Source organism: Mastigoproctus giganteus, chromosome 10 (genome assembly GCF_048544385.1).
Source record: "Mastigoproctus giganteus isolate SK-2022 chromosome 10, ASM4854438v1, whole genome shotgun sequence".
In the NCBI taxonomy this organism is placed as follows: domain Eukaryota; kingdom Metazoa; phylum Arthropoda; class Arachnida; order Uropygi; family Thelyphonidae; genus Mastigoproctus; species Mastigoproctus giganteus.
This window is the reverse complement of record NC_143584.1, coordinates 66,374,232-66,662,589: the sequence shown is the minus strand read 5'-3', so window position 1 is coordinate 66,662,589 and position 288,358 is coordinate 66,374,232. Positions and strand designations below refer to the sequence as shown.

Below are 288,358 nucleotides of genomic sequence, written 5' to 3'. Positions count from 1 at the left end.
ACTACACTGACAGTGGTAGAGAATGAAAGGGACCTGGGGGTGGTGTTTCAGGCAGATATGAAGTTCTCTGAGCAGTGCAGACGAGCTGCAAGAGTAGCTCATGGTGTATTGTCAATGATATATAGGAATTTTTCTAGCAGGGATAAGGAGGTGATTATTCCCTTGTATAAGGCAATGGTCAGGCCACACCTAGAGTACTGTATACAGGCCTGGAGCCTCATTTCAGGAAGGATGTAGAGCTGCTGGAACGAGTACAGAGAAGGGCAACTAGATTGGTGAATGGGACAAAGGGGTTTTCTTACGAAGAAAGGCTTAAGTTTTGCAAATTACAGTGTCTGGAAACTAGGCACCAGCGGGGTGATCTGATAGAGGTGTACAAAGCCTTGAATGGTTTGAGCATGCTCAATGCTGATGGGATTCTTCCTCTAGCTCAGAAAAATCACCTGAGAGGGCATAAATTCAAATTGAGGAAAGACAGATGTAGGATAGATGTGCGGAAATTTGCCTTTAGCCAGCGGGTGGTTGGTGGGTGGAACAGACTTCCATCCCTTGTCGTGGAAGTTGATAGCCTAAATAAGTTTAAGGCTCAGCTGGACAGGTATTTCGAACGAACAGAGGGGTGAAGTGGAAGTGGTTATTTTTATTTATTTGTTACTTTTTTTTTTTTTTTTTTTTTTTGGCTGATGCTGCATAAGCTTGCTTTCTTGCATCAAATGCCTCTACTAATGCTAATGCTAATTACCACTCTCTGTCTTCTCCCCCTCAACCACCCCTTTATCCAAAGCAGAAATTTGCCTCCAATGCCACACTGCTCCAATTTGTGCAGCAGTCTTCCATGTGCAACAGTATCAAAAGCCTTTCTAGGATCCAAGTATATAATATCAAAGTTATTCCCTGCATCCAGTTCTTTTGTGACTGCTTCATAGTATTCAATCAAATTGGTCAGGCAAGACTTCCCCTTAACAAAACCATGCTGTGTCCAAGCTATAACTGAAGTCTTGTCTAGATGATCCTGCAGTGCTTCTTTAACCAGTGCCTCGATTAATTTTCCGTTACCAGAAGTTAAACTAACAGGTCTATAATTACTTGTGTCAGCCTTTGATCCTCCTTTGTGAATTGGGGTAACATTTGCACATCTACCGTCCATGGGTACTTCCCCTAGGTGCAAGGAAGTTCTCATAATTATGGCTAAGGGTTTACTTACTTCCTTACTTACTGGATAGATCCCATCCACCCCAGGTGCCTTTCTTGTGTTTATCTTCAACAATTTCTCCTCCACTTTACTCTCAGTTATTACAAGATTCTCTAGCTTACTGCCAGAGTTGAATTCACCTCTGGCATTCCCTTCGCTGAATAACTCCTCATGTGTGAATGTCGATGCAAAATATTCATTTAGTTTGTTAACTACCTGAGCAGGATCATCAACAGTTGACCCATCGATATCAAGTGGACCAATCTGATTCATCCCCTTCCTTCTAGAGTTTACATAAGAAAAGAACTCTTTGCTGTTTTTCTTTGTATCCCTTGCCAAAGATTTCTCGTAATCTGCCTTCACCTGCCTAACCTCCTTTGTAACTTGGTTACAGATCAACTTGTACCTATCATAGGCTTCTGTGTCACGTGTTAATTTGTATTCAATCAAATGTTCTTTGAATGCTTCCCATTTTGAATTTGCTGTTGGTAACATCATCAGTTGGTCCCACTGTATAGAATTTAAATACTGTCTCAGTCCATTGTAGTCGCCTTTACGAAAGCAAAAACCCTTCCCTTTACCCCCAATGGTAGTTACCTCTTTGAGTAAATCCCACTTCAGCACACTGTGATCACTGCCACCTAGTGGTTCATTTATTTGCAGATTCTTAATGCATGAAGAATCACTACTGATAATCAAATCAAGAGTATTACTCCCTCTAGTTCCCTCCCGAACATGCTGATGTAGAAAACAATCATCCAATAAATCCACAAAAGCCTTGCTAGTGTGTGAGTGACCAGCCCCCAAATTCCAGTCAATATCTGGGAAATTAAGATCCCCCATTATAAGACTCTGATTTACTGGCCCACTCCACCTCCCTGTGCAGTTTCTTATTGTACTCATCAGAGTCATTAGGCCTATAGCACACTCCACTCTCAATTTTGATCTCCAATGCTTATGTCACACCAAACTGACTCGACACTGCACTGTCCAGCAATGTCAACTGGCTTCACTTCCTTGGATTTTACGTATTTCTTAACTAATAGCATAACCCCTCCTCCCTTCCTATCCTGTCTATGCTTTCTCTAGACATTGTACTCCCCAAATTCCAGTTCTGCCTTCCTTATATCTGTGTGACACCACGTCTCTGAAATCCTCACAATATCTGCCTTTGATGTTTTGAGCAATACCTCCAATTCATCAAATTTATTTACTAAACTCCTAGCATTGGTGTACACGCAAGTATACATGCATCTGTCCTTTTTTTTAGCTACCCTAACACAACCCATGTGTTTACTTATACCCCAATGATCCCCAGCAGTCTCTGAAATATCCTGCATCTTATTTTCCAGGCTGCAGCTCATTCCAATAGAAGCAGTGCAAGAATCACTTTTACCTTTGCCAGTGGCTATTGTTAATCTATTAACCTTGTATCCCCCCAATCTAGCAGTTTTCCAACCCACCTAACACTGCCTCAATAGCATCAGCAAACATTCTTGATTGTTTCTATTTAAGTGTATCCCATCCCTGTAGAAACAATCTCTCCTGTTTACAAGTACAGAGCAGGCTGAAAAAATTCTACCCCTTGAGCCTTGCACAATCTTTCCAGGGCCGAATTGACCAACAGGGCTCTCATCATATACTCCCTCCTATCGTGTCTGGGCAGAATTGCAGACACTTTCAAATTCAACCCTAATTCACGGTTTTTTTTCAACAGTGACCTGTACTTGTTAAGTAATTCCGCCGGTCTCCTACTCTTAATATCATTAGTGCCAACGTGTACAACTATATCACCTTTTGTGCCCTTAAAAGATGATATCCGCTCTACAACACATCAATCGTTGCCCCTGGCAGACATACCCTGGTCTTGTTCCACCTATCCTTTTTACAAAGCATGTTTTCCGTTTCCTCGACAATAGAGTCACCAACAACTAGTAGTTCCTTTGGGACCGGCGCATTCTGCCTTGGGGGCTGCCGCTGTGTTGCGTGATGACCAAGTGCAAGCTCTGGCATTGGTGTGGGCAGCTGAGAGCTTGATCGGCCCCTCACTTTTAATCCTTCGAGGGCATCCACCCTGTCCTTCAAGCTCTCATATAGGCCCATAACAACGCTGAGTTGTTGCCTGATTTCCTTACACTCCCTGCATCGCGACACACACACACACAAAGACATCCCCCATGGCAGTATTATGTCCCGTACCCGACTGTCCGCAAACATCAAGCAAGTAGTGCATTTTAATAGGCTGTGATTCAGAGGGCAACTGCCCCCCTCAGTTCTCCCCTGAGCCACAGCACTCCCATTAGCTTGCCCTTTTGCTTTGCTGCTCTGGTCTGAGTCATGATTTCGATTTAATCTCAATAAAATTTCGATTTCAGTACAAAACTAAAACCCTAAACTTGTATCCCAACACAGTTATAACGCTATATTTATGTTTCAGTATCGAGTGTTATCTACGAAATACCTTTATATAACTTCCGTATCAAGTTGAGTATTAATTATTTATTTTTTACTAATTATTTATGTTATGTAACCTAAGTCGTTATATGTATAGTTAAAAGTACAATTTAATTGACAATGAAGTTCAACAAGATTTATTATCTGATTAATTGACAATATTATGTACTATGCTATACTATATTAAGCTTATGCTATCTAGTTCGAGATATTTTGTATCGCGTAACAATGGCGGCAAATTACGAACGGTAAACACGTGGATTTGATACTCTTTCCGATACTAAGTAATACCTACAAAATGTCTATCTAAGTTACTTAAAACTAACTATCATAAATAGGAATATAATGCTACTCTAGAAAATAAGTTAATATGCCAATTTAAGCTAATAAAACAGAAAATAAATCAGAAAAAACTTCTCTGTTCCAGGAGCGGCAAAAAGCTACGTCCGCACAGGCTAATCTCGTTCTCATTCCTCTCAGCTTTTCTTCCATTCTTTTGGTGAGTGCCCAAGTTTCACTTCCATAAGTTCTCATTCCTCTCAGCTTTTCTTCCATTCTTTTGGTGAGTGCCCAAGTTTCACTTCCATAAGTAATGGTGGGGAGTATACATTGGTTCATTATTTTACATTTCAGACAAATTTGGATATTGCTCCTCAGTATGTGACTATATTTCCTGAATGCTATCCATCCAAAATTTATTCTTCTCTTGACTTCCATCCATTTATCATTATTACAGCTAACGACTTGTCCCAGATAAGTACAGTAAAGTGTAAAGTGTGTTTGGGGTCAAACGGCACCAGGAGTTTCCCCCATCTCCACGTAGTTTACATTCTCGTGTGATACAGTACGCTGTAAAGGCCAGAGATTTAAAAGTGCATGGATATTGTACATGAGTAGTGTTGTGTACCGTTGTTCTTCTGGCCATTCAGCCACCAGGCCTCTGCTAAGGCCAGACGTTTCCCACACTTCGCCCCGTGGAGGCAGACCAGGTACACCAATATTTTATATAAGTACTCTGGCAGGTCCTGCCACCTAGTTTCCTGTGATTTCAGTGGCTAGGACCTAAAAAAAAAAAAAAAAAAAATGTTAAAAAAATTTTAAAAAAAATAATAAAAAAAATAAATAAATAAAAAAAGAAAATAGTAAATAAATAAATAAAAATTAAAAATAACTAATTAAAAAAAAAAAAAAATTGAGAGGTTATCACGTGGTGGTTGTGCTAGAATTGTGAGGCCGAAAATTGTGGGCAAATCTAATTTGGCTGTAATTAAGTTTGGATGTGTGGGGCTTTCGCTTGCGTGCAGGTCGAGTGGGAGGGAGACTGAAGGCTGGGGGAGGGGGGACGACAGACAGAAGAATGGAGTCAATAGGGAGGGTGACTCCAAGATTTAGTGGGGTATGCCCATGCCCCACCAGAAGGGAAAGTGTGGATGGCAAGGAGGGAAGAAGACAGAGGGACCGTCATCTCCCCCCCCCCCCCGGCCAGGGAAAGGGAAGAAAAGTGGGCTAGGCAAGGGCGCCAGGTCAGATTGTCAATAAGGCTAGTGTGCAGAGAGGCTCTGATGTTTCTTCAGTCGGTGGAATATCATTTCTGGGACATTGTCCCGTCCAAGGTTTGCCAAAGTCCAGTTTATTTTGTAGCCATTCATTGGTTAGGATCCCATCCGAGATTATTTAGTCCAGTCAGTTTGGATGTGCATTTGTGATTTTATTTTGTTCCTTCTGCTATGAAGTCGGATCCCTGCGGGTTTGATTTGTTCTGGAGGTCTTTAGTGGTGTCAAATTGTTTTTCAGATTACGGGCAGCTTTGATGGGTACTTGCATTCTCTTCATTGCGGTGGTTGCGGTTGGGGGAAGGTCCGTCTTCTGCTGAAGAGGCCCTGAGCGAATTTTGTTAGCACTTTGTAGCTGTCTTCTTCTTCTAGGATGAGGTGTTCCTGGTTTTGCAGGTGAATCGAATTTCAGTGATGAGCTGGCAGCGTAGATACAGGTGACAGTGATACATGGTGTTCCCATGTTTCTGTTTGGCCGCAGTGGCAGAGAGGAGTGTCACTGAGTCGGAAGCCTGATAACTTGTGTCTGAATGCACCGTGTCCGGTGAGTAGGTATGTGACCAGGAGTCCTGGAGAAAGCCAGTGGGGATATTTTGGATATACTGTCTGAATTGTCGGCACGAATTTCCGGGTGATTTCACCTTTGATTGAATTTTTCCAGCGGGTTTGCCAGGTCTGTTGGAGATGCAGTGTGAGTCGCTTCTTTTCCATTTTAGGGTCATTGGCAAAGTCAATCGTGTAGTTCAAGCAGGTGGACGTTTTTCCTTTGCTGAGGTGGTGTAGGATTCCGCGACGCCCAGATAAGTACAGTAAATCCCCGCTATTCGCGGTATCTGTATTCGTGATTGCTGATTTAATATAAAATGAAACCTAAAAAAATGTGAATTTTAAAGCGCCGTGAATATTTTCCGCCATAAAAAAACATGGGTGTGGCTAAAATTATCTTTCCCGGTCAAAACAGCGCTCAGTGGGTGGGGGAGAGGGGTGACAAAATTGTGAGCGTGGATGTTTCTTGCTAATCCTTGTTCAGTATGTGTTATGCGCTTGTCATGGAAGGTTTCGTCATTTGCTTTTAATTTATATTCTTATAAATTGAATAAATTTATCAATTTATAAATTGATTTATTTATAAATTTATCAATTTATAAATAATGTGCTTACAAAAGTGATAAATCTATCGTTTTGCAGTGTAAAACAGACTTTTTCGAGTGTGTTAATGGAAGAGAGTGACTTTATTGTGGACAAGTTCTTTCTAACCCATACAAAAATATGGCTACGAATAACAAGGGAAATGTGAAAATATCAAAGAAGGCGATGACATTAGCAAATAAAATTGAGTTATTAGACAAAATTTCTAATGGTGAATGTGTCTCCTCAGTGACAAAACATAAAATCAATGAGTCAACGGTACGATCAATCAAAAAATCGGAAGAAAAAATCCGCCATAGTGTCCGTGAAAATGTGCTAATTGCTTCAAAAATTTGCTCTGTAACTCGTGATGTTAAATTAGAAAAAATGGAAAAGGCTTTAAATCTGTGGATAGAAGACCGAACTCAAAAATAAAATTCTGTTAAGTTCACTCATCATTCGTGAAAAGGCAAAACTCCTTTATCAACACTTTAGCGAAACTGGTGATAGCACTGGCGGGATACGTTTTTTAGCTAGCAAAGGCACTGGTTTGAAAGATTTGTTTGAAATTTCTAATAAATATTACATTTAATATTAAATTGTTTCTTATTTTCATTTCGATGCCATATTCTTGCATTTCACTATGTACTGTCTATGTACATAGTCATATTATGAAGGTACATATAATACATACATAGACAAAATTTTACACTAGTTTTTCTTATATATTTCATACTTTGGAACGGTTGTTGTTGTTATTTGGTTTTTAGGAGCCTTAGGAACTAAGGCCATATTGCTCCGGGAATATGCGGTGGTCATTCCCTGACCTTTCCGCATCCTCTGTATTTGGTGGCTCACGGGCTCGAACCCCGGTCTAAGAAGTATGTGCTATGCACTGCTGCTCCTGCCCACCTGGCTATGGAGGCGCCCTTTGGAACGGAACCCCTTTATTACTATGGGAGCCATAACTCAGTATTCGCATTTTCGGTATTCGCGACATTTCTCAGGAACGTAACCCCTGCAAATAGCGGGGGTTTACTGTATATGACTCCACCTTTTCAATTACTGCTCCTCCAATCATTATATCCCTTTCTGTAGCATACTTGTTCATCATTACTTTTATTTTAGCCATATTCATCTTTAGTCCAAAATCCTTACTAACTCTGCATAACTGATTAAGATTTTCCTCTAATTCTTTGGGACCGTGGCTTATGACCACAATGTCATCTGTAAATGGTTTAGGTACTCTCCATTCACATTGACTCCTTTCTGCGACCAGTCTAATCTTCTGAAAGCTTCCTCCAGGGCATCAGTAAACAACGTCAGAGATTGTGTCTCCTTGTCGAAATCCTTTCTCAATTTAAAATTTATTACTGTCTTTGTCTAGTCTAATAAAGGAGGTAGCATGCATTACCATATATTTTCTTCAAAATCGTAATATATGGGGTATCTATGCCTTGTCTTTCCAGTGCCTGAAACATTGCCTTATGCTATATGGAGTCAAATGCCTTTTCATAATCCACAAATGCCAGGCATAATGGTGTTTTATATTCATTTACTTTCTCCATTAGCTGTGATAATACGTGAAAGTGATCCATAGTTGAGAATCCTGTCCTAAAGCCAGCTTGCTCTTTCGGTTGATTCTCATCAAGTATTATTTCTAATCTGTTAGTAATGACCCTTGTGAACAACTTGTAGATGTGGGATAACAAGCTAATTGGTCTATAATTTTCAATTTCTGATTTATCTCCTTTCTTATGCAGCAAAACTATGATTGCATTATTCCACTCCTTAGGCGCCACACCTTTTCTAATTGTGAAGAGTCTTGCCAGTTTTTGTGTCATGTCTCTTCCTCCCAATTTTAACAACAATACAATAACTTCCTCTTCCCCCGGAGCTTTCTGATTCTTCATTTTCTTCAATTCATGTTCTACCTCATCAGGTATGTTGTATGTGTTACTAATTTGCAATCCATCTTCCCCACTGCTGGCATCAGCGCCTCCGTAGCCAGGTGGAAAGGAGCAGCAGTGCGTAGCACACGCTTCTTGATTAGACCCGGGTTCGAGCCCGTCACCACCAAATACGGAGCATGTGGAAAGGTCAGGGAATAACCACTGCATATCCCCGGAGCAATATGGCCTTAGTTGCTAATGCTCCTAAAAACCAAATAACAAACAAACAAACTGCTGGCATCATTCCCTTGCTTCTTGTATAACTCTTTATAGTAGTCTTCTGCTTTTTTAATTATGCCTTCTCTGCTATTCATAAGTACACCATTGCTATTCTTCAGTTTCAGTATCATTTGTCTTTCTGTATTACTGCTCATGACTGCTGATTTAAATCCTTTGTTTTCCCTTAATGCTTGTTCTACTTTTCTTGTGTTAAATCTTCTTATGTACTCTCTCTTTCTAACGGCTTTGTATAACTCAGTATACTCAATTTTCGCTCTGTCGGTGTTTTTGTTGCTCTTCATTTGTCGTCTTCGGTTCATCATGGCAAGTGTTTCTGGACTGATTTTTTTCTTCTTTGTATTTCTTTTTACCTAAAGGTTTCTTGGGCTTTATCACTTTCAAAAAGTTTTAATATTCCTTGTCGATATCTTGGTCCTCAACAGTCTGCAGAAGCTCAAACGTGTTCCAGTACATACTGCTTTTTCTCCTCTTCTGTCATCTCAAAGACCTTTGTATTATTTACTCGAGTCAGTTTTTTCCTTTCTTTTCTTTCATCCATATGAAGTGTGCATCTTACCATTCTGTGATCACTTCCAACATTTACCTTGTTCAGGACAGTAACATCATTCACGATATATCTTCTGTTAGTGAGGATGAAGTCGATTTCATTAGTTGTTAATCCATTTGGACTCTTCCATGTCCACTTTCTGTTCACCCTTTTCTCGAAAAAAGTGTTCATTACTGACGTTTCTCTAGATTCTGCAAATTTCACAAGTCCTTCACCTTTTTCATTTCTTTCACCAATTCCAAAATTTCCTATAGTTCCCCTTTCTGTGCTGTTTTGTCTCTTTCCCACTTTAGCATTGAAATCAATGCTAAGGTTGGAATGATAGTGTAGTGAGTTTTCTGTTCATCTAGAAGACTCAATTTCGGTGTACATTTCTTCAACCTCTTCATCATCATGGCTCGATGTTGGTACATAAATCATTATAACCTTTAGCTTATACCTCTTAGAAATCCTGAGTAGTAGTCTTGCCACCCTTGGTGATGTACTTTTGAATTCCAAAATGTTGTTTTTTATATCTTTATGGACCAGAAAGCCAACTCCACCTTCACTCCTTTCACTATTTCCATTGGCATACAGCAGATTTCCACTTGATAAACTTATAAGTGATTCATTTCTTCTTCTTGTATCAGCAAAACCGATGATATTCCAGTTTACATTTTCTAATTCCTTTTCCAGCTCTAGTGTCCTGTCTTCACCGATGAGCGATCTTACATTGTAACAGGCCAAGTTCAGTTTCAGTGCATGGCAGCCTGATTTTACCCAGAGATTCTTAGCACTCTCTGCTTCCACTTTGATCATCTCACTGTCGTAAGAGGGGGTGTGAAAGCCGCTGGGGACTGAGGGCCATTTGTTTCATTGTGCTGTCATGTGCTGGAAGGTTTGGTCTTTTCCTCTTCAAGGTGACCAGGCGTCTTGAAGAGAACCACTCTACACGTTCGTTGCCACCTAAGTGACGTAACAGGGCTTACCATTGAGGTGTGCATGAGTGGATTTTAGAGAGGCAGGTCAACTGGACTTCTCCTGAATCCTTTGAAATAGAAAGATATTGGATCTATCAGTGTTTTAGACTGAGTGTCTGATAACACACAGAATGCCTGTTCCCCTCTAAGAGAGGGCATTGAACCATAAAGATGAATAAGAGCAGTGTTGTACCTGAATGAGATTCCTCTGGATTGGAGAGTTGTCAGTTTACTACAAATACATAAAGGCAATTCTGAGAGTGAAGCAGGTAACTACCATCCTGTAAGTCTGCCATCAGTGTTCTGGAAAATCATTGGAAGCAGTAATCAAGAGAGCAGTAAATGATATTCCCTCTGTCTAAATGATCTCTTGGTTTTTTTAAAGGGAAAATCATGTTTATATAGCCTGATTAGATGATTTGAGAGAGAGAGACATTCAGAGGCTGGATGTAGGAAATAATATCAACATTGTTTATTTGAATTTCAGCCAAACACTTAACCCAGTTGCATATGAGTGGTTACTAAAGTAAGAATCCCATCAGCATTGAGCTTGCTCAAACCATTCAAAGCCTTAAACACCTCAATCATTTCCCCTAGCACAGGGGTCCTCAAACTTTTAGAGAAGCAGGCCACATATGAATTTCTGGAATATTTGGAATATTTGTTGGGCCAGGGAAAATTACTAATTACTGAAAACTCCATTCTCTGCATAACTTCAATGTTATACAGAGAAACAAATTTTATACCTACCTATGTCTACAGATTCAAAAATAAATCGATAGATATGTAATATAAAATATACCGGTTTGTTTATATCAAATTTTAATTATTACGTATTTGTAGTATTAATCACAAAAATACAGTTAGTAATAAATAACAAAATTGATTATTACTTATTTATTATTATTAGCCATGTGGTGCAAGGAAGCCTGAGGCTTATGCTGCACCAGCAAAAAAAAAAATTTCTGAGTTACCCTGAGAGAGAGAGAGAGGGGTAGAAGGGAATCACCAAGGAAGAGAAGAATGATGATATCCAGCTCAGGACCCTGGGTGTGCCAAGCCCATTGTACTAATCACAAAGGCACCTCCATAGCCAGGTGGGCAGGAGCAGCAGTGCGTAGCACACGCTTCTTGTTTAGACTGGGGTTTGAGCCCGTGACCACCAAATACGGAGAATGTGGAAAGGTCAGGGAATGACCACCACATATCCCCAGAGCAGTATGGCCTTAGTTGCTAATGCTCCTAAAAAAACAAACAAACAAATTAATCACAAAAATACAGTTAGTAATACAACAAAATTATAATTAATGTGATGAATGTGGTTGTAGAGTATGACTAAGTCTCATATTGGGTTTTAAAGTATTAGTTCCAATTCTTAAAAAGTCTCGTAAATGCGGATCAGTTAGACGTGATCGTATTTTTGATTTTACATATTTCATTTTTGAAAAGGTCTGCTCACATATGTACTTCCAAAAAATTGATGTAAACTTGCAAAATTTTTAATTTTTCTATAATCTGATTCTGATATGTTGAATAAAATTTAATTACATTTTCATTTTTAAATATTCAGTGCATTATTAGGAGTGCCTCCATAGCCAGGTGGGCAGGAGCAGCAGTGCGTAGCACACGCTTCTTGATTAGACTGGGGTTCGAGCCCGTGACCACCAAATACGGAGGATGTGGAAAGGTCAGGGAATGACCACTGCATATCCCCGGAGCAATATGGCTTTAGTTGCTAATGCTCCTAAAAACCAAATAACGAACACAAACAAACATTATTAGGTTGAAGATTACCAAGTCTAATCATAAATTCTCATCAATATTGTTGATGGGTACATGAAATGGATTTTGAAAAATTCAAACTTTTGAATTATTTTTAAAATCAGAAAATCTGTCTGCAAAATTTTCCTGCAACAAACTAATGTTTTGAACAAAATTTTCAATGGAAAAATTACAACTAGGCATATTTTTAGATAAATTATTGCAACATGAAAAATGTAAAAAATTATTCCCAAGTAATTGACTTTTAAATAACTCATTTTTGTTTCAAATGCTTTGACATTATAATACAATTCATTGACAAGTTTGTCTTGTCCTTATAATTTCATATTAAGAAAATTCAGGTGTTCACATATATCTGTTAAAAAGTCAAGGTTCCACAACCGTTTGAGATCTGACAGTTCCGAAACAGGTTTTAATTTTCCGGTTCAAAAACTCGCTTCAGCACCTTACTGCGACTCAGCCATCATACTTCAGTGTGGTACAACAAATCACCGTATTCAGCCTTAATAGTTTCAAGAAAATTTTTGAATTGCCGATAATTCAGACCAGTCTTGCGAATAAAATATACTGTTGATATTACAGTTGACATGACTGAATCTATGCCCAATTTTCCACACAAAGACTGCTGTGAATTATACAATGGAATTGCATTGATTTTGTAATATTTTTACTCTCAAGATATTTAAGAAGCTGACCCACGAACCCGATTTTAGTACTGACCATATTTTTAGCGCCATCCATTGTAACCGCTAATACAAATCCCAATTCAATTTGAGGCCATCAATTGCTTCTGACACACTCAAAAATATATATTCACCTGTTGTATCTTTCAAGCTTTTTAATGCAACTAGCTCTTCAGTTACTGCAAAATTTTGATTTACACCTCGGATATAAATTAGTAATTGAACTGTATGGCTTGTATCTTCGCCTTCATTAATTGCTGTTGAAAAATGTGTGAATTCATGAACTTTTTCTACTAGTTGATTTTGAACATCAGCTCCTAAATCTTCAATTTGATGAAAATTGAAGATGCAAAATTCTTAACTTTCTCAGGACATACTTCTTCTGCAATTGCCAATTGTACAGATGCAAAATTCTTAACTTTCTCAGGACATACTTCTTCTGCAATTGCCAAACAAATTCGTTTTACAAATTATTCATCCGTAAAGGCCCTTCCTTCTTCGGTAATGATTTGGGTGGCTTGAAAACTAGCTCTGACTGCAGATAAAATTTTGATCAGTAAAAGTTCTAACCTTCTGTTGTTGACTTTGAAAAATTTGGATTAGTTCTTGGAGTTTTTTCCACTGCAAAGCTTCTTGAAATTTATTGTAATTTGAGGCATGTTTTGTGGTGTAGTGATGTTTCACTACACCACAAAATATTCCTTGAACACCGACAAGGGACATCTCTTCTGAAATAAGAAAGAAAGTTTTTGAAAAACTGATAAGTCAACGTAGTAAAATTTCAGTTATTATTGACGAAGCTTCAACTGTTTCACATAAGGGCGTCGTAATAGTTTATTTAAAATCAGAAATTCAAAACTTTGAAGATAATTTAACTGTTTTTGTTGATCTTGTGGAGTTAGAAGGAACAACATCTGAAATAATATACCAAACTTTGATATCAGTTCTTAAGAAGTATGGTTTCAATGAAAATTATTTTTATGTGAAAATCTTATTGTATTTTGTTTAGATGGAGCCAGTGTTGACTTTAGGGAAAAAAATCAGGTGTTTCTGCTAAAATTTTGGAAAATTTTCGAAAAGTTTGTATCTGGCACTGTCTCACCCACCGTATTCAGTTGTCACTTGACAATGCAATAAGAGATGTAAAACAAGAAAACTACTTTCGGCATTTTCTTGATAAACTTTGTTTATTTTCATACTTCAAATAAGCATCAAAGAGAGTTAAATGATATTTCTAAAGAGTTTGGAACTAAAGTACTGAAAATATGGAGAATATTTGGACCTCGATGGGCAGCCTGCAGTGCTAGAACTACAAAAGCTGTTTAGAAGTCCTATGAAACTTTGTATGTTCACTTTAATAAAAATCATGAAGTGGGAATGGTGAAACATTTCGAAAATGAAAATTTTTTTAAAGATTTGGCCTTAATTAATGACATCCTAGCGGAGATTTCAATACTCTCTACAGCATTACAAGAAAGAAATATTTTATTAATCAAAGCTGATAGATTAATTTGTCAAACAATAAAATCAAATAAAGGATCACATGAAAAAGAAGCAGAAGATATTATGAAAAATAAGAAGTATAATATACCATTTGAAGTAAAGCAAAAAATAACATAGATTCCCAGAGAAAAATTGTTTGATCATCCAATACATTTTATGAGAATGCGATTGCTGTTCGATGATGTAAATGAAAAATATAATTATCTTCTGAGCTATTTCAACCTATTAAACCCTGAAACTTGGCCAGGTTATGCTTGTGAAGCTCAATGGATTGAAGGTGAAAATAAATTAAAACAATTAAATACAATATTCTGGTAAATGACTTTTGAGATTTCGTTGATAGCAGAGATATCATGTATAATAATGTGCCTGAGCTTGACATTATTTTAAGGGCTAAAAGAATCTTAAAAGTTATCACTGTTAATGCTGCAGAAGTTGAAAGAGGCGTTAATACATGAATAATATTATTGAGAATAAACGAAATTCTCTTACTATGGAAAGAACAAGGCACCTAATGACCATCAATTTAATGGGAAAATCACTGGAAGAATTTGATGCAATTCCTTATGTCAAATCATGGCTCATGCAGAGACATCATCTAGCAAACGATAATCTTGTCAAAGAAAAGGCATCAAAAACAATTTCCCAAAACCAATCAATGATTTGGAAATTATTAGAATAATGTGTTGTACATTGTTGGCTAAAAATTATGTTTATTTCAATATTATTTATGTTAATTAAAATTTGTTTCTTTTTCTTGCCATTACAATTTTTGATTACCTGCATTCTCTGTACATAATTTTATCTTAGAGTACCGGTTGTTAAGTAATTTGAATATCACCACTGCTTAACCCATGAATTTTTGTGCTCCAGAAAAAAGTTGCAACCCATGCTCCCATCCAAACCAATTAAAAGGACACTTATCCACTGTTAAAGTGAGAATAGGGAAATGTACAACCAATTTTGAATATATGTCAAGAGATGAATCGGTTAAAATGATAGCCCTAAGCCTGATAGGGCTTTTTAACAAATGAGTCATGTTCGTGGACTCAAATGCTAGACGATTAAAATGCGCAATAAAATATACCTTAAAAACTGAAAATATATATAATTAAAAGTGATAAAATAAATTACAAATGACAGAGTATGTGACAAGAAGCATTCAAAGCCCCTTTCTCAACTTATACAAGATCAACGACAGTGAACATAATTTACTACAGAGAGAAAATCAATGCAGCCCTTGTAGCATCAGGAAGGCTTTTCATGTATATGCTCATACAACTAGTAGTCAGATAGTAAATATAGACATCTTACACCTATGGAATTTCTGCATTTTTCATTTATAGGCTTTGAAGATTAATAGTTTTGTGATAGTGTGCTGTATGCCTATTATTTTGATGTTTTCAAAGGCAAATAAATGTTTACTAGTAATAGAACGATGCAAGTGCTCCAAAGTTCCAGGATGATTAGCTGCAACTGAAGCTCTCTTTTTGAACCCTGATATGAAGAATTGTAACAAAATTTTCATTTGTTATTCTAGTACAGTATATTCATTTAATTCTTTTCTTTGATTATTTGACAAATTTTTCTTTATGCTCCTTAGAAATCTTTCTAATTCCTTTGAAAACCTGTCCCCCTACTCATTTTTTTGTTTTTATTATTTCCTCATTGATTCCCTTTCCTTATATGCTTGGTATATCTGTGCATCTGTTTTATTTGATAAATATTTCTGAAATGTTTTTGCTTTGATCTTAGTCATTCTTTTACTTCTTCTGTAAACCATGGTGTCCATTTTTTATTCTTTTTTTTTTATATCTATATTTCATTCTTCTACTGTTTCATATGCTGCTTTATTTATACAAATTTTAATCCTTTGCCATTTTTCTTCTGACTGATTTTCATATTCCATTTCTTTTAATTCTAAATAATCTCTCAGTCAATTTCTATATAGATTCCTAATATTTTCATCTTGTAATAATTCGGTTTTGAATTTTGTTTCATTATCTTTGTTTATTTTTTGCTTTATCACAATATGAGATGTAATGAAATGATATGAAAAAAAGGCCTTGGGCATTAAGATTAGACATATTAATAATATATTGTTTCCAATGACTTGATAGTTTATTAAAACGGCAAACTAATTACACAGATGCTACTGAAAAGACTTTGGCATTGATATGTCAGTGATATCTTTGCAGTAGTTCCTTCGGGATTGAAGGTGGTGCTCTTCCAATATCGCAATTCCTTATCTCCATTTATTACATTTAAATGGAAAGGACGAGCATTGTTCTCAGTGCTCAACAATGAACAACGACAGTGATTATATTCTAATCACTGTCGTTGATCTCGTCTAAGTTGAGAAAGAGGCTTTGAATGCTTCTTTTCATGTATTCTGCCACCTGTAATTTGTTTTATCACTTTTAATTTTATATATTTTCAGTTTTTGTATATTTTATTGTGTATTTTAATCGTATTCTACCATTTAATATATATATATTTTTAATTGTACATAATTTGCCATTTTAACGTCAGTGGAAACAATACATTATTAATATGTAATGAAATGATGTCATTATAATTAACTTTGGTTAACTTATTGCATATAGACATGATGCATTTGCACTAACTTGTGTCTTTTTGCTTTTTCTTAAAGGATTCTCTAAATCTGACCGTTCCCACTAATAATTTATGATCGTTTCCAATATCTACTGATGGTATTGCTTTTACATCTTTTATATTTTCCAGTTTTATATTTCTGTTAGTGATTATATAATCAATTAATGATTTACTAACCCTATTATTTGTCCATGTTATTTTATGTCATTCTTTATGTTTAAAAAAAGTATTGTTAATTCTATATTCACAGTCTGTAAAAAATTATAATTTATTTTCATTTTGGTTCATTGTGTACTCACTAAACTGTTGACAGATTCCTGCCATTATTTTATTTCCTGATTGGGCATTTATGTCTCCTGCTGTTATTACTATTTCATTCTTATTATCTGTCTTTTTAGTTAAATCTTATACAGTAGACTTTCAGAATAACGGCACTTTCGGGGATTCAAGATTCTGTTATTTCGATTTTTCCGTTATCTGGATAAATTTATTTTTAATATATTTAATGCAGAAATAATGAGGCTAAATAAGAAATAGAGAAATTAAGAATGCAAATTTTATTAACTTGACATAAAAAATATAAACGTGTTGATGATCCAATGTTATATTCTGCCATTAATACACTCCTACTTACGCCAGTTCTATTTTCTATTATGATATCAAGTTTGTCACTAAGCTTTAATGTTTTTCTTCTCTGTATGAGGTTTATTAGCTTTAGAAACCATAGTGAGGGAGTTTTTAATTTAAAATAAATGTAAAACAGTGGTGTAATCTGTGATATCAGTACAGATTTCACTTTCAAAATTCAAAATGGCAAACTTAAACAAATACAATAATCACGTGACTTGCCATTTTCTTTTTTTGGTACTGCTAGACAACTGAGCTGTATGCAAACATCTGATCTCAATGTGCCATTATTTCGACAGTCTACTGTAGTTGATTATAGAATTTATAAATTTTATTGTTATTTTATTAAAATTGGAAATTTTATTAGTTATCTTTAGGTGTTTCCTCTTCTGGGCCATATATGCTTATTATGTTTAATGTTTTCTTTTACACTTTCGCTTTTACATATAATATTATTTCCAATTCTAGATAATATATATATATATTTTTTCAGTGATTCATATATTAAAATCCCAACACCTTTAGCTATGCATTCAATTTGCTGCACACTGTATATTATACCTTTTATGTAATATTCTTTTTTATTCTGTTAGTGCACAAATTTTAATTTTTCAGCTTTCTAAATATCCCCAGTTAATTGAGCCCAAGAAATATCTCATTCCATTGTAGTTCCCTTTCTTGAAATTGAATCTGTCTCATCTTTGACTTTAGTATTAGTATTAGCCATGTAGTGCAAGGAAGCCCTTTTGTTGCATTGGCTAAAAAAATAATTAGTTAATTAATTAAAAATAATAATAAGATAAATAACAAAATAAAATTAAAAAAAACAAAAAAAAACTATTTGTCTCCTTCCCAACATAGGTGTTTTAAAGTTTATTCGAAGGCCTATCCGCCGACTAGGCTAGCCAGGTGGGTAAAGTGCCTACTTAGCAACCCAAAGGTCGCGGGTTCGAATCCCGCCTCGGACTTGGATCAGAGTACTGCAAAAACCTTGGGAGGTGCATTATGGCCACAAAAGCTGATGCGCCAACAACTACCAAAAAAAAGAAGGCCTATCCATCTGGCCTTTGGATTTCCCCAGGCTGTCAGCTTCAACCACCCATGGAAGTAACTTATTATATTAATGAACAACTCACAGCCAAAAGAAAACATCCTGCAGTGCTTTAATGTCTTTAGATACAACCCATTTTGGGACAACATAGCTCCATAATAGAGTTTAAATTATACATTTATTTAATAGGAATAATAGATTATTATTATATTATTATTAGCATTGGACTGCTTATTTGGATTTAATACTTTTTTTTTTACTCTTCAGCAGGGAAGTGAGACCATTAACCATCTGAATAGATACTACTAAACTTAGAAACAGCTGTAATGGTAGTGCCTTGAGTTTTTAATTAATAATGGGCTTAGTATTAATTAAAAATTGAGATAATCCAGTTGATTTTATAAAATTAAAAATGACATTAATAACTTTTGAGATAGAAAAACATAATGCAGTGTGGCATTCTATTTTGATGCCTGCATTGAAATAATATCCCACTTTACTAAATTACATAATCTTTTAATGTATAAAAAATCACTTTTAGTAACTACTAGTTTTCTTTAATTTCCTTTTTTGTTGATGTAGTTGGCAGCAAATTTTCCTATTGGGCTTCCTCCAGGAGCAACAGTTGAGTGGGTTGAGCCTCAGGGACCAAATATGTAAGTTTTATAACACATATTTCATATAAAAATTTTTGAAAATAAAAATATATATATTCTTATAAGATATATAAATATATTCTATATCACTCTATGTAGATCCAGTAAGTAAACTGTGTCTACTGGACCTGCATGTGTCAAAGAAAAAGTTTTATAGATATAATAATAATGTGTTAACCTTTATTCCAAAGTATATTCTAATTAGTAGCCTCCAAGCCAATTTTTGATAACAGGAAGGCAGTACTTTGGTCCATTCCTTTTGGTTCATTTCAACACACGAGGGATGTTCAATAAAAAATGATCATAATTTTTTTTTAATAACATACCTTTATTAATCATCCATATTTTGATGGTTCCTTTCAAAGTAGTCCCCATTTGATGAAATGCACTTACTGCAACGTTTATGCCTTTCTTCAAAAACATGGAGGAATTTGAGAATTGCTTCTGATGTCTTTACAACTTCTGATGACTGGAAACGTTTTCCATGCAACTCCTTCTTTAACTTTGGATATAAAAAAAAATTTGCAGGGTTAGGGCTGTAGGGCAGATGAACACATTCAACATTAGTGCTGGTTAAGAACTCAATGACAGTACGAGCAATGTAGGTCTTGCATTGTCGTGTTGCAGCATCCACCCACCTGCATGCAGTTGTGGTCATTTGCAATGAATGTGATCCCACAAAGTGTGCAGTACAGTTCTGTAGTAAGGTTCCGTAACAACTGTATGACATGGCACAGCGTGCTGGTAGATCATTCCTGGAATGTGAGCAAAAGAAATGACCATGATCTTTTCCTGCAGATGCCACAACTTTTGCTTTTTTCAGTGTTGGCAAATGTACACTTCCAAACTGAGCTTTGTTGGTTACTCTCTGGGTATAAATGATGAAACCATGTCTCATCCGCTGTTATCACCTTGTGCAGAATTGCACCATCTTCAGTAATCATCCGTTGCAGCTCCTGACAAACCTCTATGCAAACTGGCTGTTGCTCAAGTGTGGGTAGTTCTGGAACTCGGCATGCACAAACACATCATATGCAAATGGTCTTTGAGAATACCGTGCATGTTGCCTACTGATATTCTCAACTTCTCCGCCAGTTGCCTTACTGTTGTACGACAATCATCTCTTACGATTACAGAAGCAATGTTTATGGTTTCTGTGGTAACAGCTATGGTCAGAGCTCTAGGACCACCAATTTTTGGGATTGAATCTTGTCCATCTTTAAACATTCTAAAGCACCTGCAAGCTGTGCTATATGGAAGCATAGATTCACTGTAAGTCTCTTTTAACATTTCATATGCTGCTTCATCTTGTTTTTTTTTTTGAGACAAAATTTGAGTGCCGTGTACCGTTCCTCATGTGTCATGTCCGATGTTACAAAACCAACAGGCATAACTTTGACTGACCGCCAAGGTCACACCATATGCACGAGTCAGCAGCACAGTTGCTATATGTTGCAGGGTGGTTTGGTTTTAAATTCCACAGCTCAGCTAGAAATAGCAAACAATACGGTTATGCATGAAAAATTGACTATTATTTATTGAACAGCCCTCATAAAAAATCCATGTTCCCTATCATCCCAAAGGTGTTCATTGGAGTTAAGGTTGCAGTCTGGGCAGGCCAGTAAAGCTTTTGCATATGCCTGTCTTCAAACTAAATCACTTCGACCTCTGCATTGACACAATGAATAAATGTATGACATTGTATTATCATACTGAAATAGAAATGGACCTACTGCATATTGCTGCCACACTTTAGTAATAGCAGAATGTCTAAGTATCACAGGGCATTCTTTGCAGGAACAATGCTCAGTGGACCAAGCCCCAACTCCAGACGATGATGGCACTCTTACCAAACTGCACAGTTGGGCAACATACTCTGGTAAATAATATTATCTGGACATTCACCAAACCTAAACACCAGAAGTTTTCAGATGATACAAAGTTGGCAGGGTTGTTAATGACAGTATGATACTGCAACAGGATCTAGAAGAACTGGGCAAATGGGCTGAGAAGTGGCAACTGATGTTTAACATTGACAAATGCAAAGTACTGCATATTGGTAGAAGTAACCCCAGAGAAACATACCAACTGTGCGATACTACACTTGGGACGGGGGGTAGAGAATGAAAAAGACGTGAGGCTAATTGTCTAGTCAGATATGAAGTTTTCTGAGTGGTGCAGACAGGTTGCCAGAGCAGGTCATGGGGGGTCCTATCAATGATATGCAGGAATTTTGCTAGTAGGATAAGGAGGTGATTATCCCTTGGTATAAGGCAATGGTCAGGTCGCACCTTGAGTACTGCATACAGGTCTGGAGGCCTCATTTTAGGAAGGATCCAGAGTTGCTAGAATGAGTACAGAAAAGGGCAAACAAGATTGGTGAGAGGAACAAAGGGGGTGCTCATCCCAAGAGAGGCTTAAATTCTGCAAGTTGCTGCATGTGGAGACCAGGCACTTGCGAGGTGATCTGATTGAGCTGTACAAGGCCTTGAATGGCTTGAGCAGGCTCAGTGCTGATGGGATACTTCCGCTTGCTCAGATTAAGAACCCGAGGGGGCATAGATTCAAATTGGGGAAAGACAGTTGTAGAATAGATCTGTGTAAGTTTGCCTTTAGCCAACGGGTAATTGATTGCTAGAACAACTTCCATCTATTGTTGTGGAAGTTGATAGCTTAAATGAATTCAAGGAAGAACTGGACAAACTTTTAGAGCAAATAGATGTGTGATATTGTTTTTTTTTTTTTTTTTGTGGTTGATGATGTATAAGCTTACATGGGAATAGTCATTCTGTGTTATCAGACACTAAGTCTAAAACACTGATGGAACCAGTATCTTTCTATTTAATGAGAAGTCCGGTTGGCTTCATCCTCATCATCAAACTCTAAAGGCTTCACCTTGTAGCTGCAACCATACATCTCTGTCTACTGCTGAATGTTTCATTTCCTCATATCCCCTAAAGTTCATTTTCCTCATTAGGTTTTCCAAAATTTTCTTCCTTGGTCGTCCCCTTCCTTTCTTTCCCAATATTTTTCCTTCTGAGATATTCACTAAAAATTTGTTATGTTTTAGGGTGTGTCCTAAAAACTTAGATTGTCTTTTTGCCACCGTGAGTAGCTGCCGCTTTTCTTGCATCTCGTTCAAGACAGATTCATTGAATTGTCGCTCGGTCCAGCTAATCCTCAACATCCTCATCCTCCTGACCGGTTGGCTTGCCTCCCTAAAATCCACTCATGCACATCTTCTCGATGGTAAGCCATGTTACGTCGCTTTAATGGCAGTGAACATGTAGAGTGGTTCCCTTCAAGCCACCTGCTCAGCGTGAAGAGGAAAAGACCAAACCCTCCAGCACATAACAACACGACAAGACAAATGGCCCTCAGTCCCCAGCGGCTTTTACTCCCCCTCTTAAGGCTGCGAGATGATCAGAATTAAAGCAGAGGGTGCTAAGAATCTCTGAGTGTGACCAGGCTGCCATGCATGGAAACTGAACTTGGCCTTTTACAACGTAAGATCGCACATTGGTGAAGATAAGATATTAAAGGTGCCTCCGTAGCCAGGTGGGAAGAAGCAGCAGTGCGTAGCACATGCTTCTTGATTAGACCGGGGTTCGAGCCCGTCACCACCAAATGTGGATGATGCGAAAAGGTCGGAATGACCACCGCATATCCCGGAGCAATATGGCCTTAGTTGCTAATGCTCCTAAAAACCAAATAACAACAACAACATAAGATATTAAAGCTGGAAAAGGAATTAGAAAATGTGAATTGGAATATCATCGGTTTGGCTGAAACAAGAAGAAGAAATAAATCACTTATAAGTTTATCAAGTGGAAATCTGCTGTACACCAATGGAAACAGTTAAAAATGCGAAGGTGGAGTTGGCTTTCTGGTCTATAAAGATATCAAAAACATAAAGATACCAAAAACAACATTTTGGAATTCAAAAGTACATCACCAAGAGCATAAAAACTACTTCTCAGGATTTTTAAGAGGTGAAAACTAAAGTTTATAATGATATATGCACCAATATTGAGCCATGTTGATAAAGTGGTTGAAGAAATGTAATATCAAAAACAACATTTTGGAATTCAAAAGTACATCACCAAGGGCATCAATGCTACATCTCAGGATTTCTAAGAGGTACAAACTAAAGTTTATAATGATCTATGCCCAATGTCGAGCCATTATGATAAAGTGGTTGAAGGAATATACACTGAAATTGAGCATCTTCTAGATGAGCAGAAAACTCACTACACCATCACTATGGGGCTAAAGTTGGAAAGAGACAAAATAGCACAGAAATGGAAACTAGGAATTTTGGAATTGGTGAAAGACGTGTAATTTGCAGAACCTTGAGGAATGTCTGTTGTGAACACTTTTTTCAACAAAAGGGTGAACAGAAAGTGGACATGGAAGAGCCCAAATGGATTAACAACTAATGAAATTGACTTCATCCTCACTAACAGAAGATATATTGTGAATGCCATTACCGTCCTGAACAAGGTAAATGTTGAAAGTGATGACAGAATGGTAACATGCACGCTTGATATAGATGTAAGTAAAGAAAGGAAAAAGCTGACTCAATAAATAATATGAAGGTCTTTAAAATAACAGAAGAGGAGAAAAGCACTATGCACTGGAACTTAAGAACAAGTTTGTGCTTATGAAGACCTTTCAGGACCAAATATCAATGAAGAATACAACTTTCTGAAAGTGATAATGTCCAAGAAAAACTATAGGTAAAAAGAAATCCAAAGAACAAAAAAATTAGTCAAGAAACGCTTACCATGATGAACAGAACACCACAAATGAAAAGCAAGATAAACACTGACGGACAAATTAGGTATACTGAGTTATGCAAAATCCATTAGAAACAGACTCAGAGAAAACATAAGAAGATTTAACACAAGAAAAGTAGAATAAGCATTAAGGAAAACAAAGGACTTAAATCAGCAGCCACGAGGAGTAATACAAAAGACAAATCATACTGAAACTGAAGAATAGCGATGGTGTACTTATAAATAACAGAGATGGCATAATTCAAATAGCAGAAGACTACTATAAAGAATTTTATAAGGAGCAGAGGAATGAAGCCAGCAGTGGGGAAGATGGATCACAAATTAGTAACACATATAACATATCCGATATCCTTCCTGAGGAGATAGAACATGCATTGAAGTAAATGAAGAATCAGAAAGCCCTGGGTAAAGATGAAATTACTGACTGTATAGTTCTTAAAATTGGGAGGAAGAGACATGACACAGAAACTGAAAAGACTCTTCACAAAATACATTAGGAAAAGTGTGATGCCTATGGAGTGGAATAATGCAATCATAGTTTTGCTGTATAAGAAAGGAGATAAATCGGAAATTGGAAATTATAGACCAATTTGCTTGTTGTCCCACATCTACAAGTTGTTCACAAGGGTCATTACTAACAGATTAGAAGGAATACTTGATGAGAATCAAACGAAAGAGCAAGCTGACTTTAGGGCAGGATTCTCAACTGTGGATGACCTTTACATAATATCACAGCTAATGGAGAAAGCAAATCAATATATTTGTGGATTATGAAAAGGAATTTGACTCCATACAAAATAAGGCAATATTTCGGGCTCTGGAAAGACAAGGCATAGACACTCGATACATTATTATTTTGAGAAAAATATATGAGCACGCTACTCCTTTATTAGACTAGACAAAGGCAGTAGCAAATTTAAAACTGAGAAAGGAATTCAACAAGGAGACAGAATATCTCCAAAGTTGTTTACTGCTGCCCTTGTGGAAGATTTCTGAAAATTATACTGGTTGCACAAAGGAGAATGTGAATGGAGAGTACGTAAACCATTTACGATTTGCAGATGACATTTTGATCGTAAACCATGATCCCAAAGAATTAGAGGAAAATCTTAATCAGTTATGTAGAGTTCGTTAGGATTTCGGACTAAAGAATATGGCTAAATATTCATAAGTATGGCACAGAAAGGGATATAATCACTGAAGGAGCAGTAATTGAAAAGGTGGATTCATATACTTATCTTGGGACAAGTCATTAGCTGTAATAATGATAAATGGCTGGAAGTCAAGAGAAGAATAAATTTCAGATGGATATAGTTACATACCGAAGAGCTGTGGGGGTGGGATTTACGTGTTATCTTATTGTATCTTCTCTTTTGTATTAATTTATATTTATTTATTTATTATAGATAGATATTTATATATCCCCTTATAAACCCCTCCCACTTTTACACCTGACTTGATTGATTTCAGAAAATCCCAGACTCACGGGGACCCCAATTATAATAGGTATTCTTCCACTGGACTGGCTGAGTTTCGGAATGACAGACACACACACATGAATGTAGAATATAACATTGTTTATTGACATATCATATATAAGAAGACTTGCAATAACATTTATCTGAATACAATATTTAGTTGGAGACTTGTTATCATACTAACGTTTAAATGTGTATATAATCGTGATATCAAATCAATCATTTCACCAACAATTATCCATTTATAATACATAATCTTATATATTATAACATTGTGTCTCTTCATGTTCTACATAGGCTTCGATGGGTCATGGTATTCACCTCACACAATCCCTCTCTCTCTACTCCTAAACAGTCCGTATAAATGAACTACCAACTATCAGCCAATGAGCTGGCTAACAAAGTCATCAAGAGTTCGTTTTCAAATTGTAAGGAAAATATATTTATTCAATCAAACATTTCCTTATAGCCAGGTTAACAGTCAACATTAATCAACCAAATTAAATAGTACCCTTCCAATCAATTAATCCACAACTCCTTAATAGCCTACCTGTTTAATCAATTCCTACTTCAATCAGATATATTCACCATAATTCAACATTCACAATAATTCAAATTCAACTTTTAACTCTACACTAGTTAGGAAACCTTTACCCAATCGCTAACAATTCTTAATTACTTAATAGGTCATTTCTTTCTATCAAACATTAATACAGAACTTCACTTCCAATTATATACTACTTACACCTTAATTACATTACTCCTATGCCATCCTCTAGTCTGATTATCTTTCTTTATGTATTACATTAGTACAGTACTCTTATATATATTTATCACTTAGACATCCTTCCCTAACTATATAGCATTCTCCTATAGTCCTGCCCTTACTAATTTAGGTTCATTTATTCTCAGAAAACTTCCTAACACTTACGTGATTTTCTGGGCTTTTCTCCTTGCCCGGTTTACGTTCCTGTCTGTCTTAGGCGTAGACTGGAATGCAGAAGGTCGTCCATCCGGGGATCACGGTAATCTTTCTGATGTTTCCCTACCGGGTACTATGCGGCTGGATTTAATTCAGGATCCTATATTCTTTCCTAGCCTGCATTTATTTCCGTGGACTGAGGTGCTTTCCGAGTAGGCCAGTCGCTCGACAGCTCATTTGATTAAACTTTACCTCTAGAATTCTCAGAGTGTGTTTCTCCTTTCTCCCTCCATACTGCTTCAATATCTACAAGTGAACATTCCTTCCTACTCTAGTCTTACCTAGAGTTCTTATCACAATTCTCCCGCTACTACTTCCATCTACCCCAGGACTGCAGCCACCACCCAAACTAGATCACGACTCTTTTCGAATCACCCCAAAACTCAACTCCTCCAATCTGCCCAGTATCAATCTTTCAGACCCTTCTCTACGTTCTCTCAAAAATCCCTCCGCTTTCTTCCTGGCCAATCGTTGACTTCCACATCCTTTCCTTCGTGATTCTTATTCGTCTCCATTCATTTCCGTGGGCATGTTTTTCCATCCTTTTGTGTCCGAACTTCCGTTGGTCTGGAAATTTCTGGCACTTTCGAGAAAAATAAACGTAAGTTCCGGTCAACTAAGCAAGTTTCATGCCTTCTTTGTGACCTCACATTCACATCCATTGCTACCTCGCCCACACCTGCTAGAGTCGCACCGTGAAATTTTTAAGAGGGCCACTCCCGCACTCAGTGCCCTTTCTATAGAGTATATGCTCCTGTCTTAAGTGGGATTTGTTTCGGTCTATTATACTTTTACTTACTCGCTTAAGGAATCCTTTACAAGCGAGATATAACTAACTGGGAGTGTCTGGAATAACCTTCGAATTCCAGTGTTTCCTAACCCATGATATTTGAGCTGAAAACTAACTATTTACACTACAATTAATTCTTCCAATATTTAACAAAACTTTATTAAATTATTGTAAGGATGGGTCCTTACAGAGCAATATCCTAATTTGTCTGAACTTGATATAGTACAAAAGACATAAATCCAACCATGATTTATGGAAGTGAAACTTGGGCACTCACCAAAAGAATGGAAGAGAAGCTGAAAACTACACAGCGAAGAATGGAACAAATCATATTAGGAATGAGACTGTTAGTTAAGAAGAGAAACACGTGGATTAGGAAGCAAATACAAATAAAGGACATCCTTATCAAAACAAAACTGAAATGGACTTGGGTAGGATACACAGCTCGAAGACATGATGTAGATGGACTAAGAAAATTACAGAATGGTACCCAAGAGGAGCTAAAAGAAAACCTGGAAGACAACAACGGAAATAGACAGTGAAATTCACAAGTTCGTGGGTATTGAATGGATGGCCATTGCACAAAACAGAAGGAACTGGAAAGTTGCTGGAGAGGCCTTCATCCTGCAGTCGATTTAAAATGGCTGAAGATGATGAAGCTTGATTTCTTGCATCATATGCCTGCCTCTGCTAATGCTATTGCTAATCATTGAAGAAATTATATCTGAAGTCTCATTTTGTTCTGTTATTCTTAGCATTTCTGTTTGAATCCCTCCATTTTTATAATAATAATACTGTATTAAAGTTGGAAACAGTTTTGTTTACCCTGGAATCTGTTGAAACTGTAATGAAAGGAATATGTTCCAGATCACACAAAATTCTCTATTGTGTGTAATGCAAAAACATTTACAATTATAGCCTCAGCTATAATTTTGTTCATCCGCAATTTTTTTTGTCTATAAATGCTGGAATCTTTAAAAATGGTTTTGAATAAATCTGTGGAGCAATCTGCAATTTAAATGACTGTCCATGTACAACATATGATATGCAATTGTACCTTCAGCAGGTTTTGCATATTTTATTGTAATCACTCAATGTGTTAAATTTTTGTAAAATGTTTGATGTGCTTGCTATTCATTGTAGATTTTTCTTATGTTCTGTGGTTGTGATATGCTCTGGAATATCCAATCTTCCTTTATTTCCAGTGGAAATATGGATATTGCAGATATTACAAAAGACATTCCTTTTTTAAAGGAAGGAAACTCCTTAAGTTGTTTGTTAATAGTTCACCTTTAGCTTATGATTGAAACTACAAAAATACACACACACACACACATATCATATTTTATAAAATATAACTGTCAGTTTCGCAGCTTGCAGATCATGCACACCTAGGTTTGTTTATTTAAAACATATATACTTTGCATCAGGGACTCATATCTCAAATATTGGACTGCAGTACAGTCCAATATGTACTGACCAGAAAAATGTTCCAAAAGTGAGTGCATATCAACTAGATAGCAGGGGAAGCTGATTGCAGTTGGAGCTGCTGACATTTACAGTGATATGATTCTTTTGCCGAAATAAAATACAGTGCAAATAGTGTTTGATGTTGAGGAAATTGTCTATGTTTGTCAAGTGGCCTGACCATTGCCTTAAAAAAAAGTATAATCACCCCCTTATCCCTTCTAGCAAAATTCCTATATATCAATAACAAAACCCCCATGAGCTACTCTTGCAGACTGCCTGCACTGCTCAGAAAACTTCATATCTGACTGCACAATTATACCCAGGTCTTTTTCATTCTCCACTCCCCTGAGTGTAGTACTGCCCAGTTCATATGTTACTCTGGGGTTACCCATATGCAGTACTTCGCATTTGTAAATATTAAACTTCAGTTGCCACCTCTCAGCCCATCTGCTCAACATTTCTAGATCCTATTGCAGTAGCGTACCGTCCTTACTGTCATTAACAACCCTACCAACCTTCGTATTGTCTGCAAACTTGGACATTAAGCCTGATATACCTCTATCAATATCGTTGATAAATACAGAAAACAACAGTGGGCCCTGGGGGACTCTACTAATAACATTAGTCCACGAAGAGCAGTGTGCATTAATTACCACTCTCTGTCTTCTCTCAACCATCCTTTTATCCATTGTAGCAACTTCTCTTTTAATGCCATACTGCTCCACATCATAGTAATGTTTTAAGTGTTGTGTTGTAAATCTGGCTTTTTGCCATGGGGCTCCTGGTGGGGCCCCATGTTGCCTGCCACTAACATCTGGGAGGTACCCACGCAGTCCCAAGTCTCTGGCAGGTACTGCCACCTAATTGCCTGAGCTTTCGCTGTAAGTATCTAAAAAAATAGGAGGGGTAAAAGGTCAAGAGAGGGATGAAATATGGGTATCTGCAGAGGTTCAATGGAGGCAGTGCTCCATCAGAGGAAAAAGGGAAGGGGAGAAGGAATAAAAGTAGCAGTACTAGAGTGCACTGCAGTCCAAGTGACCAGTACCATCAACCACTTTTCAGTGTGATGTCAAATCCAATGGTGTATAGTCCACTTCATGGATGTCCAATCCGTTGAGTGTGTTGAAATCCGAGTGTGTTAGGCACTTTCTGAAGGTATGTCCAGTTTGTGGTTGGATATCTGTCTGTGCTTTATCCGTTTTAAGGTCAGGTAGATGTTGCATTTGTCTTTCGGAAGGGATCGAGTCCTGGTGAGGAGTTTAAGTTGTTTGTTTAAAATTGGTGTTAATGTCATTTCATCATCTTGATCAACAGGTGGTAGGTCTCTGGGAGGTGTTTGTGTCATTAGGTTGTAGCAGCATTCGTCTTCTGCTGAAGAGTTTGTGCAAACTGCGAGAAGGCAGCATATTCTTCTCTGGAATCCAAGAGGTGTGATCCTTGGTTCTTAGTGAATAAGTTATAGTAGTAATCAGGATACAAATAAGGTCCTCATATAGTGGGCAGTCATGAAGTAGGTGTGACCAAGTCTCTAGGCTTCCACAAATGCATGTAGAGTCATCCAATATTCCAAGAGTGTGAGCTTGCCCCTGATGGGTCCATGTCCTATTATTAGGTATGTAGTATGAAGCTCTGGTGAGAACCAAAGGGGAGGTCTGGCGGTGCACCCTGTCAATATTGGTAACAAATTTGTGTGTGATTTCTCCCTTGGTTGATGTTGACCAGTGTGCCTGCCACGCCTGTCACAGTTGAGCCAGAATGCATTTCTTCTCCACTGTACGGTTACTACTTGAATTCATGGTGAGGTTTGGGATCATCTTTGGGAGAACCAAAGATGATCCCAAACGGTCCACTCCTTACTACTTCCAAGTCCAGTGAAAGGGTTCCTGCAAGGAACTGCAGTGCATCTGTACTAACAAGGAGCAGGCATGGGAATTGTGAGGAGAATCGATCTCTGAATTGTGTCTAATGCCTTTTTTCTGGTGACAATATTGGCCCTATGGTACCTGATGCATAAGTGGCTATAGGAACAAAAATTGCCTTATAAAGCAGTGACAGGCTGTGTCTGTGAAGGCCCCAATCAAAGCGCCGAGACCCTGGCAACCAGGGCAGTGTAATTTCTGATCTTTTTCTTAAGATAGTTTAGATGGAGTTGGAAGTTCTGCTTGCTGGCCAAGACAACCCCCAGGTATTTAGTTTCAGTGGAAAACTTGATAGTTTTCCCATCGATTTTGATATTTTTATTTCTGGTGGTCTAGCATTCTTTTAGGGATTCTTTCAGTAGTATAGAGTCTGTTTTGGTAGGCGAGACCTTCAGATTGTGATGGTTTGCCCATTCTTGTAATTTGGTGAGTGCATTGTTCACCAGGGTCTCAAGCCGGGCCCTAGAGTCCTCAGCGACGGTCAGAATGAGATCATCTGTGCCAAGATGTTCCCCACGTCAGTGCCAAGAAAGTCGTTGACAACGAGGTTTCATAAAGGTGGGCCCATGCCTGAGGCTGGTCCAGCGAATAATCCAGTAGGTGTACAGAGGCTGCCCGCAAGGCAGCCTCTGTACACCTGCTGGATCATTCGCTGGTAGGTGAAATATACAGCTATTGACCTGTTGGAGAGGTAGCTTCTGATTATGGAGTAGCAGTTCGCTGGTATTTTAGCAGCATGTAGTCTGCCAAGGATGCTTGGCCATCAAAGTGCATTGAACACCCCAGCAAAGTCAGTCATGATGACTAGGAAGCATTGTTTATACTGTGGAGAGCCCCTATTTGAAGCCAAATTATTTACAGGAGGCAAGATTGGCTCTATTGTAATGTCCCTGGAGTCTTGAGTGGAGGAGATGTTCAAGCAACTTGCTGAGGGTAGAAAGCAGGGCTATCGGTCTGTAGGACCCTTGGAGATCCAGAGGTGTCATCAGTTTTTTCGGAATGAGTTTTATATTTGCTCATTTCCCATCCACTGGAACTATTGACGAGGTTGAGGATCAGGTCCAAGGCAATCTTCACAGTTTTCTTGGTAATTTCCGGATCCAACAGGTCTAGTCCTGGGCACTTTTTATTCTTGATATGGGCTGTGGCAGTGCAGAGCTCCTCCAGATCAAATGTCAACTCCGGGTTGTCAGTGGAATAGGACTCATTCTGCACAACACAGTCTGTTCTTGAGTAGTGGGAGCTACAGTTGGATGAAATGTCAAATCAAAAATATTTTCAGTAGATTTTTGCCAAATGGTAGTTATAAGCCCTGGGCGGACTTTGTAGAGGTGATAACCTTCCCTCAGGGGAGCTTGTTGGTGATCTTGTACACCACTCCTCAGGGGTCCGTATTGCTCGTGGTAGATACCAGGAAGCCAGGACATTTGCTTTCTCTTTCTGATCAGTGCAGTGTATTGGTTCCTGGTGTTTCTGTATGCCTGCCGCAGCACATCCACTTCACTGGGGGCCACAGTCTTCAAGCTCGCTGGAAGGCTTTTTTTCCATTGTATCACATCTCTTCGTAGCGTTTGTAGCTCCGGGCACCCCCATGGAACTGCACCCGAAGCAGGGTTCTTCCTTTTAATGGCCCTATCTGAGTCAGCCATGATCATTTTGGTTACTTGTGGCTGCAGTACATCCACATTCGGTGGGGTGTGTATGCTGGGTTGATTAAAGTAGTCTCAAAAAGGTCCCAGTTTGCCTTTTCAGTAGCATATCTGTTCTGCGTTATCTGATTGCTCGGGATCCTGGTGATGGATCTGGACAACTGGAAGGTAACTGGACACCTGGTGTCCTGGTGTTATTAACCCTCCAGTGGGTGATGTTTCCAAGGATATTCCTGGTTGCCATTTTTGCATAAATCGTCACCTCCCACATTGTGTTACAGGTGGGAGGATTGTGCGGCTGATTTAGGATGGCAAAGGTGGAGTTGGCAAGAAAATCTTCCACGCCTGGCCATTTCTAGTGCCCTGCCGATCCGGCGTCAAACTGTGCCAGAGTGGCACAGAGTACAAAAAATTTACTGGGTACCTGACCTGCCTCTCTGGGGCCAAGTGTGGTAACAGTGGGTTCCAACAGGGGCCCAGTGGCTAAATGGTCATCCGTCCACTCCCCACTCACTTTTTAAATCTCTGGCCTTCACAGAGTTCTGTGCTACACAACACAGAGAGGGGGGTTGTTGTTGTTATTTGGTTTTTAAGAGCATTAGCAACTAAGGCCATATTGCTCCGGTGCGGTGGTCATTCCCTGACCTTTCCGCATGCTCCGTATTTGGTGGTGACGGGCTCGAACCCCGGTCCAATCAAGAACCGTGTGCTACGCACTGCTGCTCCTTCCCACCTGGCTACGGAGGCGCCCAGAGAGGGGGGGGGAACCCCTGGCGCCGTCAGACAACTAACACACTTTGCACTTGTGGCAGAGTGGCAACCTGGAATTTTCATGGGACTTAAATTCAAATTACAGAAGAAGAGCTTTAGACTAGATTGTATGAAGTTTTCTGTTAGCCAGCAATTCATTGATTGCTGGAACCTGTCAGTCTCAACTACCTGCCTTCGCAGGTAGTTGAGACTGACAGGTTGAATAAATTCCGATGTCAACTAGATAATTACCATTACCATGTAAAGATGGAAACAAATAATTTGTGAGTTTTTTTTATCTACTCATTGTTTCTCCCCCAGCCAGTGCAGCAAAAAAAAACCTGTGGCTTCCTTGCACTATATGTCTATTACTATTCATCTACTCTTTCTAAAGTTATGGATAAATCTATTAAACTACCAACTCCTAAACTATCTGGAAACCTTCCATCTGATCAGTGATTGCTGGTATGGATTCTGTCTGTGTCAATACACTGGATATGTTGACTTATGTCACCCATATATGGTCAAATTCAATGGAGAAGTTTGATGAAACTCAAGCAGTTGCTCTTTACATTTCAAAAGCTCTCAATCGTGTTGGGCATAAAAGTCTTCTAAATAAGCTTCCATCTTATGGTTTGCCAAGTGTTTTTTGTAATTGGGTATCCAGTTTTCTCTCTGACTGCTCACTGCAGATGATGATAGGTGGCTCTCTATCTTCTAGCTTCTCCACTAATGCTGGTGTTTCTCAGAGTTTTCTTTCTCCCACTCTTTTCTTCTTTTATATTAATGATGTTCTTTCTTGATTGGTGATTCTGTCCATAGTTTTGCTGATGTTAGCACATTTCATTTAAGCTTCCAGTCTGTGAAACCTTGCCCTGAACAAATGGCTTCAACTTCTCAAATATCCACTACCAATTGCTTAAATGCTAATCTTCAGTAATTGTCCAATGGAGCAAAGATAAATTAGTTAATTTCAATCCTTCTAAAGCTCAGTTCTGTCTTATATTTTGAAAAATGGATTCTCGTGTGCTTATCTTCAACGACCCTCAGATGCTAGAAAAGATCATGTATCTGTATTAGGAATTACCCTGACTTCTAATCTCTCTTGGCTTAAGCACATTGCAATATTGCTTCCTCTGCATCTAAAAAACTGGGTTTTCTTATTTGCTCATGGCATTACATTTCTTCTATACTACTACTCACTCTGTAGAAATCTCTAATCTGCTCTACCAAGGAATATTGTTCCCACATCTGAGGCAGAGTTCCCATAACCTCTCTCTCAGGCTTCTTAGACTCCATTCGAAAGAGGGCAGGCAGGTTAATTTTTCATCCATCTCTTACAAAATCTCTACACTCTGTGTGATAGATACTATTTCTGCTGCATGCCCTTTCTTTAGATACTTCATGGGCACCGTTTATTCTGAATTATCTTCTATAATCCCCTCCTCTCTTCCAAAATAGTCTGAACACATGCTGCAACCAAGCAGCACCTTTTTACTCTTGAACTTCAAACTCACAGAGCCAAGTTTTCCTCTTCCTCATTTATTCCCTCAACTTCTGTTTTCTGAAATCCTCCCTTCACATGTATTTCCTGAAAGTTATAATTTACCCAAATTGAAGTCTAATGCAGCAATGTCGATCAATTAACTGATGCAGTTTCATAGTAAGAAATACTAATTTAAAATATAATGGAATAAAATATAAAATTTGTCCAAAATAATAAGCAACAGCATATAATTTCAAATTATCATTTTTTTAAAAAAAGAAAACATCTTTTGCATCTAAATAGTTTAGAGGTATATTAAAAAAAAAAAGCAAAAAAGGTGCTTCATAGCAACTTTTCAGTGTAGAAATGTCAAATGTTCAATATAGAATTCAGTGCAGAAAGTCTTAAACAGTGATTTCTATATTGAAAGACTTTCTGCACTGAATTCTACATTGAAAGCATTATATCCATCTGTTGAAATTGAAATTTCATTGAAACAGGAGAAACTTTATTATTTTGGGTATGTGAGAATGATAATTAAAATAAGAAAAGAAAAAAAACATAATCAGAAAATATTGAACATTTACATATCTTGTATTTGCTCAATTCATTAATCAGACAGTAAACTCAAATACCTGACTCTTCAGGTGAAAACTGGACACCTGACAACCCTTATTATACATTCAAAAAAGTGCTGTATGGAATTACATTAATGTAGAAAGCACAAGGAAATACTACTATTTTATGAGTAGCATTTCTTTTTGAATAAGTTTTTTTTTTTTTAAATATATTGTTGGAATGTGCCTTTCATATTTATATGTTTTTAATATATGATTTCTGTTTTGTTTTGTTTTTATTTGCTGACTCCTACATTTTTTTCATGTTGTGACCATAGTTTTGTCATTTTATTTGTTATAGTAGAAATTAGTTTTGTTTTTATCACTGTAATTTTTCTTTGTTACATTTGTTTTGCTTTGGTTACAGTGCTTTGGTTACCAAGTCCATCACTCCACTGTCCAAGACTCCACCCACTCAAGATTCTCCTGTCCTTGCTAATAGCCGTGATCCTATTACTTTTGTGAGCTGACTTATCCACTTTCATTATTTTCCCTTGCCTGTCCAGTGATCTCAGAAGATAATTGATGAGATAAGTTACAGCTAAAGGAGGTATTCACCATTTGGACTTCTTTGCTCAACCCACTATGCCTAACATGGATTGCTACTACATTCCAGTTGCTCATATAAAGATTTTAGCAATTTTACAAGGAGATGGTGCTTTTTCAGATATTTATTTCTGAATGTGCAAAAATATGGCAGTGGAAAAATTACAACGAATGTGGAAGGGGAGATTCTTCATGAAATTCATTGTGAATGAAGTAAATGTATTTGAAGTTTAATACTAAATGATACTCTGTAGATGTGTCTGTTTTTTAGGGGTAACATTTTGCTTGACTACCCCACCCACATGTGTGTGTGTGTGTGTGTGTGTGTGTGTGTGTGTGTGTGTGCGTGCGTGCGTGCGTGTGCGCGCGCGCGCGCGCGCGCACACACACATAATACATATGTAATTATGTCTCAAAAGTTAGTGCATTACATGTGATAATTTAAAGGATACTGTGAAGAGGTGTGTAACATTGATATGTATTTTATTTCCACAATATGAGATGCATTCAGGTTATAAGATATCCTAATTTATTCCACAGAAATGATACATTATAGCAAAACAAAATTTACTTCGAAAAATGGCACAACACATTCACTCTGTGAATGTAAAACATTTAATTGCTAATTGTACAATATGATTGAAAAGTTTTAATAAAAGTTACTTCATTTATCATGTATTCCTCCAAGAAATTCCACACATTTATCTTTATTCCAAAGCTATGAAAGCTGCGGTAAAATGAGTGAACCTATTTTGGGTAGTTTTTTCATCTGGTGGATCATATTCTAGAGATTTATAAATGGTTGGGTTAAGCTTTAATAGGTTAATTTTTGTTTTTTCAAGACTTCTTTAATATCTTTTAAATTTAATTTCTTTAATTTTGTGAAGTTATTTTCTGTAAGTTTTGTAAATTTAATTTTACCTTTAGTAAAGCTAATTCTTGTATGTTCATGAAAATTAATTACTATAATTAATAAGCACTCTTATACCACGTGAAATTAATAATATAGTTTATTAAGCTTATATCCCAAACCACTATACATAAGGTGACGTTTCAGGTGTCTTACCAATACCCATCAGACCATGCTGTTAAGGATAGAAAATAGAAAGGGTTACAATTTGGGAACATTTGTATTTAATTATATTCCAATAAATATTAATTGTGAATTTTAAGTCTAAAGGATTTTAGGGTACAGTTCTGTTTTGGTTACATCAGAAAACAGAGATTAAGAATAAGTAAATATTTGTGGGTAAACATACATAAAAATAAAATTCTTACCTGCTGTCAGACTCCTGCTTGCTGATGCTCAAACTTGATGTACATACTGGCAAGAGGTGCTGAAAACAGTTAATTTATGTCGTGAGGGATTAAGTGTATTGACCAATAGTAAGATGTCAAGTTTTACCATCCTGGATCCAGTAGTTCTTGTTGGAGTGGATGCATTAGGGTGAACTTTACCGTCATACTCTGATCATCTGTGGCTGTTGTGTAGGCTGGCTCTGGGGGGGTTGTGTGTGGGCTGCTCTTCCAGATATCTGGACAGTTTTCTTTTTTTGTTTTTTCCCGTTTTTCCATTTCTTCTATTTTTCGTTGATTAGTTGGAAATATTGAGGGTTTAATTTGATTCCTCGTTTTATATTAATTGATGAGGCTCCAAAAATTTTTTTTGAAGACGGTTTCTTTAAATTTTCTTCTGTTGTTACTGGTTGTCTGTAGAGAGTATTCTAGTATTGTTGAAGTCCCATGTGTCACTACATTGAAATACATGTAGGGTTGTGTTGGATTTTAGGATTCTTCCATGTTATACATCTTTTTTATGTTCTTTGATTCTGCAGTTTAGTCTTCTACACGATTCTCATATGTATGTACCCCCACACCTACGTCTATTTTATAAATAGGTCCTCTAGGGTTGTTGGGATTATTGGGCTGTTGTTTTAGGATCTGCTTAACCGAGGCCTAAAAAGTTGGTGATTCAATATTTTCTTGCTTCTAGCATTACCAAGGGCACATGATGCAAGAAAGCAAGCTTATATAGCATCAGCCAAAAAAAAAAAAAAAAAAAAAAAAAACCCTTATTTCACTCATCCACTCGATCCAAATGTTTGTGAAGTTCTGCCTTGAATCTATTTAAGCTATCAACTCCTACGACAGATGGAAGTTTGTTCCAGCAATCAACGACCTGCTGGCTAAAAGCAAACTTCCACACATCTATCCTACAACTGTCTTTCCTCAATTTGAATTTATGCACTCTCAGGCAATTATTCTGAGCAAGAGGAAGAATCCCATTAGCATTGAGTATGCTCAAACCATTCAAGGCTTTATACACCTCAATCAGATCACCTCGCAGGTGCCTAGTCTCCAGACACTGTAATTTGCAAAACTTTAGCCTTTCTTCATAAGAGCAACCCTTTGTTCCATTCACTAATCTTGTTGCACTTCTCTGTACTCGCTCCAACAGCTCTACATCCTTCTTAAAATGAGGCCTCCAGACCTGTATACAGTACTCAAGGTGTGGTCTGACCATTACCTTATACAAGGGGATAATCACCTCCTTATCCCTGCTAGAAAAATTCCTGTATATCATTGACAAGACATCATGAGCTACTCTTGCAGACAGTCTGCACTGCTCAGAAAACTTCATATCTGCCTGCACAATTACCCCTAGATCCTTTTCTTTCTCTACCACTGTCAGTGTGGTACCACAGAGTTGATATGTTATTCTGGGATTACTGTTTTCCATATTACATTTGTCAATGTTAAACTTCATTTGCCACCTCTCAGCCCATCTGCTCAGCTTTTCTAGATCCTGTTGCAGCAGTGTATTGTCATTAGTGTCATTAAAAACTCTGCCAACCTTCAAATCGTCTGCAAACTTGGACATTAAGCCTGATATACCATCATCAATATCATTTATAAATACAGAAAACAACAATGGATCCCAACACTGAACCCTGAGGGACTCCACTAATAACATTAGTCCACGAAGAGCAGTGTCCACTGATTACCACTCTCTGTCTTCTCCCACTCAACCATCCCTTTATGCATAGCAGCAATTTGCCTCCAGTGCCACACTGCTCCAATTTGTGCAGCAGTCTTCCATGTGCAACATTATCAAAGGCTTTTCTAAGATCCAAATATATGACATCAAAGTTATTCTTTGCATCCAGTTTCTATGTGACTACATCATAGTATCCAATCAAATTAGTCAGACAAGACTTCCCCTTAACACACCCATGCTGTGTCCAAGCTATAACTGAAGTCTTGTGTAGATGATCTTGCAGTGCTTCTTTAACCAGTGCCTCCATTAATTTTCCTGGAACAGAAGTTAAACTAATAGGTCTGTAATTACCCGTGTATCCCTTTGATCCTGTTTTGTGGATTAGGGTTGCATTTATACATCTCCAGTCCATGGGTACCTCCCCTGAGTCCAGGGAAGCTCTCATAATTATGGCTAAGGGTTTGCTTACTTCCTTTGCCGCCTCATTTAATATAACTGGATAGATTCCATCCACCCCAGGCGCCTTTCTTGTGTTTATCTTCAACCATTTCTCCTCCACTTTACTCTCAGTTATTACAAGATTATCTAGCTTACTGCCAGATTTGAATACATAGAGTTTACATAATTAAAGAACACTTTGCTGTTTTTCTTTGCATCCTTTGCCAAAGATTTCTCGTAATCTGCATTCGCCTGCCTAACCTCCTTTGTAACTTGGTTACATACCAGCTTATATCTATCATAGGCTTCTCTGTCAGATGTTAATTTATATGTATCCCATTCATTTTTCTTTTCTGTCACATGTCTAATTAGTTCATCTGACATCCATTTAGGCCTAAATCTTGAACGATATTTCTTTGTTTGTATGAAAACCCTAGTAGCTTCCAAGATTAATTCTTTGAATGCTTCCCATTTTGAATTTGCTGTTGGTAACGTCATCAGGTGGTTCCACCGTATCGAATTTAAATACTGTCCCAGAGCACCGTAGTTACATAGCCATAGTAGCTTATGCGCCATTAAACTCCCATAACAACAACAACCACCGTAGTTACCTTTACGAAAGCAAAAACTTTCCATTTACCCTTGATGGTAGTTACCTCTTTGAGTAAATCACACTTCAGCACACTGTGATCACTGCCACCTAATGGTTCCTTTATCTGCAGATTCTTGATGCATGAAGAATCATTACTGATAATCTGATCCTATTACTCCCTCTAGTTAGTTGCCTTCTGAACATGCTGCTGTAGAAAACAATCATCCAATAAATCCACAAAAGCCTTGCTTGTGTGTGAGTGACCAACCCACAATATCCAGTTAATATCCAGAAAATGAAAATCCCCCATTATAAGATACTCTAATTTACTGGCCCACTCTATTTCTCTGCACAGTTGCTCATTATACTCATCATATTGATTAGGCCTATAACATACACCTACTCTCATTTTTCTCATTTCGGGAGTACACATTGTACTCCTCAAATTCCTAATTTGCACTGCTTATGTCTGTGTGACACCATGTGTCTGATATCCCAACAATATCTGCCTTTGATGTCTTGACTAGCACTTCAAGCTCATTGAATTTATTAACTATACTCCTAACATTGGTGTATATGCAAGTATACATGCATCTGTTTCTACTCTTAGTTACCCTAACACAGCCCATGTATTTACTTGTTCCACTGTGATTCCCAGCAGTTCTCGAAATTCCCATTGCCTTGCTTTCCAGGCTGCTGCTCAATTGCATTTCAATAGAAGTAGTGCAAGAATCACTTTTACCTCTGCCAGCGGCTACTGTTAATCTATTAGTCCGTGTATCCCCCCAAGCTAGCAGTTTTCCGACCCACCTAACTCTGCCTCGATAGCATCAGCAAATATTCTTGCACCCTTTCTATTTAAGCGTATCCCATCCCTGTAGAAGCAGTCTCTCCTGTTAATAAGCACAGACCAGGCTGAGAAAAATTCTACCCCTTGAGCCTTGCACAATCTCTCCAGGGCCGAATTGATCGACAAGGCTCTCATCATATACTCCCTCCTATCATGTCTGGGCAGAATTTCAGACACTTTCAAATTCAACCCTAATTCACGGCTTTTTTTTCAGCATTGTCTTATACTTGTTAAGTAATTCTGCCGGTCTCCTACTCTTAATATCATTAGTGGCAACATGTACAACTATATCACCCTTTGTGCCCTTAAAGGTTGATATCTGCCCTACGACGTCATCAACCTTTGCCCCTGGCAGACATACCCTGGTCCTGTTCCATCTATCCTTTTTGCACAATATGTTTCCTGTTTCCCTGACAATAGAGTTACCTACAACAACTAGTTCCTTTGGGACCAGCGCATTCTGCCTTGGGGGTTACCTCTGTGTTGTGTGAAGTTCAAGTGCAATCTCTGGCATTGATGTGGGCAGCTGAGAGCTTGATGGGCCCCTCATTTTAGATCCTTCAAGGCCTGTCCTTCAAGCTGTCATCCACCCTGTCCTTCAAGCTCTCATATAGGCCATAACAACGCTGAGTTGTCGCCTGATTTCTTCGCACTCCTTACATCGTGCACACACAAAGACATTCCTCTTGGCAATATCATGTCCCATTCCTGATTACTCCACAAACATCAAACAAGCAGTGCATTTCAATAGACTGATTCAGAGGACAACTTCCCCCTCCCCAGTTTTCCCCTGAGCCACAGCACTATTCTTTTGCTATTTTGCTTCTTTTGCTATTTTTGTACTGATTGTTGGTATGATATGATGGTTCTTGTGTCCCTGCTGGGTTGGGGTTGTATGATGGTCTTGAAGATGTCTTATATCTTGAAAGCAAGCTTGGTTATTGTTTGTAGTTCTTGTTGGAGGTTTTTTTCTTTATAAATTCTGTATGCTCTAAACATGAAGGATTTGAGGACACTGATTTTTGTTGAGGAAGGGGTGGCATGATTTGTAGTTTAAGAATGTCCTGATGTCTGTAGGCTTCCTGTAAACTTCACATACCAACAATCAGTACTACAGAAATAGCAAAAGGAGCAAGAAAATATGGAATCAACTCCTTTCTCAAGGGTTCGGCCTCAGTTAAGCAGATCCTAAAACAACAACCCTAGAGCAGTGCTTCTCAAATTATCTGTGGTGAAGGACCAGTTTCTTTTATTTCCAATCTTTTGCAGACCAATACTTTTGTAAAATACAATAAAAATGAATTACTCTCAATTTCTGTACTTATCTCGTTGCAGACCAATAACAAACAGTTTGCTGACCAGCACCGGTCTGCAAGCCACACTTTGAGTAGCACTACTCTAGAGGACCTGTTTATAAAACAGACTGTAGGTGTAGAGGTACATACATTGGGGAATTGTATAGAAGACTCAACTGCAGAATCAAAGAACATAAAAAAGACATACAATATGTAAGAATCCTAAAATCTAACACAACCCTATATGCATTCCAAAGTGATGACACATGGGACTTCAACAATATAGGATCCTCTCTACAGAGAACCAGTACAACAGAAGAAAATTTAAAGAAGCCTTCTTCATAAAAATATTTGTAGTCTCATCAGTTAACAGAAAACAAGGATCCAAATTCAACCCTCAATATTTCCACCTATTCAACAAAAAAATGAAGAAATTGGAAAAAGAGAAAAAAACAAAAAAAAAAGAAAACAGTCCATATATCTGGAAGAGCAGCCCTCATACAACTCCCTCCAGACTTCTAGAACCACCCTATACAATAACCATAGATGATCGGAGTATGAGTAGTAGTAGTAGTGGCATGTGATGCAAGGAAGCAAGTGTATGAGCTTATGCAGCATCAGTCCAATGAGGGTAAAGTTCACCCCAGGGCATTCACTCCAACAAGATCAACTGTATCCAAGATAGCAAAACTTGGCACCTTACTATTAGCCAATAGATTTAATCCCTAACCCATAAATTAACCGTTGGCAGCACCCTTACCAGTATGTACATCAAGTTTTGGAAACATCAGCAAGCAGGAGTCTGACAGCAGGTAAGAATTTTATTTTTATCTATGTTTTACCCATATGTGTATACTTATTCTTAATCTCTGTTTTCTGTTGTTGTAACCAAAACAGAATTGTAACCTGTAATCAGACTTAAATTTCACAATTAATATTTATTGGAATATAATTAATAACAAATGTTCCCAAATTGTAACCCTTTCTATTTTATATCCCTAACAGCATGGTCTGATGATGAGTATCGGTAAGATGCCTGAAACGTCACCTTAAATGTATAGTGTCTATAAGCTAAATAAACTATATTATTAATTTCACATGGTATAAGAGCGGTTATTAATTATAGTAATTAATTTTCATGGAAAACAACCATGTAACATTCTTCCCTGACTATATTAGATCTTGTATATTCATTTTTTAGAAACCTTGTAAGTTTAAATTCTTAAGTTCGGTAGTATATACATTTTTGGTATCTGCTTAATTACTAATTAAGTTTAATTCTTACCATAATGATAGTTTGCTACAAGATCAGCTTCGGTATGTTTTGTTACAAGATAACATGATTCAGATAGAAATGACTGTTGTAATTCATTTGTAAATCATGGGTTCATTGCTTGTATGTATAATGGGTTGCTTGTATATCCAAACAGTATATTATTATTATTAGTAGTAGTAGTATCAGCAGCAAATGATGAAAGAAAGCAAACTTATATAGCATCCATCCCCTCTAATATAGTTTCTCTAGTTATTTTTTGAATTTATTCAAACTACCCATTTCCACAACACCAGATGGGAGTTTTTCCAACAACCAACCACCCTCTGGCTGAAGGCAAGTTTACACACATCCAACCTGCAACCATCCTTCAATTTAAATTTCTGCCCCCTTGTGTGTGTGGTATGAGCAAGAGGAAAGAAAGCCATCATCATTGGACTTGCTCAATCCATTCAAAGCTTTGAATACCTCAATCATATCTTGGCAATTTGCAAAACTGAAACCTTTCCTGGTAAGAATACCATTTTGCTCACCTCACCAACCTTATTTTTCTCAGCTCTGCACCGTTTCAACAGATCCACATTCTTCGAAAATGGACCTTCCAACCTGTATTCAGTATTCAAGATGTGTCCTAACCATTGCTGTATACAAAGGGATGATTACCTCCCCATCCCTGCTGGCAAAATTCTTGTACAGGGTCATTATAAATTCCTTGTGCAGTTTTAAATTTTCATAACTTCCTTTCTATACACGTTAAAATCAATTTGTAAAAAATGTTAGAAATGTTATTTAGTTATTTGGTACGTACTAAGACCGATTCGTTTATTTTATTATAGTTTAGCAAAAATTTTATTATTATTTATTTTTTTTGCAGAACTGAAACCAAATGCCTTCGGTAGAAGAGAAAGTAAACTGTGTGCTGTTGTTGGCCGAGTTAAAGTCTGTAATCGCAGTACAAAAAATATTTAGAACCCATCACAACAAAGATCGGTGATAAACCACAATCCGGAAGTCCAAGTGTAAGTGAGAAAAGTGTGGCATCTTAGAACAGTACTTTACTGCAAGTCCACGGAAATCAATAAAACCGGTATCTTTGGAGCTGAGTATTCCTGACTCAACAGTGTGTAAAATTCTCAGAGTGAAACCACCCTACAAAATTCAAGTCCACCAAATGTTGCTAGAAGAGGCCACCATGTTCACCAGATTTGAGCCCATTGGATTTTTTTCCACAGGGACATGGTAGGACTAGGATCACTAATGTGATTCAGGGTATTACTGAAAATCAACTGCAAAACTTTGTAGAACTTCCGAATCATGTCTCAGTTTGTATATGTAATGACAGTGAATATGTTTAGAATTAACAATCCTAAGAATAAATGTATGTAAAACTGTAATAAATTCTTTCACTTACCCTTTTTACAGATTGATTTTATCAAATATAGAACGGAAGTTATGAAAAATTTAAAACTGCACAAGGACTTTATAATGACCCTGTATATCATTGACAAAACCCAATAAGCTGCCCTGGCAGCTTGACTGCACTGTTCAGAAAACTTCATATATGACTGCACAATTATGCCAGGTCTCTCTCATTCTCCACTGCCCTGAGTGCTGTACCACACAGTACAGTCCCAAATTAACATACTAATATGTTAATTTGGGATTGCAGCTTCCCATATGAAATACCTTGCATTTGTCAATATTATACCTCAATTGCCACTTCTCAGTCCTTCTGCCTAATTTGTCTAGGTTGCAGTAGCATACCCTGATTACTCTGCCAACCTTTATATCATCTGTAAACTTAGGCATTAACTCTGATATGCCTTCATCAGTATATAGAAAACAACAATGGGCATCCCTAAAAAATTCCTCATATGTGAATGTAGGTGCACAATACCCATTCGGTTTGTTAGGAACTTGAGCAGGACCATCAACAGTTAATCCATTAATATCTAGTGGACCATACGATTCAGCATTTTTTTTTTTTTTTTTGTCTACTGTTTACGCGAGTAGAGAAGTCTTTGCTACTTTTCTTTGCATCTTTTACCAGAGGCAGAGCGGACTGCAGGCTAGTTTATATCTTTTATATCTACTGTAGGCATTTGTATACCTCATAATTTATATACATCTCGTGCATTTTTCTTCCCTGCCACAAGTTTCATTATTTCATCTGACATCCATTTAGGTCTGTGCCTTGAAGTGTATCTCTTAGTTGCTATAGACCTAGTAGTTTCTACAATAACATGCACACATTGCTTGTACTCTGTTTTGACTTGGCGAATATAGCCTAAGATGCTGATTTGCCATAAAACCCTTAAACAAACTTGTACTTAGTCCTTACTTTGCCGAAGAATGATCCGATTCATTTATTATGATTGAAGTCAGGAGTCTGGACTGGCCAGTCCAACCTTTCTTTGCTCATGCCCTCAAACCAGTCTATCACAACATGAACCATATGAAATGGAGTGTTGTTCTGCTGATACAGGTATGGGCTTTCTCTTATGTGCTGCTGCTGCTGCCACAATGCTTGTAATGCATTATTATCTGGGATGTCTACACTGACCTCAGCATTTGTGATTTTATCCAAAAAAAACCAATGGTCCCAGGCAAACAATGAAAAAGAGTTCTAAACCATGGTGCTGCCTCCACCAGACTACATTGTCGGGATGATACAGTCCAGCAGGTATCACCCACACCCAGGTATGACCATCAGACTTGTACGCCATGTACCAGGACTCGTCACTCCAAAGCACAGTTTTCCATTGGTCGGTGGTCCAAGAACAGCAGGCCTTGCACCAAGTTAGATGGCACTTGGAATTACTAAGAGTAATTAGTGGCTTATAAACAGTTGCATGATCATGGTAACCCATATCATGCAGCATCCTTTGTGCTGTACTGGTGCAGACATGTTCCTAATCATCTCACTGATACAGTCCAGCAGGTATCACCCACACCCAGGTATGACCATCAGACTTGTACGCCATGTACCAGGACTCGTCACTCCAAAGCACAGTTTTCCATTGGTCAGTGGTCCAAGAACAGCAGGCCTTGCACCAAGTTAGATGGCACTTGGAATTACTAAGAGTAATTAGTGGCTTATAAACAGCTGCATGATCATGGGAACCCATATCATGCAGCATCCTTTGTGCTGTACTGTGCAGACATGTTCCTAATCATCTCACTGATACAGTCCAGCAGGTATCATGATCGTGTTACCTTTTGTTAACAGTTGCATGATCATGGTAACCCATATCATGCAGCATCCTTTGTGCTGTACTGGTGCAGACATGTTCCTAATCGTCTCACTGATACAGTCCAGCAGGTATCACCCACACCCAGGTATGACCATCAGACTTGTACGCCATGTACCAGGACTCGTCACTCCAAAGCACAGTTTTCCATTGGTCGGTGGTCCAAGAACAGCAGGCCTTGCACCAAATTAGATGGCACTTGGAATTACTAAGAGTAATTAGTGGCTTATAAACAGTTGCATGATCATGGTAACCCATATCATGCAGCATCCTTTGTGCTGTACTGGTGCAGACATGTTCCTAATCGTCTCACTGAGACCTGAAGGTGCCATGACAACATTGATTGAATTCTGAGCAGACAATTCTTTGCAGGGCTCTCATATCTGCTTTCGAGGTTTTGTGAGTCATTTCATGATAGCTTCAGCACCACTGTGCTTGCATTTGCAGATCACATCACCATTTTTCAATCTTGGGAGGTTCACTGCTGTTAAAATGTCATGTACAGACTGATTGCTCATGTGGCACCCTTTCATCACAGCATCTTGCATTCACAGTTGTACTGTTGTCTCCTCAAAGGCTTACAAGTATATTTGTAATTGTCTGACATGGTGCTTGTGTAGGGCATGACAAGCTGTCTACAGAGTGATGTCCAGATTTTAATGGTAGATCATTGTATATCATTGCTTATATATCCAAGCTCAATCTATTAGATAACCCTATCTCAGTTGATGATTTATTTCTCAGTTTCTGCTGTAAGAAGTGTATCAATCTTAAACTAAAACTTGGTGCATTACTAGATAAAATTGAATTGCTGTATAAATGTGTGAATTCCCTAAAAACAAAAAAATAGGAAACATATTATGTACTCAAGTATCTAGTGGCATCATATGGCATATGATGCAACCCCTATTTGGGCCTCAAAACAGATTGATCAATTGCATGCTTCTCTAGTTCAGGAGGATTTTTTTTGAGATATTCCATTGTCAGGGAAACTTGTAATGTATAATTTTTTGAAATGGAGAATAATGAGTTTCACTGGGGAATGTGTAATGTATTTTGAAGAACAGACAAGATGGAAGGGTACAGAGATGGTCATGCTTATCAAATGCATTGTGGACATAACAAAAGCTTTCCCACATTCAGCTTATACATACAAGCATAGCTTGTGTTGTGTGAGGTAGAAGCAAAGGTAAAATTAGATTGGTCCATGTATCCCAAGGTTGAATATCACCACCTAGATGGTACCATTAGCATTAGTATAGGCATATGATGCAAGAAAGCAAGCTTATGCAGCATCAGCCAAAAAAAACCACTCCCATTTCACCCCTCTGTTCGTTCGAAATACCTGTCCAGCTGAGCGTTAAATTTATTTAGGCAATCAACTTCCACAACAAGGAATGGAAGTCTGTTCTACCAAACAACTACCCCCTGGCTAAAGGCAAATTTCCGCACACATTTATCCTACATCTTCTGTCTTTCCTCAATTTGAATTTATGCCCGCTCACGTGATTATTCTGAGCAAGAGGAAGAATCCCTTCGGCATTGAGCATACTCAAACCATTCAAGGATTTATACACCTCTATCAGATCACCTCGCCGGTACCTACTCAGCAGTTTGCAAATTACAGACATTGTAATTTGCAAAACTTAAGCCTTTCTTCGTAAGAGCAACCCTTTGTTCCATTCACTAATCTTGTTGCCCTTCTCTGTACTCGCTCCAACAGCTCTACATCCTTCTTAAAATGAGGCCTCCAGAACTGTATACAGTACTCAAGGTGTGGTCTGACCATTGCCTTATACAAGGGGATAATCACCTCCTTATCCCTGCTAGAAAAATTCCTGTATATCATTGACAATACACCATGAGCTACTCTTGCAGCCTGTCTGCACTGCTCAGAGAACTTTATATCTGCCTGCACAATTACCCACAGGTCCTTTTCATTCTTGGGCATCTACTTAACCAGGTGGGAAGGAGCAGCAGTGTGTAGCACAAGCTTCTTGATTAAACCGGGGTTCGAGCCCGTCACCACCAAATACGGAGGATGCGGAAAGGTCAGGGAATGACCACAGCATATCCCAGAGCAATATGGCCTTAGTTGCTAATGCTCCTAAAAACCAAAATAACAATAACATAACCTTTTCATTCTCTACCACTGTCAGTGTAGTACCACAGAGTTGATACGTTGCTCTGAGGTTACTGTTTCCCATATGTAGTACTTTACATTTCTGAATGTTAAACTTCATTTGCCACCTCTCAGTCCATCTGCTCAACCTTTCCAGATCCTGTTGCAGCAGCATACCATCAGTAGTGTCCTTAACAACCCTGCCAACCTTTGTATCATCTGCAAACTTGGACATTAAGCCATCATTGATATATCATCGTTGGTATCATTTATAAATACAGAAAACAACAATGGACCCAACACTGAACCCTGAGGAACTCCACTAATAACATTAATCCACGATGAGCAGTGTCCATTGATTACCACTCTATCTTCTCCCCCTCAACCACCCCTTTATCCATAGCAGCAATTTGCTTCCAGTGCCACACTACTCCAATTTGTGCAGCAGTCTTCCATGTGCAACAGTATCAAAAGCATTTCTAAGATCTAAATATATAATATCAAAGTTATTCCCTGCATCCAGTTCTTTTGTGACTGCATCATAATATCCAATCAGATTGGTCAGGCAAGACTTTCCCTTAACAAACCCATGCTGTGTCCGAGCTATAACTGAAGTCTTGTCTAGATGATCCTGCAGTGCTTCTTTAACCAGTGCCTCCATTAATTTTCCTGGAACAGAAATTAAACTCCCAGGTGTATAATTACTTGTGTCATCCTTTGTGAATTGGGGTCACATTTGCACATCTCCAGTCTATGGGCACCTCCCCTGAGTCCGAAGAAGCTCTCATAATTATGGCTAAGGGTTTGCTTGCTTCCTTTGCTGCCTCCTTTAATGTAACTGGATAGATCCCATCCACTCCGGGTGCCTTTTTTATGTTTATCCTCAACAATTTCTCCTCCACTTTCCTCTCAATTATTACAAAATCATTTAGGCTCACTAATAGAGTTAACTTCACCTCTGGCATTCCCCTTCCTGAATAACTCTTCATGTGTGAATGTAGATGCAAAATACTCGATTAGTTTGTTAGCCACCTGAGCAGGATCATCAATAGTTGAACCATCGATGTCCAGCGGACCAATCTGATTTATCCCTTTCCTTCTAGAGTTTACATAGGTAAAGAACTCTTTTCTGTTTTTCTTTGCATCCTTTGCCAAGGATTTCTCATTATCTGCCTTTGCCTGCCTAATCTCCTTTGTGACTTGGTTACAGACCAGCTTATATCTATCATAGGCTTCCGTGTCACCCATTAATTTATTTGTGTATCCCATGCATTTTTCTTCTCTGCCATATGTCTCATTAGTTCGTCTGACATCCATTTAGGCCTAAACCTTGAACAATATTTCTTAGTTGGTATGTAAAGCCTAGTAGCTTCCAAGATAAATTCTTTGAATGCTTCTCATTTTGAATTTTCTGTTGGAACATCATCAGTTGGTCCCACCATATAGAATTTAAATTCTGTCTCAGACCACCGTAGTCACCTTTAAGAAAGCAAAAACCCTTCCCTTTACACCTGATGGTAGTTACCTCTTTGAGTAAATCCCACTTCAGCACACTGTGATCACTGCCACTTAGTGGTTCCTTTATCTGCATATTCTTAATGCATGAAGAATCACTACTGATAATCAGATCAAGAGTATTACTCCCTCTAGTTGCCTCCTGAACATGCTGATGTAGAAAACAGTCATCCAATAAATCCACAAAAGCCTTGCTAGTGTGTGAGTGACCAACCCACAAATTCCTGTCTATATCTGGAATTTGTGGGTTGGTCACTTTAATATCCCACTTTATTTCCCTGTACAGTTTATTATACTCATCAGATCATTAGGCCTATAGCACACTCCTACTCTCAATTTTGCTCTCCCAATGCTTATGTAACACCAAACTGATTCGACACTGCACTGTCCAGCGATGTAGACTGGCTTCACTTTCTTGGATTTTATGTTTCTTAAATAATAGCATAACCCCTCCTCCCTTCCTGTCCTGTCTATCCTTTCTATATACATTGTACTCCCCAAATTCCAGTTCTGCATTCCTTATATCTGTGTGACACCACGTCTCTGAAATCCCAACAATATCTGCCTTTGATGTTTTGAGCAATTCATCAAATTTATTTACCAAATTCCTAGCATTGGTGTACACCCAAGTATATATGCACCTGTTCCTATTCTTAGCTACCAGGCGCCTCCATAGCCAGGTGGGAAGGAGCAGCAGTACGTAACACGCGCTTCTTGATTAGACCGGGGTTCGATCCCGTCACCACCAAATACGGAGGATGCGGAAAGGTCAGGGAATGACCACTGCATATTCTCGGAGCAATATGGCCTTAGTTGCTAATGCTCCTAAAAACCAAATAACAAGCTACCCTAACACAACCCATGTGTTTACTTATGACGCAATGACTCCCAGCAGTCTCTGAAATATCCTGCATCTTGTTTTCCAGGCTGCTGCTCATTTCAGTAGAAGCAGTGCAAGAATCACTTTCACCTCTGCCAGTGGCTACTGTTAATCTATTAGTCCTTGTATCCCCCCAAGCTAGCAGTTTTCCGACCCACCTAACACTGCTTGATAGCATCAGCAAATATTCTTCCACCCTTACTATTTAAGTGTATCCCATCTCTGTAGAAGCAGTCTCTCCTGTTAACAAGTACAGACCAGGCTGAAAAAAATTCTACCCCTTGAGCTTTGCACAATCTTTCCTGGGGCCGAATTGATCGACAAGGCTCTCATCATATACTCCCTCCTATCGTGTCTGGGCAGAATTGCAGACACTTTCAAATTCAACCCTAATTCACGGTTTTTTTTCAACAGTGATCTGTACTTGTTAAGTAATTCCGCCGGTCTCCTACTCTTAATATCATTAGTGCCAACGTGTACAACTATATCACCTTTTGTGCCCTTAAAAGATGATACCTGCTCTACAACGTCATCAACCTTTGCCCCTGGCAGTCATTCCCTGGTCCTGTTCCACCTATCCTTTTTACATACCATGTTCCCCATTTCCCTGACAATAGAGTCACCAACAACTGCTAGTTCCTGTGGAACCAGCACATTCTGCCTTGGGGGTTGCCGCTGTGTTGCGTTATGACCAAGTGCAAACTCTGTTGTTGATGTGGGCAGCTGAGAGCTTGATGGGCCCCTCAATTTAGATTCTTTGAGGGCATCCACCCTGTCCTTCAAGCTCTCATATAGACCCATAACAATGCTGAGTTGTCGCCTGATTTCCTTACATCATACACACACACACAGACATCCTCCATTTTAATATCATGTCCCGTACCCGATTGCTCCACAAACAAGCAAGCAGTGAATTTTAAAAGGCTGTGATTCAGAGGGCAACTGCCCCCCTCAGTTCTCCCCTTAGCCACAGCACTCCCATTAGCTTGAGCCTTTTGCTTTGCTTCTCTGGTCTGAGTCATGATTTCAATTTAATGTCAATAAAATTTCAATTTCAGTACAAAATTATTACCCTAAACTTGTATCCCAACACAGTTATAACGCTATATATATTTTTCAGTATCGAGTATTATCTACAAGTTCCATTTATATAACTTCCATATCAAGTTATGTATTAATTAATTATGTTACATTTGTAATCTAAGTCATTATATGTATTTAGTTAAAAGGACAATTTAATTGACAATGAAGTTTAACAAGATTAATAGATTTTACTGATTAAATGACAATATTATATTATATACTATACTAAGCTTATGCTGTCTAGTTCGCGATATAACGTATTGTATAACAATGGCAGCAAGTTATGAACGGTAAATTTATGGACACTTAAGTATTAATTAACTTCCAAATCTCGCTGTCTCAATTCAGAATAAACTAAGGATCCTGACTAGGTCTATAATTTACTTATAGAAAATAATTTAATATAACAGTTGGTTAATAAAGCAGCTAAATGTGGCTAAAAAACTTCTCGTTCAGTGGAGCTGCAACTTGTAACGCATGGATTTGATACCTTTACCAATACTAAGTACCATTTCAGAGTTGAAGCTTATACAGTAGCAACAACAAAAAAAGAAAAAAAAGACAACTTTCTGTATCACCTCTTCATTCCCTCTAATAATTTATATAATCATTCCTCTTAACTTTGTTCAAATTACCCACAACACCAGATATCAAGGTATATCAAAGGCAGAACTTCATGACTGACCTAGCAACCCGTTTGCACTGCTCAGAAAACTTTGAAACATAACTGTGCAATTGCAGTTATCTCCAGGACTATTTCCATCTTCACCACTCTAGTGTGGTACCACCCATTTGATGTATTACCATGGGATTATTGGTACCCATATGAATTACCTTGTATTTTTCAATTTTAAATCTCGGTTGCCACTCTTCAGCCCATCTGCCTAATATTTCTAAATCTTGTTGCAGTAGCAGACCCTGATTCCTTGTTCATTAACCACCAGATGGAAGTTTGTTCATACAATCAGTTACTCTCTGACTGAAAGCAAATTTTTGCATATCTATCCTGCAACCATCCTTTCACAGTTTAAATTTATGCCCCTTTATGTGTGTAGTCTGAACAGGAGTAAGGATACATCAACATTTTGCTTATTCAATCCATTCAAAGCCTTAAACACCTCAGTCAGGTGTCCTTATAGGTGTCCCTAGTTACCAGACGCTTCAATTTTAAAAACTCTTTTGTGTTAAGAATATCCTTTTTTTAACCTCTGACTAATCTTGTGCACCCATCCCATTCCAGATCCACATCCTTCCTAAAATGAGACTTCTAGACCTGCATGCAGTACTCAAGATTTGGCCAGACCATTATTTTATACAACAGGATAATCACCCTCTTGTACTTGCTGACAAAATATCCTGTATATCAAGGGCAGAACTCCATGATCTGTCCTAGCTACCTGTTTGCACTGCTCAGAAAACTTTGTATCTAACTGTGCAATTGCAGTTACCTCCAGGACTATTTCCATCTTCACCACTTTAGTGTGGTACCACCCATTTGATGTATTATCATGGGATTACTGGTACCCATATAGAGTACCTTGTATTTTTAATGTTAAATCTCGGTTGCCACTTTTCAGCCCATCTGCCTAATTTTTATAAATCTTGTTGCAGTAGCAGACCTTAATTCCTTGTTCATTAACTACCCTACCAACATTTGTATCATCTACAAACTTAGACTAATATTAAGCTTAATGTACCATCATATGTTACGTTTTAATGTAGCAAAATATAAGGTCTTACACATGGGGAATAGTAACACCATGTGTAAGACCAAATAGCTTTTTCACTTGGAGGAGTTAAATTAAAACAATAGTGGAAGAATGGAATCTGCATGGGTACAGTATGGGCAGAGTGAAGTTCACCATGCAATGCAGACAGACAGGCAGCAAGGAGAGGCTTATGGTGTCTTATCAGTGATTTATCAAGCATTTTGTTGTAGAGATGGGGAAGGTCTTAATCCCACTATGTAAGGCAACTGTAGGACTGCATTTGGAATACTTGGCTATGGAGACTGCACCTAAAACAAAAGACATAGAACTTCTTTAAAGAGTTCAGAGATAGACAACATGGCTAATTAAATCAACAAAAGGGTACCCACACAACAAAAGACTGAATATGTAGGCTGTGGAGAGCTTAGTAATGGCATTTTTGGAAGGGATTAAGGTCTATAAGGCTCTGAGAAGGGATAGTAAAATGAATGAAGGTGAAATTTCAGTTATAAATGATTCCAGAGGTATGGGGCCATAAATTCAAATTAAGGAGGAAGATGTGTAGACTGGATTGCTTGAAGTTTTCTTTTAAGCACTCAGTTATTAATTATTGGAATAAATTACTTCAGTGGGTAGTTGAGGCTCTAAGCTTGGGCAAATTCAAAGGTCAGCTGGATAGGCACTTACTCTAGGGAAACACGTGGTTATTTTTTTGCCTAAAAAAGAAGCCCTAGACTTTTTTCACACCAGAAAAGGCCTGGGCTTCCGTGCATAATACGGTTACTACCAGTGCGTTTTTTTGTAAAAAAAAAAGTAGGTGCCGGTACTCATTCTTTGCTATCAGGAAAAATTGAAAATTAAAAGGATGTGTAATGTACTCAAATTTTTTTTTTCCTGATATTGTTACTTTAGTAATGTTTTTGGAATAAGAACAACAAATTAAGTATATTTACACAGTTTATTAAGCATAAATTTATTATTTAAGTATATAAAAAAATAAGTAAAATGTGAGTGAAATAAGTAATAAGTAAAAATAATTTCATAATAAAGTTTTTGTAGCATATTTCAAATTTTTATTAAGTTCTCATCCGACACAATATGCCGACTTCTTTTCTTACTGTTTGTGTCAGTTGCTGAATGACGTTTCCGAAGCAGCCACGAATCGACATATTTGCTGAATCGAAACATGTCGGTGGTAGGTCTACAATTTTAAGAAATAGTAGTGAAGAAAAATTGTTTTTGTCATCAATGAAGCTTTGGTTGGGCTGACAATCAGATTCATTTGTGAAAATCCTCATTCACATTCACTCGATGAAATTGATATCTTACTCAGAGCATTCATCAGATACTTCAATTCTTCTGAAATCATCTTATCGATTAGGTACCCCTGAAATCCACGAATTGTATCTCTTTCATTTAACAATTTTCACCAAATGCCAACTTCATTTTCACCAAATGCCAACATTTCATGTTTAGAAGGTTTAATACCTTTGTTGTCTTCATTTTCCTTCTCTCGTCATCGATATTTTTGCGGAAGTGCATTATCCACAGAAATGTGGATAACGCACTTCCGCGAAACAACAGATGATTATTTGTCGGCGTAAAAGAAAATCACACTCTCTACTAATTCTCGAACAGGGCATTTACAAGCGATTCACAGTGATGTCCAACCTACAGCCCACTCAGAAAGTGAATTAAAAACAGAATTTTAAATTTTGTTAATTATCAAAAAATTTTCTTCTTAAATGATTTGTTCAGTAAATGTAATTATGTATGTACTTAATAAAATTTCCAAATATTTTCAATTTTTCTTTTACATGTGACAAGATATGGAAAATGTAACACTAATTTTTCTTGAATCGCTCAGTGTGGGCTGCGAAAGAAATCTAGCTTTGAAAATTTTTGAATATGGCCCCTGTATGGGAAAATTGTATTTTGTATTTTTTTGTTTTTGTATGGGCAGCTCCTAGAATAGAAGTTAATCTCCGCCTCGTTGCTCTGTTCAGTTTTTACAGACTCTGTTAAGGTAAGGACAGTGTGTATCATGTAATAAAAAAAAAAAATAATAAAAAAAATACCAACCAGTTGAAAAGGAAGCAGAGAGAAAAAAAAAAAAGTTTTAATCCCGGACAGGATATTTTCATCCCACACAGGAGAAAGTGATAGGACAGAAAAATTTTATCTGTGAGCTCCTGGGGAGCTCACAGACAAAATAAATTGCTAGGGGGGGGGGGGGGGAACGAGAGTGAGCGAGTGGTTGCTAGTCCCACCTGGGGGGAAAAGGTTGGACACCATGGCTGTAGAAAGTTCACCAAAGCCCATTGTCAGCATCAAGAATACCCCTTGATCTGCTCACTGTTGACCAGCGCGACTTCGCCATATGTGGGACAGGTGGTCAGATTGGTGTTATGAATACCCTTAAGTTGTAGAATGGTAATCCAGTTAGCTCTCTTAATTCAAGCAGCAGCAGCACTAATTGCCTAAAGGCCACAAATGCGAACAGTGCATACCAAGTTAAGTCTGTCCTAATCTGTTCTTTATATGAAAATTTTCTTCGCTCTGCGAAAACTATTTTAAATGTAACTTTCAAGGGGAAATTCAAAAAAATTCGCTATAAAAGGAATTCGTTAAACAGAGGTCTGACTGAGTAATTTAGAATTCTGAAAATGGTTATAAAGTTTTATATGGAAAATATCTTTACAATAGACAGTGAAAAATGCAAATTTAGTTAAAAACAGTAACTTTAAGCTTACTTGAATAGCAGGTAAACATGTTAAAAAAAATTTTGAAGTGTACTGCATCTAAATGTCACACATTACTGTTAATAAAGGTGCCGGTATGCCGTACTGTTGCGTACCATCCAAAAAAAAAAAGCACTGGTTACTACTTATACTAACTGTTCTTTTTAAAGATGCATTTTTCATTGATAAATGGTATTATTCGGCTATTGCTGCTGATTGGCCTGAAATTGGCCTGTTGTGAAAGAAGTCTTTCATCATTTCTTTCAATTGCAAATTGAGTTTGCTTGATGTGCAGTCCAGTGAGTATGGAAGGTGTGTAATGAGCACAGATTTGTTTTCTCCAACATATTTGTTTTTTCCGGCAGTGGAGGCAAAGATTATTCATAGAATTTGCTGCAATGCTGGAAGGAATTTCTCCTTTAGAACTGCTGGATAGATGTTTCCTGAAATACAGTATGCAGTATGATACTAGAAAATTGTGATCATAATTTCCTTTGCGCTTGAACAACACATTTCTTTGGTTCTGGTGAAGCAGTGTACCTTTGTGCAAAACTGGTGTTTGGTCTCCATATTGAATAGTGGGACCTACATCTCATCCGTGGTGAGAACTGTGGGGAAGAAAGCACATTTTATTGCAGCATCTCACATAAGCATTGTTTGGCACACAGTGAAACAGTTGTCTTTCTGTCCTTTGTTACTCCTTGCTGAAACTACTCATTTTGAGGTTTTTAGACAAAATTATATGCACAAAGCTGACATATATATTTAACAACGTTGCAAGTACATTCATCCACTTTCTGTTGCATCCTTTTTTAACTTTTTCCTCAAAGCAAGCAGCATTGTCCTCAGAATGACTAGTTTGAAGTTTTGGTTGACTTGTTTCATTCTCACACAATTTACATCTCTCTCTCTCTCTCTCTCTCTCTCTCTCTCTCTCTCTCTCTCTCTCTCTCTCTCTCTCTCTCTCTCACACACACACACACACACACACACACACACATCTTAACACCCATGTGAGTTTCATTACATTTATCTAACACATCATGTTTTTCCATATCCTTTTAAATACACTTTGACATTTTCTGCTGAATGTTGATATGACTTTTCCACTTGGATGCAAAAGGTCACAACAGCACACTGTTGTTGCAAGTAAAATTAATGCGTTTTTTTCCTTCCCACATTCACACTTGCAACTGTCTGCAGAATGCATAACATTTCTGTTTTGTGGGCATGCCTCAAACAACCAGTGCACAATATATAAGTGATGCTGTTAATATTCATTAACACATTTTGAAATATGAATTAGGAACCCTTAAAACTTGAATGCTCATAGATTTTGGTGTCTTACAAGTACTTTAAAAAGCACTGTATAATATTTGCATTCCCCTTATTTTGCTTTAAATAAGTTTGATCGTATAATTTTTCAGATTAATCATGTCGAATGTATATAATAATCAGTTTAATCTCATGTTATTATGATATGGTACATATACCTAAGGTTTAGAAAAAGGCTGATCAGACTTCTTAGAATGAGTTGCATGTATAAGTCATTATTTTAAATAACCAGAAAATACAAAAACTGAAATTGTTAATTATTAAATAATTTGGTTGATTAATTATATCCAGATTAGGTTTAAAATGGAATTGTCAAGATTACCTACAGATTGGTTAAATATTCCAAGATGAAGTAGATAAGTAATCATTGTAAGACTTTGTAATCATTATAAGTTGCAAAAAATGCAAGAAAAGTTTACTTCTCTTGCATTTTTTGAACTTAAATATTTTATTTGTTGTGTTCCCATTTGTGTTATGCTTTAATGTCTACCCAAATCATAGGTACTAGTACAGTATACTACCTGTCTTGCAAAATTTCAACACTATTTTGAAAACTCAGTTCTTTTTAGTAGGAGATTTTTGCAACTGATGCTGAAATTGTTGCCATTGTCATTTTTAATCTTGGTTTACCATTGATTCTTTTTTCATATAGTGAACAATAAAAAATTATTCTTAAGTCTTAAATATTTGCAGTGGTAGCTGCAAATATTTAAAACTGAAATGCTAAAGAATAAAAATACACTCACAGCCTATAAAATTTTTTATAGTGCATGATAATGGTGATACCACTGAGAATTCTGATTTACACTATTTGGTACATTGTACACGTGTATTTCGAAAACTACTGATGTTTATGGATCCCTTCAAAAATTATAACAAGTTGACGGACCCCTGTATATATTGTGTGTGTGTGCATGCGCACTGGGTTTTCAGAAATGAAAATTCAAAGTTTTGCATGTGAAAAAACTCAATTTTATACAGATATATAATAATAACTCTATTTATCATCAATTTGCTATACATAAAATGAATAATTTGAAATATGACCCCCTGGAACTGCTGTAAGGACCCCCAAGGTGGACCCCAGTTTGGGAAAAGCTGCTCTATATGAATGTTACAGTTGCAGCCCCTCTTGACAAATTTGGTGGAATACCAGATAGGGACCTCTTATTTAACTGTGAAAGACAGCAGAAAAGGAAACTTAAAAATTGTATTATCCGTTTTTTTTTTTTTAAGAAATGTCATTTTGCACTGGAGAGCTACAAAGATACAGGAGAATATGAACAGGTGGTAAGTTTGATATGATTACTTCAAATGGTCTCTATTAGCTAGGATACTAGCTTGGTCATATGAACTATTTTAGCTTTCATGGCTGTAGTTTGCCAGCATTAACAGTTCTTCTAGCCATGACAGCATACAGTCAGTCCTCGTATAACACGTGTTTACACTACACAAATTGGATCATACACGATTTATAAATAGGGGAACGTATATAACACGAACCGAATTCGCTTATGCACGATTCGTCTTTGTGTTTACAAGAAATGGCAGTCGAATGCGGAATCACCCCAACTGAGCGCAACATAATAGCAATGAAGAGAAGATTCTGAAAATGTATTTATGTTTATTTATATCAGTGAAGGGGAATCGCTTTTCGCCATAATAATGTAAAAACCCACAATTCCAGCTATCGGTATTATCGCAAATGCAATTAGATCGAGTTTACTACCAGTTTATAACAGATTCCACTAGCAGAAATGCAGCTGGAAATAGTTTTTATTGTTTTATGGTAGTAACCCCTAGAAATGTGCTTTAGTAAAATGTGAGTTAGTGAGATGTTAGTGTGTCTCTCCTTTACGGTGTTGTTTATTCAGTTGCTACACGCGCACAGCTTTGTTTATGTGTATCAAGCGTGCCTCATTTTGTGATTGTATTAGCATTAGCATTAGTAGAGGCATATGATGCAAGAAAGCAAGCTTATTCAGCATCAGCCAAAAAAAAAAAAAAAAAACCCCACTCCCATTTCACCCATCTGTTCATTCGAAATACCTGTCCAGTTGAGCTTTAAATTTGTTTAGGCTATCAACTTCTACAACAAGTGATGGAAGTCGGTTCCACCAACCAACCACCCGCTGGCCAAAGGCAAATTTCCGCACATCTATCCGACATCCATCCTTCCTCAATTTGAATTTATGCCCTCTGAGGTGATTATTCTGAGCAAGATGAAGAATCCCATTGGCATTGAGCATGCTCAAACCATTCAAAGCCTTATACACCTCTATCAGATCACCTCGCCGGTGCCTAGTCTCCAGACTCTGTAATTTGCAAAACTTAAGCCTTTCTTCGTAAGAGCAACCCTTTGTTCCATTCACTAATCTTGTTGCCCTTCTCTGTACCCGTTCCAGCAGTTCTACATCCTTCTTGAAATGAGGCTTCCAGACCTGTATACAGTAATACCCCGACTTACGCTACCCCGACTTACGCAAACTCGGAGTTACGCGGTTCTTGATTTTTTTCGTTTGGCAACACTGCCGCCCACTATCTTCAAGGTCGTTTTTCATATGTTATCGATATACGGTGTGACGGCGGAGAATGAGAGCGAAAGATGAACAAAATTCAACTTTACTGCTTTTATGCTTTTTATATCAGTGAAGGGGAAACACATTTCACCATAATAACGTAAAAACCAACACAATTCCAGCTATCGGTATAATCGCAAATGCAATTAGATCGAGTTTACTACCAGTTTATAACAGATTTCACTAGCAGAAACGCAACTGGATTTTTATTGTTTTATGGTAGTAACCCCTAGAAATGTGAGGTGTTAATAGTGTATCTCTGCCTTTCTGGTGTTGTTTATTCAGTTGCTACATGCGCGCAGCTTTGTTTATGCGTATCAAGCGTGCCTCCTCGTTTTGTAATTGTGCTTTATTCCCTAAAAAATGAGTAAAATACTTAATTAAAAGGTGTGAAAAGGAAGCATCCTGGTGAAGACACTGCAGATTCAGAGAGAAAAAGAAAAGCAATTATCGATAAACAGAGGCGGACTGGGTCAAAAATTCTTACCCGGGAAAATTTATAGTGGCCTCATACTATGGTTTATGGCCAAAATCACACTGGCCCACCGGGGTTTCCCCGGTAAGGCTTATGGCCAGTCCACCTCTGTCGATAGAGAAAAAATATGAAATTGTGAAACGCTTTGAACGAAATGAAAGACCATGTGATATTGCACGTGCTACAAGCCTAAATGAAGCAACGGCGGAAAAGCACATGACAATTGCAAACTTGACATGTTGAAAATTGAAAAGGGCTTAAAAATTTTAGAAAACATAGACTCCAACGAAGAATGCGTTATAGCTACAAAGCAAGGAATAAAAAAATTATTAGCTTGCTACGAAGAAATTCTGCGTGAAAAAAAGAACGCGCTGTGTCGTCAGACGAATTTGTTAGATTTTATGAAGCCATCGACATCGAAATAACTTTTTAACGTAAGTCATTTGTTTTTTTTAATACATAATTTGTATTAATATGTATAAAGAACTGCAATTTTATTAATATTTTTCTTCTAAACTAGTGTTTTTGTTAGTCCTTGGTCCCAATTAAGCAAAATTTATATGTATTTATATGCAAAGTTGTACCCCGACTTACGCGAATTCGACTTGCGCGATTTTCGTCGGACCCACCTATCGCGTAACTTCGGGGTATTACTGTACAGTACTCAAGATGTGGCCTAACCATTGCCTTATACAAGGGAATAATCACCTCCTTATCCCTGCTAGAAAAATTCCTGTATATCATTGACAAGACACCATGAGCTACTCTTGCAGCTCGTCTGCACTGCTCAGAGAACTTCATATCTGCCTGCACAATTACCCCCAGGTCCTTTTCATTCTCCACCACTGTCAGTGTAGTACAGCAGAGTTGATACGTTGCTCTGGGGTTACTGTTTCCCATATGTAGTACTTTACATTTGTCAATGTTAAACTTCATTTGCCACCTCTCAGCCCATCTGTTCAACCTTTCCAGATCCTGTTGCAGCAGCATAGCGTCAGTAGTGTCCTTAACGACCCTGCCAACCTTTGTATCATCTGCAAACTTGGACATTAAACTTGATATCCCATCATCAGTATCATTCATAAACACCGAAAACAACAACGGACCCAACACTGAACCTTGAGGAACTCCACTAATAACATTAGTCCACGTTGAGCAGTGTCCATTGATTACCACTCTCTGTCTTCTGCCACTCAACCAACCCCTTATCCATAGCAGCAATTTGCCTCCAATGCCACACTGCTCCAATTTGTGCAGCAGTCTTCCATGTGCAGCAGTATCAAAAGCCTTTCTAAGATCCAAATATATAATATCAAAGTTATTCCCTGCATCCAGTTCTTTTGTGACTACATCATAGTATCCAATCAAATTGGTCAGGCAAGACCTGCCCTTAACAAAACCATGCTGCGTCTGAGCTATAACTGAATCCTTGTCTAGATGATCCTGCAGTGCTTCTTTAACCAGTGCCTCCATTAATTTACCTGGAACAGAAGCTAAACTAACAGGTCTATAATTACTTGTGTCAGCCTTTGATCCTCCTTTGTGAATTGGGGTTACATTTGCACATCTCCAGTCTATGGGTACCTCCCCTGAGTACAAAGAAGCTCTAATAATTATGGCTAGGGGTTTGCATACTTCCTTTGCTGCCTCCTTTAATATAACTGGATAGATCCCATCCACCCCAGGTGCCTTTTTTATGTTTATCCTCAACAATCTCTCCTCCACTTTCCTCTCAGTTATTACAAAATCATCCAGCTCACTGCCAATGTTTACTTTACCTACATCATTCTCCTTCCTGAATAACTCCTCATACGTGAATGTAGATGCAAAATACTCGTTTAGATTGTTAGCCACCTGAGCAGGATCCTCAACTGTTGAACCATCAATATCTAGTGGACCAATCTGATTCATCCCTTTCCTTCTCGAGTTAAAATATGTAAAGAACTCTTTTCTGTTTTTCTTTGCATCCTTTGCCAAGGATTTTTCGTAGTCTGCCTTTGCCTGCCTAATCTCCTTTGTGACTTGGTTACAGACCAACTTATATCTATCATAGGCTTCCATGTCACCCATTAATTTGTATGTATCCCATGCATTTTTCTTCTCTGCCACATGTCTCATTAATTCATCTGACAACCATTTAGGCCTAAACCTTGAACAATATTTCTTAGTTGGTATGTAAAGCCTGGTAGCCTCCAAGATTAGTTCCTTGAATGCTTCCCATTTTGAGTTTGCTGTTGGTAACATCATCAGTTGGTCCCACTGTATAGAATTTAAATACTGTCTCAGACCATCATAGTCGCCTTTACGAAAACAAAAACCCTTCCCTTTACCTCTGATGGTAGTTACCTCCTTGAGTAAATCCCACTTCAACACATTGTGATCACTGCCACCTAGTGGTTCATTTATCTGCAGATTCTTAATGCATGAAGAATCACTACTGATAATCAGATCAAGAGTATTGCTCCCTCTTGTTGCCTCACGAACATGCTGATGTAGAAAACAATCATCCAATAAATCCACAAAAGCCTTGCTAGTGTGCGAGTGACCAATCCACAAATTCCAGTCAATATCTGGGAAATTAAAATCCCCCATTATAAGACTCTCTGATTTACTGGCCCACTCTATTTCCCTGTACAATATCTTATTATACTCATCAGAGTCATTAGGCCTATAGCACACTCCTACTCTCAATTTTGATTTCCCTATGCTTATGTCACACCAGACTGACTCGACACTGCCCTGTCCATTGATGTTGACTGGCTTCACTTCCTTGGACTTTATGTGTTTCTTAATTAATAGCATAACCCTTCCTCCCCTCCTGTCCTGTCTATCCTTTCTATACACATTGTATTCCCCAAATTCCAGTTCCGCATTACTTATATCTGTGTGACACCACGTCTCTGATATCCCAATAATATCTGCCTTTGATGTTTTGAGCAATACCTCAAATTCATCAAATTTATTTACCAAACTCCTAGCATTGGTGTACACGCAGGTATACATGCACCTGTTTCTATTCTTAGCTACCCTAACACAACCCATGTGTTTACTTGTACCGCAATGACTACCAGCAGTCTCTGAAATATCCTGCATCTTGTTTTCCAGGCTTCTGCTCATTTCAATAGAAGCAGTGCAAGAATCACTTCCACCTCTGCCAGTGGCTACTGTTAATCTATTAGTCCTTGTATCCCCCCCAACTAGCAGTTTTCCGACCCACCTAACACTGCCTCGACAGCATCAGCAAAAATTCTTGCACCCTTTCTATTTAAGTGTATCCCATCCCTGTAGAAGCAATCTCTCCTGTTAACAAGTACAGTCCAGGCTGAAAAAAATTCTACCCCTTGAGCCTTGCACAATCCCTCCAGGGCCGAATTGATCGACAAGGCTCTCATCATATACTCCCTCCTATCGTGTCTGGGCAGAATTGCAGACACTTTCAAGTTCAACCCTAATTCACGGCTTTTTTTCAACAGTGACCTGTACTTGCTAAGTAATTCCGCCGGTCTCCTACTCTTAATATCATTAGTGCCAACGTGTACAACTATATCACCTTTTGTGCCCTTAAAAGATGATATCCGCTCTACGTCATCAACCTTTGCCCCTGGCAGACATACCCTGGTCCTATTCCACCTATCCTTTTTACAAAGCATGTTCCCCGTTTCCCTGACAATAGAGTCACCAACAACTACTAGTTCCTGTGGGACCAGCACATTCTGCCTAGGGGGCTGCCTCTGTGTTGCCTGATGACCAAGTGCAAGCTCTGCCGTTGATGTGGGCAGCTGAGAGCTTGATGGGCCCCTCAATTTATTTCCTTCGAGGGCATCCACCCTGTCCTTCAAGCTCTCATAAAGGCCCATAACAACGCTGAGTTGTCGCCTGATTTCCTTGCACTCCTTACATCGTGCACACACAAAGACATCCCCCTTGGCAGTATCATGTCCCGTACCCAACTGCTCCGCAAACATCAAGCAAACAGTGCATTTTAAAAGACTGTGATTCAGAGGGCAACTGCCCCCTCAGTTCTCCCCTGAACCACAGCACTCCCATTAGCTTGAGCCTTTTGCTTTGCTGCTCTGGTCAGAGTCATGATTCCGATTTAATTCAGTAAAATTCAAAACAAAAATTATTGTGCTTTATTCCCTAAAAATGAGTAAAAACTTAATGTGTAAAAAGGAAGTGTCCTGGTGAAGACACTACAGATTCAGAGAGAAAAAGAAAAGCAATATCGATAAACAGAGGCGGACTGGGTTAAAAATTCTTACCCGGGAAAATTTGTAGCAGCCTCATACTAGCGCTAATGGCCAAAATCACACCAGCCTCCGGCCCACCTGGGTTTCCCCAGTAAGGCTTATGGCCAGTGCGCCTCTGTTGATAGAGAAAAAATATGAAATTTTGAAACACTTTGAGCGAAATTAAGACCATGTGATATTGCACGTGCTACTGGCCTAAATGAGGCAATGCTTAGAATTAGAAAGAATGCAGAGAAAATAAAAACAACTTTCATTGCAGGAACAACTCAAAGTGTAATTAAAATCCATTAGATCAAGGCACAAAGAATTGGAAGAGATGGAACGGCTGTTATCTGTTTGGATAGAAAATCAAACAAAAAAACAAGTTTGCTTACGATAGAAGCAAAAGCATTAGCAATATTTTATTACGTAATAGTTGTAAAGTATTTTATTACGATTAGTTATTGTATTTGGTAATGTTTTGGTTACAAGTGTGTGCTCAATCTTGGGTGGTCGGCACCTAACCCTATTTTTCCCATAGTGCCTGTTATTTGTATTGCACGATTTTGCATTGCACGAGGATTTCTAGGAACGCAACTATCGTGCTATACGAGGACTGACTATTGTTTTTATACTCTGCAAATTCTGTGTTTCTTCTTAGGTGTTCAAAATTAAAGGTTTCTGCTATAAACCTTAGATTTTTCCTTTAACAGATTGTCTATTGTGTCACTCAGGTAACCTAGTGACCAAATCACTCATCACCATGTATGACTCACTTCTGGCAAAGCCTTCATTACCGCCTAACTTCCAAGGTTCTGTGTATAGTCAAAATGTTGACAAAACTTCCTCATGTTGGTGACACAAATGCCAAAAAACTCATATTTGTTGTCCAAGTCATATAACAATACAGGTCTTATTACATTAGATATATTGATTACCATAAAATATATATTACACTGCTCTTCTTCCTTTTAATAATAAATATTAAAAAAATTTTAAATCCTCACCTGGTGATGTACTGTTTGTAGCATTACCATAGTAATACTCTGTATTAAACTGTGTTAATTTATACCTTTGATAAATTATACAAGCTATAAATTATAAATTATACATAACTTGTGGGCCATAATAATAATAATCGAAGGATATGCAAACAATGAATAAAGCTCATATAAAAGTCTGATTCAGAACAGTTACATGGCTAAGGCTCTTTTAAGTTAAAAAAATGACTCTAAGTTATTTTTTTAACTTAAAAAAGTTAAATTTAAGTTTTAAATAGTAAAAATAAACTTAAGTTTCAATAGTAAAATAATAAAATTATAAATATAAGAATAAGTAAACATGCACCTCTTTACTAGTTGTGTCTGCTTATTCTTAAACTCCACAGCTAATTTTTAAAATTGAGACAGCCTTAGCTCCATAACTACAGAATCGGACACATATTTATATAAACTTTTTTCATTGTTTTCACATCAATCAGTCATTGTTTTCAATCAATCTTGAATATATGGCCCACTTGTTATGAAACATCCTATATAATATCTTTGATAAATTATATTTAGTATCTTTGATACAAGTGAGCTGCTTATATTGAATATTTGCGGATAATATGGATCAAATTTCGAGCAGATCCCTTTAGATGCAATTTTATTTCAGTTATGGTAAGATAAAATAAGAATAAAATGAGAATTTGACCAATAAAGTAGGACAGTCGATTAAAAAAAAAAGTTTATTATTTTTATTAATTAAACATCTACTATATTTCTTCCCTCAGTTATATATTTAAATCTTTCACAGTCTTGTAGTAAATGTTACAAAAGATAATGTTATTCTTATCACAGAGAAATTTTTAGTTTTTTGAGTCAGCTGTATAGTAATTGTTTGATATTCACAATGAGTTTCAGACAGTACATGTGCATTCAAGTATATGCCTTATCAAAGTGATGTGTAATTCTTAATAGGCATATAATTATTAAAATTTCCAAGTTAATTTTAATGAGACCTGATGTTTTTAATGCCTTAATTACCCTAGTTGCAACATGACTAGGGTAAATGAACTACTACAAAGTTCATATCAGATCTCTGATTTTAAAAAATCTGGTGGGAACAGTACTGTTTGTGACACTGTTTCTCGTATTTGTTTCATGTACGTCCCCTTTGTATACCTATAATATGTAATCAAAAGTATTTGAACAGGCATCATTGCTAAAAGGGCTTTTAATACAAAAATTAATAATTGTGAGGCCACCTTTGGCCTGTATGACAACCTCCTGAGTGTTTTTTTTCCAACTTCTGGTAAATGGTAGATATTGACCAGAATTTCCCTTAATTCTTACAAACTGGCTCTGGCAGCTGCCAGAGCCAGTTTGTAAGAATTCTGTTTTTGACCTAATCTAGCACTCCTATTCAACCAACAGGCCCCAATTCAGTGGGATTGGGGTTGGGGTCTAGACTATGAGGAAGTCAATCAGCTTTTCAGTGTGATTGTGCATGAATTAGTTAATTGTTGTCATGGTGATACTGATAAGTTACTGCCACAGTGTGTGGCGCCTACATAGCCAGTTGGGAAGGAGCAGCAGTGCGTAGCACACTCTTCTTGATTAGACCGGGGTTCGAGCCCGTCACCACCAAATACGGAGGATGCGGAAAGGTCAAGGGAATGACCACCACATATTCCCGGAGCAATATGGCCTTAGTTGCTAATGCTCCTAAAAGCCAGATAACAAACAAACAAACTGCCACAGTGTAGATAATAATTATCTAAAACTTCCAAATAGGTCATGGACTTATGATTTCAAGAAATGTCATCAGCAAGTGAGTCTCTACCATCAGATCATCACCACCCTAATTGAGACAACCAACTCCAAGAAGTGCTGACTGTACAATTTCCAGACCCAAATGTGTCCATCAGGAACAGAACACTGCGTAGAGAGATTTGTCACTCAGTGGGAATGGTACTGCTCCAAATGCTGTTCTGTATTGGTGATCATAATATTGCACTTACATGTAGCTGCTTTATGATTAATCCCACTGCCCTCTCGGGATGGTGACATATTGATGGATGTTGCTGTGGAATCTTGAACCTTTTCCACAATGTTTTATATAGGCAACGTGCATTGGGGCATAAGTTACTCCCTTTGTGGTATGTGGAACACATTTTGTGTTGTATTTTTTTAGGTGTCATATTCAGTCTTCCATATTCACCACAGTGGATTTTAGGAGGTTTGGACAAGTCGGTTGCATACACAAAGGTTACTGGTGTGGCATCCAGCCACCACTCTTTTTATTATTATGTCTGAGCCAATATGCACTTCACAGTATTCATGGAGGGGGCCTGAATACTTTTGGTTACATAGTATTAAATTGCATTATGCATAAAATTTAATTCACAGTGGCATATGTAATTTAAACTACTAACACAGACTAGTAGTATGGTAGCCCGATAATAGTTTGATATCCCTCTCCTGTGTATTTACTTTTCATGAAACTTCCAGTAAATCTGCATAGTAGCATGTATTGTGCACATATACAAAAATGAATGATGGAGATATTTTGTCTTCTGCCTATTTAATTAAACACACGCTTAATCAATCAGCCTGCTATGTAACTGTGGTTTCAAATTAATAGATAATTCAAAATTATAATTATGCAATCTGTTTGTTGGGAATTATTTGATAATAATTGCTCAGTTCTAGTTTTAAAGTTAAAATCTTTTACATAATTACTTTTTTTACCACTTAAAATTTACCTATTAAGATAAGTTTTAAAGTACAGTCATAAATATAATTCTGTCTCAGGAGTCAATACCAATATGTAGGAGAATATTGGGCATGTACACTGAGTGGAAAGAAATCATTAGATACCTAACTAGTAATGGGTAGGCCCACCTTTTGCCCAGATAAGGGTGGTCACACCATGAGGCATTGAGTCCACTAGTTCATGAAAGCATTCCACAGGTATTTCCATCCATGCTTGCTGCACCGCTGTCCATAATTTGGCACATTCCTGGGTGGAGGATCCAAAGCTCAAATGGACCTTTCCCCAGCATCCCAAAGATGCTCCACAGGGTTCATGTCCAGTGAACGGGGAGGCCATTCTATAGTGGTAAAATCTGCAGAATGCTCTTTTCGAACCATGTTCTAGTCACCACAGCTCTGTGGGAAGGCTCATTATCCAGCTGGAAGAGTCCATTATCCTGTGGGTGCACCATCACTATGAAGGGATGCAGGCAGTCTGCAAGGATGGACACGTAACTTGGACCATTCGGAGATGCATCTAGACGTACCAGAGGTCCCAGCGTGTGCCAGTTGAACATTCCCCAGACCATTACCGACCATCCACCTGCCTGAACAGTTCCTTGTTGACATGACCGGTGCATAGCTTTGTGCTGTTTCTGCCAGATGTGCACCCTCCCATCCACCCAAAATAACTGGAGACAGGACTCATCGGACCAAGAGACCCATCTCCAATCATCCAAAGTCCTGTTCTGATGTTCTTTCACTCAGTTGAGGCATAGGGTCCTGTGTCGTGTTAGCAATGGGACTCTGGTGGGTTGGCAGCTCAATGTTATGTATGCGGCTAATGATTGCCTGATGGTCTTGGTGGAGACATTTTTGGCACCTCCCTCATTGAAATCAGCAGTGATTTGTGCCACTGTTGCTCACCGGTTGGCTGAAACAATGTGAGACAGGTGTTAACTGCCACTTTCATCCACCACCTTTCTCCACCCACAGCACTGTCCACGATGAGATGTTATTCCAGAAATGGCATATTCCCAATACACTCATGATACTGTCGAACAGGGATAGTGCAATTTCTGTACCACATCCATGATAGAGTGACACAAGTGTCGGGCACCCACTATCATCTCTGTTTCAAAGTCAGTTAACTCATGACATTTATCCATACTGACATCAAATTACCGTCTATGTGAATACAGTGTACCTATATACCTGCCAAGCAGTGGGTTCGTACACTAGCGAGAGGGGTGACAGTGTCTCGTTGCCCAGGAACCAGCTATCCATGAATTCTGTCCTTTAAGTGTATATACAAAGGGTACTAGGAAAGTTTTGCAATATGACGCAACAATGAATCACAGGAAGCTGCTTGTTGCTGCATGTTGAGACATGTTGATACGTGCATAGTAACCGCCGCGCCAAGTCGATGGGCTCAGTTATTCATTAGTAGTGAGAGTGTAAAGTGCTTGCGATGGCATCGTGGTCACGAAATGAGATAAGGACAGTTTTGCGGTATAATTTTGTGCGTGGTTTAACCATAGACCAGTGCTTAGAAGAAATGACTCTTGCACTAGATGATGATTGTCCACATCGTACAACGATATTCAGGTGGTATAGAGAATTCCAAAGAGGAAATTTCACTCTGGAGGATTCTGAGAGGCCGGGAAGGCCACGAACATCAGTTACGGAGGAAAACGTTACTGCTGTGAGGAAAATGCTTGACGAAAACAGGCGAGTGACCTACCAACAGATAGAGGATACTTTGGGCCTAAATGCACCAGCAATTCGTTCGATTCTGCAAGATCATTTGCACGTGAAGAAACTTTGTTCTCTCTGGGTGCCGCATCAACTGACTGAAGAGCAGATGACACGACGTGTGACTTGGTGCCGGGAGATGTTAAAAAAGTTTGATAAGGGACAATCTCGGTATGTGAACAACATCGTGACAGGTGACGAGACTTGGCTGTACTATTACGATCTGCCGACCAAGGCTCAAAACAAAGTTTGGGTCTTTGATGATGACGACACACCCGTAATTGTCAGAAAATCCCGATCTGTAAAGAAGAAAATGATAGCTGTATTTTTCAAATCGAGTGGAATTGTGGAACGTGTCGTTTTGGACACGCAGAAGACAGTCACAGCTAAGTGGTATACTGAACAATGCCTGCCTAAAGTCATTGGATCTATGAAGAACCTGCGGCCAAAGTCAAGAATGGACACCTGGTACCTCCATCACGATAATGCTGCAGCTCACCGCGCCAAAGCCTGCACCGAATATTTGACCACGACAGGACTGAAACTTCTCAAGCACCCTCCCTACAGTCCAGACCTTGCTCCCTGCGACTTTGCACTGTTCCCGCATGTGAAAATGAAGCTAAAAGGGAGGCGGTTTTCCAGTGATGAGGACCTTCTACGGGCTTGGGACAACGAGTGTGCTTTACTCCCTAGTGAAACTTGGCAGAACTGGTTTAAATATTGGTTTCGTAGGATGGAGAGGTGTATTGAATGTAGAGGAAATTACTTTGAAAAAATTAAATAAACAAAGCTGTATTGCAAAACTTTCCTAGTACCCTTTGTATATACTAATCTGAAGGGTCAGAGTTGCCTATAAAGTCAAAATAATATGACAATGCATATTTGACAACAATTTTGTTAAAATTTGTTCACATTTTCTTCAGTGTGCTTAGACCACTTCCTCCTCTCCCTCCTTTTATTATGTTTTTTGAGTAATTGCTGCCATTTGGTTGATTAATTGTGCCAGTCAGTATTGCTTTAGTTATTTTATTTCTGTTTATGCCCTTTTGTTTCCTATTTTAGTTGGACTTAATTTGATTTGCCCAGTCAACATCAAGTTTGTGTGCTCTGTCATAGATAGCACCAGTTAACACTTTCTGCTTTTCAGCAGTTTGCTATGGAAATAATACCAACCTCTTGATAATTAATATAGGAATGGGTGCTCCCTGAGGAAATTATGCTATGGTTCAATTGTCTTCTTTTATTTCTTTATTTTCCTTTTATGAAGCACTTGTGGGTAGCACATTTGGTAGAATTGCAGCCTTTCCCACACCAGATGGAAAAGACCTGAGTTCTAGTTCCGCTTATGACATGAGGGAATTTTATGAGCCTTTTTTAAAATGTGGCTGAGTTAGTTGGTCTTGGGTGATGGTAGCATGGTTTTTCGTCCAGCAAAAATAACCCCAGGGGCTCACATCTGGTGAGTATGGGCTTGGCAAACACAGGGTCCTGAGCTGGATATCATCATTCTTCTTTTTCTTGGTGATTCCTTTCTACTTCTGAAACTCTCTCTCTCTTTTGTTGTTGTTGTTGTTATTTGGTTTTTAGGATCATTAGCAACTAAGGCCATATTGCTCCGGGATATGTAGTGGTGGTCATTCCCTGACCTTTCCGCATCCTCCGTATTTGATGGTGATAGGCTCAAACCCCAGTCTAATCAAGAAGCGTGTGCTACTCCTTCCCACCTGGCTACAGAGGCATCTCTCTCTCTCTCTCTCTCTCAGGTTAAGTCGGGGTTTTTTTTTTTTTTTTTGGCTGGTGCAGCATAAGCCTCAGGCTTCCTTGCACTATATGGCTAATAATAATAATAACAGAAAATTGAACACAGTTTACAGACAAAATATACAGAGCAATATGGCCTTAGTTGCTGATGCTCCTAAAAAGCCCTACAGCAACCACCTTTTATGAAGTGTCTGTGTTTTCTTGGGATTGCATTCCATAGTCTTCTCACTTGAATACAGGCAGCAGTAGCTGCCTGTATATAGAACACAGTATTTTTCCATTTTATTCTTTCCTTTTAATTTCAGTTCTTATAGTTAATTACTTGGGAGTTTTCTTTTTGCTTGCACACAGGTAATAGCAGTTCTGGCTAACATAATATTTACTTTAGTATCAGCAGTACATTCACACAGTAGAAAAGTGATTTCATTGTTGAGTAATATCATGTATGCTTCTTTTTCTTTTCTTATTTTTGATATGAGTATTTAATAATATGTGCCTGAATGTTTTTGCCATTGACATCATGAAACTGGACAAATTAAAAAGACACTTAGAAACAATATGTAAAGCATACAATGAAAAACAGTTATTTTATTAAAAATAAAAAATTTCATAAATATAAAGACCCAATCTTGCAAATATCATGTTGTTTCTCAAAAAACTTAATTTGCCTCTTGTAATAGCATGGAAAATAGTTAAATGAAAAAGCCTTGCGGCTCTGCAAAAAATATATTTCTTTGCAGTTGTTATAACATTTGTTAGCAAAATCTTTTTCACTAGAGTACTGAGAAGGATTTTTATAACAAATCCAAAATATGCTCTTATCAAGATGCATTAAAGATATGTCTGAAGATGTAAAATAACAATTTATTAGCATTAGTAGAAGCACATGGTGCAAGAAAGCAAGCTTATACAGCAACAGCAAAAAAAAAAAAAAAAAAAACCCTCCCATCTCACTGATTTTGTCTAGTTCTGCCTTGAATTTATTTTAAGTTCTCAACTTCCACAACAACAGATGGAAGTTTGTTCCAGCAATCAACTACCCGCTGGCTAAAGGCAAACTTCTGCACATCTATTCTACAACTCTTTCCTCAGTTTGACTCTATGCCCCCTCATGTTTGTAATCTGAGCAAGAGGAAGAATCCCATTAGCATTGAGAGCCTGCTTAATCCATTCAAGGCCTTATAAACCTCAATCAGATCGCCACGCAGATGCCCAGTCTCCAGAAGCTGCAATTTGCAAAACTTAAGCCTTTCTTCATAAGAGCACCCCTTTGTTATAGTAGAAACTTTAACCTAAATTATTTGCTATTTGACTTGAAAAAGCTACAGACAAAATTTTTTTGGGAGTGAACCCAAATATTTATCCATAAATATTTTGTAAGTGAATCTAAGAAAAAATAGCTAAGGCAGTCTTTTCAATGCCAACATTTATGTGGCAAAAGTAATTGGACACCACACCCTGTTTTCAGCACTTCTTTTTTTCGTGCCTGTTGAAAAGGAATCCCGTCAATAACCGAGGAATATTTATTGTCTTTTCTATATCAGTGATTGAGTTTTTCAGTTTCAGGCAAGAATAGCAATTTTTTTTTTTTTTTTTAAATACTGAAGAAACTTTTTTTGCCCAGCAAAGCAGGTAAACCAACTAGAGAACACAGCTGAGTCCAGTTGTTCTGGGGCTTAATAATAAAAATTGCCTAATATATCAATATTTAAAAATAAGTACACTTAGGACTGGTGAATAAGAGAAAATTCAAGGAGTAATTTTGCATTAAATGTTTTAATCTAAGACCATAAATGGAAGCTGGGAGTGGAGTTTGACCAACAACATTACAATGTCTTTAGGTACACAGTAAAAGAGAGAGAGAGAAGAGCTTATAAAGAAGATCTAAACTGGTACAACATCCATCCCACCATAGTTCTCAACCTACAGTAATAATGTGTCAGTGATCAGTGGGTGTTTGGAGTGAGGCTGGAACAGCCGTAATGGTAATACAATAAAATATGCACTGCAGGGACAGAACGATAGATAAACAAGAATAGAAGCAGCCCTGGGCCATGAAAGACTCCTTTTATGCAAAATGTACTTTTCTGTGGGTCATTTAACTCAGTTAAGATGACCTAAGAAAAGTCCATTTTGCCATGGATTTTTAATGTAGTTCTAGATTAACATGACTAATAAATTTGCTCATGCTAAATGTGTGACTTCAGTGGGTTTGGAACAGATGGTAAGAACTTGCTTGATCTGAGATGAAATTTCTGTCTGCATACCGCATTAAGGAAAATAGTAATTATATTTCTTTTTCGTTATTCTGATTTTTGCTTTAATTGCAATAGTATTTTTCTATTGTTTTTCATAACAAATTAATATTTTAGTCGGGGATCATTTGCAATGAGAATTTAGGAACATGCATTCCATAGCCCTACTTGAAATGGGCCACTAAAATTTTCTTATATGTTTGGAAAATCTATAGCACCTCATTATTGTACCGAACCAAAGACACTGGAGTGCTTACTTGTGTCCTAATTTTAGTTACATTACGGATTGAATGGTCTGGAAGCCTCATTTCAGGAAGTGTGAGGATTTTTTGGAACAGTTGCGAGAATGAATTAGTTGGGGGGAAAAAGAATAATCTTACAAAGAACAACTTCATTTCTGTGACATGTGCAAGGAGATCTAATTGAGTGAGTAAGTGGATTGAGTAAGCAATATATTGATGGCATCCTTACTCTTTAGGCCCTTTCTTTGTGACAAAGAGAGGGCCTAAACTTAAATTATTGAAAAATGGTTGTGCGATAGATGTGCAGAAATTCGCTGTCATCCAAAGAGTAGTTGATTGTTGGAAGAAATTTTCATCTGGCTTTATGGATGTGGATAATTTCAATAAATTTAAAGAAAGATTAGACAAATCATTAGATGGGACTGACAGATGAATGAGTTGGGCTTTTCTTTAGTTGTTGCAGTATCTTGCTTTGCTGTATCATTTGCCACTACTAATGCTAAAACAGATTCTAAATATTCTTTTGTGCAGAACCATGCATTAGTATCTGAGAGTTTGGGTGAATGGTTATTTTAAGGTCATTTCTCTAGTTAATTAAAGAAACATTTTAAGGCTCCAATTATACCAGAGGCCAAAGTGCGCAACTGTAGTCCAACTCATTCTCACTCCTTTTGCATGGCCTTCTTTTCTGATCTATTCTGAGGAACTAATTCTTTTTGTACAATGGATTTAGACCTTTCAGAGAGAATTCACTCTTAATTTATACTATGTGTAATGTAATAAAATATACCCGAGATAATAAAATTTCTCAAATTTTATTCTGTACTTTACCTGAAGTTTTGAGAAATTCAGTAATAAAGGTAATATCCCTTATTTTTTATTGTGGGTTATTGGGTATGCTGATAGTTGAAGATTTTCCCCTTTTTGGCCGAATTTAGATTAGGATGCACCCTCCAGACTGTCAGCAAGACAGCAGTGATTGACCAGTGGAGACTCCGCCTACTTCTTTCCCTCCTCTTCTCGCCGTGTCATCGCAAAGTGCGTCCTCTTGTCACATAACAAATCACATTAACTCCAAAAAAAAATTTGTTTTTCCTTGTTCGAATATTAGCAGGGAGTGGTTATTTGGCCCCTCCCAAATTTTAAATTTGGGAGGGGCCCAAAATTAATTAATTTAGGATTAATTAATAAAAAAAGTTTCCCTTTGAAATTGTTATATGGTTGCATGTTGTATGATTGGCTGATTAGGAATGCAAAAAAAATAAAATTGTTTTTCTTTGTTCGGGACTGAACATTAGCTGAGTTATGGGGGCAGCGGCCCCCAACAGAAGTGGGGGTGGCATCCCCATAAAAAAATTAAATGTCACCTGATGAAAGTGATGTGATTTGCTGATTGGCCTGAGATATCTGATTAGGATTGCATAATTTCCTTCATTAATTCAACTGTGGTTCAGTTTTTGTTTGCCGTGGTTCTGTGTGAATTTTCTTGTGCTGCTGCCATGATGTATGTCTTTTTTTGGTGTTTGTGTTTTTAACAGTAGTAATTGTACCACTTGTTTCTGTTAACTTGCATGAGCAATTCTCATTATTAAGGCATATGATTTTCTTTGTTTTCAAGTTGTTTCTTGATGATTTGATACCTGTATTTTGCAGTAATTGTAATAGTTATTAATATAAGTTTCACTTTAAATAGCAGGAGTGTGATGAGAGAAAAAAGAGCATTTCTGTTGACATGAGCAATTGTTGTTAATGCTCGTGAAATCATTTAGTAATGTATGGACGAGAAGAATCAGTGGTTGTATGTAGTGCTAATTTTTGTTAGCTGTTTAAAAAAAATGCCATTTTGCTGTTTCTTTTTTCATTTCAGTTCCACATTTTTTTTTTCCTCAGGAAACTGAGATAAGCACAGAAAAGGTAGCAAGAAATAAGTGGATTTTTGTAATGTATGTCTTGTGATAATGATTTCCCTGCTTGAGATGTGTGAAATACAGATCCATAAATATGTTGTTGCAGTTATTATAACAATAATAGAAGCAATGATTTCAGCACAATGACTTTCTATTCTTGATACCCAAATGTTTGTTTAATTAGTGGACGCCTGCCCCTGTTCTCCTGTGTAATAATGGCCCTTGGCAGTGCCCTTCACAAGGTGGATGGCACTGCCCTTCCCTTTTGTACAGGAAATGAACTAATCCATTGCCAAGGGAATATTACAATTCTGAGTAGTTGAGGTTAAACTAGAAATAAAAATTCAAACTATTAACAATACAAAGTTTCAAACTGAAACTATTGATTATAAAAAGTATATACAAACTCAAATTATTTATTTTAAAAACTATAAAAAAAAACTACAAACCGAAACTATTAACCGTATAAAAAGTTATAGAACTAGACTACATAACCCTGGGCCTTACAAGATAGTGGGACCAACTGATGATGTTACCAACAGCAAATTCAAAATGGGAAGCATTCAAAGAACTTATCTTGGAAGCTGCTAGGCTTTACATACCAACTAAGAAATATTGTTCAAGGTTTAGGCCTAAGTGGATGTCAGATGAACTAATGAATGCAGCATTTCTGAAACTGTTCCGCGGAACACCAGTGGTTCGTGATATGTGGACAAGTGTTCCACGAAAAATCTTAATTAATAGTTAGGCAAAATTTATTTATTTTATTTTTTTATCTGTAGTGTACACCACTTTTGTATCATTATAACATTAAACAATTTTTTTTTTTAGTTATTAATATACTGGCATAGACTAATAATCAAATAGACCACGGAACACTTTATTTTGGTGGGCTCTACATAAAGAAGTATGAGGTAATGACACTTTTTTTTTTGACACCTACAAAAAATGTAGCAGTGTGGTGATCTAGTATGCGATTTAGCCTGGAGTACATGGGTTGAAGAAGAGGAGGAAATGAACCGATATCATAACTAAACTCACTTCCTTCTATATATATTTTTTTTTGATAATTATTAGTATTTCGAAATATTATTATTAAAATATGTGATCATGGATTCGTGGTTGAAAAAAGGAACTTTAAAACGAGAAGCAAAGTAATTCCAGTAAGTAGTGCAACTGTGGTCGATGAAAACGAACACAATATTGTCCCACTTCAAGGTGATGAACAGTTGCATCCTTTTCTTCTCCAAAAATCCAAAGTGAAAAAACAGGAACCAACTAATAAAAGACCAAAACAAAAGTATGATGACAGTTATTTGAATTTAGGCTGTACATGTGTTGGAAATAAAGATGCTCCTGGTGCACGGTGCATCGTATGTAATAAAATATTAGCAAACAGTTCTTTGGCTCCTGCTAAACTTGTATTTCATAAGTGTTCTGTTGAATGTGAGATGAAAAGTGTTCCATGACTAAAAAAGTTTGGGAAACACTGCTCAAACAGATAATTCGCTTTCTTTAGACTATTTTATGGGCTTGGCACACCCAGGATTCTGAGCTGGATATCATTCTTCTCTTTCTTGTTAATTCCCTTGTACTCTCTCTCAGGGTAACTTGGAAATTTTTTTCTTTTAACTGGTGCAGCATAAGCTTCAGGCTTCCTTGCACTATATGGCTAGTCATAATAATAATTCTACAGTATAGAATTAGAAGTTACAAATGATACAAGAAAGTGTTCATACAGTATCTGCCAAAAAAACCCATTTCCCTGTGGATTCCCTCTAACAGTTTGTCAAGTTCTTTGGTGAATTTATTCACACTCAGGACCGTGCTGAGTCTTTTTAGTACCTTTTTTTTTTTTTTATGTAAATACCAATCATGAGAGGTATTAGAACCTATAGTACTTAGTACCGTGCTTGGGTTGAAGGTTGAGAAGATGAAAGAAGATATTTGTTGACATTGGACTTGAACTTCTGCAGACTGTAATTTTCAGGAAATACGTATGAAGGAAGGTTGTTCCAGAAAACGGCAGTTGAATGAATAAACGAGGAAGATAAAAAGTTAGTTCTGTGAGTTTGAAGTCGGACAGTAAATGGATGTTGGCTGGTGGCGGTATGTGTTCGGACTGTTTTTAAAGAGGGGGGGAATTATAGAAGCCAATTCAGAAGAACAGTGCCCATGGAAGTATCTGTAGAAGAGGCATGCACCAGAAACAGTACGTCTATAAGACAGCGAGTGGAGAGACTGTTAGGGATGAATCATTAATTAACCAAACTGCCCTCTTCTGAATGGAATCAAGCAGCCTGAGAGATGTTTTGGGGGCACCACCCCAGATGTGGGTACAATATTCCATTGCAGGGCGGATTTACAAGTTATACAGTGAGCAGCTGTTTGGAAGAAAAGTAACACCGAGAGCAAAAGAAAACCAAGTTTTTTAGATGCAGAGGAAGCAATATTTGTAATGTGCTCGTGCCAAGAGAGATATCATTTTGCCTAGAAATCAGAGTGTCACTAAATATAAGCATAGGAGCAGAAGAATCCTTTTTGCGAGATATAAGACAAGACTGAGTTTTAGAAGGGTTGAAATAAACTAAGTTGTCTTTGCCCCACTGGAGAATTACCTAAAGATCAGCATTTAAGGAATTGGTAGCAGATTTTTGAAAAGTTGAAGCTGATTGAGCAGGACAAGGTTTCTCAAAATGCAAAGTGGAATGCAATGTGCTATCCGCAAAACTCTGGATAGGATTTCCAGTCAATGGAAAAAGGTCATTAATATACAAGAGGAGAAGAGTGGGGGAAAGAAATGAACGGTGGCGGACACTGGCATTAGTGGAGAAGTTAGAAGACAGAGAGCCATCTACCATCACCCTCAGTTAGCGATCAGAGAGAAAACTCGATAACCAATTATTAAAAACAGTTGGCAAACCATAAGATGGAAGCTAACATTTAGAAGCATGCCAAACACGATTGAAAGCCTTTGAGATGTCAAGAGCAACTACTTGTGTTTCACGAACCTTTCCATTGAATTAGTCCGTAAATGGGTAACATAATGGGTACAGACCAGTTAGTTTAACTTCTGTTCCGGGTAAAATAATGGAGTCACTGGTTAAAGATGCATTGCAGGATCATCTAGACAAGACTGCAGCAATAATTCAGACACAGCATGGGTTTGTTAAGGGAAAGTCTTGTCTGACAAATTTGATAGGATATTATGATGTGGTTACAAAGGAACTGGATGCAAAAAATAATTTTGATATCATATATTTGGATTTCAGGAAAGCTTTTGACAGTTGTGCATGGAAGACTATTGTACAAATTGGAGCTTGTTTGTTTGTTTCTTTGTTTGGATTTTTTGGCGCATTAGCAACTAAGTCTAACCTTGACCAATGCGCCACAAATTGGAGCAGAATGGTATTAAGGGTAAGTTGCTACAATGGATAAAAGTATGGTTAAGTGGGAGAAGACAGACGGTGGTAATCAATGGGTGCTGCTCTCCTTGGACTAATGTTATTAGTGGAGTCCCACAGGGTTTGGTGTTGGGTCCACTGTTGTTTTGTATATTTATCAATGATATTGATGAAGGTATATCAGGCTTAATGTCAAAGTTTGCAGATGATACAAAGGTTGGCAGGGTTGGTAATGGCAGTGTGCTACTGCAACAGGATCTAGATAATTTGGGCAGATGGGCTGAGAAATGGCAACTGAAGTTTAAACTTGACAAATGCAAAGTACTGCATATAGGTAGAAGTAACCCCAGAGAAACGTACCAACTGTGTGGTATTACACTTAAGGTGGTAGAAAATGAAAAAGAGCTGGGAGTAATTGTGCAGTCAGATATGAAGTTTTCTGAGCAATGCAGACAGGCTGCCAGGGCAGGTCATGGGGTTTTGTCAATGATATATAGGAATTTTGCTAGCAGGGAAAAGGAGGTGATTATCCCTCTGTATAAGGCAATGGTCAGGCCATGCCTTGAGTACTGCGTACAGGTCTGGAGGCCTCATTTTAGGAAAGATGTAGATTTACTTGAGCGTGTACAGAGAAGGGCAACAAGATTGGTGAGGGGAATGGAGGGATCCTCTTACCAAGAGAGGCTTAAGTTCTGCAAATTGCAGTGGCTGGAGACGGCACCTGCGCGGTGATCTGATTGAGGTATATAAGGCCTTGAATGGGTTGAGCACGCTGGATTCTGATGGGATCCTTCCACTTGTTCAGATTACGAACCTAAGGGGGCATATATTCAAATTAAGAAAACACAGATGTAGATTAGATGTGCGGAAATTTGCCTTTAGCCAGCGGGTGTTTAATTGCTGGAACAAACTTCCATCTGTTGTTGTGGAAGTTGATAGGTTGAATAAATTTAAGGAGGAACTGGACAGGCATTTGGAGGGAATGGTGTGATTTTTTTTTTTTTTTAGCTGATGCTGCATAAGCTCATACACTTGCTTTCTTGCATCAAATGCCACTGCTACTACTATAAGCCAGAATATCACCAGTGGATCGGCACTGACGGAATCGATACTGGCGATCGTTGATCCGATGGAAGTTTCTTGTTAGTTTAAGAGTTGGCAGTTAGATGATTTCTCCATTAGTTTAGAAAGAGTAGAAGTAATTGCAATGGGACGATAATTGGATGGGAGAGATTGGTCACCCGTTTTAGGAACTGGCTGGATATGAGCAAATTTCCAAGCAGAAGGAAAAAACCTTTGGAATAAGAAAGTGAAAGAAGGTGGCAAAGAATAAGAGTAAGTTAATGAGCACAGGTTTTGAGAACAAGTGGAGAAATACCATCGGGACCTGGAGCTTTCTTAGCATCAAGATTCGTCAAAATCCTTTTGACGGAAGACCACAGGAGGCATTGAATGGAGCATGGTGGGAGGTGTTCTACCAAGATCATAAATACATGGGATGCCAGCAAGTCTGCTTTATCCTTGGCTGAAGTGACAACAGAACCATCTGGTTTGGACAGATGTGGGAGCAAAGTTGGGCAAAAGTTCCGGCCAATAGCTTTGGCATGAGACCAGAATACCAATCGGCTACCATTACGGCAAGAAACAAGTTTTCTACTCTTATCCTGTTCAAACTCTAGTTTGGACTGATTAATAACTGCTTTACAATTGTTGCGAGCTTTGGTGTAGGCAGAAAATGAAACTGAAGAATTAGAAACAAGCCAATTACGATATGCAACATTCTTCTCTTGAACAGCCTTAGCACATTTATTGGAAAACCAAGGTTTAGATAAAGGAGGATATTTTAAGTGGAGTGTGGGATAAAGGATTCCATTCTTGCAAGAATAATTTCACTGACATGATCTGAGCAAACGTTGACATCAAAACTTTTGAAACAGTAATCCGACCAAGGAAAAGAAGAAAAGAAGTTTCGCAGGTCATCCCATTTTGCATTCTTGTAATACCAAACAACATGAGGTTGGGAATAGCCATGAGATAAATGTTCCATTGGAGAAGAGCCAATCACCAAGTTGTGATCTGGAGTGCCTAAAGGACCTCTCACTTCTACCATGAAATATATAACATATTTATTTATGTCATTCATTTCGAATATTATACAGGGTGTTTCAGTTAAACGTTTCAGAACTTCTAAGAGGGGTAGGGTACATCCTGACAACTCGAAATCATATAGCAATGTAGGGTCGGAAATGCTTTCCTGAAGCGGTGTTGTACACAGAAGCATCATAAAGAAAAGAGACCGTAAGTGAGAAATCGTTTTAATAATACATGGATTAAAGTAAGTGTTCGAAGTTTCTTCCACGGGCTACAATGCACGCCTCACATCTCCAACGCATGGACATCCGAACATTCTGGAATACTCCAGGCGAATTTCGAATTTCTTCGGCAGCTACTGCGATTCTTGCAACCAGCTCCTCAGCATTGTCAACAGGGGTGTCATAAACTAGCGATTTCATATGACCCCAGAAATAAAAATCAAGACATGATAGGTCGGGTGACCGAGCAGGGCAACGCACGGGACCACCACGTCCGATCCACTGTTGACCAAATGTGACATCCAGGTAGTTACGAACATATGCGGTGGTCATTTCCTGACCTTTCCGCATCCTCCATATTTGATGGTGATAGGCTCAAACCCCAGTCTAATCAAGAAGCGTGTGCTACTCCTTCCCACCTGGCTACAGAGGCATCTCTCTCTCTCTCTCTCTCTCTCTCTCTCTCTCTCTCTCTCTCTCTCTCTCAGGGTAAGTCGGGGTTTTTTTTTTTTTTTTTTTTTGGCTGGTGCAGCATAAGCCTCAGGCTTCCTTGCACCATATGGCTAATAATAATAATAATAATAATAATAATAATAATAATCTCTGCTATAATGTGGAGGGGCTCCATCGTGTTGGAACCACATTGTGTGTTGCGTCGATGCAGAAATCTGTTCATCTCTCAAAAGTTGTGGCAATACTTGCTGCAGAAAGATCAAGTAGATAGGTCCGGTTAGACGACACGGTAACAGGTAAGGTCCGATGAGGTGATCTCCCATAATAGCAGCCCATTCATTGACCGAAAATCGAATCTGTGCTGCACGACGTCGCACGACGACTTCTGTGTACAATACCGCTTCAGGAAAGCATTTCCGACCCCACATTGCTATATGATTTCGAGTTATCAGGATGTACCCTACCCCTCTTAGAAGTTCTGAAACGTTTAACTGAAACACCCTGTATAATCTTTCTCTTGGTGCCCTTTTAGCCTGAGTCAAGAGCTTCGTTCTCCTCGGCAAGGCTGTTCACTCAGACAATTCTACAACCCTCGATAGAAGTTTGTTCCAGCAATAAACCACCCAATCGGCATTGCACTTAATCAATCCGTTGATCGCCTTCATTCAGGACTCCTCTCAGGTGCCTATTCTTTAGACACAAAAATTTTCAAAACAGAAGCTTTCGCGGTTACTGTACCCTTCTTTACCCTTCAATAATTTCATTTAATGTGCCATAACCATTGCGTTATTCAATCAGACAATGTCCCATGATGTGTCTTGGCAACCTGTCTGCCCAGACAAAGAACAAAACTCCAACATTTCCGCTAACAGCTTTTCGTTCTTCACTACTTTGAGTCTGGTATCACATAGTTGGCGCATATATCTGATTACTGTTACCCATATCCTTGTATTCGTCAATGTTAACCTTCAATTACCGCTTTTCAGCACATCACCCTCATAGGTAGCAGAGTTGATAGAATCACCGACCTCCGCACACCGATGGAAAAAAAGACCTGGTTCTGAGTCCTGTTGATGAAGTGAAGAATTTTGCGGAATTACTTATTAGCATTAGTAGAGGTATTATGATGCAAGAAAGCAAGCTTATACAGCGTCATAAAAAAAAAAAAAAAACATTTCACCCATCCATTCCCTCTAAAAAGTCCAATTCTTCCACTTATTTATTTACGGCCTCAACTTCCCTAAAAACAGGGGCTCACATCTGGTGAGTATGGGCTTAGCACACCCAGGGTCCTGTGCTGGATATCATCATTCTTCTCTTTGTTGGTGATTCCTTCCTACTTCTCTCTCTCTCTCTCTCTCTCTCTCTCTCTCTCTCTCTCTCTCTCTCTCTCTCAGGGTAACTCGGGAATTTTTTTTTTTTTTGTCTGGTGCAGCATAAGCCTCAGGCTTCCTTGCACCATATGGCTAATAATAATAATAATAATAATAATAATAATAATAATAATAATAATAATAATAATAATAATAACAGAGGGGAGTTTGTTCTAGCAATCAACGATTTGCTGGCTAAAGGCCAATTTCTGAACATCTACTCTACAACTATCCTCAATTTCAGTTTCTGTTCCTTAGTTTTGTAATCTGAGCAAGTAGAAAAATCCCATCGGCATTGAGCCTGTTCAAACCATTCAAGGCCTTAAGATCACGTCGCAGGTGCCTAGTCTCCAGATGCTGCTATTTCCTGAACTTAAGCCTTTCTTGGTAACCGAACCCCTTTGTTCTTCTCACCAAAATTGTTGCCCTTCTCTGTACTCATTCTAGCAACTCTACATCCTTCCTGAAATGAGGCCCCCAGACCTGTACGCAGTAATCAAGGTGGGGCTTCACCGTTGGCTTATACTAAAAGATAATTACCTCCTCGTCCCTGCTAGCAAAATTCCTGTTTCATATTGACAAAACCCCTTGCTCTTGCAGCCTGTCTTCGTTGCTCAGAACTTCATATCTGACTGCACAAATACCCCAGGGACTTTCATTCTCTATTATCCTAAGTATAGTACCACGGATTTGGTACATTTCTCTGAAGTTACTGCTGCCCATAGGTCGTTGGTATATTTCTCTGAGTTTAGTGCTCCCCAGTAATTTGCATTTATTAATTTTAAACTTGTTGCCATTTCTCAGCCCGTCTGCCCAACTTTTCTATATCCTGTTGCAGTAGCATTTTGTCATTACCGTCCTTAACAACCCTACCAACCTTTGTGGCATCAACAAAGTTGGACATTAAGCCTGATATACCTGACGAAGGTATATTATTCATACAAAACAATTGGAAGAACCCAGGGGAACTCCACTAATTTTGATCCACGAAGAGTGGTGTCCATTGCTTACCACCATGCAACCCTAAAATAATAATAATAATAATAATGTACTTTTCACCCTCCCATGACATTGTGTTTGTGTGCTCCTGCTTTTGTTGAATATATCTACGGATCTAGGCCATCCCCCTACTGAAGAAATGTCACCTAGCTTTTACGAAGTATTGGTGAGTTTAGTGATATAAGTTTGGTAAAGATTGGTAAAGGGGCTGTTAAGAAATAAGCAGATAAAAATTTACAGACTCGTAATTTTTTTTTTTTTTTAATGAGGTCTCTCCATAGACGTTCAATGGTAATTCTGAAAGCACATGGTATAACTAAGACTAACGTGGCTGACTACCTGTAGTGTAACATAGAGTCACATAGGAAAAGCGTTGGCAGCCATTGTACTTAATAGAAGAAGCCAACAGGAAGTCCTTATTGATGTTTTTGGAGGGGAAACTTTCTTGGTAGTGGCCATTTTGTCTGTAGCGCCATCTACATAGAATAATTCAAAATAATATAATTGAAATAGAAAATATAAGACACTTAAAGTGCTATAGTTTATGAGTGGACAGTGTTCTTATACCACTACATCGAAATATAAATGAGATATGGGCTCTTTTGGGTTACTTTTGAAAATTCATTACTTTGCAATTTCAAAAAATTCATGCAATATTTCATCCAGCTGGTTAGACAGACCATAGTTTTCCAATATATAAAAACTTTATATATTGTTATTTTTTGAAAGGTTATTGGTAAGTAATTTGAATACAAGGATCCAGACTAGAAGAATAACTTGAAAGAAGATAAATTCAAATTGGAGTGATACAAAATATTTTAATTTCAGGGAAGACTGGAATATTATTTTAAATTATATATTTTGTGTGTACTGTTGCATTCATCAATACAACACTTTGGATTCTAGTGTATCACCTGTGCTTGATTCTGATGGGGACTTGTTTTCGTCGGTTGCAGATAAGCCTACGAAATCAGATGGGGAAAAACATCCCATAATATTAAAAATAAGAAGTGATCAGGATAATTCGGCAGATGATAAATCTATTTCATCTGCTTCTGATCCCAGTAGTTCTGACCTGGATAAAAATCCAAATCAAAACAAAGATCAAAGCAAAGACATAGTTGCCAATTTTTGTACATTAGCTTTGGCTAATGTTTAAAAATTCGTTCAAAATGCATCATTCACCGAAGGCTTGGACCTAGGGGAGTCTTTAGATACCTCGGTGGTACTTTCAACAATGACCAAGATTAAACACACAATCGGAGAATTTTTAGCAAAGTCACTAAGGCAGCCTCAAACTATATACACTGTTTGTGGTCAGATCTGGAGTCACTTTCGAATGCATTATTGATCGACAAAGAACGATTGAAAGTAAAAACATCAGAATTACAAATATGCACTGAGATTTTTCACAATCTAATCAAGGACCAACCCAAACAGAGTACCTTTGCTGAAGCAGTTAGAGGATCAACTGCTGCAGCAGGCATTCAACGTACTGAAAAAAATTGTACATAAACCTAAAGGAGAAGATGAACAATTACAGCATAATTTTTCTCAACTTCCTTTGGACGAAGGTGTTATTCCCCCATCAAAAAATAACTTTAATGACCCTAAAAACATCATTATATTGAGACCGAATGCCGATTCTGAAATTTCATCCAGTCAGGATGTTAGAATTAAATTGACAGAGGTGTTCAAAAAAGAACATCGAGATATTAAAATCAAAAATATGAGGTTGCTAAGAAACAAAGGTCTCTTAATTGAAACTACTAATCCCATGATGCAAATAAAATTAGCAAAATGACGCAGCTGACAAATGCAGGTTTGTCCATGGACAAACCACGGTTTGCATTTGTCAAGGTTAAACTTCAGATGGGCTAAGAAGTGACAACTGAAGTTTAACCGTGACAAATGCAGAGTACTGCATATGGGTAAAAGTAACCCCAGAGAAACGTACCAACTGTGTGGTACTACACTTAAGGTGGTAGAAAATGAAAAAGACCTGGGAGTAATTGTGCAGTCAGATCTGAAGTTTTCTGAGCAATGCAGACAGGCTGCCAGGGCAGGTTATGGGGGTTTTGTCAATGATATATAGGAATTTTGCTAGCAGGGAAAAGGAGGTGATTGTCCCTCTGTATAAGGCAATGGTCAGACCACGCCTTGAGTACTGCGTACAGGTCTGGAGGCCTCATTTTGGGAAGGATGTAGATTTGCTTGAGCATGTACAAAGTGGGCAACAAGAAGAAGAAGAAGAGAACCACCTGAAGAAGAGTTTTAAGACTTATGCTAGCACAGAACGGAGAAGACTACTGGGACTGACTTCTTTCTTGAATGAAATAAAACTGGAGAGTTCAACCTGTGACTTCATTTGAAAATAAGAGAATGTACTGAGAATAATTGAACTGTGGTGAAAAAGACTAAGACTAGAAAAGCATGTATATATGTTAATATAATTGTTACAGTTGTTTTGCTAGAACATACTCCTAGCCTTGGAGTTGTTGGTCTTGGTGACTCGGGACAAAAATTACCTATCTCCTAAGAACAGGAGTGTTTGATCGAAATGCTGAGACCATAATGTATATAACTACTAGTTTTCTTTTTTGCTGGCTCTCCGGTAAGGGAAACCTGGGAGCGGGATTGCAGGCACTCGCCAGTATTGCACTACCTCTGGCGGGTGCTAGATTTTCGGTGGTAATAACACCGGTACAGGAGGACTGTTGACCCAAGCCCGTTGCTAGGAATGGGCGCCAGGCAGCAGCTGCCCATACGTTGGCTGCACCCTGGTGGCATAATAGACATTATCATATATATATATGATAATGCCTATAAAACTGTATATAATCTTGTATATAAATTGTTTATATCATGAGAATGTACATAAAATTGTGTGTGTAAATAAATGGAAATGAAAAAAATGGGAATGTACTTTTCACCTTTAAATTATTTCCCGTCGTGTAGAAACATCCTGTATAAGTTTGCTTCCTTGTCCCATATGCTACTATTACTACTATTAATAATAAAATGCTATTATTTATTATTAAATATTTGCAAAATATTCCGTTTCGATCTCTATGGACAACCTGTTATATACTTTTTGTGATTTTCATGAGTGTACAGTGGATTTTTATTGTACCGAATTTATATTTTTGACTGTTTTACATTTCCTATTACTAGATGGCAGAATATCCGTAGCGTAGGCATGGTCACAGCGAAGTAACCACAGAGTAATAACATATCATACTTCTCTGTCGAAGTAACTATTCAGTGGGCAAGGTTTTGCCATTTATTGTTTTCATTTGACGGAGACTTTTTTTTTTTAAAATATGGATGACGAGGCAGAGACATATAAATTATGGAGGATTCGGAAAACGATCATGCAGGTATGGATGTAATATATGAAATTCTTAATTGTCATCGCCACACTATGGGTGGCGATGGCAATCCTGAAACTGCCACTGCCAGTCATTTTGACTGCTGTGCATAAAATAGGCTTTAAATTGTGTTTCAACATTTTTAAAATTTTATTTTACACATAAAAGTACAGTAATATGTGTCCCATCTATGCTGCGGATTCTTCCTCTTGCTCAGATTAAAAACCTGAGGGGGGGGGGCATAGATTCAAATCGAGGAAAGACAGTTATAGAATATATGTGCGGAAATTTGCCTTTAGCCATCAGGTAGTTGATTGCTGGAACAGACTTCCATCTGTTGTTGTGGAAGTTGATAGCTTAAATAAATTTAAGGCTGAGCTGGACAAGCATTTGGAGTGAATAGATGGGCAAAATGGGAGGTTTTTTTTTTGGCTGATGCTACATAAGCTTGCTTTCTTGCATCGTATGCCTCGACTAATGCTAATGTTTCTGATAGCGAAAATTTTAACACAGACCTTTTTTGTCTAGGAAATAAGATGAAATTTAAAAATTGATTTGCACAATTTAAACAAATAACAGTTTTTTCAGCAGCTCACGTACATTTTCTGCATACACTTTACACAGTGCACATTTCTGTAGTTTTGTTTTCCTTGCATCACCCAATTTGACATTGATGGCTTTTGAGAGGTTTGACTTGGCCACTGTTGTTGCTGGTTTGAGCTGCCGAGGTGAATCTATATATTCTTTTCTGAATATTTTTCAGCTAGCCTCAATATAAAATCTCTTCTCTTCATAACTTTCCCTGTCACTTTCTCAGCCACAACAGTAGCACTTTGAAGTCTTTTGAAAAATGGCTTGCAAGAAGCATTTAATGCATGGGTACTACACTTTAAACACTGGTGGCGAAAGTGTGTAAAGTTCAATGGCAAGTATTTTGAGAAGGAGAAATTCACAGAAGATTCAGATGATGACAATTAAGATAAGATCTTGCACCAGTCCGTGAATTAAATGATCACCCCTCGTATATTATAAAAGATACGAACCAGCCATCTACATGAAAACCTGCTTTTGTTGAATATTTTTAACTCATTTGTACATCAACTAAACAAAACGCTGTGATGATTTTCTCATGCCTGTTAATAGAGTGGAAGATTCTATTTCCGTAGGTTGAGAAATTCATTGAGTGGTATGGTGTGTAGGTAAACTGTTATTTGCAGATAATAAAGTACTGAAACCTATGTGGGTTTAATTGTGTTTATTTCCAGTTTGGAAATGTGTATACGATAGAGTCAAACATTTTGTTGCATTTTCTTTCTACTTCTTCAATGACAGCTATCTTTGGAATATCACCACACTTATTTTAGACAGTGATATTGCAAAGGCAGCTGTCACTGAAGAAGTAGTAAGAAAATACAAAAAACGTTTGACTCCATCATGTACATATTTCCAAATCGGAAATAAATGTAATTGAACTAATGTGGGTTTGAGCGCTCTATTTTTGTCAAATAATATAAGCAGTTTGATGGACATATTTTTCTGCATTTGTGCCCATTATGATTGCATTGGAGATGTAAGACACATCTGAACTATTACATGCACTGCTCATTAATTCGTTTTCTTGAAGTGGTATGAATCAGTAATGTCATCTTTTTGGACTTCTACGTGTGCTGCTTCTTTTGAAATAAATGAGGTTTTTGAGCTTTTAAATGAGATCTTGAACGTATGTTAAAGTCCTGCCAATTTAACAACTTTCTATTTACTAATCACTTTAAGGAAATCACTTTCTCGAAGAAAACACATTCTTGTTCATTTCTCAAATATATGTGGCCACAATCCCACTTACTTTTTCAAACAGAAACCCAATTATCAGTTCATTTAACCACTGCTCATCTCAGTTGTCTTAATTATTTGCTGTACAATTCCTTTTGCTCTAAAGGTAGTACTTGTGCATATGTCTGCTCTGATATTCCATGCCAGAGATTTAATGATTTTTAATTTCCTCTTTTCAGTCTTCTGTGGCTTAAAATCTCTCTCCATCCCATTCTGTTGAATTCATCTGTTGCCTCTTATCATTCTCCCATCTCTAATCACTTGGAACTTTTTGGCTTCTGTTCTTTGAAACTTGACTTTCTCCAATCCAACTTTTCATTGGTGATTTTAATGTTCACAACTCCAGCTGGCTTCCATTTTCTAGCCACACAGAGTAAGGTGGTCGAGATGATGAGGCTTTTGAAATTACTAATGACCTTGCACATTAGTAATTGCAAATAGAGTTGGTTAATAATCTTAACAAGAGAGTTGGTTAATAATCTTAACAAGAGAGTTGGTTAATAATCTTAACAAGAGAGTTGGTTAATAATCTTAACCAACTCTCTTGAACTTTTTCTTACTAACAACCCTTCCAAGTACACATTCGAGGTGAGTGGGCCTCTAGGCACCTCATATTATTATTATTATTATTATTAATACCCATATGGTGCAAGGAAGCCTGAGGTTTATGCTGCACCAGGGAAAAAAAAAAAAAATTTCCAAGTTACCCTGAGAAGAGAGAGTCAAAAGTAGAAGGGAATCACCAAGAAAGAGAAGAATGATGATATCCAGCTCAGGACCCTGGGTGTGCCAAGCCCATACTCACCAGATACATTTAACCCCTGGGGTTAAATGTATCACAATTTGGTGATGGTCTCTTCTCCAGTGGAGCCTTTCTCTCGTGGCCATTCTCATCCTCTTGTTGTTTGGCATTAAAAGAACGGAAAATGCAATGATTTGCAAGGTTTCTATTCTTTTCCTTGGTTGAATTACTGTTTCAAATCTTATGTCAATGTTTGCTCTTTTGTAGGGATGGAATCCTTTATTCCATACCCCACCTTAAAATCTCATCCTTCACCTAAACTTTGGTTTTCCAGTAAACGTGATAAGGTTTTTCAAGATAGGAACATTGCATATTTCAATTGGCTTGCATCCAAATCTCCAGGTAAATACAGTCAGACCTCCATATAACAAACTCGATCGCTTGAAAAAATTCGTTATACAGAAATTTTGTTATAAAGAAAAATGACCCTTTCAACAAAGAAAAATACTGTAATTCAATTCAGAAATATGGGAAATAAATCAGAAATAAGTAGGAATGAATAAATTTTCTAACATTTTAAAACAATTAATTTATTAATACACACACATTAAGAAATGACTACTTACATGATGCGCACAATATATTAGTACACTTTTAAGAATTATATCGTAAAATATTTGGTTATTTTTTGTTGTACACTGGATTTTACTGTACATTTTTATGAATGTAAAAATGTTCACATTTGTTTAAGCACTCAATTATATTTTCTGGCACATTTTCTTCACACTAAAGGCCTCGACGCAAAGTTTCAAATGTTGCCAACATTTCATGTTTGGAAGGTTTAATATTGCACTCACTGCCTTCATTTTCATTCAACTCATTGTCGATATTGTCGCTAGTTCTTTGAATACTCTCCAAAATGTTGGAGTCACTCGGATCTTCAGCTACCATGACATCGCTATCAACTCCTAAAAATTCTTCAAGAACAATTTCTGAACTGATGAAACTTCTTGCTTGGAGTTCATCCCAAGATTGCTCAATGTCTTGTAGCAGTTCATCCCTCTCATAGCTGTTAATTGGCGTTTTAGCAAAACCTGCTTTTGCAAAACATTTCTTAATCATTGTTTCCATCACATCTTGACTCCACACTTTCGCCAGCTCTGATATGCACATCTGCAAATCTATAGCAGAATCTATAGATTGGTTGGTTTCTATTCTCAGTATGATTTTTTTCAGTATGCACCTTTGGTAATGCATTTTCAAATTCTTGATAATGCCTTGGTCCATTGGCTGCAGTTTAGATGAGGTATTCAGAGGGAAGAAAGTAAGTTTCAGAATTACTGAATAATTTTGAAACTTACAAGGCAGGGCAGTTGTCGACAATGGAAAACGTGACTGTTTTCTTTCGCCATCTTTCTATCGAAATTTAAAATCCACTGTTCAAAATTTTCACTTGTCATCCAAGCTTTTTTGTTGTAGTTGTAGTCCAACTCTAATGACTTTACTCCTTTGAAACATTGTGGTTGTTTACTTTTGCCTATTACCAAAAGCTTCAGTTTTTCATTATCAGCAGTATTTGCTCCAATCAAGACTGTAATTCTTTCCTTACTATTTTTAACAATCATCTCCTTAGCCAGGTGGGTAGGAGCAGCAGTGCGTAGCACACGCTTCTTGATTAGACCGGGGTTCGAGCCTGTGACCACCAAATACGGAGGATGCAGAAAGGTCAGGGAATGACTACCGCATATCCCCGGAGCAATATGGCCTTAGTTGGTAATGCTCTTAAAAACCAAATAACAAACAAACTATTTTTAACACACATTTGTCACCTTTAAAAGTCAGTGTCCTGTTCAGCAAACATTTAAAAAATAGACCTATTTAATCAACATTGAATATGTCTTTGGGCTTGTAGTCCTCCATAATTTTGTTCAAAACTGTTTCTTTCCAATGGGTACAGTCTTCTTCAATTACAACTCCACTTTCACCAGAAATAACTTTTTCGAGTAAGCCATGGCGCTTTTTAAATTTGTCCAGCCAACCAGAACTAGCTTGGAATATTTTATGCCACAGAAAAGATTCATACTCCATAGCCTTTTCTTTTATTAATGGCCCTGATAGTGGCATGTTTTGGTCTCGAATCCACTTAAAGACTGCTTCTGCTTCATCCACATCTTCATACAGGCATAATTTCATATGCTTCTGACTGGGTCCCGTTTCCTCAAACAGTTCAAGAATCAGAACATGGTTTTTCAGAATGGTTGACACTACTGGCATGGATACCGAATTTTAAAGCGATTTTTTTTTTTTTTTTTTTTTTTTTTTAACACTTCGATCTACACTATTAAGCACTTCCACTTTTTCCATTACACTCAAGGATTTCCTCTTGGACATTGTAAGGTTACATGCACAGCAGCAAACAACTGTTTTACAGACCACTTGTACCTACCTTACAGAGACAGGCGAAATTTAGTGAAAGTATGGATGACTCATTTCTGCAAAACAACAGATGAATTTCCGGGATAAAGGAAAGTCACTCTCTCCTAATTCTCTAATAGGGTGATTGCAATAGAAAACAGGTTGACCAGAGCCAATGTCCATGTCGGGAATATGCCTTAATCTTTGCCAATGGCTGTGGACACACAGATAGCAGTTTCCCAGCGCGACTTCTCGGTACAGTAAATGGTTTATGGGCAACACTAAATTTTGGAATTTATTCCAAATTTAATGCTCTTAAGAATTAAACCCTTTAGCTATTAAAAGCTCAAGTGATTAATTCTTAATCCTTTTAGCTCTTAATTCATGCTTTCTACAGCATCAGCTCTATTGCCTAAAGGCCCGAGGTGCGAACAATGCTTACCCAAGTCTCGTGAAATTAGTTCGTTATATGGAAATTTTCTTCGTTATATGGAAATTTTCTTCGTTATATGGCAGCAATTTTTAACCAAGGGGAAATCAAAAAGTTTGCTATATAGAAAAATTCACTATATGGAAGTTCGTTAAAGAGAGGTCTGACTATTCTATGTACACCAAAGTTTGCAACAATTGTAAAGTAGTTATTAATCAGTACAAACTAGATTTTGAACAGGCTAAGAGTAGAAACTTGTTTGTTGTTCAAATGGTAGCTAAACATTCTGGTCTCTTTCCAAAGTTATTGGCCACAACTTTTGCTCATCTTTACTCCCACTTCTGTTAAAATCTGATGGTTCTGTTGCCATCTCAGCTAAAGATAAAGTTGACCTGCTAGCATCCTAATTTTCTTCTAATTTTTGTATTGAAGATCTTGGTAAACTAACTCCTACCATTTCCAGTACCCTCCATTTAATGCCTCCCATGGTCTTCCATTAAAAGAATGTTAGAAGAATTTTTGAACAGCCTTGATGCCAAATAAGGCCAAGTTCTGACGGTATTTCTCCACTTGTTCTCAAAAACTGTGCTCCTTAGCTTACTTCTCTTTTATGTTGCTTTTTTACACTTTGTTATTCCACTGGTGTTTTTTCCTTCTGCATGGAAGTTTGTTCATATCCAGCCAGTTCCTAAAAAAGGGCAATATTTAATGCCTCCCCCATCACCCTCACCCAATTATTGTCCCATTGCACTTCTAATCTTTCTGAAGTAATGGAGAAATCCATTAACCAACAACTCCTAAACTGTATAGAAACCTTTCATCTGATCAACGATTACAAGTATGGGTTCTGTCAGTTTTGATTCACGAGTTATATACTTCTATGCCCTCTATGGACAAATTCAGTGTAAAGTTTGGTGAAATTTAAGCAGTTTCTTGTGATCACTTCAAAGGCTTTTGATCATGTGTGGCATAAAGGTCTTTTAAATAAGCTTTCATCTTTTGCCAACTGTGTTTTGTAATTGGATATCCAGTGTTTTCTCTGACAGCTCACTGCTGGTAATTGTAGACCTCTGTCCTAACTTCTCCATTAACGTTGGTGTTCCCCAAAGTTCATTTCTTTCTCCCACTCTTTTCCTTTTGTTTATTGATGAACTTGTTCCGTTGACTGGAAATCCTATCTCAAATCTGCCCTACCATGGAAATTTATGTCCAAATCTGGGGTGGTGCCCCCCCCATACTTTCTCTCAGGTTTCTAGACTTCATTCAAAAGAGGACAGTTAGGTTAATTAATGACCCTTTTCTTACAAAATTTCTTCCACTCCTTATAGATATTCCGTTTCTGTTGTTTGCCTTTCTGCAGATACTTCCATGGGCACTGTTCTTCTGAATTGGTTTCTATAATTCTCCTTCCCCCCCCCCTTTTCCAAACCAGTCTAAACATGTGTCGCAATCAGTTGATATCCTTGTATATAAAGAATGAAGCTTGAAATATATGCAAAATTTGCATATTGCAAAAAAAAAAAAAAAAAAAAGTACTAAGAAGGCACAGATATAGAAAAACTTTTAGTAAATTTAATTAAAAAGTTATTTTGAAAACATTGATATTTCTTTATAGAAATGCACTTAAATATTTTCTCACCTGTTCCATAGTTATGCCATGATAGAGGCTATTTAGTTACTCAAGAGGAATTAGACCAAACATTGGAGCAGTTCAAAGCTCAATATGGTGATAAACCAAGGTAGGCTATTTTTGTTTTAAATTTATATGAAATATTATGTGATTTGATGTATAAAGTACTATCTTTATAGTTTGCTTGCTTTGTGTGAATCTTTTGAAAGCTGTTCCACAGCATGTGTACATTATGTACACATGCTGTGGAATAGATATGAAACTGCCCAATTATTTTTAGTATTGGCCATAGTGAGGACTAGATTTATTCAGGCCTTCAGATTTTATGGGCCACATAATTTATGAAATTTTAAAATTAAAATGGATGCATAAAATCAAATTATTTTTTGAGAAGGGTGAAGGGTAAAGTAGTGCAGGGATGGGAGCAAACAGTGGTGCAACTGGTGTCCAGTCTGATGTCATATGGTAGAACTTACCTGTTGTATTTATTATACTGATGTTCAATTAAAAACACTGGGGTCTAACTCACCTATTTTTAGGTGAGTTAGATCCCAGTCATCTGACCACCTGTTTTATCATATTTGGGTTGAAACACATTTTGAAACACAAAATTTGAATTTGTTAAAATTGGATTAAGAACTATAGTTTATATATCACAATTGCCAAGTTTAAAATTTTTTCCAGTCAACCTTTTTTAATAGAGGTCCCTAAATTTTAATGACCCCCCCTCCAAATGCTGTTTATATTGCTCACTAGCTGCAATAGGTGGCACAACTCAAAATTCTTAATTTTTGAGTTAATACAACTAATGAGGTTGGAATAGTAGACTCTACATTTATGCAATAAGAGTAAAAAGCTAGTTCAATATGCAATATGCTTCGCTTGCTAGCACAAATGTTATGCCATTTGAGTTTTAACTGCATTGGGAAGCGTCAACAGTGGCAGTTCTTCAGTGTGCCCCCGACCTTGGGAATGAACGGAGCACGGTCAGTATGCAACAGTGATCCTTTTTGAGTTGTGCCAGTATTGGAGTGCAATGCAACCTTCTTGCTTATAATATCAGCTGGCATTATTTTAGTTGAGCCGCTATTGTACTCAAAATTTATTATAACAACTGATTTGTATGCTGTGGCGAATTTTCAAATCAAAAACCATTACACACAAATTTCTTGTCATAGATCATACACCAAACAAGGGTGACTGTGCACACTCATTAATATATAAAAATATTAAAAGATCACACTAAAGTCTGGTCCTGTATTCGTCCCATCACAGTACGTTATATTAACTAGAACTGCCAGAAGGACAAAAACCCTTTCAAGGTGAGAGATAAGACATTACAATTTTTACGACCTGAAAGATTTGGCCCGACGAACTTCTATGAAATTTAATGAAAATACCGATAAAGTGGAGTTCAACTTCAATGACATTGCTATCTTTAAATTAGAAAAGCAACATTTAGACTCTGTCTTTTATAAAACATCATGCATTTAGCTAAGAATAGAAACAGGTGCAGGTATACTTGCGTGTACACCAATGCTAGGAGTTTAGTAAATAAATTTGATGAATTTGAGGTATTGCTCAAAACATCGAAGGCAGATATTGTTGGGATATCAGAGACGTGGTGTCACACAGATATAAGGGATGCGGAACTGCAATTTGGGGACAACGTATACAGAAAGGATAGACAGGATAGGAAGGGGGAGGGGTTATGCTATTAGTTAAGAAACACATAAAATCCAAGGAAGTGAAGCCAGTCGACATCGCTGGACAGTGCAGTGTGGAGTCAGTTTGGTGTGACATAAACATTGGGAGATCAAAATTGAGAGTAGGAGTGTGCTATAGGCCTAATGACTCCGATGAGTATAATAAGGAACTGTACAGGGAAATAGAGTGGGCCAGTAAATCAGAGTGTCTTATAATGGGAGATTTTAATTTCCCAGATATTGACTGGAATTTGGGGGCTGGTTACTCACACACTAGCAGGGCTTTTGTGGATTTATTGGATGATTGTTTTCTACATCAGCATGTTTGGGAGGCAACTAGAGGGAGTAATACTCTTGATTTGATTATCAGCAGTGATTCTTCATGCATTAAGAATCTGCAGATAAATGAACCACTAGGTGGCAGTGATCACAGTGTGCTGAAGTGGGATTTACTCAAAGAGGTAACTACCATTAGGGGTAAAGGGAAGGGTTATTGCTTCCATAAAGGCGACTACGATGGACTGAGACAGTATTTAAATTCTATACAGTGGGACCAACTGATGATGTTACCAACAGCAAATTCAAAATGGGAAGCATTCAAAGAACTTATCTTGGAAGCTACTAGGCTTTACATACCAACTAAGAAATATTGTTCAAGGTTTAGGCCAAAATGGATGTCAGATGAACTAATGAGGCATATGGCAGAGAAGAAAAATGCATGGGATACATACAAATTAACACATGACACAGAAGCCTATGATAGATACAAGTTGATATGCAACCAAGTTACAAAGGAGGTTAGGCAGGCGAAGGCAGATTACGAGAAATCCTTGGCAAGGGATGCAAAGAAAAACAGCAAAGAGTTCTTTACTTATGTAAACTCTAGAAGGAAGGGGATGAATCAGATTGGTCCACTTGATATTGATGGGTCAAGTGTTGATGATCCTGCTCAGGTAGCTAACAAACTAAATGAATATTTTGCATCGACATTCACACACGAGGAGTTATTCAGCGAGGGGAATGCCAGAGGTGTATTCAACTCTAGCAGTAAGCTACAGAATCTTGAAATAACTGGGAGTAAAGTGGAGGAGAAATTGTTGAAGATAAACACAAGAAAGGCACCCGGGGTGGATGGGATCTATCCAGTTATATTAAAGGAAGTAAGCAAACCCTTAGCCATAATTATGAGAGCTTCCTTGGACTCAGGGGAGGTACCCATAGACTGGAAATGTGCAAATGTGACGCCAATTCACAAAGGAGGATCAAAGGCTGACACAAGTAATTATAGACCTGTGAGCTTAACTTCTGTTCCAGGAAAATTAATGGAGGCACTGGTTAAAGAAGCACTGCAGGATCATTTAGACAAGACTTCAGTAGCTCAGACACAGCATGGTTTTGTTAAGGGGAAGTCTTGCCTGACCAACTTGATTGGATACTATGATGCAGTCACAAAAGAACTGGATGCAGGGAATAACTTTGATATTATATACTTGGATCTTAGAAAGGCTTTTGATACTGTTGCACATGGAAGACTGCTACACAAATTGGAGCAGTGTGACATTGGAGGCAAATTGCTGCTATGGATAAAGGGGTGGTTGAGGGGGAGAAGACAGAGAGTGGTAATCAATGGACACTGCTCATCGTGGACTGATGTTATTAGTGGAGTCCCTCAGGGCTCAGTGTTGGGTCCATTATTGTTTTCTGTATTTATAAATAATATTGATGATGGTATATCGGGCTTAATGTCCAAGTTTGCAGACGATACAAAGGTTGGCAGGGTTGTCAAGGACACTACTGACACTATGCTGCTGCAACAGGATCTGGAAAGGTTGAGCAGATGGGCTGAGAGGTGGCAAATGAAGTTTAACATTGACAAATGTAAAGTACTACACATGGGAAACAGCAACCCCAGAGCAACGTATCAACTCTGTGGTACTACACTGACAGTGGTAGAGAATGAAAGGGACTTGGGGTGGTTGTGCAGGCAGATATGAAGTTCTCTGAGCAGTGCAGACGGGCTGCAAGAGTAGCTCATGGAGTATTGTCAATGATATACAGGAATTTTTCCAGCAGGGATAAGGAGGTGATTATTCCATTGTATAAGGCGATGGTCAGGCCACACCTAGAGTACTGTATACAGGTCTGGAGGCGTCATTTCAAGAAGGATGTAGAGCTGCTGGAACGAGTACAGAGAAGGGCAACAAGATTAGTGAATGGAACAAAGGGGTGCTCTTACGAAGAAAGGCTTAAGTCTTGCAAATTACAGTGTCTGGAGACTAGGCACCAGCGAGGTGATCTGATAGAGGTGTATAAAGCCTTGAATGGTTTAAGCATGCTCAATGCTGATGGGATTCTTCCTCTAGCTCAGAAAAATCACCTGAGAGGGCATAAATTCAAATTGAGGAAAGACAGATGTAGGATAGACGTGCGGAAATTTGCCTTTAGCCAGCGGGTGGTTGGTTGGTGGAACAGACTTCCATCCCTTGTGGTGGAGGTTGATAGCCTAAATAAGTTTAAGGCTCAGCTGGACAGGTATTTTGAACGAACAGAGGGGTGAAGTGGAAGTGGTTTTTTTTTTTTTTTTTTTGGCTGATGCTGCATAAGCTTGCTTTCTTGCATCAAATGCCTCTACTAATGCTAATGCTAAACAAGATGATTATAAATCAGTTTATGTTAAAGCTAGTAAAAGAAGAAACCTTTGGAGTCGTTTGCAGATTTCGAATTGAAAAAGTCTACAAGAGTTCAGATCCGATTTTGAAAAAGAACAGTGACCTCTAATGTTTGTTGAACAATAACACAATTCCCAAATGCCATGCCAGTTTAGGTTGGTAGATGACTTTCTTCAACTGGTGAAATACCACCACTTTGCTTATTGGAGGCTTGAAGTGGTGAAACCCATGTTTAGTCTCTAGAGCAAAGTTTCTGGCATCCCCCTCAACCCATACTTCTCCTTCAACCCATGAATGGTACTAAGTACTATAGGTTTTGATACCTTTCGTGTTTGGGGTTTTCATAAAAAAAAAAAGAAAAAAGTTTTTGAATAGTGACAAATGGGCCTGGAGTACTGGGGTCCATAGTTTCAAATACATATATATATACACAGTTATGCCCAGTTAATTTATTAAAGTACAAATAAAAAGTACAAAATACTTATATTTTGTACTTTAATAAATTAACTGGGCATAACTGTGTATATATATATGTATTTGAAAAAAGTTTTTATAACAGTCTAAAAGCTAATTTGCGGAAGGATTAAATTTTTCTAAGAATGACAATTCTTCCAAATTTTTGTTTGTTTGTACACCAATAATTTTGTACTAACTTCTTGTTCTTATTTATGCTTTACCACAATTATGTTTTCAAAGATTAAAATGACTAAGTCTAAGTCAACTGTTCCTATTATCACATGATTAAGTCAACTGTTCCTATTATCTGAAATGAGGAAGTTAGTTCAACACGTAGGTTCATTGCATTAATTCCTTTAGCCAACAGGTTGTTAATTACAGGAATAAGTTAAGGCCATTAGTTTGAGAAATTCAATGTTCAACCGGATGTGATACTTATGCAACACTTGAAACACTTTTTTTTTCTTTTTTTTTTTTTCTTTTTTTATTAATGGTATGGGGAAACCCAGTGACTGTACTTGAATTTAAAAATAAGGTATAAAACTTTCAGGAATTAGAAAATATAAATTAGAATTATACTTTAATTATGAATCTTATGAAACATTAACCTCATTCATATTAAGTATATTTTATTTTTATTCATTTCCCATAAATACTTTATTCTCTTAAGTGTAATGTCATATCTTTCTGTTAAAACTTTTCTTCTGTTTTGAGATTTTTGTCAAAAAATCCCATCCCATCAAATCTTCTTCTTTATCTTTGCCTTCTTCCCACGTTTATGTGGGGTCGGCATTTCCATCCTTAATTCTTTTCCTACATTCCTCCCTATCCTTGGCTTCCTCTCTCCTCCATCCTCTCTCTTTTAAATCCACCTTGTCCTTCCATCCATCTCAGCTTAGGTCTCCCTCTCTTCCTCTTCCCTATCACTTCCAACTTTTTGCACCTCTTCCCCACAAACTCCTCACTTCTTTGTTCCACATGGCCAAGGCTCAACCTAGATTCCTGCATTTTTTTACTCAGAGGCCCCACCTTAGCCATACCTCTGATGTAGTCATTTCTTATCCTATCCTTCCTCGTCACACCACACATCCATCTTAGCATCCACATCTCTGCCACTTCCATCTTCTTCTCCTAGGCTCTTGTAATCATCTGTCTCGTCTCGGCACCATACATCAATGTGGGTCTAACCACAGTTTTATACACTCTTCCCTTCATTCTGCAATTTATTTTCTTATCACACAGCACCCCACTCATTTTTCTCCAGTTCAACCATCCACATTGCACTCAATGCTGTATTTCTGCACTCAATCCTCCATCCCTCTCAATGTTCGATCCCAGATACTTAAATTTCGAAACTGATGGTAGCTTTTCCCCCTGCAGTTTTATAGAACTCTCATCTTCTCCATTCAATGCCATATATTCTGTCTTTGTTCTACTTATCATCATGCCTCTCTCTTCCAGTGTTTTCCTCCATGCCTCCAATTTCTTCTCTACCTTTCCTTGGGATGGTTTGCACAGTATGATATCGTCTGCAAACAGCATACTCCATGGTGCTCTACGTCTGCTTCACGTCTCTCACCAACACATCCATTACCAGATCGAACAGATATGGGCTGAGAGCTGATCCCTGGTGCAGTCCAACTACTACAGAGAACCCCTCAGTCATACCTACACTACTCTTAACCTGAGTCACTGCTCCCTCATACATTTCCTTCACAAGACTTACGTACTTTTCTGATGCACCCTTCTCCCTCATACATCTCCATACCTCTTGTCTGGGCACTCTATCATATGCTTTTTTCAGGTCTATGAACACCATGTGCAACTCTGCTTTCATCTCCCTGTACTTTTCCATCAGGCGCCTCCATAGCCAGGTGGGAAAGAGCAGCAGTGTGTAGCACACACTTCTTGATTAGACCGGGGTTCGAGCCCATCACCACCAAACACGGAGGAAGCGGAAAGGTCAGGGAATGACCACCGCATATCCCGGGGCAATATGGCCTTAGTTGCTAATGCTCCTAAAAACCAAATAATAAACAACAACAAACTTTTCCATCATCTGCCTTAAAGCAAAGATCACATCTGTTGTTCCTCTTCCCGGCATGAAACCGTACTGTTCTTATCCTTCCTTCCACAATTCTTTCCCAGATCTTCATCGAATGAGACATTAACTTCATTCTCCTATAGTTCCCACATTCCTGCACATCACCCTTTCCTTTATAGATTGGCATAAGTATACATTCCCTCCACTCATCTGGTATCCTCTCCTGCTGCCACAGTTTTTCCTTAACGTCCCATAAGATATTGATCCCTTCTTTGCCCATACTTCTCCATACCTCTACTGGTATCTGATCAGCACCTACTGCTTTCCCCCTCTTCATTTTTCTGACTGCACTTTCCACTTCTTTCCTGCTTATGCCTTCCACTACTCTTTCATTTGTCTCTTCATCCTCGCATAATGCTCTTGGGTTTTCCTCATTTAATAACTTCTTAAAATAGTCTTTCCACCTTTCCCTAACCTTCTCCGGGTCCTTTATTACCACTCCCCCTCTCATCTATTATCTGTTTTATTGATGAGAAGTCCTTTGATGCCTTGTCTGTCGCTTTGGCTATTCTCATCAACTGCCTATCCCCATCTTTCCTTTCCTGTTCCCCATAGGCCTTGTCCACTGCCTTCACCTTTGCTATTGCCACAGCCCTTTTTGCCTCCTTATTTGCCAATTTATATGCTGCTTTATCTTCTTCCTGGCTACCTGTTAAATCTCATCTTTTCTTCATCTCCTTCTTTTGTTTTATCACAGATTGCACCTCCTCATTCTACCACCAAGCCTCCTTTACCCCCTCCCCCTTTCCTGATGTTTTCCTCAACAACTCTTCTCCAACTTTCCTTACGATACAACTATTTAACTTCCACCACTCTTGAACATCTTCCGGTAACTTTATTCCTTTTAGCACCTTTTCCCTAACCTCCTTCCTCAAACCTCCTCTTTCAATCTCCACCATTTTATCCTTTTCTCCCTCTGCCTTGAATATTTCCTACTTTCGTCTGCTTCAACCTCCCAATCGACCACATGCAATATATGTTGTGCAGTTACACTTTCTCCGTTTATCACCTTAATGTTCCTCATTTCCTTTAGATGCCTCCTACGGCACATGATATAGTCAATCTGGCTTATCCTTGCCCCACTCTTGTATGTTATTAGCTGGCTTTCTTTCTTTTCGAAGTAGGTGTTAACTATCGTCAGGTTGAATGCCACTGCGTGTTCTTCTATCTTCTCCCCTTCTCCATTTCTTTCCCCAATACTCTGCCTTCCATACACTCTTTCTTCCTTTCTCTTGCTTCTTCCTAAATGTCCATTTAAATCACCTCCAACAATCAACTTCTCTTTCTCAGGTATTGCCATGACCACTTGATCCATTTCCATCCAAAAACTGTCCTTTTCTTCTTCCCCGCATTTTACTTGCAGGGCATACGCACATACTATTGTGGTCAAGTGTCCACCCACCTCCAGTGTGATGCTCAAAATCCTGTTGCTCCTTCTGTTAACCTGATACTCATCCTTTAACTCCTTATCAACTACAATACCTACTCCATTTCTTTCTCTCTCATCCGCTCCCCTAAAGAACAACTTGTACCCTTCACCGAGATCTTTCGCTTTATATCCCTTCCACCTTGTCTCTTGTAGGTATAGGATCTTCACTCTTTGTCTTTGCATCAAATCCACAATCTCTCTACTCTTTCCATTCATTGTCCCAATGTTTAATATTCCTATTCTAACACTTTTTAGCCTTTTCTTCTTCTTCTTCTTCTTCTCTAGCTGGACTAACTTCTTTAACCGAACCCATCCTGTGTGTTATCAGACACTCAGCCTAAAACACTGATGGATCCAATATCTCTCTATTACAGAAGATTTAGGAGAAGTCCGGTTGGCCTGCCTCCCTAAAATCCACTCATGCACACCTTCTCGATGGTAAGCCCTGTTACGTCACTTAGGTGGCAACGAACGTGTAGAGTGGTTCTCTTCAAGACGCCTGGTCAGCGTGAAGAGGAAAAGACCAAACCCTCCAGCAATGAGAGCACAACAATACAAATGGCCCTCAGTCCCCAGCAGCTTTCACTCTCCCTCTTACGGCAGCGAGAGGATCAGAGTGGAAGCAGAGGGTGCTAAGAATCTCTGGGTACGACCAGGCTGCCATGCACGGAAATTGAACTTGGCCTGTTATAACGTACGATCACTCATCGGTGAAGACACGATATTAGAGCTGGAAAAGGAATTAGAAAATGTGAATTGGAATATCATCGGTTTGGCTGAAACAAGAAGAAAAGAATCACTTATAAGTTTATCAAGTGGAAATCTGCTGTACACCAATGGAAACAGTGAAAGGAGTGAAGGTGGAGTTGGGTTTCTGGTCCATAAAGATTTTAAAAACAACATTTTGGAATTCAAAAGTACATCACCAAGGGTGTCAAGACTAATACTCAAGATTTCTAAGAGGTACAAGCTAAAGATTATAGTGATTTATGCACCAACATCGAGCCATGATGATGAAGAGGTTGAAGAAATGTACACTGAAATTGAGAGTCTTCTAGATGAGCAGAAAACCCACTACACTATTATTATGGGGGACTTCAATGCTAAGGTTGGAAAAAGGCAAAGCAGCGCAGAAAGAGGAACTATAGGAAATTTTGGAATTGGTGAAAGAAATAAAAGAGGTGAAAGACTTGTGGAATTTGCAGAATCTCAAGGAATGTCAGTAATGAACACTTTTTTCAAGAAAAGGGTGAACAGAAAGTGGACATGGAAGAGTCCAAATGGATTAACAACTAATGAAATCGACTTCATCCTCACTAACAGAAGATATATTGTGAATGATGTTACTGTCCTGAATAAGGTAAATGTTGGAAGTGATCACAGAATGGTAAGATGTACACTTGATATAGATGTAGGAAAGGAAAGGAAAAAACTGACTCGAGTAAATAATACAAAGGTCTTTGAGATAACAGAGGAGGAGAAAAAGCAGTATGTACTGGAACTTAAAAACAAGTTTGAGCTTCTGCAGACTGCTCAGGACCAAGATATCGACGAGGAATATTACAACTCTCTGAAAGTGATAAAGCCCAAGAAACCTATAGGGAAACAGAAATCCAAAGAAGAAAAAATTAGTCAAGAAACACTTGTCATGATGAACCGAAGACGACAAATGAAGAGCGGGAAAAACACTGACAGGGAGAAAATTGAGTATACTGAGTTATGCAAAGCCATTAGAAAGAGACTCAGAGAGGACATAAGAAGATTTAACACAAGAAAAGTAGAACAAGCATTAAGGGAAAACAAAGGATTTAAATCAGCAGCCATGAGCAGTAATACAGAAAGACAAATGATACTGAAACTGAAGAATAGCGATGGTGTACTTATAAATAGCAGAAAAGGCATAATTCAAATAGCAGAAGACTACTATAGAGAATTATACAAGGAGCGAGGGAATGATACCAGCAGTGGGGAAGATGGATTGCAAAGTAGCACCACATACAACATACCCGATATTCTCCCTGATGAGGTAGAACATGCATTGAAGAAAATGAAGAATCGGAAAGCCCCAGGGGAAGATGAAGTTACTGTAGAGTTGTTAAAATTGGGAGGAAGAGACATAACACAAAAACTGGCAAGGCTCTTCACAAAGTGCATTAGAAAAGGTGTGATGCCTAAGCAGTGGAATAATGCAATCATAGTTTTGCTGCATAAGAAAGGAGATAAATCAGAAATTGGAAATTATAGACCAATTAGCTTATTATCCAACATCTACAAGTTGTTCACAAGGGTCATTACTAACAGATTAGAAAGAATACTTGATGAGAATCAACCGAAAGAGCAAGCTGGCTTTAGGACAGGATTCTCAACTATGGATCACCTTCACGTAATATCACAGCTAATGGAGAAAGCAAATGAATATAAAACACCATTATGCCTGGCATTTGTGGATTATGAAAAGGCATTTGACTCCATACAGCATAAGGCAATGTTTCGGGCACTGGAAAGACAAGGCATAGATACCCCATATATTATGATTTTGAAGAAAATATATGAGAGTGCTACCTCCTTTATTAGACTAGACAAAGACAGTAGCAAATTTAAAATCGAGAAAGGAGTTCGACAAGGAGACACAATATCTCCGAAGCTGTTTACTGCTGCCCTTAAGGAAGCTTTCAGAAGATTAGACTGGTCGCAGAAAGGAGTCAATGTGAACGGAGAGTACCTAAACCATTTACGATTTGCAGATGACATTGTGATTATAAGCCACGATCCCAAAGAATTAGAGGAAAATCTTAATCAGTTATGCACAGTTAGTAAGGACTTAAGACTAAAGATGAATATGGCTAAAACAAAAGTAATGATGAACAAGTATGCCACGGAAAGGGAAATAATGATTGAAGGAGCAGTAATTGAAAAGGTGGAGTCATATACTTATCTGGGACAAGTTATTAGCTGTAATAATGATAAATGGCTGGAAGTCAAGAGAAGAATAAATTTTGGATGGATAGCATTCAGGAAATATAGTCACATACTGAAGAGCAATATCCCAGTTTGTCTGAAACGTAAAATAATGAACCAATGTATACTCCCCACCATGACTTATGGAAGTGAAACTTGGGCACTTACCAAAAGAATGGAAGAGAAGCTGAGAACTACACAGCGAAGAATGGAACGAATTATATTGGGAATCAGACTGTTAGATAAGAAGAGAAACACATGGATTAGGCAGCAAACTCAAGTAAAGGACATTCTTATCAAAACTAAAGAACTAAAATGGTCTTGGGCAGGACACATAGCTTGAAGACATGATGACAGATGGACTAAGAAAATAACAGAATGGTACCCAAGAGGAGCTAGAAGAAAACCTGGAAGACAAAGGCGGAGATGGATAGATGAAATTCATGAGTTTTTGGGTAGTAAATGGATGGCCAGTGCTCAAAACAGAAGGAACTGGAAAGTTGCTGGAGAGGTCTTCATCCTGCAGTGGATTGAAAATGGCTGATGATGATGATGATGATGATGATGATGACCCTTTTCTCACAGTTTCAGGGCGACGTGACTGTGCGTTGCTTATGGGGTACGCCCTAGCCGTTCCACATCCATTTTCCATCATTCTATCATTCTATCATTTTCTTTTGTTTTGGCATAGTTTTTACGCCCGGATGCCCTTCCTGATGCCAGCCCTCACCATTTATGCTTGATACGGCACTTACTGGGCTGGCTTCCCCCCCCCCCCCCCGGTACCTGGTTTCACATCCCATCAAATATTTTAATGATTAACTTTCGTTTTAGTACTGGGATTAATTTAGGTATAGTTGGTAATTTTTTTTTATCATAAATATAAAAATCTGGGTCTTTAGTCTTATGACATTGCTATCAAATTGGTCCAGAGAATAACTTAAGTTTTTCACAATGTTTTTTGGGTAATAAGAAACTTGGAAAATGTTTACCTTTTGCTTGACTTTGAATCCGTTTTTATGAATCATTCTGAAAATCCTCTTGCTATACTAGCATGCTTTGTCACTTGCTTGATTGGTAAACTTACCAGTCAAGCAAGCAATATATCATTTAATGCTTCTTTGTCAAAATGTTCATTAATGTTAAATACAGTTTTCTTGAATATGTTTTTGTTGTTGTTGTTGTTATTTGGTTTTTAGGAGCATTAGCAACTAAGGCCATATTGCTCCGAGAATATGCGGTGGTTATTCCTTGAACTTTCCGCATCCTCCGTATTTGGTGGTGACGGGCTTGAACCCCGGTCTAATCAAGAAGCGTGTGCTATGCACTGCTGCTCCTTCTCACCTGGCTACGGAGGCGCCTTTGGATATGTACAGATTTCTCTCTTCTGTTTGGTATTGATACTGGTTCATCCATTTGTATATTTCTATAATGTTGATTAATTGTGTTGATCACATATGTACACAGGCATAAGACCATAAGTTTAAATCTTGTGCTATGATGTGGCTCCTCTTCTTACTATGCAAATGGAATATTCCTGGCATGTCACCACTGAGGTGACCAACTGAAGTGGATATGAAATACGTTATAAATTTCAACTACCCTTTCAGAACAAGTACAAATAAACAGATTTGGCATAAAATTTAACTATGAGTATACATGCTTTTATAAATTTATATATACTTGAATTAATCTCAGATTGAAATAAAATCGATGAAATGGCTGGAATGTAAAATTGATGAAATGTTAAAAAAATTGAAATGAAAGTGCCCCCCTCCCCAAACCCTGGCACACTGGGGCACCTCCCACTGTTTGGGACCCTATGGTGGATAAACACCATTGTATACCTCTGAAACAAATACAGTGATCCCTCAATTAATGTGTTTTAATCTCAGATTGAAATAAAATCGATGAAATGGCTGGAATGTAAAATTGATGAAATGTTAAAAAAATTGAAATGAAAGTGCCCCCCCTCCCCAAACCCTGGCACACTGGGGCACCTCCCACTGTTTGGGTACCTATGGTGGATAAACACCATTGTATACCTCTGAAACAAATACAGTGATCCCTCAATTAATGTGTTTGATTAATGCGTTAAATTTTTTTGATACCAAAAATCAATTAGTGCAATACAAAAATTCAATTAATGTGGTAGCTATAATGCGAGTCCATATTTTTTGAGTGTTTATATAGTCACCACTTTAATTTCTATGTCCATTTTTTTCCAAGCTTTAATTTAGTCACCACTTATCATTTCATATAACTGAAATCTGAAAGAAAATAGAAAGAAAACTGAAATAAAATATATTTTTGTGTAAACTGTGAGTTTTCTTATGTATGTATGGTTGTCTGCTAAATTAATTTAGCAGATGCCAGACAGCCATATCAACTGTTAACAGGACTTTTTTTTTTTAAAGTTAAGCTAATACGTAATTTACCCTCAGCTATGAGCAAAAGAAATAGTGAAGTGAAAAGTGATTGTATAAAGAAGAGTTGAAAAGGTATTTCCTTAGAAGAAAAACTATAAATAATAAAAAAGAATGAACGTGGTGATAGTAGAGTAAAAATAAGATGGGACCATGGGACGGGTGAATCAACAACACGAGAAATTTTGAGCAAAGCAGATGAGTACACAGAGAAAGGTATCACCAAGTTCCGAATGTATGCAAACAGCTCAAAATAGAAACCTTACAACTATTGAAATGAAGTGACTGTTGTCTATTTGGATTGAAGATTGCAACCAAAAGTGAATCCCTCTAAGTAAAAAGTAAAAAAAAAAAAGTAAAGTGCAGCCATTATCAACCCACTGCAGGGTGGAAGCCTCCTCAACAATTCATGCTGAGAGAAATGGACCATAATCTGCCACGCTGGTCCAGTGCGGGTTGGCAGATTGACCGTATTTAGCAGTCAGGGGCTTGAATCCTGGTCTGCTTCAAGAGCGTGCGCTACTGCACTCCCGCTCCTGCCCACTCGGCTACGGAGGCGTAACCTTAAATCAAAAGCATTGTCTCTTCTCATCTTTGAAAGAAAAGGCCACAGATGATGAAAAAGGGGACAATGAAGAATTCAGTGCTAGTTCTGGATGGTTTGAGAGGTTCAAAAAAAAGAAACAGCTTGCATAATATTTGAATCACTAGTGAAGCTGCAAGTGCTGATAAAGAGGCAGCTCAAAAATATCCAGACACTTTGAAGGAAATTGTGGAAGGAGGTTATAGTGATCAACAAGTATTTAATGTCAATGAAACCGGATTGTTCTGGAAGCGGATGCCTTCTAAGACTTTCTTGGCTGAAACAGAAAAATCACAACCTGGTTATAAGGTTGTCAGTTGCCAAAGATAAGCTTACACTTTTATTAGGGGGTAATACTGAGGGAGAGTTAAAATTAAAGCCCATGCTTGTTTATCGTGCACAGAATCCTAGGGCTCTTAAAAGCTTAAATCAAGGATCACTCCCCATAATTTGGCAATCTAACAAGAAAGCATGGATAACTAAAACTCTATTCGAAGAATGGTTCACAGGCTATTTATGCTCAACATTTGAAAATTATTGCAGAAAAAATACTTGATTTTAAAGCTTTATTAATTTTGGACAATGTTCCTGGTCATCTCATTGCTCTTGATTCCCTGTGTGAAAACATCAAAGTGATATTTTAATACAATACAACTAATACAACTTCCTTGCTGCAACCTATGGATCAAGGGTCTTTCACAATATTTAAAGCGAAACCCGAGAAAGACTTTAAACAGGCAATTCAAGCAACATCTGGAGAGAATGCAATTGCATTGATAGAATTTGGGAAAAAGTATAGCATCAGTGATGCCATTGAAATCATTCATCAGTCATGGCTTGAACTTATATCAAGCGTTATGAGAGCTGTGTGGAAGCATCTTCTTCCTCACTGTGCAAATGAATTTAAAGGCTTTCCAAAAGAAATGGAAGGCATTGTTGAAGAATTAACTCATATCAGGAAGGACCTTGAGTTGTCTAACGAGTTAGACAACTCAAGGTCCTTTCTGATATGAGTTAGACAACCAATAATTCGTTAGACAACCAAAAATAATTAAATAACTCGTTATTTAATTATTTAATTATTAAATAACTCGTTAGACAACCAATAATTAAATAACTCGTTAGACAACCAATAATTAAATAACTCGTTAGACAACCAAAATATGGTTTTGGTTGTCTAACGAGTTAGACAACCAAAATGTTCAAGAATTAATTGAATCCCATTCCAAAGACCTGAGAAATAGTGATCTTCTAAATTTAGATACCCAAGGAGCATACAAAGCTGATGATGATTGTCAAGGTGATGCAACTCCTACCCACAAGAAAAGGGTCACTCAAAAGGAGTTTAATGAGATTTTTTGCACTATTGAAGTTTTTAAGAGCAATGCTTAGATGCTGACCGAGCAGTAGGATGGAGCAGTCAAATTTGTTTAAAAGTGGAAGAAGCTTTAATTCCTTATCGATAGATAAGAGGAAGAAGGAGAATACATATCAAACTACACTTACTAAATTTTTTTTAAAAAAGTTGAATATTTTCCTTTAATTTTTAATTTTAATTTTTATTGTGCTTTGTAATTATAATTTGTTGAAAAAATATACATTACAGGCGTGTCCTGCATTTACAACAAGTTTGGTTCCGGGCCTTTGTCATAAAGCAGATCACTACCTTTTTTCACTTGTAGATGCATGTGATGCTCAAAAGTCGCACAAAATTAAACATAGCACTTAACGTTAACACTGCAATTAAATATTAATGCAACAACTTACAAAATTGTGAAAGTCCCTTCACTCTGTGTTTACATAAAGGTTTGTGACCTTCAACCATAAAATGTAAACACTTGTGTTTGGTCGATCCCTCCCTGGGATCGAGTAAAAAATTCCACAAATTATAATCGTAAAAGTGATTGAGATATGTAACCTTACACCCTCGACCATGGGATGCTTTGTCTGCCTTAAAATTTTATTACGGGTTGGCTGGTTTCGGCCTTCGGCAGGGTAATCATAGAACACGTGTTTCATATATTGCAGCAATAAAACACGTGTTCCTGTTTTTGGTTCATCCACTGATATTCCCCAAACTTTACCAGAAGTTTTAGAACATTGCGACTATTTCCCTTCTATTAATTCTGCAATAGCTATTGGTATGACATTACCTGCTACGACCTGTACCATTGAAAGAAGTTTCAGCACCTTGAGACGTGTGAAAACATGGTTAAGGTGTCTACTATCTCAGAAACTCGCCTATAAGGTTTATGTATGATTAGTGTACACAGGAAGAAACTAGAAGAGGAAGCGGTAAAGAAGAAATTTATTGAAAATGTCATCAATAGGTTTGCAAGCGATTGACGGAGAATTCAATTCTTATACGATATGTGATTATTGAAATTATTATTATTATTTATATATATATGAAGTTATGTAAAAGAATATAAGAAATAGAAAAGGAGAAAGAGTGACAGAACAGATTAATGCCATCAAATTTATGATTGTACATTACATCTGTCTGTATATAAAAATTTTTCAGTTAATTGTAATATTAACTGGATAAATTGGAGAATTTAGCATAAAAGTATTAGGGGTGCAAACTATACTCATTAGTTCAAAGGGCCAAGTTTAGGTAACCTAAATTGGACTTCTTTGTTGTACCCTATAAATAAACACATAAAATAGTAAAATTAAAATGATAATATAGCTAATTATAGATATATGGTTACATTGAATGGAACGTTAACTAAGGCTAGCTCCACTCACTATATCCCATCAATAATTAGCTGAAGCTATCTGTTTCTGTTTGCTATTTGCCATCTGGAAAATGGCAAACAGAAATGAGTATAGTTTGCACCCCTAATGCTTTTATGCTAAATTCTCCAATTTATCTAGTTGGTATTATAATTAACTAAAAAATTTGTTATATATTAATTCTTGTTTCCTTTATATTGTAAATTTATATACATTATGTATGTGTTTTTGTATCAGTGCAATACTGTATTCTATAATCTACTTGTTTAATTAAATAATTATTTAAAAAATTAAATAATTAAATAAAAATTTATTGATGTAATTATTTGTCTCCAAGCTTTGCTCCCCCCTAGAAAATTTTCTTGGACGCCCATGATCATCAGGATAAGAATCCTCTTTTCTCCTAAGCTCTTCCCCAAGCTCTAAAGATCTTCATTACTTAGAGGTGGTTGTGAATGTGACCCAAGCAGTTCAGTAACATCTTCAGGCTCCAATTCAAGCTCTAACTGCCTTGCCATATCTACAATGTTTGTAGTAACCTCCTCAATATGATTTTAAAATCCTTCAAAATCATCAGTAGTAAACCGGGGACACAACTTCTTCTAAATGCCTTTAAGTGTTGACTGTTTTACTTCATCCTATGCATCCCTAATAGTCTTGATGCCATCCAAGATCGTGAAGCCTTTCCTGAATTATTTTACTATATCTGCGCTAGGTGTACTTTCAGATTCTCTGTCTGTTGCAGCTACAGCCTTAGCAACTGTTCTCCTTAGTTAATATGATTTAAATGCGCAATAACACCTTGGTCCATTGGTTGAAGCAATGAAGTAGTATTTGCAGGGAGGAAAATTACTTGAATGTTTGGGTTAAGGTCGTATAATGATTTAAGTGGCCAGATGCTTTATCCAAAAGAAGTAAAATTTTGAAGGGAATTTTCTTTTCTGTACAGTATTCCTTAACTGCACAAAGTAATTTGAAAACCACTCTTGGTGCCTCCATAGCCAGGTGGGCAGGAGCGGCAGTGCGTAGCACACGCTTCTTGATTAGACCTGGGTTCGAGCCCGTGACCACCAAATACGGAGGATGCGGAAAGGTCAGGGAATGACCACTGCATATCCTCGGAGCAATATGGCCTTAGTTGCTAATGCTCCTAAAAACCAAATAACAACGAAAACCACTCTTCAAAAAGTGATGCAGATGAAAACCACTCTTGGTGCCTCCATAGCCAGGTGGGCAGGAGCGGCAGTGCGTAGCACACACTTCTTGATTAGACCTGGGTTCGAGCCCGTGACCACCAAATACGGAGAATGCGGAAAGGTCAGGGAATGACCACTGCATATCCTCGGAGCAATATGGCCTTAGTTGCTAATGCTCCTAAAAACCAAATAACAACGAAAACCATTCTTCAAAAAGTGATGCAGTAACCCATGCTTTTGAATTTGATTTCCAATAAACAGGAAGACTGTACTGGCTGCTTCACCTTGAACTTTAATGTTATGGAGGTTGCTCATATGCTTAGATCTATTAAACCAGCCTCTACTGGCAGCAAATTCAGCTCTTTAAATCACTTGGGTTTTCTGAATTGAAGCCTATTTTCAAGTTTTGAGTTGAAGCCTGTATTAGCATAGGCTTCAATTTAAAATCGCCTGCAGCATTGGAACCTAACAAAAGGGCCCATCTTTTGCTACTTTAAATCCCGGCATTGACTTTTCTTCCTTTGCTATAAATGTTCTTGAAGGCATTTTTTTCCAGTAGAGGCCGGTTTCATCAACATTAAAAATCTGCATTTCAGAATAATCTCCCTCAATGGCTAGCTCATCAGGAAAATTAGCTTCAGCTTCTATATCTGTACTGGCTGCTTCACCTTGAACTTTAATTTTATGGAGGTTGTTCATATGCTTAAATTTATTAAACCTGCTACTGGCAACAAATTCAGCATCTTTAGCTGCCTCCCTTCTTCTGGCTCTCATGTCAGCAAAGAGACTTAGGCCTTATTCTGGATAATCACTTGGCTTTAGGGAACAAGCTGGCTAGTTTGATCATCTATCCACACCATTAAAAGTTTTTCCATATCGTCAATAATATTGTCATGTTTATGAATTATTGTTGTTCTGACCAGTGTAGCACTTCTCACTTCACTTAGAATTTCTCTTTGTTTTTAAGAACAGTAATAACTGTAGTGTGAGGTAAGCTTAGCCTACAACCTATCACTGTTTAATTGAGTTATGATATACTATCATCACTCAATTTAATAATTTCATTTTTGGTATCTAACTTGGGAGACTGATAGTTTTTCTTCTTCTTTTCACTTTTATTATTATCTGCCATTATTAATGTATAATTATTATATTACGTAAATATATATACTTATGTATTATAATGCGTAAAAGTTTCTACGGTAATCAACACCGAAACACGAAGATAAACAGTATGCAACAATGGCGAATACAAACTGAGTCTGCCACATGGAAGGCGTGCATTGGTTGATTATAATTTTTATAAAATAATATTAATAAATTAATATTATTATTATAAAATAATATTATAATTAATATAATATAGTTATAATATAATATTATAATTATAACTAGGGGGCTCTGCTTGTGGCGCCTCCGTAGCCAGGTGGGAAGGAGCAGCAGAGCGTAGCACATGCTTCTTGATTAGACCGGGGTTCGAGCCCGTCACTACCAAATGCGGAGGATGCGGAAAGGTCAGGGAATGACTACCGCATATTCCCGGAGCAATATGGCCTTAGTTGCTAATGCTCCTAAAAACCAAATAACAAACAACAACAACAGCTCTGCTCGCTTTGCTCGCCCACCCCTGCAGATGTATGATAGAGTAAGTCAAATCTTTTCTATGTAAAAGACACACCTGTTGAAATACACTGATCGATATCCTAATTAGGAAATGACCTAGGTAATTATTTACCTGTGCATTTGTAGTGATGTAATTGCCCCTCCCACTTGTACCATGTGACCGACATCCCTCTTCTCCCCACCATGCAACATTCTCAAGGTCTAATAAATCTCACTATGTAATTATTTACCTGCATTTATATAGGTCACTTAGGAAAAGGTCTTTTGCATTGGGTTCCATAATATATGAGGAATATTGTTGCATCTGAAAGAGCAGGACTAAAATTTTTAACTGAAATATTTACAAACTATACAAATATTTAAAATATTTACAAAATACTAAACTATTTACAAATATACAAACTATATACAAACTATACAATGGACCATCAAACGTTGCTGAACGTTATGGAGGCATTTGTCTTTCATATGCAAACGTTGCCATGCGTCCCATGTATGTGCTCTACATTGTCAACAACAAGTAGTATGAGATTATATTCTGATTCTGATTAATTACTGGGCAGAATCCTCTGATTCTGCACAGTAATTATTTACTTGCACATTTGTAGTGATGTAATTGCTCTGCCTTCTTTTCCCATTGGCTCGAATAAATATCACTAGGAGGAAAACTTTAATGTATAGAGAGATTATTATAATATCTCATATTAAAATTTGTTATATTAAACCTGATCTGCACTAATGACATCCTGTTCCCATATTATAATACAGGAATGAGACGATGTTAGTGCAGATCAGATGTCTCAGGAACAGAGCATAGGGTATAATTAAAGTGTCGTAAATACGGATCATCGTAAAGTAGGGCATGCCTGTACTGTATATTTTCGAGAATAAATAAAAAAGTCATAGAACCAATTACATTATTTTCCATTAGGTTATTAAGTTCGATTAATGTGCTTTCGATTAGTGTGGCACTTTTGCGAGATGCATTAAGCGCACCAATTGAGGGATTATTGTATAAACCAATTTTATTTGGAAAAGGAAAAAAAAACCAATAATAACAATGGCTGTTTGCGATCTTCATTTGTCACTATACAATTAGCTATGTAGAGCAGTAAACTCCAAGGATAGTTATATTACGTATCTACATCCTACAGTCATTGTATTAATTTAATAAATATAGAAAATTAATTAATTCTGAAAATACGGGTTATAGGTAAGACAAAGTGCTATTCTGTTGCTTTGAACTTAACTACCCATGTATAAAAACAAAACTATATAAATAAATTAAATAAATAAAATGATTATAAAAAATAAGATACTAAGAATAAAAAAAGGACCAAAGCAACACTTACCATTGAACAAACTAAACGTTATGTTCAAACTAAACGTTGGTTCAGGGTCGGACAAAAACTACTGCCCACTTTAAAAATGAAATGGACTGCTATTCAAATTGGAAAAAACATATCAAGTTATAATAATATTTATAATACAGTATATTAAAACCCCTTCCACATCACCTGTCCATCGCCTCCTATACTTTGTGTAGTTCTTCCTTGATCAAAGTACCCATTTCCACAACATCAGATGAAAGTTTGTTCCAATGGTCAACTGCCCACTGGCTGAGGGAACATCTCCACACATCCATCCTGCAGCCATTCTTCATCATTTTGAATTTATGGCCTCTCATGTGTAGTCTGAGCCAGTACCGTATCCAGGTATCATCATAAGGGGGGGGGGATGACAGTCACGTTTTTCACTGTTTTTATTTGGATAGACTTACCTGGAACACTTATACGCATGGTTAAGGGGAAAATATGTCCCGCTGCTCCCCCCTGAATATGCTCCCCTGCTCTGAGCAGGAGGAAGAATGCCATCAGCATTTGGTTTGTTGTCCATTCAAAGCCTTAAACATCTCACTCAGATCATCTCGCAGTTGCCTAGTCTCCAGGTGCTACAATTTGCCGAACTGATGCTTTTCTTAGTAAGACCACCCTTTTGTTCTCTTCATCAATCTCATTAGCATTAGTAGAGGCATATGATGCAAGAAAGCAAGCTTATGCAGCATCAGCCAAAAAAAAGAAAATAAAAAAAAACACTTCCACTTCAACCCTCCATTCGTTCGAAACACCTATCCAGCTGAGCCTTAAATTTATTTAGGCTATCAACTTCCACAACAAGGGATGAAAGTCTGTTCCACCAACCAACTACCAGCTGGCTAAAGGCAAATTTCCGCACATCTATCCTACATCTGTCTTTCCTCAATCTGAATTTATGCCCTCTCAGGTGATAATTCTGAGCAAGAGGAAGAATCCCATCGGCATTGAGCATGCTCAAACCATTCAAGGCTTTATACACTTCTATCAGATCAATTCGCTGGTGCCTAGTCTCCAGACACTGTAATTTGCAGAACTTAAGCCTTTGTTCGTAAGAGCAACCCTTTGTTTCATTCACTAATCTTGTTGCCCTTCTCTGTACTTGTTCCAGCAGCTCTACATCCTTCTTGAAATGAAGCCTCCAGACTTGTATACAGTACTCAAGGTGTGGCCTGATCATTACCTTATACAAGGGAATAATCACCTCTTTATCCCTGCTAGAAAAATTCCTGTATATCATTGACAAGATACCATGAGCTACTCTTCCAGCTCGTCTGCACTGCTCAGAGAACTTCATATCTGCTTGCACAATTACCCCCAGGTCCTTTTCATTCTCGACCACTGTCAGTGTAGTACCACAGAGTTGAAGCGTTGCCCTGGGGTTGTTGTTTCTCATATGTAGTACTTTACATTTGTTAATGTTAAACTTCATTTGCCACCTCTCAGCCCATCTGCTCAACCTTTCCAGATCCTGTTGCAGCAGCATAGCGTCAGTAGTGTCCTTAACAACCCTGCCAACATTTGTATCGTCTGCAAACTTGGACATTAAGCTTGATATACCATCATCAATATTATTTATAAATACAGAAAACAATAATGGACCCAACACTGAACCCCGAGGGACTCCACTAATAACCTTAGTCCACGATGAGCAGTGTCCATTGATTACCACTCTCTGTCTTCTCACCCTCAACCACTCCTTTATCCAAAGCAGCAATTTGCCTCCAATGCCACACTGCTCCAATTTGTGCAACAGTCTTTCATGTGCAACAGTATCAAAAGCCTTTCTAAGATCCAAGTATATAATATCAAAGTTATTCCCTGCACCCAGTTCTTTTGTGACTGCATCATAGTATCCAATCAAATTGGCCAGGCAAGACTTTCCCTTAACAAAACCATCTGTGTCCGAGCTCTAACTGAAGTCTTGTCTAGATGATCCTGCAGTGCTTCTTTAACCAGTGACTCCATTAATTTTCCTGGAACAGAAGTTAAACTCACACGTCTATAATTACTTGTGTCATCCTTTGGATCACATTTGCACATCTCCAGTCAGTCTATGGGTACCTGCCCTTAGTCCAAGGAAACTTTCATAATTATGGCTGAGGGTTTGCTTACTTCCTTTGCTGCCTCCTTTAATATAACTGGATAGATCCCATCCACCCCAGGTGCCTTTCTTTTGTTTATCTTCAACAATTTCTCCTCCACTTTACTCTCAGTTATTACAAGATTATCTAGCTTACTGCCAGAGTTGAATACACCTCTGACATTCCCCTCGCTGAATAACTCCTCATGTGTGAATGTCGATGCAAAATATTCATTTAGTTTGTTAGCTGCCTGAGCAGGATCATCAACAGTTGAACCATCGATATCAAATGGACCAATCTGATTCATCCCTTTCCTTCTAGGGTTTACATAAGTAAAGAACTCTTTGCTGTTTTTCTTTGCATCCTTTGCCAAAGATTTCTCGTAATCTGCCTTGACCTGCCTAACCTCCTTTGTAACTTGGTTACAGATCAACTTATATCTGTCATAGGCTTCTGTGTCACATGTTAATTTATATGTATCCCATGCATTTTTCTTCTCTGCCATATGTGTCATTAGTTCATCTGACATCCATTTAAGCCTAAACCTTGAACAATATTTCTTAGTTGGTATGTAAAGCCTAGTAGCTTCCAAGATAAGTTCTTTGAATGCTTCCCATTTTGAATTTGCTGTTGGTAACATCATCAGTTGATCCCACTGTATAGAATTTAAATACTGTCTCAGACCATCGTAGGCGCCTTTACAAAAGCAAAAACCCTTCCCTTTACCCCTGATGGTAGTTACCTCTTTGAGGAAATCTGACTTCAGCATACTGTGATCACTGTCACCTAGTGGTTCCTTTGTATGCAGATTCTTAATGCATGAAGAATCAATACTGATAATCAAATCAAGAGTATTACTTCCTCTAGTTGCCTCCCAAACATGCTGATGTAGAAAACAATCGTCCAATAAATCTGCAAAAGCCTTGCTAGTGTGTGAGTGACCAATCTACAAATTCCAGTCAGTATCTGGGAAATTAAAATCCCCCATTAAGAGACTCTATGATTTACTGGCCCACTCTATTTCCCTGTACAGTGTCTTATTATACTCATCAGAGTCATTACTCCTACTCTCAATTTTTATCTCCCAATGCTTATGTCACACCAAACTGACTCGACACTGCACTGTCCAGCAATGTCGACTGCTTCACTTCCTTGGATTTTATGTGTTTCTTAACTAATAGCATAACCCCTCCTCCTTTCCTATCCTGTCTATCCTTTCTGTACACATTGTACTCCCTAAATTCCAGTTCTGCATTCCTTATATCTGTGTGACACCACGTCTCTGATATCCCAACAATATCTGCCTTTGATGCTTTGAGCAATACCTCAAATTCATCAAATTTATTTATCAAACTCCTAGCATTGGTGTACACTCAAGTATACATGCACCGGTTCCTATTCTTAGCCACCCTAACACAACCCGTGTGTTTACTTGTACCGCAATGACTCCCAGCAGTCTCTGAAATATCCTGCCTCTTGTTTTCCAGGCTTCTGCTCATTCCAATAGAAGCAGTGCAAGAATCACTTTCACCTCTGCCAGTGGCTACTGTTAATCTATTAGTCCTTGTTTCCCCCCCAAGCTAACAGTTTTCTGACCCACCTAATACTGCCTCGATAGCATCAGCAAATATTCTTGCACCCTTTCTATTTAAATGTATCCCATCCCTGTAAAAGCAGTCTCTCCTGTTAACAAGCACAATCTTTCCAGGGCTGAATTGATCGACAAGGCTCTCATCATATACTCCCTCCTATCGTGTCTGGGCAGAATTGCAGGCACTTTCGAATTCGACCCTAATTCACGGCATTTTTTCAACAGTGACCTGTACTTGTTAATTAATTCTGCTGGTCTCCTACTCTTAATATCTTTAGTGCCTATGTGTATGTACAACTATATCACCTTTTATGCCCTTAAAAGATGATATCTGCACGACGTCATGAGCCTTTGCCCCTGGCAGACATACTCTGGTCCTGTTCCACGTATCCTTTTTACAAAGCATGTTCCCTGTTTTCCTGACAATAGAGTCACCAGCATCTCATTGCCATTGTCTGTACCAGTTCCAATAGACTTACATCCTTCCTAAAATGAGCCTCCAGCACCTGTATGCAGTATTTAAGTGCCTTGTATGATGGAAAAATCACTTCCTTATCTCTGTTAGCAAAGTTCCTGTATATAATCGACAAAACCCCATGAGCTGTGCTGGGAGCCAGTCTGCATTGCTCAGATAAATTTATATCCACCTGCACAATTAATACCAGGTTTTTTTCATTTTCTACAACCCTGAGTGTAGTACTACACAGTTGGTACATTAATCTGGAATTTCTGCTATCCATATGCAGTACCTTGTATTTGTCAATATTAAACATTTACTGCCATTTCTCAGCCCATGTGTCTAATTTTTTTTAGATCTTGTTGCAGTAGCTTATCCTTATTATTCTCATTAACTACCCTTCAAACCTTTGTATCATCTGGAAACTTGGACATTAAACCTGATATACCATCATCAATATTCTTAATAAATATAGAAATCAACAGTGGGCCTACCACTGAACCCTTTTGTATTCCGCTAATATATTAGTCCACGAAGAGCAATGTCAATTAATAACCACCCAACTATTCCTTTATCCAATATATTCCTGTACCCTTAATGGCACACTGGTTCAATTTGTACAGCAGTGTTTTATGTGGAACAGTATCAAAAGCTTTCCTGAAATCCAAGTATATGATATCAAAATATTTCTTTTGCATGAAATTTCTCTTTTTCTGGATCTTGGTATTGTCAGATTGGTCAGACAAGATCACCCCTTAACAAATCCTTGCTGTCTGCTGGATAATTGCATTCCCATATAGATTGTCCTGCATTACCTCTTTAGCCAGAGACCCCATTATTTTCCCCGAAACAGAAGTTTAACTTCTGTTTCGGGGAAAATAATGGGGTCTCTTGGAAAATAATAGGTCTGTAATTTAGTTTTTTGTGATTTAGCTTTGTGAATTGGAAATACATTTGCACATCTCCAGTCCCCTGAATCCAAAGATGCTGTCATAATTATTGCTAAGGGTGTGCTTACCTCCTTTGCTGCCTCTCTTAATATAATTGGATAGATCTTGCTCATCCCTGTATTTTCACTTGCCTTTATTCCTTATATGGATTACAAATCCATTATACATCAGGTGTTATATAATGGGTTTGTAATCCATATATAATGGGTGTCAAATAAAGAAAATGCTACAACACTGGAACTTTAGTTCATGGTTAAACAGACAAGACAAGATCCTTGCAAGGACATGCTTTGTGCATACTCCTCTCACCCACTTTCATTTGTTGGCAGGTAAGAATCTTCCTTACTGTTTTCATTATCCCTGCCTGCTAACAGTGAAACATATCCTCCTTGACTGTCCCCACAGTCAATCTGCTTGAGTGACAAATTTTAGATCTCTTTTAATGCAGCATAATTCATTAGACCTGAGTCATCTCAGTGATGAAGCAAATCAGCCCACTGTATTAAGTTTCCTAATGCAGATTCATTTATACAAATATTTCTAACACTTGACTAGGAAAACTTACTTCATTTACATCATTAATGTGACAGACACAATTTAGCTTTAGTTGCCCTTTTGCTAGAAAACCCCCATAAAAACCAACCATGCAACCCAGGCACCTTTTTTATGTTAAGGTTCAACAATTTCTGTTCCACTTAACTCTCAGTTATCACAAAATCATTTAGCTCCCTGTTACATTTTGATGAACTTCTGGCATTCCCCTTCCTGAAGAATGCCTCATTATTGAATGTAGGTGCAAAATACCTGTTTAGTTTATCAGAAACCTGAGCAGGATCATCAACATCCAGTGGACCAATGTGATTGAGCCCTTTCCTTGTACTGTTAATATAAGTAAAGAAGTCTGCTGCTTTTCTTGGCATTCTCTTGTCAGAAACTTAGCATTAGTAGAGGAATATGATGTAAGAAAGCAACCTTATAAAGCATTGGCAAAAAAAAATTCTCATTTCACCCATCCATTTGCTCCAAAAGTTTCCATTTCTTTCTTGAATTTATTTAAGCTGTCAACTAACAGAACAACTGATGGGAGCTTGTGTTAGTTGACAGCTAACACAAACTCCCATTTGTTTTTGAGAGTTTGTGTTAGCTAACTGGCAACTTGAGTTAGCTAACGCGCTAAAGGAAAATTTCCACACATCTATTCTACAACTGTTTTTTGTCAGTTTGAATTTATGCCCCCTCAGGTGTATGATCTGAGTGAGAGAAAGAATCCCATCAGCATTGAACTCGATAAAACCATTCAAGGCCTTATATTTCAATTAGATCACTATGCAGGTGATCTGATCTTAGGCTCCAGATGCTGCAATTTGCAGAACGAACTTAAGCCTTTCTTGGTAAAAAAGGCTTAAGTTCTCCTCATCAATCTCGTTGCCTTTCTCTGTACTTGTTCCAGCAACTCTAAATACTTACTAAAATGAGGCCTTCAGACCTGTATACAGTACCCAAGGTGTGGCCTGAATATTGCCTTATACATAGGGTGTCCATATTGGAAGAACACAAAACAGGGACACTTATCTTATGGCATTGTTATCCATGGGGGGGTCATCTCTTGGAAAAAAATGTGCAGAATTTTGTTTTAATAAAACAAATTTTCAAAATGTAGAATTAACAAAAAAATACAGTTCTTAAATTTAAACAAGAAAATTTATGCAATAAGTATGAAAACTATTTTTTATTTAGCAAACTCTTCACGGCACTTAACTGATCTTTGTTATTTTTAATTTTAATTTTAAAATCTGTGCAGTTTAAGTCCCTAAAATTAAAAACACAGGTAATAATTGCATTAACTGTACTTATCTCTAACCTATTATGCTCATCAGTCCATTGTATTTCCGTTAAACTTTTTTTTTTTTTTTTAACATGCAGAATGAGGTGATTTTCAAGTCACTGATTTACACTGTTTTGTGGGTCATAGATAAAATACAGTCTTATCCCGGTGGTGGTGGAATCTAGGAACAATTGATTGTTATCAGGTTCCATTATGAGATCATAGCAAATGTCATCTGCTTGTTGCATTTATCATTACTAAGCATCTGAGGCACTAAATGCTGAATAACCAACACATAAGAAGCATTGCAGGATCATCTAGACAAGATTGCAGTAATGGTTAAACACAGCATGAGTTTTTGTTGGGGGGGAGGTCTTGTCTGGTCGATTTGATTGGGTACTATGATGTGGTTGCAGAGGAACTGAATGCCAAAAATAATTTTGATGTCATGTACTTGGATTTCGGGAAGGCTTTTGATGCTGTTGCGCTTGGGGGGCTGCTGTATGGGTTGGAGAGGTGTGGTGTTGAGGGTGGGTTGCTACAATGGATGGAGGGATGGTTGAGTGGGAGACAACGGAGAGTGGTGGTCGATGGACACTGCTCTTCGTGGACAGATGTTGTTGGTGGAGTTCCCCAGGGTTCAGTTTTGGGCCCATTGTTGTTTTGTGTATTTGTCAATGGTGTTGATGGTGGTATATCGGGATTGGTGTCCAGGTTTTTCGGATGATACAAAGGTTGGCAGGGTTGTTAACATTAGCATTAGCAGAGGCATATGATGCAAGAAAGAAAGCTTATGCAGCATCAGCCAAAAAAAAACTGCTCCCATTTCGCCCCTCCATTCATTCCAAATATCTGTCCAGCTCAGCCTTAAATTTATTTAGGCTACCAACTTCCACAACAAAAGATGGATGGACGGCTGTTCCACCAATCAACTACCTGCTGGCTAAAGGCAAACTTCCTACAACTGTCTTTCCTCAATTTGAATTTATGCCTTCTCACGTGATTATTCTGAGCAATAGGAAGAATCCCATCAGCATTCAGCATGCTCAAACCATTCAAGGCTTTATACATCTCAATCAGATCACCTTGCAGGTGCCTAGTCTCTAAACACTGTAATCTGCAAAACTTAAGCCTTTCTTTGTAAGAGCAACCCTTCGTTCCTCTCACCAATCTTTGAGTTGTTCCTGCTATGAAAGTTGTTTTTATTTTCTCTGCATTCTTTGTAATTCTCTGCGTTGCCTCATTTAGGCCTGTAGCACATGCAATATCAAATGGTCTTTCATTTCGCTCAAAGCGTTTCACAATTTCATATTTTTTCTTTATCGACAGAGGTGGACTAGCCATAAGCCTTACCGGGGAAACCCGGTGGGCCGGAGGCCGGTGTGATTTTGGCCATAAACGCTAGTATGAAGCCACTACAAATTTTCCTGGTTAAGAATTTTTGGCCCTGTCCGCCTCTGTTTATCGATATTGCTTTTCTTTTTCTCTCTGAATCTGTAGTGTCTTCACCAGGATGCTTCCTTTTCACACCGTTTAAGTATTTTACTCATTTTTAGGGAATAAAGCACAATTACAAAATGAGGAGGCACGCTTGATACACATAAACAAAGCTGCACGCATGTAGCAACTGAATAAACAACACTGAAAAGGCAGAGACACTATGAACACCTCACTAGCTCACATTTTACTAAAGCATATTTCTGGGGGTTACTACCATAAAACAATAAAAACTATTTCCGGTTGCGTTCCTGCTAGTGGAATCTGTTATAAACTCGATCTAATTGCATTTGCGATAATACCAATAGCTGAAATTGTGTGAGTTTTTACGGTATTATGGTGAAATGTCTTCCCCCTTCACTGATATAAAAAACATAAATACATTTTCAGAATCTTCTCTTCATTCCTATCGTGTTGCGTTCAGTTGGGGTGATTCTGCGTTCGACTGCCATTTCTTGTAAACACAAAGGCGAATCGTGCATAAGCGAATTCGGTTCATGTTATATACAATATCGTTCCCCTATTTATAAATCGTGTATGATCGAATTCGTGTAGTGTAAACACGTGTTATACGAGGACTGACTGTATTGGTATTATTGCAAATGCAATAAGATCGAGTTTACTGCCCGTTTATAACAGATTGTACAAACAGAAAAGCTCAATAAACTGAAAGCTGCAAATTGTTTTTATTGTTGTGATTTCCAGAAATGTGCTTTAGAAAAATATCAGCGGCAGTCAAAATTGACTCTTATAACCGAAAATGTGATTCTAATAAACAATGAAAGTATAGTGCATTTTATTGATTTGAATTTGATTCTACAAAGTAGCTAATTCTAATAATCAGTGATCACTATAACCAGTTCTTACTGTATATATATCCAAAAATAAAAGATAATAGTACAGCTAACAATATGAAATCATCATAGAAATGATGATTTCATATTGTATCGGTATAATATTTACAAGTCATATTCATAATTGTTAAATTGAATATATAGTAATAATCAGTTATAAATTGATGATTTCATATATATAATGCTCCCTATACATTCTTTATGTTAAGTGCTTAAAAATAAAATTTTCTGTTTTCTCAGAATACTATTAATTCTGCTTATGTCTCTGCTTGCTCAGTATGATAAGTAATTTTTATTATAGTGAAAGGAAACCTTCTCGGAGTGATCTCATAGTTCTGGTTGCCCACAATGATGATCCAACAGGTAGGGTGTTGTATTTGAATAAATTTTATTTTATTTTATTTTTTTTTTGTGGGATAGTTTTAATCAGTTTTGTCATACAAAATTATAGAGAAAGTGGACATACAAATTGCTTTTTTTTTTTTTTTTAATATTTATTAAACTAGCAGGTCCACATAAGCACTGGGAATGGGAAAATGTGTGTGTGTGTGTGTGTGTGTGTGTGTGTGTGTGTGTGTGTGTGTGTGTGTGTGTGTGTGTGTGTGTGTGTGTGTTATAGGCCTAATGAATCTAATGAGTATAATGAGCAATTGTGCAGAGAAATAGAGTGGGCCAGTAAATCAGAATGTGTTATAATTGGGGATTTTAACTTTCTAGATATTGCCTGGAACTTGTGGGTTGATCAGTCGCACACTAGCAAGACTTTTGTGGATTTATTGGATGACTGTTTTCTATAGCAACATGTTTGAGAGGCAACCAGAGGGAGTAATTGATCTGATTATCAGCAGTGATTATTCATGCGTTAAGCTTTGCAGTAGATAAAGGAACCACTAGGTGGCAGTGATCACAGTGTACTGATGTGGTGGGATTTACTTAAAGATGTAACTACCATATGAGGGGTAAGGGGAAGGGTTTTTGCTTTTGTAAAGGTGACTACAGCGGTCTCAGAGTTTTAAATTCTTGGGATCAACTGATGATGTTACCAACAGTGAATTCTAAATGGAAAGCCTTCTGGGACTTAATCTTGGAGGGTACTAGGCTTTTCATACCAACAAAGAAATACTGTTCAAGGTTTAGGCCTAAATGGATATCAGATGAATTAATGGACCTCGTGGCAGAGAAGAAAAATACATGGGATGCATATAAATTATCAGGCGAGACAAAAGCATATGGCAGATATAAGCTAGATCAGGGCATCATATGCCCTACTAATGCTAATGCGAAGGAAGGTCGTCCCATAGAAGGTTGAGAAGGCAGATTATGAGAAATCTTTGGCAAAGATTACAAAGAAAAACTGGAAAGACTTCTTTATATATATAAACTCTAAAAGGAAGGGGATGAATCAGATTGGTCCACTTGATATCAATGGTTTGACTGTAGATGATCATTCCCAGATAGCTGCCCAAACTAAATTAGTATTTTGCATCTACATTCACACCTGAGGAGTTATTCAAGTAGGAGAGGGCCAGATGATTATCAAACTCTCAAAGGGAGCTAAGTGATTTTGTAATAACTGAGAGCAAAGTGGAGGAGAAATTGTTGAAGTTGAACGTAAGAAAGGCCCCTGGTGGTGGATGGAATCTATCCAGTTATATTAAAGGAGGCAGAAAAGGAAGCAAGCAAATCCTCAGCCATAGTTATGAAAGTTTCCTTGAACTCATGGGAGGTCCCCATGGACTGGAGAAGTGCAAATGTGTCCCCAATTCACAAAGGGGGATCAAAGGGTGACAGTTAGTCTTTAATTGAAAATGGGTTGAGTGGTGGCAACTGAAGTTTAACATTGACAAATGTAAAGTACTGCATATGGGTAGCAGTAACCCCAGAATAACGTATCAGTTGGGTGGTACTATACTCGGGGTAGTAGAGAATGAAATGGACCTGGCGGTAATTGTACGGTCAGATATAAAGTTTTCTGAGCAGTGCAGACAGGCTGCAAAAGGAGCTCATGGTGTCTTTTTCAATGATATATAGGAATTTTTCTAGCAGAGACAAGGAGGTGATTATCCTGTTGTATAAGGCAATGGTCAGGTCACACCATGAGTACTGTATACAGGTCTGGAGGCCTCATTTTAGGAAAGATATGGAACGAGTACAGAGAAGGGCAATGAGATTGGTGAATGGAACAAATGGATGCTGTTACCAAGAAAGGCTTAAGTTCTGCAAATTGTAGCTTCTAGAGAATAGGCACCTGCAGGATGATCTAATTGAGTTGTATAAGGCCTTGAATGATTTGAGCAAGCTCAATGCTGATGGGATTCTTCCTCTTTCTCAGATTAGTCCCCTGAGGGGACATAAATTCAATTCAAGGAAAGACAATTGTAGAATAGATGTGCAGAAATTTGCCTTTAGCCGGCGGATGGTTGATAGTCAGAACAAACTTCCATCTGTTGTAGTGGAGGCCAACAACATAAATAAGTTCAGGGCAGAAGTAGACAAACTTTTGGAGTGAATGGATGGGTGAAATGGGATTTTTTTTTTTTTTTTTTGGCTAATGCTATATAAGCTTGCTTTCATGCATCCAATGCCTTTGTTAATGCTGAGGTCAAATTTTAATACAAGATTTGGAAATGCAGCACATTTCAACCATGTGGTCAAAAAGCAGCAACTTCTCACACATCAAGATTTTCATCAGTATATTGCTGCTGCTGATCTATATTTTGTTTCTTTTATCATTACTGGTGATGGGTTTCATATATATGGTTATGACTTAGAAACAAAGACCTCTTGTTGGAGTCATCCTCTTGTTGGATGATTCCTTCTCCAAGGCTGAAAAAAGCAGTACAGTCTTTATCAAATAATCATGCTTATCAAACATTTTACTCATAATGCATTGTTCATTATGAATTTGCCTTGCATGGTCAGACACAGTGAACCAGAAATACTTCAAAACAGTTCTATGACAATTATGCATGTTGTTTGCAGAAAATGGCTGGAAAAGCGGGCTGTGGAAAATTGTTGCTTACATCATGGCAATGCTCCTTCTCATTCAGCCCTTTCCATTTAAGAATTTCTTGTCAAACACTCTGTCACTGTAGTCCTTCGTCTGCCATTCTCACCAGATTTAGCTCTGTTTTTTTCCCCTCTACTAGATGATATTTCTTCAGTATAATTTTAGACTTTCAGCTGCTTCACTGACTTTGTTGGAATTTGAGAACAAGTGACACAAATAACTATAGACCTGCTAGTTTAACTTGTGTTTTGGGGAAAACAATGACGTCGCTGGTTAAAGAAGCATTGCAGGATCATCTCGAGAAGATTGCAGTAATAGGTAAGACACAGCATGGGTTTGTTAAAGGGAAGTCATGTCTGACCAATTTGATTGGATACTGTGATGTGGCCACAAAGGAACTGGGGCGCCTCCGTAGCCAGGTGGGAAGGAGCAGCAGTGCGTACCACATGCTTCTTGATTAGACCGGGGTTCGAACCCGTCACCACCAAATATGGAGGATGCAGAAAGGTCAGGAATGACCACCGCACATCCCTGAGCAATATGGCCTTAGTTGCTAATGCTCCTAAAAACCAAATAACAATAACAAAAGAACTTGATGCAAAAAAAAAAAAATTGATATCATATACAGTCAGTCCTCGTATAGCACGATAGTTGTGTTTCTAGAAACCCTCGTGCAATGCAAAATCGTGCAATATAAACAACAGGCCCTATGGGAAAAATAGGGTTAGGTGCCGACCACCCAAGATTGAACACATATTTGTAACCAAAACATTACCAAACACAATAAATTATTGTAATAAAATATGTAAGTATTTTATTACGACTATTACATAATAAAATATGTAAGTATTTTATTATGACTATTACGTAATAAAATATTACGTAACAGTCGCTTTTGCTTTTGCTTCTGTTGTAAGCAGACTTGTTTTTTTTTTTGATTTTCTATCGAAACAGCTGACAGCCATTCCATCTCTTCCAATTCTTTGTGCCTTAATCTAATGGATTTTAATTGCACTTTGAGTTGTTCCTGCTATGAAAGTTATTTTTATTTTCTCTGCATTCTTTCTAATTCTCGGCGTTGCCTCATTTAAGGCTGTAGCACGTGATATATTCATTTATATCATGTGCTACAGCCCTAAATATATTTCATTTCCGTCAAAGCGTTTCACAATTTCATATTTTTTCTCTATTGACAGAGGCGGACTGGCCATAAGCCTTACCGGGGAAACCCCTGTGGGCCGAAGGCCAGTGTGATTTTGGCCATAAACGCTAGTATCAGCAGGCCACTACAAATTTTCCCGGGTAAGAATTTTTGACCTAGTCCGCCTCTGTTTATCGATATTGCTTTTCTTTTTCTCTCTGAATCTGTAGTGTCTTCACCAGGATGTTTGCTTTTCACACCTTTTAAGTATTTTACTCATTTTTATGGGGGAATAAAGCACAATTACAAAATGAGGAGGCACACTTGATACACATAAACAAAGCTGCATGCGTGTAGCAACTGAATAAACAACACCGTAAACGCAGAGACACACTATGAACACCTTACTAGCTCACATTTTACTAAAACATGTTTCTGGGGGTTACTACCATAAAACAATAAAAACAATTTCCAGTTGCGTTCCTGCTAGTGGAATCTGTTATAAACTGGTAGTAAACTCGATCTAATTGCATTTGCGATAATACCGATAGCTGGAATTGTCTGGGTTTTTATGTTATTATGGTTAAATGTGTTTCCCCTTCACTGATATAAAAAACATAAATACATTTTCAGAATCTTCTCTTCATTCCTATCGTGGTGTGTTCAGTTGGTGTGATTCTGTGTTCGACTGCCATTTCTTGTAAACACAATGGCGAATCGTGCATAAGTGATTTCGGTTCGTGTTATATGCGATATCGTTCCCCTATTTATAAATCGTGTATGATCGAATATGATCGAATTCATTTAGTGTAAACACGTGTTATACGAGGACTGACTACTTGGATTTCAGGAAAGCTTTTGATACTGTTGCACATGGAAAACTGCTCTGCAAATTGGAGAACAGAAACATACCAACTGTGTGGAAGTGGAGAGTGAAAAAGACCTAGGGGTGATTGCGCAGTCAGATATGAAGTCTGTTGAGCAGTGCAGACGAGCTGTCAGAGCAGGTCATGGAGTTTTGTCAATGATATATAGGAATTTTTCTAGCAGGGACTAGGAGGTGACTATCTCACTGTACAAGGCAGTGGTCAGGCCAAATCTTGAGTACTGTGTACAGGTCTGGAGGTCCCATTTTAGGAAGGATGTAGAGTTGCTAGAATGAGTACAAGTTGGTGAGGGGAACAAAGGGTGCTCTTACCAAGAAAGGCAAATTCTGCAAATTGCAGTACCTGGAGATTAGGCACATGTGAGGTGATCTGATTGAGGTGTATTAAGCCTTGAATGGGTTAAGCTAGCTCAGTGCTGATGGGATTCTTCTTCTTGCTCAGATTAAGAACCTGAGGGTGCATAGATTCTGATTGAGAAAAAACAGTTGCAGAATAGATGTGCAGAAGTTTGCCTTTAGCCAGCGTGTACTTCATTGCTAGAACAGACTTGCATCTCTTGTTGTGGAAGTTGATAGCTTAAATAAATTTAAGGCTGAGCTGGACAGGCATTTGGAGTGAATGGATGGGTGAAATGGGAGTTCTTTTTGACGTTAAAATGTTTTTACAGCAGTTATTTGGAAAAAAGTGTTACATGACATAGAAATTGTCACCAAACCCGATGCGCATGCGTTTTACTTGTTGCTGCAGTGATGCAACAAGTACAACGCACGCACCCAAGAAAACTCAATTGTACGCAACAAGTGTAGTGACACAAGTACAATTGAGCAGTGACGCACTACGTTATACCATTATATCAGCATAATGATTAATACGTGTCAAAATCTATAGCCCAGCGTTTGAAGGAATATTGTGAAAGAAAGAAAGGGAATTTGGACAGAAATGTGAATCCAGATGAAATTCAACAAGAGTGTTTTGTTATGGCAGGTAGTTCTCAAACTGCACCCAAAAAAACTCGAGCTGGAATAATGAAGGAATATCATGAATGGAAGTAAAGGAAATTAGAAATTCAAACTATTCCGAATCTTCTTCTTTATCTTCGCCTTCTTCCCATGCTTATATGGGGTCGGCATTTCCATCCTTAATTCTTTTCCTCCATTTCTCCCCATCCTGGGCTTCCTCTCTCCTCCATCCTCTCTCTTTTAAATCCTCTGCCACCTTGTCCTTCCATCTCAGCTTAGGTCTCCCCTCTTCCTCTTTCCTATCACCTCCAACTTTTTGCACCTCTTCCCCACATACTCCTCACTTCTTCATTCCACATGTCCAAGCCACCTCAACCTAGATTTCTGCATTTTTTTTTACTCAGAGGCACCTCCTTAACCGTACCTCTGATGTAGTCATTTCTTATCCTGTCCTTCCTCGTCACACCACATACCCATCTTAGCATCCACATCTCTGCCACTTCCATCTTCTTCTCCTGGGCCCTTGTAATCGCTTATGTCTCAGCACCGTACATCAGTGTGGGTATAACTACAGTTTTATACATTCTTCCCTTCATTCTGCAATTTACTTTCTTATCACACAGTACCCCACTCATCTTTCTCCAGTTCAACCATCCACATTGCGATGCCTCCGTAGCCAGGTGGGCAGGAGCAGCAGTGCATAGCACACGCTTCTTGATTAGACTGGGGTTCGAGCCTGTGAGCCACCAAATATGGAGGATGCGGAAAGGTCAGGGAATGACCACCACATATCCCCGGAGCAATATGGCCTTATTTGCTAATGCTCCTAAAAAAAAAAAAAAAACCATCCACATTGCACTCTATGCTGTATTTCTGCACTCAATCCTCTATCCCTCTCAACGTCTGATCCCAGATACTTAAATTTCGAAACTGGTAGAATTTTATAGAATTCTCATCTTCTCCATTCAATGCCATATATTCTGTCTTTGTTCTACTTATCCTCATGCCTCTCTCTTCCAACGCTTTCCCCTCCATTCCTCCAATTTCTTCTCTACCTTTCCTTTGGATGGTTCGCACAGTACAATATCGTCCGCGAACAGCATACTCCATGTTTGTTTGTTATTTGGTTTTTAGGAGCATTAGCAACTAAGGCCACATTGCTCCAGGGATATGCGGTGGTCATTCCCTGACCTTTTCACATCCTCCGTATTTGGTGGTCACGGGCTCGAACACCCCGGTCTAATCAAGACACGTATGCTACGCACTGCTGCTCCTGCCCACCTGGCTACGGTGGCACCTTCATACAACATGGTGCTTTACTCTTCACGTCTCTCACCAACACATCCATTATTAGATCAAACAGATAGGGGCTGAGAGCTGATCCCTGATGAATTCCAACTACTACAGAGAACCCTTCAGTCATACCTACACTGCTCTTAATCTGAGTCACTACGCCCTCGTACATTTCCTTCAGAAACCTTACGTACTTTCCTGATGCTTTCTTCTCCCTCATGCATCTCCACACCTCTTGTCTGGGCACTCTATCATATGCTTTTTCCAGGTCTATGAACACCATGTACAACTCTACTTGCATCTCCCTATACCTCTCCATCATTTGCCTTAAAGCAAAGATCGCATCTGTTGCTCCTCTTCCTGGCATGAAACTGAGGTGTTCCTCTCCTATTTCCATCTCCTGCTTTATCCTTCCTTCTACAATTCTTTCCCAGATCTTTATCGAATGAGACATTAACTTTATTCCATTGTAGTTCCCACTTCCTGCCCATCACACTTTCCTTTATAGATTGGCACAAGTATACTTTCCCCGCCACTCATCTGGTATCCTCTCCTGCTGCCACAGTTTTTCCATAAGGTCCCATAAGGTATCGATCCTTTCTTTGCCCATATTTCTCCATACCTCTATTAGTATCTGATCAGCACCTACTGCTTTCCCCCCTCTTCATTTTTCTGAGTGCAATTTCCTGCTTATGCCTTCCACAACTCTTTCATTCTTGCCGACTGGGCTAGCCAGTTGGGTAAAGTGCCTGCCTGGGAACCCAAAGGTCGCGGGTTTGAATCCCGCCTCGGGCTTGGATCAGAGTAAAAAAATGCAAAAACTTTGGGAGGTGCATTTTGGCCACAGAAGCCGATGCGCCAATTAACAACAACAAAAAAAAAAAAAACTTTCATTCGTCTCTCCATCCTTGCATAATGCTCTTGGGTTTTCCTCATTTAATAACTTCTTAAAATAGTTTTTCCACCTTTCCGTAGCCTTCTCCTGGTCCTGTATCACCACTCCTCTCCTATCTTTTATCTGTTTTATTGATGAGAAGTCCTTTGATGCCTTGTCTCTTGCTTTGGCTATTCTCATCAATTACCTATCTCCATCTTTCCTTTCCAGTTCCCCATTGGCCTCTTCCACTGCCTTTGCTATTGCCACAGCCCATTTTGCCTCCTTATTTGCCAATTTATATGCTTCTTTATCTTCCTGGCTACCTGTTAAATCCCATCTTTTCTTCGTCTCCTTTTGTTTTATCACAGATTGCACTTCCTCATTCTACCACCAAGCCTCCTTTCCCTCTGGCGCCCCCTTTCCTGATGTTTTCCTCAACAACTCTTCTCCAACTTTCCTTATGATTCAACTATTTAACTTCCACCACTCTTGCACATCTTCCGGTAACTTTATTCCTTTTAGCACCTTTTTTCTAAACTCCTTCCTCAAACCCTCCTCTTTCAATCTCCACCATTTTTATCATTTTCTCCCTCTGCCTTGAATATTTCCTACTTTCGTCTGCTTCAACCTCCCAATCGACCACATGCAATATATGTTGTGCAGTCACACTTTCTCCGTTTATCACCTTAATGTTCCTCATTTCCTTTAGATGCCTCCTACGGCACATGATATAGTCAATCTGGCTTATCCTTGCCCCACTCTTGTATGTTATCAGCTGGCTTTCTTTCTTTTCGAAGTAGGTGTTAACTATCGTCAGGTTGAATGCCACTGCGTGTTCTTCTATCTTCTCCCCTTCTCCATTTCTTTCCCCAATACTCTGCCTTCCATACACTCTTTTTTCCTTTCTCTTGCTTCTTCCTAAATGTCCATTTAATTTACCTCCAACAATCAACTTCTCTTTCTCAGGTATTGCCATGACCACTTGATCCATTTCCATCCAAAAACTGTGCTTTTCTTCTTCCCTGCATCCTACTTGCGGGGCATCATCATCATCATCAGCCATTTTCAATCCACTGCGGGATGAAGGCCTCTCCAGCAACATTCCAGTTCCTTCTGTTTTGAGCACTGGCCATCCATTTACTACCCAAAAACTTATGAATTTCATCTATCCATCTCCGCCTTTGTCTTCCAGGATTTCTTCTAGCTCCTCTTGAGTACCATTCTGTTATTTTCTTAGTCCATCTGTCATCATGTCTTCGAGCTGTGTCCTGCCCAAGACCATTTTAGTTCTTTAGTTTTGATAAGAATGTCCTTTACTTGAGTTTGCTGCCTAATCCATGTGTTTCTCTTCTTATCTAACAGTCTGATTCCCAATATAATTCGTTCCATTCTTCGCTGTGTAGTTCTCAGCGTCTCTTCCATTCTTTTGGTGAGTGCCCAAGTTTCACTTCCATAAGTCATGGTGGGGAGTATACATTGATTCATTATTTTACGTTTCAGACAAACTGGGATATTGCTCTTCAGTATGTGACTATATTTCCTGAATGCTATCCATCTAAAATTTATTCTTCTCTTGACTTCCTGCCATTTATCATTATTACAGCTAATAACTTGTCCCAGATAAGTATATGACTCCACCTTTTCAATTACTGCTCCTTCAATCATTATTTCCCTTTCTGTGGCATACTTGTTCATCATTACTTTTGTTTTAGCCATATTCATCTTTAGTCCAAAATCTTTACTAACTGTGCATAACTGATTAAGATTTTCCTCTAATTCTTTGGGATCGTGACTTATGACCACAATGTCATCTGCAAATCGTAAATGGTTTAGGTATTCTCTGTTCACATTGACTCCTTTCTGCGACCAGTCTAATCTTCTGAAAGCTTCCTCAAGGGCAGCAGTAAACAGCTTTGGAGATATTGTGTCTCCTTGTCGATCTCCTTTCTCAATTTTAAATATGCTACTGTCTTTGTCTAGTCTAATAAAGGAGGTAGCACTCTCATATTATTTTCTTCAAAATCATAATATATGGGGTATCTATGCCTTGTCTTTCCAGTGCCCGAAACATTGCTTTATGCTGTATGGAGTCAAATGCCTTTTCATAATCCACAAATGCCAGGCATAATGGTGTTTTATATTCATTTGCTTTCTCCATTAGCTGTGATGTTACGTGAAGGTGATCCATAGTTGAGAATCCTGTCCTAAAGTCAGCTTGCTCTTTCGGTTGAATCTCATCAAGTATTCTTTCTAATCTGTTAGTAATGACCCTTGTGAACAACTTGTAGATGTGGGATAACAAGCTAATTGGTCTGTAATTTCCAATTTCTGATTTTTCTCCTTTCTTATGCAGTGAAACTATGATTGCATTATTCCGCTGCTTAGGCGTCACACCTTTTCTAATGCACTTTGTGAAGAGCCTTGCCAGTTTTTGTGTTATGTCTCTTCCTCCCAATTTTAACAACTCTACAGATTCTTCATTTTCTTCAATGCATGTTCTACCTCATCAGGAAGAATATCAGGTATGTCGTATGTGTTGCTACTTTGCAGTCCATCTTCTCCACTGCTGGTATCATTCCCTTGCTCCTTGTATAATTCTCTATAGTAGTCTTCTGCTATTTGAATTATGCCTTCTCTGCTGTTTATAAGTACACCATCGCTATTCTTCAGTTTCAGTATCATTTGTCTTTCTGTATTACTGCTCATGGCTGTTGATTTAAATCCTTTGTTTTCCCTTAATGCTTGTTCTACTTTTCTTGTGTTAAATCTTCTTATGTCCTCTCTGAGTCTCTTTCTATTGGCTTTGCATAACTCAGTATACTCAATTTTCTCCCTGTCGGTGTTTTTGTTGCTCTTCATTTGTCGTCTTCGGTTCATCATGACAAGTGTTTCTTGACTAATTTTTTCTTCTTTGGATTTCTGTTTCTCTATAGGTTTCTTGGGCTTTATCACTTTCAGAAAGTTGTAATATTCCTCGTCGATATCTTGGTCCTGAGCAGTCTGCAGAAGGCTCAAACTTGTTCTTAAGTTCCAGTACATACTGCTTTTTCTCCTCCTCTGTTATCTCAAAGACCTTTGTATTATTTAGTCGAGTCAGTTTTTTCCTTTCCTGCATGTATATCAAGTGTACATCTTACCATTCTGTGATCACTTCCAACATTTACCTTATTCAGAAGGGAACATCATTCACAATATATCTTCTGTTAGTGAGGATGAAATCGATTTCATTAGTTGTTAATCCATTTGGGGCATACACACGTACTATTGTGGTCAAGTGTCGCCTACCTCCAGTTTGACACTGATAATCCTGTCGCGCCTTCTGTTAACCTCACACACTCCATCCTTTAACTCCTTATTAACTACAATACCTACTTCATTTCTTCCTTTCTCATCCACTCCCCCTGAAGAACAACTTGTACCCTTCACTGGGCTCTTTTGCTTTATTTCCCTTCCACCTTGTCACCTGTAGGCATAGGATCTTCACTCTTCTTCTTTGCATCAGATTCCCAATCTCTCTACCCTTTCCATTCATTGTCCTGATGTTCAGTGTTCCTATTCTAACACTTTTCATCATCCTGTTCTTCTCTAAATTCAACCTATTCCGAATAATAATGAAATTCAACCACAGAGTTCTACTTTGCCTGATACTTGTCAGCCACAGAGTTCTACTTTGCCTGATACTTATCAGGAATCTAAAACTCCAGCAGAATGAATTAAGGAATATCTTGCACGAAAAAAAGCGAAAATATGAATGGCTAATAATGAGATTCCTGATTACATACCTATAGTGTCTACACGAGCTGACAGTGAGTTTGAAAAACTAGTGTACGAAAACCCATTTGGATTTAGTTGTAATGTTTGTGATCATTTATGGTTTCAGTTAGTTTGAAACCATTTCCAACAACTTCATATGAATTACTTCAAAATGAATTTCATTTACAAGAAGTGAGTACTTTCATGACTTGTAATACATGTCATACTTCATTAAAAGAGGAACGGATACCAACTATGGCCACGTCAAATGGATTTATATATCCAACATATCATACTCATTTGCCTCCACTGGATGTTGTAACTGAGCGTTTGATATCATCATGAATTACCCTTTATGCAAATTCGTCTTTTACGTTATGAACATGGTCAATATGGGATTATTGGACAAGTGATAAATGTACCAGTTAACGTAAACATGATGGTTCGCCAATTACCTAGAGATTAGATGACAATTATGCCATTAGTGTACATATAAAACGAAGACTCATACATAAATCATCATATCTACAAAGATGTGTGCAGAAGAAAATAGTGAAAATATGGTTACGGTATTTGATAAATTCACCTTTGTATAAATTCTATGGCATAAAAGTGAGTGACGATTTCTTGGGAACAAATGATGATAGTGAACAGGAACATTCAGATGAGTCAAAAATAGGACATAACCTTCAATCTCGCTATAAACAATATGTGAAAGATAAACATTTACCTAGTCAATCCATACCTATTCTAAAATGATCAACTATGATTCCATTCAAGAACAATAGGAAATGAACATGTAGATGTACACAATTTCCTTTAGCGCCTCCGTAGCCAGGTGGGCAGGAGCAGCAGTGTGTAGCACATGCTTCTTGATTAGACCGGGGTTCGAGCCCGTGACCACCAAATACGGAGGATGCGGAAAGGTCAGGGAATGACCACAGCATATTCCCAGAGCAATATGGCCTTAGTTGCTGATGCTCCTAAAAACCAAATAACAACAACAATAATTTCCTTTAGTATGTACTTGTGCTTTGACTATACATAAATCTCAAGGAGGAACCTTCGACAAAGTTGTATATAATTATGAGAAAGATCATCAGCAACTTGTATACATGGCGTTACCTCGAGTGACCTCATTGCAAGGTTTATATATTACAAATCCCCATGAGGATTTCACATTTCACCACGGCAAAGCTACTAGTAATATAGAATTTTGGCTGAACTAGATTGCTTTAAAAATAATAAGCTATCATCTCTACAGGATGAACTGCAAGACTTCATACAAAGTGGTATATCTATATCGTCAATGAACATACAAAGTTTATGGGTCCATGTTCGAGATATCGAAATGGACACAATCTTACAACAATCCAAAATATTGATATTAAGTGAAACGTGGTTGGATAATGATGAACATATATTACTTAAACCATTTCAATGTGACTCAATTTAAAAGGTCGGATGTCGTAGTTGGTGGTGTTGCGATATATCAACGTGAAGGTTCAACTATAATCAGCACACCACATATCCTTGCACAGCATAATAGCAGCAATACGACAGTGGTATCAGATGAAATTGGAGACATTTGTGGATCTTTTTGCAAATTCAATAGTGAATCTATTTTAATCATTGCCATATACATCACTCCAGGGATGTCATTAGATATAATTCAAAAATTCATAAACAAGAATTTGATTCCATATTCCATTGAAGGTGCAAAATTATTAGAAGAGCCACTGGATCGTATACCTATAGTTCTCGCTGGTGATTTCAATCTAGAATTAAATTCTGAGGCTGGAAAGAAGTTTTGTAAATTTATGAAAGATGTCTTCAATTTAGATATTAAGTCAAATATTTTAGTAAATACTACACGTAATGGAACGACAATCAATGGAGTATTCGCCTGGGAATTAAAATCATTTGAGTGTCAAAATTATATATCTTATTTATATCTTATATATTATATTTTATATTATATATTATTAACATTATTATTATATATTATTAATATATTATTATTATATATTATTAATATATTATTATTATATATTATTAATATATTATTATTATATATTATTAATATATTATTATTATATATTATTAACATTATTATTATATATTAATATATAATATTATATATCTTATTTTAAAGCATTATAATATATTTTATATGAATTATTTCATTGTACACTAGACGGTGAAAAATTCCTTTCATTGTATTTCATTGTACTGAAATTATTTTTTCAATAAAAATAATGCAGCAATACTTTTTTTTATTTATTTTACTGTACCAGTTTCATAATGAGTTCCTGCAGTAAATTTTAATGGCTGTGACATTATCATTGACACTTATCAGTCTCAGAGTATAACGGCAGCAACTCATTATGTACCTGGTACATTTTTTTTTTGGCTGATGCTGCACAAGCTTGCTTTCTTGCATCGTATGCCTCAACTAATGCTAAGTGCAAAAAAATAGTCAAGTAAACAAGTGCAAAAAAAACAGTTTTTTTGGTGGGTGACAAGATCTGACAAAATTTAGCTATGAGTTTGCATACTTTTATAAATTAATATACGAGTGGGAGGTCGAAAAATATTTGCATTCACTCAGAGGTAGTTGTGATAGAAAGATGAAATTTCTTTTGTTTGATACCTTAAAATCTCTATAGCAACCACACAAAATTTGGTTTTGATCTGACAATTTATTTTGTTTTTCTTTTTTTGCAGCACTGAATAAAGTGGAATACAGATCAGTGTGTAAAATGTAAAATCTTACATGGTTAATATTTTAAGAAACTGTAAGATGTAAAATCTTACACGTTTAATATTTTAGAAACGAGTGAGATTTATTTAAAATAAAGCTTAGGAAATAGCAAAATAGGACAGTAAACATTTCCAGTCATAAATATTATTCTAGGTCACTCACAAGGAATTAAAAATTAGACAAGGTTGAATTAGAGAAGGGAGCGGTAAGCTATTAGCAATTAAGGGTACATTTCAGTTCCCACCATGGCATAGAACAAACAATAACAACGGGAATGGTGGCAGCGACTACTGACGTGCAGGTGCGAATAACTATGGCTCTGAAAGAACAAAGGGCTGTAGACTGAACATTGTCGGACATCCCTTTGTCCGGTGACACCTAGAATCGGTCTGGTAGTAAATACGGGTCAAATTACTCCGGCTAGCAATCTATTTGCGTCTGACTGTCGGCGATGGCATGGTTGTTAGAGCATGTAAAATAAATCTGCTAAGTTTAACGAGGGGTGGCGAAGGTGACGGCGTACTTCAAAGCAGCGGATTGTCTGGGAAAAATTTGGAAATTTATTAAAATGAGCTCTGAATATACAGCTTGAGAAATTTTAAAGGACGAATAGGAAATGATGAAAGTTGACAAAAATGAGAAGATTGGGTAAACTCAGAGAAAAGGCGGGCAGGAATTATGAGGGGCGTTGCTGAATTCAGAGTAACAGGAAACAAAATCAGATCCAGCAGTTGAGCTTTATGTGGTGGTTATGAAGATGGGTTAGTAAAATGAGATCCAGCAGTTGAGCTTTATGTGGTGGTTATGAAGATGGGTTAGTAAAATGAGATCCAGCAGTTGAGCTTTATGTGGGCGGTTATGAAGATGAGTTAGAAACAGTGAGAACCCCGAGTTGAGTATGTGGGGGTGTGTGGAAATGAGTTAGGAAAGACAGAGTTCAGTTTTTGACAATGTTAGTGGGAAAATGAAGCAGTGTGTAGGGTTAGATAAGTCCTGTCAGCCAGCTGGGAAAGATCTGACAAAGTTAAGATGGAGTAGTGAAGGGTTAGATAAGTTTAGTGCAGTCAGTAAGTTAAGGAAAGGTTAGTGGAGTGTCATAATAGAAGAGAACAGTCGAGTCAGTCCGTCGTCGGAAGGCAAGGGTAGTGGCCCATATGCAGATGAATGAAGTGTAAGGAGAATAAGCCTGTCCGTCGTCTAAAGGCAAGGGTAGTAGCCCGTATGCAAACGACTGAAGTGTATGGAGAAATAAACCTGTCCGTAATAGGAAGGTAGTGAAAGTGGCCAGCGCGAGAATAAGTAGAGTAAGGAGAAAAATAACCCTAGCCCATCATAAGAAGGCAGTGATAAAGGCCAAGGAAAGAAATAACCCTAGTCCATCATCTGAAGGCAGTGATAAAGGCAAGGCGCAGATAAGTGAGCTGAGAAGATAAAGTTGTAATCCCAAGTCCGCCAGAATATCTGAACCGAAGGTTAAGTAGCAGTATCGAAGACTAGTCCATAAATTCCTAAAAGACACAATGATGCCCTATCCAGACGTAGACTACAGACCATGGAGAAACTTGAAGTTCTGAGATGAATGCAGTTGGTAAATGATGATGCCATTCCCAGACAAGGAGCTGAAGGCTCCAAAACGGAGAAATCCGATTCGTAAAATTAAGTAAGTGACTAGTTATTATAGTATTCTCCCTCACAAAGGACTGTTGGAACTCTAATATCAGATTAGTATAATGTTTAGAAAGATGTTAAGGGAAGGATGTACAAAGATATAAATACTGTATATGCATAAATATAGAGATAAATCAGATAGGGTTTTGATTAATGTATAATTAGACATATGTAGAAAGGCAAAGGAGAGAAATTTGATATTTGTTATTAGTTATTGTTTAACATATAGGTATGAGATATTTTGGAAGGCAAGGGTAGAGAAATACAGAGAAAGAAATATCCTTAAGAATGTAGCTAACACTTGGGACCAGCATTAGTCCAGAAATTGATGTCAAATGTACTATCTGTCTTGATTATAGAAAGTTGTGAAATTATATTCCCCAAGACAAAATGGGGTACTAATTAAAACGGAAGTTAAGAGTGAAATTCCTAAATCAATACATAAGGTAAGAATTCGAATTAAAGTGGAGAAAGGGTGTACCTAATCCTCTTAAATAATTATTGTTCATGTGTGAAGAAGAAGCTATAGCAGTTTTGTAAAGATATTAAGTTTGTTGTGTATAAAGAAATAACCTTTCTAGTGTAAAACCAATGTATTTAATTGCCATATATAACTGATAATACATAGGCAAATTTGAGTAATAATAATATGTGCTTGAGAGTTGATAATTTTTATATTGTGTATATAAGTGTAAATAAAATGTTATGTTATATATTAATGTGTGTGTTGTTTGTCATTCTTGAACACTCAGCCTGTCCGAAAGGAATTATAAATAATTGAGAAGTTCCCTTGAATCTGGAATTCTTCTGTAAAGTAAAGTCAGATGTGTAAGTGGGGAAATTAAAATAAGGTGGACAACAACTCTATAAGGGAACAAATAATAAACAAAAATAAAAACAAATAAATGTATAAAACAATAAATATAACTAAATATATAAAATATCATTTTTAAATTCCACCCCCCACAAGTGATTCTGTTCCTCTTTCTGCAAGGGGAAACACCAAAAATAATCCATGACGAAAGGGTTGCTGTTTATGGAGAAGACTTCTTGGTTACAGTGTTGTTGCACATTAGCATAAACAATTTAAATGTGGAAGAACCTCAGTGCATGATGAAGAAATTCCAGGATGCCCAGCAAGAAAGAGCCCTAGACTAGTGTAGGGTCTGCGAAGGACATCATCCATTGACACTTGTATATGAATAAAGTGTCTTCCACATGGTTTCCCAGATTTCTGACCCCTTACCAGAAGAAGGAAAGGGCACAATTTGCGCATGAAATGTTGTCTGTGTGCCAGGAAAAACTGAAATATTGCTGCATCTTGCTTATTCCCTTGACTTTGCACCCTCTGATTCCTTCCACTTTCCTGCCCTGAAGTCTTTACTTCATGCTTTCTTTGCTGTTGATAATGACGTAATTTCTGCTGCCAAGTCTTGGTTTGAAGGACAGTCCGAGGACTTCTACAAAACTGGACTGCAGAAGTGTATTGAGAGGTGGCAAAAATGTGTCATTTTGTTTTGTAACTGTGTTGAAAAAATATAATACACGGCATTTCAACATTTTGTCACAACTACTTCTGGGTGAATACAAATCGTTTTTGAATTTCCCTCATATACTTCAGTACATACATTTAATTAATTAAACTTTATCAACCAAGCAAAGGATTAAAAAATGCTTCATATAAATACCCCCTAAAAAAGTTTATCCCCCTGGGGATGGTGTACTCCCCACAGTTTGGGAACCTGTGCTCTACAGGGATGTTAGATGTATATATCATTCATTTTTGGTTTTGATGTCATATCTTACATGTTGTTTTAGTTTGAAGTGCATTACTTGGATTATAATTTTCCAATGGATAACATAATTTGAATTACAAGTTTTTGGTAGATGACAAGACTGCTGTTTTGTTGTTGTTAGTGGAATTTGCGTTCTACACAGCAGATTGTTTAAGTGAAATTCTCTGTTACAGATTTTACATGAGCTACCTTTGAACTTTTTGTTCTGGAAAAAAAAAAAAAAAAAAAACTGGGTTTCAAAATAGATTCTTATACAAACCACAAATTGAATAATTTTTGCAAGTACAGAGAAACTGTCTTCTTGCCAATTTTCTTGTACTGGTATTCAGCTAACATTACAGGGCACACAAAATACAGCAGTCACTAATTGTAGGATGCTGTTATTACTGGAAATTTTCCAGTGCAGCAGAACTTCAGTGGCAGAGTCTAATGATTATGAGTTGGGTTTTATTGGCACATCAGCAACAGATTATAATGTGTGTAATAAAAATAAACAGTATCAGATATGTGATCAATAGGTGGACAAATGTAGCATTCATATAGTTTTTGATTTAATTTCATTGCTTATGTGTTGTCGTTACCATTTAGTGTGTTAGTTTGGTTATAATTTTATTTTGTGTTTGATAACATGAGTTAGATTACAGTTTTTTGGTAGATGACAAGACTGTTATTAATAGACTTTACTGTGTTCCACTCATCTGATCATGTAAGCGGAATTCTTCTTGCCATTTTTCTAGTACTGGTAACTATAGTAACTGATTTATTGTGGATAGGCTTATTGTCAGTTCCTCTTCTACCGACTTTAGTCTCTCTCTCTTTTTTTTTTTTTTATTTAATTTCGTTTAAAGTGGAAAACCCTGTTACGCACAAGTAGGAAGTGGGAAACGGCAATAAAATTCTAATTGCCTTTTCCGAAATTCATGCATATTAATTTTGAATTTTGCTAATATTTTAATTTGCTATTAAAGTGAATTTCCAGTGACTGGCCATTATAGATCTCAGCCAATTCTTTTTTCCTCTTGCAGATTAAGTTCTAACGTCGGAAGGTTTCTTGTTGCAAATGGGTCTCCACCCCACAGATATTTTTTGGTATCAAGGGATGGAAAGTAATGGACAATTTTTGTCTTTAACAGCTCTAATGTTTCCCTTATTACATTAATTATTTTAGTATAATTCATTTTGGCAGTCAAGTGAAACATTTATAATTCTTTTTCCATATACTCAACTTTTCTTTAAAGGAGAACAACTTGTCAGTAGAAGTGAGTGAATTTCCCTCTGTGCCTTGCATACTGATATTTAATTAATTTAGCTGCATGAATAAACCTGCTAGAAAAGCTAATTTACAGCATCGAATTTCATCACTTAAATAATCACAAAATCTTGATTGCTCCAGTGAAAAAAATATGAGCATTTCCTCATGCAACTCGTCAATACACATAAGCACATTTCCTTTCGATAGCCATTGAACCTCAGTATGCGTTATTCAAGAAATATGATCGGACTCCAGTTCCTTGCATAATTTTTCAAAAATACATATTTTTTGTGGTCTAGTTTTGATATAATTGACCATTTTAGCCACTTTATCAAAAATACAAGTTTTAAATCTGGTACGACTGTCTTCGCTACTGGAACTTCTCTGTATCTAAAACAGTGTGTTGTAATAATATTTGAATTGTGTCGTTTGACTAAGTTTACAGATCCTTTTAGTGCTCCTTTCATCGCGGTACAAATGCCAACACGTGACTTCCATAAAATACCACACTTTTGTAAATAATTATTCATTACTTCGAATATATCTTGGCCAGCTGTTCTTTCGGTTCTTTACAACAACTTTATATGTTCGGTTCTTTATATGTCTGCAATCAGGTGAGATTTCTTTTTTTTTTTTTTTTTTTGCCACCAGTTCGGCTACTAAATAGCAGACTTCTTGCACTTTATCAGATATTTTAGCCATATTATAAAATTCTGTGCCTTGTTTTCTAGTAGAGGCCTGCAGTCTTTTAAAATATTCCATAGTTTTGGATTATAAATTCATGTGTTCCTTAGAAAACTGATGTTGCAACTTACTCAGCACCATTGATTCATTCGACAATTTTAAACCACACACATAAAGGTTGAGTACAATCTTGGGTACCAGTATAAGAAAATCCCATTGCCAAATAATCACATCATATTTACGAAAACATGTTTTCTTCTTTTTTGATGTTTGCTTGTTTTTTATTTTTGTCATTTTCTCCTAGCTTGTTGTTATCAATTTGCCTCTTCTGATTTCCTTCCACTAAAAATTTATCCATCGCTAATAATTTCTAAAAAAAACTAAAGTTACTTCTAGAATGTACTAATACAGTTAATTGAAAATACCTGTTCTATACGAATTAACTGAATATGACATTTTAGAGATATAAAAACACAAAAAGTACTTTTAAAACACAAAGGAAATTTCTTACTATACTACTAACAAGTAGTGTTTATACAACTGCAGAGTGCCTGGGTGAGACTCTCAAGTGATTAGAATGGCTGAATAAAGGTGAACAGGTCTATACTATAAATCAAAAGGTGAATAAAGGTGAACAGGTCTATACTATAAATCAAAAGGTGAATAAAGGTAAACAGATCTAGTACTAAGAATCAAAACGTGATATCACATTGACTCCTGGAAAGGACTGGGATTGGTGCAGTGTAAATAAACAAATTTTTTATTTGAATTCATTTTTATTATAAAACTTGGATGTATTAAATTTTTTTTTTATGCATTTTCTACAGCACACCTGAAGCATGCTCGCGGAACTAATGTGCCACGGCACACAGGTTGAGAAACAGTGTTCTAGTGTTTAATTAGCATGCTACAAAAACTACAACAGTTGCTGTTGGGATACTGGTATGACACAAAATTTCCCAGTAGAGTGGCATATCATTTTTGCATGTGCAAGTTGTTATTATCCACGATATTAAGAAACTATAAAGCATTCCTTTAATATTAGCATTAGCAAAGGCACATGATGCAAGAAAGCAAGCTTATATAGCATCAGCCAAAAAAAAAAAAAAAAAGAACCCTTATTTCACCCATCCACTTGCTCCAAATGTTTGTAAAGTTCTGCCCTGAATCTATTTAAGCTATCAACTTCTACAATGACAGATGGAAGTTTGTTCCAGCAATCAACCACCCACTGGCTAAAGGCAAACTTCTGCACATCTATCCTACAACCGTCTTTCCTCAATTTGAATTTATGCCCTCTCAGGCGATTATTCTCAGCAAGAGGAAGAATCCTATCCGCATTCCTATGGAAGAATCCTATCCCTGAGGGACTCCACTAATAACATTGCTCATCGTGGACTAATGTTATTAGTGGAGTCCCTCAGGGCTCAGTGTTGGGTCAATTATTGTTTTCTGTATTTATAAATGATATTGATGATGGTATATCAGGCTTAATGTCCAAGTTTGCAGACGATACAAAGGTTGGCAGGGTTGTCAAGGACACTACTGACACTATGCTGCTGCAACAGGATCTGGAAAGGTTGAGCAGATGGGCTGAGAGGTGGCAAATGAAGTTTAACATTGACAAATGTAAAGTACTACACATGGGAAACAGCAACCCCAGAGCAACGTATCAACTCTGTGGTACTACACTGACAGTGGTAGAGAATGAAAGGGACTTGGGGTGGTTGTGCAGGCAGATATGAAGTTCTCTGAGCAGTGCAGACGGGCTGCAAGAATAGCTCATGGAGTATTGTCAATGATATACAGAAATTTTTCCAGCAGGGATAAGGAGGTGATTATTCCATTGTATAAGGCAATGGTCAGGCCACACCTAAAGTACTGTATACAGGTCTGGAGGCCTCATTTCAAGAAGGATGTAGAGCTGCTGGAACAAGTACAGAGAAGGGCAACAAGATTAGTGAATGGAACAAAGGGGTGCTCTTACGAAGAAAGGCTTAAGTTTTGCAAATTACAGTGTCTGGAGACTAGGCACCAGCGAGGTGATCTGATAGAGGTGTATAAAGCCTTGAATGGTTTAAGCATGCTCAATGCTGATGGGATTCTTCCTCTAACTCAGAAAAATCACCTGAGAGGGCATAATTTCAAATTGAGGAAAGACAGATGTAGGATAGACGTGCGGAAATTTGCCTTTAGCCAGCAGGTGGTTGGTTGGTGGAACAGACTTCCATCCCTTGTGGTGGAGGTTGATAGCCTAAATAAGTTTAAGGCTCAGCTGGACAGGTATTTTGAACGAACAGAGGGGTGAAGTGGAAGTGGGTTTTTTTTTTTTTTTTTTGGCTGATGCTGCATAAGCTTGCTTTCTTGCATCAAATGCCTCTACTAATGCTAAAATGCTAATGCATTGAGCATGCTCAAACCATTCAAGGCTTTATACACCTCAATCAGATCACCTCGCAGGTGCATAGTCTCCAGACACTGTATTCGCAAAACTTATGCCTTTTTCTTAAGAGCAACCCTTTGTTCCATTCACTAATCTTGTAGCCCTTCTCTGTACTCATTCCAACAGCTCTACATCCTTCTTAAAATGAGGCCTCCAGACCTGTATACAGTACTCAAGGTGTGGCCTGACCATTGCCTTATACAAGGGGATAATCACCTTATCCCTGCTAGAAAAATTCCTGTATATCATTGACAAGACACCGTGAGCTACTCTTGCAGACCATCTGTACTACTCAGAAAACTTCATATCTATCTGCACAATTACCCCCAGGTCCTTTTCATTCTCTCCACTGTCATTGTAGTACCACCGAGTTGATACGTTACAATGTACTGTCATAAAGTGTCATTAACAACTCTGCCGACCTTCGTACGTCTGCAAACTTGGACATTAAGTCTGATATACCATCATCAATATCATTTATAAATACGGAAAACAACAATGGACCCAATACTGAACCCTGGGGGACTCCACTAATAACATTAGTCCACAAAGAGCAGTGTCCATTGATTACCATTCTCTGTCTTATCCTTTATCCATAGCAGCAATTTACCTCCAATGCCACACTGCTCCAATTTGTGCAGCAGTCTTCCATGTGCAACATTATCAAAGGCTTTTCTAAGATCCAAATATATGATATCAAAGTTATTCTTTGCATCCAGTTCCTTTGTGACTACATCATAGTATCCAATCAAATTAGTCTGACAAGACTTCTCCCTAACAAACCCATGCTGTGTCCGAGCTATAACTGAAGTCTTGTCTAGATGATCCTGCAAAGCTTCTTTAACCAGTGCTGCCCTTAATTTCCCTGGAACAGAAGTTAAACTAACAGGTCTGTAATTGCCTGTGTCTCCCTTTGATCCTCTTTTGTAGATTGGGATCACATTTGCACATCTCCAGTCCATGGGTACCTCCCCTGAGTCCAGGGAAGCTCTCATAATTATGGCTAAGGGTTTGCTTACTTCCTTTGCCGCCTCCTTTAATATAACTGGATAGATTCCATCCACCCCAGGTGCCTTTCTTGTGTTTAACTTAAACAATTTCTCCTCCACTTTACTCTCAGTTATTACAAGATTATCTAGCTTAGTGCCAGAGTTGAATACACCTCTGGCATTCCCCTCCCTGAATAACTCCTCATGTGTGAATGTCGATGCAAAATATTCATTTAGTTTGTTAGCTACCTGAGCAGGATCATCAACAGTTAACTCTGCCTCGATAGCATCAGCAAATATTCTTGCAGCCTTTCTATTTAAGTGTATACCATCCCTGTAGAAGCAGTCTTTCCTGTTAACAAGCATGGACCAGGCTGAGAAAAATTCTACCCCTAGAGCCTTGCACAATCTCTCCAGGGCAGAATTGACCTATAAGGCTCTCATCATATACTCCCTCCTATCGTGTCTGGGCAGAATTGCAGACACTTTCAAATTCAACCCCAACTCACGGCTTTTTTTCAGCATTGTCTTTTACTTGTTAAGTAATTCTGCCAGTCTCCTACTCTTAATATCATTAGTGCCAACGTGTACAACAAACAAACATTATTACATCATCATCCAAGATTATTGATTTTGATTTGCTGTTTGTATAAGAACATATTCTGAAAATAAGTAATTTTTTCAGGTTAAGAAGCACAAGTAATGATTTGGATGTCAATGATAAGGAAATAGTTACAAGTACTGAACTTTGTTCTGAATCTAAGCAAGAACGTGATCCTTAAGATTGTTCATGTCGTCCAGAAGCGTAAACTGGCCACATTCTTACTCAATGCAGCAAGCGGTGCATGTTCTAGGAAAACTGATTACTACAATCAGTTTTCTCAATCTATTATGCCACACTTGTTTACTCCGTGTTTTCATCCCTTTATGTGAAATATCCCTGTAGAAGCAGTATTGTATTGTATGTATGAATGGTATTTGGATTAATTTTAGATTTCTAGTGGCAGTGGTCTTTTCAAAAAAGTGCTTTGTTAGTTTTTGACTACTCTTTTATTATTTAATGGATGCTGTAAGTTGTATTGTGTTTGGTTGATAACAATTTAAACTTCATTTAAATTTATACATTTTACCTATAGGCCTTTAAATCAAAAAAAGTTTTTAAATTTAGAAGCAGAACTAACATGTTCTTGCCAGTGTGATGCATTATCTTATCCATGTTTTCATTGAGCAACTCTTATGAAGTTTGGATTATTCAGGATTTAAAAATTTCACATGTTTTATGATTCTAGTTCTTCTAATCAGAATTACAGTAGAAAAAGAAATCAACAGGGAATATGCTGTAATGTTGAACTCTCTCTGTTATGTAGGTTTACCGAAGCTAGAGGCGCATTATAGCCTTTGATGCTAATGCGCCAATAAAATCCAAATCAAACAAACAAACCGAAGCTAGAATGTTAAATGTCCTATAAGAAGTGGAATTCTTATGAAGTTTTCCATCTTGATAACCAGAAATAATATGGTTTACAAAAAACTTCATGGTGAAAGTGAAGATGCAAATGTGTTCTTTCAGAATTGCATAAGAATGATAAGCTGGAGGATATATACTATACTGATGAAACTGGTCTTTTTTTTTTTTTTATTGAGTATTACCTGATACATCATTAACATCTATTTCAAATATAGTTCAGGTTCAGCGCGGAAAGAAATCTAAAAGATCAGATAACAGTTTTGGTTATTTGCAGTATGACAAGTACCGATAAAAAAGGAACTGATAATTATAGAAAAGTCCAAAACACCATGTAGATTTCGAGGTGTATCATGACAACTAAAATATATGAGTAACAAAAATTTCATAAGTATTCTACATGCTATTGTAATAATAATAAAATTTTACTATTATAGTAAAATGTAGCACTCTCTTTTACATCACTCTAGATCAGGATTACCCAAACTTTATATATCTGAGGACTAATGTCATTAGCATATTTTGTAGCCAAAAAATATAAATGCATATAAAAAACAATAAAAGAGAGTATAAATTTTCACTCTTTATTTAATCTTGTAATAAGTTATTAATTACAGGTTCCTTTTATAGATTTTAAATAACTAAGAAGAGCACTATTGTGAACAATGATATTTAACTTTACATAGCAATGTTATATCAAGAGCAGAAGACAACAGTTTTATTCTCAAATCATGTTCGACATTTAATTCGTTTCTATACTTGTTATTGAAGAAAACCAAAGATGAGAAACTAGTTTTGCACTGGTATGTTGTGACCTGCTGTGTTCATGAATGTTGTTTGATAACAGTAAGATTATTTGTTTATTTTCTAAGGATTATTTTTTTTAATATCTATATAAAACCATGGACTTATACTACACCATAAAGCATGCTTTGGGAAATGCTGTTCTAAACTTTACTGCATGATTTAGATAGAATGAAATTTTGAAGAAATTTTGACTTTATGAAATTTTTTTTGAAATATTGTTTATATTATGTTCTTTGCATATCAATAACTCTGTCATTTATATGTAAATAGACCAGATGTTTGTCTTTTTTCCCGATGAACCAAAGATTGGAATTAAAACGATTAAGACATATTGTCAAAGAATGCAAGAAGAGAATATTTCACGAGCAATTATTGTTGTTCAACAAGGAATGACTCCCTCTGCCAAACAGGTATGTATAAGTTTTCTACTCATTAAATCAGATAAAGTGGAAATACTCTTCTGTAATAAATTTTTTTTTTTAATGCAGCTGTACTTTCCTATTTGCGACTGTTTTGTAAATGAATACTCTCTCTACCACTTTACACAGTATATTGGCTTTAATCTATTACTTGTCATTGTTGCTGGCAGCAGGAGAAAGTGGAAGTTTATTACTTCAGTTTCTGTGTAGAATTTGAATTCTTTTTTTTTTTTTTTTTTTTTTTTTATGTAAACCCCAAACACAAGAGGTATTAGAATCTATAGTACTTAGTACCGTGCTTGAGATGGAAGTTGAGAAGACAAAAGAAGATATTTGTTGATATTGGACTTGAACTTCTGTAGAACTGTAATTTTCAGGAAATACGTATGAAGGAAGGTTGTTGCAGAAAACGGCAATTGAATGAATAAATGAGGAAGATGAAAAGTTGATTCTGTGAGTTTGGAGTTGGACAGTAAATGGATGTTGGCTGGTGGCTGCGGTGCCTCCATAGCCAGGTGGGCAGGAGCAGCAGTGCGTAGCACATGCTTCTTGATTAGACCGGGGTTCGAGCCCGTGACCACCAAATACGGAGGATGCGGAAAGGTCAGGGAATGACCACCGCATATCCCCGGAGCAATATGGCCTTAGTTGCTAATGCTCCTAAAAACCAAATAACAAACAAACAAATAACAAGCTGGTGGCTGCACGTGTTCAGACTGTTTTGAAAGAGAGAGAGAGCGGGAATTATAGAAGCCAATTCAGAAGAACAGTGCCCATGGAAGTATCTGTAGAAGAGGCATGCAGCAGAAACAGTATGTCTTTGAGACAGCGAGTGGAGAGACTCTGTTAGAGATGAATCATTAATTAACCTAACTGCTCTCTTCTGAATGGAATCAAGAAGCAATCAATTAACCTAACTGCTCTCTAAATGGACAAATATTTAGAGGGGATTGTTTTGTAATTTTTTTTTTTTTGGCTGATGCTGCTTAAGCTCATATGCTTGCTTTCTTGCATCACGTGCCACTACTACTACTACTACTACTACATTTCAAACCACGCTTGTAGGTACACTGTTCATATAGCTACGAGCATGCTCATATACCCCCACTTTATGATGTTAATCTGTTCCAGAGACACCATCATATCATGAAAATGTTGTAGTAGAAACCCAATAGCACATTGTTTTTTGGTAATTCGTTCCATGACCTCAGAAGTTGAAATTTTCATTATATAACTAAGCTATTTATCTCTCTAAAAGGTCATTTTTATAATGAAAATTGTATTAGTTACCAATTCAAATCATTAAAGTGCACTACACTTTCATCGTTATCATATGTTCTGTTATTAGAATTAAATTTGAATGCCTCTGTGATATTTTTCTAAAGCACATTGCTGGAGGTCATGACCATAAAACAATTTGCACTTTCCTGTTTATTGGACTTTTCTGTTAATGCAGTCTAATTATAAATGGCTAGTAAGCTCCATGTTATTGCATTTGCGAAAATTCCGATAGCTGTAATTGTGTGAATTTTTATGTTATTATGGTGAAATGTGTTTCCCCTTCACTGAAATCTTCAATCATATAAAAAAAAAACATAAATACATTTTCAGAACCTTCTCTTCATTCCTTTTTTTTTAAGTTTCGTAAACTTTTTACTCCACGCGTATCATGTTAGTTGCAATTTGTGCGTCCTGTTAAATAACGTAGTTACCACACTGATATTACAGAGATTGGTCGCGCCTCCGTAGCCAGGGGCGCGTCTCCGTAGCCAGGTGGGAAGGAGCAGCAGTGCCTAGCACATGCTTCTTGATTAGACTGGGGTTCGAGCCCATCACCACCAAATACGGAGGATGCGGAAAGGTCAGGGAATGACCACCGCATATTCCTAGAGCAATATGGCCCTAGTTGCTAATGCTCATAAAAACAAACAACAAACATCCGTAGCCAGGTGGGAAGGAGCAGCAGTGCACGCACGCTTCTTGATTAGACCGGGGTTCGAGGCCGTCACCACCAAATACGGAGGATGCGGAAAGGTCAGGGAATAACCACCGCATATCCTGGAGCAATATGGCGTTAGTTGCTAATGCTCCTAAAAACCAAATAACAAAACAAACAAAACAGAGATTGGTCGTGTTTCTCTTCATTTTTTGCTGTCTTTTCTTATTTCAAAATTATTCTTTATAAGCTTGCTTTCTTCCATCATATGCTGCTACTATTATTACTACTACTACTAATAATAATATCTTTGTATAGATGAACACTTGATTCTTAGTTAACTGCATACCTTTCTCTTTAGGCTCTAGTTGATATGGCTCCAAAATATATTTTAGAACAGTTTTTAGAATCTGAGCTACTCATAAATATTACGGAACATGAGGTATGAGATAAATTTCATATTGATGATTTGAATGATATTTAAATTTTCTGTTTATAGTTGTCATCTCTCTTTTCAATTGAATTTTATTCTGCCAACTTGTTTTGAAGAATCTTTATTTAGTTACACAGAAGCAGCTTAGCCATGTAATAAAACATAATTATTATTAAAAACTGATTTGCTATTGCTGATTGATACTGAATTATTATTGTTGATTGATACAGGTTTATTATTGTTGATCAATACTGAATTTTTATTGTTATATACTGATTCAAGAATGAATCATATTTTATTTAATTATTTCTACATTATCAGATGATTCCGGTCAACTTTTCCCCATCTCTTCCATAATGCAGTATGACTGATGACTTTTGGGGCCATGATGAACATCATGGCAAGATCCAATCTTCCTTACATTTCGAGAGTACAGCTCTAAAACGTTTTTCGCAGGCTGGCCACTAGTTAGTACACTGGACCGAACCTATTGGTAACTCTTTAGGAAGCTTCCGGATCAGCTAGTGTATAATTTCGCTACCTCTACTCTGCCAGATAGTGACTGGAGGGAGTCCGAGTAGGGTGTATGCGGGGGACATTGTCGAAGACACATTATGTCAAGGATCTGGGTATATTTTTACCATGTGTACGCCATATCCAAAAATTTCATTGTTTCATACAGCATCCCCCCCCCCACATTTTCTTACTATTGGATACACCATGAATTGTCAAACTAATAGAGTAAGCTTATCTGCAGAAAGATCTAAACCTCCCAAACACTTCCTAGTTCATTTCACAAATATAGGTGGTCTCGATTCTAATCTCAATGATGTCCATTTCCACTTGCAGTCTGCCAAATCCCGTGTACTTTTTCTGACAGAATCTCAGTTATCGGTTGATTTAACTACTGCTCATCTCAGTTGCCCAAATTATTCGCTGTATGATTATTTTCGCTTCAAAGGTGGTACTTGTGCATATGTCCGTTCCGATATTCCCTGTCAGAGACTTGGTAATTTTGAAACTCCTTTTGATCTTCTCTGGCTTAAAATCTCTCTACCTTCATTGTGTCAAATTCATCTGTTTTCTCTACCGTTCTCCCAACTCCACTGATCACTTGGATCTCTTTGACTTCCTCTTTTTGCAACTTGACTTTCTCCAGTCCAACTTTCCTAACACTGTGGTAATTTTCCGTAGTGATTTTAATGTTCACAACTCCAGCCGGCTTCTGTTTTCTAGTCACACTGATCCAGCTGGTTGAGATGCTGAGGCTTTTGCAATTACTAATGAACTTGCACAGATTGTTCGTTTACCTACAAGAATCCTGGACAATTCTAACCATACAGCCAACACACTTGATCTTTTTCTCACAAACAACCCTTCTAAGTACATGGTCAAAGTGAGTGGTCCTTTAGGCACCTCATATCACAACTTGGTGATTGTCTCTTCTCCAGTGGAGCCTTTATCTCATGGCTATTCTCAACCTCGTATTGTTTGGCATTAAAAGAACGCAAAATGGGATGACCTGCAAGATTTCTTTTCTTCTTTTCCTTGGTCGGATTACCGTTTCAAAACTTCTGATGTCAACGTGTTTGCTCAGATTGTGTCAGTGAAATTATTTTTTAGGAATGGAATCCTTTATTCCACACTCATTTAAAATGTTGTACTTTACCTAAACCTTGGTTTTCCAATAAATGTGCTAAGGCTGTTCAAGAGAAGAATGTTGCATATCGTAATTGGCTTGTTTCCAATTCTTCAGTTTCATTTTCTGCCTACACCAAAGCTCGCAACAATTGTAAAGCAGTTATTAAGCAGTTCAAACTAGATTTTGAACAGGCTAAGAGTAGAAAACTTGCTTCCTGCCTAACGGTAGTCGAGCATTCTGATCTCTTGCCAACGCTATTGGCAGCACCTCCATAGCCAGGTAGGCTGGAGCAGCAGTGCATAGCACACCCTTCTTGATTTGACTGGGGCTCGAGCCCATGACCACCAAATACGGAGAATGCGGAAAGGTCAGGAATTGACCACCACATATCCCCGGAGCAATATGGCCTTTGTTGCTAATGCCCCTAAAAACCAAATAACATAACAGCCAAAGCTATTGGCCGCAACTTTTGCCCATCTCTGCTCCCACTTCTGTCAAAACCAGATGGTTCTGTTGTCACTTCAGCCAAGGATAAAGCTGACCTGCTGGCATTCCATTTTTCTTCCAACTCCTGTATTAATGATCTTGGTAATGTTGTTGTTGTTATTTGGTTTTTAGGAGCATTAGCAACTAAGGCCATATTGCTCCGAGGATATGCGGTGGTTATTCCCTGACCTTTCCACATTCTCCGTATTTGGTGGTCACGGGCTCGAATCCCGGTCTAATCAAGAAGCGTGTTCTACGCACTGCTGCTCCTGCCCACCTGGCTATGGAGGCGCCTGATCTTGCTAAAACACCTCCCACCATTCCCAGCACATTCATTGCCTCCTGTGGTCTTTCGTCAAAAGGATGTCAGAAGGATGTTGACGAATCTTTATGCTAAGAAAGCTCTAGGTCCTGATGGTATTTCTCCACTTGTTCTCAAAACCTGTGAACTTACTCCAGTTCTTTGCTACCTTTTTTTCAGTTTCTTATTCCAAAGGAATAAGAAATACTTGTTTTTCCTTCTGCTTGGAAATTTGCTCATATCCTGGCAGTTCCTAAAAAGGGTGACAGAAATCTCCCATCCAATTATCGTCCCATTGCAATTACTTCTACTCTTTCTAAAGTAATGGAGAAATCAATTGAACGCCAACCCTTAAACTACCTAGAAACCTTCCGTCTGATCAACGATTGCCAGTTTCCATCAGTGTCGATCCCCTGGTGATATTCTGGCTTATGTTACCCATTTATGGACAAATTCAATGAAAAAATTTGGTGAAATACAAGCAGTTGCTCTTGACATCTCAAAGGCTTTCAATCGTGTTTGGCATAAAGGTCTTCTAAACAAGCTTCCGTCGTATGGTTTGCCAATTTTTTTTTGTAATTGGTTATCCAGTTTTCTCTCTGATCGCTCACTGAGGGCGATGGTAGATGGCTCTCTGTCTTCTAACTTCTCCACTAATGCTGGTATCTCCCAAGGTTCAGTTCTTTCCCACACTCTTTTCCTCTTGTATTTTAATGACCTTCTTCCACTGACTCGAAATCCTATCCATAGTTTTGCCGATGATAGCACATTACATTCCACTTTCCATTTTGAGAAACCTTGCCCTGCTCAATCAGCTTCAACCGCTCGAATATCTGCTACAAATTACTTAAATGCCGATCTCCAGTGGGGCAAAGACAACTTATCTCGCAAAAAAGGATTCTTCTGCTCCTATGCTTATCTTTGGTGTCACTCCGATTTCTAGGCAAAATGATATATCTCTTTTGGGATTTACCCTGACTTCTAATCTCTCTTGGTACAAGCACATTACAAATATTGGTGCTTCTGCATCTAAAAAACTTGATTTTCCCTTTCGCTCTTGGTGTTACTTTTCTTCCAAACAGCCATTCACTCTGTACAAATCCGCCCTACCATGGAATATTGTTCCTACATCTGAGGCGGTGCCCCCAAAATCTCTCTCAGGATTCTAGATTCCATTCAGAAGAGGGCAGTTAGGTTAATTAATGACTCCTCTCTAACGGAGTCTCTCCAATTGCAGTCTCATAGTCATACTGTTTTTACTGAATGCCTTTTCTACACATACTTTCATGGGCACTGTACTTCTGAATTGGCTTCTATAATTTCTGCTCTCTCTTTCAAAACAGTCTGAACACGTGCCACCACCAGCCAACATCCATTTACTGTCCAACTTCAAACTCACATAACCAACTTTTCATCTTCCTCTTTTATTCATTCAACTACCGTTTTCTGGAACAAGTTTCCGTATTTCCTGAAAATTACAGTCTACAGAAGTTCAAGTCTAATGTCAACAAATATCTTCTTTCGTCTTCTCAACTTCCAATCCAAGCACGGTACTAAGTACTATAAGTTCTAATACCTCTCGTTTGGGGGTTTTCATAAAAAAAAATAAATAAATAATATTTTTAAGGATTAGCCAGGGCCCTATTGGTGAATTCAGAGGTGTCTTACTTTTTGAATGCTTGCTTGTGAAAAACCTGCTTCTTACATTTGTATTGGATACTCCTTTTCCCCTCCCCCCTTCTAGAGTGGCAACTTAGGAAAAAGGGTCATGAGTTGAAATTCACAACAGTAGATCATAATTACAAGTCACATAATTACAAGTCCAGGCTGAGTACATGCCTCAGTTGAGGCCTATTAATTATTATAAATACAGTATTTTCTTGTTAATAAAAATTAATAAAATATATATTACACAATACAAATAAATGTAGTCTACTAGAACTAAACATTTAATGTCAGTGTTCCAAAAACTTATATTGTATAAACCAGTTGTTCCCAACCAGTATGCACTGGCCCATTGATGTGCCACACCCATTTTAAAGTATATCATGAGATTTGGAAAACTCCATTGAGTTCAATGGCAATTACTATTTACATGTGCTGTGAATATCCACAACAGCAGTGGGTTTATGGTTTATACAGTGGCAAACAGCCAGACGTGAATTTTACCCTTAGATCTTATAATATTTAACAAGGTCAGGCTTAATTTGTATAGCTGTAAAACATTAGTGGAGAGAGAGAGAGAGAGAGAGAGAGAAAGAGAGACTTTTCTTGTGTTATAGTACTATAAAGTAGTCTGTTTTCCTGCATTATAGTGCTGTAAGTACTATAAAACTTTGTTTATATTTTTACAGTACCTTGTTTTATAGTACAATAAAACAGTCTCAATAGTGGGTTTGCTTGAATGTGTATAGTTTCATGGTGTCGATGAAAACTTTAAAAATGGTATAAATTGTATACAATTCATTTATTTTAAAAGCTTTTAGGCACAAATTTTCGTTTTCATTTGTGCCTAAAGTGTGTGTATATATATACACACACACACACACAGCCACTTCTTGACTTACGTAAATTTTTGCCAGCCGGTGCAAACTTAAAAAAAAAATTGTGGAAACGTATTTTGCATCCTGTAGGAAATAAATGGGGGACCCAGCTAGGATGGCAAAATATGTAGATGCATTCAGATAATGAGGAACTCATTTTTGAATTCCCAGTGAAAGACACTGTGGATTCTGGATGCTGTACTTTCCTAAAAAAGACAGAACAAAACAAAGACAGAAATGCTGTTCACAACAGAGAGTCAGACAAATATTCTACAACTAATCTCAATAGTACTGCTGAGGACTAAGCAGCCATTTTGACAACTTAAGGTAATTTATTGTTTGGTTCAGTTCAATAGGTGTATGCAGGAAATAATTTTATCATAAGTTTTGCCAAGATTTACTTATTAAGCAATAGACACCTTGCAGTATCAGGAAAGAAAAAAATTGATGTGCAGTGGCTCTTGGTTGGGGAGCTGACAAATGCACAAAGAAGCTCAAAATATAATAAATTATCTGAAGCCATGCTTGACAGTAGGACCATTGTTATGAATAAAGTTTTGTCTTGCCATTTATGCCTTGGTGTCTTCAAGCAGTCATAAGCAGATTCTGGTGCCTGATTGATAACCCTGACTTAAATCAAGAGACAGAAAAATCTTTAGTGTGTTAATGTTTGAAAGCATATCATAGTTGTAAACAGTTGTATGCCTGTATGACCAGGCATACAACTAAAACTCAATTCCAGTCTCATTGATGTCCATTTTTGTCTACAATCTGCCAGACGTCTATTTTTCTGATAATTGCCATTATCAATTGCTTCAACCATCACCACTCATCTGTCCATTATTTACTCTACGAACCCTTTCCTTTCAAAAGAGATGCTTGTGCGTAGGTATGCTTCGATATTCCTTGTGAGAGACTTTCTAATATTGAATCTCCTCTGGCTTAATATCTTTTTAATCCATTCTGGCAAATTCATCTGTTTCCTCTACCATTCTCTCAACTCTACAAATCCCTCAGAACATTTTGACTGTTTCAAATTTGACTTCCTCCAATCTAACGTCCAAGATTGCAGTAATTTTTCTTAGTGATTTTAATGTTCACATCAGGCTTCAGTTTTCTAGTTATACTTGGAAAAAACATGTCATTGAAAAGTCAGTGATATAAATTAGAGAATACTGGAGATTTAATCAATTTCTGAGTTTTACTGCTGTCTTTGTTTATGATATTCCTTTCTTTTAAATACCTGGTGCTTACAAAAACTACCATGTAACTTATGTTATTCTCTGAAACAAACAGTTATTATGCACAGACTAACAGAAGAACATGCTGTGAACAGTAAAAACAAATTCTGGTTCTTAGTGAAGACTGCATTTATTACTATATTAAGAGTAATAATTATTTCTTTGCTGGTCTCATGTGACTGCTTGTTCCTCTGGGGTTCCCTTAGTCAAAACAGGAGTGAACCACTGAGGATTGTACAGATCATTTTCTGGTATATGATTGAAAGAATTTGCACTACCCATTTTGTCCTTTTTAAATATGTACATTTAGTGGACAATCTGATAAGAATACATAACCAAAAAATATGCAAAGTTCCAAGATCATTTTGAAATTTTCTTTCTCCTGAATATTATTTAATCTCTGTTATTTATCTCTAATGGTGGCCATCACTGAAGATAAATTAACTACGAGAGTAGCCTTGTGCAGGCGAAGCTTTTATGGCTCCGGAAAATAGAGAAGCTTTTTCTGTTTTATTAACTTAAATTGGCATGTTAACTTATTATCTAGAGCAGCTTTATATTCCTAGTTACGATACTTAGTTTAAATTTTAACTTAGATAGAGATCTTGTAGGTTATTACTTAGTATTGGTAAGGGTATCCAATCCACATGTTTTACAAGTTTTGCAGCTCTGGCAAACAGAAACTTTTTTAGCTATATTTAGTCGCTTAATTGACTAATTGTTATATTAAATATTTTCTATTAGTAGCTTATAGACCTAGACAAGATCCTTGGTTTATTCTGAATTCAGCCAGCGAGATTTTAAGTTAATTAATACTTAAGTGTCCGTGGATTTACCATTCATAACTTGCCGCCATTGTTATACGATACAATGTTATATCCCAAACTAGTTAGCATTAACTTATTATAGTATAGTATATAATACTATCAATTAATCAGAAAAATTTATTAATCTTGTTAAACTTCATTGTCAATTAAATTGTACTTTTTAACTAAATACAAATAACGACTTAGATTTTACAAACGTAACATAATTAATTAATACATAACTTGATACGGAAGTTATATATCGGAACTCAGAGATAATATTCGATACTGAAAAAAATATATAGTGTTATAACTGCATTGGGATACAAGTTTAGGGTTATAATTTTGTACTGGAATTGAAATTTTATTGAAATTGAATCGAAATCATGACTCAGACAAGAGCAGCAAAGCAAAAGGCTCAAGCTAATGGGAGTGCTGTGGCTCAGGGGAGAACTGAGCGGGGCAGTTGCCCTCTGAATCACAGCCTTTTAAAATGCACTTCTAGCTTGATGTTTGTGGAGCAATCAGATATGGGACATGATATTGCCAAGGGGGATGTCTTTGTGTGTGTGTGTGTGTGTGCGCGCGATGTAAGGAGTGTGAGGAAATGAGGCGACAACTCAGCGTTGTTATGGGCCTATACGAGAGCTTGAAGGACAGGGTGGAGGCCTTCGAAGGATCTAATTTCAGGTGCCCATCAAGCTCTCAGCTGCCCACATCAACACCAGAGCTTGCACTTGATAATCACGCAACACAGCGGCAACCCCCAAGGCAGAATGCGCTGTTCCCACAAGAACTAGTAGTTGTTGGTGACTTTATTGTCAGGGAAATGGGGAACATGGTATGTAAAAACAATAGGTGGAACAGGACCAGGGTATGTCTGCCAGGGGCAAAGGATGATGACGTCGTAGAGTGGATATCATCTTTTAAGGGCACAAAAGGTGACATTGTTGTACACTTTGGCACTAATGATATTAAGAGTAGGAGACCGGTGGAAATACTTAACAAGTACAGGTCACTGTTGAAAAAAGCCGTGAATTAGGGTTGAATTTGAAAGTGTCTGCAATTCTGCCCAGACACGATAGGAGGGAGTATATGATGAGAGCCTTGTCGATCAGTTCGGCCCAGGAAGGATTTTGCAAGGCTTAAGGGGTAGAATTTTTTTCAGCCTGGTTTGTACCTGTAAATGGGAGAGATTGCTTCTGCAGGGATGGGATACACTTAAATAGAAAGGGTGAAAGAATATTTGCTGATGCTATCGAGGCAGTGTTAGGTGGGTCGGAAAACTGCTAGCTTGAGGGGATACAAGGACAAATAGATTAACAGTAGCCACTGACAAAGGTGAAGGTTATTCTTGCACTGCTTCTACTGGAATGAGCAGCAGCAGCTTGGAAAACAAGATTCAGTGTATTTCAGAGACTGCTGGGAGTCATTGCGGTACAAGTAAACACGGGTTGTGTTAGGGTGGCTAAGAATAGGAACAGGTGCATGTATACTTGTGTGTACACCAGTGCTAGGAGTTTGGTAAATAAATTTGATGAATTTGAGGTGTTGCTGAAAACATCAAAGGCTAATATTGTTGGGATATCAGAGACGTGGTATCACACAGATATAAGGAATGCAGAACTGGAATTTGGGGAGTATAATGTGTACAGGAAGGATAGACAGGATAAGAAGGAAGGAGTAGGGGTTATGCTAATAGTTGAGAAACACATAAAGTCCAAGGAGGTACAGCCAGTCGAAATCGCTGGACAGTGCAGTGTCGAGTCAGTTTGGTGTGACCTAAGTACTTGGAAATCAAAATTGAGAGTAGGAGTGTGTTATAGGCCTAATGACTGATGAGTATAATAAAAACAGTACAGGGAAATAATGTGGGCCAGTAAATCAGAGAGTCTTATAATGGGGGATTTTAATTTCCCGGATATTGATTGGAATTTATGTGTTGGTCACTCACACAATAGTAAGGCTTTTGTCAATTTATTGGATGATTGTTTTCTACTTCAGCATGTTCGGGATGCAACTAGAGGGGGTAATACTCTTGATCTGATTATCAGTAATGATTCTTCATGCATTAAGAATCTGCAGATAAAGGAACCACTAGGTGGTAGTGATTACAGTGTGTTGAAGTGGGATTTACTCAAAGAGGAAACTACCTACAAGGATAAGGGGAAGGATTTTTGCTTTCGTAAAGGTGACTACGATGGACTGAGACAGTATTTAAATTCTATACAGTGGGACCAACTAATGATGTTACCAACAGCAAATCCAAAATGGGAAGCATACAAAAAATTAATCTTGGAAGCTACTAGGCTTTACATACCAACTAAGAAATATTGTTCAAGGTTTAGGCCTATATGGATGTCAGATGAACTAATGAGACACGTGGTAGAGAAGAAAAATGCATGGGATACATATAAATTAATGGGTGACATGGAAGCCTACGATAGATATAAGCTGGTCTGTAACCAAGTCACAAAGTAGGTTAGGCAGGCAAAGGCAGATTATGAGAAATCTTTGGCAAAGGATGCAAAGAAAAACAGCAAAGAGTTCTTTACCTATGTAAACTCTAGAAGGGAGGGGTGAATCAGATTGGTCAGCTGGATATCGCTGTTGATGATCCTGATCAGGTGGCTAATAAACTAAATGAGTATTTTGTTTGAGGATTTATTCAGGGAGGGGATTCCAGAGGTGAAGTGAACTCTGGCAGTGAGCTAGATGATTTTGTAATAACTGAGAGAAAAGCGGAGGTGAAATTGTTGAAGATAAGAAAGGCATCTGTGGTCGAAGGGATCTATTCAGTTATATTAAAGGAGGCAGCAAAGGAAGTAAGCAAACCCTTAGCCATAATTATGCAATCGTTCTTGGATTCAGGAGAGGTACCCATGGATTGGAGATGTGCAAATATGACCCCAAATCACAAAGGAGGATCAAAGGGCGACACAAGTAATTATAAACCTGTTAGTTTAACTTCTGTTCCAGGGAAATTAATGGAGGCAATTGTTAAAGAAGCACTGCAGGATCATCTAGACAAGACTGCAGTTATAGCTCGGACACAACATGGGTTTTTAAGGGGAAGTCTTGTCTGACCAATTTAATTGGATACTATGATGTGCTCACAAAGCAACTGGATGCAGGGAATAACTTTGATATCATATATTTGGATTTTAGAAAGGCTGTTGATACTGTTGCACATTGAAGACTGCTGCACAGAATACAGTTCTGGATCAGGGCAAAACTGTATCCAGAATACAGTTCCTTTAGTCATAATGACACACTGAGCTGTGTGTGTGTCTACCTTCTGGTCTGGGGTTTCCTTTGGATGACACAGGCAGTGGTCTGACCACATCTATGGCCAAGTGTTGAGAGCTTCTGGTTGGAGACAACACTGACTACCAGAGCCATTTCCTCTAATTGGCCTGATCTGACATGCATGACATCATCTAACATTTTAAGTGTTATCCGTAATCACACTGGTCCAGTAACATTTCTTGCTTATTTTTATTATGGTTGTTTCCTTGCCAAATTGTCTCATCAAACTAACTTCACAATATGTTTTCAATATCCGTGAGACCATCTCCAAAGGAGCAAAAATAGGATCACATATTACAGTAACATCTGATCTCAGAATGCCATCAGCATCCACATAAGTGCTCTCCATTACTTAATCTAGCATATAGTTCCTTCAAGTTGATATGCTTCTGTTGACCTTTCTCTCAAGGTAGCAGTATCCCGACTGCCTGAATTAGCCTTAACCTCAGATACACACAACGTGATTTTAGGGGAACCTTTTACAGCAGCTTCCTGGATGTAGACTTTCTTGGGTACTGTTGTCTTAGTTAAGTCATTTGAAGTCTCTTCCACTGCAGTCTTCCTTGAACTCATAGGAACTATGAACCTTCTTACTTGGAACTGAACTTTAAGATAGTTGATACTTATGTTGAACTAAAAATAGTTGATAGTTGACCTTATGTTGAACTAAAAATGTCTCACCCGACAACACATAACATCTCAATTGATCCAAGTGCTCCACAACATAAAATTGATGATTTACAGAAAGAGGATGCACAGGAAATTGTATATAGAGTTCATGGCAATAACACCACAAGAGGCATGAGGATCTGGATTAGTTGAAGAAGTAGCTCTTCCTTGATGAAGTCCTTTCCATTATAGCCTCAGTTTGTATTCCACAGTGATTAATGTAAAGTGTAAAGTGTGTTTAGGATCAAACGGCACCAGGGGTTTCCCCCATCTCCGCATTGCTTTCATTGTGGGCGAACCAGTTCGTTGGGAAATGCCAGAGATTTAAAAGTGTATGGATATTGTATATGTGTAGTGTCATGTACCATTGTTCATTTGGTTGTTTAGCCGCTGGACCCCTACTGAGGCCCAACGTTGCCCCACTTTCGCCCCGTGGTGGCAGACCAGGAAACACCAGTAGACTAAGATTTATTCTGGCAGGTCCTGCCGCTTAATTTCCTGAGATTTTGGTGGCTAGGACCTAAAAAAAGAAATATATATATATTTTTGGTAAATTCGATGAGGAATAATGCTAAATTTTTGAAAGGCTGAGTGTATGGGCGAAAAACGTAATTTGGAGATGATTAAATCAATTCCGACGTGTAGGGCATCGCTTGCGTATGTACAGGTAGAGTGGGTGGGGAGACTGAAGTCTGGGGGCAAAAGACAGAAGTATGGAGTCAAGAGAGGAGGCAACCCCACAGTGGGGCATGCCCCACCAGAAGGGAAAGTGGGAATGGCGAGGAGGGGAGGAGACAGTAAGACCGTCTCCCCCCCACCGGGGATAGGGATATTAAAGGCGAAGGAGACTAGGGCACCCTCTTCAAGTCGCCAAATGGCGTTTGGCAGCTGTGCTGCGTTAAGTCTCTTTTCTTCAATGTCGAGTCGTTTTCAGTCCAGTCGCTCATGGGGTAAGCCCCGTCCTTGTGTTTTCCACTAACTTGTCTCAAAGTTTTTCTCTGTAGTCACTCCATTGGATAGTATTTTATGGTCTTGTATAGTTTAACTTGTGGTGGTCTTTCGTCAGACACGATTTATGGTAATTAACGGTTTTCTCCTCTCGAAGAGAGGAGAAAACCGTTAATTACCATATTGAGAAAAAAACCGTTAATTACGCATATTGAGAAAGTGCTCTCTATTCCTCTTCTGTGTCAATGAAGTGGGATTCCAGTCTTTTCGGAAGGTAGTGTATCTTTGTGATCAGGATCCTCTGAGGTCTTTATATTCTGGGTAGTTGTAGACCAAGCGATTCCAGTTCTCGACCTCCCCACACGTGCAGTTGGGGTCCTCAACAAGACCGAACCCGAGCAGCTTCTCCTTAAAGGGGCCATGACCAGTAAGGAGCGAAGTCAAGTGCTTCCCCGGAAAGTACCAGGACGGTTGCTTGGGGTATATTTTGCTAAGGTCAGGGAGGAATTTTCTTGTAATTTCTCCTTTTATTGTATCGGTCCATCTTTGTTGCCACTCCCGAAGTAGGTAGGCCTGTAATTGGACTTTTTCTGTTTTAGTACTACTCGCTGGGTCAATTATGAAATCCTGGAAGGTGGCAGCAATCCCCCTGGCGTGCAGGAAGAGCAAGCCAGCTTTTACAGTCTCCAAATCGAGGGGAAGCGCTCCAGCAAGCACCTGCAACGCCGGTGTGCTTACTGTTCTGCATGCTCGTGTGGTTGTTAATAAAATGGTCCTTTGTATCATATCCAGAGTTCTCCTATTGACTGCAAGCGTTGTTTTGCTGTACCACACTACAGCAGCATAAGTTATTGCAGGGATGAAGGTTGCCTTATAATACAACATTAGTGTTGTTTTTTTTAATCCCCAGTCTTTTCTCGTAACCCTCGCCACCAGTGCTGAGTAACGTTTTATCTTCGTCCTTATATATTGCAGGTGAGGTTGAAAGGATAAGTTTTTGTCTAGGATAACTCCTAGATATTTCATTTGGTTGGCAAGTTTAATGGTCACACCTTCTATTTTAATTTGGGGTGGGCGCCGTATTTGCAGGGTTCCTTTTAGCAGAACAGATGTGGTTTTTGTTGGTGAAATTTTTAACTGGTTTCTTGTAGCCCAGTTTTGTATTTTCTGTAGAGCTTGGTTTGCGGTGGTTTCCAGTTGGGCTCTTGAGTCAGCCTCAATGGTAAGAATAAGGTCGTCCGCAAAGGCCTGGGCCCCGATCAGCCCCAGGTCCAGGTTCAAGAGCTCGTCGAGGACCATGTTCCAAAGGAGTGGCCCCAAGACAGACCCCTGCGGGCAGCCCATGTGTACAGATCTTGTGACTTTTTGGTAGTTGGCATTTATTTCTACTTTCCTGCAAGATAGGTAATCCTCCATTACCTTGTATAGGTTGATAGGGACTGCAGCCACCCTTAGTCTGCCCAGGATGCTCGGCCACCATAGTTGAACGCCCCAGCAAAATCAATTGAAATGACTAGTAGGTATTTTTTTCTGCATTCCTGTGTCTTCCGGAGCAGGTTTCCAAGTGCATCCACTGTAGAGGAACCCGGCTTAAATCCGAACTGATTCCTAGCCACCAGGTTTGTCCTCTCATAGTGGCTTTTGATTCGCTTGTGCAGCAGTCTCTCATATAGTTTGCTGACCACTGAGAGCAGTGCTATAGGTCTATATGACTCTGGGCAGTCCGGTTTTTTGTTGGGATTTTTAAGTAACAACTTGGTGTTTGCTGTTTTCTATGCTGTGGGGAATTTGCCTGTTTCCAGGCACCTGTTATAGAGAGTAAGTAGTAAGTGCGGTGCAAATTCTGCAGTTTTCTTCAAGATCTCTGATTCAATCATGTCCAGTCCTGGGCATTTGCGATTTCTGAACTTGGTGGCAGCCTCACTGAGCTCCTCCAGGGTGAAGGGGCGGTTCGATTGCCGAGGTGTTATAGTTTGCGTTGTCCGTGCAAATTTCGTTTTGTTCTTGCATGGTTAATATTGCTGGTTCCTTAAAGATTTTATCCAGTATGTTGCCCATTGACTGCTCCCAGGTGGTTGTTAGGTTTCCCTCCGGTGTCCTGGTAGTACTAATGACCTCGCCCCTGGGGAGCTTATTGGTTATCACCTTGTAGACTAAGCCCCAGGGGTCTGGGTTTCCAGAAGTAGACACTAGGTGCTCCCAGGAACACTTCTTACTTTTTTTATAGTGTCTGTGTAACGGTTCCTAGCTTCTCTGTAATGTTGTCTCAGGACCTCCACCTCATCTTCGGGCCAGGTTCTGCGAGCTCTCTGGAAGTCTTTTCTTGTTTTTTGCATAATGTAATGGAACTAATGGGCTTGCCTCACTTTGAAGGAGAACCAGCATGAACTCTAACTGATTTTTACCCATTTGTTGTGAAATAACTAGCTGTTCAGTTAAAGGTAATGTAATGTGTTTAGCTGGGGCCATTAACTGAGGTGAAGCAAAACTGTTTGAGGAAACTATTCCCAAATCTGGTTGGATAATTCCTGGCGATGTGATGATTTTAATTGCCTGCAAGAATAACAGCAAATTTACTTGCCTGTTCTGCTTCTACCACTAGGTTTAAAACAACCTTGTTGTGGAGGCACATTACCATTTTTTTGGCATAGTTTGTTGATTTTAAATTGAAGCTGCAGGCAATGTGCATTCCTGCATCACTGCATCACTGTTGAGCATTTGTGCATGCACCAAAGACTTCCATGTTTTTTGACATGCGGTCATTTAAATACAGTTGCCCATTTGCTTAGATAATGAGTTGTCACCAAATGTCTCTTGCACAGATTCTGTTTTTTTTTTAAATAAGCAGTCTCTGTCTTGCAAATTTCTAATTCTCTGTGTTTTTCCTCTAATGTGATAATATCATCCTTTACAGTGGCTTGTCTGATACGTTCTGTAGTCCCAAGAATAAAGATGTAAAACTCAAGCATTTTAACAAATATTCTATCTATTTCCTCATCATTCATGCCTTCTATCAAAATACAGGAAGAGTCAAAATTATGTATACACACTTTAAAAATCCATAATTTGTGAATCTGATAGTAAATGTAAATACTTTTTTTAAATTTAACAACTGAATTACATGTTTAGCTTCTATTTAAAAGGAAAAACTCATTTAAGATGTTCAAATCGTCCTTGTCTGGCATGCATTTACAGTTCTTGCAAACACTCTCGTTGGTTTCTGTGGAGAATGTTCAGATGCATTTGTGACAACTTCAATGTTTTCAACACTTTTTGATGCCCTTTTCCTCCCATTTCTTGTCTTATTGTTATTGTGTACGGTTCCATGTTCCTCAAATTTATCCCACAGATGGGTTAGTATTAGACTAGAAGGCATCCTTCTATATTGTCGTTCCCATGCTTGCTGAACCTCAATGTCATTTTCAAATTTCTAGTACCATTTTAAGAATTTTCTCTCTCTCATCAAAAGTTTGTGTGTTCTCCATCATTTCTTTGTGTTGCTGTTGTTGTTTGGGTTTTAGGAGCATTAGCAACTAAGGCAATATTGCTCTGGGAACATGTGGTGGTCATTCTCTGACCTTTCCACATCCTCCGTATTTGGTGGCTCATGGGCTCGAACCCTGGTCTAATCAAGAAGCATGTGCTATGCACTGCTGCTCCTGCCCACCTGGCTACAGAAGCACCATTTCTTTGGGTTTTAGAGAATTGGGATGAGGGGAAGAAATATAAATTGGTTATCTTATTCATGAATTATGGATTGTTGTGGTGTGTGTACATAATTTTGATTTTTCCTGTAGGTAACCTATTTACATATTGCGTATTAAGTAGCATTTTCTTCAGGTTTTTGGCTTGAAGAGAATGACAAAGATAAGGCATATGTACCATACATCCTTTATTATAAAGGACAGTCCTTTATTTCAGGAAGCTGTCCTTTAGATTTATTTATTTTTAAAAAAACCCACTTTTGTCCTGTATTTTTGTTTAGTCATTTAACTTTTATTGTATGAATGGAACTACTTAATACACAGTCTGATTACACAAAACTCTTTTCTAATACTTGCTTCTTACAACGTCATGGCTCACTTAAAATGCGATAGTGTTTTTTTAGTATTACACGAGTGTTTCGGGGAAGACCCGATGTAGCGAGTATGCTTCGCATGGAAAAGGCTGATGATATTGATATTGAAGTTTGTATTAGTGAATTTGTATTTGTATTAATCGCTGATCTTTAGACCGCCTCAGTCTTAGGGAAAACAGAAAAATAGGAAAACGAGTTCCAGATTTTTAAACAGCCAAAAGGTGAGGGGGGTAAACACTCTAACTAACACTAACCATAGTGGGTCAGGCATGTCAGTCACTGCCTTCTTTATCTTCTTCTCGCTGCCATTTTGGAAGGGAACCCTGTTCTCAAGTTTTACCAAAATTTATTCATACTTTTACATCTACACAATTAGAATTGAAAAATTTAAGGAAATATGTGATGATATATATGTTTAGTACAGAAAAACTACCAGGTTGCAGCAAAACTAGATGGTTGACTGTTCTACCAGCTTTAGAAAGGATTTTGAAACTTTTTAAGCTGCTAAAATTGTATTTTTTGGAACAAGAAAGGTGTCCCACAGTTCTCAAAAACGTTTTTACCAATCTATTAGCCGGTTATTTTTCGCTCACAGTCAACTTCAACTTTTCATAAACATTTCTAAAAATTGAATCTCAAGATGTGTGAAACTTTTGTCATTTTAAACAAATTGAAATTAAAGTTGAATTAATGAAAACATCAAGAATTTTTACCAATGAATATTAATAAAATCATTTCAGGATTAGAAGAAAAACAAAACAATGTTGATGTAAAATTATTTAAGGAATCAGTTCAATCATTTTACCAAACTTGCATTGACTATTTGAATCAATGGGATAGTGCCTTCCTAGAAATGGAAGTATTTGAATGGATTGTTTTGTGAGAAATTCCATTGTGGACAAAGGTTGAGGAGAGTGTTTCTTTTATTTTAAATAAAAGAAAACTGAATATTGACAATGGCAAGTTATTCGATGAAGTTTGTTGTGTTAAAAATTATGTTACTAAGGAAAAACTTAAAGAGTGGTGACAAAATAAGGAAATGACCTGCCATCATAAATGGGTTGAAATATTTAGATATTTTATTGTTAAACAAATATCTTTTAAAAATTCTAGAATTTTGCCTGTCTCCCGGGATCCAGTGCTCCTACTGAGAGAATATTTTCAGCAATAAACAATATGTGGACCAGTGAGAAAACACAACTAAAAGTTGAAACAGTGTATGCATTTATACTAAATGCAATTTTGATATAAGTTGTATGCAGTTTTATGACTTTTTAAACTATGAGCTTTTTAGATGACTTTTTAAAAAAAGAACATTTGTGTGAAAATATGGAAATTGAGTTGTCTTTTTTAAATAAATTTACATATATTATTTTATGTTAGATATTTTTATTAGAGTATGAGTTTTTTTAAAATATTTTTATAAACCTTTTCTTTGTTTTGCTTTTGAACTTTCCTTTGCAAAACAAAGTAATAAAAATAAACTATTTTTTAAGAATTTTTTATCCTTATGAACCTATTTCAGATTTTCCCTTTATTTTCTCCAAGAAATTATTGGTCACCGAAGGCATATGTCAGTTTTTGTATAGCTCAGCTAACAGAGCTTGTTTCAGTTCCTGATCTGAATTAGTTTCTCTGAGATGGAGTACCTAAGACAAATAAACAAACCCTGCCTTGCAAATGTGAACAAATCAAGGCAATAGCATGCTTATCAGACCAGCTTTCTTTGTCTCTTAATCGTTTGCTGTGAGAGATAAACAAGGATATTGGATACCCAACATCGTAACTAGTAAAAGTCTGAATTTAGGTACCTGGATTCAACAACTGAGATTGAACTTGATGTTCATTAACTGGATTAGCAAGGTTTTGAAATAGACTGGTAATATCAGTAGTTATAAACATATTATCTCCTGTCTGATCCATTACTAATATGAAGCATAAGGATAAATAAAAATAACATCAAACAGATAACTAAATTTACTCCAAGTAACTCAGTCTACAGCAGCTTTGTTTCTCAAAAAGTGAGAAACAGATGCACGATTTATCCTGATATTCAATTGTGCCAAAATTGTAACAGCCGTGTGGTGTTATGCAGTAATAACTAAAATCAAACTACTTCTGCAAGACACTCACAAGTCATTACAACAAGAAATCCATTGGTTTCTTTGATTTAATGAGTTTCAACTGAGAAACGAAAATCGAGTTTAGAGATACTATTCTCATTATTTTAACCTTCCTTTACTTAGATATTGATTACGCTGGTCTGCATTTTAAGAAACATTCTCTGATGTTTTACTGCTGATGAAAAATCTGAACTACATTTTTAATGAAAATTTTGAAAGTTATTTGAAATTTGGTTTGTCATGTCAAAAATTTTTTTACAAATAGAAAAACAAAAATATTTGTGGCTATGTCCTCTTGCCAAGCACAGATGGCTGCTAACTGGATTTCTTATACACTATGCTGGGTTAAGCTTGCACCTTGTTAAACTTGCACCTTTTTTGACTTTAGCTGGCTATATATCAATATTCTACCATGATATGTTTTTTCCATTTCTTTTATATCCTGATGGATGCCCCCTTCACTTAAATTAGTTTTCTGGGAAAAAATTCATGAGAGTGTGAGAATTTTACCTTAACACTCATTGTAACTTGGTTTTCTGAAGTTTTTCAGCCACAATCATGACTGATTGTGGCTGAAAAACTCATATTAGTGTTTATTGGTTCCTAAAATATTGCATATTACATTTTTAAAGCCAGTCCAGTCCAAGCATCTCAGTTTGGTTTATGAATTCTTGAAATACAGTCTAGCATCAGCTTGCAAATTTGAAACCTAACAAAAATTCTTGCTTTGATTTTTTTTGTACATACGTTTTGGGAATTTACTGCACACATACTTGAAACACTTTCTTTCTTTATTCAAGGCTTGGATGAACTGTTTTATTAAACCTAGCTTTATATGTAGCTCTTCTCTCTTCTTTTTAGTTCTCTAGCTTTAGTTCTTCTGAATTGGCCTCTATAATTTGTGTGCTTGCTCTCTCTCTCTCTCTCTCTCTCTCTCTCTCTCTCTCTCTCTCTCTCTCTCTCCCCCTCTCTCTCTCTCTCCCCCCTCCCTCTGTCTCCCCCTCCCAAACAGTCCAAACGTGTGCTGCAACCAGCCAACATCCTTTTACTGTTTGACTTTAAACTCATAGAACCAACTTTTCTTCTTCCTCATTCATTCGCAACCTTCCTTCATGTGCATTTCCTGAAAATTACAATCTACAGAAGTTCAAGTCAGCAAATATCTTCTTTCATCATCTCAACTTTCAACCCATCCATGGTACTTAAGTACAATAGGTTCTAATGCCTCTCATTTTGGGTTTAAAAAAAAAAAGAAAAAAAAAAAGAAAAGATATGTAGAGAAGTAATGGTACTTTGTTTTAGTGTACTAGTGGCTCACCTTTAATTCTTTGAACCTCATGTCAGAGAGAGACGGTCTTGGTGGCTATACTTTCCTTTCCTAATACTCATTTCTTTCTCAACTATTCCATTCACATAGAAAGAAAATAATTTTGGTGTAACCAGATTGTTGGCCCAGTAACAGACAAATAACTTTAAAATCTTCATATGCTAGCCAACCATGATCCTTGTACAGAATTTTTTCAAAAGAAACTTAATATGTTTGTAGTTTTCTTTTAAGTGTACTGAATGGATACATACTTGTTACCATTATGATGGAGAATTCCTTTGGGACTTTTCTTTGACATGTCAACGAATAGCCTCCACTCTCTTGGGGTTGGAGGTTCCGAAAAAGTTCATGCTGCAGGAATTTGTTGCCATATATAGCATTGAGCCTTCTCTGGAAAAATGAAGACCAAATTCTTTTTCCCGATGTCTATATCATGAAAAGACTTGGATTTTTGGATTTCAGTCTTTACCCTAAAAAGCTCTGCTGACACTTTGTGGGTAGCCAAACTTTTATCTAGATCAGCTGATTTAATTCCAAAATATGCAGCACAGACATTTTTCACAAATGATGCCAAGAGTTGCTATTGTTGAAGATGCAGAATGTGAAAATTGCATTAGAAACTGATACTATTAGCATGACTACGCCGAAAACAACAGAATGTCAAAGAAACTCTTTGCAAGTGTATATAGCTACCTGACTTGCAGATCTTGATATTTTTGAACACTTCTGGTCACATCTATACCTGTCAGTCACAAAGCAAGTAGTATGAATATCATGTATACATAGAATGAAATTGTTAGTTAACAATTCTTACTTTTTTTGTAAAAAATGCTGTATGTAATAGATAAAAATGGTTTAGATTTTTACAATTGACATTGAAGGTACACCTAGAAACACCATGAATTTTGGAAACATCAAAATCTACACAGACCAGTGTTATCAAGATAAGTACAACAGTATTATATGACAACATTAAGCCTCAACTTTGCACATCCTGTATTCCAAGTTTTCCATTAAAATACAATGCTTCAACATTAAGAAGACAAGTTGTCATAGAATAAGCTTTTCAGTGAAAAACAACCTCATACAATAAAACCTTTCACCAACTGTCAGTGTCATAGAACATATGAAAACAAAAAGGAATAAAGAAAATCTTGTTTTCTTCATAAGAAAAATTCTGTAAATTGCTATACTTTACAAAATAAATAAATTTACATACTCTATTTTCATGTTTCTGTTTCTTTAAGTATGGAAATCTGTGTAACAATGTGTGTGAAACAATTTTATTTACAAGTATGCTGTGCCTTACTATGTGAAAGACAGTGCTGTTAAATGAATAACATTAAATGCATTCTGCCTGGTTTTTTTTTCACCTGTTGAAAATAGAAAAATTAATTTTTCCAACTTTAATTTGTTGACCACAATAACATAATTATGACTACACTTCATAAGTTGAACAGATATCTTCTGTCTTCTCAACTTTCAACTTCTGAACAATACTAGAAATTCTAATACTGTTTAGTTTGCAGTTATATGCAGATAACCGTATAAGATATATAAGAATAATATAAGATAAGGTGATCTTGAAATAGCACTCTGTTTGTTAAATAATGGAACAGTCATTTTGAAGAATAAATTTGTGAATAAAGAATGGGGATGTAGTATGCAAAAGGAAATCAAATGAAAATATACTGAGAGAGAGAGAGAGAGAGAGAGATAAGCTAATCAGAATTTGTTAAAACTTTGACATGTAGAGGTATAATTTTTACCTCTTTAAAGGTTGGCATTCGAGGTGAGCGGACGCGCTTAGACAGGGCTCCTCAGTTAAGTGGTTTACTTTTGGATAGTGCTTTTAAATATTTGATTTATTTAGATATTGTTGGATTATTTTGTTATAGGTTTTCCTGTAACTGTTTGATTTTAATAATATTATAGATATAATTTTTTAAAGTTACTTTCATTGATATTTATTTAATTTTATAATGGTAGTTACGAGATCTGCCTTAAACACGTCACAGGGTATCGTGACTCACACGGAAATAGCAGATGGCGATTTACGGGTGAGTCATGATTTAATCCGTTGTGGAACCTGTGGAATGTTTTCCAAGGTCGACCTGGTGACTAATCCTAGCTCACCTGGGGATTCTTTTCTTTGTGATCGATGTAAGGAGTGCACCGATCTTAAATTACAATTTGGTGCACTGAGGGAACAATTTGAGTCCCTGAAAAAACGAGTGCTTGCCCTCGAAAATAATGCATCTGGGAGCTCGTCAGGGACTCAAAACTCCAGCAGTCTACCAAGTGATGCACACCCGATTCGAGCCTCAAAACAGAAAAACCAAGTGCAAACTACTCTGGTTAAAAAGGACATTGTATTATTAGGAGACTCCATTGTCAGGGAAACGGGGAATATTTTTTGTAATAAAGATAGGTGGAGGAGAACCAGGGTATGTCTGCCGGGAGCAACTATTGATGATGTCACCAACAGACTGTCAGATTTTAAAGGGGGTAAAGAAAATATTATTATTCATGTGGGGACAAACGATATTAAACGTACACGATCTGACGATTTGTTGGAAAAATACAGAACCATGCTGAGGAAATGTCGCGAGCTAGGCCATAATGTCTATGTGTCTGCAATTCTGCCCAGACACGATAGGAGGGATTATATGTTAAGAGCCTTGTGGATTAACTCAAGACTTGAAGGAATCTGCAAGGCTTTAGGGGGTAAATTTCTATCAGCATGGCCCACACTTGTAGGTAGAAGGAATTTGTTTTGTAGAGACGGGATACACTTAAACAAAGGTGGTGCAAAAGTTTTTGCCAGTATTATTGAGGATACCTTAAAGGTTCAGGGAAACTGCTAGTTAGGGGGGATGTGGGTAATACTGACACGCGTTTATCTGATAATATTGGTCAAAGTAACTCTTGCACATACCTCAAGAGTTCTTATCTGTTACCCCAACTGGACGTATTATCTAGATGTTCTGGGGGCACAAACGTTTCACGTGGGCGGGTAGCTACTGCCAGGGAAGAGAGCCTAAAAAACTTCAAGGGTTGTGTTAGGGTTGTTAAATATACAAGAACAGTAAATCTTAATTGTTTATACAGTAACGTTAGAAGTGTCGTCAATAAAATGAGCGAATTCGAACTGCTGGTTAAAACAAGTAACGCGGACATAATAGGGCTTACAGAGACGTGGTGCCACCCGGAAATTGGGGATGATGAGTTTCAGTACGGCTTGTATAATGTATTTAGGAAGGATAGGTTAGATAGAAGGGGTGGTGGGGTAATGCTTCTTATCAGAAGCAGCCTGAGTGCGACGATAGCTTTCCCGGATTCAGACGTTTCACATGCTAGTATAGAGTCTGTATGGTGTGAGATAGTTGGAAACAAAGGTATAATGCGAGTAGGAGTAATCTACAGACCAGGTGATTGTGAAGATTATGACAAAAGCCTCTACATGCAAATGGAATGGGCAAGTAAGCGTCAATGCCTTATTATGGGTGATTTCAATCTGCCTCTAATTGATTGGAGTAAATGGGAAGGAAACTCGACATGGGGAACAAAATTTTTAAATCAACTAGATGACTGTTATTTGTATCAACATGTCAGGGAAAATACTAGAGAAAAGAATATCCTAGACCTCATCATCACACATGAATCAGATGACATAACAGGGCTGACAGTAGAGGAACCAGTAGCAGGAAGTGATCACGGAGTTCTACGGTGGATGATGACGAGAGAGGTAGCAGAAGTAAAAGGCAAAGGAATGGGTTTTAATTTCAGAAAAGGAAATTACGATGCCTTAAGGTACTACATGGCCTCTATTAACTGGGTAGATATCGCGCAGAGAATGAATACGATTGAACTGTGGTACGCTTTTAAAACATTAATCACAGATGCCTTGAATGCGTATATACCATTAAAAAAATACTCCACGAGAAGGGTTCCAAGTTGGATGACTAGTGAAGTTGCCGCATTACTTGAGCAGAAAAAGGTGGCATGGAAAGGTTACAGAACAATAAAAAGTACTGAAGCCTATAACAGCTACAAGGTGATGTGTAATAGAGCCACAGAAAAGGTTCGACAGGCAAAGGCAGTTTATGAGAAATCACTAGCAAACAGAGCAAAGAGGGGGGATAAAGAATTCTTCACATATATAAATGCCAAGAAGAGCAGGACAAACCAGATCGGACCTTTATGTAAGGGAAAGGGGATAGTAATAAATACACCAGCTGCCGTTGCAGATGAACTCAACAGTTATTTTGCATCGATATTTACAAATGAAAAGCCTTTTGTGGCAAAGGGAAATTGTGGGAGCGAAGTTAAAAAATATGTAATTAATGATATTGAAATTTCGCAAGATTATTTAATGAAAAAACTTTCGAGCCTACAGACCAGTAAGGCTCCTGGAGTTGATGGAATATACCCTATAATCTTAAGAGAGGCGGCAAGCGAGTGCATTGAACGATTGAGGCTAATTATGCGAGCATCATTAGACTCTGGGGAGATTCCCTTGGATTGGAAAAGTGCAAATGTATCTCCCATACATAAGGGTGGCTCTAAAAGTGAAGTTGGAAATTATCGACCTGTCAGTCTGACTTCAGTAGTAGGGAAAATCATGGAGGCAATGATCAAGGGTGGAATTCAGGATCATTTGGATCGAATTGAAATTCTCAAGGATACTCAGCATGGTTTCGTAAAGGGAAAATCATGTTTAACAAATCTGGTTCGCTATTTCGAAAGGGTCACTCACGAGCTGGATTTAGGGAATAATTTCGACATTGTTTATTTAGATTTCAGCAAAGCTTTTGACTCAGTCCCACATGAGCGGTTGCTTTATAAGCTGGAACAGGTTGGAATCACTGGGAAAATCCTTAGATGGATAGAAAGATGGCTTCAGGGCAGGAGGCAGAGGGTTGTGATAAATGGCTATTCCTCAGATTGGGTTGATGTAAGAAGTGGGGTTCCCCAAGGATCAGTATTAGGACCACTGTTGTTTTTAATTTTCATAAACGACATTGATGAAGGGATAGAGGGCGTGATGTCTAAATTTGCAGATGATGTTAAAATTGGGAGAGTAGTTAATGATCACTGTCAAGCTGAGCTTCTTCAGAGAGACCTAGATAGACTTCAGGAATGGTCAGAAAAATGGCAGCTGTGCTTTAATCCAACAAAGTGTAAGGTATTACACCTGGGAAACAGTAATCCCAAAAAAACTTATTCACTTGGTGGAGTTCAACTAAAGCCAGTACTGGAGGAAAGGGACTTGGGTGTTACGATACGGTCAGACATGAAATTCTCTGAGCATTGTAAACAGGTTGCAAGGAAGGCCCATGGTGTCCTATCGATGATCTATCGAACTTTTGCAAGTAGAGATAGGGACGTGATAATCCCATTATATAAGGCCTATGTTAGACCACACTTGGAATACTGTGTTCAAGTATGGAGACCGCACCTGAAGAAAGACATCGAGCTTCTTGAAAGGGTGCAAAGAAGGGTAACTCGCCTGGTGAGATCGGCAAAAGGGCGTCCTTATGAAGAAAGACTTCGAATATGTGGGTTGCAGAGTTTGGAAACTAGACACCTTAGAGGAGATTTGATTGAGGTGTTTAAGGCTCTGAGAGGCATCAGTAAAATGAATGAGGACGAAATTTTCAAGATTATAAATGATGCTAGAACCAGGGGACATAAATTCAAGTTACGGGGGGAAATGTTTAGATTGGATTGCAGGAAGTTCTATTTTAGCCAGCGAGTTATAAATTACTGGAATAAGTTGCCTTCATGGGTGGTAGAGGCCGAGAGTTTGGGGAAATTCAAAGGTCATCTGGATAGTACTTTCGGGTAAGGGAAGCACATAGGATGATAGGTTTAATTTCCTTTTTATTTATTTTTATTTTTTTGTTTTTATCATTGTTTTGTTCGGATTTATTTTTTTTTTATTTATTTTTTATTTTATTTTATTTTTTTTTGGCTGGTGCAGCATAAGCCATAGGCTTTCTTGCACCATGCGGCCGTTACTAATACTAATACTAATACTAATAATAATTAGCAGGGATAGAAATTAGATTTCTCAGCTGGTAGAGAGCATGAAAAATTGAAGTTATAACAGTGCAAATTGAGATGTGCAAGGTTTACTTGTAGATGAATCATTATTTATGTAATGCATGAGCATCTTGGGCTGTATTGTAGTATATCTGTATGAATGTATGTTCATAGGCCAATTTTCATGTTATGCAGACTGATAAAAACTCAGAATAACTCATTGGGGAACCCCAGTCCTGATTGAAGAAACCTTTATGAATTCATCAAATATCAGCAGTATTTGAACTCAGGCTGTCTTCAAAATGGGAGGAACCACTGTATTATGGAGGACATGTAGAAAAAAAAATAAGAAAGATAAAGACAGTGTAAACTATAAAGAATTAAAAGACTAGATTTGCAGTTAGACTGGAAGTTGAAGTAAAGAGGAAGGTATAGTTTAGCAGATTAAATGGGACGGATGGCCTGGGTAGCTGGTCAACTTTCACTGTTTTTATTGTATATAAAATAAATTAAAAAAATAGTTTAACTGCAGATTAATAAGATTTCATTAGAATACTCAAGTTAGAATTATCATTTTGAATATTTTAAACAGAATTCTTTGTTTTAATCAAATTGATAACATGCAAATTTAATTTTTGCAGCTTGTTCCAGAGCACGTTGTGATGACTCCTGAAGAGAAAGCTGAACTTCTAGCAAGATAGTATGTTGCTGATTTTTTTTTTTTTTTTTTTTGATTCTGTTATTCTTGATTATTTAAAATAAGTTTTTAATAATTTTGGAAAAGTGCTGTTGTTACTATGATATAACAAATTATATGACTTAATATTTTTATTACCTGAAATGTGTTAAGGGCTTTAGCCTCAGACTGCAAGAGATTTAGACAACGTACAAGTTAGTGCAAATGCATCATATTAGTACGCAGCTAAACTCTGAATTAGCATAAATATGCAAAGGCGGCATCATTTAAGTTATATCTCATATTATGAATACCTTCACAACTAGTTGCCATGATATTGCACTACTTCGAATAAGTAAAGCGTTACTTATTCGAAGTAGTGCAATATCATGGCAACTTGTGAAGGTATTCACAATATGAGATATAACTTAAATGATGCCGCCTTTGCATATTTGTGCTAATTCAGAGTTTAGCTGCATACTAATATGATATTTTTATTACCGTATTATACCTGCCAGCTCTCAAGGTTTACAGTGGAAACTCCATCTTTTTAACTCCTTCTGATCCGTTATCCACTTCAATGTAAAGTATTGTTTTTCTCTGTTTTTTTGCAAAAAAAAAAAAAAAAAGACAAGGAAGTCTGATATTTTAAAAAAAAGTTCCTTCTAAATATTTTCCATATTACTGGTTTAAAATAAATTATTTTCAAGGAGTACTTCTCAGTTACATTTTTTTGCAATCTCAGACAGATTTATTTTTCAGTCTCATGAATTGTGCATTAAAAGAAATAAAAACTAGTCACATCATTTGCCCATCTTCTCTAATAACACTGGTCAACAAAATGCAACATGCAACTTTTTTTTTTTTTTTTTTAATCAAAGACAAACACTTTTCTTAACTAGTTTTGCGTGCTGGTGTCAAATATGTTCTCAGTTTTATCTAGCAAGTGTATTTTTCATAATGTGACTGCTGATAATATTAGCAGAAGTTAATTGCAATTTCATTACAAAACACATGAGGACCAGTTACAATTATATTTTTTTATTGCTTTTACAGTTTAAACCCATTAAACTGTTAAAATAATACAGTACACACTATTGTAATAAAAAAAGGATATGGACACTTTAAAAATGTGCATATGATTTCTTTTTTTTGTTCGCTTGGTCCAGAAAGTTGTGGTATAACATCCAGAATCTGCCAACATACATTTGTTCCAGAAATCTTTGTAGCAGTTACAGTTAATTATTTTGACAATGAATAAAATCATTAACCACATTTAGCAGTCATGCAGTTTTGAATTGCAGTCCACACAGTGCATGTGCTTCTGCATTCTTGCACCTGACTATGTAGCTGTGTCAAGCCTCATAAAGGGTTTGCATATTTCTATTTGTGCAATGTAAATTATGTTTATATCTGTTAGGAACCATATATGCAAGAAATCTTAGAAGAACCATACACAAACAATTCAAAGAAATAATTTTTTTGTTAAAAAATGTACCTCTTAATCCTCCATGCTAAGAGATTGCATTGTACCTTACACTGCTAAATACATGTTAAATTCATATTTAATAATGAAATAATACGGTAAATTTAGCACTTACCTTGAAAAAATTTAAAGATAACTTGATGGGGGAAGAGGAGGAGGAATGTTTTAGGTTTCTGAGTTGTGAAGATGGGCAGAGGTTCATCATCATCTTCACTTTCAGGTGCAGTTCTGGTTGCAAGGGTTAGAACAAAAAATAGTTAATCAAGAATTGGATTGCTGTGGTTCATTGTCTTCTGTTTTTGGGGGGGGGTGACTTAAAAAGATATTTAGGTCTTGCTGCATTGCCATTTTTCTTCTTTCATAAAGAAGCTGTTCAGAGAGTGCCAAATAAAGACCTTATTCTGTGAACAGCTATCCAGTTGTTTCTGAACTTCCTTCAGTATAGAAGTCAAAAGAGAAGTGGAAAGCTTTCATCCTGGACTTCATCTTCTTGATCTCCAGCTTCCACTTTCTCCTCAGCAACAAGTTGTTGTGGATCAGCTGTAGTCTTCATAACAGGACTCAAGCAGCTCTTCAAATCCTCACTTCTACTTCTTCAAATCCAACTTGCTTTGCAAGAGCAACACAATGTTCTTTGATTTTTGGGAGCTCCTCTGATGGTTTTAAGCCTTTAAAATATGGGAGAAGCTTTCGCCAAACTGCATGTAAGCAGTCCTTACTGATATCAGGCTTCCATAGTGATATCAATACCATTCTCGATGTTAAAGCTCTTTCAAAATTCAAGAACACTTTCCTTATTATCCCCCTCAGTAGCTGCAATGAACTTCTTATATGTATGCCTTAAATAATAAGCTTTAAACCTGCTATCACATTTTGCCCATGGTCTGAAGGAGAGAGGGTGTGTTCTGAGGTAGAAATAGGGCTTTGATGTTTTCAGAAAGCTCAGAATGGTGCAAGGAGGGTTTGCCGCATTATCTAAAATGAGAAGAATCTTAAAATCCAATTTTTTTTTAAAAGTAATTTTTAAAAACACCTTTGAAAACCAACAATAAGGTCTGAAAAAATTTGCCTCGTCGTCCAACCTCTTTTGCTTTACCTAAAGAAGTCACCTAGAGTGGACTTAAGGTATCTTTTCAAGGCTTGAAAATGGCTTTGCAGCTTCCTTGGCTGCACTGGCAACTTCACTGTGTAACTTTACATTATGGAAAGCACAGTGGAAAAAAGCAGAAAATCTGCAGGATATTCAGCTGTTTTCTTTAGGCCATATAGAGGGAATATGGATTCTTTAAGTTTATCATAAATTGATAAGGATTTCTCTTCTGTGGTGAGAAAGTGTGTCCCAGATCGCTTTTTTGTTTGGTCTTCTAACCATACATTTAGAAGCTGTTCCAGCTCCTCAACTTCCTTTGGACATGATCTTGCATCACAGATTTGCTAGTACCCAACCTTGTTCTAGCAGTAAAGCTTGCTTTAATTGTTTTGGCATTATCTTTAATGGTGCGTAATGTAGACTCTTTTATTCCTGTTGCATGAACAGTGTCATATGTCTTTTCATTTTGCTCATGATACTTAATAACATCTAGCTTCTCTTCAAGTGTTATAGCCTTTCTTTTATGATCACCACCAGTTTGATCACTGGAACACTTCCTGTAAACATTATTGTCATTTTGCCATCTCATATTTAATTTATTGTGTAACACAGAAAAATTTGCAAAAAAAAAGAATGAATAGTGGCAAATACCTCTAAACAAGCAATATTTCTTGGCGTAAATTTGTATTCCTCTGTGCACCACGAAACGTAGTGTTGGAGATTAAATCATGTAAGATATGTATGCAAAAGTTTGCGTTTTACAAACAGCATTCACCTATTCATCAATCATGTTATAGCCAATTTGTGTTGGTGAAACATGTAGTAGTTGTGGTAATAGCAGTAATGGCAAATGATGCAAAACATCAGCCAAAAAAAAAAAAAAAAACCCACACACTTTACCCATCTTTACCTTCCAAGAATTTTTCTAGTTCTTCCTTGAATTTATTCAAACTATCCACTTCCACAACAACAGATGGAAGCCTCTTCCAACAATCAATGACCTGCTGGCTGAAGGCAAACTTCTACACCATCCTTCCTCAACTTAAATTTATGCCCCTCGTGTAGTCTCAGCAAGAGGAAGAATGCCAAGAAAAGCTGTGCTTTCTACCTAGGAGTCTAAAATGCTGATGGAACTGATATTCAGTGATACTCAAGTCAAGTGGACCCAATTTCAGTAAAGTCCAGACTGTCTGTGACAGCCAAATCCTCTGCTTGCACCTTCACGCTGGTGGGACTGTTAGTAATCCTGGGTATAACCCACCATGGGCAAGCACACTGTGGGTGACCACCCAGGTGTGAACCAATGCAAGCATGGGTCAAAGTGTGGCACCCACACCACATGGAGGAGTGCTGCCCCTCTGTGTTACCAGGCAATACTAAGTGGTAGATGGCCTCATCTCTTTTTCCAAGCATGGAATGGTCACTGCTGAATGATCCATTCCACAGTGATCATTTTCCTATCATCAGTTCAATTCAAATGCAGGTCCTGTCCTAAAGGCCATACTCCTTGGAAGTTTCAGAAAGCAGACTGGAAAAACTATTCCACCTGTGTCCTACTTGACAACCAGTATGTAGAGCAACAAAATATTGATGACACAATCAATCACATTACCAGCCATATATTGTCAGTAGCCAAAATTTCCATTGCAAAATCTGACCAGCGCAAGCGGATACACCAAAACCATTGGTGGAATGAAGATTGCTCCCAAGCGAAACAAGAAAAAAACCGTGCTTGGAACTAGTTTTTCAAATTTCCCACTACCGCCACAACCTAATTGTTTTCAAAAAAACTGAGAGCCAAAGCAGGACAAATTAGGAAAAAGGCAAAATGTGACTCCTGAATTAATTTTGCCTCAAGTATTAACAAAAATACTGACACGCGGATTATCTGGAAAAAAAATACAAGCTCTCAATGGAAAATTTCTACCATTACAGTCTCTAATAATACAATGGAATGGGCAGGACCTATCCTCTTATGTGACCTCCTTTCAATGCATTAAAACTAATCAAGGATATCAAAAATTGAATTTTTCAACTAATCTGCCACTTCATATAACCAGCCCTTTACTCCAGCTGAGCTGGAGATTTGCTCAAGGAATCCTTGAGCAAATATCCAAATAGTGCAGCAGGACCAGCAAATGACGGCATTCACTACAGTATGCTGAAACATTTGTGTGAAGCTAATCTATACATACTATTACTATTTTATAACCGCATCTTCTCAGAAAACACATACCCTCACTCATGGCATTATTCCTATATTTCTGCTATACCAAAACCGGGCAAAGATCCATCTCTAGTTGAGAATTACAGTCCAATATCATTGATAAGCTGTTTGGGCAAAATCTTCAAAAGGATGGTGCATAAGAGGCTCATCTGGATTCTAGACTCCCAAAATCTTCTTTCCGATCACCAGTATGGCTTCCATAAAAACAGGTCCACCCTAGATTTACTTGTAAAAATTGAATCTAACATACGTAATGCCCTCATCAGGAGACAACATCTCATGATGGTTAACCTGGGTATTAAGAAAGCATTCAACACCACATGGCGACATGGTATTATCAAAGATATGCATCAGTTTGGGCTGAAAGACTCTCTCCCTCAAATCATTCAGAACTTTATAAAGTTAAGTACCTTTCAAGTCCGATATCAAAACATCTTATCAGCATCTCACATTCAAGAAGAGGGTGTCCCACAGGGTTCCATACTGAGTCCAACCCTGTTTGTGATTAGGGTCAACAATATAATGGAAGATCTTTCAAAAACTATTGAAGTATACATGTATGCAGATGACTTCACCATATCCTGCCAATCACAAAGTATTTAGATAGTATGAATCAGAGCTGTACTACTCAATATGTTCTACGTTGATATTAGTAAAATAATAAGAGGAGTTTACCTCAATATAGTGCGTAGAACACTTCCGTATGATACCCTCCAGAAATTAAAACGGATTGTTTACTGCTGGAGAGACAGGAAGTGAATGAAATAGTCAATAAGAGTTTAAAAATTAATTAGATAGATTAATTAGATAAACCGTTTTAATTTCTGGAGGGTATCATACGGAAGTGTTCTACACACTATATTGAGGTAAACTCCTCTTATTATTTTACTAATCACAAAGTATGAACAATATTGAAAGACAGTTACAAATTGCTCTAAACAGAATAGAATCCTGGACTTTACACAATAGATACCATCTTGCTGAACAGAAATCCACAACCACTCATTTCTGTGAAATATGGTCACTTCATGCTGAACCTGAGCTAAAGATAAAAAATGTGCCAGTTGAAAACTGAACTTTCAAGCACATGTGGCCTATCTTTGAACCATCTTCTTGAAGAAATTGAATATCCTTCGGTGTGTGTGTCATCCATGTCATGGGGTGCTGATCGACATACTCTTATCCATCTTTATAGAGCTCTCATCAGGTCCCTTTTGGACTGCGGTTCTCCATTGTTTGAGTCTGAGTTGAAGAGTACTTAGAGCGATTAAATACCATCCAGCACAGTGCTCTGAGAATTTCTCTAGGGGCTTTCAGAACCTGCCCAGTTCAGAGCCTTTATGTTGAAGCCCACGAACCTCCCTTACATCTTCAGAGGAAAACATTGCTTTTGATGTATGCTGCAAAAATCCATAGTCTTCCCTCTCACCCTAGTTGGAGATGTCTGTATAATACCAAATGGGAGTCATTTTACAATAGTAAACCAAATGGAAACAGACCTGCTGCACTTAGACTTAAAGAATTGTTTCAAACGTGGAACATAGAAATCGGCAATATATATCAGGACACGACACTGCCTGATCCACCGTGGACAAATATCCCTGCAATTTACAATGACTATTTCCAACAATGGGTAAAGAATGCCTTATCTCCCTTCAATATTGCACAGTTACATGAAACTTGCTTTGATTTTAATTCATAGGCCTGTAAGATCTATACAGATTGTTCAAAAACTGAGACCATGTAGGTGCTGTGGCAATCTTCCCATCATTCGCAACTTCTGTCTCATTACCTGTAGAATGCAGTATCTTCACTGCTAAACTTTATATATAAACTTTATAAACAAGGTTCTGAATCACATTACTGAACTTCTAATTATGCCTGTTTTAATATACACTGACTTGCTTAGTGCTGTCTTTGCCATAAGTAGTAATACCAATTCCTCTCACCCTGTAATAAAACAAATCCATTCTAAATTACTTGCTTGTAATGAGTTAAACCAAACTGTGGCATTCTGCTAGATTCCAGGACATTGTGGAATAACAGGAAATGAAAGAGCAGATCTTGCAGCCAAACAACCAGATACTACTCTTTTGCAGACTTTTCAAATTCCATATACTGATTATAAACATATTATCTATAAAGCATGTTATAATAGCTGGTCACTAAACTGGAGAGGTTATCCAGGAAACAAACCATACCAAATAGAACCAGAGCTGTGGCTCTCCAGCTTCCAGGAAAGCAGACGAGAAGAAACAATTTTAGGAAGGCTAAGGATTGGGCATACTCACCTCACTCACCTGTATCTATTAACTAATGACAGTGCTCCCCAATGTACATCATGTCAAGTACAACTCATCATTCGCCATTTGTTAGTGGACTGTCCCTACTTTCAAAATATCCGCTTAAACACCTTTAAATTAATTGCTAATACACAGTCATCAATAAATTTATTGCAGATTCTGGGAGATGATCCTAATATAAAAGAACTATTTACTTTCCTAAATCGGATAAGAATATATCATAAAATATAGTTGTTTTTTCATATTCACCAGTAGAAAGATACAATATGGCCCTAGCAGCCTATGTTGTTAAACTCAGCAACAACAAACAACAACCAGATTAGTTAAACATGATTTTCCCTTTACAAAACCATGCTGAGTATCCTTCAGAATTCCATTTCTATCTAAATGATCCTGAATTCCTGAAGCAGTAATTTCCTATTTCACTCTTAGAAGCACCCTTATTTTTGAAGATACATTGGCACTTTTCCAATCTAGCAGAATCACTCCACAGTCCAGAAATGACCATGCTCTCATAATTAGCCTCAATGATTCAATGCACTCACTTGCTGCTTCCCTTAAGATTATAGGGTATATGCTATCAACCCTCAGGAGTCTTTCTGGCCTGAAGGCTTGAAAGTTTTTTCATTAAATAAACATGTGATATTTCAACATCATTAATTACATTTTTTTCAACTTCATTTTTTGTATAGGGTTTTTAGCATTAGTAGAGGCATACGATGCAAGAAAGCAAGCTTATGCAGAATCAGCCAAAAAAAAAAAAAAAAAATTGCTCCCATTTCACCCCTCTGTTCGTTCCAAATACCTGTCCAGCTCAGCTTTAAATTTATTTAGGCTATCAACTTCCACAAAAAAAGATGGAAATCTGTTCCACCAATCAACTACCTGCTGTAAATATCGATGCAAAGTAACTGTTGAGTTTATCATCAACTTCAGCTGGGGTATCTAATACTATCCCATGTTCATTACATAAGGGGTCTGATCTGGTTTGTCCTTCTCTTCTTTACATTTATATGTGTGAAGAATTCCTTATCTCCAGTCTTTGCTCTCTTTACCAGTGATTTCTCATAATCTGCTTTTGCTAGCCTAACCTTTTCTGTGGCACTATTACAGATCAATTTGTAGCTGTTATAGGCTCCAGTACTTTTTATTGCTCTGTAACTTTTCCATGCCGTCTTTTTCTGTCAAATAATCTGGCAACTTCCTTATTCATCCAACTTGGAATCTTCCTTGTGTAGTATTTTTTTAATGGTATATAAGCATTCAAGGCTGCTGTGATTAGTATGTTAAAGGTATACTTTAATTCAGTTGTATTCACTCTCTGTGAGATATTTACCCAGTTAATAGAGGCCGTGTAGCGTCTTAAGCCATTGTAATTTTGTTTCCTGAAATTATAACCCATTCCTTTACCTTGAACTACTGCTTCCTCTCTCTTCATCATCCACTGTAGAACTCTGTGATCACTTCCTGCTACTGGTGCCTGTACTGTCAGCCCTATTATGTCATCTGGTTCATGGGTGATGATGAGGTCTAGCGTATTCTTTTCCCTAGTACTTTCCCTGACATTTTGATACAATAGCAGCCATCTAGTTGATTTAAAAATTTTGTTCCTCGTGTTGAGTTTTCTTCCCATTTGCTCCAGTCAATGAGAGGCAATTAAAATCACCCATAATAAGACATTGATGCTTACTTGCCCATTCTCTTTGCATGTAGAGGCTCTCATCATAATCTTCACAATCACCTGGCCTGTAGATTACTCGCACTCTCATTTTACCTTTGCTTCCAACTATCTCACACCATACAGATTCTATACTAGCATGCGAAACATCTGAATCCAGGAAAGCTTTCATTACGCTTAGGCTGCTTTTGATAAGAAGCATTGACCCCTGCCACCTCTTCTATCTTCCCTATCCTTCCTAAATACATTATACATACCATACTGAAACTCATCATCCCCCCCCTATCTCCAGGTGGCACCATGTTTCCGTAAGCTTTATGATATCACCGTTACTTGTCCTAACCAGCAGTTCGAATTCCCTCATTTTATTGACAACACGTCTGACATTACTGTATAAACAATTAAGACTTAGTGTTCTTGTATAGCACACTCCTTAAAGTTATTTAAGCTTGCTTCCCTGGCATTAGCTATCCATTCATTTGAATACTATGCTATGTTGTGGTAACAAACAAGAACTCTTGAGGTATGTGCAAGTGTTACTTTGAATAATATTATGAGATAAACGTGTATCTATATTTCCCTTGTCCCCTCCCCCCAAACTAGCAGTTTCCCTGAACCTTTAAGGTATCCTCAACCTTTCCCTGAACCTTTAAGGTATCAATAATACTGGCAAAAACTCTTGCACCACCTTTGTTTAAATGTATCCTGTCTCTACAAAACAGATTTCTTCTACCTACAAGTGTGGGCCAAGCTAATAGAAATTTCCCTCCAAAAGCCTTGCAGAATCCTTCAAGTCTTGAGTTAATCCTCAAGGCTTTCATCATATAATCCCTCCTATCATGCCTGGACAGAATTGCAGACACATAGACATTTTGACCCAACTCGCACCATTTCTTCAGCATGGTCCTGTGTTTGTCTAACAAATTGTCAGATCGTGTATGCTTAATGTCATTAGTCCCCACATCAATAATAAAAAAATACTCAACGAGGAGGGTTCCAAGTTGGATGAATAGTGAAGTTGCTACATTACTTGAACAGAAAAAGGTGACATGGAAAAGTTATACAGCAATAAAAAGTACTGAAGCCTATAACAGCTACAAGATAATCTGTAATAGAGCCACAGAAAAGGTTCGACACGCAAAGGCAGTTTATGAGAAATCACTAGCAAACAGCAGAGAGGGGGGATAAGGAATTTTTCACATATAAAAATTCTAAGAAGAGCAGAACAAACCAGATCAGACCTTTATGTAAGGGAAAGGGGATAGTATTAAATACACCAGCTGCCGTTGCAGACAAACTCAACAGTTATTTTGCATCGATATTTACAGATGAAAAACCTTTTGTGGCAATGGGAAATTGTGGGAACGAAGTTGAAAAATATGTAATTAATGATATTGAAATTTCACAAGGTTATGTAATGAAAAAACTCTCGAGCCTACAGGCCAATAAGGCTCCTGGAGTTGATGGGATATACCCTATAATCTTAAGGGAGGCGGCAAGTGAGTGCATTGAACCATTGAGGCTAATTATGCGAGCATCACTAGACTCTGGGGAGATTCCGTTGGATTGGAAAAGTACCAATGTATCTCCCATACATAAGGGTAGTTCTAAGAGTGAAGTGGGAAATTATCCACCTGTCAATCTGACTTCAGTGGTAGGGAAAATCATGGAGGCAATGATCAAGGGTGGAATTCAGGATCATTTGGATAGAATTGAAATTCTCAAGGATACTCGGCATGGTTTTGTAAAGGGAAAACCTTGTTTAACAAATCTGGTTTGCTATTTTGAAAGGTCACTCATGAGCTGGATTTAGGGAATAATTTCAACATTGTTTATTTATATTTCAGCAAAGCTGTTGACTCAGTTCCACATGAGCAGTTGTTTTATAAGCTGGAACAGGTTGGAATCAATAGGAAATCCTTAGATGGATAGCAGGATGCTTCAGGGCAGGAGGCACAGGGTTGTGATAAATGGCTATTCCTGAGATTGGGTTGATGTAAGAAGTGGGGTTTCCCAAGGATCAGTATTAGGACCACTGTTGTTTTTAATTTTCACAAATGACATTGATGAAGGGATAGAGGGCATGATGTCTAAATTTGCAGATGATGTTAAAATTGGTAGAGTAGTTAATGATCACTGTCAAGCTGAGTTTTTTCAGAGAGATCTAGATAGACTTCAGGAATGGTAAGAAAAATGGCAGCTATGCTTTTCCAACTAAACCCAGTACTGAAGGAAAGGGACTTGGGTGTTACGATACGGTCAGACATGAAATTCTCTGAGCATTATAAACAGGTTGCAAGGAAGGCCCATGGTGTCCTATCGATGATCTATTGAACTTTTGCAAGTAGAGATAGGGACGTGATAATCGCATTATACAAGGTTTTTGTTAGACCACACTTGGGATACTGTATTGAAGTATGGAGACCACACCTAAAGAAAAACATCGAGCTTCTTGAAAGGGTGCAAAGACGGGTAACTCGCCTTGTGAGATCAGCAAAAGGGCGTCCTTATGAAGAAAGAGTTTGAATATGTGGGTTGCAGAATTTTGAAACTAGACACCTTAGAGGAGATTTGATTGAGGTGTTTAAGGCTCTGAGAGGCATCAGTAAAATGAATGAGGGTGAAATTTTCAAGATTATAAATGATGCTAGAACTAGGGGATATAAATTCAAATTGCGAGGGGAGATGTTTAGATTGTACTGCAGGAAGTTTTATTTTAGCCATCATCATCATCAGCCATTTTCAATCCACTGCAGGATGAAGGCCTCTCCAGCAACTTTCCAGTTCCTTCTGTTTTGAGCACTGGCCATCCATTTACTACTCAAAAACTCATGAATTTCATCTATCCATCTCCGCCTTTGTCTTCCAGGTTTTCTTCTAGCTCCTCTTGGGTACCATTCTGTTATTTTCTTAGTCCATCTGTCATCATGTCTTCGAGCTATGTGTCCTGCCCAAGACCATTTTAGTTCTTTAGTTTTGATAAGAATGTCCTTTACTTGAGTTTGCTGCCTAATCCATGTGTTTCTCTTCTTATCTAACAGTCTGATTCCCAGTATAATTCATTCCATTCTTCGCTGTGTAGTTCTTAGCTTCTCTTCCATTCTTCGCTGTGTAGTTCTTAGCTTCTCTTCCATTCTTTTGTTGAGTGCCCAAGTTTCACATCCATAAGTCATGGTGGGGAGTGTACATTGATTCATTATTTTACGTTTCAGACAAACTGGGATATTGCTCTTCAGTATGTGACTATATTTCCTGAATGCTATCCATCCAAAATTTATTCTTCTCTTGACTTCCAGCCATTTATCATTATTACAGCTAATAACTGTCCCAGATAAGTATATGACTCCACCTTTTCAATTACTGCTCCTTCAATCATTATTTCCCTTTCCGTGGCATACTTGTTCATCATTACTTTTGTTTTAGCCATATTCATCTTTAGTCCAAAATCCTTACTAACTGTGCATAACTGATTAAGATTTTCCTCTAATTCTTTGGGATCGTGGCTTATGACCACAATGTCATCTGCAAATCGTAAATGGTTTAGGTACTCTCCGTTCACATTGACTCCTTTCTGCGACCAGTCTAATCTTCTGAAAGCTTCCTCAAGGGCAGCAGTAAACAGCTTCGGAGATATTATGTCTCCTTGTCGAACTCCTTTCTCGATTTTAAATTTCCTACTGTCTTTGTCTAGTCTAATAAAGGATGTAGCACTCTCATATATTTTCTACAAAATCATAATATATGGAGTATCCATGCCTTGTCTTTCCAGTGCCCGAAACATTGCCTTATGCTGTATGGAGTCAAATGCCTTTTCATAATCCACAAATGCCAGGCATAATGGTGTTTTATATTCATTTGCTTTCTCCATTAGCTGTGATGTTACGTGAAGGTGATCCATAGTTGAGAATCCTGTCCTAAAGCCAGCTTGCTCTTTCGGTTGATTCTCATCAAGTATTCTTTCTAATCTGTTAGTAATGACCCTTGTGAACAACTTGTAGATATGGGATAACAAGCTAATTGGTCTATAATTTCCAATTTCTGATTTATCTCCTTTCTTATGCAGCAAAACTATGATTGCATTATTCCACTGCTTAGGCATCACACCTTTTCTAATGCACTTTGTGAAGAGCCTTGCCAGTTTTTGTGTTATGTCTCTTCCTCCCAATTTTAACAACTCTACAGTAACTTCATCTTCCCCTGGGGCTTTCCGATTCTTCATTTTCTTCAATGCATGTTCTACCTCAACAGGAAGAATATCGGGTATGTCGTATGTGTTGCTACTTTGCAATCCATCTTCCCCAATGCTGGTATCATTCCCTCGCTCCTTGTATAATTCTCTATAGTAGTCGTCTGCTATTTGAATTATGCCTTCTCTGCTGTTTATAAGTACACCATCGCTATTCTTCAGTTTCAGTATCATTTGTCTTTCTGTATTACTGCTCATGGCTGCTGATTTAAATCCTTTGTTTTCCCTTAATGCTTGTTCTACTTTTCTTGTGTTAAATCTTCTTATGTCGTCTCTGAGTCTCTTTCTAATGGCTTTGCATAACTCCGTATACTCAATTTTCTCCCTGTCTGTGTTTTTCTTGCTCTTCATTTGTCGTCTTTGGTTCATCGTGACAAGTGTTTGTTGACTAATTTTTTCTTCTTTGGATTTCTGTTTCCCTATAGGTTTCTTGGGCTTTATCACTTTCAGAAAGTTGTAAAATTCCACGTCGATATCTTGGTCCTAAGCAGTCTGCATAAGCTCAAACTTGTTCTTAAGTTCCAGTACATACTGCTTTTTCTCCTCTTCTGTTATCTCAAAGACCTTTGTATTATTTACTCAAGTCAGTTTTTTTCCTTTCCTACATCTATATCAAATGTACATCTTACCATTCTGTGATCACTTCCAACATTTACCTTATTCAGGACGGTAACATCCTTAACATTATATCTTCTGTTAGTGAGGATGAAGTCGATTTCATTAGTTCTTATTCGATTTGGACTCTTCCATGTCCACTTTCTGTTCACCGTTTTCTTGAAAAAAAAAAAAAAAAGTGTTCATTTCTGACAGTCCTTGAGATTCTGCAAATTCCACAAGTCTTTCACCTCTTTTATTTCTTTCACCAATTCCAAAATTTCCTATAGTTCCTCTTTCTGCGCTGTTTTGCCTTTTTCCAACCTTAGCATTGAAGTCCCCCATAATAATAGTGTAGTGGGTTTTCTGCCCATCTAGAAGACTCTCAATTTCAGTGTACATTTCTTCAACCTCTTCATCATCATGGCTCGATGTTGGTGCATAAATCATTATAATCTTTAGCTTGTACCTCTTAGAAATCTTGAGTATTAGTCTTGACACCCTTGGTGATGTACTTTTGAATTCCAAAATGTTGTTTTTAAAATCTTAAGGACCAGAAACCCAACTCGACCTTCACTCCTTTTACTGTTTCCATTGGTGTACAGTAGATTTCCACTTGATAAACTTATAAGTGATTCATTTCTTCTTCTTGTTTCAGCCAAACCGATGATATTCCAATTCACATTTTCTAATTCCTTTTCCAGCTCTAATATCCTGTCTTCACCGATGAGTGATCGTACGTTATAACAGGCCAAGTTCAATTTCCGTGCATGGCAGCCTGGTCATACCCAGAGATTCTTAGCACCCTCTGCTTCCACTCTGATCCTCTCGCTGCCGTAAGAGGGAGAGTAAAAGCTGCTGGGGACTGAGGGCCATTTGTATTGTTGTGCTCTCATTGCTGGAGGGTTTGGTCTTTTCCTCTTCACGCTGACCAGGCGTCTTGAAGAGAACCACTCTACACGTTCGTTGCCACCTAAGTGACATAACAGGGCTTACCATCGAGAAGGTGTGCATGAGTGGATTTTAGGGAGGCAGGCCAACCGGACTTCTCCTAAATCTTCTGTAATAGAGAGATATTGGATCCATCAGTGTTTTAGGCTGAGTGTCTGATAACACACAGGATACCTGTTCCCCTCTAAGCCCCTATTTTAGCCAGCGAGTTATAAATTACTGGAATAAGTTGCCTACTTGGGTGATAGAGGCTGACAGTTTGGGGAAATTCAAAGGTCATCTGGATAGTACCTTTGGGTGAGGGAAATGCACAGGATGATAGGTTTAATTTCCTTTTCTTTTATTAATTATTATTATTATTTTTTTATCATTGTTCTATTTGGTTTTTCTTTTCTTTTTTTTTGGCTGGTGCAGCATAAGCCATAGGCTTTCTTGCACCATGCGGCCATTACTAATACTAATAATATCCTTTATCCCTTAAAATCTGACAGTCTGTTGGTGACATCATTAATAGTTGCTTGCAGACATACCCTGATTCTAGTCTGCCTATCCTTATTACAAAAAATATTTCCCATTTCCCTGTCATTGGATTCTCTTAATAGAATCAAGTCTTTTGAACCAGAGTGATTTGCACTTGGTTATTCTGTTCTGGGGCCCGAATTGGATCTGGAGTAGTCAATCCATTCAAGGCCTTGAACACCTCAAGACACTGCAGTTTTCAGAACAAGCCTTTCTAGGTGAGAGCACCCTTTTTGTTCCCTTCACCAGTCTGGTTGCCGTTCTCTGCACCCATTCTGGCAGTCATCTCTGCTAATATGCAGAGATGACTGTATAATATGTTTTTAATTTTTTAATAATATTATATACACGATGAGCAGAAATACATGTGCATATGTTTGAAATTTTGCCCACTTAACGATCTAGAAGAGACTAAGAGGCCGATGCTTCTGTTTTGTCTAATTTTTTTTTGCAATTTTCAGCAGATTTATTTTATTTTATTTTTTGAAGTGAAAGGTGAAAAACAGATAGCATTTTTTAAAATTTTGTATTAAAACTTAAAAAGTGTATACAATAAGTGCTGCAATCCATTAAGAAAAGATTAAATATTCACTTTGATTAATAAGCAGAAAAAAACCCCAAAACATTTTCTATCAGGTGACCTGCCACTACCACTTTTGGGTTAATGGTTCAGTATACTCTCTTGCTACTTTCCTCAAAATTACTAAGTATGTGCCATCAAATGCAGGAACTTTTACTTGCTTTTAGTTGTGAAGCTTTCTCTGATAAAAACTTCTATAATTTCAGTTTATTTTCTAATAGTTTGCCACACCTATTGCACAAGGATCTGATCTGGTGTTCTTTTCTTCAACTGCATTCACATAGCTGAAAAATTCCTTGTCCCACATTTTTCTCTCTCTTTGCCAACACTCTTATACATGATCAGTCCTTGCCAGCCTAACCTTTTCTTTGGTACCGTTACAGCCCAACAGTATTCAATAGCAGTCAGTTGGTATGCTGAACGTTGGTATGCTTGACGTGACTTGTCCGTTCATTCATGAGAAGAGAGAGTGAGTATGGGAGTATATATACAGGGTAATTCACTACCAGTGCAACAAACTTGCAGGAGGTGTAGGGGGCACAAAGACGAATCGGAATCACATAGCATTGCAGGGTCCGAAATGCCTTCGTCATGCGGTAGAGGACATTGAACGGGAGGTCGCGTGAACAGCGATCCCGCTGGAAGTCAGCATTTGCGAACCGTTTCTGTTGAAGAAACCAAGTAGCAAAAGTTCTCCGGAGTGGATAATCCGCAGGCTCCAATGATTGGACGCATTGCAGATCGTTTGAACTCATTTGGTTTGTTAACAGCATCCTCCATACAGTGGATTGGGAAATACCCAATCGTTGGCCTATCGCTCGAGTACTTGTACTCGGATTGCCTTCTGCAAGACATAGGACATTCTCCTCATTGTCTGGCATCCTTGTCGTTCGCTCTCGATTCATGGTACCTCTCGTGAAACAACCAGTCTCACGTAACCTTCTGTGAACACGTGCGAAAATCGTATGATTTCCTGCCTGTGCGGGAAACGTTCCTGGTACAAGCGCAGACCGTTATAGTCCGCAGCTCCATATGCGAGGTGCATGTCGCCCAGTTCAATGTTTGAATACTCGTTCATCCTACTGCCTCGGGAACCGGTTCGCAAATGCTGACTTCCAGCGGGATCGCTGTTCACGCGACCTCCCGTTCAAAGTCCTCTACCGCATGACAAAGGCATTTCGGACCCTGCAATGCTGTGTGATTTCGATTCATCTTTGTGACCCCTACACCTCCTGCAAGTTTGTCGCACTGATAGTGAATCACCCTGTATAATCCATTGTAAAACGCAAAGCTGTATGCCAAAAATTGCCAAATGCAGACATTTCACTTATGAGTCTTGCTTTTAAAAAGTACTTGTATTAAACTGATGTAGTATGTATTTTGATGTGTGCTTGTGATTATCCTTAGCGTCTGGATAAGTTATAATAGTATAGGCCATTTCCTTATATGGATTTAATTTTATCAATCTTAAATGCTATAAATAAATAGCAGCAGTTAAATTATTTACATTTCTGATTGTTTTAAATGTCTTTATCAATATGATAAACACAACCTGAAGATGAGTATAACTTGCACTAAACCTTATGTTGCAGTTTTCTCTAAAATGTGCTCTTTGAAAAATTCTTTCTGATTTCTTCTGGCTGATAGCTGATATGTATCAAAAGTTTTTCCAATTTTTTTTTGAGTTCTACATAGTGCGGTTGAACAAATCCTGCAACCTTGGGCCCTGATCTGTGCCAGATGTTGGAAATTTCTAGATTCCAAATGTCATCAGTGTTTGAAATTGAAATTTTCCCAGCTAGAAAGAATGAATGCATTTACCTGATGTATTATATTAATGTAACTGTGGTGTATATTGACATAAACAATTAGCATGCTAAATTGGTTGTTACCATTAGCAGGCAAACAAAATGGTGAGCCAAATCCAAGAAAGTGCAAGTCCTTTAAAATGCTTATGAGAATGTTATGTACAGCTGATGGGTTTTGAAAGGGGCCAGATCAAGGATTTTCAGAAGCTGGATAGCCAACATGGCAAATTAGCATTCATTTGATTCACAGTAATGTTGAATGCTGTTAACAGCAGTGGTACATGAACATACTTGGACATGTCTCCACAATTCGGCATTGGAATGGGAGAATTAACACAGATCAATTGACAGATCTGTCACAATCTGCGATATTTCTAACATTGTAATGCCATCTCTGTCTACAATATATGTTGGGGAGGACACTAAAAGTTGACTGCGAGAAGTGGGGCTGTATTCTTGCTGTCTGTTGCATCATCAGCATCTGTGGTGGTGTAGGAAAAGAGCTTGAGGACAAGAATGGTGGTGTCATTTTTTAGTGATATCAGATCACATTTCTGTTTGTGATTCAGTGATTTTGTGATTTCTCCCCAGCATGTCTCCAGACATGTTGGGGAGAAAGGTAATTCAGCCTGCATTTGGGAGCAGTAAATTTCTGTTTATCCTCTTGATGGAAATTTATTGCTGTAGCCTTTAATGTTTTTGTACGGCAACTTATATGTTAACTGTACAAATGTAGACAATTCCACATTCTAACAGATTTCTCAATGTTATTGAAGTGTGGTAAAAACTTATGGCTCTGAGGTGAAATCACCACCCTAAACAATCAGACTTTGACACACTGGTTTGGCAAATAGCCAAGTTGATATAAATTGCAATTCTCAAGTAACTTTGATGTTTGATTTTAAAAAAATTAATAATGCAGTTATTAGATTTTTCAAGGTGAAGTAAAGATTTATTTTTTATTCTTTGTGTATTCTCCATAAAGTTAATTAATTGTTTTAAAGGTTAGTTTTTAACCTTAACTGTTTTACAGCAAACTTAAAGAAAATCAGTTGATGCGCATTCAGGCTGGTGATCCTGTAGCAAGGTATTTTGGTTTGAAGAGAGGACAGGTGAGAATTATATGTAGTTCACATGATTGTTAAACTTTTGATTTTGTCTGTTTATGAACACAAGAATTAATGATTCTTTTATGTGCTCAGTGCATTGATTTATTTGTGAATATTTCAATGAGTTTGTTAACTGAGAAAATTATTCTCATTACTTTTTGTACTGAAAATAAATACTTCAGTTTTTAACATTGTAGCAGTTATTTTTCAGATCAGAAGCATAAATGCTATAATTTTATTCATTTCTGTTTATGTTCACCTTTAGAATTAAATATTGAATGTGATGAGCCAGGCTACAACACTAAAAATTATTCACAAAAATGAAAGACTGTCCTATAAATTATTCCATTATGTATTCTTCAGTTTTAATTTTTCTTTCTTTTTAAGTATTATAGAAATTCACTTGTATCAAGCTGAGAGAAAGGGAGGGGAGCAGGTTGTCAAACATTAATCAAAACTGATGTTTTGCATCTTCATCTTAATATACAGGATGTTTTAACATTTTTGAAAAATGTTAAAAATTAAACAGAGAGGAATGTAGTTTTTGCAGTATGAGAAGAGAAATTATGGAATTTTTTTCATCAATGAAAAGTTTCACTTCATTTCACTAGAAGGGGTGCTGGTTTAAAAGTGGCACAAAGACAGGTATAGTTAATGTTGGTCGTTTACTTTCCATTAATCACCTTTATCTTTTTCTGAGGAGACGGCTAATTAAGTTATGCAAGAATACTGAGTGTGTGATAGTTCTTTTTCAATGATTTTTTAAGATAGACATACACAAGAAGTAGAACTAGACTGGTTTAGCATTAAAGTATCAGTTACTTAGGCAAGTATATTTAGCATTAGCAAAGGCACATGATACAAGAAAGCAAGCTTATATAGCATCAGCCAAAAAAAAAAAAGGCACACGCACCTTTCTCATTTCACCCATCCACTCACTCCAACTGTTTGTCTAGTTCTGCTTTGAATCTATTTAAGCTATCAACCACCCACTGGCTAAAGGCAAACTTCCACACATCTATTCTACAACTGTCTTTCCTCAATTTCAATCTTTGCCCCCCTTCAGGTTCTTAATCTGAGCAAGAGGAAGAATCCCATCAGCATTCAGCTTGCCCAACCCATTCAAGGCTTTATACACCTCAATCAGATCACCTCGCAGGTGCCTAGTCTCCAAACACTGTAATCTGCAAAATTTAAGCCTTTCTTCGTAAGAGCAACCCTTTGTTCCATTCACTAATCTTGTTGCCCTTCTCTGTACTCGTTCCAACAGCTCTACATCCTTAAAATGAGGCCCCCAGATCTGTATACAGTACTCAAGGTGTGGCCTAGCCATTGCCTTATACAAGGGGATAATCACCTCCTTGTCCCCGCTAAAAAAATTCCTGCACATCACCAACAAGACACCACGAACTACTCTTGCAGACCGTCTACACCGCTCAGAAAACTTCATATCTGCCTGCACAATTACCCCCAGGTCCTTTTCACTCTCTATCACTGTCAGTGTATACCACACAGTTGACACATTACTCTGGGGTTGGCTCCTCCGTAGCCAGGTGGGAAGGAGCAGCAGTGCGTAGCACACGCTTCTTGATTAAACCGGGGTTCGAGCCCGTCACCACCAAATGCGGAGGATGCGGAAAGGTCAGGGAATGACCACCGCATGACCCGGAGCAATATGGCCTTAGTTGCTAATGCTCCTTAAAAAAAAAACCAAACTCTGGGGTTACTACTTTCCATATGCAGTACTTTACATTTGCCAATGTCAAACCTCAGTCCCCACCTCTCAGCCCACCCACTCAACTTTTCTAGATCATGTTGTAGCAGCGTACTGTCATATTGATGATATACCATCATCAATATCATTAATGAATACAGAAAACAACAATGGAACCAACACTGAACCCTGGGGGACTCCACCAACAACATTAGTCCATGAAGAGCAGCGTCCATTGATCACCACTCTCTGTCTTCCTCCACTCAACCATCCCTTTATCCATAGCAGCAATTTGCCTCCAATGCCACACTGCTCCAATTTGTGCACTGTGGCATTACATGTGCAACAGTATCAAAAGCCTTTCTAAGATCCAAATATATGATTTGTATTGTAATATCCATAAATATCCAAACCCATCCATCCATTAAGATATCCAAAAAAGATCAAAGCTGGTTAAAAACACAGAGGTGTTGCATTCACCTTAAAACAGAAATTGGATATTTGTAAAAGACTAGAAATTGTTACTTTTGAAAAGCCAAAGTCATGCAAAAGGAGTATGATCTTGGTTTTTCAACAATTTATGATACAAAAGCTCAATTGGTGATAAGTTTACACTGCTAAGTGTAGAAAAAAATATTTTAAAATTAAACCAAAGGAAAGAAACTACAGTATATGCACTAGTGTGACTAAGAAATTTAACTACACATTACAGCATTTTGTTGTATCACCTATAAAAGTAATGCTCATCCAACTGGAAAACCCACACACCCAGCAACCCCCAAACCCCCACAGATGTCAGATAATCTCAAATGATTATTTAAATATAAGTAAACATATATATATATATATATATATATATGGGACCTCAATATGTGAAATTCTAATATTTTGTGATTTCTGAACAACCTAAAAACAAACTCTCAGAGATCATGCTAACTCAGTTAAGTAGTGAACATTTTGGAACTCAATGAGAAAGGAAAAGAGGCATTCAGGTTCTCACTAGTGTAAAAGGATAAAACACAAATGTGAATTAAAAAAGCATTCCCTAACCAGCTGATATTAGTCTCTTTATGTGATTATGATTTTCTTATCTCCCAAAAATAAAACTATCCTTAGACAGACTACAACCTATAGAAGACAGACACAGTCTATAAAAATACAACAGGATGAACCAATATTCATAGCTTCAGTAACTACATGGATATTGTTTTATACAACAAAATAAAAACAATGTCAAAGTTTGCAGCTACTGTCATAATTCCATCCAACTATAATGGATAGACCTTGACCATTACTGGCAAAAACCCACAGTGTAACAATGCCAAAAAAAAAAAAAAAAAAACCAAAACTAAGCATGATTATGCTTTCCACAATCTAGTAGCAGCTATCTTCCTTCTTCTGAATGGGGACACTTAGGGAAAACATTCACAAGACTGATTCAAATTTATACAGGGCAGAAAGATTATGAGTACATAGAGCCACATAATATTGTGGTCAAATTCAGCATAGTCTCCTTTCACCAGGCAAAGCTGCCAGCAGAATAGAAACCTCTTGATGCTGGTCACAATTCAATATATTATTATCATGGCCAATCATGTTTGGCTGCAACATTTTAAATGCTTTTCACTTTGTTGTTGTGGTCCTCCTCAGAAGCTCAAAATTATGGTAATCACAGTAAAGGTTAAAATTGGACTACAGAGTGAGCAGGGAAGCACTTCCAGGCTCTCTAGGAATGTGGTAACAACTACAGCCACTACACAGTTGTGTTTGCTGTCCTAAAAAAAAAAGCAAGCCACACCAGATCAGTTAAATAAAATTTTTAAATTTTATTATTATTAATGGCACAAAATAAAGTATACACGCTGAGGTGATCATAATGTCTGGAACAACTCAAGGCACCACAGTGTGCACTGCCTCTCGTCCAGGAAAACAACTTTATTTGGCACACCACCTTTCACTACCAGCCAATCTCATATACAATAACTGACCATTTATCAATGTATACTGACCCCTCTTTGTTCATATAGAACATTCTGTATTCACAGTTTACCAACAAGTTTGACCTTTGCACCCAGAAAAATTGTGGAGACAACAGTTAAAGAAATAATACAAGATCATCTTAATAGAAATGGAGTCATCACAGCATGGGTTTGTTACAATGGCCATCATGCCTGACTGAAATCTGAATCTGAAAAAAAGTCACAAAAATTCAAAAGAAACTGAATGCAAATAATAATTTTGACATCATACACTTAGTTTCCAGTAAAGCCTTTGACACCGTACCACATGCATGACTTTTTGTATAAATTGGAGTGACATTAAAGGATGGTTAAGTGGTAGAAATGACAAAGGGGCTTAAAAGAGGCCACAGCTCTCCATGGACCAACGAGATAAGTGGGATACCACAAAGCTGGTGCCGGATGCCTTTACTGCTCCTAATATTCATTAATGGTACCAACACAGGTATTTCAAGTTTGATGATGATACAAAGGTGGACAATAGTTAATTACAATAATCAGGGTATGCTACTTCAAGATCCAAGTAAACTAGGCAAATGGGCTGAAAAATGGCAATTGAGGTTCAATACTGAAAAATGCAAAGATTACTGATTTGTATCGTTAATCCCAGAATAGCACACTCTGGTGGTACCAAACTCAAAGTGGTGGAGTATGGGGTAATTGTACTATCCGACATTTAATTCCTTAAGCAATGCAAACAGGCTGAAGAGCCCATAGCATTCTGCCAATGATACACAGAAACCTCACCAGCAGGGACAAAGGTGATTATCCCAGAGGTTTTCAACATTTTTTTAATAATGGCACCCATAAGTAATTTCTTTTATTTTGTGGCATCCCTACTCAATTTTCTACCTGTTAGATCCAATTTTCTCTCTCTGTATATATATATGTGTGTAATATTTTAAAAAAATGTTATATGATAGTTATAATAATATAATTATAAATAAAATTATAATTCATAATACAAATTATATATACTTATATAATAATTTTATTCTTTATTAGCATTAGCAGTAGCATTAGTAGAGGCATATGATGCAAGAAAGCAAGCTTATGCAACATCAGCAAAAAAAAAAAAAACCGCTCCCATTTCACCCCTCCGTTCATTCCAAGTACCTGTCCAGCTCAGCCTTAAATTTATTTAGACTATCAACTTCCACAACAAAGGATTGAAGTCTGTTCCACCAACCAACCACCCGCTGGCTAAAAGCAAACTTCTGCACATCTATCCTACATCTGTCTTTCCTCAATTTGAATTTATGCCCTCTCAAATGATTATTCTGAGCAAGAGGAAGAGGCGCCTCCGTAGCCAGGTGGGAAGGAGCAGCAGTGCGTAGCACACGCTTCTTGATTAGACCGGGGTTTGAGCCCATCACCACCAAATACGGAGGATGCGGAAAGGTCGGAATGACCACCGCATATCCTGGAGCATTATGGCCTTAGTTGCTAATGCCCAAAAAACCAAATAACTAACAAACAAACAAGAGGAAGAATTCCATCAGCATTGAGCATGCTCAAACCATTCAAGGCTTTATACACCTCGCAGGTGCCTAGTCTCCAGACACTAATTTGCAAAATTTAAGCCTTTCTTCGTAAGAGCAACCCTTTGTTCCATTCACTAATCTTGTTGCCCTTCTCTGTACTCATACCAACAGCTCCACATCCTTCTTAAAATGAGGCTTCCAGACCTGTATACAGTACTCAAGGTGTTGCCTGACCATTGTCTTATATAAGGGGATAATCACCTCCTTATCCCTGCTAGAAAAATTCCTTTATATCATTGACAAGACACTATGAGCTACTCTTGCAGACTATCTGCACTGCTCAGAAAACTTCATATCTGCCTGCACAATTACCCCCAGGTCTTTTTCATTCTCTACCACGTCAGTGTAGTACCACGGAGTTGATACATCACTCTGGGGTTGCTGCTTCCCATATGTAGTACTTTACATTTGTCAATGTTAAACTTCATTTGCTACCTCTCAGCCCAATCTGCTCAACTTTTCTAGATCCTGTTGCACCAGCGTACTGTCATTAGTTTCCTTAACAACCTTGCCAACCTTCATATCGTCTGCAAACTTGGACATTAAGCTTGATATACCATCATCAATATCATTCATAAATATCGTTATCATCAGTATCATTTATAAATATCATTATCACCAGTATCATTTATAAATATCATTATCATCAGTATCATTTATCCAGACAGTTGACTGCTTGGATAAGAAGCTTACAGAAACAGTTTGTCTGATAGCTTGGTCAGTGAAGTGGAAAACTGTTAACACCCAATGCACGTGTTAACCCAATGCAACTAATTCATCAATGCAGGTATTGAGAATACATTGATGAATTAGTTGCTTTTTTGATGGGATGAACAGCCAGTGTCTGTATGGTTTTGCATCAGTGGGGCATTCAAAGTATGACAGTATGGAGAGTAGTGAAAAGCAATAATGGCTAATGTCATTATAAATGGGAATAGTGAATAATTTGCCATTTTTCCCCCTACTTCCTCCACGATCAGTGGAGTAACTTTTATGTATACCTTATATTCATTGCACATATTATTTCAATATTTTTTTTTTAGATTGGAATCAAGAAACGTTATTATTTTGTGAGCCTATGAACTTATGCAATACAGAAAAAATTCTAGTGTTTTGTATTTTATTTTTTCATCAATTGTAATTTATGCCTGGAGGAATAAAAAAAACCAGCATTGTAATACACTGTATTGCCCATTAAATTATGAAGGTATAAAAATGGAATGTATGGTTGGTAAATACTTTAAGAGAGGATAATGAACATACATTAATAGAGAATAAAAAGTACCATAAAAATTAAAATAAAAAGGGTATCTGCAACTTCTGGTTTCTCTTATTTGCATCAGTTATTTTAAAGTGGGTTTAGTTCATTTTCAAGTGAATATGTTTATTTTTAGCATTAACAATTACTAATGTTAAACAAATTCTAAGATAATCAATAATACAAATTCCAGTAAAGTATCTTACTGTATTTTAGATTTTTAATGCCCACATCTACTTACATTTGTAGAAAAGTACCTTGTAAAACAGTAACAATGGTATAGTGGGCAGACTGGTCAGTCTGTCCACTTTACAGCACGCAGAGAGAATATTAGGATTTGTTGGAACTTGGAAATCAAAGGTCAGTACCACCCCAGGCTTAGTAAAAGAGGAAAAGGACCATAAAAAAAAAGTGCTTTCATAAATTTCTGTTAAAAAATCTAACAGGAAAAAGAAAAAAAAAAAAAAAGATAATATCCTTTTTTTTCTGGTTTTGATTTAAATTTTTTTCCAAGTAAGATGGTAATCCATCAGTCATTTCTCACTACCCATTTACAGCAAAAAGTTTTGATGGGAACTGGACTGCTTAGCCAAGAACCAGATGATTTGCAGCGCTATCTGGATTTGCTCATATATTTTTAAGATTCAGATGAGTTACATAGATTTATCCAATTATATTAAAAGATTTAAAGATGTTAGCAAACCTTTAGCCATAATTACAAGATCATTCTTGGATTCATGGGAATCCTTATAGATTGGAGATGTGAAAATGTCTTTTCACAGAGGGTGATGGATGGGTGAAGTGAGCAATTACGGACCTGTATGCTTGACTTCCATTCCAGAGAGAGAATAATAGAATCAGTGGTTAACATAATGCAGGGCCATTTGACAGGAATGCAGTTATATGGCAATTTTGTGAGATGGATGTGGTCTAGTGATTATAGTGCATGGCCATGAGTATGGAGGTGTCAGGTGTGAGCCAGCACACTGCCGTGGAAACATGTATAGCCCATTGTGGACTGTGATGCCAAAAGTCTGGCTGCCCTCAATAATTAATTTAATATGTTGTTCTTAATATAAGTTAATATGCAAATCTTCTGGCATTGGCTGTTTCAAGAATAAAGAAGAATTTATATATTTTAGTCACATCGTGGATTTATTCAGGTGAGATATTGTCTGACAAATCTGATTGGCTACAATGATACAGATTCTGGGATCAACACTAGTGTGTGGCTGCATATTTCTCAACCTCTTCATTGCAGGTTAGGTTTTGAAATAATTTAGAGTTATTTATTTATTTTTTACTTTTTTTATTTTAATATACTAAACTGTAGTTAATATACAGGGTGTCTCAAAAATATTGGTACAAACATTTAGGGGAGGTAGGTAACATCTAAAGGAATGTTTGTTTGTTATTTGGTTTTTAGGAGCATTAGCAACTAAGGCCATATTGCTCCAGGATATGCGGTGGTCATTCCTTGACCTTTCCGCATCCTCCATATTTGGTGGTGACGGGCTCGAACCCCAGTCTAATCAAGAAGCGTGTGCTACGCACTGCTGCTCCTTCCCACCTGGCTACGAAGGCGCCCTAAAGGAATGTGAATCGCATAGGAACCCATAACTGGAAACATCACAGGAAAGTAGTAGCAGAGGCACAAGAAGCAGAATTGACACAAGACAATAATTAGTGGCAAACATTTATTTGACATAATATTAACAATGGAGTACGAGATGGATGCATTTCATGATGTTACAACAGATGCTCGAAGGTTCCACCACGAGACACGATGCATGCGTGACACCGATGCAGCATGGATTGGCGGACACAGTCGAACACACCTGGAGTTTCTTTGACAGTAGCAGCAGCGCAGACGAATCTCGCCACGAGATCCATTTCCATCTCCACAGCCGATTCATACACGATAGATTTGAGGGCCCCCCCCCACAGAAAGAAATCAGGTGAGCATGGGGCCAGGCATTGGGTTCACCACGGCCAATCCATCGACGCCCAAAACGCCTGTTCAAATGGTCACGAACACACCTTCCATAATAGGCAGGCACCCCGTCATGTTGAAACCAAATGTTGAGTCTCGCATTTGCTGGAACATCGTCAAGTAACCCTGGTAGAACTTTTTCAAGAAAGATCCGATATTTGGCGGAGTTCATGCGGGATGGTAACAGGTATGGGCCGACTAACCAGTCACCCACCATACCTGCCCACACATTTATTGCGAAGCAATGTTGTGCCGCATGGGGGCACACACCATGTGGGCCCTCTGCTGATCCATACACTAGGTGCATGTCTGCCAGCATGGGTTCCTATGCGATTCACATTCCTTTAGATGTTACCTACCTCCCCTAAACGTTTGTACCAATATTTTTGACACCCTGTATAGTGTGAATTCCTGTAGTCAAGTAGGTAGTTTATTTTTGTATTTAGATAAGTATTTGGAATGCTACAGCTTAATATTCAAATAGCCTTCATAACTTTCTTTGGTTAGCTTAAATTTAATTTCACTAGTGGTTAAAAGTTTTGTCAGCAGTATTCCATTGCATACTGTAAGTTTAAATTTGTAAAGTATTTGGAAAGCTACAGCTTTAATATTCAGAAAGCCTTTGTTATCGAGATTTTGGTGGGAATTTTGTAACTTTCGGTAGCTTAAATTTAACTTCTTCAGTGATTTAAGTTTTGTCAACAGTTTAATTTCTGCAATATTTTGTTCAGCAATGCAGGATGAAAAGGGAATGACAGTACTAAATTTCGAAAAACAAAAGGAAAGATGGAGGAGATATGTTGAAGAACTTTATGAAGATTCAGGCATGTACACATGAAGGAATATGGCGCTAGAAGAACAAGAAAGCACGGAGGAGGAAATATCTAAAGATGAATTCAACACAGCCTTAAAGGCTCTTAGTAATAACAAAACACGCAGGAATTGACAACATACCAGCAGAGCTTTTAAAATATAGTGGAGAAAATCTGAAGAAAGCCTTATTTAAATTGATAAAGAAGAAATACAGGGATGAATGTTGGCTGGTGGAATTCTGCACATCAGTCATAATCCCTATACCCAAGATGACACCAACAGTATGCCAAGACTACAGAACTATAAGTCTTATTACCCATGCATCCAAGATTCGGCTGAAAGTTATCAAAGGCCGTATGGAGAGTCATATTGAACAATTTCTGGATGACTCACAATGTGGCTTTCAAAGAGGCAGATTGAAGAGAGGTGCCATTGAAACGTTTAGAGTGTTGGGAGAGAAAATGTATAACATGGGAAGAAACCTCTGTGTGTGTTTTGTGGATTACGAGAAGGCATTTGATCGAGTAATCTGCAGAGAATTGTTCCCATTGCTTGAGAAAATTGGATGCAAGAAGATTATTGGACTGATCTTATGATGACTTATGATGACTTATGTAGAAGACGACAAAATGCAAAGATAAGAGTGAGGGGTGAACTCACTCTTATCTTGAGTGAGGGGAGAACTGACAGAAAAAGCTAAAGTTAAAAAGGGAGTAAGGCAGGGATGCTTACTTTCACCTGGATTGTTCAATGCTTTTGCCAAAGTGATAATAAAAGAGGCACTTGGGAGTGAGAAGTGGGGGGTTAAAATGGGTGAAAAGTACATACAGGCTATTAAGTTTGCAGATGATCAGGCCATACTAGTCCTGCTACACTGCAAAAAATGTTCAAAAGACTAAATAAGAAAGTGCTGAAGTGTGGAATGAAGATGAACGTGATGAAAATGATTGGTAAAAGGTCAATTCCCTTCCAAATTGTGATCGATGGAGTAAGAATAGAACAGGTAGATCACTTTAGGTAGATCTGGAGCAGATATTTGCAATTTTTCATGTCATACTGAGATTCAAAACCAGAATTGCAATGGCAAAACAATCTTTCAAGAATAAACTGTCGTTGATTATGCAGAAAAAGAAGAAGATGATGGCACAGGAAATTCGAAGAAGATAATAATGACATACAGTAGAACCCAGTTAAGAAGTTTTCCAAGGGGCCGGAAGCTTAGAACTTAGAAGGGAAAATGACCCAAGAGTATGAAATATTAACTACACAAATAAAAATGAAAAGATACACATAAATAAGTTAAAGATCGTTTTTAAATACTATTTCAGAATTTATAAATATTTCACTCTGCCTATGGGAAACATTTTTAAATTGAGGATTTCTAATTGCTTAATTTAACATTCTGTTCATTAAACTCCTTACCAAATACTCATTACCAAGTTGGAAGAATGAGCTCCTTTGGAGTTCCAACATACCTTAAAAGGTCACAATTACAATAATTCAGAGCAACAATCCACTAAGTAGTTCAGAACCATCATAACTTAATGGCAAATGCATTACTGTGCTTCACATGGCTGACACTATCCAAATATGGAAATCGACAAAACAATTGCAATATGTCACTTCTTCCACTGTAATTTGAAGTTATGGACCCTAGTTCTGGAATTCTTAATAACAGTGAGAATTCCACCTCCATTCATTTTACTAATCTCTCTCAGGATCTTATAGACCTCAATCAGATCACTTCTGAGGTTGCCAAGCTGTGAAGCCCACGTAACCGGAGTCTTTCCTCATACGGTCATCCTTCTGCTGAACTCACCGTTCGAGTGTCCTGTCTTTGGGACCGTTTCAAGAAATTTAATGTCTATTTTCAGATAAGGTCTCCATACTTGAACACAGTGTTCCAAATGTTGTCTTACAAATGCCTTATACAGTGAGACTATGACCTCTATATCCAGTGGTGTGCTGTGAATATTTTGACAATGGGCTCGCACTTTTGGCGACTTTTTGATGTAAAACATCCTTTTGGGGGGGGGGGGGTAACTATCGAGTAAATCTGATCGGTCACGGAAGTGACGTCACCCGCTGTGTGTGCCAGAGGTGCTTCCCACGCTGGGACCACTAGTCTGTGGGACACTCACTAGTAGTATGATTAGATTAGAGAGTGTGACGCGTTTTTCGTGACCAGTACAATATCTCGAGTTCTAACTTTTTGGAATTTTTTAATAGTATGACGTCACAACCATGTGACGTCATATAGTGACGCGAAGGATGTTTCACATGAAACCATCTACCGTGTGTGCTCGGCAGATGCGCGACTTTTTTTTATTCTTTTTTTTACAACTAGGGAAATATAATGGATACATTTTCATGATAAAATTTTAATATTGCGAATAAAAAATAACAAAAATATTTCCCATATTACAAATAACGAATTATCACAAACATTCTAGAATATAAAAACAAATATTACATAAAAAACAAATTGTTCTAGAAAAGGTACACAAAAATTACAGATTACATGAAAAAAATATTGCACAAATATTCAAGAAAATTTTCTTTTAAAAATTGCCATGTGAAATTTACTTCTTTATTAATATTGACATAACGATCTGGATCAAATTGAAGCAATGGTTTTCCATTTAGATGTATGGTCATCATAATCTGCAATGTGTTTAATTTTCAACATTATTCGTTCATTTATTCATTCATTCACACAATATTATTCATTACGCTGAAAGCTCGCTCAGTTTCAGCACTGCTAATCACAATAGTTTCAAAGATATTTCTGGCTTTCTTATTTGTAAAGGGAATTTCACTTGATTTTAAAAATAAACTGTCTTCGACAAAATCTCTAAAATCATTCATTTTTTCAGAAAACAAATTTCGTATTTTATCAGAAAACAAATTTCTTATTCGGTTTTCAGTCTTGCCACCGAGACGAAAGTTCTTTTAAATTCCACAATTTCCGGTAGAATATGTTTAAAATTTTTTTCAATGGTATGATTATTTTCTTTATTTAATTTAAAATCACCCTGTTGCATTAATAACTTATCCTTTAAGGATAAAACAATGCATTTAATAACTTGTCACGAGGTAATTTTACTGTTCTTGCTTTCGATTTTGATTCCTTCAAATTCTTTCCACTTCAACATGCTCTCAATTTTAGTTCATATTTTCCTTCAGAATTTTTTCAAATTAGCAATAGCATTGATAGTTCGAATAATTGATTTATCTGCTTTTGCCATAGTGAATCTGTAAAGCATCTGAAATGTAAGAGAGCTCCTGCAGGATGTCGATCATTGGTGCTAAATGGTTAAGAAATTCCAGATTTAAAAGTCGCTTTAACAGTCCCGAATATTTAACTTCTGATTCAAAATGTTTGCACAATGCAGGATAATTCCCTTAACCCGCAATTACCATTCGCAAGCCACAAGCTGCTCTTTGTAGCCCAAACACACGACCGATCTTTGTAGTTTCCACATCAAGTTCTTTAGTAATCATCCTTAATTCGCGCTAGATTTTTGGAGATTGGTAATAGTTTTTTTTTTTTTTTTTAATTATTGCCTGTATGCCATTATATTTTAGAACATTTTCTACACAGTGAAAGGCTCGACAAAGTTTCAAAATCTGCCAACATTTCATCTTCGTAAAATTTATTTATATAAACTTTACGAAATATCTTAGTTGCCTCAGTTCCCCCCCCCCTAAGTTGTTACTGTCACAAGTTCTTTGAATACTGCAAAATATCGGAATCACTCAGATATTCAGCTACTGTGACCATGTAAATAGACAGGAGAAATTTACTGGAAGGCCCAGATCACTCACTTCTCCGAAAAACATACGCTCATTTGTCGGAGTAAAGGGGAACCACAACACAGATTGACCAGAGGCTATTATCCATGTCGGGAATTTTCTTACTCCTCTGACTGGCTATGGAAAGCATATTGACTAGCGCGATTTCTTGGAATGTGGCTGCATAAGTTTTACGGGCATCACTAACGTTGTGGAACGGTAATCCCTTTCACCCTTAATTCGCGCTTGCTGATTACCTAAAGGCCAGAGGTGAGAACAATGCATACAAAGTTGTCTCTCCTAAAATGTTCGTTTCATGAAAATTATTTTTGTTCTACGGAAACTAATGTATTTTAAATGTAATTACCAAGGGGAATTTAAAAAAAATTCAGTATAAAAAAGTTGGTTTAACAGAGGTCCGACTGTAATTAAATCAAAAATTAAGCAATTTTAAAATACATAACCGATCGATTGCACCATTAAAATGCTAGGAAGGGGGCTCCACTCACCCTACTGTAGTTTCGGCTCTGGATACTCAATAATTGCATTCAGGATTTCATTTGTAAAATAAATGATCGTCTCAACAATGGGCTTGCAGATTTTCAAAAAAAATAACAACGGGCTCTCGCAAGCCCACTATAGCTCACCATTGTTTATATCTCTACAGGAGATTCAATAAACAGGAGTTCAATAAATCATCGACAGGACACTCTGGGCTACTGGCTGTACTTCTCACTTCTCAGAAAACTTCATATCTACCCATATTATAACTCCCAAATCCCTTTCTTCCTCTACTGTTTTTAATTCAACCCCACCAAGTGGATAATTTATTTGGGGATTGGTGTTCCCCTAAGACCTTGCATTTAGCAGCATTAAAACATAGCTGCCACTTCTCTGACCATCTTTGAAGTCTGTTCAAGTCATCCTTATGGAGCACTGCTTGGTACTGATCATTAATGACCCTGCCAATCTTTATGTTGTCTGCAGATTTTGACATCATGCCTTTATCCCAACGTCGATGTCATTTATGAAAATGAGAAACAACAGTGGTCCAAGAACCGATCTTTGGGAGGCCCACTCCTGACTACACCAATCTGAAGAATATCCATTAATCACAACCCTGTGCCTTCTGCCCTGCAGGCACCCAGCAATCCATCTTTGAATTTTAATGGTAATCCCAACCTGTTCAAGCGTATACAGTAACCTCTCAATAGGAAGAAAGTCAAATTCTTTGCTGAAACCCTAATAAACTATATCGAAATTGTTCCCTAAATCTAGCTCATGAGTAACTGTGTCAAAATAGCCTAAGTTAATTAAACATGATTTTCCCTTAACAAACATGTGTGTTATTCAGAATGTCATATCTATCTAATTGTCCCTGGGTTGCACTAATAATCATTGCTTCTGAGAATTTTCACTCTCACTGAAGTCAGACTAACTGGACTGTAGTTACCAACCTCGCTCGTAGAACTGCCTTTATATATTGGTGATATGTTAGTGCTTCTCCAGTCTAAAGATACCCTTATAATTTACTTCAGTGGTTCAGTACACTCCCTCATGCTCTCTTTCAAAATAACTGGGTATATGCGATTAGCTCCAGGAGCCCTACTTGCCTTTATTCCCAAAAGTTTTTCTAATAAACAGTCATCTGTAATTTCGAAATTATTAATTTCATATGACAGCCTCTTCTCATTATGAAGGGTCTTTTGTGAGTAAAGACTGATGCAAAGTACCTATTGAATCATCCGCAAACATCAGCTGGGTTATATAAGACTTTCCCACATCCAGTTCACAAAAGTCCGAACTGATTAGCTTTCTTCTTTGTTGTGTTCACATACACGAAAAATTCTTTTTCCCCATTCTTTGCTGCTTTAGCCAGTGTTTTTGCATACATGGCCTTGTTCTCCCTGACCTTATCTGTGGTACTGTTAGAAATCAACTTGTAGCTGTTGTAGGCTTCAGTACTTTTCATTGCTCTGTAATCCATGCTATCTTTTTCTGCTCTATTTGACCAGTCAAATCTGCATTCATCCATTTCGGCATCCTCCTTCTGAAATAGGACATTAAGTCATGTGATGTCACCTAACTTTTGAGTAATGATGTCAGAATAACCCCCCCTCCCCAAGTGTTATGATGGTACAAATAAAAATCATCTAGTTTATTTAGAAAAATTTTCCCCAAGGTGAGTTTCCCCTCCCACTTTCCAATCAGTCTAGGGCAGATTGAAGTCACCCATAATAAGACATTTGTGCTTGCTTGCCCATTCCATTTACATGTAAAGACTCTTGCCATATATCTTCTGGTCTGTAGATTTTTTTTTTTTTTATGAAAACCCCAAACACGAAAAGTATCAAAACCTATAGTACTTAGTACCGTGCATGGGTTGAAGGAGAAGTATGGGGGGAGGGGGGTGCTGGAAACTTTGCTCTAGAGACTAAACATGGGTTTCACCACTTCAAGCCTCCAATAAGCAAAGTGGTGGTATTTCACCAGTTGATAAAAGTCATCTACCACCTACGACTCTCAACCTATGTTTCCAACTATACAGATTCTATACTAGCATGTGAAACATCTGAATCCAGGAAAGCTTTCCTCGTGCTCAGGCTGCTTTTGGTAAGCATGACACCACCACCCCTCCTATCTTCCCTAAGTATCTTTCCAGTGGAACTCATCATCCCCAATTTTCGGATGGCACCACGTTTCTGTTAGCCCTATTATGTCAGCATTAACTGTCCTAACCAGGAGTTCAAATACAGTCATTTTATTGACAACACTCCTGACATTACTCTAGTCAGTTAATACTAAGTATTCTTCTGTAGTTTTACTACCCTGACACAATTTTTACTACCCCTTGATATAATTTATGCTTGTTTCACTATCTTTTTCATCTTGTTCATGTGAAACATTGCTACCTTCAGGGCATCTTGCCAACAATTCTTGTTTGTTGTGGCAACAAACAAGAATTCTTGAGATGAGTTCAAGCATTACTTTGACCCATATCATCAGATAAATGCAGATCTGTGTTACCCTTCTCCTCCCCAACTAACAGTTTTCCTTAACCCTTAAGGGCTCTTCAATATTACTGTCAAAAATCCTCGCACCACCTTTGTTCAACTGCATACCATCTCTACAAAATAGTTTCCTTCTACCTACAAGTGTAGGCCATGGTGATAAAAATTTCCTCCTAGGCTCTTGCAGTTTCCCTGAAGTGTTGAGGAGTTTATCTACAAAATTTTCAGCATATAATCATGTTTTGGCAGAATTGCAGACATACACATTTCGATGTAACTCGTGGCATTTTTTCAGCTAGTCCTGTTTTTATTCAACAAATGGCTCTTGTTAACTTCCAACCAACGATAATAGGACATTAGCCAATGTGAAAAAAATGGATAATAATAACCAGTAGTATTGAATATGCCTGTCTTTTTAAAATTTTTTTAATAATATTTTATACATATGTGCATGCATCTTCAAGTTTTGCACACCAAATGGTCTTTAAACTGGAAAAGAAAAAAGGAAAAGACTGTTTCTATTTTATGTTCAAAAACATTTTTGCAATTTTCTGCAAAAAATATTTTTTTCCTTTTGAAAATAAAAGGTGTAAAAGACAGCGTTGTTTTAAAATTTTTAATTTTTTATTAAAACGTAAAAAGTACAGTCCATTAAGAAAAGATGAAATATTGGCATTGTTCAAGTAGATTTCAAAAAAAAGTCCAACACATTCTAGAAATTAAAAAGAAAGTCAACTGACTAGCACCATTTTTAAATCATGTATTCGGTGAAACTGTGTACTTTAATCAATAAACTCTGTCCATGGGGTTTCACAGCCTATGCAATAAATTTCTCAGCTGAACAGTAAATTTGTGTTGAAGAAAATGTCTGAAGAAAATATGAGTTAAATTAATTCAACCTTTAATATGTTCTTCATGTTAGTATAGTGATTTTCTGTCATTCAGCGAGTGTAATTGGGTGTGTAAATATTAATAAGAATTTGTTAGTCATTTTATAAACATATTTAAAATTTTTATTATTTTGTTTATTTGTAACCTTTTTAAATATATAAAACCAGCAATCATTTTCTTTTTCAGGTTGTGAAGATTATTAGGCCTAGTGAAACAGCAGGGCGCTACATTTCTTATAGATTAGTTGTATAATTATATATACTTATATATATTATATATATATACTCTTTCTGGAGTATAAATTTTGTTCTTCCAGTCATGAACCAAAAAAAAAAAAACATTTGTATAAAGAAAATTTTCTATCTGAAGTGGTCTTATAACCCCTTGAATTAGCCAATAAATAATTTAAAAAACTAGTTTTTTCCTCTCATTTTAAATGGTGAAATATCAAAAAAGGAAATTCACAAAGTTATAAGCTATGTAAGTTATAATTTATTCTCATATCACACACACACACACACACACACACACACGCACACACACACACACAGAGAGAGAGAGAGAGAGAGAGGGGGGGGGGATAACTTGGGAATTTTTTTGGCTTGTGCAGCATAAGCCTCAGGCTTCCTTGCACTATATGGCTAATAATAATAATAAACCACATTTAGAAGAACAAACACAACAAAAGCAATATGTTAGATATGAAATTATGAATATAATGGTTGATGCTGATTTCTGTGATCAGCTTTTAATACATTCACTGCTGCTCTTATATTTGCAAGGGTCCTTTATAAAACTGAAACAGTGCATTGGGGTGCTGGAACAAGTAGTCAGTGCTTTTTAGTCAAGGATTTCATCTGTGAAGAACCATTACTCCAAGTAATGCTAGCATCTGTTGTTTGTAGCATTCTGATATTAAAAGATGCATTTGTATGAGATTCAGAATCCACATCACTTGAATAGAAGTTACAGTATCAGATGACATATTATAAAGAGCTGATTCAATGTCATCAGCTTCAAATGTCATCCATGTTCATTTTCAGTCCTGATGTTCCAGGCTGTGGATCCGTTATAGGGTAAAATTATCCCTTTAGGGTAAAATTTTATGGGGTAAAACATTTTGCACAAAATTTTTTCAATAGCCACACTATGGATGTCTTGTTTTTCAAACTATAGAATTAAAGCACTCTTCAAAAAATTTTACCTTTTCATATTGTGGAAAATACTAAACTAGATAAAGTAACTTCAAAATAAATAAAGAATATATGAAACTGTGAACTTAAACAGCTTTTATAGCACTCTCTAGGCAGTGCAATTGACACTAAGCAAAATCCCAGCTGTAATGAATAGCTTATGGTTCAGTGTGCTATTATCACTTGGTTGTTCATTTCATGTGCCTTTCCTTTTACAGCATTTTGTATTTAGGCACAATTGCTGTTCATTTTGTCAAGTTTGCTTTCCAGCAGTTAATGATAGTGAATGAGGAGTTTTAGCAACCAATGAAAGTTCTATTAATTTCATTATTCATAATCCATTCGGGTAGGTAAATAAAAGTGGAGAGGGGAACATGCATATTGTAGGGTCTATTAATCTAATGCCTATTCCTTCTCCTGAAGTAGGCATTCCAGAAAAAAAGTACATACTGAATTTTGTACAGCATTTAGTATTAGAATTTAGGCAAGAAATAGAATCATGTTTATGATTGCATCATGGTGAGATCTGTCATTCCTTACATTTCAAGGCTGCAGTTCTTAAGAGTTTTTGCAGACCACCAGGCTGAACCAATTGATAACTAGTAGGCATCCAGATCAGATAATGTATATCTTGCTGCCTCTACTCTGCTGGCGGCATCTCCGTAGCCAGGTGGGAAGGAGCAGCAGTACGTAGCACATGCTTCTTGATTAGACCGGGGTTTGAGCCTGTCACCACCAAATACAGAGGATGCGGAAAGGTCAGGGAATGACCACCGCATATTCCCCGAGCAATATGGCCTTAGTTGCTAATGCTCCTAAAAACCAAAATAACAAACAAACAAACATCTACTCTGCTGGCTAGCAACTTGGAGGAAGTCTAAGTAATGTGTATATGAGAGACTTTACAGAGGCCATACCACATCAATGACTTAGGTATATTACTACTGTGTGTACAACATATCCAAAAATATAATTAATCCATGCATGTTCCCCTCTCCACTTTTATTTACCTACCCGGATGGATTATGAATAATGAAATTAATAGAACAAACAGCAGAAAGATCTAAACTCCCAAAAACTTTCATTATTCATTTCAGAAATATGCATAGTCTCAGTTCCAATCTCAATGTTGAATCAGCCATCTCTCATATCAGTTCCCTTAACTAGTTTGTGATTCCTTTCACTTCAAGATGCTTGTTCATTTGTTTTTTTCTGGTATTCTTCATCAAAGAATTCCAAACCTCGAATCGTCTCTAATTGAGAATCTCTTCTGGCTTAAATTCTTTCTACCTCATTCTCTCAAATTCATCTGTTGCCACTATCGTTCTCCCAACTCGACTAATTACTCAGAACTCTTTGACTTCCTTTCTTTGAAACAAATACTATGTATATATAATTGAAACAAATGTTGAACCAACAGTTCAAGAAATTGAGAAAAGATATACAGTGAAACTTCTAACGGACACCTCTCGTTAACGGACATCTCTCTACAACGGACATTTTCAAATTCCCCAACTCACCTCCATTGGTTTTAACGTGTTTGCAGCTTCTGTCTAGCGGACATTCTCTGTAACGGACGTGGACAGGCAATCTGCACTGTTTCGTTTAGATTAGCACTTAATTTGATCTCCCCATAACGGACAGCGGGTGAGCTCACGCCCTTTTTCTAGGAACGTTTCTTCCACGTATTGCCTCAATCGTGTGTTTATTTTCTATTTCCAATTCTCTGAATTTTATCAAGGTTTATCTCGCGGTTCTAAACCCCTTTTCAAGAATTTTAAGGCACATGTAAAACTTCTAATGAATTCGGTGTGTGCAGGGGGGGGGAAATATGGTCTGCCTTTCGTCTTTTCAGTTTCAGTTTTGTTCAGTGTCGTGTGAAGTGCACAATGTCTTCTCATAAACATTTAACTTTAAAAGATAAAGTCGAACTCATTAATGCGTATGATCGGCAAAAAATAGTGTTCGCAATCTCGCTGCAAAATTCAAAATCGGGAAGGCGCAGGTAAGCGACATCCTAAAGGAAAAAAATGAACTGCTCAAACAATTTTGGCAACACGGAAATGATCAGGTTCAAAAATCATTCCCAAAAACTGTTGGACTTCAAATTTGTCGCGCATGTGCTAAAAAAATTCCCATTAATGGGCCTATTATTAGGGAAAAGGCTTTGGAGGTTGCGAAATCTATGGGAGTAAATGAGTTCAAAGCTTCTGTGGGATGGATAGACAAGTTCAAAACTCGGCATAAAATTTCTTGGAAAACCGTAAGTGGTGAAGATGAATCTGTTGATACTGGGGTTGTAACAGAGTGGACCGTCAAATTGGAAGATTTATGTCGTGATTTTGAAGCTAAGGATATTTACAACTGTGACGAAACAGGGTTGATTTTTAAAGCTCTTCCTGAAAAAACAATGAGTCTAAAAAACGAAAAGTGCCAGGGCGAAAAAATTTCTAAGGAACGCTTGACTGTACTATTGTGTACAAATATGCTGGGAGACTTTGAACAACCTCTTGTTATAGGAAACCCACAAAATTCTCGTTGTTTCAAGGGTATAAAGTTGAATCTTTTGGATGTTGACTGGAAGTCTAATAAAAAAGCGTGGATGACACGAGACATCATGAGCGAATGGATAAGTCACTTTAACCAAAACATGATTCGTCAAAACAGAAAAATTATACTTTTCATGGATAATGCTGGATCTCACCCGCACATTGAATTGTCCAACATTCAAATCATTTTTCTGCCACCAAACACATCTGCAGAGTGTCAGCCCTTGGATCAAGGGATAATAAAAAATTTTAAACTTCACTACAGAAAACGTGTTTTAAGACATCTCATTGCAAACATGAACGATGTAACGTGCGAGTGACCTTGCAAAGAAAATCAGCATCCTAGATGCGATTCAATGGATTTCCTCTTCAGTAAACGCAATTAGAAAACAAACTGTCGTGAACTGTTTTGTAAAGTCTGGCTTCTCAAACGCAAAAATTGAAGTTGTGAACAGCAATGTGGAGCACCAAGAAGAACAAGAACTTCAACATCTATTGATAACGTACGATATTTCACTACAAGTGACCCTGGCTACAAAGATATTGACTCGAACCTCACTACAGAAGATGGTGCTCTAGATATCAACGACATTATCATCGATATTTTTCAAGAAGTTCCTCATGAGGATGAAGAAACGGAAGGAGGTCATTCTGTCAAAGAACATATTAACGATGAACCACCGATGAAAATAGAAGAAGCGCTCATGCAAATCAATCGTTTAAAAATGTTTTTCGCCGCTGAAGAAGATACTGAAGGACATTCGATGGTTTCTTCAGTCCAAACAAATGTTGAAAACAAAATTATCAGCCTGAAGAATGTGCAGAAGAAAATAAGTGATTACTGTATGCATTTTTCTTAAGATAAAGTCATAATATGCATAGCAGAATTGTATGTATGTTATTTACAAAAATATTGTTCAAAATCTGTATATATTTTAATTTAATTTTACAGTAAACATTTAATGATTTTTCTTTCTTTTTTTTTTCTCCCTCAGACTTCTTGTTAGTGGACACTTCTCTCTAACGGACACATTTTCGTTCCCATGGCTGTCCGTTAAAGGGAAGTTTCACTGTATAAATGAAAATATGTAAAGTATATTCAAACTTAGAACTGATTAATGTCATCCATTTCATTTCATCTTATTAAGATGAAATGAAAATGTGTGATAAAATTAAAAATTTATTAAAATTTAGAAGCATAATGGCAGAATAACATCTAGCTCAATATTCAGCATCGCAGAATAACATCTAGCTCGATATTTCTGTATCGAGTACAGAAATATCAAAAAACATATGCTATATATATATATACATACATACAGTAAGAACCCCCCGTATCTGTGGGGGATATGTTCCAAGTCCTACCGTGGATGGCTGTGTAAGATATAAGATCTTACAAGTTAATTTAAATGACGATAGCTGGGTTGTCTTTCGCAAACTAAGAGATTAATTAGAAAACAACATTAGATATAATGATATTGAAAGATGAAAAAATGTTACAAATTTAATAAAATAAAGATAATGGGTTTTTCACAGGGTGAGATTAAAGCAGGAGAAAATGGGAGACAGCAGGAGAATATGGGAGACTGGATTAGACCAGATGGCGTTTCCTTTGATCGGTTACACCGTCAGACTAAACAGGAAGTAGGTACACATCAAATGTTCGGTTTCAAATTAAGACTGGCGTCTGGCTGTCTGTGATGGAAGGTTTCTGATGCTTTAGAAGGCAAAGTGCGAAAATGGAAATGAGTGTTTGTGGAGGTGGCCGGTCGACATCAAAGGGGCATACTGCCTGGGAAAAAAATATTCAAAGGGGAGATTGGATCGTGCACTGAAAGGACAGCATGGGAATTTAATATTAGCGAATGAAACGGAACATAAATTTAAATAGAAAGGGGAAGATTGGTTGAAGTCCCGAACGTAGGTGGGCTAGTCAAAAGGGGTGGTATGGAGTTCAGGGGAACAAAAAGAGAATGGAAAAAAGAAAGGAGTCCTTTCTCGAAAAACAAGAAAGAAGGAGTTTGGGGGAGAGAAAAAGTTGGAGGAGAGAAAAAAAAGTAAGTCGGGCAGTGTCAAAATGTAGGGAGTGATAGAAAGGGGCCTAGACTGTAATGAAAAAAAAATAGTTAATGGTAGGAGTAACGGGAAGGGCAACGATGATAAAAAAAAAAGGGGTTATGAAAGATTTTTTTTATGTGAACCCCAAACACGAGAGGTATTAGAACCTATAGTACTTAGTACCGTGCTTGGGTTGGACGTTGAGAAGATGAAAGAAGATATTTGTTGACATTGGACTTGAATTCCTGTAGACTGTAATTTTCAGGAAATACGTATGAAGGAAGGTTGTTCCAGAAAACGGCAGTTGAATGAATAAACGAGGAAGATGAAAAGTTGGTTCTGTGAGTTTGGAGTTAGACAGTAAATGAATGTTGGCTGGTGGTGGCACGTGTTCGGACTGTTTTGAAAGAGAGCAGGAACTATAGAAGCCAATTCAGAAGAACAGTGCCCATGGAAGTATCTGTAGAAGAGGAATGCAGCAGAAACAGTACGTCTATGAGAAAGCGAGTGGAGAGACTCTGTTCAGAGATGAATCATTAATTAACCTAACTGCGCTCTTCTGAATGGAATCAAGAAGCTTGAGAGAGGTTTTGGGGGCACCACCCCAGATGTGGGAACTGTTCCATGGCAAGGCGGATTTGCGATTTATACAGAGTGAGCAGCTGTTTGGAAGAAAAGTAACGCCGAGAGCGAAAGAGAAAACCAAGTTTTTTAGATGCAGAGGAAGCAATGTTTGTAATGTGCTTGTGCCAAGAGAAATTAGAAGTCAGGGTAATCCCCAAAAGAGATATATCATTTTGCCTAGAAATCAGAGTGTCACTAAAGATAAGCATAGGAGCAGAAGAATCCTTTTTGCGAGATATAAGACAAGACTGAGTTTTAGAAGGGTTGAAATCAACTAAGTTGTCTTTACCCCACTGGAGAATTACCTGAAGATCGGCATGTATGGAATTGGTAGCAGATTTCCAAGAAGTTGAAGCTGATTCAGCAGGACAAGGTTTCTCAAAATGGAAAGTGGAATGCAATGTGCTATCATCGGCAAAACTATGGATAGGCTTTCCAGTCAATGGAAGAAGGTCATTAATATACAAGAGGAAAAGAGTTGGGGGACACCGGCATTAATGGAGAAGTTAGAAGACAGAGAGCCATCTGCCATCACCCTCAGTGAGCGATGAGAGAGAAAACTGGATAACCAATTACTAAAAACAGTTGGCAAACCATAAGATGGAAGCTTGTTTAGAAGACCTTTATGCCAAACACGATCAAAAACCTTTGAGATGTCAAGAGCAACTACCTGTGTTTCACCGAACCTTTCCATTGAATTAGTCCATAAATGGGCAACATAAGCCAGAATATCACCAGTGGATTGACACTGACGGAATCCATACTGGCGATCGTTGATCAGACGGAAGGTTTCTGGGTAGGTTTAAGAGTTGGCGGTTAATTGATTTCTCCATTACTTTAGAAAGAGTGGAAGTAATTGCAATGGGACGATAATTGGATGGGAGGGATTTGTCACCCTTTTTAGGAACTGGCTGGATATGAGCAAATTTCCAAGCAGAAGTAAAAACACCTTTGGAATAAGAAAGTGAAAAAAGGCGGCAAAGAATAGGAGTAAGTTCAGGAGCACAGGTTTTGAGAACAAGTGGATAAATACCATCAGGACCTGGAACTTTCTTAGCATCAAGATTCATCAAAATCCTTCTGATATCCTTTTGATGGAAGGATATCAGAAGGATATGACAACACAGGAGGCATTGAATGGAGCGTGTTGGGAATGGTGGGAGGTGTTTTACCAAGATTAATAATACATGAGCTGGAAGAAAAATGGGATGCTAGGAGGTCAGCTTTATCCTTGGCTGAATGACAACAGAACCATCTGGTTTGGACAGAGGTGGGAGCAGAGATGGGCAAAAGTTGCGGCCAATAGCTTTGGCAAGAGACCAGAATGCTTGGCTACCATTAGGGCAAGAAGCAAGTTTTCTACTCTTAGCCTGTTCAAACTCTAGTTTGGACTGATTAATAACTGCTTTACAATTGTTGCGAGCTTTGGTGTAGGCAGAAAATGAAACTGAAGAATTAGAAACAAGCCAATTACGATATGCAACATTCTTCTCTTGAACAGCCTTAGCACATATATTGGAAAACCAAGGTTTAGATAAAGGACGAGATTTTAAAGTGGAGTGTGGGATAAAGGATTCCATTCCTGCAAGAATAATTTCACTGACACGATCTGAACAAACGTTGACATCAGAAGTTTTGAAACAGTAATCCGACCAAGGAAAAGAAGAAAAGAAGTCTCGCAGGTCATCCCATTTTGCATTCGTGTAATGCCAAACAACACGAGGTTGGGAATAACCATGAGATAAAGGTTCCATTGGAGAAGAGAAAATCACCAAGTTGTGATCTGAAGTGCCTAAAGGACCTCTCACTTCAACCTTGTACTTAGAAGGATTGTTTGTGAGAAAAAGATCAAGCGTATTGGCTGTATGATTAGGATTGTCCGGTATTCTTGTAGGTAAATGAATAATCTGTGCTAGGTCATTAGTAATTGCAAAAGCCTCAGCATCTCGACCTGCTGGATCGGTGTGACTAGAAAACGGAAGCCAGCTGGAGTTGTGAACATTAAAATCACCAAGGAAAATTACCTCACTGTTAGGAACGTTGGACTGGAGAAAGTCAAGTTGCAAAGAGAGGAAGTCAAAGAGCTGCAAGTGATTAGTGGAGTTGGGAGAACGGTAGAGACAACATATGAATTTGACACAATGAGGTAGAGAGATTTTAAGCCAGAGAAGATCAAAGAGAAGAGATTCCAAATTTCGAAGTAAGTCTCTGACAGGGAATATTAGAACGGACATATGCACAAGTACCACCTTTGAGGCGAAAGGAATCATACAGCGAATAATTTGGCACCTGAGATGAGCAGTAGTTGAATCAACCGATAACTGAGATTCTGTCAGAAAAAGTACATGGGGTTTGGCAGACTGCAAGTGGAAATGGACATCGTTGACATTAGAATTGAGACCACGTATATTTGTGAAATGAATTAGGAAGTGCTTGGGAGGTAATTTCGACCAGAAGCAACCACACAGGCTTCACAGCGCCGCCGCATGGCATCCCTAACGTTCTGGAAGATTCCTGGAGTGTCTAGAATTTCCCGGGCAGCTACAGAGATGCGAGCGACGAGGTCTTCAACTGAATCAACGGGGGTCTCGTACACAAATGTCTTCATTTGACACCAGCAGAAGAACTCCAGGCATGATAGGTCCGGCGATCTAGCAGGCCAATGAACCGGACCACGACCTATCCAATGCTGTCCAAATGTCACGTTTAGGTGTGGGCGGACGTCATTGAGATTAGAGTGGGGAAGCTCCATCATGCTGGAATTACATTGGGCGGCGCAACGACTGAATAATATGTGCTTCTTCAATAAGTTCGGGCAGGACTTGCTGTAGAAAGATCAAGTATGCCCTACCGTCCAGACGAGGGGGCAGGAGGTACGGTCCAATGAGGTATTGGTTGAAGGTACGCTCCAACAATGCCGGCCCAAACATTGACAGAGAAACGGCGTTGAGTTGCAAGTGTTCGCGTACCATGGGGGTTCTCCAAAGCCCACAAATGGGCGTTATGTTGATTGAAGGTTCCCTCTCTTGTGAAACTTGCCTCATTCCTGAACAATACGGACACAGCAAATGCGCTGTCTGTTGAAGAAACCAAGTAGCAAAAGTCCTCCGGAGTGGATAATCCCCAATGATTGGACGCGTTTCAGATGGTATGAACTCATTTGGTTTGTTGACAGTATCCTCCATAGAGTGGTTTGGGAAATACTCAATCGTTGGCCTATCGCTCGAGTACTCGTACTCGGATTGCCTTCTGCAAGGCGTAGGACATTCTCCTCATTGTCTGGCGTCCTTCTCATTCGCTCTCGATTCATGGTACCTCTCGTGAAACAACCAGTCTCACGTAACCTTCTGTGCACACGTGCGAAAATCATATGATGAGGAGCACACCTGTGCGGGAAACGTTCCTGGTACAAGCGCAGAGCGGCGCGCCCGTTACGGTCCGCAGCTCCATATGCGAGGTGCATGTCGGCCAGTTCAACGTTTGAATACTCGTCCATCCTACTGCCTCGTGAACCGGTTCGCAAATGCTGACTTCCAGCGGGATCGCTGTTCACGCGACCTCCCGTTCAACGTCCTCTACCGCATGACGAAGGCATTTCGGACCCTGCAACGCTATGTGATTCCGATTCACCTTTGTGCCCCCTACACCTCCTGCAAGGCGCCTCCGTAGCCAGGTGGGTAGGAGCAGCAGTGCGTAGCACACGCTTCTTGGTTAGACCGGAGTTCGAGTCCGTGACCACCAAATACGGAGGATGTGGAAAGGTCAAGGAATGACCACCGCATATCCTCGGAGCAATATGGCCTTAGTTGCTAATGCTCCTAAAAACCAAACAACAACAAACAAACAAAACCTCCTGCAAGTTTGTCGCACTCGTAGTGAATCACCCTGTATATGCAAAGTAGGAGAATGCCACATATTCCTGATCGGCTGGTGATACATGCCAATCGATTCCCAGACGTCCTCTGCCACGGATATAAGAGGAGGCTGCCGAAGAGTCCGGTATTATGAGATTATGTTTAGAACAACAACAAATGATTATCGAAAATTCTCGGTATCAGTCATTGAATGTGGAACAAAAGTTCTCGATTGAAGAAGTTAGTGAAGCTATGAGCCCTGCAAAGGATGGCAAATCGCCAGGCCTAGATAAAATTGAAGTTACTGTTATGAAAATGTCATGAATTTTATGTTGAGTTGTTTAATAAGTGTTTAGAAGTAGTCTTCCCCCAATGCTGGAAGAATGCTCAGGTGAAATTAATTGTTAAAGGTATGGATAGAATGTTGAATGAGACACTTTTGTACCGATCTATGGCTTTGTTCCCTGTCATAGGCTAAGTGTATGAACAGCTGTTTATCAACCGCTTAATGCTTATGTATGAAAATTTGGCCTCTAGAAATCAGTTTGGTTTCAGAAAAGGATTATCCACAGAGGATGCTATGTATCAATTGACCCACACTGTAGAGCGAAGTGATACTTGGTACGTCCTTGAGCGTTATTTTTGTTCTAGAGAAATAGTTAAGACAAGGTATACTCAAATTATCATGAAGGTTTATCATGTGGATGCCCACAAGGCTCGATGATTGGCCCCTTTGCGTGGAATATTGTATTAGATGAATTTTTAAAGAAACCGATTTCCGGCATAACTTTTATAGCGTACGCTGATGATTTAGCTGTGGTAGTAGAAGGAAATTCCCGTTCTTTGATTGGAAACAGGGGTTTTAGATATGTTAGAAAATTGGTGTCAAAATTATAAGTTGCAAATTTCCAAGGAAAAGACTGTCCAGAAGTTTTGAAGGGGCGCTTTAGCATAAATCATGCCACTACTGTTAAGGTTTATGGGGGTGGATGCAGTTCGGTGTGTTAGAGTCACAAGGTATTTAGGCCTATACCTTGAGGAGCGTCTCTTTTTTAAAGAGCACTTCAAGTTTTGAAAATCAAGATTTCAAACTTTGTTAAATATCATCCGATGCCACAGCACTTGCCGAAACTAGATTTAGTAACTGAACGTCTCATACTTCCGAGCCTCCCATCCATGCAGATTCGTCGCCTGCAGCATTCATACAGTCAATACGGGCTCCTCAGTCAAGTGATAAACGTTCGCCTAAAGAAGTTTCACTTTACTTCCGCTATGCGAGCTCGGCAGACAAAAGTTTTTATTTTTATTTTTTAACATTAATTTGACCACTAGGCCCCAAATAAGAATTTTCCTGGATAGTTCATTATCTGTAGATCGTAATCAGGTTTCCCTCCCTTCTACGAGGTGGCGGTCCACCGCTATCTACCATTAGAATATTCCGTCTTCTAAATACTTTGCTCACGAAGTTATTAAAATATGCAAACAGGCGACGATCCGTGAACAGAACCCAGAGTCTCCCTTTCATAACTGAGAACGAGTGTAGCCTGTGCGAACGTACATTTTTGCCGCTCCTGGAACAGAGAAGTTTTTTCTGATTTATTTTCTGTTTTATTAGCTTAAATTGGCATATTAACTTATTTTCTAGAGTAGTTTTATATTCTTATTTACGATACTTAGATTAAAGTAACTTAGATAGAGATTTTGTAGGTATTACTTACTATCGGAAAGGGTATCAAATCCACGTGTTTACCGTTCGTAATTGCCGCCATTGTTACGCGATAATAGATAGCATAAGCTTAATATAGTATAGTATAATATTGTAAATAAATCAGATAATTAATCTTGTTGAACTTCATTGTCAATTAAATTGTACTTTTCACTATACATATAACGACTTGGGTTACCTAACATAAATAATTATTAAAAATAAATAATTAATACTTAACTTGATACGGAAGTTATATAAAGGGATTTCGTAGGTGACACTCGATACTGAAACATAAATATAGCGTTATAACTGTGTTGAGATATAAGTTTAGGGTTTTAATTTTGTACTGAAATTGAAATTTTATTGAAATTAAATCGAAATCATGACTCTGACCAGAGCAGCAAAGCAAAAGGCTCAATCTAATGGGAGTGCTGTGGCTCAGGGGAGAACTGAGGGAGGCAGTTGCCCTCTGAATCACAGCCTATTAAAATGCACTACTTGCTTGATGTTTGTGGACAGTCAGGTACGGGACATGATACTGCCATGGGGGATGTCTTTGTGTGTGCGCGATGCAAGGAGTGTAAGGAAATCAGGCGACAACTCAGCATTGTTATGGGCCTATATGAGAGCTTGAAGGACAGGGTGGATGCCCTCGAAGGATTAAGAGTGAGGGGCCCATCAAGCTCTCAGCTGCCCACACCAATGCCAGAGCTTGCACTTGGTCATCACGCAACACAGCGGCAGCCCCCAAGGCAGAATGCGCTGGTCCCAAAGGAACTAGTAGTTGTTGGTGACTCTATTGTCAGAGAAACGGGAAACATGCTTTGTAAAAAGGATTGGTGGAACAGGACCAGGATATCTCTGCCAGGGGCAAAGGTTGATGACGTTCTAGAGCGGATATCATCTTTTCAAGGGCACAAAAGGTGATATAGTTGTACACGTTGGCACTAATGATATTAAGAGTAGGAGACCGGCGGAATTACTTAACAAGTACAAGTCACTGTTGAAAAAAAGCCGTGAATTAGGGTTGAATTTGAAAGTGTCTGCAATTCTGCCCAGACACGATAGGAGCGAGTATATGATGAGAGCCCTGTCGATCAATTCGGCCCTGGAAGGATTGTGCAAGGCTCAAGGGATAGAAATTTTTTCAGCCTGGAATGTACTTGTTAACAGGAGAGATTGCTTCTACAGGGATGGGATACACTTAAATAGAATGGTTGCAAGAATGTTTGCTGATGCTATCGAGGCAGTGTTAGGTGGGTCGGAAAACTGCTAGATTGGGTGGATACAAGGACTAATAGATTAACAGTAGCCACTGGCAGAGGTGAAAGTGATTCTTGCTCTGCTTCTATTGGAATGAGCCGCAGCCTGGAAAATAAGATGCAGGATATTTCAGAGACTTCTGGGCATCATTGGGGTACAAATAAACTAAGCTACCCTAACATAGGTTGTGTTAGGGTAGCTAAGAAAAAGAACAGGTGCATGTATACTTGCGTGTAAACCAATGCTAGGAGTTTAGTAAATAAATTTGATGAATTTGAGGTATTGCTCAAAACATCAAAGGCAGATATTGTGGCGATTTCAGAGACGTGGTGTCACACAGATATAAGGAATGTAGAACTGGAATTTGGGGAGTACAATGTCTACAGAAAGGATAAACAGGGGAGGAAGGGAGGAGGGGTTACGCTATTAGTTAAGAAATACATAAAATCCAAGCAAGTGAAGCCAGTCGACATTGCTGGACAGTGCAGTGTTGAGTCAGTTTGGTGTGACATAAGCATTGGGAAATCAAAATTGAGAGTAGGAGTGTGCTATAGGCATAATGACTCTGATGAGTGTAATAAGGAACTGTACAGGGAAATAGAGTGGGCCAGTAAATCAGAGAGTCTTATACTGGGGGATTTTAATTTCCTAGATATTGACTGGAATTTGGGGGCTAGTCACTCACACACTAGCAAGGCTTTTGTGGATTTATTGGATGATTGTTTTCTACCTCAGCATGTTCGGGAGGCAACTAGAGGGAGTAATACTCTTGATTTGATTATCAGTAGTGATTCTTCATGCATTAAGAATCTGCAGGTAAATGAACCACTAGGTGGCAGTGATCACAGTGTGCTGAAATGGGATTTACTCAAACAGGTAACTACCATTTGGGGTAAAGGGAAGGGTATTTGCTTTCGTAAAGGCAACTACGATGGACTGAGACAGTATTTAAATTCTATACAGTGGGACCACCTGATGATGTTATCAACAGCAAGTTCAAAATGGGAAGCATTCAAAGAACTTATATTGGAAGCTACTAGGCTTTGCATACCAACTAAGAAATATTGTTCAAGGTTTAGGCCTAAGTGGATGTCAGATGAACTAATGAGACATATGGCAGAGAAGAAAAATGCATGGGATACATACAAATTAACATGTGACACAGAAGCCTATGATAGATACAAGTTGATCTGTAACCAAGTTACAAAGGAGGTTAGGCAGGCGAAGGCAGATTACGAGAAATCTTTGGCAAGGGATGCAAAGAAAAACAGCAAAGAGTTCTTTACTTATGTAAACTCTAGAAGGAAGGGGATGAATCAGATTGGTCCTCTTGATATCGATGGGTCAACTGTTGATGATCCTGCTCAGGTAGCTAACAAACTGAATGAATATTTTGCATCGACATTCACACATGAGGAGTTATTCAGCGAGGGGAATGCCAGAGGTGTATTCAACTCTGGCAGTAAGCTAGAGAATCTTGTAATAACTGTGAGTAAAGTGGAGGAGAAATTGTTGAATATAAATTCAAGAAAGGCACCTGGGGTGGATGGGATCTATCCAGTTATATTAAAGGAGGCAGCAAAATAAGTAAGCAAACACTTAACCATAAATATGAGAGCTTCCTTGGACTCAGGATAAGTACCCATGGACTGGAGATGTGCAAATGTGACCCCAATTCACAAAGGAGGATCAAAGGGCGACACAAGTAGTTATAGACCTGTTAGTTTAACTTCTGTTCCTGGAAAATTAATGGAGGCACTGGTTCAAGAAGCACTGCAGGATCAGCTAGACAAGACTTCAGTTATAGCTCGGACACAGCATGGTTTTGTTAAGGGGAAGTCTTGCCTGACCAATTTGATTGGATAGTATGATGCAATCACAAAAAGAACTGGATGCAGGGAATAACTTTGATATTATATACTTGGATCTTAGAAAGGCTTTTGATACTGTTGCACATGGAAGACTACTGCACAAATTGGAGCAGTGTGGCATTGGAGGCAAATTGCTGCTATGGATGAGGACATGAGGGGGAAACGATAGAGAGTGGTAATCAATGGACGCTGCTCATCGTGGACTAATGTTATTAGTGGAGTCCCTCAGGGTTCAGTATTGGGTCCATTATTGTTTTCTGTATTTATAAATGATATTGATGATGGTATATCAAGCTTAATGTCCAAGTTTGCAGACGATACGAAGGTTGGCTGGGTTGTCAAGGACACTACTGACACTATGCTACTCCAACAGGATCTGGAAAGGTTGAGCAGATGGGCTGAGAGGTGGCAAATGAAGTTTAACATTGACAAATGTAAAGTACTACATATGGGAAACAGCAACCCCAGAGCAACGTATCAACTCTGTGGTACTACACTGACAGTGGTAGAGAATGAAAGGGACCTTGGGGTGGTTTTGCAGGCAGATATGAAGTTTTGTGAGCAGTGCAGACGGGCTGCAAGAGTAGCTCATGGTGTATTGTCGATGATATATAGGAATTTTTCTAGCAGGGATAAGGAGGTGATTATTCCCTTGTATAAGGCAATGGTCAGACCACACCTAGAATACTGTATACAGGTCTGGAGGCCTCATTTTAAGAAGGATGTAGAGATGCTGGAACAAGTACAGAGAAGGGCAACAAGATTAGTGAATGGAACAAAGGGGTGTTCTTACAAAGAAAGGCTTAAGTTTTGCAAATTACAGTGTCTGGAGACTAGGCACCGGCGAGGTGATCTGATAGAGGTGTATAAAGCCTTGAATGGTTTGAGCATGCTCAATGCTGATGGGATTCTTCCTGTTGCTCAGAATAATCACCTGAGAGGGCATAAATTCAAATTGAGAAAAGACAGATGTAGGATAGACGTGAGGAAATTTGCCTTTAGCCAGCGGGTGGTTTGTTGGTGGAATAGACTTCCATCCCTTGTCGTGGAAGTTGATAGCCTAAATAAATTTAAGGCTCAGCTGGACTGGTATTTCGAACGAACAGAGGGGTGAAGTGGAAGTGGTTATTTTTTATTTATTTATTTATTTTTCTGGGCTGTGCTGCATAAGCTTGCTTTCTTGCATCAAATGCCTCTACTAATGCTAATGCTAATTACTCTAAAATCCCAACTGATCTTTCCAGTTTAGATTTGATATCCAAATGGCAATGGCAATCCAGCATAACATGTTCAGATGTTTCCGGTTTGCCACAAACATGACTCCTTCTCACCCTTAACAATGAGAATTTATGTGCCAATTCATGTCCAGTAACGGGCTTGTGGCATATATACCAAATTGAAGCAATGGTTTTATCTTTGGATTTATAATATTGTCATTCAGGAAAAACAATGGTCTGACGGCCTTTCTCTGCATTCTCCCAATCATCTTGCCACATGTCCATTATTTGCAAAAGAATCCTTTTTTTTTTTTTTTTTTTTTAGATTTCAAATAAAGTGTAGAATTACTCTTATTTTCGTCTAGGCAAGATGTTATGCCCAGAATAGACCTTTTAATATTATGTTTTGTATAATACAATAATCCGGCCAACAAAACCCCCCTACTGAACAGGAAGCCTTCCAAAAATTATCTTTAATGCTTCAGAGGAGACAGTTCGGCATGCAGGTGTCAACCCCAGAAGGGCGAATCTTTGAGAGCTTGAATCAAATATTTCTGTATAATAACATTAATTCTATAAACACAAACTCCAAAGGCATAGGTCAGAATTCGGAGGAACAAACAGTCATATAATAAATTTAAAGATCGTCCTTTGATTCCACAGTCGGTCCTAACAATCCTCCAAAGCTTTGCTTATAGAATAACAAAATTTAAAGCCATTTGACTTCGATAGATCCGGAATCACTTTGTTCTTAAGAGAGCCACGACAGCTTTACAGGCTGACATTTGACTTACATCTTCATTTGGAAATGCTGTTTGCAGAAGAGTGTGATCTCGAGCTGCTACGGTCTTCACATTGTTCTTGAACCAAAGCCGATCACACACGGAACTGACTGAACCGAAACCATTATCCAGGAATGTACGTTTAAAATGTGCGTGGATGCTTCGGTGTTTCTTAAAATCCTGTAGCTGCTCCGGCTGTGTATTATGCCCGCTACGTGTTGAACGATTTGATGGAGTACTTCTGGGAGTCGGTTTTCGCTGCTTCACTTTTCGTTTACGACTGGGCTTCGAGGACTCTTCGTCATTTTCATTTGCAGTATCAACTTCTGTGACTCCTTCCAAATTCACTTCTAACATTTCTGGGCAGATGTAAGGCTCTGAAGATGTGGATGGGACTTCTTCGGCTTCTCTGTTCAACTTCATCTCACGCTGTAATTTCTTCCACTGTCTTAATAGCTTAGATCACTCCTTTGTATTTATGGAGGTGGTTTCGGTGGTCGCATTGCACGTATACGTACACTACACGCCTTACAACGTTCACTTATACATGTTGAATTATAAATTTTTTTCCGACGAAATTTTTTATTAAATACGGTGCAGAATAACGCAATCAGTAGGGGTAGTGATTGGGTCATGCGCCACTGGTATGGGTAAAAAACGCAACGAAAATGCGACACGAAATAATTCAACCCCCTACCGGTACAATGGTAGGGGGATGAATTGTTTCGTGTCGCATTTTCGCTGCGTTTTTTGTCAAGCCACGAACGCAAGTTACTCCCATCTGAAAACTGTTAAGAGCACGCCTTTAGGCGTGCTCCAGGCAGTTTCCTTTTTAAGCAGTTCTACAGGCAGTTTTTTTTTTAAGTGAAACTTCTTTAGAAGTTTCACTTCAAAAAAAATAATAATAAAAGGAGCGCGCATAAGCTGTACTGCTCCAGGAGGAGGTGAGGTAGTTATTCCATGACCTTTCCGCATCCGGTGGTCACGGGTTCGAACGCCGGTCCAATCAAGAAGCGCGTGGTACGCACTGCTGCTCCTGCCCACCTGGCTACAGAGGCGTCAGAGTAGATTAATTGGATGGGAGGAATTTTTACTCTTTTTTAGGAACTGACTGGATATGAGCAAATTTCCAAGCAGAAGGAAAAACGCCTTTGGAATAAGAAAGTGAATAATGCTGGCATAGAACAGGAGTAAGTTCAGGAGCGCAGGTTTTAGGAACAAGTGGAGAAATACCATCAGGACCTGGAGCTCCATCGAGAAATACCATCAGGACATAATCTTCATTATGTATTGATATTGGCGTCACAAATTTGGAAGCAAATTTTGAACAATTATTTAAAAATATCCAGCTTCAATCATCACGTTAAATGTTAAGTTTTGTCCAGTAAATGTTATTTTGTACTTAATAAAATTTTCGAATCTTTCAATTTTAGGTTTATCATTATATTTGCTTATTCACCTTAATGTTGAAAAGCAGTGATCTTTTCAGGTTGTAAATTTTCTAAAATGAGCATTTAAAAGCAAAAGTAAAGTTTTTTTTTTTGTAAACAAAAGTGAAATATTTCAAACAGAAACAAAAGTGAAATATTTCAAACAGAAACAAAAGTGAAATATTTCAAACAGAAACAAAAGTGAAATATTTCAAACAGAAACAAAAGTAAAGTATTTAAAAAAAAAGTAAGTCATATTTTTATAATTTTAATACAATCTAAAAAATATATCACTAACATAGATTTGTTGCACATAAAAATGCTGGGAATTTGCATTTTTTTATATATAGCTTGAAAAGAAAAAAGGTAACACGAAAATAGAAACTTCTTTTTACGAGTAACAAGATATAGAAAATGTGATACACAATTTTTTCTTGAATCACTCTGTGCGGCCCGTGAAATAAATCTAATTTTGAATACGGCCCCCGTACGGGAAAAGACTCATCTCCAAAAATGAACCAAGATGAAGCCTTCTATTTCTGGAACAAGAAACCTATGGCAAGGTTATCCAATTCAAGTAGAGTGATTGTACTGGAGAATAACAAGTCTGGGGCCTCAGCAGTTACTCAAATATTCGGTACTCAGCCAATAGACGCTTACGTAAAGGATTGGGCGTCAGGAATGAATCATTAGATGGAGAATACTCTAGTAATTTTAGTAAGATTCAGTTAAAAAAAACTGGAACGTTACAAATCATGACATGTGGAATGTGTTGGAAGGATTGACTTAAAAACAAACTGACAACATAGTCAAGAAATAAAGTCATGCTGGAAAAATTCGGCGAGATAAATCAAAATATCTGCACTTCTATCCATGATATGAGGGACTATATGATAAAAGCCTTGAAAGATAGAGACATGGAGAGCCTGGAGGGAGAGAGGAAGTAGGAAGAGGAAGTTACCCTCTCCTGTTCATTCACTTGAACAGGAGAGGGTAAAAGTCACTGTTGATATAGGAGGCCTCCAAGGTTCAGGGAAAATGCTAAATGGAGAGGGAAAATAAAGTCTCTGGTAAGATTCAGATTAAGGATATTGACTAAAGATTACACTTCCACCACTCCTCGAGAGTAGTCGTGCAATACTTCGTAATTTCATAAACATGGAAAGAGTCAATTAATTAGGCCAGTGTTTCTGAATTTAATTTGACCACAGAACCCTTCCATAATCTTTAAAAAAATGAACAAATTACGGAACCCCGAAATCAACGTCCCTCCCACTATAAACTGCCCAACAGTACAACATAGTACGGCACTGCCAAAAGTTTGTATCTTATCTTATTAAAACAATATTGTGTTTATCATTTCAAATTACATACATATTCATTTTATTGACAAATGAACATGTTGTGATCTCCTAAATTAAAATTATTATAAAAAAATATTTAATATTTTTGAGGAACTGTATTAGAATTTTTAAGTCTTGAAATGTTATTCTATTTTTTTTTTTATGATATTATGATCCGCGGGCTGGATCATAATAATGATTCAGCCCGCGGGCCATAGGTTGGACACCACTGCCTTAGAGGGTCCAAGCATATGGATGTTAAAATGGCTACAAATTTTTAGAGTGAACGGAGAAAATCATGCGGAGCCTGCAGTAGATTTGTTTGGAAGTCGATTGATGATGTTGATCAAAATTTGCTTCGTCGTAACTAATTTGGTGAGTGGAATTCTACTGGCAGTTGAGAAGTGTGCAGAATCAGAGGAGGGTGATCGGCAGTCAAATCTTGGAAGATGTGTTATGTACAATTCCTAGAAGGGCGTCTTGATCCAGAGTATTTTGATTTGGATGATGAGTAAGGAGTAAAAGTGATCAATTGTTTAGTGCCATTTTGTCCAAAATGCCCTCAAATCTATTGCAAAGTTGCCATATTTTGGGCGTTGTTCAAATAATTGGAGTTATCATTTTGAAAATTCAGATTTTGATCTCAGTTCGCAAACTTGAATAAATACTGTTGTGCAAGCTGTTTCTTGTTACCTGGTACTTAGTAATTTTTAGGATAGTTTCTAGTTTCGTCGAAAGCCAACGAGGAAATATCATTTTTTACAGTTGCACCAGTAATCGAATTATTCTGGGCTGTGGGAAAGGGAAACTAGATCAATCCTTCGTCAGTAAAGCCTGACGAATTGAATCCCAGTTAATTTTGCGAAATTTGCGATCATTATTTTAATTCGACTTATTTACCTTTACCTCATGGGTTAGTCTTCTTATTAAGAAAGATATGGGTTATGAATTGAGTTTCATTCAGATTTTATCTGAATCATTTGAACAATGAAAGATGAATTTAGTGTATACGGCTGTACCATTTTATATAACAAGAATGACGGCCGGCGTGGCCCATGGTCAGGCGTAAATACATGTGCTTTCAGTTACCGTAGTTCAAGTCACGCGATTACTAAATACGGTGCTGTTTTTTCTTGTATTTTCTCGGGATTGTGAGCTCCCCTGACCGTGTCGTCATCCCTGAATATAAACAGAAAATTTATTTATTTAATATCTTATTCACTTGCTGACATTGTGCAAATGCAAAAAAAAGAAGAAAAAAAAATTCGACTTAAGGTTCACTTTATTTGCTTAAAAATAAAGAAATTGAAAGTGCACGGTGATTTCGAAACCCGCATTTCCACATTTGTCAACACTGATAGTTGTTCTGTCACTAATATATAAGTATTTTAATTGTATGGGCAAAACCCGCATGTACAGATAAAACAGAATTAATTACCGTATGCCTCAATCTTGCCACTCCCGGATATGGTTTCCAGCAATTGTGTCTGTGTTTCTTTTCTCTCTTCCTGAAAGTTGTGCGTGTGTGTGTGTGTGTGTATATATATATATTCTTTCTTCGCTGAGCAGTTCGCTGATTTTGGTTCCTTGCTCAATAGTTTTGCAGAAACCTTTTGAGGTAAGATATTAATGCATTTTCGTGAAACAGTGGTGAATATTTAAAGGATATGTTTTTCCGTGCCTTTTAGGTTTTTAAATACTTAAAACTTGTCAAAATTCTCATGGTTATTAATTCTGTGTTTATCAAAGAGTATTTTTAGAATTATACTGCATTCATACAGTCGCTGTTCCATTTATTAGAAGTAGAATACTGTAACTTAAAGTAAATTAAATACTTTATGGTTAAAATAACTGTTGTTCAGGGGCCCTTTATTCTTCAATTTCACGTTGTTAAATTATTTTACAAAATGGAGTTGCCGATAATATCACTTCCTGCATCGAGGAAATTAATAATTTAAGTGAATTTTCAATTAATAATTAGATAGTTCTCAAGTCTTTGGAAGAACATTCTATTTATTTGAGAATATTCCTTACTGACATTAGCTGCAATCTCACAGCTACAGATTGCTCCGGGGTAAGAATTAATTAACGAATGGCATAACCCCTCCTCCCTTCCTGTCTTGTCTATCCTTTCTGTACACAGTATACTCCCCAAATTCCAATTTTGCACTGCTTATATCTGTGTGATACCACGTCTCTGATATCCCAACAATATTTGCCTTTGGTGTCTTGACTAGCACTTCAAGCTCATCAAATTTATTAACTGTACTCTTAGCATTGGTGTACATGCAAGTATACATGCACCTGTTTCTACTCTTAGTTATCCTAACACAACCCATGTATTTATTTGTTCCACTATGACTCCCAGCAGTCCTGGATATCTCCATTGCCTTGCTTTCCATGCTGCTGCTCATTCCAATAGAAGTAGTGCAAGAATCAGGTTTGCGCCTGCGGCCACTGTTAACCTTTTAGCCTGTGTATTCAGCAAGCAGTTTTCTGACCCACCTAACATTGCCTCGATAGCATCAGCAAATATTTTTGCATCCTTTCTATTCAAATGTACCCCATTCCTGTAGAAGCAGTCTCTCCTGTCACATGTACCCAGCGGTTGAAATACTCATCGTTCCTGGTGCTTTAGTAATCGCTGATAAAATGTTAGACAAAAAGTGTTCAAACATAATAAAAAGTATACCAACTTCTGATACTAATGTAGGTCGCCGAATTTGTGAAATGGCACAAGATGTAATTCTGAAAACTGTTGAAAAGATCAAATTGGATAAAAGATTTTCAAAGCAAATCGACGAGTCTACAGACATTTCAAACAATGCCCAGCTTATTGTGTTTGTCCGCTGTTTTGATGTTGAAACTGGTGCTATTAAGGACGACATACTGGGTTGTAAACGGATGCCAGAACATACAAAGGGAAAAGATATTTTTCATACTTTGGACAATTTTGTGAGACTTGAATTAGGACTCCAGTGGGAATGGTGTATTAGTATATCCACAGATGGAACGGCCTCAATGACTGGACAAAAGCAGTCTTATTGCAAGTATACATGAAATCAATTCTGACACCGGCTAGCATCATTGTATTATTCATAGACAAAGTTTGGCTGCAAAAATATGAGTCCAGAGTTGCATGAAGTAATGAGTGTTGCTATTAAGGTAGTCAATTTGATCAAGTCTCGAGCACTAAATTCACGACTTTTTAATGCAATGTGCGAAGAGATGAGTTCAGCACACACTCACCTATTGTTGCATATTGAGGTGAGGTGGCTCTCCCGTGGACGTGTTTTAGCTCGCTTGTTTGAACTGAGGGAGGAAGCGAAGTGCTTCCTAGAAAAAATAAAATCTGACTATGTATCCAACTTCGAAAGCATTGAATGGCTTTCACAACTCAGTTACCTTGCAGATATTTTCAGCAAGATAAACGAACTTAATCTCCAACTTCAAGGATTCGACAGTAATATTTCAAGACGCATAGTAAACAAAAGGTTTCTATAATAAATTATTGTTGTGGGCAAAATGTATCAAAGATGGAAGTATCGCAGCTTTTCCGAATCTTAACGAATTCACTGTTCAGAATGGAGTTCCCGTAAGTGTCAGTGTGACTAAAATAATTAAATGTCACTTGATGCGTCTCAGTGAAGCCTTTTCACAATATTTTCCGCATATCAAGAACGAAAAAATAAAATAAATAAATAAACCATTGGGTATTAAATACTTTCGCCACAGCCAATGCCATAACTGCTGAAATGGAGAGAATAACTCATTGAAAACAATTTTTGAAAGCCTGACAATATGCGAGTTTTGGTCCAAAACTCGAAAACAGTTAAAAGAAATTAGCGATGAAGCTCTTTCAAAGCTTCTCGTATTTCCATCAATTTATTTGTGTGAACAAGGCTTCTCTGCCTTAACATCGATTAAAGTTAAGGACAGAAACTGTTTGGATCCAGAATCAATGATCATTCTTGCCCTAACTTCTACTCGGTCACGAATTGAACTGCTGTCTTCAACAAAACAAGCTCAACAATCTCACTGAGTTTTTAATATTTGTTATTTATAATGAGAATAAATGTTTCTATTGTTTTCTATATTTGTTATTTGTAATGAGAATAAATGTTTGTATTTCATTTAAACACTGTTTTTGTAGAAGCGATATTATAATGAAAATAAATGTCTGTATTTCGACAATTTGTCGCGCAACACAAAACATGTGCATAAAAAGGGGTCTTATCATCTGTTTTTTTATATAAGTACAAAAAGTTAACTCACTGTAAGCACTTAGAATTCAATTGTAAGGTTTACTTGTAGTAAAATATAGTAGACATGCATATATGGGGATACAAAAATAAGAACGTAGTTCTTTGTGGGTACGCGAACAAAAAAGGTTGAACAAAAAAACTGATCTATAGGGGCTCACATCTGGTGAATATGGGCTTGGCCCACCCAAAGTCCTGAGCTGGATATCATTATTCTTCTCTTTCTTGGTGATTCCCTTCTACTTCTGACTTTCTCTCTCTCTCTCTCTCTCTCTCTCTCTCTCTCTCTCTCTCTCTCTCTCTCTCTCTCACACACAGGGTAATTCAGAAATTTTTTTTTTTTGGCTGGTGCAGCATAAACCTCAGGCTTCCTTGCACCATATGGCTAATAATAATATAGCAATTGTTTTAACAATAAGTTGCTAAACCAGTTGTTACAGACGACGTCACAAACATCTGAGAGGCTGCGTTGCTCTTTACCTGTGTTCACAGCATCAAAGAATTATTTTAGCAAGTTATTGTGCTAGATATGGGGTATGCATGGTGCTAGGTATGCATGGAAACTGTACAAAGATAAACTTTGAAGTGGGAAATAGTGTTCTTTTAATTTATATACTTAAGTTATTAATATTCCGCGTAATGTCTGTCTCCATTTACTGTATTATAACGAATTTCGTTTTTGCCAAGAGTTGCCTTGGCAATGCACTCTGCAGGTGGTTCTAGATTTCCCTTATTCTGATAAGGGACCAGTAAGTCATACCACAATAGGCTGTCAGCAGTGTCTCGACATCTAAATAAATAATAAAATTGCTTATTCGCAAATTTTACACCGATGCGATTCCAGTACAGGCATCCCCTCCCCTGGATGCCTGTACGGGAATCCAACAAGCTAATTGGAGACATTATATTTACTTACATAACATCCATATAATACGTAGAAAATCAATAGAATACATATAATTGCATTTCAACTGGTTCTTCTGAGATACTGATGATATAGGGTCGCACCGTAGAGTACGATATAGGTATAACCTGATCGAATATATGAGCCAGTCTTCGACACCTTTCGCTGGGAATCAGTATTAGTTCTAATGAGTGTTGCAGGAATGCTGACAGCACGTGAATATGGATATTCTCTTTTTTCCCCTTAGGCCGAAACACTGGACCACAGATCAAAATCAATATCGGTGGAGCTCAGTGCGCCCATGATGCTGTTGGGAAAGTGCCGCTTGAAAGTAGAGAACTTTTGCAAGTTTGAACAGAGCAATGGAGGGTTTCTGAGAGCTTTACCCGAGATTTTCCAGCCCACGAATTCCCAGATGTTGATGAAATCGTGAACTGCGGAGCGCAGATTGAGTGCCATTGTGAGCTTCCACGCATATGCCAAGTGCTGGACTGGGGTGTAGCTGTTTACAGATCTTGATGCAATATAGGGAAGGTTAGCCCAATTGTTGACCCTCTTCAGGATCCAGAATTCTTGGCCCCCCAGCTCCTTCAGACTGGACAAAGGATCTGCGGACCAGACGACTTCAATACCGTAACCGATGATATGATTGAGCTGAAGTAGTAGAAGAGACATTTCCTGGCTGTTTCTTTATTATGCGATCTGCAGAGGTCGAGTTTCATGCCCCAGAAGGTCCGTAGCGCTTGTGAACGAAGTTGCTGGATTTTATCCTTATAAGTCAGATTTTCGTCCATTAGCACCCTTAAGAATTTAATTGAGTTAGCGGCAACGAGAAGATGCCCCGCAATTGAAGGCTCCAGAGACTGCTGGATTGAGATCTGCTTCTGCTCTCGGTGAGAAGATGATTTACTTTGATTTTTCCGGATTTAGTTTTAGCCCAAAAAAGCGGCGGTTGAGGGTAACAAAAAAGTTGAGGGTAACAGAATTCGATAAATCGTTTGCCGGGTTTGGTGAGCTGTTAGCAGGATTTGATAGATAGCGTACGATATCGCCAGCGTAGGCCATAAATGCAGGTATCTTATTCATTAGCGGTAGAAATATTGCCGAAAATAGCATTGCCGAGAAACATTCACCTTGGGGTATGCCGACTTCCACCTGCTTGGTGATGCAGCGATTCCCTTGCTTAAAGGTGAGAAATCTCTTGGTGAATAGACTTGGGAGCTTGGAGACATTACCTGTGAAACCGTTTAGTTCTCCAGGAGGCACATGATAGGATTAATCTGTACTAAGTCAAAGGCAGCTTTCAGATATAGGAAGACAGCATGAAGAACAGAGCTTTGTTCTCAGGCCTGAAGGGTTTTCACATTTAGATCTTGTAGATGTTATTGGAGATTTTTGTGAGAGTGCATAGTGCGTATGGTGAGATCGCTGGGAGAGGATCCGATTTGCAACCGCTTTGTAAATGTACTTCTATAGGCATTTGAGAAAAGGTGAGGAAATCGAAATTGGCCTGTAGTTAGTAGTTGATTTGAGGTTTTACACCTTAGGAACTGGTATGGCTCTCTAATTCAGGAAAGCGACTTGGCTTGGCTGAATCCTCCCTGTTGTGATATTCTGTTGTACTTCGTCAGCTCCTCACTGATGAAGTAGGAGGGGAATTTTAGGCAAAAGGTGAGAATAATCACTTCCCATCGTTTTGTTATCGACCAGGGAGTTGATGGCTTTGATTAGCTCCTCCTCGCATAGTGACACTTTATCGAAGTTAGTTATGTCGTAGTGGGCACTGTTCCAGGGGAAGCCTGCAGCTTCATTATCTGTTTTAAAGGACCGAGTCAAATGATCGCTCCATTCGGCCTGGTTTATTGCGTTAACCGGATTTGATTGGTCAACCAGACTCGCTGTCCACAGGCTGTTCTCTTCTCCATGAATGTGTCGATTACCTGCTTCTTGGATTTCTGGTGCTTCTGGCTAGTGAATAAGCTGAGCATGATCTTTCTGAAATTAGCCTCTTGAATTCGCCGCATAGTTGTTGCTTTTCCTTAAATTGATGCTTGCGGGTGTTATACCACCATGGCTTCGAGCGTGGGCAGATAACACATATTCTTGACATGGCCCCTCTTGCAATGAATGAAAGCCATCTCTGAAACCAAAAGGCTGCTTCCTCAATATCAATTTCACTGAGAGTTTTTCACTAGCGCCTAAGGAGGTCAATCGACGTTTCAATTTTTTAGTGTTTTGGACCATAGACAGCCTTCTTGATATTTTGCATCGGGATCGATTGGTTACAGCATTCCTTTCCCACGAGGATCATAGATGCTTCAGTTGGCCTGTGGTCGGAGGTAAACGTCGAATTAGAGCTGATTACAGCTTCTATACTGCCATAGTTGAAAAACATTCTCCGCAATGTGGCTTCTCCACGAGAGGGTGGTGCATAGATGCAATGGATATTGAGATTAGACAGCTATAAAATTAAACTCTCAAAGAGCTTCGATGCAGATGGCAGGGGCAGATTGAAGTCTTCCCAAAATTATTCTCTGGTCGCACTTGATTGAGGTCAAGAGCCAGACAGAGAAGTTAATAATATATTGATTTGTAACAGGTGGGTAAATAAGCTTATTGTAACAACTGGATTCCGCAGACTATGTATTAGCCAAGGACTGCCTCAAAATCGCTACCAGGCTTTGATAAGATTTAATAAGAGGGAACTGTTGCCTCTAGCAGATTAAGACATCGCCTTCTTTCCTATCTTCTTAATTGTTTCCTATATTCTAATTGGAATTCGAATAGTCTGATGTTCGGTCGTCATCACCATGCGAGACATCCACGAATTGCACCTGCTTCCAGATATAATTTTACAGACTCCTCTAGAGAAGTCAGGTAGCTATGCTGTTGCTATTGTGCATTTTTGTGAAGTGGGGTCCGGGCTTGATGAGTTCTGATCCTCTTGTCTTCCATAAGAAACTTCCATCAAAAACTGGTTAAAACAAGTAACGCGGACATAACAGGGCTTACAGAGACGTGGTGCCACTCGGAAATTGGGGATGATGAGTTTCAGTACGGCTTGTATAATGTATTTAGGAAGGATAGGTTAAATAGAAGGGGTGGTGGGGTAATGCTTCTTATCAGAAGCAGCCTGAGTGCGACGATAGCTTTCCCGGATTCAGACATTCCACATGTTAGTATAGAGTCTGTATGGTGTGAGATAGTTGGAAACAAAGGTATAATGCGAGTAGGAGTAATCTACAGACCAGGTGATTGTGAAGATTATGACAAAAGCCTCTACATGCAAATGGAATGGGCAAGTAAGCGTCAATGCCTTGTTATGGGTGATTTCAATTTGCCTCTAATTGATTGGAGTAAATAGGAAGGAAACTCGACATGGGGAACAAAATTTTTAAATCAACTAGATGACTGTTATTTGTATCAACATATCAGGGAAAGTACTAGAGAAAAGAATATCCTAGACCTCATCATCACACATGAATCAGATGACATAACAGGGCTGACAGTAGAGGAACCAGTAGCAGGAAGTGATCACGGAGTTCTACGGTGGATTTGGTTTGGTTTGGGTTTGGTTTTACTGGCGCATCAGCAACTGAGGCTATAATGCGCCAAATACCGGTCATATATAAAAAGTTAAAATCTTCAGTGACCTAAGGAGTTAGGCCACCATGTCGAGATATAAAAGGAGTAAAAGTACTAGAGAAAAGAATATCCTAGACCTCATCATCACACATGAATCAGATGACATAACAGGGTTGACAGTAGAGGAACCAGTAGCAGGAAGTGATCACGGAGTTCTACGGTGGATGATGATGACGAGAGAGGTAGCAGAAGTAAAAGGCAAAGGAATGGGTTTTAATTTCAGAAAAGGAAATTACGATGCCTTAAGGTACTACATGGCCTCTATTAACTGGGTAGATATCGCTCAGAGAATGAATACAATTGAACTGTGGTACGCTTTTAAAACATTAATCACAGATGCCTTGAATGCGTATATACCATTAAAAAATACTCCACGAGAAGGGTTCCAAGTTGGATGAATAGTGAAGTTGCCACATTACTTGAGCAGAAAAAGGTGGCATGGAAAGGTTACAGAGCAATAAAAAGTACTGAAGCCTATAACAGCTACAAGGTGATGTGTAATAGAGCCACAGAAAAGGTTCGACAGGCAAAGGCAGTTTATGAGAAATCTCTAGCAAACAGAGCAAAGAGGGGGGGATAAAGAATTCTTCACATATATAAATCCCAAGAAGAGCAAGACAAACCAGATCGGACCTTTACGTAAGGGAAAGGGGATAGTAATAAATACACCAGCTGCCGTTGCAGATGAACTCAACAGTTATTTTGCATCGATATTTACAAATGAAAAGCCTTTTGTGGCAATGGGAAATTGTGGGAGCGAAGTTAAAAAATATGTAATTAATGATATTGAAATTTCGCAAGATTATTTAATGAAAAAACTTTCGAGCCTACAGACCAGTAAGGCTCCTGGAGTTGATGGAATATACCCTATAATCTTAAGAGAGGCGGCAAGCGAGTGCATTGAACCATTGAGGCTAATTATGCGAGCATCAATAGACCCTGGGGAGATTCCCTTGGATTGGAAAAGTGCAAATGTATCTCCCATACATAAGGGTGGCTCTAAAAGTGAAGTTGGAAATTATGGACCTGTCAGTCTGACTTCAGTGGTAGGAAAAATCATGGAGGCAATGATCAAGGGTGGAATTCAGGATCATTTGGATCGAATTGAAATTCTCAAGGATACTCAGCATGGTTTTGTAAAGGGAAAATCATTTAACAAATCTGGTTCGCTATTTCGAAAGGGTCACTCACGAGCTGGATTTAGGGAATAATTTCGACATTGTTTATTTAGATTTCAGCAAAGCTTTTGACTCAGTCCCACATGAGCGGTTGCTTTATAAGCTGGAACAGGTTGGAATCACTGGGAAAATCCTTAGATGGATAGAAGGATGGCTTCAGGGCAGGAGGCAGAGCGTTGTGATAAATGGCTATTCCTCAGATTGGGTTGATGTAAGAAGTGGGGTTCCCCAAGGATCAGTATTAGGACCACTGTTGTTTTTAATTTTCATAAACGACATTGATGAAGGGATAGAGGGCGTGATGTCTAAATTTGCAGATGATGTTAAAATTGGTAGAGTAGTTAATGATCACTGTCAAGCTGAGCGTCTTCAGAGAGACCTAGATAGACATCAGGAATGGTCAGAAAAATGGCAGCTGTGCTTTAATCCAACAAAATGTAAGGTATTACACCTGGGAGACAGTAATCCCAAAAAAAACTTATTCACTTGGTGGAGTTCAACTAAACCCAGTACTGGAGGAAAGGGACTTGGGTGTTACGATACGGTCAGACATGAAATTCCCTGAGCATTGTAAACAGGTTGCAAGGAAGGCCCATGGTGTCCTATCGATGATCTATCGAACTTTTGCAAGTAGAGATAAGGACGTGATAATCCCATTATCCTTAGACATATGTTAGACCATACTTGGAATACTGTGTTCAAGTATGGAGACCGTACCTAAAGAAAGACATCGAGCTTCTTGAAAGGGTGCAAAGAAGGGTAACTCGCCTGGTGAGATCGGCAAAAGGGCGTCCTTATGAAGAAAGACTTCGAATATGTGGGTTGCAGAGTTTGGAAACTAGACACCTTAGAGGAGATTTGATTGAGGTGTTTAAGGCTCTGAGAGGCATCAATAAAATGAATGAGGACAAAATTTTCAAGATTATAAATGATGCTAGAACTAGGGGACATAAATTCAAGTTACGGGGGGAAATGTTTGGATTGGACTGCAGGAAGTTTTATTTTAGCCAGCGAGTTATAAATTACTGGAATAAGTTGCCTTCATGGGTGGTAGAGGCCGACAGTTTGGAGAAATTCAAAGGTCATCTGGATAGTACTTTCGGGTAAGGGAAGCGCATAGGATGATAGGTTTAATTTCCTTTTTTTTTATTATTAATTATTATTATTTAGTTTTTTATTTTATTTTATTTATTTATTTATTTTTGTTTTTATCATTGTTTTGTTCGGATTTTTTTTTTTTTTTTTTTGGCTGGTGCAGCATAAGCCATAGGCTTTCTTTCACCATGCGGCCGTTACTAATACTAATACTAATACTAATACTAATCACCAACGAGCCTTTGGGCCAGTATTCAGCATTGAGGTATTGTTGGTAATTGGGCCTTTCAATCTGAATCCTGAAGGAGGTATAAGAGGGATGCTTAGTATTGATTTTAAAAGGCTTCCCAGGTATGCCAAGTTTTTGTGGGAGTCAGAACATTTTCTGCTAATGCCGGAAGTAAAGATGATGCAGTATCAGCAGATGTCATCCGGCTTGGAGTAAAGATGAGATAGCTTGACTTCTCTGGGTTGACTGACAAGCCAAAAAATTTAGAATAGTCGCAGAATGTATTAAGGTAGCTGTTTACAATTTCTGAGGAGGTTTGCCTTGCTTGTGAATCTCCAACCTGCCGTGTGCATTGGGAAGTAACACACAATATCATAAGCATATGATAAGAACGCAGGAACTTGATCCATGAGTGGAACAAATATTGCAGCAAATAGCAGGGCTGAGATACACTGTGCTGCCACTTTATTAGGTACACCCCTGCTGTGCACACAAATTGTTTGTTCCACAACGTTGCAAGTCACATGACCACAGTTGTGGATATAAATGCAGCAGAACAACCTTTCTAGTATCAGTTAAGCGTACAAACCGTAGCAAGAATGGGGAAAAGGAGTGATCAAACGGACTTTGAACGTGGCATGGTAGTAGGTGCAAGACGTGCTGGACAAAGCATCTCTGAAACGGCAGTTCTCCTGAACTTTTCGCGCACCACAGTTTCAAGGGTATATCGAGAATGGTGCAACGAACAGAAAACATCCTCTCAACGGCCCTCCTGTGGAAGGAAATCACTTGTTGATGAGAGAGGTCAGAGGACGATGGCTAGAATTGTGCAAGCAAACAGACGGGCCACAATGTCGCACATCATGTCAGAATACAACCTTGGTGCGCAGAACAAAATATCGCAACGGACCACTAGTCGCACTTTGTCGCGAATGGGCTACAACAGCCGATGGCCACATCGTGTACCTTTGTTATCAATGAAGAACAAGAGAGCACGCCTCCAGTGGGTACAGCAACACCAGCACTGGACTTTCGAGGATTGGAAAACAGTTGCTTGGTCTGACGAGTCGAAGTTCCTGGTGCATCACGTTGATGGAAGGCTCAGAATCCATGGACCCGTCATGTCTGACGACTACCCTTCAAGGTGGTGGGGGCAGTGTTATGGTGTGGGGAATGTTTTCTTGGCACACGTTAGGTCCATTGATACTCATAGATTCATGTCTGAATGCCACATCGTATCTAAACATTGTTGCTGACCAAGTGCATCCGTTCATGTTGACAGTTTATTCTCAGTCAGATGGATAATGCGCCGGTGCACAAAGCCCGACTCACTATGGAATGGTTCCAGGAACATGACAATGACTTTTCTTTACTGCAGTGGCCCGCTCAGTTCACCAGATCTCAATCATATGGAACATCATTGGGATGAGCTGGAAAGGACTGTTCGTTGCAGGCCTACACCTCCGTCGAATCTCACGGAACTGCGTGACACACTCATGGCTGCATAGTACTCCACAACGTTTTCAGCATCTTGTGCAATCCATGCCTAGACAAATTCAGGCTGTTTTGAAGGCTTAAGGAGGCTCAACACGCTACTAGGTAGGTGTACCTAATAACGTGGCAGCACAGTGTACGTGGATGTAGGTATCCCAACCACCTTGTTGGGATACCTACATCCACGCTCCTACAGACTGTACTGTTATTACCTGTGAAGCGAAGCATTCTCCTAGAGAGAAGATTTTTTAAAGGAGCTCGAGTATATTGGCAGATAATCCGTAGAAGCTTTTGAGTAAGGCAAGCAGACGTGTGATTTGGACTGAATCGAAAGCAGATTTCATGTCCAGAAAAATGGTGTGGAGATCTCCATTGTCATTCCAGACGTGAAGTATTTTCTGTGATAAGGACTGTAGACAGGTTATAGTAGATCTATTTGGCATGGCATAGTGGGTATGTTTGGGCCTATGCGCAAATATTGCGCGTTATATATGCATTTCTCTAGGCATTTCAGGAAGGGAGAGGTAATTGATATTGGCCTGAAGTCTGCAGGTGATTTCGCATGAGGTTTTTTTTTTTTTTTTTGGTACTGAATGGTTAAATAGCAGATTAGCCATTTGCTGATGTAATGTCATCCATAAAAAGAAGCTAACCACTAGGTTAAAACGAAATCTGTTTGAAAGCAGTGAAAGCAATACCAGGACTCATTCTGAAGACAAAGTTTGTTCTGCGATTCGACGCCACATTTGCTATGCCCCGATTATGCTATGTAATTCGCACAATAATTCAACCATAGTAGCGGAAAGCGAAATATGCACTCGTAACCATTTGGCGGGGGGGGGGAGAGATTGTTCGTCTGGTGAACCTAGGCTATATATACGAGATAACAATACTTCTGGCCTATGCTTCTATTCAAATAGCTATTTGTAAACATTGGAAATTAGTATTATAAAAGAAATAATAATAAAAAAAAATTTTGATTTTATGGAAAATCAAAAGTCTATAATTTGAAATAGTGGATATTGGAATGCGGATCCAAATAACCCACAAAGTGGAATATTGATCTCTATATTGATTTCGTTCGCCAAAATCTTTGAATGCATCCATGAATTCATTTTTTTTTCTTCAAAATTAACTAAGTTATAACTATCATATGTGTTATAATAAAGTCATGTGGAGAAATTATTTTTTACACTTTGATTCATTCCAGTTTTCGCCTGCTGAAAAACTTCTGAACTGTCCATTTAGCATGAGAAAACGTTACACTAACGTGTCTTTTGATATAAAAAATGCAAACTTTAATTATCATTTTAATATTATAGGTGCTGTTACGGAGGATTCGGCTTATTTACTGCAGTCAGAACAGAAATGAGAAATGGTGGGGATCTTGTAATGTGCAGAAAGATGTTCAGCAAACATATAAGTATTGTTCTTGGATTAGTCATCCTATTTGAGAAGACATATACATCATTTGGAAAGACGGTATGTATTTTGTCTAATTTTTGTATTCTGATAAGTGAACAGTGTAGTTTCAGTATTTCTTTTTTCTTCTTACTGGCTGGTTTCATTCATAATCACTTTTCTTATAACTATATTGATTCTTTTAAATTTTCGCAGCACAGTTGTAAATTTAATGAATTCAAAGCAGCTATTTCAAAAATGATGCCACGACTGGACCAATTACTCCAATATCACATCAATATTTTTGTTTATAAAATGGAGCCTGGAATCGTTTGGATAATCTGGTGATTTAAGGAAAACTTTAAATAAATATACCAAAAGAAATGTCAGACAAGGTGTCATTACGTTTCCTTTCTCAGAAGTATATCTAATATATTCGTCTTCCGCTCTTCTCATTTATAAAAAACTGATAAATATCAGTTCACGGAGCCTAAGGATAGGAAACGGGAGCAGCGTCATAATCCTCTTCTAGAAGGTCAGGGATCATGAGCGACGAAGGCCTTGATGAAGTTAAATCTGCCTTTCTTGTTCTTTATCAGGCTATCAAAGTCAGATAAAGCCTCCCTGAACTACACAGTTCAGGGCGGCGAGCATATGCTTGGGCAGAAACCTGTCAGTCAGTGCCTGTTGTTGTGAGCCACAAGTGCAGGTGACGATCATAGACTTGGCAATGGGGCGCCGTAGCCAAGTGGTCAGGCACGCAGGTGCATAAGTACATGTACCCGGGTTCAAGCCCGTGACTGCTGAATACGGTGTTGTTTATTGTATTCTCTCTACCTTGTGAACTCCTCTGACCCTGTGGTCGTCCTGGAGTATAAAATAGAAAAATGGGAGAAGAAAAGGCTTTGAAAGGAATTTATTGTTGTCTGGCAAAAAATATGGGATGAGAGCAAATTTGGGCTTGTAACAAGAAAGTGTATTGCGCAAGTGGAATTTTCAACAATCCCCTGGAGTTATTTCGTGGTTTAGGCTTTCTATGACAACTTCTTATCTGATAACAGGGAATGGGTCCCTCTGGGCTAAGTTATTTGGAGTGCACATGTGGGTAATATGAAACGTGGATTCCTGTACTTCTGAACTGTCTATTGTACTCTCAACCTAGAGCGGATTTAATGTCTGCGGTTCCAAACTTATTGGAGAACAATGTAAATATCTTAGTTGAAGACCATAATAACTTTACTGCTCTGCAAAGCTTCTCAAGAACAGTTTTCATATTGAGGATTCAGCTAAGAACTTCAGCTTCTTCTGGGAATTGACTTCACAAATGACCAAAAGACAAAAGGTTTATGTGTAAACAGATTTAAGTTAATTGTTATTGTGTTGACTTATATGGATTGCTATTGTGTTGATTTATGCTAATTAATGTTGCGTTGATTTTCTGTCAATTGTTATTGACAAGATTTATATCAATTGTTATTGACAAGATTTATGTCAATTGTTATTATAAAGATTGGTTTCTGTGAAACACAAGGTTTATGAGAATCATTTAGTAGCTATCTCATTGTGCTTGTCGACAGGTTTGAAAGTTCCAGCGGACATATTAGACAGTGTTGTTAATTGTCCATTGTGTATTATATTTTGTTTTCTTGGTTCTCAGGAATTCAAAGACTCTGAGCATATTTTAAAAAAGTAGTATATCTGTTTAATATAATAATTACTGTTTCTCGGTTTAAACATTCTCACGTACACCTTTTGGCATCTCTCATATTGTAGGATTTTCTACACAACTGGGTTGTCATGCCTGCAATACCAGGGTACCTTCCCACCCACCGATATACTTTCCGAGAATAGGTAACAACAGTCTGCTCTACTGGGGAAGCGTTGCCTATTCGAGGAGTTTTTGAGTGGTGTGAGTTGAAGGAGTTAGCCCCTTTCATTCTTCTACGCCGAATTCTTTTCTTCTTCCACTCCTACTATAACTTTCCCCTCTACATTTTGCTTTTCTAAGTCTAATAGGGACAAATGGAGAGTAGAGTTATCATCCCACACATACAAACAAGCCTTGAAACGGTGCCGTCTGGGTGGAGTGCCCACTGAGAATAAGTAAGAACAGTCTTCTCTATTATTGAAGAGTTACTTATTCGAGGGAGTGCAATACATGGCAACTCTTAGTATATGCGCCTATCGCCTAGACTCGAAAATTAATTTAACCCCCTGCTTCATCTGCAGTAAACCTTACTGTAGTAACTGTGTCTCTACAATGAATCATCTATGCAAAACCTGTGATGGTGCCAACATCATGAACTCGCCGATTTGCATACCAGTGGAGATAAACTTACTTCCAAAACAATTTATAACAGATATACCACCATTTCCTGCCCTGGACTACGATGAAGTATGCTCAGGCACATAGGAATCTCTTGACAATAATTTGAAAATCCCACATATATGAATGAAACTCAAAAGTATTCTGAATGCCCAAACCAGACACTTTGTCGCCAAAACTTCAAAATTAAGACTGGCGGTTTCATCAACTAAAAAATGGGAATGAGATCTTAGCCCAACGCCTGAAAACCCTGATAACTCTGATGAAGAATTCCTGTGATCAGACCACTCCTCGAGCATTGCAGTCTCCTCCCCACAAGGATTTGGAACAGAGGAACAGCTGCTTTGAACCTACAACTCCGAAAGGTGAGAAAACGCACAATGTTTGCTGAACGAACCAGTCACTGAACCGTTGACAACACTCAGTTTAATACAAGCGCGAACTCACAAGTAAAGAGTAAGATGTACTCACATAAAGGAACCAATACTGAGTACAAGCAAAACCTTAATAAAAAATCTGCCTCAGCTCAAATCGCATGGAGGCTTCTTCATTGAACATCGACAAGCAAACACAGACTGCCTGTGATATAACCTTAGATGCCATCCCAAAGAGCAGGAAAAACCCAGAACCTGCGAATAAAGCCATCGAATAAAGCTGGTACTGCATTGCCAACTGACTTCAGTCCCAACATCAAAGCAGCCCCAACATCAAAGGGTCTTAGTTACCAACATAAATCCAATAATAAGACAAGGGATGATCATTCGAAACCTAAACACACAAGTGACACTACTGATGATGGATTTCTGAATATATCCAAAAAGAACAAAGTCAAATTCACTGAAAGGGGAAAAGAGAAGGGGCTTGGTGATGATGAAATGAAACCTCACCAGGGCAAGGTCAATACTGATCATGAATCTTACAACATGCCCAGTGATAGCAAAATCAAATTCATTGGAAAGGGAGACAAAGGAAATCTTTTAGTTATTCCTCAAAAGATTTTCTGGCATGTCTCCAGGTTGGCACCGTTCATGGAGGAGGCTGACCTTGAATGCTACTTAAAAAAAAAATTAACGTCAATATATCAGCTGAAAAAATAAAATCACTATATCTGGAAATATACTCTTCCTTTAAAATCAGCTTTGATCAAAAGGATGCAGAACTAATGAAATCTAAACATAATTTCCCTGATGGGGTAACAGTTACAAACTTGTTACAAACAATACTTTCTTTAATAAAATTGCCCTTGGAAATACAGACAGTAACCAGACTAAATAGCAATCAATTGATAAAAATACTCAAGGCAGATACAAAGAAAAAAGAATTTTCATAAATATATACCTCTAACCATCTGTAGAAGCATAATTGAAAAGCTCAATAAACTAAAAACAGAGGTAAGCCAAGCGGACTTTGATATTTGGGTCCTTACTGAGACCTGGCTAACACCTGACATCTTAGATTCAGAAATTTGTCCCCCAAACTTTCAAATTATCAGAAAAGATAGGGTAAACAAAAAGGGGAGGAGTAATGATCTTACTCCACCAAAAAATAATCATCTCTGATATCTCCTTAGATTGAGGGCACTTATATCAAAGCTAAAGTTGGCAACGTAACAGTGCAACTGGTAAGAATCTACTTACCACCCCCAATCAAAAAGACCACCTTAAAAAAACTTAAAACTCCAGGAGTGATGTTAGAACAATAGTGCTAGGTGACTTTAATATTCACTATGAGTACGGATTGGGTAAGGGAGACCCTAACAACAAAAACAACTACTTATTGCAGTTTTTGAAGGATATGTTCCTCAGACTGAACCTAAAACAAAAATGCAAACTCCCTAGTATTTACAAACTTTGACATAAATATTAATTATATTAACAGTTATTTCTACTCGGATTATTTGGCATTACTGCTTGACTTTGATCTCAAAACCAAACATATCAAAAATGAAGTCAGGAAATGCTCCTATAACTTTAGGAGAGCCCCCTGGGACAAAATTAGAAAAGAAATTTCAAACATTAACTGGCAAACCTTATTTAGTAGTCAAGATCCTAACTCAATTCTGGATGTGCTGTATGACAATCTAGGCCCAATTATCAAAAATAATACACCCATTAGCCTTAAAAGTCAAATACCAAAAAATTTCCTTTGTGGTTCACTAAAGAAATAATTCAATTACTTAGGAAAAAACATAACAAATGTTCATCAAACACAAAAACACACAGAGACATATCAATTATATCCAGTTCTCCAACCTAAGAAGCCAGATAAAAAACAATATCAATCTGGCCTACCAAAATTACCTATCCAATTTACAAAATGCAATGATAAACAGGCATGACATGGGACCATTCTGGAAGCACTGGAAAATGGGTTATAAAAACCATAACCATGTGAACAAAATCGAGACCATTAAATTAGAAGATTTTGTAAAATATTACAGTGACCTATATACTGAACAATCGGATCACAATAGTAAGCTGGATAACACCTCCTCCTTCTCATATTACACGGATATCCTGACACAGGATATCCGTGTAATTTGAAGTCAATCCTGATATTCTTTTGAATACCCTAAACAAATTCTGTTTAAACTATGATACAAACACTGATACCCATGGCTTTCTGGAAACACTGCTTTGTTGTTCTGCAACAACAACTTTTACATCTAATAAATTCCATCTTCAAAAAGGATCACTTCCTGCAAGATTAAAGGAAACTACCATTACCCCACTATTTAAAAAGGGTTCAAAAGACAGCCCCGCCTCCTTTAGACCTATACACAAAGCTAACCCACTGAGTTTATTGAGTATATATTATATTCTCAGTTATGTTCTTTGTGAAGAACAAATTCAGCCACATTCACCGTGGCTTCCTTATGGACAGGTCAACTGTGACCAACCTACTTTCCTTAGAACATGATATCAAACGTGGCCTTTATAATAAAAACCAATTAGACATCATATATCTGGACCTACAAAAATCTTTTGATTTGGTACCACACAATTGGTTTTTCCTCAAATTAAACCAAATGGGAATATTAAATAATGCCTTAACACTAATGTTAAACTTCTTTTACAACAGGAAAAGCAGAGTCCTTTTTGATGGGAGTTACTCCCCCAATTCTCCTATCCAAAGGGGAGTGCCACAGGGTTCTTCTCATGGTCCTCTGTTATTTGCAATATACATTAATGACATAAAAAGATTCTATACAACCTGTAGACATCATATATCTGGACCTACAAAAATCTTTTGATTTGGTACCACACAATTGGTTTTTCCTCAAATTAAACCAAATGGGAATATTAAATAATGCCTTAACACTAATGTTAAACTTCTTTTACAACAGGAAAAGCAGAGTCCTTTTTGATGGGAGTTACTCCCCCAATTCTCCTATCCAAAGGGGAGTGCCACAGGGTTCTTCTCTTGGTCCTCTGTTATTTGCAATATACATTAATGACATACAAGATTCTATACAACCTGTAGACATCAAAATGCTCTCATATGCAGATTACCTCAAAATATACAAAACCATAAAATCAATACAAAACCACTATCACCCCTGTGGATTAGAAATAATGGCATAACACTGAACTTAGACAAATGCTGCACCATCTCTATTGTAGACTATCATAAAAACATAAACCCAATTATCCCTATAAATCCAATAACAATGAGATAAAGAAAGTACAAGAAGTTTCAGATTTGGGAGTATGGTTTTCTGCCAAGGGAAACTTCAACATATAAGACTGCAGCAAAGGCCTCTAAATCCCTTGGACTACTTAAAATAATCTGCTTTGACTTCTGCAACGTACAACTCATAAAAACAGCATGTATAATGATCATCAACCCAATACTTGAATATGCCTCACAGATCTGGAATCCTCACACGAAAATACTCATAAAACAGATGGAGTGTATTCAGAAATCCATAGTCAGATTCTTAGTGTACAAGTCTAGGTTGGAAATGGACACAAAATCTTATTATGAATGGTGCACTCACTTCGGGATGTTACCACTTTCCCAAAAAAGGGCTGTGGCGGACTGCAAATTTCTGAAGCATCTCGTGGCTGGAAAGCTGGATGTCCCCGAGTTGCTCTACCTAATCAATTTTAGCTACCTTCCAAGAGCCTTGAGAAGACACAATCTGCTGGCACTAGAGCCATTCATAACTGATAACCTTAAATTCAGCTATTTCAATAGAACTGCAAGATTGCTAAATGAATCCAACATTGATATTCCAGCTGAAGATACCAATATCAAAAAAGAATTACAAAGGTTCTATAATCAAGTAACTAGAAAATGAATATAATAAATGATTAATAAATAAAGAAATAAAAAATATGAATATATTAACTATAAATAGTTCAATAAATAATGAAAAAAAAAATATATGATAAAAATAAAAAATACAATAAATTTTCAAAAAAAAATTGATAATTATAATAATAATATAATTCACTCAGAGTAAACTATAAATTATGATCAAACAAGAAAATGTAATAATAAAGGTGTTAGAAATAAACAAATCTCTGTCATCCCAGCTTTCCCTAAATGCAAATTGCCTGTAATATATGATATTCCATTGTATATGTTGTATTATATCCCATTTATTTATTAACTGTAAATAAATGTGTATTTTTATTGTTATATTCTTCTTCTGTAAGGCTTCCACTGTTCTGGAGTAATAATAATAATAATAATAATAATAATAATAAAACACGTGAAGGATGAGCACAATATGAGATACAGATGAAATGATGCCCTTTACACTACTATCGTAGTTTTTTCGTTTAAGAGTTGTCTATGGTGTATCTACACCAATATTATATAGATACAGCAAATGTAATTATATAATATCGGTGTAAATACACCATAGTTAACCCATAGATTTGAGCTACGATTGTATGGGTTATCTATGGGTTAACTATGGTGTATTTACAAATCAAATTATCAAATCTATGGGTTAACTATGGTGTATTTACACCGATATTATATAGTTAATTATCAAAACCCATAAAGGATTATGCCTAGTGCATTTAATTTTCCAAAGCAAATGTAATGTACAGTTGTTCGTTGTACTCATCAGAGTCATTAGGCCTATAACAATGAACAACTGTACATGTGTATGGGCGGCTCCTAGAACATGTTCTATTTCCTTTTTTACACACATTTCTCTGTTCCATTTTTACACAAACTCTGTGAAGGTAAGGCCATATGTGTGTCATGAAAAACAAAAAAAAAAAGAGAGATTCTGCTCCGCTCGTCACTGGACCCCTACCCCGTGAAAGGCGGAAGAAAAAAAAAAAAAAAAAAGAAAAAAAAAAGTGACAGGAAAGAAAAACTGTTTGTGAGCTTAGTGTTTGTTCTGAGGTATAATGTCATATTGCCTTGGTCGGAGCCCCCGACCAACGCAGAGCGCGAGAAAAAAAAAAAAAAAACATGAACATGAGAGCAGCTCGTTGGAGCTGTTCTCATGTTCCTTCGTCTTCGTGCAAAGGCTTCTTTGGCAAAGTTCTGGAGTGCCTTGAATTTGTCCGAGTTTGACACCAAGCACTGGAGATTGTCTTGAGCAAGTTGTGTGCTGTTGACCAGGTTGGTCCTCAAGTCTGCGTAGATCGCGCAGTCCAGGAGAACGTGTTTCCAATTCTCTCTGGCACCGCAAGAGCACTGTTCTGGTGATGGAACCCAAGTTGGTGCAGCTGATCTTTAAGGGATAATTATAAAGGTTGTTTCCAGTGCAGGGGAGAACCATTTTTGGACTGCTCTAGCCGCCGTGTAAGTCACATCCGGTAGGAACTGTTTGGTAGCTGCCCCGAGCGAGGGCTCATCTCAGCGTGTCTGCCACAGCTTTATCAGTTCATTGTAGCAGTGGGTAGTTTCTGTTTTGGTATCCATAATCGGGTTTGTTGTGATGACCAGAAACGTGGTTGGAATGCTTTTCCTTATCCGGAATTTCAAGCCTCGATAGGCAACGTGGAGGTCGAGTGGCAGTTCACCGGCCAGCACTTGCAGGGCCGGGGTGTGCACTGTCCTGCACACTCTGTAGATGGCGAGCAACATTGATCGCTAGATTGAGCCGAGCTTGTTCCTCATCTTTAACAGTGCCACATGGTGAAACCAGGAGCCAGCCGCATAATCACAAATTGGAAGGAAATTTGCTTTATAAAAAAGTAATAGGCATCGTCTGGATAATCCCCATTCATTTCTAGTAGCTATAGCTACAGAGATTTTTTAATCTTGGTGCTTAGATGAATCAAATGAGGTAGGAAACTTAGCTTGTGGTCAATAATGATGCCCAGGACCTTAGTCTGGGTGACGATTGGTAGTTGCGTGCCTGCAATTTTTACCTGTGGCGGGCGCCTGATGCCCAGTTTCCCTTTAACAACATCATCTTGGTCTTCTTTGGGTTTATGGTGAGTTGATTTGTGACTGCCCAGGATTGAATGTCGGCTAGGACCTGATTAGCTCTCACTTTTCTAGAGCTCTCTTGGAGTGGCTGAAAAGAACAACTGTACAAATTATTATTATATTAGGGTCTCCCGTAAATGATTACATATACCCATTTATATATAATGTCTGTAAATTGCGTGTGTTCTCTGGTCGATTTGCCTGTTTTGCTGGACGTCAAAACCCCAGTTTCTGGGGGAAAACCTTGATGTATACGCCTGAGACCGACTAACTCAGCCACGGAGTGAAAAAAGCCCATTAAAGTTCCTCGCGTCATCGACGGGATTCGAACCCGGGCCTTTTCCACCCGGTGTGGGGAGGACGGCGATACCACTGTGCTAGCGCACAGACAGAACAACTATACAAGGTCAAGGTGTGTTTGTTTTAATTGCGGTCTCCGGGGTTTCTCCTATATACCGTAGTAGCATCTGAAAAGGCAACAGGCTAAGGCCTGCAAGTGTATATATGTAGGTGTGTAAGTATGTGTGTTGTTATGTTGAGTGTTGAGTGCCGGCACCTGGCGACTTCACAGCCAGGGGACAGGGGATACCTGGTTCCCTGCCCTCTGACTCTCAACCTTGGCCATGAGGAGGTGCGCCAGGGACTGCTTTTAAATTGAAACTCTTACTGGGGCTATCAGGAAAGCCTGGAAGTCCCAAGGTGTTTAGGGAAAGGAAGTGGATATAAGAATGAGAAGTATGGGAATTGGAAGGGAAGGGAAAGTTGGATAGAAGATAAGGGGAAGAAGAAATAGACATCCCCTGAAATAGAAGAGAGAAAGTAAAAAATACAACGTATTCAGGTATTTTACGAAAAGGAAAATGAGTATATAATGAGAAGTATGGGAGCAGGGGGGAAGAGGAAATAGAGATAGAAAGTAGGGGAAGAAGAAAAAGGCATCCCCTAGAAGAACGAGTAAAATAGAGCAAGAAAGTACAACGTATTTAAGAAAAACTAGTGAACAGATACTTAATCTTAACTTAAAACCAAATATGAGTCAATCATAAACAATAACAACAATATGTACATTGGCTCAAGCATTAGACCATCCTACAATACAAGTGGGGAGACATTAACAAACCAATTATATTTCCTGAATTGTCTAGACAAAAGCTAAGTTAAGTTTTAAGCCCATTACAATTCAATACTCGCAAAGAGTTCACAGTACTCACCCACAAGTACAGTGAGAAGCACTAAAACAAAATTAGAATACATTTATGCAACCAAAATCATTCCAGCCCCTCCCAACACAGGTGAAGAAACAAGGACAATTTATAGTCTCTCCACAAAAGCAAGAATACTTTTCATAAGGACATCTCCCATTTACATAACACAATGGCCCAAACAATTGGTAATGGACAAAAAATCAGTTATTTACAATAATTTAACTATTTATAACAAACATCCAGAAAACAATATATACCTAATTAATGCAATTACAAATCACAAAAAAACGCCAAAAAAAAAAAAAAAAGACATATCATTGTGTAGCCAACAATTAACTCCACAATGTCTATCCTATAAGTTCAGAGGGAAACCACAATAACATATGTATTCTAGAACATATGTATATACACTTTACAGCCAGTGAAGGGCCAGTCAATCATCAACTCTACATTTCAGGAGATTGTCCTGCCAAGCATTAACAACATAAGTACTGGGGGATTTTAATGTCCCAGATATTTACTGGAACTTGTGGTTTCGCCACTCGCATATTAGCAAGACTTTTGTGGATTTATTAGATGATTGCTTTCTACAGCACCATGTTCGAAAGGCAACCAGGGGGAGTAATACTTTTGATCTGATTATCAGCAGTTCATGCACTAAGAATCTGCATATAAAGAAACCACTAGGTGACATTGATCAGTGTGCAGATGTGGGGATTACTTAAAGAAGTAAGTACCGTCACGGGTAAAGGGAAGGGGTTTTGCTTTCGTAAAGGTGACTATGGTAGTCTCAGACAGTTTCTAAATTCTATAATGTGACACCAACTGATGATGTTACCAACAGCAAATTCTAAATGGGAAGCAATATCGGCAGCTACGAGACTTTTCGTACCAACTAAGAAATACTGCTCAAGGTTTAGGCCTAAATGGATGTCAGATGAACTAATGAAACCTGGGGTAGGAAGAAAATGCATGGGATGCATATAAAGTATCTGGTGACATAGATGCTTATGGTAGATATAAGCTATTCTGTAATGAAGTAAAAACGAAGGTTAGGCAAGTGAAGGCAGAGTACGAGAAATCGTTGGAAAATGATGCAAAGTGGAACAGCAAAGACTTCTTTACTTATGTAAACTCTAGAAGGAAGGGGAAGAATCAGACCCTGTTCAGGTAGCTGACAAACTGAATGAGTGTTTTGCATCTACAATTCACACATGAGGAGTTATTTAGGGGCGGAATACTAAACGTTGATCAAACTTTAACAAGGATAAAAATGATATTGTGATAACTGAGAGCATAGTGGAGGAGAAATTGTTGAAGTTAAACTTAAGAAAGGCACATGGGGTGGATGGGATCTATCCAGTTATAATAAAGGAGGCAGCAAAAGAAGTAAGATAACCCTTAGCCATAATTATGAGACCACCCTTGGATTCAGGGGAGGTCTCAAGAGACAGGAGATGTGCAAATTACCCTCTATTCACAAAGGGGGTTCGAAGGGCGACACGCGTAATTACAGAAAATTACAGTTTAACTTCTGTTCCGTGGAAAATTATGGCGTCACTGGTTAAAGAAGCATTGCAGGTTCATCTGGAGAAGACTACAGTTATAGTTCAGACACAGCATGGACTTGTTGAGGAGAGGTCTTGTTGCACCGATTTGATTGGATATACGGTGTGGTTACAGAGGAACTGGATGCAAAAAATAATTTAGATAACATACTTGGATTTCAGGAAAGGTTTTGATAGTGTTGCACATAGAAAAATGCTGAACAAATTGGAGCAGCATGGCATTAATGGCAAGTTTCTGCTATGGATAAAGGGAAAGTTGAGTGGCAGAAGACAGAGTGGTTGTGGATAGTAGTCTTCGTGTACTAATGTTATTAGTGGAGTCCTCCAGAGTTCGATGTTGGGCCGATTATTGTTTTTCTATATTTACCAATATATTGATAAAGGTATATTACCCTTAATGGCCAAATTTTCAGACGATACGAAGGTTGGTTACATGTGGATAGCAGCAACCCCAGAATAACCTACCAACCGTGTAGTATACACTCAGGGTAGTAGAGAATGAAAAGGTCCTGGGGGTAATTGTTCAGTCAGATATGAAGTTTTCTGAGCAGTGCAGACAGGCTGCCAGAGAAGCTCGTGGTGTTTTGTCAATGTATAAGCTGTAAGACAAGACCAAAGTTTAAATGGTAAGGTCGCACCTTAAGAACTGCTTACTGGTCTGGAGGCCTCATTTTAGAAAAATGTAGACCTACTGGTAGGAGTACAAAGAAGGGCAACGAGATTGGTGAGGGGGGAACAAAGGGTTGCTCTTATCAAGAACGACTTACGTTCTGCAACCTGCAACGGCTGGAGAATAGGCACCTGCGAGGTAAGCTGATTGAGGCGTTTAAGGCCTTAAATGGTTTGAACAAAGCTCAATGCTTATGGGATTCTTTTTCTTTCTCAGATTGCGCAACTGAGGGGAAATAAATTCAAGTTGAGGAAAGGCAGTTGTAGAATATATGTGTGTAAATTTGCATTTAGCAAGCGGGTGGTTGATTGTTGGTAAAAACTTCCATCATGGTTGTGGAAGTTGACTGTTTAAATAAATTCAGTGAAGTACTGGAGAAACTTTTGGATAGAATGGATGGGTGAAATAGGAAGGTTTTTTTTTTTTTTTTTTTGCTAACGCGGTATAAAAAATGTTTTTGTTTATACCTGGGCACGACCACCAGGTCAGTGGAGTTAACAATAAATCATGAATACAAACGTTAATCACGGGCTTAAACCCCGGTCCACTCAAAGAGCGTATTTTATTGCATCCACGCTCCTGGCCACTCGGCTACATCAGGTTTAAAATAAGCTTTCTTTCTTGCATCATCTGCCTCTGCTAATGCTAATAATCATCTCCTTATCCCTGCTAGAAAAAATTCCTGTGTATTGTTGACAAAACTCCGTGTGCTTGCCTGGCAGCCGCTTTACAATGGTCATAGAACTTCATATGTGACTGCAGAATTATGACTCATTTTCCACTAACGTGAGTGTAGTACCACACAGTTAGTACGTTATTCTGGGGTTACTACTGCCCATATGTAGTACTTTTCATTTACCAATGTTACAGTTTATATTTCTAATCGCCCATCTCCCTAACTTTTCTAGATCCTGTTGCAGTAGCAAACGTCATTCCTCTCATCAGCCAGCTTGCCAACCTTTGTATCAACTGCAAATTTGAACATTAAGCCTGATATGCCTTCAACAATACCATTGTTAAATATAGCAAACAAAATGGGCGAAGAACTGAACCGTAGGATCCTTACTAATAACATTATTCCAAGAAGAACAGCATCTATTGATAACCACTCTTTGCCTTCACTCACTCACCCATCCCTTTATCCATAGCAATAACTTGCCCTTATTTCCACATTGTTCCATTTTATATAGCAGTCTTTTATGTACAACACTATCAAAAGCCTTCATGAAATCCAAGTATATAATATCAAAATTATTTTTTCATTCTGTTCTTTGTTCACTGCATCATAGTATCCAGACTGGTCAGACAAGACCACCACTTAACAATTCCATGCTCTGACTTCAGTATAATTGCATTGCTGTCTAGGTTATCTTGCATTACTTCTTTAACTAGTGACTCCATTATTTTCTCGGAAAATAATGGAGTCACTAGTGCCCAGTCACGTACCCAGCCCTGGTCGCTAAATGACGAGGTGGCAGCATAGCTGCGGTCTGATTGGAGAGTCTGTTTCGGTGTTTGGCTTGTCTTATCGTGATAGGAAGAAGATCGGACACCAATTTTGGCTTCAACCAGCACAGTTAGTCATATGCAGTTTTAGTAGACCTGATGGGAGAGTATCTAATTTAGTGTTTGTTACATCAGATCTTTATAGAGGAAGCGACGAGTCTTCAGTTATGTGATCAGATTTTTTTCGATCACATGATAGTGGTTGTTTCTTATTCAGTTTTGTCAGTGTTGCTGTTTATGCTGAGGTTCAGCTTAAGGTTCGTAGTGATGACCTTGTTCTGGTCATGCTACATGGTTGCCAAGTTTCGTGGCTGTGATAGGGTTCTGCGCTTTGTGAACAAATCTTGGGCAAACTTTGTGAATGGTTTGTAGTTCTGTTCGTCATCAAGTAGGCAGTGTTCCTGGTTCCTTGGATTGAACTCGAGCTGAGTGATGAGAAGGGCCCCCGAAGTCTTCGTATAGATGGCAGTCGAACATCAACTGGTCCCAGGTTTCTTGGGAGCCGCATGCACATAGAGGGTTGTTTTCGAGGCCTTGCATGGTGAGTTTGCTGCGGATGGCGCCATGTCCAGTTAAAAGATAGGTAGTTTGTAGTCCTGGTGTAAACCAGGTCGGGGACTTTGGAAATACTCTGTCGATGCCCATTATAAATTTTCGAGTTATTTCTCCTTTGGTGGAGGTTGTCCACCTTTTCTGCCAATTTTGTTGTAGGTATATCAGAAGACTTCTTTCCTCGCTGGGTCTGTTGCTTAATGGATATGTTGTATTGTATGGTCGATATATGTAACGGGTTTTCCCCGGCTGAGCTGGTATAGCATTCCAACACGCTCGACCTCCATGTCAAGTGGTAGCACCCCTGCAATGAATACCTGCTAACCGTGTTATACGTCCGGGTCATGCTAAGAAGAATTGGCCTTTGAATGGACTCCAGTTTTCTCTTATTAACTACGCTGGAGGCATTGTGAAACCACGCCCCCAGAGGCGTAATTGATCGCGGGAATGAATACGGCTTTATATATAAAAGAGCGCTAGCATGCGTTTTTTCAACCCCAAGTCTCGGCCGGTCACCCTGCCCACCATTGCCGTGTGGGTCCTAATCTTTTTTTGTATATAGTTAAGATAGAATTAGTTGATGCATATGACGCAAGAAAGCAAGCTTATATAGCATAAGCCAAAAAAAAAAAAAAAACCTTTCCATGTCACCCATCCGGCCACTCCAAACATTTGGAGTGACCGGATGGGTGACATGGGAAGCTCTCTCGTTCAGCCTTAAACTTATTTAAGCTATCAACTTCCACAACAACAAATGGAAGTCTGTTCCAGCAATGAAATACCCGCTGGCTAAAGGCAAAATTATGCACATCTATTCTGCAACTGTCTTTCCTCACTTTGAATCTATGCCCCCTTAGGTTCTTGATCTGAGCAAGCGGAAGTATCCCATCAGCATTGAGCCTGCTCAAACCATTAACTACCATTGAGTTAAACCATTGAGATGTATTGAGGCCTTGGCCTCAATACATCTCAATCAGATCATCTCGCAGGCACCTATTCTCCAGCTGCTGCAACTTGCAGAACTTAAGACTCTTGGTAAGAGCACTGCATGTTCCTCTCACCAATCTTGTTGCCCTTCTCTGTACTCGTTATAGCAACGCTACATCCTTCCTAAAATTAGGTCTGGAGACCTGTAAGCAGTACTCAAGTTGTGGCCTGACCATTGCCTTATACAAAGTGATAATCACCTCCTTATCTCTGCTAGCAAAATTCCTATATGTCATTGACAAAAACTCCATGACCTGCTCTGGAAGCCCGTCTGCACTGCTCAGAGAACTTCACATCAGTCTGCACAACTACCCGCAGGTCATTTTCATTCTCCACCACCCTGAGTGTAGTACCACACATTTGGTATATTTCTCTTGGGTTACTGCTACCCCTATGCAGTACTTTGCACTTGTCAATATTAAACTTCAATTGCCACTTCTCAGCGTATCTACCTAACTTTTATAGATCCTGTTGCAGTAGCATACTGTTTTTACTGTCATTAACAACCCTGGCAACCTTTGTATCATCTGCAAAGTTGGACATTAAGCCTGATATACCTTCATCGATATCATTGATAAATACACAAAACAACAATGGGCCCAGCACATAACTCTGGGGAACTCCACTAATAACTTTAGTCCACGTAGAGTAGTGTACATTTATTACCACTCTCTGCTGTCTCCCATTCAACCATCCCTTTATCTATTGCACAATTTACCCTTAATGGCCATATCGCTCCAATCTGTACAGCAGTGCAACAGTATCAAAAACTTTTCTGATATCGAAGTATATGATATCAAAATTATTTTTTTTGCATCCAGTACCTTTGTGACCACATCGTAGTATCCAATCAAATTGGCCATCAAGACTTCCCCTTAACAAATTCACGCTGCGTCTGAACTATTACTGCAGTCTTATCTAGGTGATACTGCATTGCTTCTTTAACCAGTGACTCCATTATTTTCCCCGGAACAGAAGTTAAACCAACAGATCTATAATTATTTGTGTCACTTTGAACCCTCTTTGTGAATTGGGGATACATTTGCACATATCCAGCCCATGTGGACCTTCCCTGACTCTAAGGATGCTCTCATAATTATGGTTAGGGGTTTGCTTACTTCCCTCGCTGCCTCCTTCAATATAACTGGATAGATTCCGCCTACCCCAGGTGCCTTTTTTATATTTAACTTCAACAATTTCTCCTCCACTTTGGTCTCCCTTATTACAAAATCATTTAGCTTCCTGTTAGTTTAGTAAACTTCTGTCCTCCACTTCCATACAGAATTCCTCATGTGTGAATGTAGATGCAAAATTCAGTTTGTCAGCTATCTGAGCGGGATCACCAATAGTCGAACCAACAACATCAAGTGGACCAATCTGATTCATCCTCTTTCTTCTAGTGTTTACATAGGTAAAGAAGTCTTTGTTGTTTTTCTTTGCATCCTCTGCCAAGGATTTCTCATAATCAGCCTTCGCTTGCCCAACTTCCTTTGTGATATGATTACAGACTTGCTTATATCTGCTTTATGCTTCTGTGTCACATGATAGTTTATTTGCATTCCACGCATTTTTCTTCTTGCCCACGAGCCTTATTAGTTCATCTGACTTCCAATTAGGTCTAAATCTTGAACAGTATTTCTTAATTGGTGTGAAAAGCCTAGTAGCTTCCAAGATTAATTCCTTGAAGGATTCCCATTTAGAATTATTTTTATCGTCATTAGTTAATCCCACTGTATAGAATTTAAAAACAGTCTGAGACCACTTACGAAACAAAAACCTTTCCCTTTACCCTTGATGTTAGTTACATCTTTAAGTAAATCCCACATCAGTACACTGTGATCACTGCCACCTATTGTTCCTTTACCTGCAAATTCTTAATGCCTGAATAATCACTGCTGATAATGAGATCAAGAGTATTACTCCCTCTGGTTGTCTCTCGAACATGTTGCTGTAGAAAATAATCCTCCAATAAATCCACAAAAGTCTCGCTAGCGTACGAGTGACCAACTCACAAGTTCCACTGAATATCTGGAAAGTTAAAATCCCCCATTACATGACATTCTGATTTACTGGCCCACTCTATTTCTCTGCACAATTGTTTGTTGTACTCATGACAGTCATTAGGCCTATAACACACTCCTGCTCTCATTTTACCTTTTCCAGTGCTTATATCACGCAAAACTGACTGAACATTGCACTTTCCACCCATGTCAACTGGATGCACTACCTTAGATTTAGTGTTTCTTAACTAACAGCATAACCCCTCCTCCCTTCCTACCATGTCTATCCTTACTCTACACATTGTACACCACAAATTCCAATTCTGCACAGCTTATATCTGTGTGACACCATGTCTCTGATATCCCAACAATATCTGCCTTTGATGTCTTGATCAGCACTTCAAATTCATCAAATTTATTTACTATACTTCTAGCATTGGGGTTCATGCAAATTATACAAACACCTGTTCTTACTCTTAGTTACCCTAACACAGCCCATGTATTTACTTGTTCCATGATGACTCCTAGCAGCTGTTGAAATCCCCAGCAACTTGCTCTCTAGGTTGCTGCTCATTATAATAGAAGCATTGCAAGAATCACTTTTGCCTCTACCTGCGGCTACTGTTAATATTTGTCTGAAGCCTCCCATGCTAGTAGTTTTCAGACGCACCTATCACTGCTTCGATAGCAAATATTCTTGCACCCTTTCTATTTAAGTGTATCCCATCCCTGTAGAAGCAGTCTCTGATATTAGGAAGCAAAAACCAACCTGAAAAAAATTCTACCCCACGAGTCTTGCACAATCTCACCAGAGCCCTGGTTTCCTGGGTCAATCTCCGAAATTGACTACCCGTCTCCCAGAGGGTCGCCGATTTTTAGAATATGTCTAAGGAAATGCGACTGCTCTCTATCAGTATTCTGAACGTAACATTACAAGAATTGGTCGACGAATACATATTGTTTTAAGCCAGTTTGATTTAAACCGCTCTGTATTCATGCTCACAGCAGAGCAGAACGCATTTTGTTTCACGATTTATCCTGATACTGCATTACTTATACTGCTTTCAAAAAACTCTCGCCCTTTGGCATTGTACTGAACATCTCCAAAAGGTTAATCTGTAATTTATCAATTCTCCCATTTTAATAAATGGCAAATTATAATCTCGGTCGAGATCCTTTTACGAATGGTGGAGTTAGGTGCTGCAGTTTCATATTGGGTCAATATGAAACTGCAAAAAGTGTACTGAGAAAAGTGGGTGAAAAGTGTACTGAGCCCTACTCTTAGAGATGCCATTTTTTAAAGTAGTACAATACAAGGCCAACGTTGTGAAGGCAAAGCTTATTCGTCTGAGTGCGTTAGAATATTTCATTAACTAAGGAGTTTAAATCCTGCTAGCCATAAAATTATTAAATAATAATTTAACAATTATTTTATTTTATAATTTAAATATTATCGATTGTATTTATAACTAAAATTTTATTTGTTCGATTATATAAATTATTTATTATTAATGATAAATTTCATATTTAATTATTCTGTTCCTGAGTTTGAACTGGAAAAATTAGCTTCAGCCTTTTTAGTGCTGGGAACAATTTTGTTCCCCTAGATTGCCCGAATATAAATAAATTGTAAAAAATAAGTATTTGGAGCCCTATCACAGTTGGGTCCCCAAGCCCACCACCCAGCCTGCTCTCATTAAACGGATCCCTTCTTGGTACAGATAAGATCACATAAAGTGGCATATCATTAGTGCGGAGTATACGACTTCTTGTTTGGCCAACCAATTATAATGGTCTTGTCTTTAGCATTAATATTGGTAGAGGCATATGATCCAAGAAAGCAAGCTTATACAGCATCAGCCAAAAAAAAAAAAAAAAAAATTCGCTCTAAAAGAGTTCTTTGAATTTATTTAAGCTATCAACGACAGATGAAAATTTGTTCCAGCAATCAACCACCCGTTGGCAAAAGGCAAATTTCCGCACATGTGTTCTACAATTGTCTTTCTTCAATTGAATTTATACCCCCTCATGTTCGTAATCTGAGCAAGAGGAAGAATGCCATCAGCATTGAGCCTGCTCAAACCATTGAAGGCCTTAAACACCTCAATTAGATCACCTCGCAGATGCCTAGTCTCTAGACGCTGCAATTTGCAAAACTTAAGCCTTTCTTGGTAAGAGGACCCCCCTTTGTTCCCCTCACCAATCTTGTTGCCCTTCTCTGTACTCGTTCTAGCGACTCTAAATTATGCCTGAAATGAGGCCTCCAGACCGGCATTCTAGACCAGTACTCAAGGCGTGGTCTGAGTACTGCTTCTTTATATATGTCGTGTACCCAATTATTGACAAACATAAATGAATTTTATGAAGGTGCACTACTTCATAAAGTTTTCTATAAGTTAATATTATTAGTCTCCTACGTACCACTTGAATAAGGGGTTTTGGTATCAGATCTTCCTAATTCATACAATTTGTGTGAACAGTAGACTGAGAAACGCCAAACAGACTGAATAAAAGTTTAATCGTATTTAATATATATAATTTGCAAGTAATTGACGAAATCGGGAAATGTAGTACAATACAATACAACTCATGCATATATAAATATTATACCTATATATTAATACAAGTTAAGGTCATTTGCCTTAACTTCTTTACATATTGCTAGAGCGATTTATGCTTTCTAACTCAGCCATCATAATTCTAACACAAGGAAAGGTTTCTACTTCCACCACCGTTTGATCCGTGATTACAAGAATGTTATACCTATGTATCTTACTCCAGAAGGGCTCTTATGGTTCAAAAAGAAGCTGCTAATGGCTAGTCTACAAGATCAAGAATCATACAGAAGGATGGAATTCATGACGAAGCAATAAACTGTCTTGAGAACTCTTATCTATTCTTTACCCATATACATAAATATGCTTATCCTACTTATGCGCGCCTAAAGACCAAGTTCAGCTACGTACTATAAATACAGTTCTGTGACATAAATTTCAGCGTCCTGTTAAAATTCTTCACTTAGGTTGCAGAGTTCTCAAAGTTAATACAATACGTAGAAACTTGATTGTCTATTTTAAGCCAAAATCTTGGCATCGAAAGTGGCACTAGCCGGAGGGATGGCGATGGCGCACGTGTCTGAAGGGCGCCTCCGTAGCCAGGTTGGAAGGAGCAGCAGTGCGTAGCACACGCTTCGTGATTAGACCGGGGTTCGAGCCCGTCACCACCAAATACGGAGGATGCGGAAAGGTCAGGAAATGACCACCGCATATCCCGGAGCAATATGGCCTTAGTTGCTAATGCTCCTAAAAACCAAATAACAAATAACAAACGTGTCTGAAACGAAAAAAAATTCAACTTAACCGTTCTCAAGACAGTTTATTGCTTCGTCATGAATTCCATCCTTCTGTATGATTCTTGATCTTGTAGAGTAGCCATTCGCAGCTTATTTTTGAACCATAAGAGCCCTTCTGGAGTAAGATACATAGGTATAACATTCTTGTAATCACGGATCAAACGGTGGTGGAAGTAGAAACCTGAAAAATTTTAAAGAAATTAAGGTGATAAAGTCTGTTCTTATATAAATTGGATGAAGTGACTAAAAAAAAGAAGGAAAACGACAATTTTTCCAGCTACTTCATTTTATATCTCTTTGGTTCAGCTTCTGCTTTAATTCTGCTACTAGTGCAAATGTAGCCTACTACACTTGTGTGCAAAACTTAAGGACCAGTCAGGTTTTCATCTGTAGCTTCTCATAGGAGTGGCCTGAATATGGGAAAAGCATACCAAAGGAACCTCGTGAGGTACAGAAATGGTGAAGGAAACAACACCGACACAACAACGGAAACAAAACGGTACAGAGGGACTTTATTTAAAAAATGGCAACATAGCACTGGCTGCCATGATACAGAAGCATCGCTGCCAAAGATGGAACAAAGGGAAGAGGTGGTCCTCAATAGGAGATATGGCCACCCCTAATGTCGATGCAGGCTTTGCACCGCCTGTCCATACTTAAAACAATGTTGTTGATAAGTTCTTGCTGTAACATCGTCCATTCCTCTGTCAGCGCCATCTTCAGCTGGTGAACATTTTCTGGTGGGTGTAGACGTGCCGCTAGGCGACACACCAGAGTGTCCCATGTGTGTTCGATGGGATTTAGATCGGTGGAACATCCAATCCACACGAACAATGTCCTCACTTTCCAAAAGCATATCAACAGCTTCAGTGCGATGGGGTGTGGCGTTATCATCCATAAATGCTGGAACAGACGCACATGGGGAACGATTACTTCAGTACAGTAGCGTGCACCGGTTGCTGTACCGTCTTCCAGTATCTGGAGTTGTGTACATCCATCCAAGATAACGCCTCCCCAGACGAGAAAACCTCGACCGCCATATCGATCCCTTTAGGTGTTTGTGGAGTGATACCGTGTGCCAACCTCTCGGCAGATTGGCTGATGTCCAGAATCGCTGCTGAGACTGAATCTACTCTTATCAGTAAAGAGTACCTTACCCCATTGCGCTGCTGTCCAGTCCTTGTGTGTTCGATGCACCGCTAAAAACGGCGTCTCCGATGGGCAGGTGTTAAAGGGACATAGCGTACTGGCCGTCGGGCAAACAGTCCACCTTCGTGGAGTCGCCTGGTCACAATAAATATGGCGGTCATCATTGGGCGTTGTTTTTCGTGGACGACCACCACTGGTCCTTCGAACAGTTGTACCTGTCGTTCTGAAGGCCGACCACACACACGTGAGACGATGCTATGGGCGATATACCAAACTCTGCAGCCACACTCCTCGCACTTCGAACTTCCCAATTATTGGACCCCGGGTAAAGTTATCTAGATGTTGTCTACCCTGCCACCCTATTTCTTCCCTCTGGTGGGGCATGGGTATGCCCCACTGTAAACTGGATTTGCCTTCCCTTTCGGCTCCATATTTCTGTCTATCTCCCCCCAGTCTTCAGCCTTCATCCCACTCTATCTGACAGCAACGTGAACACGTCCCACACAATCTAAAATCACCAATCGAAATTAATTTTGCCCAACATTTTGGACTTCTCCTAGCGCTTCACGCGACGCATACGCGATTTTTTTTTTTTTTTTTTTTTTAAGGTCCTAGCCACTGAAATCTCAGGAAATTAGCTGGCTGGACCTGCCAGAGTGAACTATATACTAGTGAGTACCTGGTCTGCCTCCACGGGGCGAAAGTGGCACAACGTCGGGCCTCAGTAGGGGTCTGGCGGCTAAATGACCAGATGAACAATTGTACAAGGCATCACACATATAAAAAATCCATACACTTTTAAATCTCTGGCTTTTCCAGTCAACTGGTTCACCCACAATGTAAACTACGTGGAGATTGGGGAAACCCCTGGTGCCGCTTGGCCATTTCGTTGTGTCTCACTGTATGAAACCAATCGAACGTCTGTAACAATCGTGTTCACCATTCAGTAATTTGCACATAACTGCTGCTTTTATCTGTTTATGTGAGCCCTCTCATCACGATTCAGATTTTTGCATGTGCCAGCTTTCTACTGAACGGTTATGCAAATCGCCACAGGCTATTTCGTTTGATTTTGTGGTTGTAACCTTAAGAAATACTGTTGGTCCTTAAGTTTTGCACACCAGTGTAGTACACTATAATAACCCATACTTACTATGCGGCTCATAACCGGGAATTTAAGCCGACTTTCCCCTCTACTGGTCTACAGGCGTGTGTACAACTACTTCTCGATCACCTCGCCCTCACATAAAATTCCCTTAAAGGACCAAGATTAGAACCAGAATTCGCGCTTGTAACGGCACATCTAACGTGGTTTTAACCCTAGCTGTTCACTTGACTTTGGTCCCGACCAAGTATTAGTCCACACCAGTTAGGACTGTTAGGTGTTCATAATAATAATTCACACTGAAAATATATAAATTGGATTTGGGGTTCACCCTAGTATTGCCCAACCAATATATTTTATAGTTACAGACTCTGCAGCCATTACTCTAATCATTCAACCGTGGAGGGAGGTTCATATGCTTCATGTCTTGCGATATGTCGCTGTCTGAGTTGTGTGCTACTTTGGATTTTGAAGTAGTGCCTTTTCTTGTTCTAAGGATATAAAGGGTGTCTCAAAAATACACGGCATAACTTCAGGAATGAGTTCCTCATATGTAGACAATAAAAATACTTTATGTCAACTTAGTTCCGGAAATGCTTGGTTCCCGAGTTATTAACCGGAATGTCTTATCTCCCGCAAGTGATTTCCTTCATCGCAAGGTACTGACAGAATCTGGTGGGTTTCCATTCCGACCATATACTCAAATCAGGAGCAAGCGGATATGCAATTTATGTACGTTTTGGCGAACGACAATGCCTTGGAGGCTCGTCGTTTGTACCACGAAAGGTTCCCAGAACGAAAAAGTCCAGACAGGGAAACGTTTGAGCGTATCCATCGCCGCCTTTGTGAACATGGGACCTTTACACCTCGTGCTGCCGACAGAGGACGACCAAGATCTACGACTCCTGAAGTAGAGGAGGAGATTTTGGACGTTGTGCATGTCACTCCCAGAATCAGCACACGCAGAATAGCAATGCAACTGGCTGTTCAACGTTCGACTATTTGGAGAGTGTTGCGAGAACACCAACTGTATCCTTACCATCTGCAACGGGTACAGGCCTTGTCACCAGCAGATTACCCTGCGTGATTAATATTCTGCCAGTGGTATTCAGGCCTGTATTCAGGCAGAAGGTGGACATTTTGAACAATTACTATAAGGTGATGTGAACAGTTAAGTGTCATAGATAGACCTTCAAAACTCGGAAACCAAGCATTTCTGGAACTATGTTGATATAAAATATTTTTATTGTCTACATACGAGGAACTCATTCCTGAAGTTATGCCGTGCATATTTGAGACACCCTGTAGATATATTTCTATGGCACTTTGAAGTGTGCAATTCTAGCTGGCAGCGCACTATTATGATATAGTAGATAAGATATATTTGAAGAGGAAGGTTAGCTTTCAGCGCCACCTGAATTTCACAGCTGAATAAATATCAATTTGTTTCAGTTTATTGTGATATACAACAGCACGTTGTATATCATGTTATGTTGCGTCTGTTTTATTTTTTATATAACACACACAGATAGGATGAACTGCACAATTTTCATAAATAATGGCGGCTAACAGAAGACAAACTCTAAATAAAGTAAAGGATCGCATTGTTGATCTTCAAAGTATCGAAGATTTAGAACTCTTTCAATTTCCGAACCTTGCTCAAATGCCTCGAGGATATTGGTAGTGGTGGTGACTAGATTTGTAGCGGTGATTTTTAGATCTTGACCGGGTAGCATAGTGGATCTGCGGTAGCTGTTGTGGCATAATTTGGTTAATGTTCTCAGAAGTGATTTCTTTAATAGGCTTGGTGAAGAGGAAATTGGACGGAAGTGACTGGGCTGAGAAGCAGAGCGTCTTTTCGGCAGCGGTCTTACTAGATAGACATGCCACATAGGAGGGAAAATTTTTTGATTAAGGATCTTGTTAAATAACGACAGGATAGGATCAACAATAAATGTACTGAGGCATTTCAACATAAACTGAGGAATTCCGTCGGCACCGGATGCGGCCGTAATGATCAAAAAGGAGCGGATCGCGAAATTGTTACTGGGACTCCAGACTCTCACGGGTGATCAAATCGTCTAGGGACGTGCATCTTAGATATATGCGGAACACGCAAAGGGAACTCTGTAAATCGCAGGAGGAGCAAGCAGCTCTTGATAGCGTAACCAGAAATATTGAGATGGATGGAAGGCGGTCAACAGATAAAATGGCAGATGAGAGTGATTTAAGTAGAGTTCAATGCCCTGATTCCCTTCGAGAGATTTAGCCCGCGGTTGAAGTGAATGTGAAGTTATAGCCCGACTTTGATTCGAATGAGATCGTTTGAGATTCACGGGATGATCACAGTTACGAGTGGTGATGATAGTCATGGCAAGCCATACCTATGCACGATAACTAAAATGATTAACATGTTACGGTCCTGTTCATGACTCTCCTTTCGATAAAGAGAATGTTATCAGTAGAGTGGCAATAAGCGACTTCCTGTCGCGGTCGGGGACTCTAGAAAGTGCTGGAATTGACTTAGTGGTTAAAAATGAAATATTTAAAGAGACAATTTCTGTCTTAATAGTATAGTTAAAACATATCAGACGCAAATACGAATATGATCTTCAATACAAATTCATGTAAGAATGACAAACTACGAAGGGAGATGCTGCACAGTGTTTTTATTAGGAATTCAGATTCTGCAGGAGTAGTGACTGAAGAGAAAAAGGTCGGACTAGTGATATTTAGGCTCCTGATAAAAATCATTGCATTTTTATTAGAGCTAAGGATAATGCCACCTCGAAAACTATTAAAGATGTTCGAGATGTAATGGGGAAGGTGATGAAAGGAATGTTATAAAACGGTAAGTGTAAGACAGATAGCGGAAAGAGCATTAGAAATGGAGAGCGAACATGAATCGGGATAGATAAAGAGTAATGAGAGAATCCGGCGTTTAGACGTGACTTTCTGGAAACCCAAGCGCCCTAGACTCCAAGTTATTATTTACGATGTGCATATTGGGGTAGACAAGGAGGAATTGTTTAAGAATTACTTGTTGTAGTCAAGGAGTCATATAACAGCAACCCGGGTCATAAGCAGATTGGATATGGACTATTACGGTTTGGGAGCACAAACAAGGCGAGGACGGGCAGAAACTGAATATTAGACGTTTCTGGGCGCATCTGCAAATTATCTATTGAATCAGAGCAAGGTGTTCTTAGGCTTGATATTTTACAGGCTGAATGCATTTCCTTTAGTCAAAATTTGTTATCATTATCAATCCTTTGTCCACAGTGAATTTTTTCTGACACAGTAAACCGATCTGTAGCCATTGTGGCAAGAGTGCGCATCTTTGAGGACACAAAGCAAACCATTCGATACGTGATAAATAGCGCACAGAGTATGAAAAGGCACGACAATTGGTCGCTGAACCGACAAACATTGGATAGGCATATCATGGCACAGTTAATTAGTAGACACAGTAAATATTAGTACACTGAAAGAAAGGGGGATTACGGGTATAACGATCAAGGGGGAATACGAGCGAAAATTTTAGGTGCTGAGAAGAATGGGTTGTGTATAGTGCAAATAAATGGACAACGTACTCGGTTTGTGGCTGATGAATTGAGAATAGCCTGTAATGCTAATCGGGTCGAGGTTGCTTGCACAGGAGTCACTTGAGTTGGAGGGAAGAGTGATGGGATTCTCGTTGACAACCGGAATAATATCATGTAATCAGCGTCAACTCCGGACTGCGTTAGTTAATAACATTATTAATAGCATTAACGTTAATAATCACTTAAGTGTGGCAAACATTGGATTCTTTCTGCATTGCTTTCGGTGTTCGTCTTTGTGTGGAGCTTTAAAATCAAAAATTCTATTTGGCATCTGTATTATTGTAGACACAATGAGGATATTGCTCCACATTTTGATATCAGGAAGGAATTTGTCGAGCAGGCTTCACATTTGCAATCCTTAGAGCGTGGATGGGAGGAACAACTTGTTGCTACAAAAGAGATTTTTGCTGCTTTCCAGGTGTTTGCAATCCAGGTTTTTAGAAAAAGGCACTTGTTAATGGAGCTAGAGCAGCATTAGTATGGAGATGGGGTGTGGGCAACATATGACAACCATGTGGATCAGCTGCCTTACGTCAAGTCTTTCTCATTGAGCATTATCAATGTAGCCTTTATTGGATTTGTTGTCTTGCAGTGGACTGGAGTTCCTTCTCTGAGTGCAGCAAGCTGACAACATGGAGCGTTGAACAGTACCTGCGAATCGATCTTGTATTGTTATTGCACACGCGTCTCCTTGTGACGCTGTGCGGTTCGCCCTAATGTAAACCATTCTTCAGTGCATCTCCTTGTGATGCACTGGAAGCTTGTTTTTTTGCCTACACCCCAGTTGCATCTCATTGTGGTGTAGTGACCACTGGATCTTCTACAATATATCTATTATATTTTAATGGCTTTCATTGCGTTGCGTCTTTCACTTTGCCCCTTTCAACACATTGAGATGTGACCCTCGGGTGCAGTAATTAAGGTGTGCGCTTATAGAAAGATATATTATGATAAGCAACACAGCTCCATTGATATTGGATTAATGTTGGCTGGTTAGCAGCCTTCGAAACCGAAATTACTTGTGACAGGGTAAGCACAGGGTATGAGGTAACCGTTTCGAATAATGGTGGGCGCTTACCCTGTTGAAACCACAGTCGGTGGTTTGTGAGATGAATGACATGTCTTTGTATCGATATTTGTGGGCTGTCCTGACGAAAACTATTTTTTGGAAACTGGCATAGGCGTCACAATGGTTAGTCTGATGATGAAAGGGTCTGGCTCTTGGTTATGAACCTATGGTAATCTCCCGCCACATTTCCTTGCTACTTAGGGGATATTTTTACGTTCCAGAGGTCAAAATTTTTGTTTTGGTATTCATCATTGTAATTCAGTCATCAGGTACTCCTTAATTATGAAACTTCATAAGAATTTGCCATTGTTAAAAGTACGTTTCTTGTTGACATACTTTTCTACTCAGGGAAGCTGCATTTCCGGGGTAGAAAAGTTGGTCAACTACCTGATAAAAGCTATTTTCTTTTTTCTTGAACTCAAATTCAATCTTTATCAGAATATTAATACAAGTTGACATTTTTGGCAATAATGCTTACAAGGAAGAGCAGCTGCCGAAGTTCCTGAGCCCTGGTTGGGGGGTGTGAAAAATTTTAAGATAATAATGAAAGTTACCTAAACAAACAAAGTAATTACACGATGGCCTATGCTCGTGATGATGATACGCCACTGATCACAAACTAGTGAATAATGCAAATGAGTGTTCACTCATTTTCAGTTAGTACCAGTGACTAAGGATTAATAAGAAATAAGCAGTTCAATTTTAGTAACAATACCTGTAGTCAATAAGAAACAAATTTCTAGAAAACGGCGATAATTTCTTTTTATTTGTTTCCAGCCTATTCAGAAAATACATAAATTGATGAATAATGAAGAACTCAGAAAGATATTTTCAGTGAGTAAGGAGGAAGACAGTAAGTAATATACTCATGATAAATAAAATAAATAAATGTTCTGTTTATTCTCTAGGACGACCCGTACAACTCACAAGGGAGAGAGAGAGAGAGAGAGAGAGAGAGAGAGAGAGAGAGAGAATGTTACTTGTATTCTGCAACTAGCATTCGAATAAGTAACGTTTTCCACCGTAGAAAACGGCAGCAACTAGTTGTCATATACAAAACATACATACCCAAACATATGAGATAAGAAAAGAGATTAATTAATCTTTATTCAAGATTATTAATAAGTATTAATATTATTCAAGCTGTCAAGATATTAATCTTTATTCTTTATTAATTAATTTTTATTCTTTATTAATTAATTTTTATTCTTTATTAATTAATATTTATTCATCTTTATTAAATTAACATTATTCAAAGAGATAAGCAAAAATAAAACGGAAATAATAAGACGTAGGCTAATCGATAATTTGATTAAGACAAAACTGATCAGAAAATAGTTTTTTAAAGTTAATAATATTAAATGCCTTATGAAAATTATAATATAGGTAAGATAGGGGAAATGAATTTGTGTTTCTCTGTACAGTTGATTAATTCTATTTACGACGTTAAACTTAATTTCTGTTTATCTTTCTTTTGCTTTTGACCCAGTAATTTGTACATCTGCAGCATGCTACTTAGTGACGAATGGGCCTGGAGTACTGGGGTCCATGGTATTAATAATATTCACGTAAGTTAAATCTGTGCAACAACAATGACACATGATTAAGGTGCCTCACTCAGCTCGTTGTATTTTGTATTTAATTTGTCAGTTGACGAAGAGACACGCGTCTCTAAAGCTACTGTTTTTGTTAGTATATATTTGTATTAAACTGGATTTAACTTACGTGAATATTATTAATGCTACTTAGTGTTTTTACTTCCATGTGTTTCTTACAACTTTCCCGCCATTGGCTGCTTGATACCCTGGGCTTAACCTGCATTGATATTTCTTTGTTTTAATTTATTTTTTCAGCTATATATATATATATATATATTTTTTTTTTTTTTTCTTCTTATTTATTTTTTTATCGCTTTGTTTCTCTGCCGTGTCAACCTTAAATTACAAGTCGACTTTCTATATATTCTCTCCTATTTTCACATATAATTTTACTTTGGATGTTAACAATTTTTTTAATACCATTTATAAGTTTTGCTTTGCCATGTTAGAAACTTTGTTAGAAACAGAGCACACTATATTGTCATCTTGTCCTACAATTCTGGTGGTTGACACTTAAAGACGCCAGGATTGTGCGATATACGACAATATAATTTTTTATTTAAGTACAGGGTTGTTAAAATTAAAGTATTCCTATGTAGAGGGCTCTGGAGCGAGTTATGAGGCTCGTACTGAAGATAAATTTGGACAACAGGTACAATAAAGAATGCGCTCGCCATTCATTGGGAAATAAAAATTTGTCACTATATGGCGCTGTGGCAATACAAATCACTTAAACAGCGCTACATTGTTCAATATATTCTCCATTTTGGTCAACAACAGTTTCCATTCGAAGAATAGCATTTTCTACAGCAGAACGTAACATGTCAACTGGAATAGTCGGCACCGTCTAATGCTGTCCTTCAGATCTGCCAAAGTTTGACATCCTTCCCGATACACCTGGTTCTTCCAAAAATCACACAACCAGAAGTCGCATGGGGTGAGGTCCGGTGATCGGGGTGGCCAAGATGTCTGGAAACAACGGCTGATGACCCGTTCGTCTGTAAAGTGTTGCCTTAGCAATCTTTGGACACAACGGTGGATGTGTGGTGCGCACCATCTTGCATGAATATGGTATCCTGAATCCACTTTGTTGCAGCTCTGGTATTGCGAAATTTGCCAACATTTCATAATATCGCTGTCCAGTGACGGAACAGGTGCGGGGTCCAGTCGGTGTTACCAGTTCAAAAAAATATGGCCCAATCATGAATGTGGCCGTAAATCCACACCACACTGTCACTTTTGGAGAATGCAACGGGACCTCTTGGATAACTCGAGGGTTTTCTGTTGCCCAAATGCGACAGTTGTGCGTATTCACTTGTACATTTAAGCAGAAGTGGGCTTCATCACTCCAAAGGATGTTCCATGGCCAAGTGATATCCACTGTCATTCGCTCCAGAAACCGAAGTGCGTATGTGAAACGAATATGTGCATCACCATGCTTTAGCTGCTGTAGCATGTGCATCTTGTAAGGATAGTACCGCAATATTTGACACATTACTAGCCTTACAGTGGAATACGGCATATCCACTTCACGAGAAACAGCTGGCACACTTGCGCTACCACATGGAGATTGACTCCATAAATCCAATCCACAACAGCCATAGCCACATCTTCAACACGAGCGGAGTCCACTCGTTTTCGACCTCTACTTGGTTGAACACCAAGATGTTCTGTCGCTTCAAATTTCGCAATCATTTTGCGGACAGCACAAACAGTCAAAGGTCCACGTGAGCCTTATGCGCTTCTGACGCCGGAATTCTCTGATAGCCGCAGCTACATTGTTGCTGTTCTGATAGTACAGCTTCACTGATAGCGCCTTTTCCTGCAACGTTGTTGGCATTGCTACTGTAGTGCAGGCAAACATCTAAAATACTGTATGATTTTGAAGAAACTGCTTTGCTTTGCTTTTATACAGTACAGTAGAGCTGAATAGTGGCGCTGTGGCAATAACTTACGATTATGCAAATAACTTACGTTATTTGCATAATCGTAACTAAGATAGTTACGCGCCATGCAGTGAAAGATTTTGTAACTAATTTTTTTTTCCCAATAAATGGCTAGCGCATTCTTTATTGTACCTGCTTTCCAAATTTCTCTTCAGTACGAGCCTTAGAACTCGCTCCAGAGCCCTTTACATAGGGATACTTTAATTTTAACAACCCTGTACTTATTTATTTGTGTATGTTTTTTGTAGTTATTCTACCTTTCTTTTCTATTTTTTCTCTCCATTTCTTTTCTTTTCTCTGAATCTGTAAACATTATATAACTATGGTCGTCGAGTGCTTTCTGTCTATTAGTGGCCATCTTCTGTAAATAATATTTTCCCAATTTTCTTTTTCCTACTCTTTATTCCCTTTCCTTTTCATATGATTTTATAGTTGTATTTAACTTGCATTGCCTTGGTTTTGAATTTGTTACTTTGGATTTCTTGTACTCTTTGTTGCTTCACTTCTCTATATCTTCTTTTTTTTTACTACTTCCATATAATTTTTATTGATGGCTATGGTTTCACAACACATTAATAATATACTACATGGGCAGAGTAGATTAAATTTGGCCCCAGGTTCTGTTGCTCTGGACATTACCCTCTCTTAGTATTATAACACTTTACATATACACGTTCCACAGAACGAAGCAGCAGCATCTAATGCTTCCTACCCTAACTGACATGGGGTTCACTACCTCTCCATATAAATCTGATCTTAAGTTTCATACATGTCCTTACATACTCAATAAAACTTACATAATTATTTACTAGTAAAAAATAAATGCACAATGCATAATATACTACGAACTTGCAATTTACTATATTTGTATCTAATTGTATTATGACCGCCTTCACAACGAGTTACCATGTATTGCACTACCTCGAATAAGTAACGCTTCACTAATGGAGAATACTTGTTACTTATTCTCAGTGGATACCACCACCCAGACGGCACCGTTTCAAGGCTTGTTGGCCTATCATCGGGTGATGTTGTCCACTGAGAATAAGTAACAAGTATTCTCCATTAGTGAAGCGTTACTTATTCGAAGTAGTGCAATACATGGTAACTCGTTATGAAGGTAGTCACAATATGAGACAATTAAATCGATGCTGTTCACACTACTGCTGTAGTTTGCTATTACGAACGAAGTATTGTGTATTTGCACTCATAGTTCTATACTTATTTACTTACATATTACATATTACTTACATATTACATATTACTTACATATTACATATTACTTACATATGATTACTGCAATAAAATTTAACAACGGAAACACGAAAGAGATTAGAGCTCCCTTATGTATTACTAATTGAACTGTCTGTTAACGTTCGTATATGTACCTATGCGAAAATTAAAAGGCAACTTAATTTGTAATACATCTGTACAGAACAATAAATGGCACAGTGAATTAAAAAAAAAACAACTTTATACGTGTACCCAGTATTTATTTAAATACTGGGTACACGTATAATTTTGGTACACGTATAAGTTAGGATCAATTTTGGAATTCATATCATGTATATATCTTTTCAGCGCCAGAATACGACGTTGTGTACATCAGCATGAAGAGAAATTTAGAAAATGTTCAAAAACGCAATGGAATATCAGAAGATGCTGACAGTTTAGTGCTCGATACCGCAGTTTTTGGGTATAAAGTACAGATAACTCTACAGAAAAATACGCAATTGGTATCCCCAAATATGAAGCCAGTTAAGATCTTAAAAGATGGCCAAGAAAATTTAATGAGGCTAGAATCGCATTGTCATTACTTAGGTGCCAACGGGAGTTTCGTGGCGGCCCTCAGTTGCCAGGATGACAACCCAACTGCGTTGGTAAGTATGCAGTGCTTTCTTAGAAAATCAATATTAAGGTAGATCAGTATTACTAATTTCAAGCAGATAAACATTTCTTAAAATCATATGACTTATACTTTCTGTTCCTTATATATAGAAGGGAATTATGCTACTTCCTGACCGTTCCATTAATATTCATCCGGTTCCACAAAGAATTGTTAATGTACTCAATCCTTGGATGAGAAAACTAAAAGTGAAAGACGGAAACAGTGAACAGATCACAGCTCCTTATGTATTATCTGAAATTGTTACATTAAAGAGAGGTGAGCAAATATATGTGATTAAAGAATATAAATAATATTTATTGAAGTAAAAGTCTGTTGAATTATTCACCAGCTACAAATTTATAAAAAAGCAATTCCGACTTAATTTCTTTTTGGAAATTAACTCAGAGGAAATTAATTCAAAATCTTCGGCAAACGTTTCCAAACAATTTGTGAAGATTATTAAAAGTTCCTTTGTAGTAATTTTCAATTATGCATTTATGTAGTGCCCTTAAAAATACTTTAAAATTTTTAATTATGAACTCGTGCTGATAACGACAAAAGTCACAAAAATTCCTACTCTTTCGCAAACTTACTAATTCGAATTTAGAACTCAGAAAAACCTTTCTCTCTTAACTTACTGGAACTACCATGTCTTGAGACAGAAAATTTAAGGGGTGCGTTTCATTGGCAAGCGGAAACTACCTATAGAGGTTGTTTCAACCCAACACCCATCTCGAATGACAATACAGTGAAGGAAATTAGGATTTTCTTGATCAATCTGGAGTCAACTTTTAACTTTCTGAAGAGGCAGAGCGATTGAGACTTTATAAATATCTTCCTGATTAAGAGTAGAAACAGTAAATGGACACACAGCTTTAGATTTGAAAAAAATATAGTCGAAACGAAGCACAATTAACTTTGTAAATATTGGACTGTGATATTTATTGCGTAATGCAGCTAGTAAACATCAATTTGTGAACATTCTGGATAGCGAAAAAGGACATATTTCAGCTAATGTAGGAAATGATTTTAGAACGTTTACACACATTACAGGAAAACACGAAGAGTCAAAAGGTTCTACGCTCTGAGTGATATCACTTCCAGGAGGTTTATGAACGGTTTACAAGGATAATAGTTCCTTACTATTTACTTTTGGATTTCAGTGCTAAATGTTAATTGAAAGAGCGAAAACCTGTGTTTAGTATCTGCAGTATATTGTAAGCTGTCTTACCATTTCTATTCCGAAATACAGTGCTCATTAACAGTTCGTTATCCATCACCTTGGAATTTTTACAGTGAGCCTTTATGTGGATAATAAAATATTTTCCTTAAATGTGTGGTTAATTTATAGAACTAACAAACAGTACAGAGTTATCAAATAGAAGTTGAAACTATTTTATAGTAAGTAACTAAATATTGCATATAGGTATTGAAAATATCAATGGTTTAATATGCAATATTAAATTACTATAAAATTAAATTACTATAAAATGGTTTAATATTTCACACATATTTGACGTCAGTATTACATAGTAAAAATATCAGTGGGTAAATTACTCCCTAATCGAAAACATATGACGTTTTCCTCCTTGACTGCACCTGATGCAGACCTACTGGCCTCACACTTTGGCGCTCACACCACCCTATCCTCTCCAGCACACACCTGACCTAGCGGTTCACTCATCCTCTCTCTCTCTCGCTATTAATTTCTCCTGCATGACTACATCCCAGTCATGCAAACTGGAACTTCTCATCCTATAGCCAAAAGAACAGGCACGGCATCTGTACACACATAAAGAAAAATACTATTTTCTGTCCATCAGGACTTTTCAAATTGCGTAACAAATGATGAACTTCAAGTAGGTCTTCTGTGCATCTTCTGTGCATATATATATATAGTCTTTTGAATATATAGTCTTTTCTCAGGACTATATATATAGTCCTGAGAAAAGGGGCTGTGTGCAGAAAGAAGGGTGAAGGATTTTAGCTTGGATGTGCTAATCTACACGATAACTTAACCATATACACGATATAAAATATTCTGTCAGAATATTTTATATTTAAATATTCTATAAAATATTTATTTACTATAAAATATTATATCAAATTATTTTCTAGACATACCTCTCATTTTTGATTTAAGCAGTTGTAATTTTGTATTTGAATATATCATTTGCATTAATTTCTGACATCACTCCCTGCACCTTATATGATTACAAAGGAAGCACCATTTCTTTTCGTTTTTGTAATATCTATATAATGGCATAGCAATTGAAACTCTGTATGTCTTGTATTGTAGCATTATAGTCTACTGCCATTCTTATTAGGAGAATATTATATAAATTAATTTATACTGAAAAGGAAGAAACAAGTACTATTTAATCTTTTTTCAGAAGTAACTTTTGTATTATAATTGATTATTCTTCTTTCGATAGGTGCGTGTAGTGATGATAGACCTCTTCCAAATCAGGAAGAAGAAAATGACGAAGAAAACGAAATAGATTTTGATGGTATATTTAATAAAAGAGCAGGAAAAGACAGATATTTAGAGTTGGGAGTCTTTGCAGATCAAGCAGTTTACGAAAAATTTATGCCCTTTCTGGAAAAGGAAGAGAAGTTGCAAGATATGATATTAGGCTTCGTGAATCAGGTCCTCTCTCTCTTTCTCTCTGAACTAGTTAATGTTAATCGACGGATTTCTTTTAATTCTAAAGTAATTCAATATTTAATTGCATTATTTATTGATCATTTACTTAACACGTCAATTAAAGTGATCTGTAGTTTTTCTCTTCGAAAACAAAAAGAGAAGATAAATAAAGGTTTAATGAACTCTTGGTCAAAGTTTAAACCTGAATCTATTATTCTATTTTTTTCTGTTTTCTTCCTGTTTTAAATATTTTATAAAGCATTTTTTTAATAATTTCAAATAGAAGTTGTTTTTCTTATGTATATATTTTTTCTTTCCTTCAGCTTCAAGCTCTGTTTTACCAGCCGGCTCTGCAAAACAAGATACACATTACCTTGGTGCATTTAGAAATAATGCAGAAACAACCAGTAGGTAAAACGTTTTTTGTTCACATTTTAATCAATAAGAAACCAATTTATTCAGAAAACTACAGAAAGTGACTTCAAATGTTATAAATAGTTTTCATATCACATTATGTTTTGTGTGATTCCATATCATAAGATAAAAAAAAATTAAGGTGGTACTTAAAACGGTTGGAGTTTTGGCCCACATAAATGCAAAGGAATCGTAAAATACAGACGAGTAGACTATACTTGATATCCTGGAATAGTCAATGTGGCAGCCTAGTCAGCAGGATTCATCATCGTCTGCTACTTGTTTGGAGAGCTATGGGTTTGATTCCCGTTGACAACTGTTGGTGAGTTTCTTAAATCCTCTTCATTCGAGGCTGTAGTAAGGTCGATCTCAGGAGGAGGATGTAATGTTCCCCCGTTTTTTTTTTTTTTTTTTTTTTTAGTTTTTCAGCCGCACAATGTGTAAAACGGTCGGCAAACACATTTCTACAGACAATACTACACTGACGTCTATGAGGTCACTCCTGTGGGCCATTAGTACCAGTATTAATTTTGATTTTAATATATTTAAGAAAAATACGTTAGTTATTAGTGAAACCCTTGCTTCCAGTGGAGGCGTGTCTCTTGAAACAAAGAGAGAGAGGGAGGGTGACATTTATTGATTCAGATGTGGGAGTACTTCTGAATGCATTATGACTTAGCAACTCATAATCGTGGATGAACTCCCTCGACTTTTTTAATCATTTTAGAGTGGAGGTCAACCAAAGGAAGCATATCGGTTTCGTAATGTGCGAGTTCCTATAATGGGGACATATCGAATATATTTTTGATTATTGATATGATGCATTTGCATCTGTACATCTCTAAAAGTGTTTGAAGCAAACAAAGTTTCATATATTCACATAGCATAATTTAAAAACATCTGATGTTGTGACCTCGCTCATGAGTTGCCCCACCCGGAATAAGTAACTTTTCCCAAATAGAGAAGAATACCGTTACTTATTCTTAATTTATCCCCAAATGTTTCTTCAATATTACATAATGCTCATGACTGGCTTAGCAGTGTTCATGTTTCTTCACAGTGACTTACGGCGGATTTGTGGGAAACCCTTGGTACCATCTAGACAAAAACATAAAAAACAGGGAAGTAGCAAAATTCTTTTAGTTTCTTAATGTTTCAGACGATTTTTAATGTTTTTTATGCTTTAATATTTGTTTATAAAGTGTAAAAAAAAAATGGATTCATTATTTATTTGGTTTCAAAAGCATTTAAATTGTTTTTAAAATACGGACGTACTGTATTCTTTGGCTCAAAGATTAAGGTTGGTGATTCGATGTATTTTGGGGTCGAGCTTGTAGTCCGTGGGCCTCCGATTCCGTGGTGCATTGGATCATTGATTTTTGTCTGTGTGGACATGTAATCTATTTGTATAGTTATTCAACTACGGAGAGTATCAGCACTGAAGTGTTCTACAAGACATCATAGTGGTAATTCCTCCATTTCTAAATTTATTTATTTATAACGTAGAACGTATTGGGTCTTTGCTGCTCTGTTATCTATTAATTAAACACATTTCTAAAATTCCTTTTAACAATTCCACAAACTTCGCTTACTATCCACTCATATCCTTTCGACCTCGCAGACATGGGAGATTTCTTGCCTACCTTGGTACAGAAATATACCAAATTAACACTTAGATATTCAGCCCAGGATCACCACAACTTTTCCTAAAATATTGCCTCAAACAAAACATTACTTCGAAATTTGCTATGGTCACATTCAACAAAAATTTACCGTGGGGGGGGGCATAAATAAACTAGCTTACATTAACTTCACCTTGAGATCTCGTTATTTTATCAAGCAACAATATCTGCATTAAGTCAAACAAATCCGTAATAAATTAAGAAAATACTTTCACCCAACTTTTGATTGGTCAACTTTAAAAACCACTAT

General features: G+C 37.9%; 2 protein-coding genes across 2 annotated transcripts in view; both read left to right on the top strand.

Annotated features, from left to right (window-relative positions):
• Window positions 1–35,574, top strand: part of LOC150079064 (oxysterol-binding protein-related protein 11-like) — a 218,654-nt gene extending 183,080 nt beyond the window's left edge. The window contains exons 10-11 of the mRNA XM_090382937.1: window positions 18,870–18,943; window positions 35,251–35,574. Coding sequence (XP_090239063.1) covers window positions 18,870–18,943; window positions 35,251–35,353 — 177 coding nt within the window. The 3' untranslated portion in view covers window positions 35,354–35,574. The remainder of the gene's footprint in view (window positions 1–18,869; window positions 18,944–35,250) is intronic.
• A 52,604-nt stretch (window positions 35,575–88,178) lies between these two features.
• Window positions 88,179–216,583, top strand: Polr2E (DNA-directed RNA polymerases I, II, and III subunit Rpb5). Its single transcript, XM_090382699.1, has 8 exons — window positions 88,179–88,372; window positions 95,431–95,519; window positions 126,232–126,293; window positions 151,989–152,128; window positions 154,435–154,515; window positions 180,669–180,727; window positions 199,219–199,297; window positions 216,518–216,583. Exons 1-8 carry the CDS (start codon window positions 88,316–88,318, stop codon window positions 216,581–216,583), a joined length of 633 nt encoding a protein of 210 aa, XP_090238825.1. The 5' UTR covers window positions 88,179–88,315.
• The last annotated feature ends 71,775 nt before the right edge of the window (window positions 216,584–288,358 follow it).

Excerpts from the sequence above, each read along its gene's own strand:
- Polr2E (XM_090382699.1), top strand. The coding sequence starts at position 88,316 with ATGGATGACGAGGCAGAGACATATAAATTATGGAGGATTCGGAAAACG. Across the intron at positions 152,129-154,434 it reads TGACTCCCTCTGCCAAACAG|GCTCTAGTTGATATGGCTCC; the intron begins GTATGTATAAGT and ends CTTTCTCTTTAG. Across the intron at positions 154,516-180,668 it reads TAAATATTACGGAACATGAG|CTTGTTCCAGAGCACGTTGT; the intron begins GTATGAGATAAA and ends TAATTTTTGCAG.